Here is a 288,358-nt window from a genome sequence, read left to right on the forward strand (position 1 = left end):
TAGAGCGACATGCTATAATATGACGTTTTTAGAGCGACACGCTATACTATGACGTTTTTAGAGCGACATGCTATAATATGACGTTTTTAGAGCGACACGCTATAATATGACGTTTTTGAGCGACATGCTATAATATGACGTTTTTAGAGCGACATGCTATACTATGACGTTTTAAGAGCGACACGCTATAATATGACGTTTTTAGAGCGACATGCTATACTATGACGTTTTTAGAGCGACACGCTATAATATGACGTTTTTAGAGCGACATGCTATACTATGACGTTTTAAGAGCGACACGCTATAATATGACGTTTTTAGAGCGACATGCTATAATATGACGTTTTTAGAGCGACACGCTATACTATGACGTTTTTAGAGCGACACGCTATAATATGACGTTTTTAGAGCGACATGCTATACTATGACGTTTTAAGAGCGACACGCTATAATATGACGTTTTTAGAGCGACATGCTATAATATGACGTTTTTAGAGCGACACGCTATACTATGACGTTTTTAGAGCGACACGCTATACTATGACGTTTTAAGAGCGACATGCTATACTATGACGTTTTTAGAGCGACATGCTATAATATGACGTTTTAAGAGCGACATGCTATACTATGACGTTTTTAGAGCGACATGCTATAATATGACGTTTTTAGAGCGACACGCTATAATATGACGTTTTTAGAGCGACATGCTATACTATGACGTTTTTAGAGCGACACGCTATACTATGACGTCTTAAGAGCGACATGCTATAATATGACGTTTTTAGAGCGACATGCTATGACGTTTTTAAAGCGACATGCTATAATATGACGTTTTTTGAGCGACACGCTATACTATGACGTTTTTAGAGCGACACGCTATAATTTGATGTTTTTGGAGCGACACGCTATACTATGACGTTTTTAGAGCGACATGCTATACTGTGACAGTTTTTGAGCGACATGATGTAATATGATGTTTTTAGAGCGACATGCAAGACGATGACATTTTAAGAGCGACATGCTATACTGTGACAGTTTTGGAGCGACATGCTATAACATGACGTTTTTAGAGCGACATGCTATACTATGACGTTTTTAGAGCGACATACTATAATATGACGTTTTTGAGCGACATGCTATACTGTGACAGTTTTTAGAGCGACATGCTATAATATGACGTTTTTGAGCGACATGATGTAATATGATGTTTTTAGAGCGACATGCTATAATATGACGTTTTTAGAGCGACATGCTATACTATGACGTTTTTAGAGCGACATGCTATAATATGACGTTTTTAGAGCGACATGCTATAATATGACGTTTTTAGAGCGACACGCTATAATATGACGTTTTTAGAGCTACATGCTATACTATGACGTTTTTAGAGCGACACGCTATACTATGACGTTTTTAGAGCGACACGCTATACTATTACGTTTTTAGAGCGACATGCTATACTATGACGTTTTTAGAGCGACATGCTATAATATGACGTTTTTAGAGCGACATGCTATACTATGACGTTTTTAGAGCGACACGCTATACTATGACGTTTTAAGAGCGACATGCTATAATATGACGTTTTTAGAGCGACATGCTATGACGTTTTTAAAGCGACATGCTATAATATGACGTTTTTTGAGCGACACGCTATACTATGACGTTTTTAGAGCGACACGCTATAATTTGATGTTTTTGGAGCGACATGCTATACTATGACGTTTTTAGAGCGACATGCTATACTATGACGTTTTTAGAGCGACATGCTATAATATGATGTTTTTTGAGCGACATGCTATACTATGACGCTTTTAGAGCGACATGCTATAATATGACGTTTTTAGAGCGACACGCTATACTATGACGTTTTTAGAGCGACATGCTATAATATGACGTTTTTAGAGCGACATGCTATACTGTGACAGTTTTTGAGCGACATGCTATAGTATGACGTTTTTTGAGCGACATGCTATACTATGACGTTTTTAGAGCGACACGCTATAATATGACGTTTTTAGAGCGACACGCTATACTATGACGTTTTTAGAGCGACATGCTATAATATGACGTTTTTAGAGCGACATGCTATGACGTTTTTAGAGCGACACGCTATATGACGTTTTTAGAGCGACACGCTATAATATGACGTTTTTAGAGCGACATGCTATAATATGACGTTTTTAGAGCGACACGCTATACTATGACGTTTTAAGAGCGACATGCTATAATATGACGTTTTAAGAGCGACATGCTATAATATGACGTTTTTTGAGCGACATGCTATACTATGACGTTTTTAGAGCGACACGCTATAATATGACGTTTTTAGAGCGACATGCTATAATATGACGTTTTATGAGCGACACGCTATAATATGACGTTTTTAGAGCGACATGCTATAATATGACGTTTTTTGAGCGACATGCTATACTGTGACAGTTTTTGAGCGACATGCTATACTATGACGTTTTTAGAGCGACATGCTATACTATGACGTTTTTAGAGCGACATGCTATAATATGACGCTTTTAGAGCGACATGCTATGACGTTTTTAGAGCGACATGCTATAATACGACGTTTATAGAGCGACACGCTATAATATGACGTTTTTAGAGCGACACGCTATAATATGACGTTTTTAGAGCGACATGCTATACTATGACGCTTTTAGAGCGACATGCTATAATATGACGTTTTTAGAGCGACACGCTATACTATGACGTTTTTAGAGCGACATGCTATAATATGACGTTTTTAGAGCGACATGCTATACTGTGACAGTTTTTGAGCGACATGCTATAGTATGACGTTTTTTGAGCGACATGCTATACTATGACGTTTTTAGAGCGACACGCTATAATATGACGTTTTTAGAGCGACACGCTATACTATGACGTTTTTAGAGCGACATGCTATAATATGACGTTTTTAGAGCGACATGCTATGACGTTTTTAGAGCGACACGCTATATGACGTTTTTAGAGCGACACGCTATAATATGACGTTTTTAGAGCGACATGCTATAATATGACGTTTTTAGAGCGACACGCTATACTATGACGTTTTAAGAGCGACATGCTATAATATGACGTTTTAAGAGCGACATGCTATAATATGACGTTTTTTGAGCGACATGCTATACTATGACGTTTTTAGAGCGACATGCTATAATATGACGTTTTTAGAGCGACATGCTATAATATGACGTTTTATGAGCGACACGCTATAATATGACGTTTTTAGAGCGACATGCTATAATATGACGTTTTTTGAGCGACATGCTATAATATGACGTTTTTTGAGCGACATGCTATACTGTGACAGTTTTTGAGCGACATGCTATACTATGACGTTTTTAGAGCGACATGCTATACTATGACGTTTTTAGAGCGACATGCTATGACGTTTTTAGAGCGACATGCTATAATACGACGTTTATAGAGCGACACGCTATAATATGACGTTTTTAGAGCGACATGCTATACTATGACGTTTTTTGAGTGACATGCTATAATATGACGCTTTTAGAGCGACATGCTATGACGTTTTTAGAGCGACATGCTATAATATGACGTTTTTAGAGCGACACGCTATAATTTGATGTTTTTGGAGCGACACGCTATACTATGACGTTTTTAGAGCGACATGCTATACTGTGACAGTTTTTGAGCGACATGCTATACTATGACGTTTTTAGAGCGACATGCTATACTATGATGTTTTTAGAGCGACATGCTATAATATGACGTTTTTAGAGCGACATGCTATACTATGACGTTTTTAGAGCGACATGCTATAACATGACGTTTTTAGAGCGACATGCTATACTATGACGTTTTTAGAGCGACATGCTATAATATGACGTTTTTTGAGCGACATGCTATACTATGACGTTTTTAGAGCGACATGCTATACTATGACGTTTTTTGAGCGACATGCTATAATATGACGTTTTTTGAGCGACACGCTATGACGTTTTTTGAGCGACATGCTATAATATGACTTTTTTGAGCGACATGCTATACTGTGACAGTTTTTGAGCGACATGCTATACTATGACGTTTTTTGAGCGACATGCTATACTATGACGTTTTTAGAGCGACACGCTATAATATGACGTTTTTAGAGCGACACGCTATACTATGACGTTTTTAGAGCGACATGCTATAATATGACGTTTTTAGAGCGACATGCTATGACGTTTTTAGAGCGACACGCTATATGACGTTTTTAGAGCGACACGCTATAATATGACGTTTTTAGAGCGACACGCTATACTATGACGTTTTTAGAGCGACATGCTATAATATGACGTTTTTAGAGCGACATGCTATGACATTTTTAGAGCGACATGCTATACTGTGACAGTTTTTGAGCGACATGCTATACTGTGACAGTTTTTGAGCGACATGCTATACTATCACGTTTTTAGAGCGACATGCTATACTATGATGTTTTTAGAGCGACATGCTATAATATGACGTTTTTAGAGCGACATGCTATAATATGACGTTTTTAGAGCGACATGCTATACTATGACGTTTTTAGAGCGACATGCTATAACATGACGTTTTTAGAGCGACATGCTATACTATGACGTTTTTAGAGCAACATGCTATACTATGACGTTTTTAGAGCGACATGCTATAATATGACGTTTTTTGAGCGACATGCTATACTATGACGTTTTTAGAGCGACATGCTATAATATGACGTTTTTTGAGCGACACGCTATGACGTTTTTTGAGCGACATGCTATAATATGACTTTTTTGAGCGACATGCTATGCTGTGACAGTTTTTGAGCGACATGCTATACTATGACGTTTTTAGAGCGACATGCTATAATATGACGTTTTTAGAGCGACACGCTATAATATGACGTTTTTAGAGCGACACGCTATACTATGACGTTTTAAGAGCGACACGCTATAATATGACGTTTTTAGAGCGACATGCTATACTGTGACAGTTTTTGAGCGACATGCTATAATATGACGATTTTTGAGCGACATGCTATAATATGACGTTTTTAGAGCGACATGCTATAATATGACGTTTTTTGAGCGACACGCTATAATATGACGTTTTTAGAGCGACATGCTATACTGTGACAGTTTTTGAGCGACATGCTATAATATGACGATTTTTGAGCGACATGCTATACTGTGACAGTTTTTAGAGCGACATGCTATAATATGACGTTTTAGAGCGACATGCTATAATATGACGTTTTTAGAGCGACATGCTCTAATATGACGTTTTTAGAGCGACATGCTATAATATGACGTTTTTTGAGCGACACGCTATAATATGACGTTTTTAGAGCGACATGCTATAATATGACGTTTTTTGAGCGACATGCTATACTGTGACAGTTTTTGAGCGACATGCTATAATATGACGTTTTTAGAACGACATGCTATACTATGACGTTTTTAGAGCGACATGCTATAATATGACGTTGTTTGAGCGACATGCTATGACGTTTTTAGAGCGACATGCTATACTGTGACAGTTTTTGAGCGACATGCTATAATATGATGTTTTTTGAGCGACATGCTATACTATGACGTTTTTAGAGCGACATGCTATACTGTGACGTTTTTTGAGCGACATGGTATAATATGACGTTTTTTGAGCGACATGTTATAATATGACGTTTTTAGAGCGACACGCTATACTATGACGTTTTTAGAGTGACACGCTATAATATGACGTTTTTAGAGCGACACGCTATAATATGACGTTTTTTGAGCGACACGCTATAATATGACGTTTTTAGAGCGACACGCTATAATATGACGTTTTTTGAGCGACATGCTATAATATGACGTGTTTAGAGCGACATGCTATAATATGACGTTTTTTGAGCGACATGCTATAATATGACGTTTTTAGAGCGACATGCTATAATATGACGTTTTTTGAGCGACATGCTATACTATGACGTTTTTAGAGCGACATGCTATGCTGTGACAGTTTTTGAGCGACATGCTATAATATGACGTTTTTCGAGCGACATGCTATGACGTTTTTAGAGCGACATGCTATACTGTGACAGTTTTTGAGCGACATGCTATAATATCACGTTTTTATAGCGACATGCTATAATATGACGTTTTTAGAGCGACATGCTATACTATGATGTTTGGTGCACGACACGCTATACTATAATTTTCTTAATTGACATATTACTGTGACGTTTTTTGTTTTAGTTTTTGAATTTTTTTTAGCAACATATTACAAGAAGTTGAAAAGTTTTAAAAATTACTATACTATTATTTCAGCAATGAACTATGGCATTTTTTAGACGACATATTATACTCTGATGTTTTCTTGAATAACATACTATTTTGGCAATATACTGCACAATCAAATTTTTTTCAACCACATATACATGACAATTTTAGACAGCATCCTATAATTTTGCGCTTTTTGAACCACATAATAATCTATGGGGTTTTAATTGCCGACATGCTGTACCATGAACTACAGGTCATACTTTGCTTTTCTTGAAAAGTATACTACACGTCGACATTTTCTGAAGTACATCCTATGGCGTTGTACACAGAGTGCTTTGGTTACATGTTGATTTATAATCTCGCTTTTTTCTGTTTTGTTTTTTGACGGGATTACCACAGACCTGACCGTGGACACTGTTGATACCCACCTGAGGGAGATGCTGCCTAAGATCTCAAGGCTGCTTGGTCGTGGTCTTTCTGGCACGTACTCTTCCAAGATGAGCTGGGAAGTTTTACCAATGATGGATTGACACCAAGTCTCAGCCGACAAACCTGCCCAGCCCTGTCAGACTCATCAGGTTTAAAATGATCCCTGCAGAGCACCCACTCATCATTTGCAGCAAACCCCTCTCTCCTCAGAGCTACTTTCCACTTCCTCCTCAACCCATAGTCTCTGGGAAACCTCCATGGAGTAACAAAAATAGACAGAGAAGTAAATAAGTCTGTACACAACGTATTTAAAAAGAAATCAGGCTAATAAATTAGGGACAAAAAAAACTACTATTGGTAGTATTGGTGGTATTAATAGTAATGCGACGACTACTAGTAATAGTGGTAGTACCATCTTCATATACAGTTTATGGGTAGTACAGTAACTACTGCTGATACTGGCACTGCTACTACAACTCGTAATACTATTACAAATGCTGACACTACTTCTACAACTCTAACAGCTATTTATACTACTACTGCTGCTTGTACTTTTAGTAGTACTACTAATGCTTGTACAACTACATTACAGCTACTATTAATCGTCTGATATTTGGTTGTCAAGCTGCTAGCTCCCGTTAGTGTTTTGCTAGTGGCTAACGAGTTAGCTCTCATAGACCGGAGGCTCTCAACAAGATTTAATAATGAAAAAAGAGCCAAAAACTGTTCTTGCCTATGAAAATTCGTACGACGTAGTGTGCAACTGTATGCAGTACAGTGAGACACTTGTTTCCATTTTCACGCCATCTACATCAATGGAAAGCTCTGAAACTTTGCCTCCACTAGCTTAGCCTCGCCGTAGCACGCAGGTCAAAGAGGCGTGGCCTATCTATTGATTGATATTTATGGTCCGATCTACTGATTCTTGACCGAGGGAGGATAAACATTTTTCCATGATAAGTTAACCGTTTCCAGGACATTTGACCTGTTTTTTTCCCCTCATTTTACATATGTTTTCCATAACTGGAAAATTGGTCAGTCATTTTCCAGGTTTTCCAGGACGCATGGGAACCCTGGTAATTATTGCAACAGAACACGTCCTGTGACTCCCGCTGGATGGTCCACATGGAGTGCTTTAGTTCTGGTTGAAATGATTTAAGGTTTAGCTATGACTCAACAGTTTATATGAAATGTGATTCATTTTTCCAGGTCATTAACCCACGCATACATCATGCAACCCTCCAGTAATATTACCGACTATGGACTGAAGTTACAGGACAGCTGGATTATGTGAAGAGGACCATAGGACAGTGGCAGCTTTGTAACCGCGCGCGTACACACACACACACACACACACACACACACACACACACACACACACACACACACACACACACACACATAAAAGAAACACACACAATGTTATTCCGTTTCAATAAACCTTTTTAATCTCAACAGCAAGTTAGCTTATGTGTGGTCAACATCAATGAAGGTAAATATAAAACTGGATTTTCTATTGATAGACTGATTTTTTTTGTTTGTTTTATCAGCAGGAGGTGAAATTATGATACTTGGAAACACATCCACTAGAATCTTCATGACTTTAGTCTTCAACTAGAGAAATATTGCTATAATACTTTTAAATGGCATACACTGATTGACCAACGAGAAAAAAAAGCACGGTAGAGAAGCTGACAAAGAAGCTCCAAAACTCCACACGGTGGGTCATACAGGGAAACTTCTGAGGGACTTTGGTTTTGTACCTTTGTAAAACCTGGCTCTACTTACTTTCAGAAAAAAAAAATTACAGAAAAGCAAGAAGTAATCATAATAAAATAAAATGATAAAAGGGTCCAACCAGAAATAATAGTGCTATTCAAAATCTTAATTTAGACTGAAAATACGAAAAAGTAAAAGGCACACTGAACACTATTCACTTCCAACACAAAATTCGGTGCAACTTGAGTGTGCACTGAAGGTTCACTAACACCCCTAATCTGTACAAAGAACACTTATCATAATAAAGTGAAAAGTGTTACTCTTTCTTGGATTAAAATCAACAATCAAATAAAGTGTTACTATGTCTGGTCTTTCTTTGAAAGAAATTTGTTTTGTGTCCATTATTGGTGGGGAAGAGAGAGGAGAAAGGTGTTTCCTACAGATTACGGTTCGTTTCATCTGCCAGGAAACAGCAGAGCAATACAAACCTTTTCCACCTCCACCACAGTCACCTCCTCCTCTCTCGCTACATCTCTTCGTCCCCTTGTTGTCAAAGTGCTCCAGTATTCAACTTCCACAGATCATCCTGTAGTTTTAGCCTTACCATTGACAAAATCAAAATAAAATAAACAAAACAATCATCAAAACATTCACTTCAAGGCAAAATCCACCCTCTAATGCTCTTACATCAGTATTGACAATTTAATGATCTGTAAACCCCAGAATAATTATTTCATCTGCAACCAGCCTCACACCCGTGAGTACAGTTCTTTCTTTCAAAATGCCATTTGCAACATGACCCACAAACTGGGTGTGAGCCTATTTCTGTCAATAAAATGTGGGTGTATGACCATATAAACATATCCAGCTAGCCGACTAATTGTAAATTGAAGGGTGGGACTATTAATGCAGCCACAAGACCTGTTTTGCAACATGCCTTTTGGCTGCATTACACTGTGGTCTGATGAGGCCATTGTAGCTGGAGTTATTAGTATCTCTGCCCATTTGACTGTTAAATGTGAGAGCAAATGGTGACTTACTAAGCAGTTGATCTTAGATCCTGAGAGGCTGACAGCAAAACTTGCCAGCTGTGTTAATTGACCGTAAAGCTGACAAAAGGAGACATGTAATTGTTTAGCAGCAATTTTTGTTACAACTATTTGCTTAAGTTGGTGAGAGACATTTGACATTTTTCTTAGCCTGAAATAGGCCAAACAAACTAAGCAATAAGCAGATTACTTCATCATTAGTCCCAGCACTAATCTGTTGTGAACTTATTAAAAGCATCTTAGGGTGGATTTTTCCTTTACATCTTGCACAGGACTGCAACCACAGTTGGTCCACATTTTCTTGCCAACACTAATGTCTGCTAACTGCAACTATAGAGACTCCTAGTCAAACCATCACTGTACTTTAAGAGTCTGATTGTGGACTCTAAGATATGTGCTCAGTCCAGTCTACACACAGAGTGACTGCCTTGTGTGAAGGCTAATCTGACTACAAACACCTCTACAGCTTAACCCACGACTACTGAAGGTCACACTGTCTGGCCACAGGCCACAGATGGTCACAGTTAATAATTTCATCTCGGCCCTGTGACGTTCATTGTCCTATTATTCCAATTGAGAGGATTTCCTTTTAAATCATCATCATCTGTCAGAGAACATACATCTGTGTGCTTCAAGTAGACTGAACACAGTAAGTGCTGTGAAAAAAAAGAGATCTCTCGTCTTGTTGCCGGCTTGCTGTCAGTCAAAGACTGATTTTGAGCCAACAGTCAAAATCCAGTGTCAGGTGACTGATGTTCTGCTGGTCTTTGTCTCACAGCAGCCTCAACGTCAGAGAGGAAACATTCTTTCATGAAATCTAATGCAGGGAATCTTCACGGGGTCATTCTATTATCATAAACACAATTCATCATTAAAACACAGAGGCATGACTGGAGCACTGAGGATGTAAACCAGAATTATCTAAAAGCTACAACTGCACTGAGAGGGAAAGCACAGTTTGTGTCACTCTGAAGAAAGCTGTAATACAGTGTTTGTCTTTTTCAGTAATGACAACAAATCCTGTGATGGACGCAGAATATCTGAATTCTGCAGTGTGTACAGAAACAAACACACAAACACACACACAAACACAGTGCTGTGCAAAAGTTTTAAGATATTTTTATATTTAGCTTCGTATCCATAACATCATACCAGCAGAGAGGCATGTGTTTATTCAGCATCACTGACCTCAACATAATAGTACTAGATTACATGAAGAGTCGGAAGCAACTGGGACAGAACAAGTTCTCCAGGATGCTTGCAACAACCAACCAGCCAAGTACCTCTAAGAACTGTGTGCAAGCGTACTGAGAAAAACCAGCGCTGTTTTAAAGGCAAGAGGGTGGTCAAACCAAAGATTGATTTGATTTAGGCATTTCTGATTGCACATTGTATGACATTAACTGATGAATAAACACTAGTTATTTCATTAAAACTTTTGCACAGTTCCATCCATACAGCTGTCTCCAGGCTTATCCCGGCACTTCCAGGGCAAACGAATGACGGATTATCTCCTGGTTACATCATCAGCTCAAGTGATGTCACTGCTGACAACTCAGAGGTCCCCGGGAACCAATCAGAGTCGGCTGTACAGGTGAGGCTTCCATTTACAGTCTCTCCACATTAAGGATTAATATTGCTTCAGTATTGCCACAAAAATAGAATATCGACTGTCTAACACCGCAACTTCTCAACCCAACGTATTAATTCCATCAGCCCTCATTTATCAGGCAAACGCATGACCCACATTTCAGCTGTTAAATAGGTACACGGCCATTTCGCCTGCAAAAAACTGGGAATTTTCCTAGTCGTGTTGAGCGTAATGAAATCTGGCAAGTGTGTGCAATTGGGTAAAGGTGGAAAAGCAGTTCAGTAGTGTAAGAAATTAATCAGGATCAGTAGTTACATTTTACAAGAAAAAACAAATATTTATGTCACGTAGCCTACACTAATGTTCTCATTAGTCATACTAAAAAACAGCTTGGAGCGAGTTTATCACTGTTAAAAGCACAATTGTAGCATTTATGTTATTTGTTTAGGCAAATGATGAAAGTTACCTGCTTTCTAAAGGAATAGTGTATATACTAGTGCTGCAACCTACACATGACTCCATGTAAGCCTTTGTGCATTAGTGTGTAAATAACTCCTATAATGGCTATAAAACCAACAAAAAACCCGACATCTTAACATTTGAATTTGTGGTGATACTCATGGTACCATGATAAATGAGGGCCATTTGCTCTTGTTCAGTTGTTTTTAATTTTTTAAATCTACTGGAATCTTTTAAAAAATGCACCAAAGGGTTTTGAGAACCAGTCTATTGTCATTGATGGTGTCCTATTTTAAATACAAAAAGCACTTTCAGCCTTTGTGCTTTTGGTTGCCACTTGATCAGTCCTAAATTAGTTCACTTCCAAAACCATTTCTCGGTGAAATGATGCACTGTAGCAGCCACCAGGATGTGCAGCATCCCCCCTCCCCGTGGGCCGCACGGCGCAGTCCTCACAGGGGGCACAACGTACGTGACAAGAGCAGCCTCGCCAAGTCAGCACAGCGAAGCTCAACATTGTGCCACATATCGGGCCTGTTCCTGCCTCACAGGACTGATGAGAACGAGAACAGAGGAGTAGAGGGAGAAAGGGAGGTAGGTTAAGGGATGATTTTGGTAGAAAGGTTGAGTTCATCACAACTAAGAAATGAAGTTTGTATTAGTTGTACAAAAATTAACACTTTCTTCCCTGTTGCTACGCTTATGGCCTCCACTTACATCTCCATTCTCTCTGCTCTTGATGCTGTGTAGGTTCTCATTGCTTAATACTGCTTTCTAATAACCCCTTCAGCTGGCTTTAGTTGACCAGTACGAAGCCATGCTGAGAGTCTACGGTCTCCATCATCTCACTGTCCAGGAGGGAGCCCTGCAGTTCAGGCAGGCCCAGGACGTCTGATTGGCCTGGACCAGCCAAAACTCCAGCCATAGCTCCGGCGTTGACCTCCCCTAGAGTGGAAGGGGGCAGCGAGGACGGATCCAGCGAGAAATCGTACTGCTCTGGGAGGAGAGCCTCGGGGGAAGGCCCCAGCACCTGCTGCTCACAGCCTGCAGGGTAGCTGAAGCCCAGGCCGCTGACAGAAGCTTCATGAGGCTGGGGATGGTGGAGCTGGTGGTGGAGGTGAGATCCAGGAGGCAGGTGTTGGGTGTAGTGGTGATGGCTCATGTAGGGTTCATAAACCAAGCCCTCGCCAGGTTCCATCAGAGGGCTCAAGCTATGAGGGTGGCTGAAGGGCGGTGAGGCCTGAGGACTACCCTGCTGCTGATTCTGGGGCTGGTGAGGGGCTGACATGGGGGGGCCCTGAGGGGAAGTTTGAGACACCACTGGGTCCAGAGCAGGGCTGCCTGTCGGGTAGGAGCCTTCAGCTATCTGCATCTGGTTGAAGTAGGCCTGCAGCCCCATGCCCTGTGGCTGCTGCTGCAAGTACATCCTCTTCTGGTTCAGTCTGTGGGGAGGGCAGTAGCATCCACTTAGCACAAAACAAAAAAATGGAATCAACACAATTAAAAACAAAAAGTTTCCAAAATTTAACCACAAGCACTTATGGGCAAAATATAGAATAAAAAGTCAACCGAGAAACTAAAATGGTGAATGCATGTGTCGTACAAGTAGGAGTTGTTGTTTATCTGAATGGGTGCCTGCTTAACGATTTGTTGTTTCAAATATTGATTCAAATAAATCTACTGTGCACAGTGACAGTTGGGAGAAACATTTGAACAATCTGAGCTTAGGAGATTCGATTAGGAAAGGGGATGCCATCTTCCTACACAACTAGAGAAAAATACAGACAGAAACATGGTGATGCATGGATGAGGCAGGCAAATGCATAAACCATCAACCTAAAGAAATAAGCCAATCATACTTCTTTGGTCAATATGAACTGCTACTACCAACTGTAGACAAAGGTAGAGCAAAACAAAAACAAAACAGCCCCCTTCGCTAACATAAAATCAGCCAAGAACACAACGTCAAGTTAAATGTCTGATAACCTCACTGAGTAACTGTGGCTCCAACGCCTAGTTTCATTCATGGATGTTTAAACAAAGTTTGGTTCTTCTCTGTAGTAAAATGCATTATTATTAACTCTGCTAACTTTCTGGATTCATTTGCAATTGCTAATGCTAATGCTAATACTTTTTTGGGCCTCTAAATCTTCTAGCAGTGAAAGGCCATCACAGCTAAGTGAACACAGCAGAAATATGTTTTAAAAGGGAAAAGAAGCAATAAAAAAGCAAATGTGTGGAGGAGACATCTGCAGTGTGATTTACCTGTGCTCCTGCAGCTGTTGCTCTAAACTTCGAGGAGTCTCCTTACAAAAAAGTTGGCAGCTTGCCGGACTGTTAGCCAAGACGTTGGCCTTTTGGGTAGAAGAGAGATTTGGTCTCATGATCATTTATCAGGATAATTGCCATGGCAACCATTTACAAACTGCTGTTTTATTTCTGTATAGTGGCAGAGCTGATAGTTCTTATATTTCTGAATGATATCACTAAACATTATGCAAAGCAGTCATTTGGCTTGATAAGACAGCTCTGTATCATGTAGAGACTTGTATGGACCAGTTGCTGATTAAATGTACTGCAGTTATACCGTAGGTGGTGTTAAGACTGTACCTGTAGTCTGTGAGTGAGGTACTGTGTCTCCAAACTCTGTCTGCGGGACAGGAGAGGCGGCTGAGGCCCACCTTGATATAAAGCTAGGCCCTCTTGATGCTTGTATGCCTCACCCTTTAAACAAAAACAGAACAACAAGGGATGTTTATGCACATGTATTTGTCCACAACTGCTCCAGGGTCCAGATCCCCCGTCCTGTCGGGTTATAAAACTGTGTCAAAGTCCTGGTGATTCATCGAGTGGTGTAACTGAATTGTCTTCGCTGTCTCCTGAACAAATGCCTGTGTGGTGACTGATCAGCCAGATGCCTTTCTCTAAATGGCATGTACCATAGGGATTACACATTAGGTAAATGAAATGAAAGCAAATTAAAAGGATGATGGGCCTCGAGCAACGTAACCAACAAAGAGCTGCTTTATTGCATTATGAGTGATGGACAAAAGGAAAATGACTAGATCTTGTCAGCTTTTGCGATTGATCTTGTGTTTAATTTTTACAGGAAAGCCTACTTATCTTCCCCCAAACGGCTCCCCCTGCAGTGTGGGTCTGTCTGCGTATAATTTTGTGTATTTTTGTGCACATCTTTTTGTGCGATTGCAGTTCTAGTCAGGGCTATGGCTAAGTCTGAGTGACTTCAACAATAGCTGCATTCATTTTGGCCTAGGCTCCAGGCCCCAGGGGGACGGGAGACAGTAAACAAGCCACAGTTGGCTGCCTCTCCTGGGGTTACACAACAGCCTGGGTGCCTGCTTTTTTTTCCCCTGGACATCATGGGGTCAGGACATGAGACGAACTGAAGCTGAGAGCAGGTTTGGGAAAAGAAAGATCTTGAGGTGTGTGTGTGTGTGTGTGTGTGTGTGTGTGTGTGTGTGTGTGTGTGTGTGTGTGTGTGTGTGTGTGTGTGTGTGTGTGTGTGTGTGTGTGTGTGTGTGTGTATGTATGTATATGTGTGTTTCAGCTTTTGCTACATTGTGGGGACCAAATGTCCCCACAACTGTAGGAAAACCGAAAACTATGTCACTTGTGGGGACCTCATTTCGGGCCCTACAAGTTTAAACAGTGTTTTCTTGGCCATGTTGTTGTTACTGAAAAAAGTAAAAGTGCAAAAACGTTTCTTTAGGGTTAGCCATTGTTTTGGTTAGGGTTAGGGGTTAGATATGAATGGGAGTCAATGGTAAGTCCCCACAATGATAGAAAAACATAGTATGTGTGTGTGTGTGTGTGTGTGTGTGTGTGTGTGTGTGTGTGTGTGTGTGTGTGGGATTAACAGCGAGTCTGACCTCCAGGAGGTTGTGCAAGTGGTGCTGTGGTCCCAGGTGGCCCATGGCGGCCCCTTCCCCGGAGCCCATCTGCTCCACCAGCATCTGGACTTTGTTCAGTTCCAGGATGCCTTTGGTCCTCGCCAAGTTCTGGAGGTGCTGCCGAAAGGCGACCAGACCTGAGAGCACAAACAAATCCCCACAAAACAAAGTCACCATTGATTCTTGAACCTGATCTGCAGAAAAAAAACACTTTTATCTTCATAACAGGATGTTGAAATGCTTCATCCTTTCATAACTTAATCCCCACTGACGCTAGCAAACCGAATGACCAGTTAGCACTTTTTATCACCCTTTCTGACAATGTGACTGGATGTACGTCATGAGTCGCTGTGGGTGTGTATTTGTGTGTTGTCCATGTGACAGCGTGTGTGTGTGTCTGTATGTGTGTGTGTGTGTGCAACAGCAAGCAGCTCTGATAAGACCCATCCAGTGGTGACGAACTGTTGCTGTGAACGATGGGACCTGACTCACTGTGATGGTGGGTAGTTATTTAAAACCAGAGTCAGCAGTCTGACGCAAAAGAATCCACCGCATCAACACTCTCCAAAGAGGATTACGAAAAATAAATAAATAAATAACTGCAAATACCAACTGGGAGCGCACAGTGCCGACTGTCAATGTGGAGCCAGGAAGGGAACACACATTTTTAACTTATAATTATAGGTTCTTCTTGGCTAAAGTGCAGGTGATTTACAACCAGCAGGCACAGAATAAAGTAGCTGTGAAGGGGAAAAAAAGAAAAAAGCAAGAGGTAGATAGAGGTTGTTTAACATTCCCTCTTATATTTTGGCTCCTCTTGCTCTCTGATGTGGAGAAGAAACAAATCCTGCCTGCCGCAGACTGAAACTTTGAAAAGAGAAAGAAAACCAAGACAGGGAATGAGCAGTACAGAGGGAGAGCGAGTGAAAAAGAGAGGGAAGGGGGGAGAGAGAAAGATATGTGGGCTGAAACCTTCAAATATCTGTTTGTGATTCATAAGGTGAATCATCACGGTTGTAGTTGTCAGAAAGACGAGAGAGGATGAAGAGAGGAGGAAGAGACAGAGAAAAAGTGTGTGAAGAAGGGGGAGGGGGGTGTTGAGCAAATGAGAGGGTGGCAATGAGGCATTTTTACCTGGAAGCCCTATATAATACATATATCGATATAGATATAGATAAGGTTGTCGCATCTGTGGCATGCAGATCAGACTTCTTCATCTTGTCTGGTGCATTAACCTCAGACATTTGTACTATGATGCTTGATGCAGCAAGCTCATAGTAACTACTGAGCTTAAAGAGACATGTCAGATCATTTTTTTGACACTTATATATGACTGATCCATGATTTCAAAGCATCTGTCTCAGCTCATCAGGTCTACATCCACTTCAGACAGTCATTGTCACTGAATGTTTTTCAGCAGCGTCTCAAGGGCATGTCTGAACTTGCTGCATTCAACTGTGCAGAGAGAGTAATTGGAGTAGTATAAGAATTACAGGAGACGATAAAATGACTTGTCTTGTCATTGGCTGTATTCCAGTATGGCTTTTTAGGAGTACACCACTGATTTTAGCATTGCATGTCCATAGTAGATTTTCTGAGGAAGAGCACCAACGTTGATGCTGAAGAATGAGAGATAACATGCTGTTTATTCCATACATTTTTCTTCCTTGTCAAAACCTGGAACCTACATTATGCACAATCTAACTCAACTAACAGTTGAGCAGGAGATTCAGGTGTACTACACTTTTAGTCCTAAGACCAATTTGCAATTGAAAGACACACAACCACGCATGTAGAAAAACAGTGCAGCTTCCCTTTAAGGTCAATTCGTCTCCTACTGCCAATGCTTGGTAACAAACTTTGTGATTTTTCCATTGTGCTTTGCAACCTTCTCCAATCTTAGACCTTAAACTGCAGTAAAAATACAGTGTCACATATTATGAAGTCAATTTAGTCTTATAGAAAAGCTGGTAATTTGAGGCATCCAAAGAGAACAATGAGTGGATTTTGACGCAAGAAATGACAGCTTAACACTGTTGGTTCTGACCTTGGGTGAGGGAGGTGTCGGAGGCACGACGTCCTTCTCTGAAGCTGATGGGGGAGCGGTTGTGTGTCTCCCTGTGCTGGGAGGTGAGGGCTGCCATTGCCGGGTTGGCAGGCCGAGCACTCAGGAAAGGCGTAGGGGTAACGCCAGCCGCGGAGCTGTTGGTTGGTACCACTTCAGTGAGAGAGGGGGGGTCCTCCAGCAGACCAAGGTCACTGTGCATGGAGCCCATATCGTAGCCAATGTCTGAGTCCACGCTACCCATGGAGGGGTTGTGGCCTAGAGTGAATAATTTACCTAGGAGGCAAATTTTTTCATACCATGTCAAGGCAGTGATCCAGAAAACTGTTGTATTTTATCATTAGATAGCATGTAACAGAGCCTGTCAGGTGACATCATACCTTGGTTCGAAGGCCCGGGCTGGTTGGTGACCTCAGACAGGGTGTGTCGCCGTTGACCGAATCGAGCTGTCTGATAGGCTGAGAGCAGGTGGGATGGATCATCCTCTGTGTCGGGCTCCTCAGTCTCAATGCCCTCATCAATCGATGTCTCCATCATGTTGCTAGGCGACGAGGTGGAGGACTTGCGGAGGACAGTGGGGGGAGGTAGGGGGTCCAGCAGGCAGCCGTTCACCTAGATGGGGGCAGAGATAGAAACTGCACATGTAAAATTGACTAAAACAGGATGACAACAGCTCTGAACTGAGGAGCAAAGGACGTATTCACACTCAACAACAACAATCAAAACTGCAGGTTATTGCTTAAATCAGTCAAACCCCAAGGAGTGTACACATAAGAAAACACACAAAAAAATCCATCATTTGCACTCGACAACTTGGATCCAAGAGGGCAGACAGCATGCTGAGAACAAGGGCTCCATTAGTTACTCTCCATCCTCTACTTTCCCTCCACTCACCACAGTGGGTCTCATACTGGGAGTGTGCGTGTGTTTGTTACAGCATGGAGGCCTGTGTGTGTTGGCGTAGAGGTGGAGGGTGGGGATGAAGGAATGCAGGGCCAGGAAGTGAGCTATGACTGAAAGTGCCGTGTGACTGACACACACAGAAACACACAAATCATCTGCATGAGTTGCCGCAGTAACCGGAAAGCCTGGTGTTGGTCTGGAAAGAGCAACTTTGCCCAATTCCCCCATCTGCTTTCTGTAGTGTGCTGGGATAGGAATGCTATTACTCAACAAACACACTGAAGACAAGAAGGGAGAGCTACATTGAGAAATAAGCAAAAAAAAGGTTGGTGTCATAAGGGGAGAGAGAAGCTAAAGGATAAAGAAGAAATGGTGAGGAGAAAATAGAAGATGAATGGAAGAGTTTAAAAAAAAAAGGTAAAAGACCCAGGAGAGAGGAGAAAGAAAGCCAAAATCTAAAAACGAAAAGATGAGCTGTTGGCTGATGGGTAGGAAGTCTGGGCGTCGAGATCTCTGGAGCCGCGCAGCAGCTTCCTGTCCATGTGTGTTCACTCAGCTCTGCATTAGGTCACATCATCATCACAGGACCGCTTACATAACCAGACTCCATTCACGCAGATAACACGCACTCAGACTCTCGGCTCTGTTCTGCTTACCACAGACACACGCACACACACATTAAACAATGTACAAATCCTTCTTTATTGGAGCCAGGAGTGGCGGTGGGATGGAAAAAGAAGTCTCAAAGAATGATACTTGTGTGTGTGTGTGTGTGTGTGTGTGTGTGTGTGTGTGTGTGTGTGTGTGTGTGTGTGTGTGTGTGTGTGTGTATACAGCCTTGCAGGTGTGTGAGGCTGTCAAGTCAGACCACCGGTGACTGTGTTCTGTAATAGGCGGTAAAACCCAACAACAGGCCTAGAGGAAAAGGTCGTCGGCTGGCACAGATAAACAGAGGAAAAAGGGGGAGCAGTGTGTGTCTGTGTGTCTAGGAGCCTTGCAGGACGGGCAGCTGTCCTGTCAGATGTGAGTGCTGGCTGAGTGCTTACATAAGAGGACAATTCAGTTGCACTCTGGCAGGTTGACGGAGCAAGCTGACGCTCCCAACCTCAAAGAAATGTGGCGCACACGCACACACAGGCATGCACAGACATTTCTGATTTGCGGCGAGTGGGTATGCTTATCAAAGCAAATCACTGTCAAGCTTATCAGGGTAGTGCATGTGCAAGCTGATAATGACCGTGATAACAACAAGTTCCATAACCAAAATGCCGTATGGGAGTGAGCAGTGATATAAGGATAGAGGACAAATGCAAGGAGACCAAAAAAAAACTCCCTGAAAAAGACTCAGCCTGTTTTTACTGGAATTGGACTTACTTTTGGTGTGTTGACATCCTCCACCATGAAATTCTGCTCCAGGGGACATGCAGTCTGGGGGAAGGTGAAAGCATCAGAGGAGGCTTGGGGCACAGCAGGGGAACGCAACAGACGAACGCCCTGCGGGAGCAAACCCACCTGGGCTGAACCACTGGTCGACTGTACAGAAGGAGAAAACAGAGATGGTAATAGTCTTTGACATTAAATATGAAAAACCTTCTCCAATTCTGGCCAATTCTGAACAATATCCTTGTAATTACAACAAAAATGACCTGCAGATAATTTGACTTTATAATCCTAAAGGGACAAGAAAGCCAGATTCTAGATGGTGAAGGAAATGAAAGAGTGGTGTAAGAAGAGGTAGTGGGTAAAGAAAATGAAATAATGAATAATGTAACTGAGGGAGATGCATAAGATCAAGGCTGGGAGGACGAGGCTGCAAAAGAGCACATGAAGACATGAATGGGTCGCATCCGTCTATTTGTTTGTTCCTGGGTGCAGGTGTGAATAACAGAGCTTTGATCAGAGAGGACTGGATAGTAATCTGTGCACATTATTCGAAAGCCCCTTGCGACCCCGATGCCCTGTGGTTACCTTGACGACCGTCTGTTCGGCAATGGTGCTGGGCCGTCGCTGGCGGGCGTCGAGCCTCTGTTCGACAGGGAAGCTGCAGCGATGGGCCTTGAGTCGCTCCACCAGCAGGTAGTAGATAGCAGCAAAGTGGTTGTAGCTCTTGTTCTGCAGAGACTGGAGGGTGACAGACGATATAAATGGAGGCGTCGGTAAATGAAGTTATTAGTGAAGCTCAGACTGCATTTTGGATGATTTAACTGTGACAGCTCTTGAGATATGGCGAGATAATTCTTTAATTATTCCTGTATGAAAGTGGGTTATTGCAGCAGCTTGAAGAGCTGAATACAGATAAAAAATACAATACAGAGAATATGTTAAAAGATGAGGCAGCACCCAGAAAATGGTGCAGATAAATTACAGCCTCTTCACCTGTCGATTAACACTCTAAATCCCACAACCTGCCAGCGGGTTGGAAAGGCATGTCATCTTTCAGTAAAACTGCCAAAATGTTTCAGAGCCAGACACTGTAAAACCAGAAAGAATCATCAGCTTATCAATTTTCTGACAGTCTTTGAACTACTCAACTGTGACTTGCCACTTGCCACCGAATCTAAGCTTGAAATTGCCATAATTAAATCAAATTGTTTTACATGTGCCATTAAAGGTTTTACACTAACCAAATACCGTTTGTAGTAACTCATCTGTGACCAACCGTCACGTGACAAAAAGTCAGGAACACTGGGCTGAACTGTAAACTGTGTTTACACAGAGCAGATAGGAGAAGAGTATAAAAACAAATAAAAAATGTAAGTAGTAAAACATATACAGTCAACAACTTTCTTTCCAGCGTTGTTAATAAATGTGGGAAGCTGGAAAACATTGTACTGTCTCATTATGTAAATGACGTTAAGCTGTATTGTAACTATGTAACACTGCAAAAAAGACATGTTTGTGCTGTTTCCATTCAGGTTCAGGACTTTACACTACAATGAAAAAATGAGCCCACAGTGAGGAAAAAATGTAATGCAATATCAAAATATGCCCAGAAACTTCTTGAGTTTAGAAGATAAGCAGATCAATAAATACTTGGTCTAAAGGTTCAGATGTGTTTATTAAGTAAAGAAATATATTTTTCGTTTCCTATAAGAGCTAACAATAATGTTTACAGTTATATTGTGATTGCTTTGCTGAACATTTAAAATAATGTTATTTATTGCTTCAGAATTTCAAATTCATATTGGCAAAACATTTTTAATTTATTCATGCATATTACATTCCTGAACATGTGTTTATGTGAAACATAAACAAAAGAGTAATTAGATATCTTGACAATATAGTCCTGCATCATCAAGCAGCCTCTTTCTATAAAATTGATTATATTTTTATGAAGATCACTACACTTGTAACACAATGCTCGTAGGAAAGAAGACCCAAAACAGAATCATGCATGCAAAGGCACAAATGTGAGCTGCATTTCCCATGTGTACTGTGTGTATGTGCTATTGACACTATACGCTCGGGAATTATCAAATAATTTTCCCATTGGAGGTCCAACAATTGATTTCCTCACTGTATCTACACTCTTTAGACAAAGCAGGCAACTACCCAAGGTGACCAGTTCCAGTCCTCGTACTAAATCTGTCCCTCAAGTCCATAACAAAGAAGAACTTAATTCACATATTTTTATCCTGTTTGTGCAGCACGGTGAAGGTGAACCTGAACAAGATATACAGCCACAATGAAAGAAATCTTTTTGTTCCTTACGCAGAGGGATTCTCATCCACTGTTCACTTTCATCATCATCGTGTTCACTGACTTTAGCTTTGACCTTCAAACCTTTAACCACAGTTGAATAAATCTGGTCCTGCTTCCAGCTTACCTCTATAGTCTTGTGCTGGTCGATACCCAGGCTGTGCATCAGGCGAAGGACCTGTTCGCTGTATTCTCCTACACCCGCCTCCCCGTCAGCAGACAGAGGCTGCTGGTACAGGACAGGCCTCTGCACTGGAACATCCAGAGCCATCCACTTGTGCTCCTTAATCTGGGCCACAGACAGACGCTTTGACGGGTCCAGAACCAACATTCTGCGGATGAGGTGTTCACAGTCTGCAAGGGGTGGAAAGAGAAATCACACAAGATTTTTATAGACGTGCATATTTCACAACATTTTCCAAGAAGAAAGAGGTTATTTATGTTGGAGAACTTTTTGTATGAACAATGATGAAGCAAATTAAGCCACAAAGCACTGTATCCTCATCAAAGTGGTTCAGATGAATTGGGGCAGAAATAACACTTAAAGAGCTTAAAATCTAAAAAAAAATCTTTTCTTAGTTTCTCCTGCTGTCACTTCTGAGCAGCATGACTACACTCTTTTCTACTTTCCTCCCCTCCTAATGAGAGCTCCTCACCTCTAGTTAGTAGCTAGATGAGTTTGACGTCAGACACAGCTGGGTTCTTAACAGGATTACAGTTCCCCTGGCTGTGCCGCTTTGGCCTGCCTGCACCCCTACTGCCTGCACTGCATTCCTGCCCGCCACATGGCATCCTTACCAATTTACTCCACCGCTATAGCCTAAAAGCAAAACAGGTGTGTTTTCAACAAATAAGCCCAGCAGCTGCTTATTATTTCTTTGATCTTTAAGACTTTCTTTTATTAGTATATGTTTAGCGTATTTATTTCAAAAACCTGAAAACAAAGCAGGATTCCTGTGAGTCACTAAAGGTGTTCAGTTTCTGATTTGGGATTTAGACACAGCACATAGATGAAAATATTCTAAAAAGAGTTTTCGAAGAAAGTGTTGTGTTGTACGACGCTTTGGACAAAAGCGTCTGCTAAATGAAATTGTAGAATTGTAGAATTTTCCACAAACAACCTTCTGTGGGTCATTCGTAAGCATGTTATACTGCACTGAATATTCTGCTTTCCATCACAGACTAACAGAGAGATCTCAGCAGTGCATAACAGAGAGCCCAAGGACCTGGCTGCCAACGTTAACTCCCTGCTGCACATTCTTCTCAGTTGCCCTGCTGATCTACTAACGTCTGCTTACATCACATTTTTTTTCTACCTCGTGCCTGATAGTTCAGCCAACTCAATCCCCCCCCTCTCTCTCTCACATTAAGGATATAACCAGTGTGCTCTTCACTGCACTTTTACTTCATGCTGTGGCCTCTAAACTGCCTGTGCAGTTGCTAAGTTAAACGGCTTCAAATATATTTCAGTACAATACACCACAATTTATTTGACCCAGAAGTTTCTCAAGCTCTTCTTGTTGCTACAGCCCTGTTTATAGCAACAGATGAAGCTGAGCTTTTCCTAACCACCAGGGAAGGCTCGATATGTAAAGAGGTCGGCACTGCATGACTGTGTAGCCGGCTGGCTGATTGATTGACACTCTGTTCTTAGCCAGTGCATTACACCACTATGACTTAACCACTGAACCATCCCACTTAACACTTGCAATGCCCTGGTGGTGTAAAGTTGCACCGAGAGGGGGAACAGCATGGTGCTGCACGATACTGAGGAGCAGGGATATTAAGGCTGACTTTTTGCTATCTGTTTTATAAATTTTTTTAGATATAGTTTTTTTATTCTTCATATTTATATTTTGTTTCGGTGAAGGCTGTGGTTGGCTACACAGAAGACAACAAGAATACCACAAGCACCACTGAGATGCACACAGCCTGTGCAATATGCCACAGAAGGGCCAGAAAAAGACAGCATCTTCTGTAGTTAGTATGTCACTAAGTTGAGAGCAGACCTCAACATTCACAGTGCTTTCATGTTCTAGTGAGAGTTGACTGTGCAGTGCAAGGCTGTGCCGTGTACCACAGTGCTGGCCGGTGAGAGCAACGAGGAAATAAGATGGACTGTTTCTGGATGAAGAAATCAGCACACTCTGTTCTACTTGTTCAGGGAACAGGGGCTGGACTGGGGGTGGGGAGGCGGGTTCGAGTGTCAGTCTGGCTCACATAGCTGACATTACGCTCCTACATTCCCCGTATGTATTAATTGTTTCAAGGTCCTGAACATTTAAAAAAAGGATTCTGGCCGACTCTCGCATCACACCCCCTGTGGAGAAGTTGCCTCAGACTTGCAGATGGGATACCGAGAAAGAGGACAAGAGGAACAGACAGGGACACAGACGGACAGGAAGATGTCTCACAGATAGTATGAGTCAAACAGGCATACAAACAGACAGACAGGCAAGCTGCTGGAGGGCTTCACTGGCTCTTCCCCAGGTTACATAAACAGCTCCAGCTCTGGACATAATCTGCAGCCAGCGAGCTAGCACAGCCGCTAACAGCAGGGCTGCTTTGAGACAGTTAGCCAACCTGACTCACTCTGCTGCCTGCGTGTGCGCACATACACAAGACACACACATTACAGCGGACAATGACAGAGTGCTTCATACTGTATCCCCTTCAAGTGAGCATAATGCTCTACCGCTAATGAAATGACCTCCTGACTGGTTGCAGCCACAAAAGCGCCTGCAAGCGAACATCCAGCAGTATGGTGACTCAAATAGGAAAGTGTGATCCATTTGTCTGTCTGTCAGTGTTCCTCACAGGAATTTTCATGACATTTTTTGCTCATGTCGTCTATAGACTGTGATAAAAAAGACTGGAAGGCGTCTTACAAAACACACTACATGCTTGTGCTTTCACAGGGATGTGAGCTGTAGGGGCTGACACATCTTATTTTGTGTTTAATATCCCAGAGGGAGTCGCTCAGTGCTTCTTACCTTCAGTCATGAAGTAGGGGATGCGAAACCTTCCTTCTAGGACTCTCTGTCGGAGCACGGGCAGAGAGGGCCCATCAAAGGGCAACGCGCCACACACCAGCACATAAAGCACCACTCCCATACTCTAGAAACGTGAAAAAAACAGACACAGAAAAAAAGGTCAGGGCAGGAACAATCAGGAGATCAATCAGAAATATCTGGATGCAAATAGTGCTGATTATTACTATTTGCACTCTCCTACATGTACATCTGCAAGTGCATGAGTCCACATCCAAATGAACATGCAACTATATCGTAAATGGCTGTGATATATATTACAGGCTTTGAGCAGTGGTTGGGAAATCATCCTCCACATCACCATACGACAGGAACAGAACTTGCTGACGGTATGAAATCAAAACTATTTTCCACTGTTAAAAGGAAGGGTGCTTAAAAATGTACTCAAGGAAAGAGATGACAGGATGTGATCTGTATACTCAATCCACGTGTTTCGATGAATTATTAAAAAGAACATGGCACAGTTGTCTTCTTTATGCAATCAGTCATCTCACCCAGATGTCCAGCTGTGGGCCCTCGTACTGCTGTCCCTCAAAGACCTCTGGAGCGGCGTAGGGCGGGCTGCCGCACCACGTGGCCAGAGGCTCCCCAGGCTGGAAGAAATTCCCGAATCCAAAATCTACACAGGGCACAACATCAGGGGAAGCAGGTAAGAGATAATCCTAAACAGTACAGTTTGCAGCAGTTGTGCTTGTGACTGTAAAAAGAAAAAAAGGTTGGGCACTTTATGAATATCTGCTGTGGACTGTACAAAGAAGCAGTCCAGAACAAAGCTGCTCAATACGTTCAGTGTCTTCATGCAGGTTTTGCATAATGTAGTATGTGATCCACATATTTGTACATTGAGGAAATGGGCCTCTGTATGAGGTAACCTCCCTGGGAGACTGACATGAGGTCATCTCATGCAGCGCTCCGATTGGTTGTCAGCAGAATGACTCAAACTCAGATTTTAATCTTAGGGGGAGAAAGACAGAGAACTCTATCTTACATTTGCACAAATACACCCAAAATGTTGCAGAAGTTTACGTCTGCCTTTCATTAAAATCCAACTAAAAGCTGCAGTAAAATCAGCCAAATCACACTGAGCCAACGCGTGTGCTTGCAATCACTCAGCCAACCCATTTTTTAGATTAGTTCATATCACTTTCACACACGTTCCCTCCTTCTCATCCCATCTCCCTCGCTCCCAAATCTTCTCCAGCAAATGATCCTTTGTGTCTTTTCCTCATTTGGCTTTTGCAAGATGTGCTACTAGCGCTTGCTACTAGAGCTGGGAGGGAAAATAGCTTCTTAGATGTGGCAATTTGATGGTTTTCTCTGCCTCCTGTCATTGTTAATCCAGTAGCTTCCATTTCTGATGGGCAGTGGTAGTTATTTTTCTAACATAAATGATTTTGATATGAATGATTTGAGACCTGTAGAGAAAAAAATGAACTGACAATAGATGAAAAATTCCATGCTTAGTTCATTGTCAATGGGATGATGTCATGGGACCTGACAGCTCCTGGAGCACACCATCAGGCTCACTCAACCCTCCACCCCCACCCGTTCTCCATAATTCAAAACAGTTACATAAACAGAAAGAAGTGTATTGCAAAACAAATAAATAACAGATAAAAAAAAAAACAATCTGGCTTACATAATGGGGCTGGAGGTGATGTGGGTTCATACACACACATTAATGCACACAAGCACACAAAGCAGTGTGTGAGACAGTAAGAGACAGAATGTGTAACAAATGTATCTTCCTTTGCTTCCGTCCTCATTATGAGAATTGACAAATAATTGAGAAGAAACTATACGTCACATTCAGACACACCACACCCACGGCTTACACACAAGAACACAACTTCTCCCATTGTGCAGAGCTGCATGAAGCAACTGTTAATTATCCATGAATCACTGAATCAGTTTCGGAATTATTTGCATTGTCTGTAAAATGACAGCCAACATTTCTGTTTGGTCTGTGAAACCCAAACCAGAACCAAAATTCAGAGATACAATTTTTTATTTTTTTATTTTTTTTTTTTACACAAAGGGCTGCATTGTTAGGCACACATAGTTAACGCTAGATGATGATGCAGTCTGGTACTACAGTACTGCTATAAATCGTACATTCCTGTTGGTCAAAACGTTCAGTTTTTATGCAAACCATTTAACAGAGATGTTTCTTCTGTTTTATGATCATTGTTTTGCTGCTGCGTTACTAAAGAGAGGTATTTCTGGAATTTAGACTGACGTGAAGCTAAAATTTTAGTGTATCTAATAAACTGGCAGTTGAAAGCACAAAAACAGAAAAAGGCAGTAAATCCACACATTTAAAAATGTGCAAACGACACTGATAAACTAACATTATTATTGTTTTTTTTTTCTGTATGACAATGAATTGTTTTTGCTCTAAAATTGAGGGTGTGAGTGTGTGGGCGTCTAGAGGTTTAAAATTAGGAGTTACACTACTGCTATACTATGATAACAATAGTTATATCTGGACACCGACCAATCTGTGCTTTCACATAAAAGGCAAAAACATAAAAAAAAAAAGTTGAAGAATGAATAATCTATATTGCAGGCTGCTTCTTGATGTTACTCAACAGAAAAGGAGATTCTTCCTCAAATATATGCAGGAATGAGGTTTCAAAGACTAATACAGTGCCAAAGTGAATAGGAGATTCAACTGTGTGTGTGTGTGTGTGTGTGTGTGTGTGTGTGTGTGTGTGTGTGTGTGTGTGTGTGTGTGTGTGTGTGTGTGTGTGTGTGTGTGTGTGTGTGTGTGTGTGCGCGTGCGTGCAGTCAAACCATTTAATTACTGCAATGCAGCGAGCAGGTGTGGTCAAAATAAAATGAAAGGTAAAGCCATGTGACACAGTGGGTTTATTACAAGCATGTTTACTGTGTGATGCTGCTGTGAAGGTGAGATGCGATATGCAGGGAGAGCCGAGCGGAGCAGTGCAGTCGGTTTATCGTCAGAAGCTGTGACCCATTTCATGGAGCTGAATACTGAGCAGACTGGTTGACGTCAAACACTCCAGCACGCTGCAGGCTACCAACAGCAGTCACAGCTCAACAGGAAGGGCGGGGCGGAGGAGTGTGTGTGTGTGTGTCGCGCGCAACAGCATTAGCATAATATTAGCTCAAACATGTCACCTATCAGTTTACAACAGTGTGTGTGTGTGCATGTGGGTGTGACATAATCATGCAGCTGTAAGAGAGCAACATCCAGTAGTCATAAATTTGTCATTTCTAATAACAAGGTATGAACACTGGTATTCTGGCGGCAGGTTAGGATGCTCTGCTTCCTTTCTCTCCTTGTGCTTCTCATTTGTTTTCATCTAAAAATATTTCTTTCTCCTCATATCCTTCAGGTTCTAAAAACTTCACCCTTTTCTACTCCTGAAGATACAGAGATGCAACTTCATTAAAATTTGCACAACACAGTACACTCTGGTGTTTGCAGATGTAACCTTCCTTTGCACTACTAGCTTTTGGTGCGATTTGACCAGTCACACTTGAAGCACTTTTTGCACTTACTACAGGTTTTTCCTTATGTCTGAATTCTTGCTTGTGTTGTACGTCGCTTTGGACGAAAGCGTCTGCTAAATTAAATTGTAGAATTGTAAAGTTATTTAATAGTAGGAAATTTTAGATAGATGTAAAACCTATAAAAACTTTTGTTTAACCTGTAAGCAGTGAACTAACATCCACTTCACTCAATAATGTGCAACAACTACATATCTGTATAATAACACAATTATAACTAAATTTATTACACTGTATACTTTATTTTCTTAGTACAATGCACATTTTTACATTTTATGCTTATGTTTATATTTTAGGCCATTTTTCTACTTATGTTTATCTAATATTTTTTCTACTGCTTAAATTTCTAAGATTCGAGTGGGATTCTGAAAGGATGCTATGTTGATGACAAATTTTCTCTATTTTTATTTTGTGGCAACTTCAAACGTGGATTTATTTTGTTGCTCTTCTAACTGGCTTGAAAGGAGCAGGCCTCGGTCGACAAAGGTGATTACTTGCGCCTCTGAGCACCAATCAGGTTTTATCAATGTCTGAATCGGAATTTAATTGCAATTGGAGGGTTGTTTTTCTTCACTATCAATCAAATCTGATTATCATCAAACTGCTTGCCCACAGTCCTGATTCAGCAGATTAGCTGCTTTATGTTTAACTTGATTACCAAAGTAGAGACTGTATTGAATTTCAATTTTGCTTGTTTGATTTTGACTATCAATAATGCAGGCAACGATGTGAGCACAATGGTTTCCTTTCTATTCCTATAAAATCGAGTGTGTATACAAGAAGCAAGAATCGGTTTCTTCAACATGCGTCCCTGATCTGGAGACTGTTTGTATAGTCTACAAAGTCGTCACTATTTAATTGACCATGAAACACATTTAGGGTTTGGCGCACATTCGGCAACACATTCTGCAGATGGTTTCAACCTTGAGAAATTCACATAACATTTAATGTGGCTGTAAACGTGTTCATAACAGTAGTGATACAAGACATCGTGTCACACTGTGTTTAAAAAGTGGTTTTCCTAGACCAGTTTTGATTTCCGTAACATATAAATTGAACACAACCGAAAACATAAAATGCATACATTCCCTGCTAAACCATAAAGGCAGCCTCCTCTCTTTCTCTGATCCAGCAACTTGTTTTTTGTTTTTGTTATGCCTCCTCCTCTCTTTCCATCCCCTTCGCTCTGTCAAGTCGAACGTAAAGGGGCTGTTTGAAGTGAAAACATTAAGGGCACTCCCTGCTGCTACTGCTCTGCTCTCCTCTGCAGCCACCATGAGCGTGACCTTTCTTTGACTGACCGCCGGTTAAGCTTCATACAGACTGACCAGAGGTGGCCTTTAGAAAGCAGAGAGGCGTCACTGGATTGCAGTAAAAGCCCAGAAGCACAGGCACTTTGTATGAGCCTGGATATTCAGAGAAGGGCTGAAACTATTACTTGGGAAAGAGAAAATGAATCAGTCTTTTTAATAATCAGTGAAGTGTTTTAGGCAATCATCAAGCAAAAATACCAAACATCTCTGGTGCCCGGTACACAAACATGAGGATTTATGCGGGTTGCTTTTACCTGCATCGTATCATTATAAACTGGACATCTTTGGACATTGGATGGTTAGTCTGGAAGACTGAATCACCAACTGGGCCATGTTCCAGATTCACAACGGGCCCAACGGCCCTGGGACTGCAATGTGGCATTGAATGTGCGGTGATTTACCAATAATGTTGTTTTATCAATTCTATATTTACCACTAAAGTACATTTTAAACTAAAAAGAGGGACCCCGAGTTAAAAATAACAAACATTTTGTCTCACACCTTTCATACATACAAAGCAGCTTTACAATGAAAGGAATAAAAAAGCATTTAGAATCTTTAAACTATTACGTTAAAAAGTGGAAAGCAAAAAATTTGAATGCAATTAGGTAGGGCAGAATAATGTCAACACGAAAAAAAGAAATCGTGACTATCACTGACTCGTGGCATCTTGGTTCAAGGAGCGCAGATTTATTTGGTTTTACAGAATCTGCTAAGAAGAATTTATCACTTTCTGGTGAAATATCATCACGTTTTGGTGCATTTTCCCAATAGAGCTGGAAGTCAAACATGAGTGATTTAAAAACTGTAGGACAGTTGAAAATCTGACCAATCTATATGTATATATGTATTTACAGTTTCTGGCATTGACTAATTGAATAATTTTGTCGATATTTTTTCAAGATGACATGCCTTTCACACCCACCAGCAGGTTTGGAGGTTCTGAGGGTTAAAGGAATGCACATTAACTAGTCTTAGAGTATGAGAGAAAAGAGAAGGAGAGTATTTCTGCCCAGAGGTTCCACAGAGAGTTAATCTCTGGCCTTGCTACTTGGACAAAACTACCAATGTGAAGATGTTGCCTTCTGGAAAACTGTGACGGACATTTTACACTATTTTTTCCGACATTTTATAGGCATAAAAAAAATGTAACTGCAAGGTTCAATCAATCATTTCTCATTAGTTGTAGCCCTAGCCAGTTTTCATTTAAGGTCTAAAAAATATCAGCAGATTACTTCATAATGGAAATAACCATTAGCTGCAGCTCTAAATGCAGATTAGTGCAGCATGAGTGCGAAAAAAGAGAAGTCTTCACCTCTCTTTCAGCCTGATTGAATAGATGGTTGATATGAACTGACATCAGTGTACCTAATACAGCACAGAAAGGTGAAGTGAAGAACTGGGGGGGAAATGACTTGTTCTAAAGTACAGTGCAAATCTGACATGTTTACTTATTTCGACTTCATGTGCCATTTGCCAAACTTGTCAGAGCGCGTTGTGGGTAAGTGAAGCACAGAATGTACCTTGCTGCCGATGTCCTCCCGAGAGACATTTTCTCTCTAATCACAAGCCAGGTAATGTTCTGTTCATTGTTTTCCTGCTTCAAATCTAATCTGCTGTGCGGACAATCGGCTGTGAGTCATGTTTGTGAAAATTACTGCTGGGATAATAACATCTCCAGGTTATCATCTTGGATCCTTCTGAGAAACCGTGCACAGGAAGATGGGAGTACTGATGCAGGTAAAACAGTCATTTCTCTATTAGTTATTCTATAGTTCTGTTTGTTTTGTTCTTAAATGGTTTTATCTTTAGGAACAATTAAAACCCACCGATAAATGGCTTGTTTAAAGATTAACTGGTGTGCTCAGGGGAGAGCTCATCTGTCATTTTTCCCCCTGAAAGTAACATTTATCGGAGGAAACAACAATTTTATTCAATTATTTCATGAAGTCCTTCGAGGGCATTTTCTGTGCTTAGTGTCTGGTATCCTTTAACACCTGTATTATTAGCCGCCCGCATGTGATCAGCTCACTTTAGATGGATTTCAGTATCAGTTCTGTATAAAGCCCAAGATAAACCTCGGCCTCTTTCAGAGCACTGTCACAGCTGCAGCCCTGCCACCCTGCTATGCAATGCTTCTTATCATTCTTCCTTCATCCTCTTATCCGCTACTCTGTCTCCAAAGTAGCCAATCCATTTTATCACCTCTGCTCCTCCTCCATTAAACCCAAATTTGTCCCTCTCAGTACCCCAACTTCCCCTACTCGTGAGTCTGAGGACACAGCAGTAGCGTGACATTCTCACTAGCTAACTCTAAATGTCAGTTGCTTAATAATGACACTTTGATGCTTGTACTACAGACCTCCAGCTTAGTCTCAAATCTCCGCCTCGGGGCCTGTTCCTCTTTTTGTCCTACTTCATCTTTAATGTTTCCCCCTCAAATTAACGCTGGGAGGGTCACTGGGGATGGGATTTTGGAGCATCAATTTTGAAAAGGTAGCACAAGCTTCTGGATTCTTGAGGAGATTTTTTTTTAAAGAGTGGCATCTTTGAGCCAACAGCGATCTCACAAGCAACCTCCAGCCACTTCTCAACACTGTGCAAATAGCTCGGGCAGGTAGTTAAGGCATTTCTGGACTTCACCAGTGCTGAGATCATAGCAGGCAACCGCTCAAAACCTCCATGTCATCATCATATTTTTCTCATTATTCAGTGAGTTTCTGGCTCCCCGCTGTGCGTTACTGTACCTGCAATCTTGATGTTCATGTGGCCATCCAACAGCAGATTCTCTGCCTTCAGGTCTCTGTGGACGATGTTTCGGTTGTGACAGTATTCAACCGCTGACAGGATCTGCCAGAACTTCCTCCTGGCCTCGAGCTCACTGAGACGGCCATGCTTTGCCAGATAGTCTGCAGTCAGGGAGACAGACATCAGAAAGAGGTGGCATGTCGGGTTAGAACTGTATGCAGATAATATTTTACATTGATTACATAACACGACTCAACAGGCCTTTGAAACACAGTATAAGGTAGCGCTGCACGGTTGAAAAGAATGCGTTGAGGCAGATTTTTCATTGCACTGAGCACTTGTGGTTGTGTTGAAAGGATAATTTACTTTTGATGAGGTGCAGGCCTGGTGCCAATAGTAGTTTACAGCTGCTCTACATTACATCATGCTTTGTATAGTGACTGAGTGAAAGACGTACGATGTAATTTTTCTTTGGAAACCTCTGTTCTAACCCCGTGTGTGTGAGTGTTTCAGCCGATGTGTGTGCATGTGTCAGTAGGCAGTGGCTGACAGTGTGTTGTCATAGCCGCAGGAGGAACAGGGAGGAAGAGATTTCTGAGAATTGGGCTTCTGCTACATAACATCCCCATTAGCTCAAGTTGGATCCGCCTGCGAGTTGGGGGGTTGGTTTCAGCACCGACAGCGAGTTTGTTAGGGTAAGACTGCAGCCGGCACACAAACATACAAACACACTTGATCATCAGCGGTATCAGCGATAGTGATGAAAATCTAAACCTGAGCTCTTATGCAATGAGTAACAAAAAAAAAACAGATTTATTTGTTTATCTGCAGAGCTCTGACGGTAAGAAACACCGAGTTTGCGGTTGTTTAGAAAGACAACAAAAAAAATCTCTGCTGTCTCCAGGGGGCCAAAGTCATAAATTTTACCGTCTTCTTTTTCCAGGAATCCAGATCACTGACCTTTCTCTTATTGTCTGCTTTCACGCGTCCTCATTCTTTTTCTAACCTTTCAGTGTTCACTAATTTTTTTTTACAAAGTTGGCCCGACAGACTGTTTTACAAGATGCACGATTTTTTTGCAGCCCCGTGAACTTTGAAAAGTGTGCCGTTTGTTGCTGTCGGCAGGGTTCCTCTTCGCACCTCTCTGTCCAGATAGCTTGCTAACTCTTCAATTCACACTCAGTGGCAAACAAGATAGGACGCTCTGTGTTGGCTTTAGTTCCAACTGGCAGGGATACAGACCACTGACCAAACCTGACAACAACTGCAACCACAACAAACCCCACCAACAAAGCATCATATATGAGTAAACAGAGAAACCTACACAAAGTCAGTCTCATGGGATGGGATCTTTGTAATCACATAGCAGCCAAAGACTTACAGGTTAGTTTCCATGAGATGCCTGGCCTTGAATTTCCTTTTCTTCTTACACATGTAACGTTGCTGTGACTTCCCTGCTGTGCACATACCTCAACGTAAAGGATGCGATCCCTGATAGGATTTCAAAACCAAACCTCTGTCGAGATGCACAGAGAAGTCACACTAAATCACTTTCACAGCCCACTAACATCAAAAACACCGTGCACTCACAGTACAGCACAATTTGTCCTGATGGCAGCGACATGCATCACGTTGTAAACACCTCATCTGAACAACTCTGTATTTCCACAGCTGAGGGTTGACCAAAGGGTCAGCTGTGTGTTGGGACAAGAACTGTACAGTCAAAATGACTTAAGCCCCAAAAGCTGCACTCCTAAACTTCACAGAGGTGATGCCGTTCCATCATCAACAGCACTTTTGATAAACGGCGAACATCTGGTAGAATGGGAAAACTTGATTAGAGAGTGGCTGGCAAATTCCATAAAGGAGGCCCTTCAGTGACCAGGGCAGCTTTCAAGCAATGCTGCTAATCAAAAAACACACTGGCGAGGGGAATGTGTCGAGGACATCCAAGTATGCACCTGTGAGAAGAAGCGGACTCTGAAGTAATAATCTTTCTAGGTGTGCCTTCGTCTCCTAAGGCATCGGTATGGCTCAACCACGGTGGCTGTCAGGCACTTAAAGAGCCACAAGTTGAATGAAATATTCTCTGACCAGAAGGGCTCATCTCTGCCATCACAGAGCCAGGCAAAGCATAAAAATCAATCCAGCATAGCGGTAATGACACACACTTTCAGGCAATCTTTTCCTTTATGGAATTCATACAATCACTTGAGTAGTATTGCGAGGGAAAAGAAAAACCCCTGATCAAAGAATGCAAACAGCGGTATGTGTTGGATTGTTTTCTAAAACAACAAGGTTTGATTTTTTATGTTTGCTTCTGAAGTTGTTTGACCATCCAGCCAGCAATGATGACAATGACAAGTCTCAAACAGACATTAAACAGGAAATTGTGCTTTCGTAAGGCAATACAATGACGTTTTGAGTATATAATAAGAAATCTAGGGTTGCAACTGCAGATCAATTGCATTATCAATGGAATCAGATTTTTTAAAATTCAATTCAGTTCAATTCAATTTTATTTATATAGCGTCAATTACAATCAAACTGTCTCAAGACGCTTTACAAAACCCATATGCCTGACCCCCAGAGCAAGCCCAAAGGCGACAGTGGCAAGGAAAAACACCCTTTTAACAGGGAAGAAACCTCGAGCAGAACCCGGCTCTATATAGGGGGGACCCATCTGCCTGCTGGCCGGGCGGGTTGAAAGGGACAGAGGAGGGCAAGGGGGAGGGATGGGAGAAGAGGGAGGGGTGGGAAAGCAAGGAAAGTACAACACACATGTGACTCAAACAAAGTGTAAGCTAACATTGAAAACTGACTCATAATTCACTCTTATGATGTACGGCTCTGACATTAAACATACTACATATATAGCTAGCAGTAAAATTCAAACAGTATGTAGATTAGCATAACAAGTACAGTGAATTCATATTGCCTGTTGGGTCTAACTAACAGTCCATAGAGCACAATAAAAGCCAGGAAACATTCACTTTTGAGAAGCAAGAATCAGCTAATTTACAGCATTTTTTGGTTTTAAAACTCAACAGTTGCTTTTAAATGATCATGTCCAGATTCTACTTTAACTCTTGTTCGCCAAACAGAATGCTGAACATCACAACTTGTCTTAGTTCTGTACGAACAGCAGCACTGTGTAGCTACCGTTTGTTCTACAGTAGCACTTGAAAAATAAGCCATTACTGTTTGAGCAATCAACACTGCACAGCCACACACACACACACACACACACACACACACAGACACACAGACACACACACAGACACACAGACACACACACAGACACACACACACACACACACACACACACACACACACACACACACACACACACACACACACACACACACACACACACACACACACACATACACGTGTGACAAGCCAAGAGGGGACTGTTGTAGAAAACTGGTAACAGTGGCCCAGTGTTTCGAGATATTTTGTTGAAACAAAAATCATTTATAAAATTTTCTTTTAAGGTCTTTCTTCAGAATATAACTTCAAACATGCATTTTTTAATTTTTTTAAAAAACTGCCAAGAGGGGCCCATCAGCCATGCCTGACATCTACATATCAAAGAGTGGCCCTCCATAGCCTTCCGTGGAGCTGTAGGTGTTAACACAACAGTTCAGCCTGACTGACACCTACACATCAAAGAGTGGCCCTCCATTGCAGGCTCTGGAGGGCCCCTCTTTTATATGTAGATGTCGGTCAGGGCTGCAATGGAACTGTCTGTGCAATACACAAATTGATTGGTAGTAAGTCTACGTGTAACTTTAAAGTTTTAAATGTTTAAAAAACCTCACCAAATATTGTGAAAGTCATTTGGTCTAAATAGTTTTTCTTCTAAATCCTTGATTTGTGTTGCTTAGTTACATGCACTGTGACATCACAAACAATTACTGAATTTTTTATATGTCCCACTCCATTGACATATATTCAGAAATATGGTTGAAATCTTTGTAAAGTAATATTTTTTAATGTTTGAAACACTTCCTGACAACAAGCATGTCTTTATCATTTTATCTTAGGGGCGGTCACATTTTGCTGGGCTACTATGAAATTACTATGAAATGAGATAAGTGTGAATTTCAAACTGGACCTTTGTATTGCCTCTGTATTACTTCACTCTTGAAGGCAAAACCTTTAATTTGAGGCTCTGATTTAAAAACTTCTGCAACTACAGTTTATTGTGGCCTAATGAGCATCTTTATGGCATCCATTTTAGAGTAAATAATTCTTACGACAATGTCACAAAAAAGTTGTGAATTATTTTTTTCTCTAATCAGGACTATTGTAAATACTAAAATGATCTTCTATTTATGTATACACACTGGGGTGTTAATGTCGCTCTGTGCTATCTAAAAGGGCCCTCGCTGTCCTATTGAGAATATCTAAGAAGAGGACCCTTATCGTTCTTACACCAACAGTGTGGACCTATATTCTCTGTTCAAGCCATAAAATCAATTCAATTTTCGTGAATAAGCTTTCCACTTATTGAAAATTAGATTAATTGAGCAACTATGATATTATTTAGCATTACACTCACCTCCTTGCAGTAAGTAATATTTGAGAAATTTTTAATAAAATTTAAAACATTGCATCTACGCCTGTAATTGTGTTCAAAACAAACTGAATGAGGGCTTTATTTCATTTAAGTGTTAAAACTGAAAAAATATAGAAAACTACATTTCAATCACGCATGGATCTGGTGCAGAAACAAATGCCTGACAGGTGATGTCGCTACTATGGTCAAGCAATGACAGGTTTTGAGAGGTGGTGACCAAAACCTGTGCTGAATGTGATGGATATTTGGTGCACCCAGGTAGCTACTATCAGAAACTCTACTTACTTTGATTACTAATGTCAAATGTGGAACAGGACATTTTGGATAAGTCCAAAACGTCACTGGGGGCGAAAACACGCGTTTGTCACTTGTGGAGCTGTGCCGTCAGGCTCTGAAATGAGTTTGCCTGTCAAAAATTCCGTATTAAACTCTGAGTTCTGCTTGATGATGACAATAATGATATTTGTATGAATAGTGATGAGATGGAGTCGATACAGCCCACAAACTTGTGACTGTGGAATGAGATAAGGACTTATCTCTTCTTGCTGTCTTCTTCCTACTTCCTCCTTTCGTTTCTTTTCTCATTTCCTCATTTCCCCATGTTTCTCGTGTCCTCCACACTTCTCTTCAATTCTATTTTATCCCTTTTTGCTCCAGGTTACTTTTTAAACTAAAATCTCTCATGACTCTGTCCATTTGCTGCCACTATAATACAGACGAGGGAGGAGAGGGCTGATAAAAAAATAATCAGATAAGGATGATTGGAGCTGCTTTCAATTATTACTGTGCTTATAGTTGTGAGCCTAATGAGCAGCAGCAACTTCTTTATGGACTTATTATGCTCTGGGTTTTGCCTTCCGAGCTACATGTCGACAACTACTACACATTCTCTGCATGTCTCCTTGTCCACGTAAAGCAGTAAAAACATGTTTTGCCACTCCAAAGGAAACTGTCAAAAAAATTGCAAAATATATACATTAGGTATCAACATATTGAAAAAATAAGCAGTTTTTCTCTGAATAGAACTACTGTGGGTGTGTCCACTGAAGGTGCAAATTGACAGCTTTAACAAAAGTTTAAATAAAGCAAACTGATTAGAGGTGGAAAACCAAACACATGCTACAGATGTGGAACATTTTCTTCCCTTTGCAGCTGCAGACTGAGCTACCTGTTACAATAAATGAAGGACAACTTTGATGGGAACGTACCAGACACCAGATACTAGCAGGACAAAACAAAGAATGTCTCTGATAAAAAAAAGAAAAATAATAAAAATTACTGGTGTAAAATGATCTTGACAGGTGCAGGTGTTGGTGGTCATTTTCAACTTTTGGAGACATCCATTAAAGATGCATTTGCCTCACTAGCTTGCTAATTGTATGTTTCAGAAGGTCTAGGAACTAGCGATTGAGCAGGAGAACAGCTTATGCTAATGTGCTCTAGTTTTTATGGCATTAAAGGGGCAGACGTCATGTCAAGAACATGGAACATCATCGAGACGTGAGCCAAAACATCAAACTCCATAATTCAGCATTTGACATCATAACAAGTCATGCTTTTTTCATGTTTCCAGGAATTATTTTCTCACGTGGATTATGTATTTAAAACCACGACGAGTTCTTAAAAATATGTTTGCACACTTGATGCTCTCAAAGAAGCCAAAGAAAAGACAGTTAAACAGCATGTTCTCTTCATTAAAAGATTCAAATACATCAGGTCCTTGGTTTACGACGTCCTCGACTTATGCTATTTTGTGGTTGCGTCGCCATCTCCCATGAATTTATGAAAACAGTCTTGTTCCATCATGCCGGCGTACGGCATTTGCGATGTTCAAAGAAATTTTGCGTGGGAACTCGTTGGCAAGCGGAGCAGACGGATACGTCGTCACACGAAGCTATAGGAGGAAGTTTGCATTTTCCAGTTGTACGCCATATTGGATTGTGCTATGTTGCTTTCTTTCTTTTGTTTTTTTATTTTTTGCCTTTCATTATGCCTCCCACATATAAGTTGGTAGCAATATTGTAAGGTATGGAACTGTTCTCTATTTTTAAACTTAATTTTCATTTTTACTGTGCACTGGCTTTATGTCCTAGATTACGGTTTTACCCCTGTGTTAGCGTAGGTGAATGACATAGGCAATTATGTACAATATGTGAGTTCCGATTTACAGTGAAAATTGCAATATGTCGTGCTATAATAATGTAATTCTGACTTAAGTCAAGGACCCCCTGTTTTCCAAAATCAAAATATGTAAGGTTTCTATTCAGGCAAAAAAAAAAAAAAAAAAAAAAAGCATGATTTGGTCACTGCTTTCTCCTCTTTTTTCTTTATCTGCTTTTATTAATTGTGAAAGTACTATATATGTCCTCGATATCAGCTGACATTGTAGATATCCTGTACTTTATTATAGATTAATTTGATCATATTTTAGCATGCATCCCTGCTTTTTGATGAGCTCCTGATCAGCTCATCGATGTTACCTGTTGCCTCTTTAAATTCCATAATCATTTATCAAATGTAGCTGTTGTCCATTAAATCAAAACAAATGTTTCACAGATATTTTGCATCATCCTCATCATCACCATGAGTCCAAAAAGCCTGATCCCAACCACTCTGTAGGGGTTCAGGCTTGACAGTAGCTTAACACTGATGTTAATTACAGATAGGAGCAAATTCACCTGTATGATAAAGCAAAGTAATTCTACAATGTTGTCAGTCTTTGTGAAGTACAATTTATCAGTCAGTCATTATTTATAATTTAATCACTCTCAGTGTTTAGGGCCACATTTGAGTTGTTTGACTTGTGAATGACAGCTGTAATTTGTTTCTGTTTAATGTATTCTCCTTTTGCATTGTATGTTTTCTTTTTGTCTCTGTTACATCTTTAAATCTCCCAAATTCTCATCCTCAGTCCTTACCCTCCATATTTTTTCCTGTGACAGAGCATCTCCCTTCTGTCTAACAGTCTCCTCCCAGGCCTTTTATGTTCTAAGAGGAAAACACCACGTAGATGTCCACTCTACCTGCAGGGTGGCACCATATTATTATATTCACCCATCCCGAGTGTTTGTGTGCATGTGTGCACAGAAGCCCGAGGGGTAGAAGTGATAATACAAGGCACACAGCGTCCATTATTGCTGTATGAAACCTTTTGACACATGGGGGGCAACACATGCTGGCTTCATGTCGGGCTTTTATATGACCTCAAACACACACACACACACAACACATGACACAGTGTGACAAGCCAAGAGGGGACTGTCGTAGAAAACTGGTAACAGTGGCCCAGTGTTTCGAGATATTTTGTTGAAACAAAAATCATTTATAAAATTTTCTTTTAAGGTCTTTCTTCAGAATATAACTTCAAACATGCATTTTTTAATTTTTTTAAAAAACTGCCAAGAGGGGCCCATCAGCCATGCCTGACATCTACATATCAAAGAGTGGCCCTCCATAGCCTTCCGTGGAGCTGTAGGTGTTAACACAACAGTTCAGCCTGACTGACACCTACACATCAAAGAGTGGCCCTCCATTGCAGGCTCTGGAGGGCCCCTCTTTTATATGTAGATGTCGGTCAGGGCTGCAATGGAACTGTCTGTGCAATACACAAATTGATTGGTAGTAAGTCTACGTGTAACTTTAAAGTTTTAAATGTTTAAAAACCTCACCAAATATTGTGAAAGTCATTTGGTCTAAATAGTTTTTCTTCTAAATCCTTGATTTGTGTTGCTTAGTTACATGCACTGTGACATCACAAACAATTACTGAATTTTTTATATGTCCCACTCCATTGACATATATTCAGAAATATGGTTGAAATCTTTGTAAAGTAATATTTTTTTAATGTTTGAAACACTTCCTGACAACAAGCATGTCTTTATCATTTTATCTTAGGGGCGGTCACATTTGCTGGGCTACTATGAAATACTATGAAATGAGATAAGTGTGAATTTCAAACTGGACCTTTGTATTGCCTCTGTATTACTTCACTCTTGAAGGCAAAACTTTAATTTGAGGCTCTGATTTAAAAACTTCTGCAACTACAGTTTATTGTGGTCCTAATGAGCATCTTTATGGCATCCATTTTAGAGTAAATAATTCTTACGACAATGTCACAAAAAAGTTGTGAATTATTTTTTTCTCTAATCAGGACTATTGTAAATACTAAAATGATCTTCTATTATGTATACACACTGGGGTGTTAATGTCGCTCTGTGCTATCTAAAAGGGCCCTCGTGTCGTTATAGACTATCTAAAGAGGACCCCTATCATTCTGTACACCAAAGTGTGGACCTTATTCTCTGTCAGCCATAAAAACAATCATTTTTTGTGAATAAAATTCTACTTTAATTGAAATAGATTAATTGAGGCAACTATGATATTATTTAGCATTACACTCACCTTCCTGCATTAATTAATATTTTTGAAAATAATTTTCAAGTGTTACATCTTCCTGTAGATTGTGTTCAAAACAAAGTGAATGAGGCTTATTTTATTTCCTGAGGCTTAATTAATTTTCCATTTTAGAGTAAATAATTATTACAACAATGTCACAAAAAAGTTGTAAATGATTCTTTCTCTAATCAGGACTATTGTAAATACTAAATGATCTTCTATCCTATGCATACACACTGGGGTGTTAATGTCGCTCTGTGCTATCTAAAAGGGCCCTCGTGTCGTTATAGACTATCTAAAAGAGGACCCCCATCATTCTGTACCACCAAAGTGTGGACCTTATTCTCTGTCAGCCATAAAATCATTCATTTTTGTGAATAAATTTCCACTTTAATTGAAAATAGATTAACTAATGATATTATTTAGCATTACACTCACCTTCCTGCAGTAAGTAATATTTATGAAAATAATTTTCAAGTATTACATCTACCTGTAGATTGTGTTCAAAACAAACTGAATGAGGTTTATTTCATTTAAAGTGTTGGTGTCAACATAAAATCACTCAAAGACAGCTATTATCATATATGTCTATATCTGTAGATGTGCCAGTTCAAAGTCCAACTGTCATATATCTACATCTAGGGTCATCATCTGTGTAGGAGCAGATGCTGGCCCACATATTAACTTTCTAATGCCCAAGAGTTTATATTGCATCATGTCACCAAGCAGAATTGCTGAATAAAATCTTTTACAAATATAGATACTGCTAACTGCTCTGAAAATCTAAATGGGCACAGTCAAAGGTAAATGTTCTCTAAATTATGTAGCTTTGGTTCCAGTTGTTTCAGTTCTTACATCTTTAGGAGATCCTAATGTATTTTGTTAATGCTCTCACTTGGACAGATAATCATTGGCTAATTTTATTCAAAAGCCTTGTTGATAACCATGCTGGTTCTACTCCCCTAAAAGTATTTCTAAAAACTGCTGCTGTAAATTGACAACAATCCATCTAACACAGCAGCCGAATGGCAGGTTCCAGCTTTGTGTTCAGCTATGGTTAGAGTTTAAGGATCAGAATCGTAAACAGAAATGGTACAATAGCAGTTTTATATTATTACACTGAAATCACATTCATTATGTATTTTACATAGGGCTTCATTTTGGCTCATGGATTTTTGGAATCATCAATTCTGGAATGTGTATGTTGCTCCATGCTATCCAAGAGGGAACCTGTGTCATGTGCCTGTGATGAAAATGTAGGCTAAATGTAGTAGGTTGGGAGGCCACAATTTCTTGTTTTCTATTTTTTTGTTGCCTTGATTGTTTTTAATTTAATGCTGTTGTTGGACAACAGCTTCTCTACAAAGCTCGATTCCTTTTCTGTCACAGCTCTGTTGTGTGTTGTCCAGTCCTTTTACATTTGCTGGGCAAACTGAGCAGATGTGTGTGTGTAGATTCTCGTTCAGTCAAACCCCTGTATTGCTAGTCCACTTCACATCAATTGAACTCTTTGTGTGTCTACGTCTGGTCTGGGTCCACATTCACATTTCATGGGCGGGTGGATCAAACAGGCTGCTCTGACATGGGATTATCAAACGAGCAGCTATTAACACCATGGGTGAAGTCAATGAGAGGAAATGGGCAGCTTTAACTACAAATCCACATCCCTGTCTGTAAACAGTGGTATTTTTCCTCAAGCTGACATCAGCCACCAATGCCAATGGCTATTATGCAATAGACAACCACTTGTCCACTCTGAGACATGGTAATGTGGCTTACATATAATAATCCCAAGCAAGTCTCACATATGCAACTGCATATGTGCAACCAAAATAGTTGCATGTGTAACTATTTTTCAAGAGTGATTAGCAGATTATCCTAAAATAAATAAATAAATGTGGACAGGAGACAGGTTTGACTGCTGACACAGGTGATGATCAGAATGTAGGGGCAGCTAGGGAAAGATGATTGAGTCAGTTAAACAGAAAAAAGTAGAAAACTATGTTCAGTTGTGAGGACTGGTGGAGAACAAATGCATGAAAGTACTATGAATGAGACAAGTGTGAATTTCAAACTGGACCTTTGTATGCCTCTGTATTACTTCACTCTTGAAGGCAAAACCTTTAATTTGAGGCTCTGATTTAAAACTTCTGCAACTACAGTTTATTGTGGTCTAATGAACATCTTTTTAGCATTCATTTCTGAGTAAATAATTCTTACAGTCATGTCACAAAAAAGTTGGAAATGATTCTTTCTCTAATTGGGACTATTGTAAATACTAAAATGATCTATCTATGTATACACACTGGGGTGTTAATGTCGCTCTGTGCTATTTAAAAGGGCCCTTGTGTCGTTATAGACTATCTAAAAGAGGACCCCTATCAATCTGTACCACCAAAGTGTGGACCTTATTTTCTGTCAGCCATAAAAACAATCATTTTTTTCAATGAGTTTCCACTGTTATTGAAAATAGACTAATTGAGGCAACTATGACATTATTTAGCATTACACTCACCTTTCTGCAGTAAGTAAGATTTTTAAAAATAAATTTTTAAGTATTACATCTACTTGTAGATTGTTTTCAAAACAAACTGAATGAGGTTTATTTCATTGAAGTGTTAAGCAGAAAAAAGTAGAAACTACATTCAATCACGATGACTGGTGCAGAACAAATGCTGACAGTGACGCTACTATTGACAGCAATGACAGTTTTGGGAGGTGGTGACCAAATCCTGTGCTGATGTGACTGAGATATTTGGCTGTACCAGTGCTACTATTCAGAAGCATACTTTGGAGCTCTGATCCCAGATGTGTGCACCTGAACATTCCTATATTATGCTTTGCTTCTCTTCATCGGGAATGGTGAATTAGTGCATACAGACCGGATCTCGAGACATGAAGAGTGAAAGATCAATGATGTAAACTAGGAATGGAATGACAATGAACATTGTTGACAGAGAATCTGTACACGCGTACAATTCATCCAGCAGATTTACAAGCAGTGAAGAAAAAAGAAACTTGCAAACTAAATTAAGACAGAAAAGAATTCATTATTTCAAATGAGTTGTTGTCCACCAAGTATTTAATGCTTTTTTTTCTTTTGTAATGACATTGCTATGTGTGTCTGCTAAAGGTAAACAAATCATTTTTTAAGAAGCAAAAACCCACAGAAATTCCCTATATTTAACTAATGACGTAAATAGAGATTGCATTGTTTGCTTCACAGATCAAAACCTCATGCTTTTCTTTACAATTCCGTACTGGTGGGTCCTGGTGGTTGTAAAAATATGAACGTGAGGATTTCTTTTCCGAGAGTGGTGGGATTTTGATACTAATGTTCATAATGTGGTAACAGACATTGTGGAATAAGTCAAATGTCACCTGTTTTTAATGCCTTTTTTGATCACAACTCCAGCTCTATACTAACATGCTTGTTTGTTTATTTGTTTATTTGATAGGGACAGAACAACAAACATTGTTACATTAACCGATGTCATGTTCATAGGTCAATAGCTGACAGCTAATTCGCAGACCCTGGTCCCTGCTTGTGTGGACAGACGTAAAAGTGATGTTCTTGAAGGCTACTGCCCAACCCCCACACACAATTTACATTTCTATGTTCAGGCGCTACGAATGTGCTTGTGTGGACAGAGCTAAAGGTGATGTTTCTTGAAGGCTACTGCCCAACCCCCACGCACAATTTTACTCTGCCATGGCCAAAGAGACAACCAGGTTTCTGCTGTAGCAACAGATCACAGGCTGACTTACGTTCAGACCAATTTCCCTTGTAGTTATGCATGAATAAATTCTATGAGTTTCAAAGGTTTTATTCACTTTGCAAATTGTGATGATCCAAGTATTCACAAAAAACTGAACCATTCAAGTCAAATAAAATAAATCATTCTAGTTTCACTCAACAAATGTGCCAGAACTTTCACATTTCAGTACAACCTCTTGTGTGTTGTTGTTTTGTTTGTTTTAAACCTAGAAGTATGAGTGTACTTCAAACACTTTCAAGTAGATTTTTCCTGTTTCTGAATATGCCTGAGCCTGTCTTTTTCATTATAGCATGAACTATCATTTGTTTCCTTTAACAGCAGTTTAGAATTACATCAGCCCATTCCCAGTAAAAAATTACTCTGCCTCTGCAGGAGTTTTTAACTTCCAAAGGCATGGAAGGCCTCATGAAAATCATCAGCTAAAACACACCTTGGCCCGTACTTCAGAATCTGTTGCTGAGACATAGCTTACCGTAAGGCTCAGGTTAAACAAGCCAGATTCAGACTTCTCATCTCTTCTAGATAAATCTCTTTTACAAGACACAGCAATGACAAAAATTCCCTACAAATGGTCCCATCATTCTTTAACTCACAAATTAAGTGCGGGTGTTTTTTGGTTTTAGTTTTATTCCTATTTTCTGCAGAAATGCAGAGCAAAAACAAGTGGATCAATATTTGTTGGACAACAACTTCTCTACAAAGCTAGATTCCTTTTCTGTCACAGCTCTGTTGTGTTGTTGTCCAGTCCTTTTACATCTGCTGGGCAAACTGAGCAGTTCACATCAACTGAAACCCTGTAACCCTTCATGTGTCTACGTCTGGTCTTGCTGCTCTGATTCACCATTCATGTCAGGGGTGGTTAACGATCTTTTTCCAAAGACCCAGTCACTGTTCCGATCATTGGGCAGGGTTTTATATCGATACCGGTCTCCTCACAGAAGTTTTTACTTGTCTTTTCTGTTTTTGGGAGCGACAGCTTTAGAGGACGCAAAAGCATTTCCATGTGTTTTCCTTCATTGGAGATTCATCTACCTGAATATTTATTTTATTTGTGCACCTTTCATCAATATATAAAGATATAATAGTTTTATAGGTAAGTATATGAAGAGGTACTGTGCAAGAAGGACATTTAACCTACCATCCTTCAAGTTTTTCTTCCTTCAGCAAAGAAAAGGTAAGGTTAATTTGCAGCACTTTAATTTAATATGCTAAAACCTCAATGTATAAATGCTAACAATTAAAAATGACTTTTTTGTCCACTTACCATATAAACATGTGCACTGCCATGGTACTACTTTAATATTTATGTCTAAATGTGTAGGTAGCATTAATATTCTATAGAACTCACAACAAAAAAAACTGAGAAAGTTTACTATATGAAATGCAGATACTGTAATTCTTCTGCCTCATAGTTAATGTTACACCTTTTATCTAAATATTTACAGTGACAAGGTTTCAAAGTATTGTTGATAGTGGTAACTACTGAGCTATTTTCTGTTGGACATGCCTGGTAATGCAGCAACACATGAGCATTTCTGAAACTTATATCACACTATTAATGCATATTATTTGTTTCCTGTTAATCAGGTTAGGGAGTTATTGCCGCTAACAAAATTACAAATTCTGAAATGATGACCATGTCTAATAGGTTTTTTTTCTGCATTTCAAGGAATCCCGTTGAATGAGTTCATTCGAAAACCTTGCCTCTAACCTGGCGTTACGGACGTTGGAGAACCTGTTTTTAACACCACAAAAAAGATTGCAAATGGATGCAATGCTGCTGAAATTTTCCCAGGATTCTTCCTGAGCAACAAAGTTGCAGTCAAAAGAGTGCAAAGCATATTTCTCAAAATTAGATTAAAATGGCACATGTCTATGTTCAGAAACATTCAAAACAGAACATCTTTTACAACCAATTGCAGTGTTGGAAGATAATTACTTTGCTTATTTTGTCTCCCCTCTCTGCAAATACAGTCTGGCGGAGGTAATTGAAAACAAGAACTTTCCTGACAGAGAAAGTTTGACTGAGGCTCAAAGACTGTGGATCTGCCAGGAGCTACTGCAAGGACTACAAGAACTCCATTCACGCGGGATTTTGCACAGAGACCTGAAGCCCGAAAACATTTTTTTGGTAAAAAAAGAATAAATCGTTTAGCCATAGCCATAAACTATCTGGTAGAATGTATTTATTATCCAATTTTCATTATACATCATAGAAAAGACGTTATTTGTGGATATTGTATTAAGAGGGTACATGTCTAAGGATCATTTTCAATATTTACAGATATCAGCAACAAATTGTTTATCGCAGATTTTGGAGCAAGCAGGAAACTGGATTTGGCACAATCAGCTTTGCAGTCTCAAATGGCTGGATCTTTGTCTTGGTCAAGTTATGAAGATGTTTGAGGCATGCAATACAAATACAAGAAGAGTCAGATATCCAGGTAAGTACAGGATGGTAATGTCGCTTTAATGGCCATGATGACTGCTATGAGTTTACATGTCTTTAAATATGTGAAATGTGGAGCTGAAAATGAATAAACTAGTTCTGCTGTATGGTGAATTGTATCACATGTCAGTATTCAAATCAGTTTACATAAACTCAACTGTATATTATAATATTTTAATCATTGTTAATGTTATATATACATACTCAAAAAAATATAAACGCAACACTTTTGTTTTGCTCCCATTTTTTATGAGATGAACTCAAAGATCTAAAACTTTTCCACAAACACAATATCATCATTTCTCTCAAATATTGTTCACAAATCTGTCTAAGTCTGTGATAGTGAGCACTTCTCCTTTTGCTGAGATAATCCATCCACCTCACAGGTGTGCCATATCAAGATGCTGATTAGACACCATGATTAGTGCACAGGTGTGCCTTAGACTGCCCACAATAAAAGGCCACTCTGAAAGGTGCAGTTTTATCACACAGCACAATGCCACAGATGTGGCAAGATTTGAGGGAGCGTGCAATTGGCATGCTGACAGCAGGAATGTCAACCAGAGCTTTTGCTCGTGTGTTGAATGTTCATTCTCTACCATAAGCTGTCTCCAAAGGCGTTTCAGAGAATTGGCAGTACATCAACCAGCCTCACAACCGCAGACCACGTGTAACCACACAGTCGCAGGACCTCCACATCCAGCATGTTCACTTCCAAGATGGTCTGAGACCAGTCACTCGGACAGCTGCTGAAACAATCGGTTTGCATAACGCAAAAGAATTTGTGCACAAACTGTCAGAAACCGTCTCAGGGAAGCTCATCTGCAAGCTCGTCATCCTCATCGGGGTCTCCACCTGACTCGCAGTTCGTCGTCGTAACCGACTTGAGTGGGCAAATGCTCACATTCGATGGCGTCTGGCACATTTGGAGAGGTGTTCTCTTCACGGATGAATCCCGGTTTTACACTGTTCAGGGCAGATGGCAGACAGCGTGTGTGGTGTCGTGTGGGTGAGCGGTTTTTCTGATGTCAGTGTTGTGGATGGGAGTGGCCCATGGTGGCGGTGGGTTATGGTATGGGCAGGCATCTGATATGGACCAAGAACACAGGTGCATTTTATTGATGGCATTTGAATGCACAGAGACACCTGTGATGAGATCCTGAGGCCAATTTTTGTGGGGGAAATTGCGGGGAAATTGCGGAAAGTTGCAAAGTATGCGAATAGTTGTGAAATATGCAAAAAGATGCGAAATATAAGAACTGGGGAAAAAAGGTGATGCTTCTCCTACATCCTGTTAATAGGCTACCACTAAGTTGTTGTTTGAGTCCTTTGTGTTCAGCAAACCTTTTGCTGTGCTTCGTCGTGGAGAAGTGCTGCAACATGGTTGATTTTCTTTGGTGCTCCAGAACGATGTTGCACGGGGTGCAAAAAGTTTCCCCCTACTTTCGTGCAGTAAATCTGGGTCCTGTTTTGGCTGGTCTTTGGCTGAAATATTCGTAGGTAAATGTGATCTTTGAGCATTCGCCATTCTTGTTTTTCGTCTCTGAGCACCGCGCTCCGCATCAGCTCGTGCTTCTAGTGTGTGTGTCAGTGTTGCCAACTCCTCAGTATGAAAAGTAGGTGTTGGCTGTCCTAAAAGTTGCTAGAAGTTGCTAAATAATGCCATCGCCTAATTTGCATATTTCCCAGTTTGCATGTAATTGTAATCAGTGTTGTAGGAGAGAGGAATAACGTTGTGGAAGAGACCAAAAAGTGAGTATAAAACACCCAAAATATGTTTTTGTACTAGAGGCTAAATGTTGTGGTTATTTTAGTATGGCAGTGAAGAAACATTTTCATTTATATCTCGCTCCGTAAGTCTGGATGGGATCTGTAGTGACTTTGTGCATGCGCAATTCACCTGCCGTCTGGCCACGGAGTTACTGGACTGACAGCCTGTGCTTTCGGAGGGGAAGAAGCTCTCACAGCAGCACCTGCTGCTCGTTAACAACAGTAACTGCAAAATTATCCGAGTTTTCCTGTCAGAGTCTCCAAAACGGCAGAAAAAAAAAAATCGCTAGATTGATGCTAGTCGCTTTTGACCAAAAAAAGTCGCTAGGACACTTTGGAAAGTCACTAGATTTAGTGAGAAAGTCACTAAGTTGGCAACACTGGTGTGTGTGAATGCGCGAATTGATGACGTCAGGCCGGGCGTCACATAAAAACTCACTCATAACTCCATTTATATTGGTTATAGTTTTCTCATTTTATGCGGAAATTGTGATATCAAGCGGGGCCCGCATATTTCTCTTTTTTCGTGGAAATGTGAGATTCTTGGGGGAATTATGCGCTGTTTTGCAGGGATTATACGGCCTTTTGGGAAATAATTGACCCCCGCATCATATACAGTGCCTTGTGAAAGTATTCAGCCCCCTTGAACTTTTCAACCTTTCGCCACATTTCAGGCTTCAAACATAAAGATATAAAATTTTAATTTTTTGTCAAGAATCAACAACAATTGGGACACAATCGTGAAGTGGAATGAAATTTATTGGATATTTTATACTTTTTTAACAAATAAAAACTGAAAAGTGGGGTGTGCAATATTATTCGGCCCCTTTACTTTCAGTGCAGCAAACTCACTCCAGAAGTTCCGTGAGGATCTCTGAATGATCCAGTGTTGTCCTAAACGACTGGTGATGATTAATAGAATCCACCTGTGTGTAATCAAGTCTCCGTATAAATGCACCTGCTCTGTGATAGTCTCAGGGTTCTGTTTAAAGTGCAGAGAGCATCATGAAGACCAAGGAACACACCAGGCAGGTCCGAGATACTGTTGCAGAGAAGTTTAAAGCCGTATTTTGATACAAAAAGATTTCCCAAGCTTTAAACATCTCAAGGAGCACTGTACAAGCAATCATATTGAAATGGAAGGAGTATCAGACCACTGCAAATCTACCAAGACCCGGCCGTCCCTCTAAACTTTCACCTCCAACAAGGAGAAGACTGATCAGAGATGCAGCCAAGAGGCCCATGATCACTCTGGATGAACTGCAGAGATCTACAGCTGAGGTGGGAGAGTCTGTCCATAGGACAACAATCAGTCGTACACTGCACAAATCTGGCCTTTATGGAAGAGTGGCAAGAAGAAAGCCATTTCTCAAAGATATCCATAAAAAGTCTCGTTTGAAGTTTGCCACAAGCCACCTGGGAGACACACCAAACATGTGGAAGAAGGTGCTCTGGTCAGATGAAACCAAAATGGAACTTTTTGGCCACAATGCAAAACGATATGTTTGGCGTAAAAGCAACACAGCTCATCACCCTGAACACACCATCCCCACTGTCAAACATGGTGGTGGCAGCCTCATGGTTTGGGCCTGCTTTTCTTCAGCAGGGACAGGGAAGATGGCTAAAATTGATGGGAAGATGAATGGAGCCAAATACAGGAGCATTCTGGAAGAAAACCTGTTGGAGTCTGCAAAAGACCTGAGACTGGGACGGAGATTTATCTTCCAACAGGACAATGATCCAAAACATAAAGCCAAATCTACAATGGAATGGTTCACAAATAAACGTATCCAGGTGTTAGAATGGCCAAGTCAAAGTCCAGACCTGAATCCAATGGAGAATCTGTGGGCAGAGCTGAAGACTGCTGTTCACAAACGCTCTCCATCCAACCTCACTGAGCTCGAGCTGTTTTGCAAGGAAGAATGGGCAAGAATTTCAGTCTCTCGATGTGCAAAACTGATAGAGACATACCCCAAGCGACTTGCAGCTGTAATTGCAGCAAAAGGTGGCGCTACAAAGTATTAATGCAAGGGGGCCGAATAATATTGCACGCCCCACTTTTCAGGTTTTTATTTGTTAAAAAAGTTTAAAATATCCAATAAATTTCGTTCCACTTCACGATTGTGTCCCACTTGTTGTTGATTCTTGACAAAAAATTAAAATTTTATATCTTTATGTTTGAAGCCTGAAATGTGGCGAAAGGTTGAAAAGTTCAAGGGGGCTGAATACTTTCACAAGGCACTGTATATATATATATATATATATATATATATATATATAATTGCAATCTGTGCAATATGGAAGGGTGATTATGACTGGACATTGATTCAAATGAATCTCCTGTATTGCAGACAGCAGGGTGCCTGGTGCATTACATACTGACAGATGGAGAGCACCCCTATCAAGCAACTACACCCTACTCCAACGATCCACTGACGTTATTTCAAAATCTCAGAGCGGGCACCTTTACTCTTCAGTGCGAGGAAAGGCATCAAGGTATCATTGGCAGAATGCTGTGTAAATCGACAGAAGCACGCCCTACCATTGAAGAATGCCTTCAAGCCATCACAAGTATGTGCCCAGACAGACAGTTCTGACTTTGTCACCTCACCAATTAAACATATCATTAAAACAATATATGCATACACTATAGCTAATATTGCAAGATTGTATGCATAGGGCAAATGTAATCCTTAATTGATTGAATATGGTAAATGTCTGTTATGTGTTCACAGGTTTCACACACCAAGCTGATCACAAGGGAGTCACAAACAACAGTAATAACAATGGAAAGAAAGTAAGCATTTAATTATCTATTTCAACATTTTGTAAGAAGTTATAAACATTATCATAAAATTTATAACATAATTTAATATGTTGATTTTGCATTGTTATTTTTACAGGACCAAACCCACATAGCCAATTGCTCTCCTCAAGCATCAAATGAGATTGACACTCAACACAGTGCCAACAGTGATCAGCCAGGGAGTGTCTGCAATGTAGTGATGGATTCCTCTTCTCACATTGAAGATGATACAGTGGGTATAGAAAGTATTCAGACCCCTTGAAATTTGTCACTCTCTGTGTCATTGCAGCCATTTGCCAAAATCAAAAAAGTTCATTTTATTTCTCATTAATGTACACTCAGCACCCCAGCTTGACAGAAAAAAACAGAAATGTAGAATTTTTTGCAAATTTATTAAAAAAGAAAAACTGAAATATCACATGGTCAGAAGTATTCAGACCCTGTGCTCAGTATTGAGTTGAAGCACCCTTTTCAGCTAGTACAGCCATGAGTCTTCTTGGGAATGACGCAACAAGTTTTTCACACCTGGATTTGGGGATCCTCTGCCATTCTTCCTTGCAGATCCTCTCCAGTTCTGTCAGGTTGGATGGTGAACATTGGTGGACAGACATTCTGAGGTCTCTCCAGAGATGCTCAATTGTGTTTAGGTCAGGGCTCTGGCTGGGCCAGTCAAGAACGGTCACAGAATTGTTCTGAAGCCACTCCTTTGTCATTGTAGCTGTGTGCTTCGGGTCATTGTCCTGTTGAAAGGTGACCCTTTGGTCCAGTCTGAGGTCCTGAGCAACTCTGGAAGAGGTTTTCCTCCAGGATATCTCTGTACTTGGCCGCATTCATCCTTCCTTCAATTGCAACCAGTCGTCCTGTCCCTGCAGCTGAAAAACACTCCCACAACATGATGCTCCCACCACCATGTTTCACTGTAGGGATTGTATTGGGCAGGTGATGAGCAGTGCCTGGTTTTCTCCACACATACTGCTTAGAATTAACACCAAAAAGTTCAATCTTGGTCTCATCAGACCAGAGAATCTTATTTCTCATAGTCTGGGAGTCCTTCATGTGTTTTTTGGCAAACTCTATGCGGGCTTTCATGTGTCTTGCACTGAGGAGAGGCTTCCGTCGGGCCACTCTGCCATAAAGCCCCCACTGGTGTAGGGCTGCAGTGATAGTTGACTTTGTGGAACTTTCTCCTATCTCCCGACTGCATCTCTGGAGCTCAGCCACAGTGATCTTTGGGTTCTTCTTTATCTCTCTCAGCAAGGCTCTTCTCCCACAATTGCTCAGTTTGGCTGGACGGCCAGGTCGAGGAAGAGTTGTGGTCGTCCCAAAGTTCTTCCATTTGAGGATTATGGAGGCCACTGTGCTCTTAGGAACCTTGAGTGCTGCAGAAATTCTTTTGTAACCTTGACCACATCTGTGCCTTGCCACAATTCTGTCTGTGAGCTCCTTGGGCAGTTCCTTTGACCTCGTGATTCTCATTTGCTCTGACATGCATTGTGAGGTGTAAGGTCTTATATAGACAGCTGTGTGCCTTTCCTAATCAAGCCCAATCAGTTTAATTAAACACAGCTGGACTCCAATAAAGAAGCAGAACCATCTCGAGGAGGATCAGAAGAAATGGACAGCATGTGAGTTAAATATGAATGTCGCTGCAAAGGGTCTGAATACTTCTGACCATGTCATATTTCATTTTTTCTTTTTTAATAAATTTGCAAAAATTTCTACATTTCTGTTTTTTCTGTCAAGATGGCGTGCTGAGTGTACATTAATGAGAAATAAAATGAACTTTTTTGATTTTGGCAAATGGCTGCAATGACAGAGAGTGAAAAATTTCAAGGGGTCTGAATACTTTCCGTACCAACTGTATATCTGTCATTGAAATGATAATTGTGGATTAATTTCTTTTTGGCCAGGGCTGACAAATATTGATTCTAACTGTGCTAAAACTGTAACAAAAATGTTGTGAGAGAATTTATAGCATTCATTTCATTTTCTTATTCTTTTTTTCTGTATTTCAGGAAATAGAACCACAGATCTCCCTTTCCCTTGATATGTCAGAAGAAGAAGATGATATTGATGATGAACCGACAGAAGTAGATGATGAAGTAGCCAAGAAAGTCATCACAAAAAAAGCAGTTAAGACTGGGATGAAAACGGATGAAAATGTCCTTGAATGCAGTTTGAAGGGTGTCAAAGTGAAAATGTCCTCAAACACCCCACACAAACGTGTCTATGACAAGAAAAATTATTGCCTCTATTGTGAGAAGCCTTTCAGAAAAGTTACAAGACACCTGATGCGAAAACATCAAGATGAAGTTGACATTGCAAAGGCACTTGCACACAAGCAAGGATCCACGATGCGCAGTCTTCTTCTGAGCAAAATAAGGAACAAGGGAAAGTACATACATAACTGTTCAGTCAAATCCGCACGTCAAGGACAAATGGTACCAAAAAGACAAACAACCTACTTGTTGTCAGCAACAGACTTTCTGCCATGCTATTTTTGTTTGGCTATGTACATCAGAACAGATCTCTGGAGGCATCAAAGGCGTTGCAAATTGAGACCAGACGGGCCAGTGAAACGAAAAGTTCAGACATATTATATTCACAGCCTTTGAAAAAAAAATGTGTGAAAACCTCACCAGGATAGAAGTGCGTGGGAAAAGAGGACACAAAGTACCAATACTCCTTTCAACAGATACAAAAGAATCCATAGATCTTCTGATCAACACTAGAGACAATGTTGGGGTTTCTCCAAGCAACCCCTACATTTTTGCCTGTCCTGTCAAAGAGTCTGTGGAGCCTATTGGATGATCAATGTTCAATGTCATTCTGGGAGCTCGCATATGGAGTATCAATGTAGAGTGTTAATACTGAGAGTCCAGTAAAATGGAGCTTTCAGTGTTAGACTCATAACATTGGTAGTCCATGTAAATGGAGCATCCACTGATGCTCCATTTACAATGACACTTCATTGTTTTAATTACCACTAACTCTTCATTGTTTGTATTGTGCCTTGCTTGTCATTGTATTATGTCTTGCTTTTCATTATTTTATTGCCTGTTGCAATTTTTTTATTATGCTCTTCTTGATTATTATTTAATTTTTATTGTTAATAACGACCTCTTGCTTTTTAAAAAATATTTTCATTGTCTGTAGCTCTTTTCATGGTTTTTAAATGCGTCTCCCTATTTTTCTATCACTTTTAATATTTCTGTAATTTGTGTGTTATCGTTGTGGTCACTCATCACTGAGGGTGGAAAGTCTGCACTACCGGGGGGGGGGGGGGGGGGGGGGCTCTTTTAATGAGCCTATGAGTTTTTTTTATGTGATAAACTGTCTGAACAGTTTATTATGTAAAAAACCATTACCGTCGTTAGGAGTCCAGCAAAAGCAAGTGACAAACCCTCAGTTTAGGAGTGTGTGTGGACTCAACATCACTTTAAATAAACATTGACTTGAGTTCACGGAACATCTTGTATTGTGCTTTTTACTGTTTTACATTCGTGATTGTAGGCAGGTGTTATGTGATAGCTATTGCTATTACAAGCAAAGTTGGGTAGAATACAAAACATTAGCAAAATGTAATGCTTTTCTTTTTCCTTAAAACATACTTGTTCTATCTGCTTCTAAATAGCATTTAATTAGATAAAGTTTGAAAATGGTTGAAATATACTCTGAAGTTGAACCTTAGTATATTATGACAAAAATATTAAATCCAGTTATGCTAGAAGATACTGATTCTGTAAGTAACCCATCAAATATACCATCTCATCTCAAACTATATTGAAATTTACATTTTTGATTTCCCTCAAAGAACACTTCAGACTTATGCCAATCAGTCATGTTGTATTTACAACAGAATTTTTTTTTTTAAAAAAACTAATGGAAAGGTTATAAAAACACCATCTTAGGACTTTGTAATATCCAGGATTATTGAACTGAATGTGACTCATCTCTGAGTTGAATCGTTGATCAGGCATATATCCTCTTCTTACACACACATGCAGGGGTGTGAACATCGCTCCATGCTAACTAAGAGGGAGCCCATGTCGTTCTGTGCCATCAAAGAGGGGACTCTTATCATTCTGTACCATCCAACAGTGGACCTTCTTTTCCTTCTTCATTTAATTATTACAGAAATTTTCAAAAGGTTTTTATGCATTATTTATTTTTTAATACTTATTGTGTATTGTAAAAAAATAATTAATTTGCTGTCAGTATCCCCATTTGATTATTTCCATCTATACTTAGCTGTGGCGAGTGCCACATACTAAGATGAAAACACCGCAGCAGTTTCTACCAATGATGCGATGCTACATGTAAGCTCTGTACCTTTACAACACTCAAGGTTGCACATTAGCAGAAGGTTAGGTTCAAGCTTTCTGTTCAGTCATGTTAAACTTTGTGTTTGTTAGTTATTATAATCTATTAAATGTAAAGCAGAAAAGTAATGATAGTAATGATATAACATTAATTTGTGATACCCTTAGGTTACTATTTTTACATTTCAAAAACTCATTTCATACTCATCCATTCTGGAGTGTGCATGCCATGCCATGCCATGCCATGCCATGCCATGCCATGCCATGCCATGCCATGCCATGAAATGCCATGCTATCCAAGTTGGGCATCTGTGGTTAACTTTTTCTTCCACCATGCATCAACACACATTCTTCTATTTACAGACAGAGGACAGAAGTACATTGTAAAAATTTGTTAAAACCAGCAGTGAGTGATGCTATATTCAAGCTTTGCATATTCATGGCACACATTATTTGCATTTGTCTTCTTAGAATAATTTTTATCACACCAGTCGAATGATAGCAGTTAAAAGTCTTACATTCTTTTAAGCTTTGATTTTTTAAATTAAAATTTCCATTATTTTTTTTTCTTTAATCGGTGTCCATTGCAGAGTGTGAACATCGCTCCATGCTATCTAAGTGGGACCCATGTCATTCTGTGCCATCAAACAGGGGACTTTTATCATTTTAAAAAGTAGTAGTTTCCATCAAAAACATCAACACACATTCTCAAATGTACTGATTGAGGAAACAAGCATATGGTCAAATGAAGTTAAATTTTGTTCTTGTGAAAAATTATCCGGGTGTTTTAGGACTGAAAAAATTTAGATGTTTTATAAAAGTCTAACATCTGTATTTTAGTGGTTAATTTAAAATCTAAAGAAATTATCACAAGCCTGGCAATTTTATGGTCAATATTGTTCTGGTTTTCTTTTACTACTTTTTTCTTAAATTGTCTTTTTTTGTTGTGATAGTCCTTTATTTTAGTATAAGTTAAAGTTTAAAGCTAGTTAAGACTTCTATAAAATTTTAAATTTCCTTACAAAACAGAATCAAATCATGTCTAATGAGCCTGGTTCCTTCAGTAAGTAGTGTCTCCTCTTAATCCCTCAGAGCCTCCCTGCAGCAGCAAGCCATTCATACAGCAGACGAGTGTGTGAACGACGTGTGTGAATGGGTCGTTGACATACCTGTTCCTGTCTACAGGGGTGCTGCCGAGTGCGCATATTTACACATACCTACCTCCTGGGCCCCACTTGGCAAAAATTATAAAACTTCACCAGAAGGTTTTAGACATGATTTTAGCATGATCTAAAGCATGACCAAGAGGGGTCCGGAAAATGGGCCACTGTTGGTAATGAGGGCCACACTTGGTGAATGTGTAACGACGCTTGGGCCACACTTAGATAGTAGCACAAGTGCACACACACACACACACACACACACACACACACACACACACACACACACACACACACACACACACACACACACACACACACACACACACACACACACACAAAATGCGGCATGTTGCCCCAGTGGAAGGATGAGTAATCCACTGATACAATGTTGGTGAGGGTAAGGACCTCGGCACAGTGAGGCACGTAGAGCTGCATTCTGGGAAAGCGAACAGAACAAGTATGAATCATAGGGGTATTAGGGAACAGCTCAACAAGCACTGTGTTCCACTTCTGCTGAGAGCCGGGTGAGGAGCTAAGTCTCTTAGCAGCTGCTCAGGTTCGGAGGGGACAAACATCATGGGTACAGACTGGCTTGTTGGACAGACCTTTGGCTGGACTTCAAATGACACCGTGGCGTTTGCATGTGATGTGTGTGCATATAAAGAACAAGGGGCAAACGCACAGTCTCACACACACACTGTTGCCACATCAGTAACTGATATCCAAACCGCTTAAATACAGCGGCCATATTAATGTCACATTTATGTGCCTGTTGATAGATGTCGGTGCTGATTTAATACTGGCACCCTAAGGGGTTAAAGTGGACTGAGGCCAGCTGGAGCTGAGCAATGTACTTTCATCCAAGTTATAACCAGCCAAAGATCAACTGCAGCTACTGGTTGTGACAGTTAACTTCTATTCAATTGGATAATTGGAAACACACACAGTAATTTAAATTCAAAGAAAAACCCTGTTTCGTCTAAAAAACACAAAGCTCTTCACTTAGACCTGCACAATCCACCCACTTCTACACTTTTGACTCGGACTCATTGGTTATTTATATGCATCTCTGATCAGAGTTTGTGTTTTTAAATACACTGGTGGCTGAAGTAATTTGGATAATAGCTGTTTTAGTCTTTTCAAAGGAAAGAAATTTAATTGAAGGATTTGCTGATTTCCGTTACGCATTTATATTTTTACATTTCTGTACATATTTCATACATTTTTTAACAAATTTCCCTTGTTTTTTGTATATACTTATGTCTAGTATGTTATTTGTATATAAGGAGACAAATTCATTATGCATTGTATAATGACGAAAAAACCTAATTCTGATTTAATAATAGACCTGATGCACTTTAGTTTTAGATAGTCAGAAAAAAACAAGACGATGTCAATACTACATAATGACCTGAAACTGATAGTAGTTTAACAATTTCTTAAGTTTTACAGAAAATCAGTCTGACAAATAATAGCAACTCATTTGAAAGTTAAACTGGCTCTTACGCAAAGAAATCAATCGCTTTAACAATCGTTTAATGTTCCTAAATGAATGTTCAGGATGCTTCACACAGAAGCCAAGATGCTCCTTACAGGTGTCATCATGTTATCTAAGTCTGAGAGTCACACTGTGAGGAGATACGTTCGATTATTAAATCACACACACATATAAATCACCCATAAAATAAAATTTAATCAAGGTATCATTCAAACACCTTTCAGTTTTGTTGTACAGATGCTGATATTTCATCAAAGGTGCCAAGTGTGCGGCAGGAGTTTAAGTTTTCATCAAGAAGGATTTTGTAGCAACAACATGTGATTCTACACAGCTGTGTGAGCATATTTTTCTGGATGACAGATATGGCTCTATTGAGGTATGTTATACTCTCTTCATTGTGTATATTTTGGGGAGTGATGGCAGAGCCCCAGAATTCTTGTACCCTAGACTAGTAGCATTTAGTATTAGAAATATGCCGCTTAATAAACACATTTAATTAACTGACCCTTGAGGATGTTTGACAGATAAGATCATGTTGCTCACATTACCTAGTACTTTGTTAGCCGGATGATTTATGCGGGTGCTGCAAATGAATTTTCATATCTTACTCGGATGGAAAGCTGAATATATTAACAGCCAGCCAGTAAACTAACAGGCGAGGCAGCTAATAAAGAACTAAATGGCATGGCTTTAATCTGATGTTTACTGTAAGACCAATACTGTCTAAAAATGCAGACATCTAAGAAATAAAACAATATTTATACATGTTCTGAATTGTTTGCTTCCAAATGTTTGCAATCACTGAAGACAAGAACAAATTGCCTCAGCTCAAATGTAGAAAAACATGTCAGGTTGGCACATTTTCCGTCTACCAATTTTTTTTTTTACAGCAGACAGATCCTTGAAAACAGCTACGTAAAGACGCTACCTGTCACTCAGCTGAAAACACTTTTTCTAGATTTCTAAAGGGAGGAAATTTGCTCTCTTCATGCATCACCCAAACCATTTACCAAAAGGTAGACATTAGGTTTATACGCCAGATTTTAGACGATGTGTGATTTTGCCTGCGAGTACAAATAGTTGCAGATCAGGTCAGTCAGCCACTAGCCTAACTGGACAACATTTAATGTCGACTAGGGCTGCCACTAATGATTATTTACAAAGCGGATTATTCTGTTGATTAATTTCCTCATTGAATCAATTACTTATTTAGTCTACAAACAGGTAGAAAACGATGAAAAAGTGCTTCAGTGTTTCCCCGAGCCCAAGATGACATCTTCAAAGGTCTTGTTTTAACCACAATCCAAAGATATTCAGGTTACTGCCACACACACATGAAGACACCAGGAAATAATCGCATTCAGGAAGCTGGAATCACAGAATTTGTACTTTTTTCTGTAGAAATGAATCAAAGCAATTCTTTCATTACCAAATTTCTCAATAGTTGACAACAAATCCATTGTTTCATTAAATGTTGCAGCTCTGGTGTCAAGTGAGAAGGCTAAACAGACTTTCAAGTCCTGTATAGTCTGTGTATAGGCCTGTATCATTCTAATCTATTTGGTCCATTGTGTGCAATTGTTGAGCTGCAGTACTGCCTGTTGACTCAACAGCAGCAGGTGAAACATCTTCTCAAACGGATCGATTGTCACTGCAATTATATTTTTTCATTGGAAAAGGAAAAAACATAAGTAACACACAAATTTCAGATTTGCTCTCATCATCAGCTGGGATCCACAGACCTCAGAGACACTTGCACAGTAGATCTCAACCACTGAGGAGTGATTAGTAAAACTGGGAGACAAAGAGTGGATACATTTTCTTGGCATCACATCTTTTCAAAGGTTTGGGTCATGAAAGCATAACTAAGTTTTTTGCTACTAAACAACAGGTCCTACTTTGAGCAGACATTCCTCCTGTCAGCTAAGTTTTTCTCGTGAGGTCATGTAAGTCAGAGCTGCCACACCCTGGTGGCTGACAGATCTGCAGAAAACTGACCCAGTAATGTGAAGGAGGGATTATGGAGAAATAGAAACTGACAGCGTATGTAAATAAGAACGTGTCTCAAAAATAGCCTGAGTGCTCCTTTGAAGTCAACACTCTCCGTGTCTCGTTCCCTTCCCAACAGTCAGACGAGAGATCTGCATGAGTGATTTTACTCACTGCCAGCTATTATACTCCTCTCTCTCCAGCAGTGCTTTCTTAAATATGCATGCCCTACATTTCCCCACCACCTTCCAAATTCAAATGGATGTCCCCTGCTCTCGCCTCCATTCTCTTCTGCCTCCTCTCCCCTCCTGCCTCTGCTCTCTGCATCTCTGCTTTATTTGTGGTTGACCCAATTTCCAGGTTTGATCCATCCTGCGGTGTCGAGGCACACTGTGGAGTGCTAGAATGACTGACAGACACAAAGGCACATCAACAAGCTGGCATCGATGCCTCCGCTGTGCCCATTACTGTGCCCACCTACCCCTTTTGTAAGAATGAACCCATCACTCTCCGCCTTCTGGTGCCAAACCCAGATTCGCTTCTTTGTCTTCGCGGCTCCAGACACACACGCTACCCCTCCTGTTCCTCCACACCACCATTTACGGTTTGGTCTGAAGAGGGAATTTCATCCGTCGTCTCACTGATTCGTTGTAACAGGGTGGGCCGCTAAGCATCCACTACACTGCAACTTCACATCTTGTGCTGTGCGTAACCTACGGCCAGGAGCAGACCTGAGAAATTCATCATGTCAGAAAAGCAGAGGGAGCTCTCTGGAGGGCTGCAGTGGAGGAAGAGACTGGAGAACTGGCTTGGCAGCTTATCCATTTGTCTGAGTGCATCATGACTCAATGACTTGATCCACCTCCAGAAAGTGTATTTGGAAATCAGAAATGATTGTTCAATTTTGCGAGATTGAATACTGTAATACTAGTCTGGTGCTGCAGCTACCAGTCGGTGTCTGCCTGTCTGAGTCAAAGCTGCTATTGCTGCCGCTGATGATGACATATAAACGTCTTGCATAACTACGTTACATTGTGCAATCAGGGCAGAGGGGTCTGAGGAATCAGGACACAATGGTTTTATAATGACCAAAGATGAGCCGGGAGAAAATCTATAGGAAAATGAGGCAGCCCAATCATGACGGGTTATTTAAAGGAATAATTTGACACTTTGGGAAATGTGCAAACTCTTGCTGAGAGTTGGATGACAAGACTGACACTCTTTCGCACTTGTGAGGTAAATAAAAAGCTACAGCCAGGACACGGTTAGATAGGAAAGCACCAGCAGCACCACATTATAATTGGATGGAGCCAAACTAGCCATTTCTCTCAGTCTTTATGCTAAGCTAGGCTAACCTTCTACTAGCTCTAGACTCATATTCAACAGAAAACAAATTCTTGTCAAGCTCCACAGTGTAAAACTACACTTTTAAGAGAATACTTCACAGGGAGGGGACTGTAATATTCCTGTAATTTTGTAGCTTCAAGGTTAACACAAGCTGCTGTTTGCTCGGACTACAAAAAGCTGCAGCAGCTACAACATGTGCGCCATCATCCCTGTACACGTCTGTGCTTCCTTCACATTTTTTTCCCTCTCTTTCTCATTCATTTCCATTCTTGGGTTTGCTTCCTAGCTCTCTGTAGGTCACAGGAGCAGGCGTTGCTGCCGCTGCTGCTGAGTCAACATCACAAGTGGAACACTGGCCTCAGAATTACAAAGATATATACACATACACACTCACAAACAAAACGCACACACTCGCACAACAGACATGACTATTAAGGCCACCGTAGACCATAGAGTTGAGTAATCCTCTCAGCTCTAGTGTCTGGAAGCAGGCTAAATGTAAACATTCTCAGACGGTCTAATAGGTGAGGCTGTTTGTCTGTGTGGTTTATGAGCCCTTCACAGGTTGTCCACATCTGACACGTCTACACTTGTCCTAATGTTTCCTGTTGAATGTATGATATAGTTCATGTCTGCATGTTCAAAACTAGAATATTTACCGGATAGTTTTGCTTTAAACAGAAATAATGCAGGTTTCCTTCATCTACACATTTACAATCCAGCAACACATTCAAAAAACTGCCTCTTCTCTGGGCTCACATCCAGTGTACTGGACTGAATACTGCAGCATGTACACACTGTGCTAACTGAATATGTGTGCTGCGAATGTGTGGCGGCAATAGAGAGCACATGGTGCTATGGCAGACGAAGATAAATTCTTATCTTCATACTATTTTTTTTGCCATGTTTCGCCTTGTCTGTTCTTTTTAGCACAGCTGCCGTTATTTGTGCGTCAGAGGAAACTACTATCTAACATTTCTGCTGACTTACTGTGACAACCCAGTACTGTATCTTCCATGTTCAGACTGTCCACTTTGAAATTTGAATAAAGCCTACCGCCTTTTTGGGCCATTTTGTCTCACAAAATTGAAGTTGTAACTTTATTCTCTACACTAAAAGAACTGTCTTTTTCAAAATGTCTTAAAAGTCCAAAATGAAAAAGGCAAGATCAGCGTCTTTGTTCTTTGTGATCTGCTTCGACTATTTCAAACTGTGTCAAAACAGCCACATTTTGTCTTTTTTTTTCTTTGAAAACAATTACAAAACACATTCAGGCTGTAATGATAAATCAAAGATTTTTCAAGAAGTTCCGATTTGCAGTGTTTATAATGTAAATTTTTGAAGACCGATTATGTGACTGCTGCAGGTTTGAAAATCAAGAAAAGTGCCTTAAGTGTACATGCCGCTTTAGCTTAGCTTTTAAGAAAAGAAAAACTGAATGCAGTTAGTTGATCAACAGAAAACTAAGCAAAGATTTAAATGATTAATTTATTATTTAACAAATTTCTAAGCAAAAATAGCAAACATTTTGCTAGCCTCGTTCTAGCTTCTCAAATGAAAAAATGTTCCCCTTTTTTTTATCTTATGTGACAGTAAATTGATTTTTGGTTGGATAAAAACAAATTGTGATGGATGTTTCTCACACTCTCAGAATTCTTGCTGGGGTAGAAAGATTTACTATACGAGTCTGGAGTTGCTTGGTCTCTTCTGACACATTTCACTTCTGTTATCTCCTACAGTGCTGTTTGTATCGAGCAAATAAAGATAAACCGAACAAAACTAACAGCTTTACCTGCAAAGCTACATAACAAATGCTCTTAAGCATCAAACCAGGGTCAATCAAAGGTTAAACAGAGAGTATTCAGATTAAATCTGTGTGCCATGTCAATTAAAGCGGAGGAATGACGCAAGCAATCTTGATATCTTTCATAATCTGAACACTTAAGCAGTAAACCAACGAGGTGCCTGTGTTTCTGCAGCACATTCAGTAATAAATCAACCGTTTTCTTTTTGATGAGGCTTTTACAGGCTGTCCATGATGTCATTTTATATAGCAAGAAAACTAAGTCAGCACATTAGGTGCAAGAGCTACTAGCAGCACATGACAAGGGTTACACCAGGATGTTGTTGGCAGATTTCCACAAATCATATGACCTTTGAGATTGAGGCTGGGTTAACTGTAAGGGCAACGCAAACTCAACAAGACTTCGATACTTCCTTGTTTGTCAAAAACATTACTGGTACAAGAGAGCAGATTTTAAAAGCAAAACTGATATGAAGAGGACGTAAATGACCTGGGTGGGGCAATGATTCTAGGGTCAGATTGATCTTATACTTGAAAAGATCACTCACCGAAGATTTCCCCATTCTTGGCATACTCCGTGACTAAGTAAAGCATGTTCTTCGTCTCCATCACCTGAGAGAGGGAGAGGACGAAGGAGCAGGGGCCAAGGGAGGGGGAGAAAAAAGTGGGAGAGTGAATATACATAATGAAGACCCCTTTTCAGTAGCAACATCATCAGATAATCCAAATTAACAATCTCCTGCAATGAGAGAGAATTAGAATGAGGCAAAAAAAGAAATTTACGACAACAGATTAAAAATGTATTACACAATCGTCCACAGGAGTCACTCTGCGGCTAAACCACAGTTTTTGGCATCCTCGACATCATGAGCAAAACAAACTGCATGAATGGCTCAGGGTCTAAATATGGCATCCATGTAAAAGAATGGAGGTGGACGGTTGGTGTTGCCGAGTATAACTGAATGGTCCTTAAAACCTTTCCGTCCTCACACTGAGCTGTGTTGTGTAGGAGGAGGAGAACCGATTTAGAAACAGAAACACTCTGGAGATGAATAGAATTAAATGCGGAGGGAGAATCAGATGGAGAGGGGAGGATGAATCAGACACAGCGAGCCAGACATTCACACTAGAAATCCCACGCTTATTGTTTATGATCAATTTTCCATCTGTTACACTGACCGATTCATGGACTTAGGAAATGAAGGTCTCTTTTTTTTTTTCCCCGTTGGTCCTAGTTGTGTAACGGACATATTTTGTCCTCTCTGATTACAAGCGATTGATTAATTAAACCCGGGTATTGGTGCCCAGTTGTGAGCCAATACAGCATCAAACCTGGAAAATGAACCATCCTCACAGCAGACATTTTAACTTGTCACAGCAGGAAAAGCACAGGTGTAACTAATAGCATTACCGATGGCGCCATTTCATTTTCGGTGTGCCAGTGAAGCAGCGTGAACAGTAGCAGGGCCCTGGCACTGGCACACCTGAGTGGAATGCAGCCACTATTAATGACGATTCTTACACCCATGTTTGACAAGACGCAATATATACAGTGACATTTTATGTATGTTCTGTTATCTGTGCAATGACAGAATAATACCGAAACATGAAAACTAGCTTTCTACGTTGTCTGTTCTGACTATCAAATATCTTAAGTTGTTCATTCATCTTTTTTACAAACCGCTCTCGAGAGTCAGTGGGCTAAGATACTAATGCCAATAAAATACCACAGTTTCCTTATTCTGCATTATTTATTTGTTTATAAGTGACAACAAGCAATAACTAACACCAGGAGTTGATCAAATAGTAGCATAGTTGATCATTAAATCCAATAATTACCACTTTTCCAAATATTGGTATTTGTCATTCTTTTTTAAACGGATTGCCGATACCTTAAATTATTTTTAGACGCATGCTACTCTGGTGCCTCTCTCTATCTGCAGCCACCACTCTGTGTTCTCGAGCAGCGCCTCGCCCACATCATTATCTGATTGGTTGCACGTCACTAACAGTCTGGATAAACGGATAAAAAGGATAGGTGTTGAATGGTCCTTTTTTGATTAAATACGTAAAACATTTCAATTAGGTTTTCTGTTGCCGTTTGTGTTTTTATATACAGTACAGCAAATGAACACGTGTCCTTTGATTATTATTTGTATCAACCTAAAAAAACAACAACTACATATTGATCAAGCTGCAGTAAACATTAATATAATGTGCTTGTGTGAGCTTTAATCAGCTGCTGTTATACAGTATTGATATTGTAGTCTGTTTTTTACCCTTTTTTTATACTTTATTACAAGCAGAGACACGAGAACTTTGCTGATTAAAAAAGGTCTAATTCTACATCATGGATCGTCTGATCAAAGAATAATGAAACAAAGTCAATTCAGTATTTAAGGCTAGATTTTGCTATTTAAGGCAGTGAATTTTGATCTATGGCAAAAAATTTCAGAGGTTGGATATCCAGCCCTACTTGCAAGGTCAGGTTTCAAAACGAGAATTACTGTTTTGAATTCCAGATACCAAGAAATGCAAACTGCACTTTGTGTTCAGGCATTTATGGGGTCCAGCACTGCCCTTTGACATGTACTGTGGTGACATGAAGAGTATGTCTGAAGATCATCTAAACATTGTTTTTAAAAACTAGACTATTAGGAAGAGCAGCTGTAGTTTCTGTGGTGACATATGCTGTATATGTATGGAATTGTTTAATGCAAGTAAGTAAATGAATAATTCATTGTTTTAAATGTAATTATTTTAATGGGTTTAACATTGGGCATCGATTGCAGCGTCGAAGATATTGATTTGGGGTCATGATCCACCTAATAGTGCTTAATGTATTCAAGCCTTTCCTGTAGCATGATTGATATGCAAATGAACTTTGTGTTGGCATCACTATGAAACAACTGACAGACAGCGAGCAGTTTTGTATATTTTGAAAGTGATAATTTTGACTCTTTAAAAATCTTTGTAATAGTAGAAAGATTCTTGGCAGCTTAGAATAAGAGGTAAAATGGAAAACTAAACATCCAAAAGATTCAGACGCTTGTCAGATGTGAAAGGAGAGACGAGGATAATGCCGGCAGACTGGGGTCAAGAGAGAGGAGGTCCACACAACACATGGCAAACTGAAGTGGGGTCCACAGTTGGTTTTGTCTCTGTCTTTGTGTGTCTTCATTAGCTGGGGCTTTCCTCTGGGCCACAGGGCCAACCCCAGTTTATGAGACTGGAAAGGAAATCGCTAATTGACGAGAGCTGATTGGATGGATAGGCCATCGGAAATAATGAAACACACCAAAATAACACAGCAGAAGGCTGGAACAGCGCCGCATGGTTGTGTAATGATAATGAACACTCATTTACTTTTCCTAAACAAAGTAGCAGGACCCAAAGACTTATGTAACACGACTGAGTCACTAAAAACGGTTGCGTTATCGGTGGGCTGGCTATTTTGTGACAGACAGCAGCCATCAAGGCAACTAGGTGAAACGAGTCTGCCTCTCTCTGCCTAACATACCAATAAAGTGCAACAACCAGAACAAATCACAGAAAGAAATACACTTTTGTGGGTCTCGTAAAATTTATGTGGACTTCCCTCATATACGTGAACATGCTTACAGCTACTGTAAAGGTGTCACGGTGGCACGAGGGAAGTGATATTTATGGGTTTTATTTCTCGAAAATATTTTTAGTTCACCTGATACTACGGACAAAACACTCTGTTTTAACAGCGCAGGTCTACCAAGGAGCAATGCTGCTTCAATTTTCTTTACTTTTATTCAGTTTTTTCTGCTTGAAATCATGCCACAATAAAGTATGAATCTAAATAATTAATCATTACACACAATTTAGGAATTTGTAGTTTGAAAAGAAAGCCATGATGTAAGTTTCAAGAGCACCACAAAGTCAGACATTTGACTCATCACAGTGTGAAAAGATGCTATTAATAACACTACCAACAGCTTTGCCTGATTCAACTGACCCCATGAGTTAGGACAGATTGACAGAGAAACAACATTCACACCATCAGGACCTTGGAACTGAAGTAGATGAAGAGAACGTGGCCATCATTAGTTTCAATAATTACACTTCTGCTTTCATACTATGACATGTCAGAATGTGCAGAAGGTTTACAGGAACAAGACCAAGACCACAGTTTATTATTAATTATCTAAGCACTATGGGTTGTGTCTGCATCTTGTGTCTAATGTGAAGGTTACAGATAACCCAATACATGAGCTATTTACTCTCTACATCATTATTTTGTAGCTACTGTTTAGTTACCTATTAGTTTCTGCTTATGACCCAGTTATCAACTTAATGATATTGACTGAACTGGTCCAAGGTCAATTGTTAACATGTTCAAGAGCCTTTTTTTTTTTTTTTAACCTAAATAGCAACAAGTCATTGTGCTTTACATCATCAGCACTAAGCTCACATCTTATTATATCTCTTTTTCCACCTCAGGAAATCAAATACCCAAGGAGGCTGTTTGTGCTGTTGCATTATTTGTAGTAGTCACAAAACAAAAGCCAATATGCTCAGTTTTCATTGATACCATACACATCTTTAAAATCTTACAGCAGATTTCCTCTAACCAACTTTTCCTTTGGGTCTTTTTGGCAAAATCATTGTGTAAACAAATAAAGCACAGCACTGCCATATTCAAAAAAATATATTCTCACTAAGTCCCACTAGGTCAGAGCACACTGATAAGACTTAATAATGCTTATTAAACAAGCTGTTAATTTACTATGACCTAAACTAGACATTTACATGTAGGTGGGCAGCTCTCACAACGGACTGTATTAATGATGGCTGTAATACAGCTGAGAGGTCCTGCTATTGTGCATTCAGGTTCACTGCTATGGTTTAATGAAACTGAGCCATCGCTAACATGCCTGTGCTTTCTCTGCTGTGGCGAACTGTTTGTAAATGAAAGAGCTGTGTGAAAAGTGTGCATGGGAAACTAACACAGGTAAGATCTGATGGCGCAGAAGTAAAATAAAACATGTATTTTTTACCATCTTCGGCCACAAATAGTATTTAGTTAGAGTCGTGCCAGTAGCGCCTTCATAAAGTGCAGAACACATACAGAGATGCAAACAGTGCAGAGAGTCAGTCAGTCATTAACTATGCTCTCATATCTTTAGCTATCCAGCAGAGGCAGGTTCTGCTCGGCAGCAGTTGTTTGCTAATGCATTAGAAAATGGCCTGGATTGGTCTCGCGCTTCAACACCCTGGCTGCTTAAGTACCTGAAAAGAAGATCAACAAGGAGCAGTGGTGAAATCTGTTATATGCCCCCTCAACAGATGTCACATTGCGCCTTCGCTGCATTGCATGTTACATATTACAATCTCACCCCTGCTCTCCGAGGGGCCTCTTTTGACCAGGGGCCAGTTTCACAGAGACAGATTCTGAATATGGCCTAGATCTAACTAACTTCAGAGAAATGACATCATGACTAAATCCAAATCTCAAAATGGACAAAGTTGCAATGAATTCTGGGTAAATCAAGCTTTCCAAACCAAAAGATAACATGGTTGACTGATGTTTGATTTACAAAATGTTTTGGATCTAAATTTGCAAACACTAGAAGACTGTAACAATATATTTTTAAGTGGGCATACTGTCATTTTCTGGCAAAATGTATAATATTATGATGTCAAACAAGGGTCATAGTTTGAAAATCTGAGGGAAACCTATATAAAAAAATGGTCCTTGCAAGTCAAAAGTGAACATAAGATTGCTTGGACATGCTCACAAATCTATCAAATCTATTCCATAGCCTTTGTTGCCAACATTGTTCAGTGAGTTGTTGGCAGTGACCACAAGCTTATTTAAAGTTTTTAAAATGTAAATCATATGAAGATGGTATAATAGACCCAAAAATTAAGTATTCTGGAACTGTGCATGCTTTCTTTAAAAACGCAAAACAAAACTGATTTAGTGATGTTAATTCTAGTGAAAAGGAACATCAATGAACTCAGGATAGCTTCACTCATGAATCGCTCCACATAACACTACCTCCAAACCACAAATTACGACCCACATTTTCCTCTTTTTTGTCATTTCTTGCTAGCCTAGCCACGCTAGACAACCCACGGCAACGAATTTAATTCTCTGCCAGAGTGGGTCTAGTTACCCTCCATAAGGCTCGAGGTTGGATGCTCCTAAAACTGGCCGGACCAATCACCATGAAGTGTAGAGTCAGAAGGCGGGCGTAACTAAGTGACGACAGAGGCACAAGGATTCTGACAGAAACAACCGGAAACAACTAGCCTAGCCGCGCTAGACAACCCACGGCAACAAATTTAATTCTCTGCCAGGGTCGACAACAAAAACGACAACAGTCGTTGAGCTCCATTAGCACAGACTCTGAATAATCTTTCTGTTAACATGTCTGTAATATACTTGAGCTTCACCCATTGACTGTATAAATAAGGCGTCACCGAACTACTGCATCCTCTGATTTCCGGCACTCTAGAAGCCTATTCGTTGCGCCGATTGGTTGTATACCTACCCAATTGCTGCAGAGTGACTTGATAGACAACCTTTTAGCCCGCCTCCCTCCCTGTCGAGCGTGCCTAGACCCTTGTGTCTTCAGAGCATGGGTCTAGCGCGGCTAGGCTAATTTCTTGCCATTGTCACCACTGAAACACGGCTCTTGTGAGTTAGCGTCAAGACAGTGGTTAAAGCAAACATTTATTTGTGAAACCGTTTCACACTCATTACACTAATCTGAAGTCACAATTAAAACTGGCCTAAAGCTAAGGACTAGTTCAAAATGTCTTTGGGAAACTGGCCCGGGCAGCTCACACTCCTCCCTGGAACAGTTTACATTACGGCGTTAATCTGGGCTTGTGTAAAAGTCATTAGAGCTTTAACTCCATTCGAAAATGTTTTTATAAACGTGTCATGGATAATGTTTTCACAAAAATTCCTTTGTGATGCACTGACTAGTGTAAATACCTCTAGTGGAGTGATGTTCTTCCAACATTGCAACTACAATAACAGTGAGAGCAAGGAGTTGTAATGGGACAAGTCAAAAAAAAAGTTAAATCTAAGTACCCAAGAAAGAAAGAAATCTCCTGAAAAATGTCTCGACGCAGCTTGTCAAGCAAGAGGAAAAAAAATGCAAAAATACTGATTACAAAAAACAAACAACCAAGTTATAGTCACAGCATTAAAACATGGAGGAATAACATTTCACAAAGTTATTTCCATTCATGAAAGACAGCCTCATGATATATTTTAGCCTGAATAATGAAAGTAGCTCCTCCATAAAGATGATTAATGATGTCTACATCTTGCATTCTAAGCAGTCAGAAGGTGATACTGAAGCTACAGACTCACCTGGTAGAGCTTGATGATGTGAGGATGGTCCAGCATTTTCATAATCTGAACTTCTCTGTAGATCTTCTCCAGGTTCACAGCATCCAGTTGGGTCTTGTCGATGATCTTAATGGCCACCTGCAGAATGATCAAACATCAACAAAACAACTGTAAACAGGCGGTTTCTTAAAAACAGACAATAGAGTAATAGCTCAGACTCATTTTGGATTGGAAATTTAACATTCTCCAAGCAGCAAGGAGAAACAGTGTGTTCCTTTCCAGCTCTTTGTCAGCGATGAAACAACTGAGGCGCGAGATAAATACTTAAATACAGCTTGTGCTGAAACCTTTATAAACAGTTTTAAAATCTGAGCTTTGATGAAAACTCATAAGAAGGTACAACAAAGGCAAACACATGCCTTTACTGCATACACACACACACACACACACACACACAATGGCACGAACATTCGTAAAGCTCACACTAAAACTTCAACACACTTGGCTTTGATTAATGACGTCTGGTAGGTAACAAGGCAATATTAACATCTCCCCTTCAGACTGTCTCATAAACAACATTTCATCAGTGTGATCTGAAGTGTTCCAAGCATCTGTGAGCCAAGCTGGAGGAATAAACAACAAGAGACCCTGGTCCTCTGCAATCACACCACCGTCAGAAAAGGCTAGAAAACAGGACTGTGTTAGGAAAAAAAAACACAATGCGTTAGTATGCTGATTCAGCTACCAATTAGACTGAACTGGAATGATTAACTAACCAGCAGAAGGAACTATTCTGACAATTGATGAATCATTTCGTTATTTTCAGGCAAAAACAGGCAAAGTCTCAGCCTGACAAATGTGAATACTTGCAGGTTTTCCTAGTCTTCTACGATACTGAACTGATTATCTTTGGCTTTTGGACTGTTAGGCAAACAAAACAAGTTCTTTGAAAATACAGTAATCAGTAATTGGAATGCAGCTGCAGCTTCTAAATGAAACGACGGCGACTTTAAGTTATGGACCCACGTCTTTTAAGGTTTATCAAATGCCAAAACACTTTAGAGTGGTTTAGAATACTGTCTGACACAACATTTTTTGGAAACTTATCACATTAACATCCATTTTATCCTCTAGCTTGATGATAAGATAAACCGCCTGTCGAGATTCCAACATATCTTACCAGGAATGTGCGGTTGCACTGACTGGCTATCGCAGTGCATCGATAACTAATGGTAACAATGTCCTGCGATAACACTTGAGCCGGATCCAACACTCTTAGCTAGATGACCATGCATTTTTTTTTTTTAGTTTTGCTTTGACATGCCCACAGCACAGCAGTATCACTGAAATAAGAAAGAGTATTTTTGATATGCTGCCACTGTGAACACACATTTATATACGGCCTTAATCTTAAAGAGAAGTCGGCTGCCTATTTTGATCCGCTTTCAGCATATTTGTAGTTATACTGCAATTATAGATGAGAGGTAATGGCTGTTTAAATAGGTTTAACACTCTCCATTATTATCTCCCTTGCCACGGTGTAGACAGGTACGCAATTTGGCATTAAATCCTATGAAGAAATCCAAATCTTTTAATGGCACTCCAGCTACAAGTCCAGGCCTCAAGGGGATAAAATATAAAATCTTTGGTCTAGTACAGAGGGACTACAGGGTACTTAACATGAAAAGATCTGCGCCAACTGATTACATTGTCAACAACACTAAATACACACACCCACACACACACACACACAGCATTAGACTTGCAAACTATATCAGCACAAGGTCATTTGAGGACAATGAGTTACAGGGGAATTTAGCATATGGGGAATGTAATGAGAGCAAAAAGGGAGAACATGGATGAATATCCGACCTGCAAAGCTGATAGACAGAACCACATGGGAATGGGCCAGCACTATGCAAAGCCACAAGCTGCTATATGTACATAATGGGATGAATGGGTCAGTATAACACACAGGGGCCATGGGAAGAAAAAGTAGGTTACGCACACAGAGATGCACCTATCTAGGAATATGTGCACACATCCACACCAGATCTGCAGTTTCATGTGTCATTACACTCTGGTTTTTCTTTACACACAGGCACCGGGCTAACATCTCTTTTTTCCCCCCTGGCAAGTTCTCAACCCAGATGGCATCACATGAAGTTGATAACCTGCACTCTCCAGCTGACCTTGGCCATTGAAACAAACCGTCTGGGCCTGTGCGAGCCAAGCAGCTGCAGCGGCTCTGAGTGACCCCTAGCAGACTGGTGGCCTGAAAGCAACCATCCATGCTTCCATTTATCCAGCCGGGGGGAGAGGTGCAGCCACTCAGTGAAATCACCTGTGTTCATACTGCTTACGTGGTCGCAGATCACCTCGCTAGACTAACACTGCGCCACTTTGCAGGCTTTAATAACCAGATTAACACGATATGAGTCTTGAGAGCCATTTTCTTTCCCTGTTATTCATTAAACCTTGCGAGGGGTCTTGCCCGGATGATGTAAATCTTTGTTTTTCAGCACAGTATAATCGCTCACGTTCAACAGCTAACAGTTGAAGGCTCCAGAGATCCAAGATTAAAGTGTGCAACTGTGCCCTGTGTGTGTTTATCACTCCCCCTGACTCACAAAAACACAGCCTCTTTCCACGCAGACGGGTTACAGTAAATTCCTTGTGTCTCTGTCATTACAATGGAAAGTCATGGCACTCCGTGGTACAGCTTGGGAAAGGCATCTCTGCAGACAGCTGACACAAAACTATGAGCAAACTCAGACAAATCCGAGCCCTGTTCCCTCTGCTGTGCTCTCATGCTGCATCGCCTGAGAGTGTGTGTGCAGTGTTTGTGATATCAAGAAGACCCCCAAAGCACTGGATTGCTGTCTGCATACATGCACGCAGAACACTTTGCTCTGCAATTACACAGCACTGGCTCCTCACAAAGCTCTCGGCACTGCTCAGGACTAGAATCCACTAAGTCACATTATTATTTGGATTACATAATGGGACCACCGACCCATGCTGCATGCCCCAGATACAGCAAACCGGGATGTTTACACCAAGCAGACTCTTGAGGCAGCACACTGTAGCACTGTGTCTGGGTCACTACCAAAGAGGGGTGCAGGTGTGTGATGCCGGTGTGTCGTACAGAAGACATGCACGGATGTTCACAAGTGTGTGTGTGTGTGTGTGTGTTTCCCAGCAGCACCCGGTGGTGGTCAGAGCTCTTACTGGCAGTGGTGTTGACTGAGGAGGGGTGAACGTGCAGCTGGACACTTCTCCTGTACCTGCAGGAGGATCCACAACACACCAGCTGTTGCTCGGCCAGCCAGTAAAGCTGATCCAAGTTGCTATTAGCGCAAGATGTGGACAGCATTTCGGTATCTGCTGTGAATATCTGGGGAGTCAACTAGTGCATAAAAGTTATGTAACTCAGCAGAACAGTAGCCTAAGTTAGCTTTTCGGGCTAACTAGTTCCCCACTCACCTCGGTCTTGGTAATGCGGTGTCTGGCCAGCTTCACGACAGCGAAATTGCCCTTTCCTAAAGTGCGCTCGATGTCGTAGAAGCCCACTCGGACCGGACCCCGGATCAGCGGTTTCTGGACACTGTCAGCCATGACCATGCTGTTCTAAAACGGGACTGTTTGTGGACGAGTAGGAGGCAGCCAGACGGGCAGGAGGAGGGGAGGTGGGGGGACACACGAGGGGCTCCTCTCTCACTAACACGGTGCTCTTTTTTCTTTTCTTTTGCTTCGGCAGCTACAGATAAAGACGAGAGGAAAACAAACCGCCCGCCGCCGCTTCTGCCGCTGCTTCTGCCGCTGCTTCTGCCGCCGCCGCCGCTCCAAGCGTGTCCATTAAAAATAGACAAAGTTGATTTCTGTGTCGCCCTGCCAGCTTGGACGCCGATGTGGCGACGCTCTACCCGTCAGCGCGGCGATACGAAGCAGGCCATTTGCTGAGCCCGGGGGCTGTCACACCACGTTCTCCAATACAATAGACCTCTAATATTTCAGCTCGAGGTGCCTCTATCAGCTAGAAAGCACACGAGTTGACTTGCAAAGAGGCATCATGTTCTCTGGTTGACGTGTATTGACGTCAAAGCCATAGGGGTATTTGTACAGGGGGCGGGGCCACGGAGCGGCTCCACACTTCAGTGCCAATTGGTTGCCAAGACAACCAGACCCACCTCTTACGTCAACCGGTAAAATTGCTATTCTGAAATCTGTTTGCTCGCCTGCCCTCCTTGATTGCACGCATAGGTAACTTTGAAGTTTTCGCCCTGCAGGCGTTTAATCGGCTTTTGTGTTAAAAAAAAAAAAAAAGTAGCGGAAATGGGGGTGTAACTGCAACTTCCACATGCTTCAGAGAGTGTATTTGGCAAACAAAGGGAAAGAAAAATAGTTAGGATTTCACATTAAACGCAAGCATTAAATCTTTCATTGCACATTCATAGTTAACAAGCCTAAAACTGCAACTTCCGCGTACTTCACACAATCTGCTTTGCAAAACTGCATGCAAAAAAAAACAACAAAATGCAAGGATTTCACATCAAAAGCGCATTCATTGTCTGCTCGAAGTTATATAATCCAGAGAAGATGCAATATGCATTATAGATCCATAATATTATATAATGTAATATGCAGAACCTCATATGAAACCAGACATTTTAGCAGCCACACAGAGACTCTTTGGTCAGCTGCATGACAGCACCATCTGTTGGCAAAAATAGAACACTGAAGCAGATTTTCTTCCCAGTGCAGCATTGTTAATAGTTAAATAATTACATTCACACATGTCTAATAATGCCACACAGGCATTCCCCCTGCATACAAAACACATCTGAATACACCCACAGGCTATTATTGTCAAACAAGCAACCACAATATCTTTTAAACAACTATCTGAACATTGCTGAGATACAGCTCACACACATCCACGCCCAGCAGTGGTTTCTCTTCATGCTGTGCAGTGACAGTTGAAACAGAGAACAGTAGGATTGCTAAGCCGAGCAGAGCACAGCACAGCAGTGCTCTGAGGGCCTCTGCTGTCACGCATAGACTTCCTGAATGTAAGAGTTCCAGATGTGCTTTAGGCATTTCCTGCCTAACATTCTCCAAGAACACACTCAGCCTCTCCTTACTGGGCTTGCTACATCTTTCCGAGACACCGACCCAACAACCCACTCATACTCGGAAATAACACAAGCATTTGTGTTCAGTAATCCATGGTGACTTCACACTATTCAAATAAAGGCGTATATGCTTTTAGGAGCCTCTTCTGATGGCATATTCTAAACTGCTCACTGCTAAACAGTCTCTGTGCTGACACATCAGTGGGAGGGTCGAGTTTCTCACACAATCAGGTGGAGTCAGGAAAGCGCACGGCTTTGAGGTTTACTCTGGTCAGCAGACTTCTATCATCAGTGTTTCCGCATGCACTGTCCCTTTCCCTGACATCAGAGTCCAAACAGGAAGCCTTAAACTGGGATGACATCACTCTTCAAGTTTAGAAGAAAAGGTCAAAATAGTCCCTGAATTGGACAACTGCACCTCTGCAGAGAGCCAACGGCTTCTTTTTGACCTTGTGTCTCACAATACCTGCTGATGCCACTGGAAAATGGCTGAGCAGTTTAATCTGGGATTGTTTACAAAATGAGTAACCATGCGTGAGTCAAAATTTGCACTTACAGTGTTCTCAGGGTCGGATATGTAATTTACCGTGTCACACTAAGCAGCACTGCAGCGCCACCCCACTGGCAACACTTATTTGATTTCATTAATGCCTCATTTAAAACCAAAGCCTTAGTGCTGCAGTGAAAATGCATAATTTGTCAGAGATGATGATTTAAATTGTACAAAGGGTAGAATAAAAATGAATGTGCTTACAGTTCAAAAATAACAACTGTATTTATAACCAGATTTTGTGCCGGATCACTCGACATGCAGATGGGATCATGGTTGATTTCCATCTCTGACTGATATTTGGATGAGTTTCCATATCTGTCAACATTTATTCAGTTAACATGAAATACTTTCACATTTTTAGCCATAGTAACTGCAGATGATCCACCACTTCAGACTGAAGCATCTCTACAGCTACAGCACGGACTGCCTTGAAAGCGTGTACAGGTAAGGATGCTCCCCTGAGGATGAAGTCTCATGATCTTGGCATGCCTCTCACTTTCCCTCTTGTGCCTCCACCCAGTTCTCACTCATCCTGTGAAATATCTCAACCTTTATGACACGAGCTGGCATAAAATTTTATGCAGACCTTTACAGTTTCCAGATGATTTATCTCAGTGATATAGTGCCACCATAAGGTTGACATTTGCGGTTTAAGTGTCTCAACAACTATTGGATGAGCTGCCATGGAATTTAGTACACACATGCTTTCCTTCTTTAGAATAATTTTTGCGATCCTGTAACTTTTCATCCATTGAAATACTTTGCTTTAAATCTGAAAACCTAGTGACATTCCCATCAGCTAAATTTGCGAATGTTAACATGTACAATAAGGTGATGGTGAACATGGAAACGTTGTGCGTGTCAAACATCATCATGCTATCGTTGATCGTGTTAGCATGCTGATCCACGTAGCGCAGTGAAATTAGCATGGCTACAGACATGTGTTTTGATTACCAATAAAATTTATTAAAAAGATTTTAAAATATATGCTTATTTTTATGGTCCTAAATATAGAGTCATGGTTGACAAAAAAACAGCATGACTCTGAATTGCAACTCTGGATGCAGCAGTGGAGATAGATCCAAATTCTGATAACCTGTACAGGTGAGTCCAGGCAGACACAGCCATATGTTCTGTAATCCTGCACTACACAGGTAACTAGTAGATACAAAAAGAAAGGGACAGAGAACAATTCATGTCCCTCTGTATCGCTGGGTAACCTTCATCATTCCCTGTGAGGCTAATGGACACTTGAGACCAGATGGACATCAACAGTGTTATCCATAGATCTCATTTTCCACCCATCCAGTCTGGCTGCGGCTGCGTCGGCTTTGAGCTCTGCAGGTCTCGTAGATGTCATTGGTCACAAAGCCGCTCCCCCTGTCCACACATGACACATTCTCATAATCGTCACACTGGGAGTCATGGGAAGGAGCACAAGAGTACTTTGTCAAGATGTCCGCTGGCAGGCTGCTGTGCAGAGCAGTGTGAGGCAGTTTGGTAACGTCACTGAAGGCATAAGGTCCTTGTATGGGGCAAGGTGTAGCTGTTGTTGACGTCCACTGTTTTGATCTGCTGGGATAGCTTCCTGTTTTTGTCTTCCTCCTGAATATGACAAAAATGTCAGTATTAGCTATGGTATTATTAGAATTATCGGTGAATTGACCACTTTAACAGGCCACAGATTTCTTCTACATATTTAAAGTCATAAAATTTTCAAAGTTTTAAGATAAAAGAGATATACAAGTTACAACTACCATGAGGAGAAGTGTGCTCACATTAATGAAATCTGAGTAAATACTCAGAGAAAAGTTGCACCAGTATGTTATACTGGTACATAAAAGTTCCATACAAGCATTAAACACCCAAGTATTCTTCTTCTTCTGCAAAAAGGGTCACAATCTATTTTCAAACTGTGTCATGTTTCGCATTGCCATTTTATTCCTGTTGTACCTTTCCATGTTTACCTCTTAGCTTGCTGTTTGTAGCAGAAGAAACCAGCAGCTGCAAATATCAGCAGCAGCAGAGCAGGAATAGTTGCATAAAGGATGTAGGAAACATAGAGGGTATTGTCTGTAAAAGATACTGCAATGAAAAACACATTACTTGGCTTCACTTTATTTAAGGTGACCTTTAAGTGTGACATTTATCTTTGTGTTTTTATTGTATTTAGGCTCTGTTGTCATTGTATGTCACTTAAAACATAAATTTTAATAGTTTCCCTAAAAACAGAAAGGGCATCAACTCTGAGCATCAAGAATAACTGTTTTCTTTTCTTACCCGATGACTCAGGATGTCCTATTTTTATCCTGTCATCACTTTCTGTAGTTGACAATACGTTTGGCCTCAGAGATGGAACTGGAGCAATCAGAAGGCAAATGAACATAATCAGTTGAATATAATAGTAGAAAATATGACACATGACATCTAGCTACTGCACAAAACTTCATTTAAAACATTAGAAGTGTTATGTATTGCAATAAATCCTGCTTAGATTCTTTGCTGAAGTCTTCTAGTTGTTAAAGGATGTGATCATATGCAGTTCTATGCAAATATAAACAAGACGGCTTTTCAAAGTTCCTCAATTGGTGTTGTATAAGCTTTAGATCTGAATTAATTCTCTTTTTGTCAAACTGCAGATTTTTGCAGCTTTTTCTGAGTAATTTCCATCATTAAAAGAAAAACACACCATACATGAACTGGAACTTAAACTACATGTAACTTGCAGAATTTACCTGCAAATGTGTAAAGTGGAAAGCTTAATAAACCTTGATCACTAGAGGTCTTGATTCAAACAAGGGGAAAGGCAGCATAGCAGACATTACAAAAAAGTGATCGAAAGTAGTAACGTGGTGGTTTAATCTGACTTTTTTTGATTTAAGTGTAAACACATCTGCAGTAGCTTGTTGTTTATATTCCACAGAAACATTATGCAAGGACAGTATGTTGTACCTGCATGTGCTGTGTCACTGTCCTTGGTAAGCACTGGTACTTCTTCTGCAAACACCAGAGAAAACAAGGAAGTAAATTAGCATCATTCAGATGAGAAAACTGTTAAAAGTGAAAACTGTGTGTAAAGTTGTTAATGGTTCTATAAATACAAACACAGATTCAGTGAAGGGCTGTTTTATATAGGTTTTATGTCTTTTTCCATATTCAAACAAGTTAAAACCATTGGTTCATTTAAAAATAAATATGCAAAGGTATACCTTAAACACAGGGTGATATATCTGTTTAGGTTGCCAAAAAGCAAAGCAGTCATCTCGACAACTGACATTGAAACTGTACATTATGTGTTCAGTTCTAGCTGTTGACAGCAGTGGGCATGTTTTAGTAGTGCTCTTTGGAAGATAAAATTCTGATTTAGTAGATTTTAAGAACCAAATAAAACCAAAAGTACCAAAAGTCAATATTTCCCAGCAGTGCACAGCCAGGTACAACAGGAGTGTCTGTGATCTAGCGGCTCACCTTCTGGGTATTTGCAGACAAAGTTGTTCTTGGAGCTGCAGTTGTCATCGTTCCACTGGAACAGGAAATGGCCTTCTTCGTCAGGTGGTGCAGAGGGCTGGTGGTACAAAACCACACACATTTCACCACCACAGGATGGCTCATCCCAGTGCCAATTCCTGCAGCACATAAAGCACATGAGTTTTGACTCATATCTCATTTAAATCACATCATTTGCATTATTACATACATTATTTAACTTGCAAAGGACTCCAGACATTCCTTCACTCCCCCTCAAGCATCATTTAACTCAAGAATCTTTTCTAGGTCACAACTGATTGCAGCTTTTTTCCACTGACATTTTCAGCACGCTGTGCTCCTTGAGATCCCTCACACAACTTTCACTGATGCAGCTGAAACTTTCATACATTAAAAATAACAAAAACGATAAAAACCTGAACTTGGCCTTGCTTCCATCCAGCCAATAGTACTGCGAGGGGCAGCCTGGGTTTGTTGTCCCTGCTCTGTAACGCTGTGGGTTGCGGCGAAGCCCTATCCAGAAGTCTCCATCTCCAGCCTGCAGCTGCTGTATGAACCTCTCTATTAGTCGTTGCTCGCTTTCCGTCTCAATGCTGAGCAGCTCGCCTCCGTCCGCCCTGCAGACCTGCCTGGCATCCTCAAAGGTCAGCCTCCGCCTGCTGTCCTGGATGTAGGACACCTTGTAGCAGGGACGCTCCGTCCCGCGCCGACAAATCTGCCAAATCTGGCCTGGACACCAAAACGAGACAACATGACGTTAATGCAGGGTTTACATTTCCTGAAATCCTCCTGTGGTGACCACGTGGCAGGAAGATCATAAATGTACAGTATTGTAGAAAAAATGGGAATCTCAACTTCTGGGTTGCATTGATTTGCCAAACTCTTCCCACTGCACTGTGGGCAGAGCAAACCATATGGTTCTGCAACTGTAACACAAAACCTATATTTTTAAGGCCATAAAAAGATTTTCTTTTCTTTTTAGATTAGTATTGTGCCAGTCAAAACAATTTGGACGGTGTGGTGCTCTGTCACAGACAATGATAAATGCAGAAGTGCTGAGGGTGCAGAGTTATAAATGACTTGGTACTTTTCATAATAGCTGAATCCTGACTGTTTAAATGCACTGACTGTACATCACATACAGGTAATCTGCCTTTTAAATAACAGACAGACAACAGATTAAGCCAGTGATTCTCAACCACTCTAATTCTAACATAGATCTTCAGTTTAGGGTCTGCTTCTGGTCAGTTTACCACATTACCAGAGGACTCTCCCACAAATTCTGCGGAGAGTTTGAAAATGTTTTCTTGGAGCTCTATGGCAAACACTGGTTGGCAGCATGTAGGTACATTTCTTTATCATGTTTGCTTTTCCATTAATAAGGCATGTGAGTAAACATCCAAATCCAACCTTATCTAATCTTAAAAACACTTTGTTGCCTAAAATATAAAACTGTTTTTAAAAATGGAACAAACTCACAAAAAGTGAGCAGGGCAGGTTTAGTTTTAACAAGGTGATACAACTAAACCGACCAAAACCACAACTTCTAAATAAAAATACTACAACTGGATGACTTTTTTCACAGATTGAGACATCCATCCTTCAGACTGAGCCTGGTAAGACTTCTGGTTTCCAAACAATATTGTGTAACTCATGAAGATGTTTGTAATACATGATTTTAATGTGTGCTGCCTACCTCGTGGGGGAAAAAATAAATTGTTAATGTCTGGCAAACAGGTCATTGTCAATAATCATAAATATATTTTCACACTTGGATCTAGAATCTGTTAAGAGTGATATTCCATCTACATGCATCGTTTGGTCCATCTCTTTGAAAATTCATTGATGATAAATCCATGATATAGATGGAAAGTAAGATGTCCACACACATCTATTTATCTTTCATGGATGGAAAGAAATGAGAAAATTGATAATATCCATGCTTATCTATGGTCTATGTATCAACCTTGCCATCCATTATGAAAGAGTCTGTGTAATACTATTCTGTGCAAAATATTTTTTCAATAAACAGGGTAATCCTGCGCATTAATGACTTTCCACATTCAGTGGCTGAATCTGTGCAGTATCGCCTGAACTTATATATAGTTCTTGGAATTTTTGTTTGTTTGTTTTGTTTGGACAGAACACTGCAAACTTCCTAGCTGTGAAATTAATAAAGGCATATCTTGTCTTTTCTTACTTTAGAACACATAGATGGTTAGATGAAGGACAGATAGATAAGTGGATATCTATCAATCATTGATAGATCCACAAATAGAATCCACGTACAGATATATACCTAGGATCATAATGACTGAATGCTTGTAAACAGAGTTTTCTTGCAAGTTTTGCATCCAACCAGTCTGCCTGTTGCAGTTAACCCCACCCATGAGGTAAACTTTAGGCTACCATTTCACTTCTGTCAAATTTGATAAGAGTTGCACAAGAAAGGTCTGAGCAGCAAACTATGCTTAATCATGTAGCACAGAGATGTGCATTTTGTGGATATAGAAGCAAGTTTCATGTATCTGTAATGCTTTCTTCTTCATTATGAAGCAAAAGTGTTTTCGGTTGCACCCTGCTGTCCTGCACAAGTTGAAAACGTGATATAAGAAACGTCCAACACAGAATTCGCGACCCTCAGGTTGAGAACCACACTAACCATGAGTAATAACAAGTAAAGAAAATGAAGAAGCAATGGCATAACGACAGACGTCCTTTAGATGGTTTTCTAATAGATCAGACTATTGCAAAATAAATGCAAAATCCTAGAGCACCTCCTCTTTTTGCATTCTTCACATGGGATAGAAAAGCCTATACTCTGACGCTAAAAGTGTTAAAAATGTGACTTTCTGATTTCATATCACAATGTGTTGATTTTCCACCACATCACGTGCTGCTGAGCTCAGTTTGGCTGCTGCCTGTTTATCTCTTCAGCTTAACGCGCAAACTGCTTTAAAGTTCTTCAAAAGTTGTTTCAGTATCATCCTCCTTAACTCACGCATGCTATAAAAAAAGCAACACAGCCAGACCGAATGTGCTTTATAAGGTCGTTTGGCGCTGCATGCAAACACTTTCGCAACTTTCTCACAAAACCAAACAAGTCGAAGTCATGCACTGCAGATAAAATACACAATAATACACTTTGTTAAGGTTTAATAGGGGACTTTTCCTTCTTCCCGGAACAAATTCTTACCATTTATTTTGGACGCGGTGGATCCAGGGTGGAAGAAAACGGCGATAACGGTGCCAAACAGCTTCATAAAATCCATCTCTACATGTTCACCCGATGTAATGGACGGTTGCACTTTTAATCAAATGTAATAAGCTCGATTGTGAGATGACGTTAAGATTGAAGAGCTTGTGGTAAACACAACGACAGAAGCAGCAGAGGAGTGTGTGCAGGCAAGAAGTGGATCGACTGGTGGAGGCGTGTGTATATGGCGTCTGACTGAAAAAAAAGTTAAGAGTGAGATAGCTCAGATTTTTTTTTCTTTTGCTTTTAAAGAGAAAATATAACATCAACAAAATATGCTTACTTTTTAGTGTTTCTTCAACTCTAAACCAAATATCTGAGGTAAAAATGTGCAACCAGTGTGCAGTTCTGCTCCACTAGTCCTGCCAAATCCCATTTCACATATAGTTAATGTCATAAGTAGGAGTGAATAGAGCTCTTTGTATACACACTATGCAGCTATCATGTGCACTGAATTAAAACAATGAATGTGTATGTCTTCTTCTTTATTCCAGCATGCCTGCAGGGGTTAAATTCTGTCCTAGGAAAAACAGCTCAGAAGAGCAGCTTCAGAAACTTCACTGCTGCTTGTTAAAAGTACAACTCAGTTTTTCCCTTTTCTTTGTAGGGCAAATATGCAACTGATCTGATGTGATGCAGCTTATTTGAGTTTATGGAGCTCATGTGTGAAGTGGTGAGGGGTGGTGAGCTCTACTACTAAAAGAAATGTTGTAGTAAAGCAAAGGGAAGGAAGGGAAACTGACAACACTAAGAAGACATCATGCAAAAAGACACACAGCGAGAACACACAGCGAGATGTAGGAGCAGAGTGAAAGATAAATAGGGTGAAAGAGGGAGAGAGTGGGGTTGCCCTAAGAGCAGGAAACCATGCAGAGGTGGAAGAGGAAAGGATGTTTTTTTTTTCAGGACCAGGCTTCCTGCTCATTGCTTTGGTTTGGTTTCCAGGCATTTTGCCTTCATTTCCAGAATATGAATGATTGAGGTTGTGCGTCTGGAGCAGTTATGTAGAGTGAAATCAAACTCCAACATGAATCATCCTGTGGAATCATCAGACTGAAATTTTCCCTGAAAGACAGAGACATCCATGGAAATAGCAGCCTGTTAGGTTAGGATGGAAGCAAAATGTTGTTGTAACTGTACGTTTGGCAACTTCTAAAAGGACAAGATAAGCATTTTATTGCTGATAGTGTTTGTGTTATTTTCTGGTCAAATAGGCAAAACTGTGCTTGAATTCCAGAAGCCTTATTACAGTGAAGTGAAGTTATTTGTATTGTGTGCATGTGTGTGTGACTTCATTTAAGAACTATTCAAATAAAGTTGAAAAAAAGGGTCTAGTTGCAGCTGCTTTCGTGCCTCTATTCATATGATGGCTGTTGCATTCACTGGATTTTTTAAAAGAAAAAAGCTTTATTTCCAGTTTTATCAACGATTAATAGATCTGTTAAAAGGTTTTGATGTGACTATGAAAGTCAAAGTTCATCACAGGACTAGATATTTTGGCCAGAAGGACTGGATTTGCAAAAAAATAAATTGCCCATCACTGCATTAAAGCGACAGGTCACTCCAAATTATTGCAATTTTATGATCACCTCTTCCCTATTTCTGTCTAAGAAAGGGATGACACTATTCACAGGGTCAAGAACTATTGTGTGGTGTTACCAAAATTGTATAACGCCTATGCTTTGGCCTCTGCAGTCACAACATGTGAATCGAAAGACATATCGGAGGTTTTGTCACATACCTGCTTATTAGTTCAAAAACATTCGCCCTGTTATAGGTTTACTCTTCAGCATATGTGTGCAATTATATTAGAAGAAATATGGTTTCGTACGTCTCTTTTAAAAGCCTTGTTCCACCAAAATACACATTTTTCACAATCCCTAAATGCTTTTCCAACCACAATGGAGTGCTGGTTTTAGGACAGGACATTCCAAAAAACTTCTGACACTCTCACAAGAATAAAAAAATTATTACTTTTTCTTTACAAACACTACATTCTACAACCAAATACAAACGAATGCACTGGCATGCTGAAGAGACACTGCACTGATCTTACAGCAAAATCTTGTGGTATGTGAAAACTTTTTGTCTGATGCTCACTCAGAATGAGCAACATTTGTGGTTGAAAACTTGTACATGTAGAAATTGCAGCAGAGAGACCAATAGAAAAAAAAATCACATAGCAAAAATAGCAAAGAAAAACAACAGAAGGCAACGAATGCTTTTCCGTGCTGTCCTTTTTGTAGGTGTCCCAGAGTTTGTTTATTGTGAGCTTATATCTGCAGCCTGTGTTGTTGTATCTGTTACTGCAACACAACGTACAGCACATGATGATGTGTGAATGTTTGTTTCAAGACATAAAGAGACACTTCTAGACTCATAATGCAGAAGTCAGCTCTATGGTCTTGTGCTGTAATAACAGCTATCAACAGATGACTGTGGAAGCAGAGAAATAAACACCAGCTCCTCCCTGTGTAAAGCTGAGAGAAGACACACAATCACAGCTTGTTTGGGTCTGCTGTCTACAGTGGCTTTAGGGTGATACAGGTGTGTCAGTCATGCAGGTGTCTTATTGCCTCGGTTCCATTGTTCTTGTCTTTTAAAGCCAGTACAGTTCATTAAGTGACTGGTTGGTGCAGGCAGATGATTGTCTTGTGATGATGAGCTGTAGCTGTGTGTTCCAAACCCTGTTTCTGTCGAGCTTTTCGTACATCACCGCTGGGTTTATTGTTGGGCAACAGGCTGATTTGTGCTAACATCAGTGCATTATGGGTAATCCCTCAGCTGAATTTGAATGTATAACTGTGTATAATAAAGCATTTTGAATGCTGCATTTTTAAAAACTGTGCCTTGTGATTGATTTTTTCCCCCCGCGTATTTCACTAAATGCTCACTTACAAGCTTACAAGACACTGGATCAAAACAATTGAGATGGCTAAATAATAAAAAGGAACATACAAAGACTGATAAATAAAGTCATAAAATATGAATGCACAAAAAAGTGTAGTAGTGTGAAGCATTGAGCAGAAAATTTAATAAAATACAGTTTCAAACAGACTCTCTTCCAACACTGCAGGCTCAGGATCCACCTTAGGACATTGTCGTGTTAGCTGATAGGCTACAGAATATGTTCCCACAAACATTCTGTCAAATTGGCACAAAGCTTTCAATTTTCCTGCTCATCTGGTAATCCAGCTTGATTGATTGAATTGCTAAAGAAAACTTCATTTTATTCCATATTATTTCTAATTCTTTTGTTTACAGGAATGGTTATTTATCACATTTTTATTCTGAGAGCACAACACACAAAGGCTGTCAGTGTGCTGGGGTAGATGCTGTGTCTGTTGACTTGCTCTCCTCAGCGCTGGTGAATCACGAGTCTGTTAGATCCAGAGAACAACAACGCGTTTGAGCTACGTCTAATTTTGTCCAGCAGATGACACCAAACTAATCATGAAGTAACGTCAAGCGGCAACTCCCATTTTCCTCTGCGATGAATCACGCATTGTCCAGCGACAGCAGTGGTGGAAAATAATAAACATATTTACTCAGATACTGGACCTGAGTACAGTTTTGAAGTACTGATATTTGCAAATATTTTCAATTTTATTGTTTATTCTTAAAATAGGAAAAACTGTCCTTTTACTGTGCTGCGTTGTTGTTGTTAGTTGATGGTTGTATGCTCCAAAGATTTTATATTAAAGCACATGATAAGAGTATTTTAAAAACACATTATTAGATGTAGTTATGTAGCTATTAAAAATGCAGCTTGCACATTCACGCTAAACAATCAAACAGCATCATCTGTACTTATAGTAGCATATAAATTGCAGAAGATTTTGTTATGCACGTCAAATATTTTTTCTTTATTATTTTAAATACAATTTTAAGCAGCAATCTAAATCCTGAAAAAATGAGATGTTAGTTTCTCGCAACCAAACACAGAGATGAGAGGATGAATTCTGTTTAATGAAAAAGAAATTGAACTGAGCTTGTTTTTTGTTTTTTAATAGCTGACATTTTAGAATAAGACAGATCACTTCTGCACTTTACTTGAGTATTTTACAGTGCTGTTTTGGTACTTTTACTCAAGTATCTGAATCCTTCTTCTCTACTGAATGACACTAACTGATTATGGATTATCTTTAAAAGCTTTTATGCATGGAAATATTTGTTTTGCCTGTGAGGATGTAACTGCTGTATCTCATAAGAGTGAATAGAATTTGCCAAATAGTGTTGCATAAATAAGCAAAGTTCACTTTTTCTTGAAGGCAAAATACACAAGATCTAATCTGTATCTTTGAGCAAATGTTCAAAAACAAGTCGTCTTCTCAGTTACTTCCCTAAGTAAAGGACATGCTACATTTACACCCACAGGGGTCATTAGCTGCTCTGATTATCTACTTTACTGTACATGGCCACAGAGCACAGCACCATCTCCTCACAAGCTTCCCAGTGTATCCCTTTTCATCTCAGTCTAAATCCGTTCCCTCCCCTGGGCCTTGTTTGCATTGTTTTCTGATGTGATCATATCCTGTTATCAATATGCTGATGTTTCAATTTCGTGGATTTATTTCTCTCCAGAATGTCAGCCCTGTTTTGTCCTTCTCATGGAAAAAAGCAGGGCTTAATCTTTCTCTCTGTATATATCAATAGGAATTCTTGGAATGAGAGAGATATGATTTTCATTGTGCAACTACAATATGCTCTTTTTAAAAATGGTACATGCTGTACACTATAGGTGAATGCTCATCATGGCCAGACATTCTTACATAATCTACATCTGACCCTGCAATAGGAGGATTAGAGGAAAAACGAAGGGGAGAACGTGATTAAAATGCAGCTGAATGGCCAGCGAGTTGTTTCCAAACAGGTGTCCCGTGAGGTGAAGTCAGGCGGGACTGAAGAGATTGTAAAAGAGTGACGCATCCTTGGATAGAATGACAAATGTCTTCTCCCACCATGGGCATTTTGGCAAAAGCTCCTATTCTTTCAATATTTGTGGCAGACAAAAGGCCTTCTCAGTCGAGCAGTAACAGTTTTGGCCTATAGCAATATAGATGAGCTGCTATGGAAACAATAGAGGAAAGGGAAATTTACAAAGGTTTCTCTTGGGTGAGTGAGTACTTCATTGCTTGTGGCAATCATGATCACCTTTCAAGCATTCAGCTTGTTTTTCTCTCAAGACATCAATCCACCATTTTACGACAGGGAACATCCACACGATGACTTTTATATTTTAATAGATGAACATCCACTCTGCTTTTGTTGATGTTTTTGGTTTTGGAGCAGATATTTGAGATTACATGCAGGGCAGCATCTTATTATTAAAGTACAGAATCAGTTTCGCTAACATATAAAATTAATTTATCCTACAAGCTTTTTCAGTCACTGATTTACCAATAGCATTTCAACTACAGTGCGCTAATCAAGAGCCTACAAAGTTCACGGCAAAGTTAACTGAATGAGGCAAAAAATGTTCTGTATGAAACATGGAAGATGGACATAAACAAGCAAATATGCTCATGCCCAACAATAATGCTGACTGGTGCAAAATGCAGCTCTAAACCCTCATTTCCCATTAACTATGCACACTGCATCTGAGTTTAAACCTCGTTTGCTTCCTCACAGCTGGCTCCGACAGCCAACATTGATATTTTTAACCTCTTGCACTTTTATAATTACTTCTGATGGAGGGAAACCTGAAACACAGTTAACCTGAGGGATCTGTGTAAAATCCCATTGACATATTAATCTGCAAGGTGGAGATCTGACAGAAAACCCTGCCAGGAGCGGCTGACGTCTAAATGAGAAGTCACGGTATAAACATGAAGAAGTGTGGGTATCTTTGTGCATATATGTGTGTGCATAGGATTCTATAATTAGCTTAGGGGAGGGCTTTAGAGTCCCACCGCTATGGTTTTAGGTGTCCTGAACACTATAAAAGCCATATTGCTCGACTATTCTGTGACATACACCTGCCCAGGTACCAGCAAGGTAAGAGCCTCCACAGGCCATATTATATTTTATAATGGCATGTTTTCAACATATTTTCTATCTTGTGAATGAGGGGACATAAATTAATTATTGCATTTTTTGCAGTACATGACAAGACAACATTTGCAATTTAATTTTTTACCAGTTCATGGTTGTGGAAACGGCCAATATTGTTACATTGATTTTGTTCAGATTCAATTTGCAAAAGATTAAAATGTTGTTGCAATTATTTTGTGTCCTTCTATGTGTTATAGGAGCCAAACCAACAAAACCTCCTCCAGAAAGTATGAATCTTTGCGTTTGTCTCCCTCTGCTGGCTGTGCTCCTGCAACCTGCTCTGTGTGCCAACAATTGTTCATCTGAGTATGAGAGGACCCCCGGTAGGAGCCACTATTTTTTTTAACCAAATAGTGAGATTTGTAAAGTCGGAAAAGCTCTATGTTTTGATAAATGTGATGTTTATTTGTGCTACATGTAAGCTTTAAGGAGCAGCAACTGCCTTTGGATTCAAATGAACAAATCTCACAACATAAAAGCACAAACCTACACAAACAAACAAAAACTTTTTGTATTTGATTAATTTTCTCTGTTTCTTAGACGACTCAGACATGGTAGTTGACTGTGGCACCAGCATCATTACCCTGGAGATCAACTACTGCACTGCTAAGTGGGCAGGTTTCAATGCCACAGAACTGGCACTGAATGGGAACCACAACAATTCAAACTGCCAGGGCTCCATCGACACCAGTGTGAACCCTCCAATCATCCGTTACCAGCTTCCTGTTAACCACAGTCAGGATAATCCGTGTCGCCAGTCTCTGCAGGTCAGGAGACGTCTGTTAGGATATGACGGATGATATTGATTTATTGGTACAAATAGAGACAATTATATGGACTCTGGAGCTGCAGTTGGATGTTGGGTGCTTAGAGCTTTATGTAGAATTGTTTGGTAACATTTAAAATCCTCAGGTGATGATTGTGTATCTCGCTTTCTTGCTCAGATCGTGGATGAAACCCCGGATCCCACAGGCCCCTTCAGCAGCTTCTCGAGCATCCAATCGGTTATCATCACAGGATACATCGACACACCCAGATCTGACGAAGGGGTGATCAGCTACGCCACAGATCTCTATTATCACTTCTCGTGCCGCTACCCACTGGAATACCTACTCAACAACACCCAGATTGCAGCGTGAGTGATTAGGAATACTTATTTTGTGCAAAAATGTCATTTTCCCTTTAAAACAGAAATCTGATGATTTGTTTTACCTCTTTTTTTTTGCATCTTTTATATGAATTTTAGCTCTTCAGTGTCGGTAGCAACCAGTGAAAATAATGGAACCTTCATTGATACACTGAAAATGAGTGTTTTTAATGTAGGTATAACTTGACATTCAAGTCACATTTAATCAACCGTGTCATTTTTTTGATCTTTTCTACCTTTACTCTGATGTTTTGTTTCCCCAGGACTCTGATTATGGCTATCCATTAGTTGTACCATCAGCTGGACTTGAGCTAAGAACCAGGATCTATGTGGAGGTCAAGGCCATTAACCTCACAGGAAAGTAAGTGAATGCTATTCGGATGAGTGGATGTTTTAAAGGAACATTGAAATAAAAGTGATCGCATTGTATTTTTGTGGCAAACTGTAAATTTCTGTCCTGTTTTCAGCTTCAATATACTGCTGGATCACTGCTTTGGGACTCCCAGTCCTTACAACATGTCGCAGAGTGAGCGTCACAACTTTTTCACCGGGTAAGAAAGCATTCTTTCTCATACACGGGGATAAAATTATTGCTTTCATGTTGCTTCTAAAAAATATTCACTATGCAATCATGCTCTCCACTAGCTGTGTGGTAGATGACAGAACGACTGTGACAAGTAACGGACTTTCCCAGGTGGCCCGGTTTAACTTTGAGGCCTTCCGTTTTGTCGAGCACCGAGACAAGGCAAAGTCCAGCATCTATCTGCACTGCATAATGAGACTCTGTGAGCCCAGCAAATGTGAAGAGCTGCTGTCTGTAAGTTGAGAAGGCAAGAACAAATGACTCCAGCTTCAAGACATCACATGGCAACTTTCAAAAGTACCCACTGGTAGTATATCCAGGACAAAGACACAGTTTAACACCTTTTATATAACTTTTTGTAATACTATCAGCTTGTCAGATAACTGACTGTAGCTGCTACAAACATTCATTCATCAATCTGGTGATATTGTGGTGGAAGCTGCAAACCTCCAGTTCCTCCAGGACAAATATGTGCCATCTGTGATTTTTTAAAATTTGGTTATAGTGTAAGATAAAATGAATGAATCACACATCATGTCTTAAACGTAGCCTATTAAAACCTAAGGTGACCTCTGAACACACACAGATAAGCTGCACCAGGCCTTAATAGGCTTATATGTACATTTTTACATTGTATGACATAAACTGAAGCCAAATGGATGCTTCTCAGGGCTGTTCTTCCAGAAGAAGAAGATCTTTGACTCCCTTTGGAGAAAAAAGCAGTGACTCAGCCACCATCTCAGTTGGACCTCTTTACACCGCTCAAGAAGGTTTAAAAGACATATTTTTACCCTTCTCCTGTGATTTCCAAACAACACACTGATACACTTTTTCACTGATAATTGTTCCTGTCTTTCCCTATGCAAAGGCACACCATTTGCAGCTCCCTACAGTGAGTTTACTTTAATACGTTAATTGATTCACAAATACATCTTAATGCTTCTAACAACCCTAAGAACAATCTTTGCTCTCTCCTTGTTTGTTTCAGGTAATGACATGGAAGCAGAGTCGGATGACCGTGACGTGACAGGACTGGTGGTCGGTGTGGTGTTTGGATCAGCCGCTGCCGTTTTGCTGGTTCTTGGTGGCTGGTTTGTCCTGAAGAAGTTTTATTGGGTGGGGGGATTTTCTCGTGCTTTTGACTGACAGACCAACTTCAAAATGTACGTGCAGGTGTATATGTAACATGAAATGATAAAGTGGTGATGTCAACGTTTCTCTGTAAGGGCAAAATGTTCTTGTCAAATGACCTAGAAAACCGTACAAAACCTTGCGTAACTTTTACTGTCTATGCTTATTGCATTTAGAAGTCGGATATGAAGGAACTGCCAAACCTGAGCTCAAAGAGAAATATTAACTATGTAAGCAATTAAAGAATAGAACCACTTTTGTATTTTATGGAAGTGAAAGTTTGCTTTGATGATACTTGTGATTTTGTCTGCTAAATGCTTTTTTCTACAATTTTTTGTACAGAATCTTAAACCACTGTTGTGCAAATTTGAATATGGAGTGTATTCTTTACATTTTTATTCATTTATTTTCTCAATTGAACCTCTTTACATTCCTCAAAAAGGCTTAGAAGGCATATTTCTACTCTTTTCTTGTGATTTTCAAACAGGACACTGATAAACGTTTTCATTGATCATTTTTCCTACATCTTTCCCTATGGAAAGGCACACTGTTTGCATCGCCCTACAATCAGTTTACTTTAATACATTAATAGATCCAGAAACACATCCTAATACTTCTGACAACCCCAAGAACAATCTTTGATCTCTCCTAGTATGTTTGATGAAAAACTCTTTGGACATAATTGAGGTAAAATAGCAACAAGTGATTGGTACTTATTAGCAAGAACTTTACTCTTCAAAAAATCTTTTTACATGGCACAGTGAATACACACTGACAGTTACTCATTCACACAGAATGAAAGAAACATATCAATAAAATTCACACATTCATACATATTTACAAGCTACTCACTGGGCTGGCGAGATGGCAAACAACAAGCCACATTCACAGGAATACAGGTCCAGCAAATCATTTGAATGGAAACACAATACTAACGATTTTTTTTGGTCACTGCATTGAGTGCAGAATGTCCTGGATCAGAGCGGAGAGTTTAACAGAAAAGTCCTCCTGCAAAAATCCACCTTCCTGTAAAGATGTGGAAGAAGTCAGAGGTAGACTGGAGGTTCTGTGGATCTCCAGCTCCTCTTCCAGCCCCGTAAACAGCCTTTCCATCCGGGCCGGAAGCATTTGACTCTGCAGGGCTGCATTTTGGCAGAACTGTTCCACGCTACCTGCCACCTCAGTCCTACAAGGTTGTGCAGATTCTTGCAGAGCAGCAAACTGTGCTTTGAGAGCCCCCACCCTGTTCTGTGCCTCCTCCCTCACTGAACTCACTTCTTGTCCCAGCCTGGAGCTCATTTCCTGCCAGACCTTTGACTTGCCTGCCTCCTCCTCCTCACCAGCACTGATCTCTTTCAGACGTTCAATTGCTGTACTGGCTGAGGAATGGAAGTCGCTGATTATGTTAGCTACTTGAAGTCTGCTGTGCTCCAGGGTTTGGCTCATCCAGTGGAAGGCTTCCTGATAGAGGGTCAGACTGGCATCTACCTGAGTCTCGGCCGTCTCCAGTCCCTGCAGGTAGAGACTCAGCTGGCTGCACAGATCTTGGGTGTTGCTGCTGAGAGAGCTCTGGAGCTGCTGGGTGAGGGGAGTCAAGCGCTCCCTCATGCTGGCCAAGGTGGAGCTGAGATGGGCTGGAGATGGCGACAACTTCTCCCTTAGTTCGGCCAGCTCTTGGCGCAGACGGATGCGCAGACGCTCGGACTCCATGTTGAGTTTACGCTGCATCTCCTCTGCCATAAGGTTTTGGTTGTCATCATTTTCTTGGCTGTAAAGGCTGCTACTGTCTATGTTGCTCTTGTAGATCTTACTGAATAAAGAAAGAGAGAAACACTCCATTATAAAGTGTCACCTGTTGTCAAGTTTATGTGTGCAAATTTATGTCAGAGTCTAAATTTATAGCTCTTAGTTAAGTCAACCTACTCCACATATTTTGTGAGGTCTGTCTTGTCATGAGCCTGGTTGGCCTTTGAGTCCGGCCAGGTTGCCTCCCTGGTGTCACTGTGTAGTGGAAATGCTATGGAACAAGAAAGCATACATGAAGACAAGGAAGAAATACACAGCAAAAAAAAACAATTTAAAGAAAAATAAATACCTAGAGTTGTCAAGAATGACAGGGCGAAGATCACAACTCGCAGATGCATTTTTATCTTTCTGTGGAGGGACAGATGAGAGAAACACATCAAACTTTCACCCTTGGACCAACAAATTGTTGAAATGTGAGCAATACAATAAATTCTCTACAACTCTCTTTTCACAAAATCCCTTCTCAGAGTAGAAGATCAGTTTGTGACGGAGTGATTGGCGTTTACCTGAGGATCATGGGTCTGCAGAGCGACTTCTCCTCTCACTTGATTTATAAAGCGCCTTGTTATCAGAGCGACAGCCCAAACTCTGCCTGTGTCAACAGTCAACACGTGGAGGGTCACACTGACGCTGGAACACAACACACACACACACACACACACGCACACACACACACACACACACACACACACACACACACACACACACAGAACTACACACACACACACCGCCCACTGTTCAACCTTCATAAAACTTTTCTTTCACAGCATCAATTATTTAAGAATGTCACAATCATAAGGTGAAGCAGGTTAATAAACAAATCAAACAAGATTCAAAATACTGCATCAAGATAGATTTACTGTTAACGATGCATTTGCGCTGCTGAAAAGCACAAAAATGAAAATGAGGTAAAAGTTAACTGGACCGACCACAAACAGTTGACCAAGTTCACATTTGTATGCCCACAGCCAGATAAGAAACCTGGCTGAACTACTGGCTTTTTACGTCAAAAGCCGCTTACACAAGCAGCCAGAAAGAGATGAATATTTACAGTGAGCTCACTTGTTTGATCCACGGTGCAGGCTGTGGCTTTTCAAGTATCATGCATTGTTTGAAGAGGGTTTTTATCTTTTGTGTGTTTTAAATTAAATATTTCAGGATAGAGAGTTCTGGATCAGTGTTTTGCTTGTTTTGAACGCTTGACAATCAACAGTTTACACATTGCTGTTTGTGCTGCGAGTTAGGACAGTTCATCTCGAAACAGCACAAGTAAACACTGCTGATTATATGAAACTGTGTTCTTCTTGCAAAACAAGGAGTGACAGAAGTCAATGTAAAAGCCATATTTAGAAACTGGTGTACATACAACATGTTTTGTAATTTGCAGTTTTACATTACAGTAATTACAAAGTCATATTTCCTATATTTCGCATCCCGTTTATGAACAAATTACTATATGCTGCTTTGCATTTGCAAATGCAGTGTGTGGAGGGTTTTTCCACTCGTGACACAAATATGTGGGTGAAAGTTGAATCCTGCACACTTAGATAAGTTAGAAGTCGTCATCATAGGATCATAGTCCATGGCTGCCCTGATGAAATATGTAGGTTATTCCAGTTATCCAAAGTCCACCATTTATTTCAATACAATAACAGTGCGAAGTAATACTTTGGCTACTGTGCATAAAAACAAGTCTGTTGACTGTTGTCTGCTCTCATGAGTTGACTGTTGAACAGACAACATGTGTGGAAACACTGTATGTGCTCACAGCAGGCCTTGATACACACTGTGATGACATGAAAACACAAATAAACAGGAGTGTATAATTGTAGAAAATGTCACAATACACAACTCATTGCCTAACTCTTGTGTTGAAATGACAGTCCAACTCGTTACACTTCATATCACAATAAGCTGGGCCTGGACCTGCTTTACTTTAATATAGAGCAAAAGGAAACAATCTTACTACGGTTCAAATCAACAGAGATCAGCATTAGATAAACAATCTAATAAAGGCTCCATAAAAGAAAGCAACATGTCAGTGGTGTCAGTGTTTATACTAGATATCAGCTTCTTAAAGAAATTAATGGTTATGTAAATCATTTTTGTGAGCTGTATTACATTAATACTTAAATCAGCTCAGAAATAACAATGACACTTATTGATGCAAATGACCTGTCAGTCGTGGACCACAGAGACCGACCTTGACCTCAGCTCTATTTCACACTCCGCTCAACTGCAAGCCACTGCTAACAAGAAAACACAAATGTAGAATTATAACACTCAGTATGTTTATCATATTGGTTCTTCTGTAGTTGAATCTGAATCAGCAGCTGGCTTGAAAAATACAAGGTACTACATCTGAACAGACGTCTGAGCTTGACAAGTAAGTTTGAAAATGAAGTCAACAGCTGCTGTGACGTACGAAGTCTTCAATAGAGTCCATTAAAGCAAAGCTGTGCTGATGCACGTTAGGAGCCAAATCATTAATCAGTATCATGGTTGGATTGAGAAGAACAAATGCAGTAATGTGATCTGGCAGGTTCCAGGCAGCTGTTTTTTTCTTGCTGCTTTGCACCGGTAACCAGTTACACCACTGTCACCTTACCTTACTGGCCTCATAAATCATTCAGTGAGCCATTGAAAGTTATGCAGACTAACTAGCCCACTGTGTAGCTTGCAGCTCTGTGCACCAACAGACAGATCAGGTCAAGTCAGCAGAAAGGAGACTTGTACAGAATCTCAACAACTACTTTCTTAGTCATTGTCAAAACAAGGATCATGGCTGAAGTACATTTTTTTCTCCTTCTGAGTCTGGAATAGAGCTAGGTTTCTAGTTCAGCTGACACATTAACAATGCTACGGACCTGCATGTGCATGTGGTTCCGGTGTCTGTGCTGGATATTTGCTTCTGTGTGGCCAATTGTGGTTCAAGGAAACATCTCCAGTCAACACAACCAGGAGAGGCTACCCTGCCAGCCAGGTATGACTGCATGCCGGGGTTTTGCATTGCTGTTATTAACAAGGCATCGGCAAAGGAAAAAATAAAATAAATTCTTACGGATGTATCTATAACACACTGCATGTCAGGTTTCTACTGCCCTTTGGGAAGCCTCTCTCCAGTCCCCTGTCCTAAGGGAACGTATGGGCCAACTGCTGGAGCTGTGTCCTTGGACTTCTGTCTAAAGTGCCCTCCTCATCACTTCTGCCCCAGACAGGGCTTGTATGCCTCCCTGCCCTGTGGTCCTATGGCTCAACAGCCTCTGTCTGGCCAGAACACCTGCACCTGCACAGGAGAGGGACAGACTTTTCAGGTGATGTTCACATATTTGTTATTCAAGTGTTTCTTTTTTTATTCATCCAACAAGAACACCACCCCAGTTGTTCCTGCAGATAGTGTGTACAGAGTAGCCATGTGTTCCTTCTGGTGTGCATATCTGACTTTGCGGTCTCTGTTTTCATAACAACATCACAGCCTTCTACTGTAATAGTCCCCTACTTCATCCATTGTCTGTGAGTTCATCCAATATTACATCAAACTAGACTGAAACTCTAATCTTTTGCAAGCCTATGATTTTTTCTTTGTGTGTGTGTAAGTATGAAGTACAGGGACGCAGTGTTCATACTAATATAGTCATGAGAGAAGCTTCCTCACTCTCTCTCAGATTCTATACACTAAACAATCTGTAGCTTCAAGCTAAAAGAGCTCCAGATCAAGTTCCCTCACAGCAGGGTCTGGTTTCCTGAGCCTGCTGCAGTGTGCATAGCTGCTGAGGTCTCCACTCATCAGCTCTGACTAAAGGGAATGAGATTTCTCTTCTGACTGTTGCAGATGTGTGTGTGAGAATTATTACATTATGAAAAAAAAGAAAGGAAAGAATTAGGAAAGGAAACCAGACGGAGGAGCAGACGGGTAGTAAAGTTGAATGTTTGATGCATCTGGGTTTGTCTATGAATGAATGGCCAGTGTTAAGTAACAAAGTGACCATAGCATGAACTGTACTATCTTTCTGCAGATCAGTGATGGCCGTTGCCACTGCACTATTGGTTACCAACCCACCACTAATGGAGATGTGTGTGTGCAACAACTGTACAATATCTGCAGAGATGGAAAATCCCGCACACAACATGGAGACTGTTTTGACAGATATCAGTGGTCACTTCACTGCAAACAGCAGGTCTGGCCAGTATCACACTCAAACACACTACGTAGAAGTAGGGCAAAGGGAGCTGGTCTATCGCTTTAAAAGAACGACACTAGACAGGAAACCCACTCTAAAGATATGTTAGACAAGCTTAGTTTTAAACTGGGGTCTGTTTACAGAACACACTGACTAAACAAACACCACAGTCAAAGACAAGGTGAATGAGTTCAACCTAGGTGTCTTTGCCCTTTCTTCCATGAACCCAACAATAGTTTACCTGGTACAGGCTACTATTAAGCCCACATAATATTTAACCATTTACTGGTTTCTCTGGTTAGCACTGCATTCACTGTTGAAATATAAATTGGGCTAATCCAAGCTGTGTATTGGTATGCTTCCTGCAGGTGTGCCAAACTGCAGAGGACTACCAGGGTTATGATGGGGAACTGGGACTGTGTATTTGTAGAGAGCCTCCGGGCAGAGCTGCATGCGGACGCCTGTGCAGGAGCAAGCCAGCTACTGAACTGAAGCTCCAGTGCCAATCTAACGGAGAAATGGAGCTGGTATGGAGTTATGACAGCCAGGTGAACAAAAGCAGTTACAGATTTGCAACATTTTCACACACAACGGGAAATAGTGCTGAAAAACAGCATTCTACCCACCTCTGTGGGTGTTTTTCATTTACCTTGATACCCATATAGGATAGTGCTTCCATTGAAATTGTCATGGAACAATCAGGCCACAGTGCCTTATCAGACAATGCATACATCCATACAATGTTGTGTTATTTTCCCAAACAGCGAAAGCTTAAGTGTGTCTTGTGTTGCAGGGACCTATTAATGCCAAACACTCTCTTTGTGTTTGCAGGTTTCGAGCGTCTCAGGCAGTGTGCTGGTGACGCTTTTTAAACAGTGGGACTCTCAGGGGAATCTACAGTGCAACAATCACCTCAGCTCCTCACGTCCTGTCTACATTGTTCAGACAACAGGTGGAGACACACATTTGCACACTCACAAAGACACACTTTGGCTTTTTTGTCCTGCATTTCCTCCTCCCTGACGGTCTCATGTCTTCCTTTCCCTTCATCTGTCTGTCTCTTGTCTGATTGCAGAGGCAGGCTTCCTCGGCCTCCTCAGCGGCCTCCCAAAGGAACTTCAACAACTGTTTCCTGACACAGCACAGTGGGACTCTCACATCTCAGCTGGTTTGTCTTAACAAAATATTATCTTCTCGTCATGAAATGCAAAATTGGCATGATCAAATTCACATGAAAGTGAAGTAGTAGCTGCTGGAATAATGAAGCTCCGGTATTGTTGACTTTCAGAGAACGACTATGACTCTTTGTGGGAGGCAAACGATGCTGAAAATATCAGTCAACCAGACAGAGAAATAGATTCCAGAAGAGATGTTAAGGAAGAAGGGAGAAAATCAAGTGTGACTGGAGTTCTGAACCCAACAACATGTCTCCATCTGGGTGATTCTATACTGTTTACTGTCGACACACATCACTACCCTCAGTATGATGTGTAAGCCAGATGCTTGTCATATAAGCTTTTCATGGCCATTTTTTCTGCTTTTAATAAGTATCTTGACTTGTTTTACACACATTCTTGATGTCTTTCAGTGACAACTTATACAACACAAACAGGGACTTTGCCTGGGGTGCGTTCAGGCATCTAAAAGAGGAGCTGACACTATCTTGGACTCCTCCCAGCTTCTTTTCGGTGATCTTTAGCCAGCCTGGAGTTTACGTTTTTAGTCTGAGCAGCAATCAGCACAAACACTTGGTAAATGAAACAATGTTAAACAACTGGACATCCAGTATTACTCACCAAATATCACCAACACATTAAACAGCTTTCGAACCTCTTTCAACAGTTGCAAAGGCGTTGTTTCAAGTTTTGTTCTCTCCATTTTTTGGCAGCTTCTTGTCAACATTTGCGTATTGCTATTTTAACTTTTCGGATCTTTAGATTTGTTTGCATCACGTTCGGTGAAATTTCTTGTTTTACTCGCAGAGACTGAGTGCAAATGAATGTAATTAAAGGAATCTGCTAATCAAAATATTGTTCCATAGGACTAATAGTATGCACACATTTGAGAAGGCCCTTAAATGCACCTTTAAATGTGCACACTTTGATTTGCTCTTTAAGAATGCAAGACATCAACCTGTCAATGCAATATTTTAAATGACAGAAATATATGAGGATTTTTTTTTACATGATTCACACAAAATTTGACAAATACCTTAATCTAATCTAATTTTGAATCTAAAATCTAAAAAAAATTAAGTAGTCTCTTACATAAATGAGGATTTACACACAGGGAAGATGCTGTCAAATATTGCTTCTCTTTCTGCTCTCTAATTTTGCTGTAATTCAGATCAATCAATGTGTTCCAATCCCTTGATTGCTAATTCAGTTCTTTTTCAGTACGTGCGAGTAATGCCTGCAGGCGGCCAGTGTTATGAGCCTGGCCCCTTCTTCCCTACCATTCCTTGGCACGTGACCAGGTTGGGAATCAGTAAGAGACGTAACTTGTTACTCAGACCTGATTGGCTGGTGACCGGAGGATTGCTTTTTGGAGCTGTGGTCATCCTCTGTATATGTGTCACACTGCTGGTTAGTGCACAAACACAGACGCATGCTGACACTGGATATTAAATACAGGCGGTTCAAAGTGTCATTTACGTTCATTTTCTATCCAATGTGTAGATCCTGTTCCGTGAATATGGATGGCCGGAGAAGGAGCCAATCAAAGCACGATATCGCTTGTTGCAGCTGTCCTACCAAATGGACGACTACTCATCAAAAGGTTCAAGGGTGATCTCACTTAGAAAGACTCACCGAAACCAACAAGCCAGAATGACACAAGACTCCATTCAACCAGGTGGAATATTAGTAGCAGTAACCACAAACACAAGAGCACTCTATCACTAAGAGCCTGAAGGCCAACACGTTGCATAATTTGGATTCAAACATCTGCACCATGTCAACTAAGTCACTTGTACTGTGCACACATAACACATAACAACAAACTGGCACACCAAAGACCCTTGGTGCTTTTACGTAACACTGATAGTGACCCCATGGTGGTGCTCCTACCCAGCCAATTACTGCCAGAAAGGATCTGGTCGTATACCTGTGATCACGTGCCCTGGCTAACAGTCAAAATGAAAACAGACCAAATGTCACACGACTAAGGAAATCACTTCAAAGGACAACGTCTCAAGATTGTGCATTTTTATATTTAAATAGCTTCATCATGTTATTTGTGCTTTGACTGTAAAATAGTGTTTTGAGGATTTATATTTTTAACCAAGAATATATAAAATGTCGTGTCCTGTGAGATATTTCAATAATGCTTTGTACAGAAAGGGCCAAGGAGATCCAAGGAAATAGAGATCGTTATTACATACCTGCATAATATGAAATTTGTTAAAGCGTTCAATGTGCTTATATTAACAAAAACGAACACCAAGAATGAACTCTCTGTCTCATTGAGTTTTACTCTCCCTGCTGCAGTCTGTACAGACACCTTGGAGGAGTTCTGGGATTACGAGCACCAGGTGGATCTGGAGGCTTTCAGCAGCAACACCTTCTACAGCCTCCTGCTCAAACAGAGCCTGTCTGTCACCACACGGCTGGGACAGCTCACCACCGAGGTCTGCAGCCTTTAGTTTAAATGCAAATTGAACACATGGCATGTGAAAAGACTGACGCAAACCTTCTTGCCTCCTTCGCATACACACTGATGCCTTCAGAAAAACCTTTAGAAAAAATAAGTATTCTAATTTGGACTCTCAATTAAAATGCGGTACAGTATATGCTCCCACATTGTTGTTTTATAAATAGTTCATGAATTATTTAATGCAGTAGGAGGCTTCAAGCAACAGTTTATGACAAGAAAACATCTCACACATCACATAACTGAAATATAGAGATGTCGTTTACGTTTTCACGAGCAAATAAAAATGCAATTTTGTTAACTCTTCCTAAAGTAGAAGAATAACATTTGAGAAATATACTTGTTCACTCTCTTGATGAGGAAATTATTCTCTAATGTTTGTGCACAAAATATGAAACCACTAAAAGAAGCAGTTTCTTAGCTTAGAGTTAAAACTGAAAACAGTCTGGCTCTGTCCAAACATGGCAGAATCTACTTTTGATTTCTAAAGCTCACTAATCAAGTACCTATTTCTTGTTTGTCTGAACTGTAGAAAAAGTGCACATTGACAATGATAAGCCACCTCATGTGGGCCAAAATACGAAGCTCAGGGCAAATAATCCAGAATGAAAACAAAATTAAATTTAAAATTCACAAAAGAAAATAAAAAAAATCACTTGCATAGTTTGCTGTTGTCAGTATCATTATCTTCAACTTGAATTATTCTTTAAGTTATTTTTTATCATCCCAGTCAGAGGCTATTGGCTAAATGCATGGTTTCATCATAGATTCTAAGACTGGATATTGTTGCTTCAATGCTTTACTTTTCAAACACTATTTTACTAAAAATGTGGGTACAATCTTGTAGATACATCCGTCCATCCTCTATACACCGCTTTATCCTCACTAGGGTCGCGGGGGGTGCTGGAGTCTATCCCGGCTGACTTGGGTGAAGGCAGGGAACACCCTGGACAGGTCACCAGTCTGTCACAGGGCTACATATACAGACACACAGTCACACTCACATTCACACCTACGGACAATTTAGAGTAACCAATTAACCTCAGCATGTTTTTAGACTGTGGGAGGAAGCCGGAGTGCCAGGAGAAAACCCACGCATGCACAAGGAGAACATGCAAACTCCATGCAGAAAGAACCAGGGGTCTTCTTGCTGCAAGGCGAGAGTGCTAAGCACTACTCCACTGTGCAGCCCTCATAAATCTCCTCATAAATCTCATTGATATTTTTCAAGTCTTTGTACCAATACATTGCTGGCTGCAGATTGTTGTTACACCCCTCAGGGCAGCTGAGGGGATAAAGACTGTAAAGGGAGCTGGCACATGTTGCATCCCATGAACATATCAGTATGGGTTAAATGTATGCCAGTTACATTAGGATGAAATTGGATGTGCAATCTGATTACTGAAATATATTTTTGTGCTACTTACTTGGTTTTCAATATGTTTGTCTGTGTGTAACCAGGTAAAGGAGCTTTACCAGGGAGTTCTCGGAAAGCTGCAGTTACTCCACCCACGCCTGATCTCTGAGGAGAGGATGGGGGAGGGTTATGAGAGGCTGAGGAGGGAGACTGAGAGAGAGGTGGTGCGACGAAAGTCTTTGGCCTCACAGATAAGGACTCTTCTTGACAGTCAGCTGCAGGTTGATATTATTTTGGAGTACACTTATATCTGTACATATCCCATTTTATTCAACTCCAGAAACTAGTTGTTTAAATTCACATTTCCTACTAGAGACAATGATAAATTAATGATACATGAAAATAGTACATGTATTTTTGTTTTCTGGACAGAAACAACTATCTTGCTGTTTCAGCCAACAACACCACCAAAATACTAAGACTTCTAGAGGCCAAATAAGTACAATTATTCATCTAGTAAATAACCCAGTAATGAGTATCTTCCTCCAGGTTCTGAGGGGGGAGCAGCAGGCCCAGCAGAGGGTCCACGGTGTGTTCACATCTCAGCTCAGAGAATGCACCAGACTACTATCCAAGCTTTATAACAACAACCAGTCATCCTCTGAACTGCATCAGCAAACGTAAAGCCTCCGTTTGTCAAGTTTTTCACTGGAATCAATGTTATATAGTACTGCAGAAAAAGTTAGCAAGCAGCATATAAAACAGAATCAATCAATTGTCCATGTTCAGGTTGATTCAGAGGCTAACCCGTCTGGTGGATGAGACGGGGGAGCTGGTGTCAGCAGAGTGCCATCGTCAGGGGGCCTGGGGGCTGTTGGGTGAAGGTACGGGGGCCAAGCTGCTCTGCCCTGACACTGGAGCCGTCCTGACCAAAGACGACATCTTTGGTGAGTTGAACACCCCAGTATAAAATCACATACAAAACTGTGATCCAGAATCATACAGAAACACCACCATCTACTGCTAAAAGTGTGCAACACCAAGACAGCCCAAGCAAAGAGAAGAGCACCGAAGGTATACTGAACTACAAACGCTGAAAAGTAAAAATTACATTAACTGTTGTACTGAATTAGATGCATGTCTTTTGCATTCTAAGAAACATATTTACATACAGAGATACATTTAAAAATAATATTGTTCTGTTAAGGTTATTTTTCTGGTCCCCTTTAACCTAACAGACATACTTTAAGAATATCTACAGCAACTCTTAATAAGCAAGCATACCTAAAGCCACAGCAGCAGTGGTCGTAAAGTGCATTGTGCATTATTGGAAACCTTGGTTTTGAAAAACATGATAATGGCAGTGATAAGGTGTTTGCAGCAGTGATCTTGAAGTGCATATTGCATCCAGTAAACAGTTATGCAGTTGTAAACATAAGGCAGCAGCAGTGGTTAGTGTATAAACAGCTGCAGAACCAGAGTAACATAAATATGAAATATGACTTGCTGTTGTTCTTCTTGTTCTTAACGTGACTGAGCTTAAATCGCCATCATGATTATTCTCATTTAAGGGATTGCTCACAGTTTTGCTTCACTTCAGGTCCTGATGGGTCCCTGCGTGTCTCTCGAGCTGTTCACTGTGATTCAGTCACAGGCCTCATAAGGCCAAATGCTCACACCCACATGTTGCTGAGCAGCGGCCACACCATGGCCGTACCGCCTGATTTCTTCCTTCACCCACAGACTGGCAGGGTTATGCCCATTGCTGGTAATGTGGCCTATGATCCTATCAGCTCTACGTTGGTGTTCACCACTGACCTTTGCTCAGGTAACATGAAAGGTGTTTGTATGATGTGGAGGATGACTGTGCTGAATGATAATTAATCTGAGGCAGAGAAAAAAAAAAGAAACTTGAAAGCAATGTCTCTAACTGTGTTAAAAAGCTGCTACTGTTTATGTATTTTTCATTTGAACATATTAAATGGTAGTATTTATATAGCACTTTACATGATATGTCACATTCACCCATTCACACACTGATGGTGGGAGCTGCCATGCAAGGCACTAACCACGACCCACCAGGAGCAATTAGGGGTTAGGTGTCTTGCTCAGGGACACCTTGACATGAGCTTGACAGGCTGAGGATCGAACCGCAACCCTCCAGGTGCGAGACGACCACTCTACCCACCGAGCTACGCCGCCACTATTCTTGAGGATAATCAACCAAACACTACATGATAAAGACTGGGATGAGAAACACTGAACTATAAACTTATTCTTCCTCATCCTTGTCACGCTGACATATGTATTTGACTAAATTACTTCAGTATTAATTGTTAAAGATCTCAGAACTTGACTTTTGGCTGATTTAGTGGTTAAACATGTCACTTATTGGTGTATTCTAAGCATAATTCAATGGGACTGTAATTATTTACATATACAGGGTGGGCCAAAAGTAGGCTTTCAGTTGTTTTACTATTTGTTTCACGTTTTAGATCTAATTTATCCAAACCATAATTCCAAACCCTTTATTCACATTTTGGAAATGTTTTGGTATTTCTTACAATTTTTAGGGTTTTATTTTTTACAGGGATTGTGAGCAATGGCAAATAAATTAAATCAAGAGCGAAGAAAGTGCATACTAACGCAATATTTTAAGTGTGAAAATGCAAAGCAGGTGTGCACATTGTGGCAGGAATCCTTTAACACTCCTTAAACTTCACTTAAAAAATGTAAAGTGTATACCTGCTAAGTGCAATCCTACTCTTGGCCCACCTTGTATAATCAAACTGAGACACATTACTGATAATTCAATACACCAGCCTATTAAAATTTGCATTAAAATTTCAAAAGAAAAGTAGATTTTTATTTAAAATTACAATTTAAACCTAAAGTGTAAAAACAATTCAAGAAAACAATTTCAAAATTAACCCATGGCCAATCAAAAAAGGCACGTTTTATCAGCCCCAAATCTCTGTGGAAGTATGGGGACCTATAAAGACTTGATGCAAACAAAACTGCAAACAACATCCCTGTACAGACTAAACATTAGAAGTCTCAACAGAAAGATGTATTTTATTACAAAAAACAAAACAAAAAAATAATCAAAAAAGAAAATAACCCTCCACTTGGTCTAGCCCAGCGATGTCACTCTGACATCACCAATATTATAAGTCTAGGAAGATCTGGGAGGCCCCCTCCCCAAATACTAGTCCTACAGAGTCGAAAGAACAATTAAACCACATTTGACCTGTAACTTAAAGGATAATTAAAACTAGTTAAAGTCTGTAGGTTGTGCTTTAATCCCCCATATGATGGATGTAAACTAACACAAACAAGGCTAGGATTTGTTGCAGCATTGTTAAATTAATGCAAAATACACAGAAAAAAACTGTGTTGGGATTAAAATGTGTGTTCTCTTCGACTTTGTCACAGAAGCTTAGTGTCAAAAACAATTTCTCTTGCACTATGGTCTCAGCAGAAGATAATAAATGCTGACATAATCCTTGCTGACACTTGACACGCAAATTTAAATGAGAAAACTACAGGAAAACATTGCGGCAATTGAACTAACTAAAGATTCAGTAGCAGTAACAAATTGTTACATTTTAGAGATTCAGGACTATAACTGCCAGAGAAAATTCATTGCATTGTACCAGTATCACCAAGAAGACCTTCTCATTTCTTCTAACTTGACTAACTATGCTGCATTTCTTTATTTTTACAAATGGATGATCTAATAAAAAGGAATCATGTGGTAATTCTCTGAGTACTTAAATTGAGAATAATGCATTAATTTCATGCTCATTTTCTGTGGGTAACTGGAAGGCAAGTAAAAGGACGACATCAGTTTGAAAGGCCACAAAAAGGGCAAGACAGCGAAACAAAAGTCAACTGCAAACCTGTCATACTCTATAAGTTCATGCATTAAAGATCATTTAGATTGATGACTTACGACTGTGTGCGAGTAATATAGCTCATAAAATCTGATTGCACTGCTCAGATTAATGGCATTCAATATGCGAGGGCAGACCTCTACATTAAAAAGCTATTATGTGACATCCTTTATTCCAGGTGATGACAGGAAGTGGGACAGCCCTCTCCTTCCTTTCATTCCTTACCCAACATCCTGCCACTCAGACCGGCCTCTCCCCAGCGCTCGGCTCAGAGGCCTCCATCCGGGCCAGAGGCTGCAGCTGGGCATTCCCATGGCAGACCCAGACACAGGGGTCCCAGTGCCCATTCTGGCAGCAACCATCCACCCCCAGACTGGACTAGTGTACCCGCTGGGGCGGGTGCATGTTTGCCCCCTCACCCGTTTGCCACAACCCATACAGATTGGTTACCCCATGCTGGACTCCAGGACAGGGAATGTTGTGCTAACTGTTGGGGTCAGTTTAGATCCAGTAACAGGTGAGTGCTGCTTAGAGTACAACCTGTGTCAGGATAACCATAAATTTAGTGAGTTAAACTTGTTCTGTTTATCTGTGCAGGAGATGTGCTGCCAGTAGGTGGCGTTTTGCTGGCCGAGTCCTTCATTGAGCCGCTGAGTGGGCGGATGGTGAGACTAGGAGGAGCCAGTATCCGGGCTGGACAGCTGATGCCAAATGCAGGAGGATACCAAACTTTACTGAACTGCAAGGTGCCGGATTAGATTACTAATGGCAGCATTTAGAAAACTAAGCAGATCTATCAAAGGATGCTGCTGCACTCAAATCACTTTCTCTCACCACAAGGTCCATTTAGGGCCTTTGACTGTATCACATAAGCTTCCATCTCTATATGGAGCTGCCTAGTTATGACATGTGGATGTTCAAATTCCCATTTCTGAGCATTTATGGTCAATCTCTCAATAAAAATCAAAAATGAAAGTTTATTCTTGGCCATTTAAACAGCCATTAATAAAATCATCTCACCACAAGGGGGAGGTATTTCTAAAGGTATGATACATAAGATTTGAAATCTGTCAGTACAAATTTAATGTTATGAAGAAGTTATTACCAGATAAATTCTGTCAGTGATTGATCAAATTAATTATTTGTGTGAGAGTGACACTTTTCTCCACCAGGTTCTGGCAGTGATGTTCAAAATTTTGGATCTCCTGAAACCACTAACCGAGGAGTGGGGTTCAGATCTAAATCTGCAACATCTGCAGTCCCATCCTGGCAGCGAGAGAGGGAGTGGCCGACAAGATCATCTTCTTGCTGCAGCTAAAGAGCTCCAGCAGGCCTGGAGGAGGAGCCTGCACTGTCATCTGCAGCTGCAGACCAGGCTGGAAATACTGCTAGACTGGGCAGTGAGTCTCCAGCAGGATGGAGGGATGCTGGGTGAGGAAATGAGAGTGAGAGGATGAATGGATTTGAGTCATCTCTTTGGGACACTACATCAGAAACTCGGACTTTTCTCCTTCCTCCAGCGCTGCCTCTCTCTGCTGATATATTCTCCTCCTCGCTTTGTTACTCTAAAGTAATTGCTTTCCTTTTTCCCCCTGTACTTTGCAGCTATGCATCTTCTGCATTTACAGAGAAATGTTATGAATGGAGAAAGCACTTGCTATTGCACTGTCTCCTTTCACCTTTTCATTTTAATCTATGCTTGTCATCAATCCACCATAAATCTGCTCACTGCTGAGAAGAAAAGCACAATCTGTATGTCTGTGACTTGGTGTAGGGAAATATGCAAATGTAGTTTCATAAGATTATCATAACAAAACTGTGGTGAAGCTCTTTTAGAAGGCCTGTCCTAGACAGCTTCAGACCTGATTTAAGGGGAAAAGCAGAAATATATATAGAACAGTCAAGGTAGCGGGACTTTTTGTACGCATGGATTTAATTCACAATACAGCAACAAACTAATACAAGCACTTAGACAAAAAACAACAACAACACAAACAATGAATACAGTGATGGTTGCAAGAGCAATTTCAAATTTACCAAAATAAAGCCCAATATTACAGTAATATATGCACTGAAAATATATGCACTTTGACTTGCTTTTTATCTTTTCACAAATTTGCTGTAAAATCTCTGCAGGTTCTGAGAACACAAGAGATTTGGCCATGAAGTGATGTATGTTTTTAACCTTTAATAGTTTTGGAAAGGAGTCATGAGCCTCAGGGAAATGGCATTTTTTGCCACAAAGGCTTTTTGCATGACCTTAATTTGTCACAAGCAACCCTCTTCTACAAAAATTAAGAATGTCACCCAGATAACATTATGTAAGTGCATGTGCGAACTTAGATATAAATCATATGCATGTTTGATGCAATGGAAATAAAAAACTCCTCCTCAAAAACATTTAAAAGAAAATACAGAAGAAACTGGTTCAAAAGAGGAATTATTCCTCCGCAAGTAGTAAATACTGTATGTTTACACAATCAAGCAACATATTATTTTTACTGTATGAACCATTAGAGGAACAAATCAAAGACAGGCTTGTAAACGTCAAACAACTTCCATATACTGCCAGAGAGACTGGATCTGAGCCACGCAACCTCCTCTATACAACAGAGTCCTGAAACTAATGAGCATACAACACACAAGAGGCAATCACATCATTTACACATAGAAGTGAAATAAAAACACATGGAGGGAGAGAGAGACAAGGACAACCACGCACAGATGGGCAGAAGAGAGATGGAAGGAGAAGCGGAGACTCCTAAGGGATGAAAATCTAGATCTAAAGCATCTGGATTGAGGTAGAAACAGCCAGTGGGGAGACAGACAGGTGTGAGGATGGCTGATGGTTCGATATAGAGAATCACGAACGTAAGGAAAGGACAGGGAGGAGAAAAAGAGACAGAAGAGGGAGAAAGAAAGTTACACAGCTTGGAAATTCAGAGAGAACAAACAAGAGGGTGAGAAAGACAGTTTTCAGAACATTTGCAGTAATCTTGTCAGGAGGATAGCATGAAATAAACTGCAATAATAATGGATTAGATTTATATATAGCAGCACTCAAAGTGCTTTACAGTGAATCCATTATTCATTCACTCACACATTCTCTCTCTGTTAATGGTAAACTACATTTGTAACCACAGCTGCCCTGGGGCAGACTGATGGAGGCGTGGCTGCCAATCTGAGCCAACGGCCCCTCCGACCACCACCAGCATTCATACTCTAGTGGGAGTAGTCGCACTGGAGGCAGGGTGGGTAAAGTGTCTTGCCCAAGGACACAACAGCACGTGACTAGGACAGAGCGGGAATCTAACCGCCGATCCTTCCATTATTGGACGACCCGCTCTAACTGTGCAAAGATAATGGTAACAGAGTGGAATTTAAGAGCAATTTCCTGTAAGTTAAGGTGGGAGTAGAGTGTCCGATGTCGACAGACAGCAATTCAGAGGAAGGCGACGTGGTCTGCTGAGCTCATTTTAACTCAGCGACAGACAGGAGCCTTGAGATGTGAGAGTGGCGAGCACAATATATGGTTTAAAGAGATCAGACAGGCATGACAGGGTAAGCCCATTTAGGATCGTACAAGTCATCTGGCATGGACAGGGCACAGTTTTCTCTTGTGGTGGAGAATTTCTCTGTTTACTACATTCACTGAATTATCCTAAATTATTCTCCACATTTGGGAAAAAGACAATGAGCAGAGTCAGTGATCTTTGGTCAACTTGTGGGTTTACTGGACACTGCACAAACACACTGAGCTGGTCTGGAGAGCAACTAAAACTTGCACATTAGGTCTCACCAGAGTATGATTATTACCACATGCTTCTTGCCTTCTTTAATGAGCTGCATCATCACATCATGTGTGATTAGTCCTGCCTGTTTTGTTTACATGTTTTTTGAGATTTGAAGATTGCAGCCGTCACAATGTCTCCCAAGAAGTATCACGAAGCACAGATGCCTAACAGAACATCTTTATCGAAGCTTTCTTTCAGCTGCATCAGTAGTAGATTTTATTAGTGTTACCTTCACGCCTCTAAATAATTAAGATAGTTCCTTTTTAAGTTATTTGAATAAACCTTTTAGCCTGCGACAAAGTTTATATAAAAACAGTTAAGATAGCTTCCTAGACATATACTTGATTGGTTTTTTTTTCCAACAGGCTCCTTCTGGATTTCACTGAGTTGTCCCTGAGTGCCTGCTGAGGACAAACATTTTAGGGCATAAACATTATTCATATTTTTTAAGTCTGAAAAGGGTTTTGGAAAGGAGCCTCAGGAGGACGACATTTCTTTTCTCTTTCCATATGACCTTTATTTGTTGCAAACCCTCCACAAAAAGAGTAAGCATGTGACTTGTTTGACTCGGAGAACACCCAAGTGTTGTACATTTAGTATTCCCAGCATAGATACCATCAAGTCAGGCTAAATCAAGTTTATTATTATATAGTCTAATCTGTGACGCTAAGTTTTTATTTGTATTTAAAATTGTAGCTGTTGGCAGGCTGGAAAACAAACTGTTACAATAATCAGCTCTAATCTAATCTATGGCTGCAGTGTAAAAAGAAATCCAGGACTATGTTTGTCGTTTCTCATCAAGTCAGAGAAATATGCAGTTCAAGAGGCAGAGAGTACAAACTTGTAATTTACACAGCACACTACAAGCTAGACAGCAGCCGGATTTAATTTGTATAATTTGTGTTTCAGTCTCCCACAGGGAAACACTTAAAAACACGTGTTTCTTCAGTAAACAAAGGTGCAGAGCTCTTTGACTGTCTAGCTTTGGTTGTACAAAAGCCAGGCGACTAGAAAGGGTTGAAAGGAGAATGAGGCAGTCAGATTAGAAACCACTAACTTGTGAGACAGAACACTTTAATATGTATACAACTGAGAATAGTAGATTACTGCATCAATAGAGTAAAACCAAAAGCATGAAGAAATACCAGAGTGACTGTGCTTAAGAGAATCACAGGCATCATCTAGGTGACAGTAATACATTAAAACCTCAAACTCAAGTCACAAATTCAGAATCCACCTTTTGCTGTTCCGTATTCTACATCAGATTACTACATTAGAGGGCTTGTGTTGAATGTATATTCTCGTTTTAGCTGTTTAAACTCCTGACTCATGCCAGCCTTCCTGTCACAATAACAGGCTTAGAATGGTCTCTGCATTTGGCCTACTCTGCAACACTATCGTATCTAATTTCAGCTGCTCTGGTTGTTTGGATGTGCACACAGTGCTTGATAATTGGATTTCTGCAGTTTTACTTTTTGCAGTTGTTACTATGTTTTTTTCAGATGTGTGGTTCAGTCCTGTGTCTTATAACTCACTCTATATTTATATATTGGTTTTTATGACTTTGGTTAGATGTTATTTGATTTTAGCCAAAGGAAATGGCAATAAATAATTCATATTAATCTGGCACTACAATAATGCAAAGTGAATGTAATAACTGTCTCATCAACCGTGTTCAGAATAATTTAGTCAGCCTAATTCTACTTCTCTCTACGTTGTCTGTACGGCATAAAAACTTGCAGGAATACTTTTATATTTGCATATATTTGTCGTATTTGATTGAATTCTTTCATGTGCTGTTTAAACCAGGAGAGATGCCGCTGCCAGGGTCAGATATGAGTGTTCCAGCTCTGCTTGGGATGGACTACCCTGATCCCATGGGATCTGGTCTGAGTGTACCAGTGCTGGGGTGTCAGAATGACCTTGTCTCTGGGAATATAATACCGCTGGCAGGGACCATGGAGGACCCAGATGGAAAAGGTACCGTGAAAAACAAGCTATTGCACATGTTCTCCGAGTGTGCTGCATCTCATTTTCTTTTAAATTCTAACACAGCGCAATACAAGTTATGCCCTTTTCTGTACCACTATTACACTTAACAGGTCTGATGGCGATCCGTTATGGATCTCAGACTGTTGATCCAGTGACGGGGCTGTTGGCGCCGGTGGTTGGAGCAAGGCTGGATGTGTCTAAAAAAACCGTTGTCCCTGTTACAGCTTCATACTGGCTAATGGTGGCAGATCAAACTGATAGCATGCAGGTGGGGGAGAAATTGAAGGAGATGTTTCCGTAAAGGCCCTCACACAGGAAATCCGTAATATGACCACAGAGAATAAAAGTGGTTCATGTCAACCCCCTCCTTTATCTTCCTTTTTTTCTTAGTTTGTTTCACAGCCTATTTACTTTAACAGTTTTTATGCGTTTAATCTCCAGCTTTCTTTTTTGCTGCTTATTGAATTAGCTGAAACTGATGTCTTTCCCATCATATTTTTTTGCTATGGTATTGCAGGTAGAGGCGCTGCAGAGGGAGGTGTGTGCACGAAACACTTACTGGCAGCAGCAGAGGCAGCGGGAGGAAGATATTCTTACTGATCTGGATTCAGCTCTATTCCAGTGTCTCTTTAGAGCCACAGAAGCAAACTCTCATCAGGTCAGCAGGCGAGGAAGGGTGCTTCTGTTTTTGGTTCTAAATTTGTTATGTGGAACGGACTCTGAGTATTCTGAGAGACATTCAAAGGGGTTGAACCTTTTGAACATGTGGAAATGATTAGAGAGATGTATGAATGTGGGTGAAAGCTGCTTTGGAAAATAATTCTAGTCAAGCTTTTCATGTCCTGTCATTTGCTGCAAGTAAACAAGCCAGTGTTTTGGTCTTTGCACACAAAAGTTAGTGAAAAGTGCAAAATCATCGTATCGCTGTGTCTGAGTGTGTATGTGGGTGTTTTCCTCCCTCTCCCTTTAGTATTTGTGTGTGCATGGGGCCTTTGAGTCCCAGTATGCAAATATGTGCTTCTCTTTTTATGTTCAAAGTGTGCGCACTCTGCCGCAGGTCCAGTGGTCTGGGAGGCAGCTGAAGGAAGCAGCCGTGGAGCTGCAGGATTCAGCACAGACAGAAGCCCAGAGGAGAGTGGTTCAGCACTCCCACTTGTCTCTGATTCTGCCTCCGCATGTATTACGCGTCCTCACGTTGGGTAAATTAGTTGGCAAGGTGGCAAAATGAAGGAAAGCATGAAGGAAATTACAGTCATGACCAGCTCTGCACTTTTCTTCATCACTTTCCAAAGAAGTCTCATATCACAGCCTGCAGTTGTTTATAAATTAATGTAATGCCAGAATCAGTTTTTAACCTGTGTGGTAAACACAGCACAGGGGATTGTGGGAAGTCCTCTTCCAGTCCTGGACTCAATATACGCGGGCCGGGTGCAGAGGAAGGGCCGACCTATTGCTGCCAACCCCACTCACTCGGGCATTTCAATTCAATTCAATTCAATTCAGTTCAGTTCAATTCAATTCAGTTCAATTCAATTCAATTCAATTCAATTCAATTCAATTCAATTCAATTCAATTCAATCCAATCATATAGCGCCAATTACAGGCCAAATTGTCTCAAGATGCTTTACAGAAGAACCCATATGCCTGAAATGGACTGTTTGTTCCGCTTCCCTCGGGCAAACGGTACAGAAACATAAAAACTCTAACTTCCAGACTGAAAAACTGTTTCTATCCCAGAGCTGTCCAATCCATTCCCCCCCCGCACCAGCAACAGACACACTATGTGCAATAAAGAACTGAATCTTGCACTGGCCTGCACTTTACCACTCATCTGCTCATTTGCACTAATTCTGCTTACATATTTGTATTTTTGAGGATTATTTTACTTTATTTTATTTGTATATAGTGTGCCATTTTCTATTTTTTATCTATAGCTGGGAGTCACCGATCGAAATTTCGCTGTGTGGAAACACAATGACAGTAAAGATACTGTTATGATACTTGATACTTGATACTTTATTTGAGTTGGCAGCCTGTCTCAATGTGTATCGTTATCTGTGGGTGTAGGTGACGAGGAGGAATGGGATCAACAGTGTGTTTGGCACTCAGAGCTTACGTCTGGCCTTGATAAGGCGGATGTGTGTGTGGATCAGCTGCAACAAGACCAAGAAAAATGGACGACACAGGCAGGAGACTGGCCAACACACGTCCATGCTACGGTCAGAAGAGCAGCTTTATTCCCAGCACTGCAGCATAGTTGGAGACTGACACAATTTGATCAGATGTTCACTTCAATTTCAGGCCAATGAAAATGTTTGCTGTAGGGACTCTTGGAAAGTCTAGTAACTGAACTTTAATGCCAGTTCTTCACTGTGGGATGTACTCTGCAGCACCATTGTCTAAATGTAAATAACAGCCCTGTGGTTATTCGTCTTTCAGGACAGAGAGCTGAGACAGAGAGAGTTGTGGGAGCAGTGTTGTTCCAGGCAGTCTGAGTTGGAGGCTGCTCTAAATGCGCTGCACTTCGTCAGACACCTTTCTCAGCTCCGTGCCGACACTGCTCAGGTGAAAACACGGACATAATGAATAAATAACACTGAAAATATGTAATATGATGTAGGGAAATGACTGGATATTTTTTATTTGTGTTTTATTTCCTCTATTGGCGAGTCAAGTTTGTTCAAAATTGAGATAAACAGTAAAAGTGGAGTTAAACCGCAGTTACTTGCATAATTGTATCAGTTGCATAACATCTACCCTTCTCTGCTTGTATTTTAGGCACTACTGTGTGGGAATTTTTGGTTCAAGGAATACGGTCTGGTTCAGTGCAGTGGAAACAGACCAAATGTGAAGGTCGTGGGTTTGCTCCAACAGAAGGCTTTGCCTCTGCTTGAGAGGCTGAACCAGCTCCTGGAAGAAAAACAACCGACCAGCTTCTCCCCCAACACTTGCAATCAGCACACCTCTGGTACAGAAGCGGCACCAAATAGGAATAGTATATGTACTACATGATATGCAGTACATTTTGTTCAGGGAAAAGCACAGCTCCTCATTGAATAACAGCATTATCTTGGAGCTGAATTGATTTTCTGCTTCCTGTCTGTGCCACTGGATGCTGATATACAATCTCTAAAATTGCTTCAGTACTGCCAGCATTTCCTGCTACCAAGGGTGTAAACTCTTAGATCCACAGCCATCTACATTTTCCTACATGCTCTGGTATTGTGGTTAAAGGAGACAGTTTGTGTTATTTATAACTGTATTTATTGCCAACAAATCCCATGATAGGACCAAAACCAACAACAAGGTTTCTTGAACTGTTGCAAGGTTGCAAGTTAGGTTTAAGATGTGTAGCTCCATTAAAAAATAAATAAAATAAAGACATTGTAGCAAATATTGCTTCACATACAATAAAACTGCATTTTTTTCCGTTGTTTGGATGCTTTAAGCGTGTACAACAGCAGAACTGTATTGGTTTGACCTAAAACAGAACCCATTTATCAATTTTTAACACTTTCTGATAACCAGTGGAACTCTTTGCCACATAGATGCAAACAACGTGACTTTTGGATTTAATTACACAGACAGTACATGTTAATAAGATCAATTAACGGTTGGTTTTGGCCCTTTGTTATGAGATTTGCTGACAGAAAAGAAAAGAACAGATTTGCCGGGCTCATCCTTCAAGCTTGATGTTTAACATGCTGTAGGTTTGTCAACAAAGCAGATCTATGGAATGGAAATAGCCTCTCGAGTCTGGACAGCGTCTGTGCCTGTGGTGAAAGGTATGTGCTCCTCAAGCCACAGAAGTGTAACGATAACATGTCGGTGTGTGAAGAAAGAGTGTGCAGGGCATCACAATCTGTAAAGCCTACAAAATCCTTTTTAGACTCACAATGTGGATAAGGATGTTGCTTTATCTTCGGCTTGAGACACGGTATCATGAGTGCTAGGAATTTGTAATCTCATGCTTATAGGTCCAGTGGAAACATGCATTCTGCATTCCAGTTACAATAACTTGAATCTTCATGAGAATCTTCATGAGAATCAATATTAGTTTGTCACGTACAAGGAATAGGATGTGGTGATTTGGTGCATTACAATAAACACTATACCGGGCTTTGCAAAAGTTCTGTTACACTTGTTGAGACATTCACGAAAATGAACACAGATTTTTGGTGCAATAACATAATTTTTTATTTTCCAAATATTTCATTATATGTGTTAATGATAGTATTAATCAGAAATGTGGCCACCCAAAAGTTTTATCTTATTTGCATCAAAAAATCTTTGCGTTCATTTTCGTTAATGTCTCAACAAGTGTAACAGAACTTTTGCAAAGCCCTGTATATGCAAAGATTTAAAGACAAATGAAAAGATTTATAAAGAAACTGAGTGTTTTAAGGCAAATAAACAGCAAACAGCAGGAATTTTAAGAGACCAAAAGCAGTAGAATTATTTAGTGTATGCAGGAAGGTGCTCATGCTGTGCTTGAGAATATGTGCTGTTGCATAGTATATGTTGTAAGCAACTTGAGATGTGCAAATAATAATATTCTAATTCAAAAGAACTCGTTAAATGGTTCCCACTAAGAAAATAGTTTCATTCTTAATTCGTCTTGATTTTTAGTTTTAGCCTTGTAAACATGTATTTTTAAAGATACTTTATTCATTAGTCAGCACACATACAGCAAAACAGCTTAAAAGCTTAACAACTACATGGTTACTTTTGAGTTATTTCATGCACTGTGCATAGCAATGCAGTCAGTTACAAGCAGGTCTAAAGTTATTACCCAGACCCTCTGCCTCTGGTTGCATTCAGTTGAGTTGTTTCAGATTTAAGTTTCTATTTAATTTTCATTTTGCATCACAAGATTGTGAATTGAAATTAAAGACATCATCCCTGAATGCTACTAATAAAAAAGGCAAATTATTTAAGGGCTAAATAATAATAAACAAAACTATTTTGATGGAAATGTGGAAGATGAATTCAGTAATCTGATTTTCAGTCTCATTCTTAAGGCATGTGCAGCAAAGACACATCATTCAAACCGATCAGTATATTTTCTGCAAAATCGCTTTGAAATCGCTTACAGCATTGCAAACTCTTACCTTCTTTTATTTATTTTTTTACTATCTGTGCACATAGACATGCTCAAAGTAAAACATAGACTTGTACAAAGATTAAAATGAATGACATCCATTTCTTACTTTCAGCCATTATTCAGTTTATACTGCTGTCTCCTTTGTGCTGCTCCTCTCTTGCTCAAGACTTTGAATTGTTTATTGTAATTTAAGTGTGAAAGACATGTGGGACGAGTAACTTATGAGAAGTTTTGTTTATTCATCTGCTAAAGTGGGCCTAGTAGGACTTTTCCTCATCCTCTGTGGTCCCCTCATCTGCGTTTCCTCTAACTTTTTCTCTCAGGAACTCCGTTGACACAGAGGGCCCATAAGTCTTCCAGAACTTAGTATCAATGTCCATTTTTCTGTCTTCTCTGACAACTCACTTTAGTGTGCCTTGGGTCTTCAGACAACAACTTCAACAACAACAACAACAAAAAAAGCCTCACAGCAGCTTAAGGACAAACTTTGACATTTTCAAATGAACTGATCACGTCATCATTTTTAACAGGTCTTGTTTGTGTGTCTATAGGAATTTCCACCCAGTCTTTGAGGGAGCCTGTCAATGTAGCTCAGTCCCAGGACACTGGTTTACAGGCCAGCTCAGCACAGACACACAACTCACAAAGACACACTGCTTCTTCCGGCATTCACTCTGAGGGTGAGACAGAGCACTAATTGTATTGAATTTAAGCCCCTTTCACCCCATGTTGTGCTGCGCTGTACTCTGCTGCATTTCAAATGTGTGACTAATCTTCCTGCAGTGTATGAACAAGTTCTGTGTACATGTTCTTCAATATATTCATCTCACAGAAGTCAAGTACTGATAATACTAACTGTACAGCAAAGCATACCTTTAAGGGACTAGCCTGATGTTTTGGAAAATATGCTTACTACCTTTCTTGTCGAGACAATAGATAATACTATCATGTTTGTCCATTAAAAAATGAAAAAAAAATCCAAAATCTGCATAACAGCACCTCTTAGTTCACTATTTAATACTCTATATTTTGCTTGATTAACTCTCAAATCCATGAGTGTCATTTAAAACCCAGCACTTATATACAATACAAAATTCCAAGAATCTTTCTTTTTTTCAGATGTATTAACACTGTTCCTGACACTTTTGACACTAATTAGTCGGCAGTCAGTCAGTGAAACATGATTATTTTGCAAAACATGAACTGCTCCACTGTTTTGCAACTGCATATGGACGTATAGGCTGCTGAATTAACTATATGAGCATTTCTCATCAGTCCTACTTTCCCTTAAGGTTTATTCTCATGATCTTATTCTGCTTTTAAATGATCTGATCAATGAATGGCAAAAAACTCTGCATCATCACTGGTAGACTGGATGGTAACATCAATATAAGTGTTATAAAGTTGTTCTTGCACCAAAACCAGCCCTTTTATATATATATATATATATATATATATATATATATATATATATATATATATATATATATATATATATATATATACTATAACAAATCTAAAACCAAAGGTTCTCTTTTTTTCTCTTTTGTTTTTGTAAGAATTAAGGAAATTGTATTTAAATAGTCTTTTAGATTAGATTTCAGAACATTTTCATTAATTTTATTCCAATTTCCTAACAGGGAGTCAGCAGATGAAGGAATCTACTCAGTCTGTACATATCACCGTCCCCGCAATCTCAGGTAACATCTCGCTGTAAAATTATAGTTAGAATGTGTGACAGGTTATGTCGCATTTAGTCCATCCATCTGTGGCTCTTTTATTCCCCCAGAGGAGCAGTGGACAAGACTGCTGGAGCTTTCGCCTCTGTTCCAGCTGCTGAAGGGGGTGGAGCTGCAGCTGAAGGGCTGGGCCTGTAAGGCAGGGGTTCATAGTGGAGAGTTTGCTGGTGAGTTGGATACGTTTGAGTGCCCTATTTTTGACTGAGTGATATTACTACCATAGACTGTATATATAGTGGACGTAGCATCTGGCTCCAAAATTGAAGCCCACCCGGAAGTGTCAAAAACTTGCAATATCACACCGTCTGCTAGGGTTGGCCCCAAAAAGCTTTTGCTCCATAGACCCCAATTCATTTTTGGAAAAAATAAAATTTGATAGACTGATGTTCTACAGCTCAGGATTTTTTTCCCGTTAGTTTTCATGGTCAAAATGAGAGATCAGGTGGCCGATCTTAAAATAAATCAATACTGAATTTTAAATAAATCGTTAAAGTTGGCGGAGCCAGGGGGCGTGGCTATACTTGATAGACAGCAACAGAAGCCTCTGCGGTAAAATGTGAGCGGGATAAGAGAGTCCTCAGCCAATCCTGCCCCTATTTGCTCTCCGGTCCAGTCTGTTTGATGACGCTTTTTACATCACTGGCTCCAAAAAATCCAAAACGGCGACCAGGAAGTAACAAAATCCAGGCTTCATTTTCTCGGTGTTGAAACCAACGGGTGACGTCACGGTTAGTTTACGCCTGATTACTACAGGCACCATACATTCACAGATACACATGAACACAAGCACACTCACTTATATACAGCCTCTCTAGTGAAAGAGTGACAGTAGGGCTGAGTGATTTACAGATTAAACTGATTCATCAGGATGATTTACCAATTTTTACTCATGTTAAACGTTTCGTTAATTATTTTTTTCCGTATTAATTCCTTGCAGCTGCCTGAAGTTGCCTGTATTGGCAGTCAGTATATTATCTCGGTTTATATACGCCCACAGTCTTCCTCACACTTACACCCACAAGGAGAGGCTGGAATGATATTGATTTTAGGTGGTATGATCAGGCCATTACAGGCAGTGACGCATAGTTGTGGTTTGCATGGAAAGAGCCCGAAAGAGAAATACAGTGCCTGACTCCACAGAACGTTATTTGATCATTTGACAAACATTTTGGACAAACCATAAATCCACCCGTGGACTCTGCTTACTGAAAGTTATGGTGTGTTTGTCAGATGTGCTGCATAACGTTGTTGAAGCAGATTTCACAACAGCCTGTTTTTTTTTTTTTACTGGTGTTGTTTTTTAGCCGCCCTTGATGAAGTCCAGATGACAGATGTTTTCTGAACCACAAATGTTCAAACATATGTTGGTCTGACTTTAGGGACACCAGGTTTAATTAAACTACTTTCATTAGACCTGTCTTCCAGAGGTGCCCTGATGTTAAGTAGCAAAAAGCAGATGCTTGTTAAATAATCACTTAAGTCTTTTATTAGCCATCCTACTCATGACTCAAGGGACCGCAATGTGAGTTTACTTTTGTTAAGCCAGAAATGTCAAATAAAAGTGGATGGATGACCTGCAGCTTTGTGTATACGCAATCCTTGGAGGATGAGTTCAGCTGACCTTGGAGATTCTTCGCCTTTTACTTTGCCATTGTGATTTTCCTATATGTGGCTTTCACCAAAAAAAGCATTTTAGCCAGATATGTGTAAAATTTGGAATAAAATATGAATGTTTCCCGGAGAATGATTACAAAGGATGCTTTAACCTTTATTTAGTATCATCACAGAATTCAGATTTTCCAGTATTTTCGTTCAAGAATAACACCTATAAAGCTAAAACAGTAGTTTTACTGGCAATGACTGATTGGCACTTTTCAATGCAGCATGTAAGACAACATCCTGAGCCTTTAATTTGCTAAGCATTTTCATTTTCGCTCCGTTGTTTTGGAAATTAAGCATGGAGCAGGTTGGGTGTGGGTCAGACAGTGACACCTTAGCTCAATCTGTGAGTTAAAGCTGCTGTCCGGAGTTTGAATCGCAGCGTCTCCCAAAACACTGTTGGTCCCTCCCTCTGATTTCGCCCCTTTATTTGTGCACGCGCGCAGTACCCGAGAGGGGTGCCCGGAGTGCTGCAGCATCTCGCCTGTTTTGCTGTTTTCCACTCTTCTACATTTAGTACATTTAGTAAATAATAAAGGAATTACGTTAGAATGCTGTATTGAGTCTAACTTGTCCTAATACCAAAATAACATGAATCTGCTAGGACGAACGAGTAAAGTTTCAATCTGTGATTACACTCGTGTATCCCTCTCGATGACGTTGTTTATCAAACTTAGTGCATTTACGCATGTATATGTGTTAGATTGTTTATTTATTTCTATCTAGAGTTCAGAATTGCATGACTCCTCTGACGAAGAGTATGTCCCAGACGCCCCAACATCTTCCTCCAGAGGTCGGGCATCTAAACGAAGCCGTCAGGCGGGCTATGGAGGCCGTGGTCGGGGAGCGACGCGAGCACCCCGAGCCAAAAAACGTCCTGCAGTCTCTTGGCCTGACAAGCCGTGGGATTGGTAACTTTTCTGGAAGTTGCTGAGCCCTGATGCTCTCTCCTCCACAAGCAAAACAAATGTGCGCGCGGTTGCGTAGTGTGTAGCTCGCCCACCTCTGCATGGGCTTGCTTGCTGTGCGCGTAACCGTTGATTGACAGCATGACAAAGCTGAAGCTCGAACTTGATTGGTCGGCAGCGACCGGCGCTTTTTGGAATAACATGGGGGTCTATGAGAGGAAGGCGGAGCTCAGGAATAAATTTTCATATCGCGTTATACTAACTTTATATTATAGTATCGAACTAGACTAACACATTTAAGCTTTGTTAAACAATGATACATAAATTGAAAACAAACAGAAACTCCGGACAGCAGCTTTAAGGTTACTGCAAACACCACGTTAAGAGAGCAGCAGAAGCTGGGAAGAGCATCTTCAACTCCAGACTTTCCCACAATAGACAGGCAGGCTCTGCTCACTGCTGCTCTTGTGGTACTCATAATCAGAGAACACACAAGAAAATATCAGAACAGTGAGCAGGCATGAAGTGCGAGTAGACTGATTTAATCTTCCTGACAGGCATAAGGCTTCCCGTTACTTCTTGAGGGGAAGATATTCTAGGAAGTGCACTTGGAAGGTTGAACTGTAGGTGGTGAAGTTAATAAATCACATTAAAACAAACCACAATCCAAAGCAACAAAGCAAAACAAAGAACAGCTGAATGAAATCACCAAACAAAAAGCAGACAGCAAGCATGACAGTGCAGTATCTAAAGGTGAGTTAATTCCACTACCATAGCGGGAAACTGCAATTATCTTGGCTGTCTCATGGATAAATGTGGAGCCCCAGCTCAGTGCCGTGGGTTCAGCACTCTAGAACAATGACTTGCTTTGCAAAGACGACCTAGAAGATTAGTGTGCTGTGAGGGTAAGATACACAGCAAGCAATAGCTGTATAGCGAGGTCCACTGGACAATAGATTACACTGTAATTGTTGTAGGCTGCGAGCATCAACCAGAGAAGCTGTCCATTTACCCAAGAGAATCCCCAGACAGCCCTAACAGAGCCTGTATTTGCTTATACATAAGGCTGAGGTGTGCATTAGTGATCGTGATGTGGGAGGCAGTAATTTGGACGGACTTCCACTGCCAGGAAATGAAATTAAAATATTTCTTCATTATTTTGTCATTACTGAAAAACCAATTATGGGGCTTCTGATGAGGTTTAAAAACATGAACAGCAGCTGGAAAAAAATGGAGCATTTATCAAACCCAAAATCTTCATCTACCAGCTGTGACGTGCACTGCACACTTTGGTTTGCCTGTGAAAAAAAGACGAATGATTCTGAATTTTGCTTTGCAACACATTTCTTTGTTTGCGCATGTTCAGTGGTTCGGTTTAACAGCATTTTAATTACAGTTTGGTGTAAAGAATTGGGGCCATGATGTGACATGATACCACCCTTTGTTTTGTCCAGATAGAGGTAAAAGTTTCTTAGATGTCCTTGATGCTCAGTGGGAATGTGAAGGAGAGCTCATCCCTTTGGACCTGTCAGTCCTGAAGCCCAGAGAGTTCCTGGTCTACCAGCATGGACTATTCCTGATGCACACACTGCATAATCTGAAACTGGTTGGTGTCAAAGTCTCAGTCTTATTTTCTGCCTCCTTGCCTACTGTATTCATTTTTAAATTGCTTAAATTGTGAGTCAGGTGGATAGGCGCCAGCCTCCTGTGACACTAAAGTATAAGCAGCTAGAGTTAATGGACAGATGAAGTATTTGCTTTGTGGCTTTGAGTGGCTCGGCCATGAGCAATCTTTTACACTGTAATTTCAAATGCGCCTCTCTGCAGCTTTAAGCACTCAGATAGAAACTTCCTAACTATCCCTGTACCGTGCAACTGAGGCTCACATGGCCTTTCATATGAGCACTCAATTTCAGCTTTCATCTTGAAACAAATCCTTGAAATGCTCTCACATCTATTGCTTTTGTTGTGTTTCCTTGATGTAGTTTCTGGTTACATACATATTTATTTCAAACTCTCCATTGTAATTTCAATGTGTGGATGTATTATTTTTTCATTTTTGCTGTGAACTGAGCTTCAGAAGGCATATTATAATATAAAAGGCTTGGATCGTCATTGTCTCTTCTTACAGACTCCAGCCATTTCTCTTCAGATAGCAGCGAGTCTTCCAAACAACAACTACTTCAACAACGCCTTCAGAAATTCCTTTTTTTATCAGGTAAATCTAAAATTATGTAAAGTGTACTTTTATATTTCCTTTATGCTTTTCAGTACCAGTACAGCAGCTCAATTGTATGTTGACATGATACTTATTTGTACAGTATTAGCACAATTTAAGCACCCAGTCAGTTTAAGTAGATAAAACTGGACAAATGAGGACATATTGCCTGGCTGTGTTATCAGAAGGGCAGATTCTAGAAACACAAGTTTTCTCTAATCCAGATCCAACATTAAATTGCTGGTGCGTGAGTAGCAATAATCTATCTTTAAAACATGCATTAACATTCTGCTTTATAACAAATACCCGTACTCTTTATTATTTAGGTGCATATGACTATTTAGACTTGTTTTTCTTTTACTTAAGGAACACGTTGACAGAAATACTTTGCTATAAGTGAAGTTTCTTTGATTGCTATTTTGCAACTTTTACTTCAGTAAAGAATTAAAATAGTTCCTTTGACCAGTCCATACTGTCATGAAAAATATAAACGTTATGTGGAGGACGAGTGATGAAAGCGGATCATGATCTCCTAGATTAACAAGATAAAAATACTGCATGGAAAATTATAAAAGTAGAAAATGAGGAAACAGTATATGCAGCAGAGAGTAAGGAATTTTAAAACAAGCATTTTCCTTCTGCACACTGACCAAAGTTTCTTGACTGTTGTCAGGACGGATTCTTGGATTGCTAAAGAGGAACCACTCTGAAGCAATGAAGACTCAAAACTCAAGAATACTTGTTTGAAAATATTTAGTAAGCATTGGATAATCAGAAATTGCGTGCATGCAGATTCTTAGCCTAGCTTAGCTAGACTGTATTCCCGTTATAAGGGATATACGGGAATACAGTCTAGCCCTCCTCCATTGACACATTTTGACAGGTTTTCAAGCTCCGAGCAGATCAGACCGAACCAATCAGAGCACCAGAGGCGGGAGTTAACGATGCGTCATCTTCAGGGCCGAGTTGGCGACCGCAACAGAGCGAGGTTTCTCTCGTGCGCTTTCCTCTGTTTTACATGGGCTGAATTTGTCCTTAAAACCTCAACAAGAAGCAGCTCTTAAAGCTTTTCTTTTTAAAAAAAGGATGTATTTTTAATTCCGGCAGGCTGTACGATAGAATGCGTAATGCTGCCCTCCACTGTTGAAAGGGAGAGCTTAGATTTTCCTCAGGACCCCTGTACGGCGAAGGAAGCTGTTAAAACTACAAAACATCATGGCGGAAAGGCAATTGTTAGGTCGCTTAGTGATTGCGTCACACATGTGTTACGCTGATTGGCTCTCTCCAATTCAAGCTGTGATCGGTAGTCCCGCCTCTGGGCTAGATTTGGTTCAATGGAGCAGTTCCAGACTGACTTTATGTGTATTTGTAATACACAATATAAAGGCTGTCTGGTCCCCAGGCAAGCAGATCCTTGCTTGATCTAGCTGACAGCAGTTGACTAATCTAAGAAAAGTTCTGCATGCAGCTCTTTACAAGGATGAGAATGCCTGTCTTAGCGCTATACAGAGGTTTTTAAATGGAAATGTGTGGATATCTGTTTGGTCGATAGTTGGGAAGCTCCCTGGTTTAGACTTGAAACTTTCTTGTTCATCTGTCTTTGTCCAATCGAGTCTTTCTTCGTCCTGTAATCAGAGTGTGCGCGCGCGTGTGTGTGTGTGTGTGTGTGTGTGTGTGTGTGTGGCTTCCTGTTCTAAGCAGGAGCCTCTCTCTGTGTGTGTATGCATCTAAACTAACTTTCATCATTCGGCTTGTTTAATTCATATTTAAGATGATTAAATCATTCAGTTATTCAACCACTGATATAAGGCAGATTAATTTAGTTTCTACTTTTAATTAGTTTCTACTTCTACTATTAATTTAAGATCCTCATGGATTAATATAGGATTCTCATTACTTTATCTTCTTTTAACTGTCATTTGGAATATTGTTGAATTCGGTTTCTTTCAGTGTTACTTATTAGAATTATATGTGTTATACTTTATTTTCATCGTTTCTTTGATTTCCTTTTCTAAGATATTTTAAAATTTGGTACTTTAAGTGATTGCTCTTTTTGTCTGATCCTTTTTACCTTTCATTGCTCCCAGTGTGTATGTGACTGTCTACAAGTTTATGCTGTCAATTCTCTGAAATGATACGTCTCTACTCTTCTGAGAAATAGACCGTTTGTCATTTCACCACATCAACCTCTGTAGCCTGGTGGTTAGCGTGGGTTACTTTCCCTCCAAAGTATGTCACACAATGTCTGTCTGCACAATCATTGAAACCATTTGTCTTAACCCATAAGATCCCACGGTGACACCAGTGTAACAAGCACTTTGAGTGCCCCAGTCTCTTCCTTGTAAACCTTTATGTCTGACCTTAACTCATTAGGTCCTTTAAGGAAAAATGGGTCTGGGTTCTTATGGGTTAAGCTGTCTCTTCAGTTTAAGTGTGAGAGTGCAACGCTTAGAAAACACGTGAGCACACTAGCAGTATATTTGATTGCATGGTCGAAATAAGTTCATTATAAGCAATAGTACAGTAATACGATTTGATGATATGATAAGGTAAGTTGTGGTTAAATGCGGTTAAATGATGATTACATGAGTTATGATCAATAAAATTAATTGTAGACTAAATGTAATAAAATATTGATTAAATGTGATAAAAAATATTCCCAACACTAGCTAAACCAATCAGATAACACCTAGGATCCACCAGCCATTATCAACAGTGGAACAGGACAAGAATAGATTTAACACTTTTACAGACGCAGTGGAGACGAGGCTTGCTTTGATCAGTGGAGCTGAGACACCAAGACACTGCAAACAAAGACACTTTCCACATCTCTTCAGCTCTGCTGATCTCTGACCAGAAAAGGCTTCAGCTGTCCTCACATGCAAAAAAGGTCAAACTAAAAGAACGTGCAAGTAAAAAGTAACTAGCAAATCCTCAACCTTCAGGTTTCCTGCATGGGCTTACAGTTCTAAATTTTGTTTTGGGGTTGGTTTCACTATCTAAGGTGCTTAGAGGATTTAAAGTTTCTCATTTCTTAGCTCATGAGGAAAAAGCTGCAGACTGTTGGCTACTATGAATTTGCAATACTTGAAATGTATTTCATATCCTCTTCTTTGATGGTAAGGCACAAAGACATGTTTGATATGCATAATGTATAACTCCAGCTTCCACCTGGAAGAGCATTTAATGAAGGAATTATTATTTGTTCTTTTTAACTGAAATCAAGAGCTTCAGCTAAAGTTAGACATGCAGGTATTACAGACGTAGAGACTTCCTCTTCTTGTCATCAAACTGTATAGTGACTGCAATGTGAGATGTTTAACTTTACTTTCTGATGACAAGACAAACCATTGTAAGCATCATATAATGTAGTGCCATGCTTGCTTTTTAGCAATCAATTACTCATGTAGGGGTTGTTGTGCAGCTCTAATATGTTAGTGGGAATAACTCTGAGATGTGTGTTGACAGGAAGCAGAAGAGACGCTGTTTGTCCGTCGCCAGAGGCTCCAGTCAGTTGGAGGCTTCTCTCTTCTGCTCCTCCATTGTCTGTCCCATGTCAAAGTTCAAGATATGAGCTCTGACTCCAGTCCTGCATTCCAGAGGCTTTTCTTTAAGGTAGACAAATACTCCACGTGTGTAGGAATAAAATATTGAAGTTGCTTGGTTATCAAATCCAATCTTAAAATAAACATATCTTTTAGATTCAAGCACTATTTTATAGCCTTACTCATGGCTGGGTGACTTTTAGCAGGATTCATTTTTTGTTGTTGTGTGTCACAGACGCTACAGGAAAGCTTGGGCGAGCTGTTTCACGCCAGACTCGGCATACCTTCCTCTGCACAGGAAGCCAGTGTGTGTGTTTGGTTTCAGGACCAAGAGGCTGCCCAAGGCGATTTAAAGGAGGCTTGGTCAGACTCTCGTGCTGCCTCCCTGCTGCACAGGCTTCACAAACCAAGCAGAGGATTGCTGTCAGAGGATGTAAGGACAGAATATTTTCTCTAACTCCTTTGTGACTGATTAAATAGAAGCATGTCTGTTTTTTGTTTAATCTGTGTGACAGCGATGTATTCATATGCAGTATACATTCATAAGGATCTTATATATTCAGAAGTAACCAGAGCCACCCTGTATGTTTCTTCTTGTGTGTCTGTTTTCGATTGTACGAGCAGGAAGTTGAGAAGCTTAAGAAGAAGCACAGAGAGACATCTGTGTTCTACCATCTTGAGAGACTATTGAGAGAAAAGAGTTCTGAAGTTGCAGAAAAAGACGAAGACCATACTGAGTAAACATCTTTCTGTGCTGTTTCTGTGTCTCTGGAGACCTTCAAAATTCAGATCTTATAAAGGAATAAACAAAGCGAAACAAATAGAGACTAAAATGCTCCAAATTGCCACCTGGTGCCAAAAAAAAATAAATTAAAAAGTGGAAAAAGTGTTTACAAGTCAAAAGGAGTTGCGCAAACAGAAATATTTAACAGAAGGGCAATGAAACTTAGCACTAACCACTATCGGATTATTATATTTTTAGTTAGTTTGGGAGGGTGTTTCAGTGAATTACTACAACTTTAACCATAAACAGATTTCTAAGTCTAACCTTCATCTCATAAAACACATTTTCTGTCATCAGTACATAATTTTTCATATGTATTATATATCATTTTGTCAAATAAAATATGACAAACTAAACTATAATATTTATATTCACAAGCCAAGATTTATGAGTTTTGACTTGCTCTGTCCAGTAGTTTAAAAGAGCAGATGGTGGTTTTAATCATTCTCCTATGTTGTTATAAATTTGCATTTTGTGTGAAGAAATTCCTCCAAATAGTGTAAAGAAAATGTAATTCTGAGTCAATACATCATCATGTATGCAATACCTGACTCTACATTAAATCTGTTAACATTGTGGTATCCACTTTAGTTTGCTTTACTTTATTTTTCAAATCAAATCAAATCAAAATTTTATTTATATAGCACTTCTTCTACAAGAGATTGCAATACAAAGTGTTAAAAACGATTAAAAACAATGCTTCACCTTTTACCCATTCCACCTCCCCCACCCCACCCCCGCGAACCCACACAGTACAAAGAAGACACAAAGGAACACTCACACCTCCCCACCACCCAAGCCCACCCGCAACCCACCCTGCAAACATGCAGAGAAGTGACTGTTATTAAAATAGTTAACATGGGGCTGGGTACAGACAAACACTAAATAAACCCATTTCTCTGTTTTATGCAGCAGCTGATCTTATATAGTTTCTATGCAACATTACTTTTTCTTTATCAGACTTAAGATTTGCAATCAATCATTACACAAAACCATTCATGTTGCAGGATTTATTTATTTTTGCAACATAACCACAAAGCAAGCAACACTGCAAAGTAGAATTATCTTTCTCCTTGAACAACTCATACATATTTTTGGCTTTTACTACTACAAGCCTTCAGCATTCCTGGAATGTTTTTTAGAAACCTTATAGCACAAACATGCGAGCACATACAGACATATGTTCCTATTTAGCGGTACACTGTGTGGAGGGGAAGTAGATTGAAAGAACAGCTTTGCAGAGATTGCAGTGCATCTTCTGGCAACAAGAGCCCTCTCAGTGTTGCCTAGCAGTGACTTGGACAGCGACAAGAATGATGATCAGAATTATTCCACAGACGAGCGACACGATGTTTAGGTTCTTGGCTGTCCTTGATGCATCTGTAGCTACAACCGAATCTCCAACAGCATTAGCATTTTGCACCTTAAAAAACAAAACAAAACAGGGATCAAATTTAGTTTAATTTTCATGCAATACATTTTCACAAGAGGAAAAATGTGTTTCACGGATGAGATGGAATCATCAATTAAATTTCTGTTGCTGAGCAATTGTATTTTCCTTTGAGGACTTTGTTGAACATATATACATACACAGGCAAAATTAATGTTTCAACCGGTTATATTATGAGCACTCATCCACAATTATTCACAACAGAGAAGCCTCAGTATTTTGTCTTGATGCTTTAAACATTATAGTTGATTCATAGTTAGTTAAAATGCAACAAATTAAATGATTTCACTTCACTGTCAATTTCAGGTTTAAGTAATTTTTCTGATTATTCATAGAATGTAAGATATCGCAAAATGCCAGAAATATGTATGTTTATACTTTTATGGTGCGTCTCAATATGCAGCAGCAGAAAGGAACAAACATTTGCAAACCCACCCACATCCAAAAAAACCAACAAACCAAAAAAAGTTTAATGCTCAGCTATGTTACCTACCTTGCATGAGTAGACGATAGCAGCAATTCCCAGAGGCAGACAGCAGAACAGAGTGTTGAGGATCGACCATGCAAGGTAGGATGAGGCAGCAGTGCGAGTATTGCCTCCTTCCATTATATCTGTCTGTCTCACTTGATGTAGATGATGGGAGTTATGCTCTCTTGCAAGTGTCTGGATCCAGTGGAGGGGGAAGTGACCCAAACCCTTTTTATTCTTCATGGGTGTGGTTTAAGGAGTTCCATAAGATTAACAACGATATGAAGAACCAATCTGCACGCTAATATTGAAGTGGAAGCAACTAGGAATCCTCACAAATTACTAAATCGCAACTTTAACGAGCTTCATTACCTTCAGTTTAGTCTTTCATATTTAGTTTAAGACCCTGTGAAAAGTTAACTCTGCTCGGATAGCAGTTCATCCCACATGTCCACATGGAATTATTACCTACCACACATACTGTTTGCATTCTGTTACAAGCCCAACAAACATATACAATAAACCATGAATGTATTTTTTAGTGTAACCCTTAAGCCATCCTATCATGAACAATGAAACATTAAATGGACTAGGTGGATAACTGTTAAATCTGTAGGTTACATTGTAATCATCATCTACCTGAATTATACTTTTGTTTATGGGCTATTTTTTCTTCTCATATTTTTCGACTTGTTTTAAACCTGTTCCTTCTCTTCTGGTTAAATTCCGTATGATTGCTGTCCCCTTACATTTTTCTATGAGGGGCCGTACAAGACTTAGTTCATTCTCGTCCTCTCACACACATATATTTTCTCTCATACTCACATACATTCTCCTTTCACATACATACATTCTCCTTTCACACACATATATTTTCCTTGCACACACATACATTCTTCTGTCACATACATATATTTTAATATTCACGCACACACACATTCTGCTTTCACATACATACATTTTCACTCATGCACACACATACATTCTCCTCTCACATGCATATATTGTCACACTTGCACGTACATACATTCTCCTTTCACATTCATACATTCTCCTAAATAAATAGACATATATGTATATGTACAAAGAAAATATATGCATGAAAGAGAAGAATGTATGTATGTAAGAGGAGAATGTAGGTGTGTGAGAGGAGAATGTATGTATGTGCGAGAGAGAATAGTGGAAAAGGAAGTAAGTATAGTGGAAAAGGAAGTCCATCGTTTTTTGCGCTGTGATTGGCTGAAAAGCTCAAGTGGGCGGTGATGTTCAGGTAACGGTTACCATGGCAGGTGGAGAGGAGTCCCGAGCGCTTCAGCAAGCCATTGGGGTTTTAAGAAACATCTTGTCATCCCCAGAAACGGTCACATATTATCGTCATCGCTTGAGCAGCAGGCGACAGGTTATTTGCACCAAACTTTACTCACAGCACTGTGGAAAGTGAGATGAGACAACTTTTCAGACCTGCAAACTTCCAAGTCGCTGCAGCGGGACGAGCAGCTAACGCTAACGCTACACAAGGCCGAACTGGAGGATTACGTGTAGCGTTAGCGTTAGCTGCTCGTCCCGCTGCAGCGACTTGGAAGTTTGCAGGTCTGAAAAGTTGTCTCATCTCACTTTCCACAGTGCTGTGAGTAAAGTTTGGTGCAGATAAACCTGTCGCCTGCTGCTCAAGCGATGACGATAATATGTGACCGTTTCAGGGGATGACAAAACGTAGTGTCTACAGATACGGACCCGTACCCGCAGCCTGTGGCCTACGGATACGGCACTTTGCCTTCCATAAATATTAATGAGACGTACATGAATATTAATGAGTCGGCTGATGAACGCGCTTTGTGATTGGCTGGTAATCCGACGTACATACATATTAATGAGCCGTCTTGGTTATCCGAGTGATGAAGGCGCTTCCGTGATTCGAGGTGAATCTGCGTGCCGAGCCTGTCATGTCACTGCTGTTCTCTTTTCTATCATGCATAATGTCTTATAAATATCATTATCTGACTTTTTCACTGATAGCGATTTGGGGGTTGAAATCGGCACTACTATTAAAAATAGCAAAACTTTTTATTCACGTGACCCTGTTCTAATAAAGCACAGACAGCAAACAAAACAAATGGCAGAACTAACAGCCAGCAAACGAAAAGTATTTTTTTTACCTTCAAAAGTAGCGACAGACTATTACATATTAACAACCTAAACAAAACCCTGACGTATTTTCTACGTCTGTCAACACAGACACTGCACGTCAGTCACTTTAATGTTAGCGGACTCTGTTGAATGGCTAATTTACATCACCACAAACAAATCTCACAATATCACAGTAAATCGAGTTTGTGGGTTTTTTTTTAATTCATGCCGAATTAAAGAGCTGCTCCTCACCATTCACGAGTGTTTGTTTCATATTCGATATCCTTAACTTTATCTTGTAAATTAGCGCCCGAAATTAAATGGGAACACTTGCAATGGAGTTCGTCAGCCGCTTCCACCACTGAACGCGGTAAACTAATTAATAGGAACTGGACTTCAAACAATTTAGACACGGCGTCTCAAAGCGTAAAAACTGCAATGTCTAAAGTGTGAGAGGAGACGGTGTATTTTTGGTTAAATTATACAATGTTCGCCGTCAAAGTCATTCATATAAACTGCCTGTAATGTGCAGCAAATAGTAGTTAACCGGCGCCAGCTCTTCAGTGACCTTAACGGGTCCGTACCTCTAGTACAGATGCTACAGGAACGGATCCGTACCTGTAGCATCAACCATGACAAAATGTTTCTTAAAACCCCAATGGCTTGCTGAAGCGCTCGGGACTCCTCTCCACCTGCCATGGTAACCGTTACCTGAACATCACCGCCCACTTGAGCTTTTCAGCCAATCACAGCGCAAAAAACGATGGACTTCCTTTTCCACTATACTTACTTCCTTTTCCACTATTCTCTCTCGCACATACATACATTCTCCTCTCACACACCTACATTCTCCTCTTACATACATACATTCTTCTCTTTCATGCATATATTTTCTTTGTACATATACATATATGTCTATTTATTTAGGAGAATGTATGAATGTGAAAGGAGAATGTATGTACATGCAAGTGTGACAATATATGCATGTGAGAGGAGAATGTATGTGTGTGCATGAGTGAAAATGTATGTATGTGAAAGCAGAATGTGTGTGTGCGTGAATATTAAAATATATGTATGTGAAAGAAGAATGTATGTGTGTGCAAGGAAAATATATGTGTGTGAAAGGAGAATGTATGTGTGTGAGAGGAGAATGTATGTGTGTAAGAGAGTGAAAATATATGTGTGTGAAAGGAGAATGTATGTATGTGAAAGGAGAATGTATGTGTGTCACAGGAGAATGTATGTGAGTATGAGAGAAAATATATGTGTGTGAGAGGACGAGAATGAACTAAGTCTTGTACGGCCCCTCATAGTTTGCTGTGCAGTTTTGAAGTGGAGTTCATCTTTTGTGATAACCTCAGAAGAAAGACTGGAGCACTGAACAGATTCATTGCGCAATGGCAGATAAAGTGCAGGGCATTAATCAATGACAGCACTGTGCTTTCAGTGTCTGTTGTCCTGCAAGACACGACACTGTGGCATCAACAGCGCCTGGAGCCTGGCTATATAAAAGCCTCTGTCTGTAAGCTGTCACAGAAATAACTCATGCAACATGCATTGTGCTGTGTTCCAGTACATACTATAATGTAGCAGTATTTACTATTTCTCAACAGATGATATTAAGTTCTCAAGCTCTGGTAATTGTTCTGGAACATAATACATAAGCAGCAGCTGGACATTGTTTTCAACATGATAGCTTTAATTTGAAAGTTAATCCAAACTTCACAAGTGTTACAACCCAGCTGTCTAGAGTGAGCTAGGAAAGTAACAACAGCAGATGGATGTTGTTTAGCTGGAATCAAGAGGACTCCTTCTTGAAGCTCTGTTATCTAAACTAACAACAAAACCTAACTACATTACCCAAACAAAACCCCAGAGGAAGAATCCCTATCGAACAGCTAACAATGATCTACTAACACAGCAGGTTTCCACAGTCAAATTGTTCCTAACTGAGCCCTTAGCTCTCAAATGAAGCAGCAAATATCTTAACTAGATCATTTACAAGATATAAAACTCACAAGACACACGAGTGAGCAGAGCAGCACTCAAAAGCTGCCAATGAAAGCAGAGATAACAGGTCTTTTTAAGTCAGGTGTGGGGGCTTGATTGGTGAACCAGAGCTGAGTCTGGTTCAGTCAGGCTTCAGCTCCTCAGAGGGGTCAGCGAGACGTCAAAGGCATCTCTGGTTGTGACCTATCTTCATCATCAAGGTCCTGTTTCTGGGAAACTTTCTGGCTCACTATTTTAAATCTTGAAAAGCCTGCCACATTGGAATTAAGGGACCTGTTGACAAGCATTCAGATTGATGATGTAATTAATTTAACTGCAACTTCATGTTTCAACAAGAAGATCAAAGTAAATGGCAAGTGATTCTGCTCAGTGTAGTGGCTGCAGCAACTTCTCTTTCCTCTTTAGCTTTGTGCAAATGAGCATAAGGAACCTCACTGTCTGTGGCTACTGGCCCCTGGGGTCTGGCTGAAAGCACAGGGGTGAGGTCAGTGCTTGTACTCATTTCTAGGATAAATCATAAAGCCAATTTGGTGAATCTGTGAGAGCTTTTACCACATCACAAGAGGCTTGTTACTGTCTTTCCTCACATAGGGATAGCTTTTTTCCTTTTTAAAAAAAAAAAAAGCAATATGTGATTACAATTAAGAGATATACCTGAAATGCCACACTATAGAAACATTTTAATTTTGGGTGACTTTTGATTGGAAATGTTTTGTTACAGGTAGTAGGAGTTCACCAATAATCCTGTTAGTTGTTTTGTTGACATTTAACAATTTTCTATTGCAAGTGGCTGAAAGATGAAAGTGAAACCACTCTACCACCTTTTACGTCAGGATATATTCACTCATTTCACCTTATTTTTCCACTGTGGTTTGGCCACAGGGCTTTATTTTTGCACTGATTATTACAAATGTAGATAAACAACAGCCTGTTTATCGATTCTCTGTGGTTGTGTCAGTGCAATGTTTTCTTTTCCACTCACACTGCACAAATTGACTGACAAGTTAGAATTGTTGCAAATGATGTGTAAACCTATCCAGCTGGTTTGCTATTTGCTATGAGGATACTTTAACAATGAGGATGAAAATGGCCAATTTTCTGTAGCTTCATTTAAGATAACATATAAAAATATGCAACTACTGTACGCATAACTGCACAGATTTTTTGGCATCAAGAGTAAAGACTATTATCCTACACAACATGCAAATGAGACTCTCTCTATGAAGATTTTAATATCCAGAAGCGGTTGATGAGGCTTAGCGACATATGCTTTTTCCTTGCTTTTTATGCAGATACGTCATCCCTACTCCTTCTTGAAATTATAGCAGCATTAAATTTACATCTGCCATAAAATGAGTTTAGGTATGTTTGGATTGATGCGTCTTTAACCACAAGGAGGCAGTGTAGATCTATCAGTGAGGAGATGGGAATAAGGGGAGTTTAAGGTGTGGGATTTTACTATATTAACCTGGTCACTCCAAAAGCAGGTTTGATGAGATTCACACTGTCTGTGGCCACTCTGAACTGAACACACAACCCATTATGTGTGCAAAGAATAAAAGGGCAGAGAAAGGGGCTTTTTATAGTCTAATGAGGAAAATAGTAATGGCAGCAATAAAGTGATTATGTTGATTCACAGAAACACCATTGACTTGATCTGGATTCAGACAGAAATAAGACTACCCATGCCTAAGCTGAGAAATGTTACCTTCAAGTGTCACAAGAAATAAAATTCAAAGTGGCATACTTCTGTGACGCACTGTGGAAAAGTGATAGGTGCTATACAACACAGAACATTTTATTTATAGTAAAACGATACATTTAAAAAAAATGGTAGGAGCAAACAAGAAGAATATAGTTAAGTATACACAAGTGTTAGTGACATTTTTTATGATAAGTTTCTGTTTCCGTCATTATTACTATAAATTGTGTTTCAAATTAGGTGGAAGAGTTTACGAGCGGCTGTGAAGGCGTCATGTCACTATGGCAACCGAACGCTGAGGCTTCAGTGGGAAAAGTACATTTAGCGTTCAGCTGAGACAAAATAAATCCAGTTAAATTATGGAATAATAAAAACAAGATTAAAAAGACAAGCCAATGATGGAGAGACTTGAAGACTTCGAGGGTTTTTTGTCGAATGTTGACAAAATAAGTGAGTAAAATTGCTATACTTACTTGCTATACACTAGCCCTATAAGCTAACGGCATTGGTTAGCTAGCATTAGCTGAACAGACGAAGATATATTACTAACTTAATATTCGGGTCAGGTAAGTCGTATATACATATATGTGCATTGCTACTAGCATTAATTGAAATAATCTTCAGTCGCATATGAGATATGAAAATTTTTATTGTACCAGATACAATTATATAAAATGCCCATTTTACATCATGATTCTTTTAGATAGTTAACAGGCTGCAGGGGAAAAACCTCTAGTTCTTTTCAGGTCAGCTAGTGGAGCAGTTAAGGTCCTCTGATGTGGAAGTCCAGAAAAAAGCAATCGCAGACACTGATCACTGCATTGCTGCCTTGAGTGAACCCTGGAGAACAAAAGTCAACAAGACTACAATCAACACGAACCCTCATCTCCAACCTTCCTTGGTAAAAACATGCAGACAAAGTGAACTGAACACAGTTGAACTTGTAGTCTCTGTCTGTCTCAGTCTTTCTGTCTCTTTGTGTCTGTCTGTCCCTCTTTCTCTTGCTGTCTCTGTCTCTCAAGCACATGTACACAACCAGCAGCTTCTTTTTGTGTTGTCTACTTTGCCCCTTCTTGTTCTGTAAGAAGGACGAGCTGATTTACAGTATGTAGCTACAAGGGAAGAACTTTGTTGTTAACATTCTTTCAATTATTTGTCCTGTTTTACAGAGTACACAGAATGACAGTCCAGGTGAGCAACAATGACATTGTTTAAGCAAACAGTCAATGTGCAAAGATAGATTAAGAGAACAATGAGCAGCTGTCTGAGGCCACTTACACAATCTAGTCAAGAAGACTATTATTGACTGCTTACCCCACTAGGGCACCATGTTACAGAAATACCTACGTGTTCAAGCATGTTATGAAGATGACTGCTAGCTGTAGGTGCGTGTGCAGTATAATATTGAGAAGCACTTTGGTGGCACCTCATTCAGCCCAGCACCTTGCATGTGGTATTCCATACAAAGAACTTTATATTAAATCATGATAATTATGGCTTTATTTATTTTACAAGTGTGTTTGCATGTTCAGTTTTTAACACTCCGTTCACACTGTGCTTGTTAAAATGTGACAAAACACACACTGCTGTGTGAAGTATTTCCCAATGACAAATATTGTTACGCTTCCCTCCTTGTCTGTTCCAAACTGTTTTTCTATTTTATTTGATCAGAGAATTTCATGAAGATCATGGAGAGAGATGCTGAAGACAGGAGAGTAAGAAGAGCTGCAAAAGTGAAAAGGGCTACTGGTGTGTGAGTCTCTGTTCCTTAAAGGGGTTGAACATTTTGCTACTCTTGTTTCTCTGTGGTGCTGGCATTGTGTGCTTTTTTAAAAATATATAATTATGTTCTGTTTTTTTATGCAGCTCTCAAAGACAAGGGCAATGAAGCGTATGCTAAAGAAGACTATGAAACTGCTGTGAAGTATTATAGTGACGGCTTAACTGAACTCAGGGACATGCAGCCACTGTACACCAATCGAGCACAAGTAGATATCTTCAAACTATGTTTTCTATATTTTAGGAATTTTAAGCTGAAAACACAAACTGCAATTTGCTGAAAGTGTTTTTTTTTCCCCTAGAGGAAGTGAGATTTTAGGAATTTTACGCTGAAAACACAAACTGTAATTTGCTGGCAATGTTTTTTTTTTCCAGAGGAAGTGAGAAATAATTAAGTGCAGAGCTGCACTTGTGTGTGCATTACTGTGACCTAAAGAAGTCAAGGCCTCCCACCAACCTGTTTTGGTTTTAGTTTTTGTTCATTCTTGGTCTTGTGCATTTAATGTACTTGTAATATCAATGTGTCCCCTTCTGAAGAGCCAGCTTTGAGGAAGTCTGCTCTGTGGTTTATTACTTGGCAAACAATGCCACAACACTCAATCACATTCCCCACTTTGTTTGGCAAGATGTATTTTTTTAAGCAGTTTTTGGTGTACAGTTACCTTCTGTCCAATGTTTAAATCTACTTAGGCCTACATCAAACTGGGAAAGTACAAGGAGGCCATCAGTGACTGTGAATGGGCCCTAAAGGTAAGCTGTGGCTGGGAACTCAGATCAGTCAGTTGCTGCCTCATTTGTCATAGTGAGGCACCATGCTTTGCAAACCTGCAAGCTTATCAACAGTTTACAGAATGCTCTGTTAAGAGAAAACTGTGCTTGAAAAAAAAAAGCTAAGTGAGTACTGTGAATGAGTGTATCCTAATTTAGTATCTTTTGAAATATGCTTTCTAAGGTTAGGGTTATGCAAATGCTAATTGGCAGGGTAAAGAGCGTACTCTAGTTTTGGACAGCAAATATGCTCGATAAAGCAGCTGCTCAAATTATTTCCTGCAATTATATCACTCTAACATGCCGATCTTTCTGCAGTGTGCCTCTGAAGATCAGATTGAATATTTCTTTCTTGCTGTGCTAGTGTTATCAATGCAGAAACATTAAATTACCATTGTGTAGATGTGCTACTGATGAAGTGCTTTAAGTAACACACTCCCAAGATAATTTTCTCTCTATCAGTGTAATGAGAGGTCCATGAAGGCTTATCTACACATGGGCAAAGCATATCTGGGATTGAAGAAATATAATGAGGTGAGTATAATCACCTCTCATTATATCTAATCACACATTTTTTACACATTACTCTGCAGACTCTTTTACCTGACATTTCATAAAACTATAGCAGAAATGAGGCTACCTTATGCCAGTTGAATGCCTGGAAAAGAAACATAGTTAATAAGAATTGTCAAGAAATGAATTACCATGTGTTACATAAACAGTATTAATACAGATCCTAATGTAGGTAATGCAATCTCACAGCATTATTTTAAACCATCAGTTGCATCAATTCATTGCAAAATGGGCTTATATCCATCATGATATCTGTTTATTAATTACTGCACAGTGCATCATAGTTTTCTACATATAGCATACTGCTCATGCCAAGATGCTCTAGTCTTCTGGAGTGACCATAGTCATATTTTTACATTGGGCTTAATGAGTGAAACACAAAAAACCTTCTGTTTTTAGGCAAGAAACTGCTTTGAAAAGATACAGGAAAATAAACCTGGGAAAGAAGATCTGGTGAAAGGTAAATATATTTTTTTCATTGGTTAGCTTAAGAAAAGTTTTTTTTTTTTTTTTTGATGATTCATTACATTACTGAATTTCATTTGATGACATTATTTCTACAATGCTGATTATGGTCTTTGCACACATTACAGCTTGTGCCCGAATTTTAAGTTAAACTAAACCCATCAAAAGTATAGAGGAGCTCTTCGTGGTTGTTCTGCTGGTTGTCAGTGGTATGGTCTAATTAACTGCAATTCCGTTAATTGCAAGTCTATTCTAACAACCCAAAGCTTGGTGGCAGTCTGCTGTTGCTCAGCTGAAACATGACTTTGTTTTCATCCAATTTTACTGCATTCAGTACTATAGCTTTTGTTCATAAATTCTTTTGAGAAGGATTCATCTGGCTAAAACTCAGAAAAGTAACTCTCACCATATTTTGAAGAAACTTTTTTACCTTACCCTACCCTACCCTGTTTTGCAATCTTTTTGCTATTGTCATATGCCGGTTATTACTGGAGGTTGTATGTGATGTAGTATTACACTTCTGAGTGCATGTTTGTGGCAATAGCTGGGCTAGGAAGTATTCTCACGATGGCAGTTGAAGGACAGGGCACTTTTTGCAGATGCAGCAAATATACGTTCTGCAGTGGAATAACTTGCTTTTGCTTTTATTCTGTTCTCTACTTTGTTTCCCTTTGTAGAATACTTGTCCCAGGTGGATTTGGAAGAAGAGCGAGACAGTCAGGAGATGAATGCGATGCAAGAGTTTGACAAGGGAGAGAGGAAGGCCACAACAGTGCCCCAGCTGCTGGAGAAGCTGTCAAGGACCGGTCAGATGCCCCTCTACTACTGTGGAGGACTGGAGCTTCTGTCACAAGCAATTACTGACTGTGAGTGTTCTTTTGGAAGAAGCTTTGCACAGTTATGTTCTTGCTCGAATATCTTTGATCCCAATTTCTTCTCAATAATCTGCTGCTCTGGTGCACCTGTTTGCCAAGTGTATGGCTAAAATGGGAACAAAAGATCATCTTTGAGGTCAGGATGGTTAAAAAGACCCAAAAGAAATTAAGACGGTTACTACAGTACCTGAGTACTCACAGTAAGCATCTTAGAGCATGGCATCAGGTGAAGCCGGGTGGCAAAAACGAATTGCTTCTTGTTGTCTTCTGTGACAATGAAAGAGGGGAGACCTAACACTGTCCATCAGTGATTTCTCTTCATGCTCCATTTACTTGTCACAGTGGGTAAAATGTCCACTTTAAAAGCCATTGTGTAGAGGGTAGAACAGCATATATCCCATAAAACTATTTAATGCTGTACGTAAAAACTGCTGGGCAGAACAATTTTCTTAGCATTTTCTGTTATTAGATCAGCAACAAATTGCAATCAGTGAAAACTGTAGGTATGGTTTGTTTGTGATCTGTTTCTGATCAACTCAGTTAGCAGAATTAGACATTCCCTTGATGCATAAATGACGATGTAATTTGGTTTCTGAACTGCTGAGTGGGCTGTTCTTAGTTTGCAGTGTCAGCTGTTCAACAGCTAAGTGATCTTGTGACTTTAAGAAACTGCGATTGAGGCCTTTTGTGTGAGTTCAATGTTGTGTGTGCAATGGTAGCTTTATTTAGCATTGACAGCAGATATACAGGGGGGTTATTGTGGGATGACAGACACACTGTTAAGCCTTCTTGTCTTGGGTGCAATTTAAATATCTGTGATATCAGGTGGTCATTTTATGATCTTAGTGGCACACCTGCACTCAACCATGTCAGATTTAGAATAGCTGAATGTTGGTACCTGTCCATTGAGTCTGTAGATTTATGACAGCGAAGCTGTTTCAATGGACAGGAGGTCTGCAACATGTCAGGTATTATTGATGCTTATATATATTTTAGTGCAAGAGTGAGCTGTTGTCAGGGGGGTCAGAATGTCTAAGGTCTAAGGACGAATAAAATAGAGCAAATCAACTCGACAACTGGCATTAAAGCACGACTAGAAGTGAGACAATAAATCCCAAACTGCCCCATGCAGGGCCGGCCCTAGAACTTTGGTGGCCCTAAGCAAGATTTTTTTTGAGGCCCCAAAACATGCACAGGGCAACTACCAAATCACATGCACAGCTTGTAATTGGGTTAAAACACACATGCACATGATTAACAGCAAATATTCAGCCCACTCCTGAACTTCCTTTTTGGAGCCATGATGCCATCTCTAGTGCTACTGCTTTTCCATCTGTGGCTTCTCCAGACCAGTGTAATCGATCAAGTTTGAAACGGTGCCGTGGTGTCACAGTAGCCTAACTTACGCACGAAGCATGGAGTCACCAGCTGACTGCTGGTTTATTTTTTCTTTCCTGTATTTTTCCCATATAGTTTTCTAATAAGACAGTTTAAATTGATATGTTACCATGATGATTTATGTTTTATTGGAATAAAGACAGGCATAGGCGTAACCACCATCTCAGAAGTGAGGGGGACAAATTTTTCAGAGCGATTTATCATTCTCTTACATTTAATTGCACCGTCCTTAGTGGCTAAAGAACCACATAATCCCTAACAGCCACAGTACAATACCAGGGGACCAACTAGGCTAGTTCTTTAAACTATAAAGTATAAAACTTTAAACTATAAAATCTAAAGTTTTAGTGGCCAAACTCTAGTTGAGTTGACAACAATGTCCCTTGAACATCTACTGGATGAGTAGCCAAAGGTGCCAAACACTGAACATGAAATGATCAGTACTGCCTGGTTTCTCCCTGCAATAGACATCTTATTTTCAGGAAGTTATAATCTCTCCTTACCTGTAAAGACCCTACATCCTTGTCCCTGCTGCTGGCCTCTGATCCATCTCCTCCCTGACTCTGCTCTTTCTGTTATGGCAATAAACATAAAAAATGTGGTAAGAAAATTTCTGAAATAGCATTAGGAAGAGTAAAAATTGCAGTAGAATTTAACCTCAAAATCACTTTAACCCATAGATACATATTTTTTTCTCAGCCACTTGTATATTTTTTTTTCACCTCTGCAGACCCTGCATGGTCAACATTACTGCTGGCCGCCACCTCTGGTCCATCTCCTGCCTCACTCTGCTCTTTGTTATGGAAATAATCATTAAAAATCTGAAAATCAAAATTCTGAGATAGAATTAGAAAGAGAAGGAGTAAAAAATAGTTGTAAATTTATACCATAGATAGCCTATTCTTTTTCTCCTCCCTGACTCTCCTCTTTTGGGACCAAAAGACTTAAATACATGGAGAGCAATTGTGAGCACATCTTCTGCCCAGAAATGAAAGAGGACTGGGTTTATTCCAAGAATAAACTAATTAGCAGTAATGTAACAGAGGCAACCACATTTGAATTATTGTTAACTCGCTTAACATATTGATATATTGCCACGTTTTACCTTGTCATCATTTAGCTAACAAGTCTAACATTGTTTGCATCCAACAAGGTCACACAACTTACACGGTTTGTTTGGAAAGAACTGTGTAAAGTTTTTGGCTTCTTGCTAGCTCTGGCTGGTTTGCTAAACATTACTCCAGACGCACGTTCAGCACTGCTCAGCACAGCAGCACGTCTCCTGTGGAACACCTGCGTTAGCATGCGCTCATGGTGCATTCAAAGACGGCTCGGGAAAACACATTACTGGATGCTAATAACGGGTTTAGCTGTTGTAACGGCTGAAAAAAGTGCCTTGACATGTCTGGGGCTGCGGCTGCCGCCCAATCAGCGACACTGAACTTACAACGCGTGTTGGGTGGTTGCCAGGTTAGTCCGAAGCAAGTAATGTTAGATGGCAGTCTGTGGGTCAGACCATCAAACACAGTCAATTCGGGGGCCCCCTAGTGGCGGCGGGGCCCTAAGCAGCCGCTTAATTCGCGTATAGGGAGAGCCGGCCCTGGCCCCATGACAGGGAAAATGGGGGCAGAAGATGAATTATATGCAATTATTTTAGTTTGATTGTACTACACTGCTTGCTGCTCAAAGTTGAATGTGAATCGAACCAAACAAACGAAGCAGGAACATGCTCTGACGGCTGTGATTTCCTCTTGGATTGAGTGGGGAATTGGTTTGGCACAAGCTTTTTCACCCCATGTGCTTATTTGATAATGATAGCATCAGGATGAAAAGTAACTGATATTTGTTTACCGAGTCCTCTGCTGTCTGAGAAGGGGCCATTGTTGGCAGGCAGCATTTGATCTCCACCAGGTGTTTCACCCCTCCTCTGTCAGCTGCTGATATTTTTGTGAATGTTTTTGACCCAACAAATGACTTTGAAACTCCACAATGTGAGTGTAACTCTTTTTAGTTACTGCCACGAGGCAGAAATTGCAGCTTTTTGTACAACAGTAGTGCAATAACAGTACAAGTCTTCAAGGTCAATGACTCTCTGAAGAGTATTTATTTAGTTAATTTCAGCTAAGAAAAAAGTTGTAATGAAGTAGTTCTGACATGCTCCATCCCACTGGTGCTGTCTTACATGCATTGTAAACCTTCCGGTCCTTTGACCACACAACCAAGACTGATGGAATTGATGAAGTGAAGCCTGAAGTTCACCACTCAGCAAGCCATAAAACTTAAAAAGGCTACATCATAGTGTAATGCTAACGCTCTCTCTTTTGTTTTAACTTGTATCACCATTCATAATACAGCCTATTTTTTTCACTCTTTGTCCTCTGTAGAATGGCAAACATTTCTTATCAGATTTCTCTTTTTTCTTGATTTAGATGAATAAAAGTGCCATGTCAAATGATATAATGCCTGTCTCACAGTGCCATTCAACAGAAAAGGGCAAAACTTACATAACTCTCGACTGAAAGGATCTCAGCAGGGTTGACATTCCAAGCTTTCTCCCCTAAAAGTATTCCTTTGCTGCTCTGCTCTACTTTCTGTATTCTCCTTATTATTATTATGGGAAAATAGACAATTTCTTACTGTACATTACTCTCTCTACATATTTTATTTATTCTTTACTCTCATGTCCTTGGCTGTAATTGAAAAATGAAAGTGACCAGTGAAAAGGCAAGCTGAATGAAAAGAGAAAGGTGTTGCGTTTCTGTAAAACCTTGAGGCTATCAGGTGATGATATATAGTTTTCTGTCTTCTTACACTATCTACTGTTCTCTTCTAACAGGTACAGGGCAGACCCTTTTCAGACTGAACAATGGCTTTAGTATCATCAGCAGCAATGACACAGTGAGGAGGTAAGGAGACCAGAGGGAGAGTTAGCAGTCAGCCCTCAGTGGAGCGTTGACAAATGGACCCAGAGACAGGGGCATACAGAGACAATGATGGTCTAAACTAGAGAGATCATTCACTGCTTGCTCTCTCTCTCTCTCTCTGGTTGTTTGTGTGATATCCAAAAAATGGAAAAGATGACCTGGCTAGAGATGGAGATGAGTGCTGAAATGAACTAAGACCCAGTGTTTTGTCCTAGAAAGTAGATGTGTTATGTACAAGATACAAATTATGACTCCCTCCTGTCAGATCAGTAAGGTTCAGTAATGTGTCACATACTTACCATGTTGTCTGTTGTTAGCCCTATCAATATTTAAGTTGGAACACAGTGTCTGGGAAGTAGAGAGTGCAAAGAGCCTGCAGTCTGAGCTTGATGAAAATAGCCTGTAAAGATATAGCTGAAACATACGTAAACAATGTAGCATCGAAGGCCAGTGCCAATGCTACTTGTCCTGTTCTCTGTTTTTATTATATTCACTTATCAGTTTTTCATGCACTTCATTTAATTATTTACCCAGCTGTTCTAAAATAACTACTAAAATAAACTTCTTTCATTATTTTTTGATCGAGGAGTGCATTTTCGTACCTAAAACTTATCAAATATATAGTGAGAACTTGGTCAAAGTGTCTGTTGCTGTGGTTTTAATTTTGTTTCTCATGCCTTGTTCTGATATTTATATTGACATACTTTGATAGAAATCATAATTTTGGGTTCATTTTCTCCACAGTTGCCTGCTGCAAGAAACAAATGATCCGGACAGTGATGAGTTGTGTGTGTCTGTTCTGACACTATGGAAGCTTATTTGCCGTGGAAACAGTATGTCGATAATTGCGTTACACTTCATTGTCTGCCTTTGTCCATACATCAGTTTGCTCGCACTGATTTAACAGAAAATAGAGGAAAAAGTAATGATACCAGTATAATTCTCTCTTTTGACATTGTGTCATTACTGGACACAAGCTAATGTAGTCTATCAACTGTTTTTACACACTTTGATCATTTGTTTACTTTGCTATGCACAGCGTATGTTATTGTCACATGAAAAACAAAGCATATCTTAAGTATAACACTGTAATACATAATAGAGTAATTGTGTTAAAAAATAGGTCGTTGTTCCTTGGAAACATAACTGGCTGAATAACTAATGAGAATTCAGTCTTGACACATTCTCCATTTTCTTCTTTGCTTTCAGATGAAAACCAGAAGCTGTTGATGGCATGTCCAGTCTCCAGACAAGCTATTGTTCAGCTCTTAACATCAGAGCATGTTGCAGTAGGGAACGAATGCCTGACATTACTATATTTGTACTCACAGATGCCACATGGCAGATGTTTGGCCATTGACAACTTGAATGTGCACATGTAAGACATTCCCCTATGTTGTCAGCAGATGCAAGTAATGACAGCAATTACAGAGATGGAGAGAAAAGCCTATTTTTTCCTTGTGCACCAAACTGGGACAGGGAATTACGTACATATTATATTGACACTTGTATAGATGGAGATAGTAAAACTTTTTTTTTTTTAAATCTTCTCCAATAATAAAATCAACAGAAGGAATTTAGGTCAGCCCTGGGAAATGTGTGTGTCATTGTCATTCCAATATCCACAATATTTTAAAGACATTTTGGATGGCACTGCCCTGTTAACACTGAGTGGTCTAAATTACATCTGCTGCTGGTATTTTCAGAAAATTAAAAATAATAAGTAACATGAATTTTGGCACTATTATCACACTTACTGGTCCATAGTTAGTTACCATCATTATGTGGGAGTAAAATATTCACTACTGTATATGATAATCATCAAAAAAGCATGCCATGTTATTACAATGGTCCATTCATTTTCTTTCTATTTCTCTCTTTATGTTTCCCCTCTCTCTGTCTCCTCTCATTCTTAATTTGATTCTAAAGGTTAGTGAGGAACCTCATGGCGTGCATCTCAGTACCAAAACAGCAGCAGGACAACACAGCGGTCAACATTCTGGAGAACTTTGCAGCAGAAAACAGGTGTTAATGATACATATAGCAAGGAACAACAAAAATCACAAGATTTATTGTCCTGACATTGCAGGAGCAAATGACTTTTATTTCCAAATGAGGAAATACATATTTTCGTATACGCTGCAGAATTCAGAAAATGATTCACAAGACAGTCAGTTATCTTCCCATAAATCATATTCATATATTGTACATTAAAAGCACTTCAAAATCCACTCACGTCAGGAGAGGTCTCCATAGAAATGGAAAGTGTGGCATCTTTAATAAATCAACATGCGCTATCCAAGTGTTCATTCCACTTGAAGGCAAAGGCCGTTCTCAACCCGTTTCCCTGTCTGGCGCTCTGTGAAACTAGACATGAAAGGACAACTCAGGCTCTCAAACACAGCAGGCAATAAGTCGAGGTGTCAAGCAGTAAAATGGGGAGATCAATTTCCGTTGTCCATAGCTGAAAGACTTACTCAAAAATGTCTTATATCCTACTGAGATTTTCTCTTTATTGCAGAGTCTCAGCTGGGTCAGTGTTGGGTTTTCATATAGGATTTTATTTTGGTGTAAAAAGGAATACATGAATAGTGAAAACTGATTCAAATCTCTCCTAGGAAAACATTTACAGAATTTATACAGATTGGCACATATGCATTTCTATATATTACACTATGGCATAGAGGATACTTAGCAAAATTATTGTTTTTAGTCATAAGTCAAAGGGAAATGGACTGTGCAGTGTAGATACAAGGAACACAGCAAATTCATTTGCCTTTTACTGACTGTGATATGGATCAGTGAAACTCTTCAGAGACATGACAATCAGTGCTGTTTGACCACTAAATTGAATTTTCCCATATGTCTTGCTTTACCGAGACATTTTGTGTATTTGGGGAGTGCGAGTCCATATGGGTCCAGTGTGATGTCTGATGCACGGGGGGCTTGTTCACCTTGGACAGAGGTGCCATCTTTGTTAGTTCCATCACACCTTCTTTGAAGATATTACTTGCTTACTAAATTAAGTTGTTAATTTACCTTGTCTTGTGCTAGACTGTGAATAACTTCAACGTAACATTTAACCTGACCCTACGCACTGCCTCTAGGCAATTATTGTTATTGTGAGAACAGGATGCAGAATGTTGTTTGTGGTACTTTTCTATAACAGCATGTCTGGCTATTTTACATTTAAAGTACAAATGTTTTCATATTTACTTGCAGATTTCACATTCATGTACGAACTGTGCTGGATGACTCTGTTGTTGTGCCATTTACAACAATGCTGGTAAGATATGGAAATATCAGTGTTCAGTTTATATACTCTGTGTGTATCTATTCAAATGTTCACATTTGTTCACTTCATTTTTCAGAGAAATATCAGCAAGTCCAATCAACTTGTCCTTCCATCACTGATGTCAGTTCTTGGCTCTCTGGCTCGAGATGGCATCATTCATCACAGACTTGCTCATGATCCAGAATGTTGGAAGGCCTTTCTGCTTGCCATTGTTAGTGCAAATTGCTGTTCATTGTGTTGAGGGCAGATGCCAAAATAAATAAAACACTTCACTATAGTGCTGATGTCACATAAGCCATAGTAGATGTCTGCTTCATTCAGTGTAAGATTTGTTGTCTCTCTCTGCAGAAGCGTTGCAGTGCATCTGAATACAAAGATATCCTTTACCCTTTACTTGGCTTGATCATCAACCTTTCAGCTATCACTTCTCCTGTCATCCAGGTAAGACAGGTGATACCCACAGTATATACTGTGTGGTATTATATTAGCAAAAAATTTTGCAAGTTGATAAATAATGTTAATGCATCTTAGACAAGGAAGCTGAACTGTGATCCTGTCTGTTGAACACCTGAAAAGGAATAAGATTTGTGACTGCAAAAGGCATTCCACTGTAGTGAAATTCAGTAGATTAGAATGTATTGCAAAAAAAAAAAAATAATACAACAAAATGAACCAGGGAAGTAGAGGAAGCAAATGTGTAATCTGAGATGTGACCTATTTAGAGGTGAAATGTACGTGACAATTGGCTCAGCCTCATTTTCATGTCTTCCTTTTTGAAGGAGCTTGCTGTTTCACTCTGTGATTGCTGTCTGAGCCTGCTGAAGGATAGTGACGGAGGAATCATAACTGTGAGTGAACCAGACTCACAATACTCCAAGGATTTTAACCCTAACATGTCATGTAGTGATATGCCTTATGGTGTCGTAACTGCTTCTATGAGATTTTTGTATGAGCCCATATCACTATATATTACTGTTTTGGGCTGAGAAAGGTAAGAAAAATATTACTACCTGGAGAGGTTGAGGATCCTTGCTGAACAGTTTTTTTTGTTTGTAAATGCAAAGACTATCCTTATAGGAAACTGTACGGAGATAAAAGACATTTGTCTTGAGTAATGGGCCTTTTCTATGGGGCGCCCTTGCTAGCAAAGTGCCCCAAAAGGTTGTATCAGCAATCCCTGATATACAAAGGATCCCATACATGTGTCATAACTGTTGATTAAACCTCTTGCTGCAGGTGCTATTGTCTGAGCTAATGGCTGTTAGAGCAGTTTCACACTGTCTATACAGTACCTTAGGACACCTACTTTTTCACCCATCTGCCGCATTTCTGTTTCGGTGCTCACTCGCTGCCTGGCAAGCACTTTTTCTGACTTTTCCTTTAATATGTCCTAAGTGTTTTTCTCTGCATCTGTCATTACTTGTTACTTATTATTACTCTGTTACTTATTGCTACTTATTATTACTCCGCGGCGGAATTATATGACAGTCGGCGTACGTTTGTCTTTCTGAGGTACAGCATTACTCAAAAACGGAATAATGGATTTGGATGAAATTTTCAAGGCAGGTCAGAAATTACACAAGGACCAAGTGATTAGATTTTGGCCGTGATGCGGCTAATAGTCTGGATCCATGAAATTGTTGAGGATTTCCGTATCATTGCGAGATGGCAGCATGATGTCACTGTAACTATGACAAGTGAACACTACGTCAGCTGCCTGCTGACGATCACATGATTACTACTATAGATCCAGCGCTGCGGATTAATCAGGACTTATCTGTGGGAAATTTAACAACTGTGCAGCCTTGTCAGAGTACTGCATTCTCTGAGTGCTTTTCTTGTTTAATCATCGCAATGGTTGTTACAACACCCCAATCCAATGTCATCAAAACTATCACTGCAGCAATGTTTTCTGTATAAGCTTTTATGGTTAACTTTGTTAAGAGGTGTACTAAGCATCCAGACTAGAGCGTGTCCAGACAAGGAGTGTCAGGAACTACACAGTTTGACATTTGCTTCCAAGAGACAACTCATTAAGCCACTTTTGTCAGACAAACATGTTGATGTTTGTCTGATGAAGGTCTAGTACCGAAACGTCACTACTACAATAAAGGATATATTGCAAGTTGGACAGTGTGCGGGGGCCTCTTTTTGCAATCCTCATGGTCTGTTTTTCCCTCTTCGCACCTGTTTTTTGATAGATGTGCGAAGTGTTTACCTTTTATTGAAACACTACAGTACCTCCCATATCGACCTTGAACACGCTGAAATCTGATTTTTTGTTTTGCCGAGAAAACAGTGTTTTTCTTTTTTGATTCCATGTTATCCATGCTGCGAAATAGCCTCCGGAAGGACCTGTAAGCCCTCCCGGTCAGAACCCGGAAGTTAGGATTTTTGACGTGCACAGGGTCTATTACTCTCCATGCAACAAATCAGAATTCGAGGACTCCAACTGCAGTTAATTTGGATGCTAATATATTTGTTTGGCTGTTTGTCACGTATTTTCTTTTTATTATCTTGTCCTTGAAAGGGTCACTACAATTTTATGTTCACTCACACTATTTTCTCACCATCTCTGCGATGAACTTTCTGGACTTTACTGTTGTAAAATCACTCCATAACACTAATGGATTTTATATTTTGAAACGGTTTTCTTTTCTTTTTTCTTATTCTTCATCTTTTCTCAGCAACATTTTCAAATTCTCTTTGTGTGTAGAAGGAGCTGTTATTCTTTGACTGTTTTCTCTCTGCGGCATTTTTCTCTTGATCCCCTGTATCCTACTGTGTTTTTCCATCTGACTTTCTTCCTCTACGTTTCTCTATTATTTCCTTTTCCAATGCCAGCATTCTTCTTTGTACTCCAGAGAGCCGCAGGTGTGCTGAGTGCTGTCCTCCCTCAGTCCTCTGAAGCTGTTGAGCATGTTATTCAGGGGGAAGTGGTCCGGACCCTGTGCTGGCTGCTGAAGGTGTGTAACTGTACATTCAACCAAGTGTATCTGATTACATGCAACACTTTCTGATCTGTGTCATGCAAGTATAATATATTGCCCATATACCAGAATTCATGATTCCTAAAAGATTTTGAATTTACAATATTGTATGATTTATACGTTTAACCTTCTATACTGAGTCTGAGCCTTGTCTGTTGGCTATTTTGTCTTTGGTTGTGTGTGCTGTTCATTCTTATTCTGTCGTGTTGCTTCAAGTTTCATAAATTTTAGTGTTTAGCATCACACTAAGGGATATGAGCTAACAAATTTAAACTCAGATAGAAAACTGAACTTTTGCATTTGTTGCACTAAAAGTTTGTCAGGTTTATTGCCTGCATGCATAAATAAAAAAACAGAAATCCATGACTATAGTATAAGAAAGTACATTATCATAGAAAAAATTATTTTTCCAGGAGGAAGCCTGGAGAAGCCTTCAAACCAGATTGTCTTACCCCTACAGCAGAACATGGGGGTGAATCAGTCACGCTCTGGGGTTGTTTCAGTATGGGTGGAACAGGGCAAATGTAATTGAGTGAAGGGCAAATGAACCAGATCATCCCCACGGCTATGCTTGAAAACAATCTTCTCCAATCAGCTGGAAAACGCTTTCCTGCCTCGAATGCCTGGATTTTCCAACAAGACAATGCCCCTTACCACATGGCTAGATCATAAGCCTGGATGGAGAACCAGGACATTGGAACCATGCCTTGTCCTGCTCAGTCACCAGATCTAAATCCAATTAAAAACCTATGGAAAATCATCAAACACAAAATGGAGAACCACAAGCCCAATAAATCAATAAATTTCCCCCCTTATAGAAAAATGATAATGAAGTGCATACCGACCATTCTGCATAGCACTGTTTGCGCGAGAGTGATCTCATTATGCAAGACAAATTTTACCATAGTAGTAGTAACCATTGCAAAAAAAATAAAAACTGAACAAAGTCAGACACTCAAATTCTCACCTCTGCTCAAATCTACAATACTGATAGTGCATACCATACTAGTTTATTAAGCATATAATAAATCAGAATCAATTCAATTCAATTCAATTCAATTTTATTTATATAGCGTCAATTACAGTCAAATCGTCTCAAGACGCTTTACAGAACCCATATGCCTGACCCCCAGAGCAAGCCCAAAGGCGACAGTGGCAGAAGAACTTTATTAATTTTTGCAGGGAAGTAGCTTTGTCATCGTTGCTCAGGACTGTACACTTTTAGCAGAAAGAGGAGGAATTGTATAACTGAATGAAAACAGTAGCTCAGAGTTTTAACACCTCTGGTAGAGCAGGCCACAGACTAAGTGAAAGTGGGAAGAATCTTGTCCAGTGTCATGTGATTGAAGTCCTCAGAGATCATAGAAAAGTGTCGAGGTCTCGAGTATGGAATACAAGTAGGACAGGGCACATGAAGTCACACACACAGTTGCTGGGTTAGGAGAGGAGGAAAGTTTAAAAGAAAAGCCAAGATGGCACATGGAACCTCCCTGGGTATAGAGTACGGACGTAGCCCTGCTGCAGAAACGTTCCTTCATGGTTGTGCGACCAGGTTTGCACCACTTGTTGTTAATAAAAGCGACAAGCTCTTAGCCTCTTTCCTTTGCTAGTCTCTCGCCACTTAAAGTCATATTGTTGAAAAAATATCTCACTTACTGCATGTCAGTGTTTCTAACTGTGACCTATATTTTATGTGTGCAAGTATTCTTTAGATTTGCGCTAATTCCACTACAAGTCGCATATCTTTAATTTGTATGCCGTCTGAGTGTCGACATGAAGTTAGAGTTTACAAACACACATTCTACTTGTTTAATGTCACTGTTATTTTTGTGCTTGCCTACCCAGGGAACAGGGCAGACTGCCACTAAGTATGCCATTAAGATTCTGATAGTGTGTACTGCTGCCAGTTACTTGGCACGGGAGGAGCTGTTGAAGTCTGATAAAAGTAAGAAATGATTGACATGTTAGCATTAACAAGCTCCTTCATTAGTCCATGAATAATATTTGCGAGTTGACCTAATATTCAAATAAAGTGTGTGTGTGTGTGTGTGTGTCTAAGTGTATTTACTGATTTTCATGTCATTACGTGTATTTGGTATTCATTTACTGTTCTCCGCAGAACTGTCCATTTTACGCCATTTGTTGAGTTCCAGCTGTGATGAGATGGTGTCAGGAAATGCAGCCCTGTGCTTGGCCCACTGCCTTGAGTTGGAGGGGGTTGCCAGCCGCCTGCTGGGCACTGATATTGTGCTGCTGCTGCTTCGTCACACTGCAGGGGACTCAAAAAGGACAGCTGTGCAGCGAAATGCAGCGATTGCTCTCGGGAAGCTGTGCCGATCAGAGCCCAGGTGCCCTCTCACCCTACACTAGAAACCACATGTTGTTGATTACATTCTAGGAAGTAGCCCGCAGCATTAATAGACTTTGCAAAACGTCACACTGGCTGTTGGATGTGACTTCATGTCTCTGACAGAAGTTATACGTGCAGCAAACCTTTCACCTGTGGCTTGGGTTGGCTGGCTATATTCCAATATTGATTTATTATGTGCAGTAGCTGTTTACATTTCAAATGTTATTTATTATATAGTGTATACACAATGTATTTAGTTTGTCTTTTTATCTCCTGTAGACATCCACCATTTTGACTACTGCAGTGCCATTCTGTATATGTGATACTTGGCTAACTACACCAATGCTTGACAATAGCAGTAAAATTACTACAGTTTCTTAATATTTTCAGTTAGTTTACCTCTCAATCATGACTGAGCAGACAGAGTGACAGACAATTGGCATTTACTTACAGTTAATTGTTTCATTAAATTTTACTTCAGTGAAACAACAAAAACTTAGAATCTACACTTAGTATAATTTTCCAGTCTAAACTGTCATCTTTCAAGTGTTTTTTCTGTCTAACAGACAAAATCCCACTGACACTATATACTGACATTAGAACTTAAATTTCAGTAAGTAGAACGACAAATCTAACTGTTTTAACAGAATTCTATAAAAACGGGGGCTTTTGTGAAAACCAATGATGCGAAATTAAACAAAGACAAAAATAAACAAAATGCATATGGGTCTTACACAAAGTCTATAAATATACATTTTCTACATGTTTACAAAAGCTTCCCTCACATTAAATCCAATATTTCCCTTTGTTGCTTTTATTGTGAACTGCAACGTAATCATTATGTGTGAACACACTTTATTTATAGACTCCAAGTTGAGTTAAATAAAACTTGATTGCATTGTTAACTTAGTAATGATGTGCTGCTTTAGGCCATCATCTGTACACTGCAGAAATGTTCCGATTATGTGAACAGAACTGATATAGTGCCCATAATAATGGGACCTGGCAGCGACAAACATGTCTCTTTATTCCTAAGAGGATTTCAATGTACCTCCAAGCTAAAGAGCTTTGCCGTGACTGTGTCGAGGATGTGTTGATCTTTAGTCCCTAAGCTCACACGTGTAGTTTCAGTTGAGTGCCAACGTAGTGAAAATGCTGCCACTGCGTTTCCTTTTACAAAATATTTTGCTTATATTTTTCTAGACATATGAGCAAACTTCGAGAACTACATGGCCTTGAGATCCTGCATTCCTGTGTGAAACTCATCTCATGAACCAGTGGTAATGGGTGCTCGACATCAGTCTTGTTTTCATGTGTTCTGTTTTCTTACTAACCTATTGGTTAAAAGCAAAATTCACAAGAAATATTTGTGTCTTTTTAAAAACCCTGTCCGATGAAAGTATATCTTTTCTACCTTGTTAACATGTCCATATGGTGTTTTTTTTATATGCTGAAAAACGCATCATAAGCAATATAAGCAGCTGAAACCATGGCTGCAAATTTGTACTCTAAAACTACTGCATAGCAATGACAGTCTCAAATACACAGATTCAGATGTCTGGTGTCTCATATATAAGAAACCTAAAGAACCGATCCTGTGAACTTGCAGGGTGGGACTTCCCGTATAATTCTTCTTCTTCAGAATTGGTTTCCATTTTGAATGTGTTTGGTTGAATTACTTTGATATTCGAACTTGCCGTTGTGTAGCCTACAGTAGTTTTACAGTGTTTAAGCCGAGTCGTAGGTGAGTTGATGTGCTCCAATTACAGTGAATGGAGAAAGGGTCAGTGAGGAGAGAAGTGTTTATTTAAGCTGCATGTTCAAGAGAAAGCCACAGTGTAGAGTGAAGAAGGATTGTTTTCATGAAAAAAATGTAACACTAAGAATGGTTTATGGGGATTTAATCAATGGCTAGACAGGGAATTTAAACTCTCATGATTCATTTTAAATCCAGTGTGGATTTTGTGGTTGTTAAAGCTCAGTATCACTCGAGAAGAATTAAAGATTTATTACATTTGAATAAGACACTGCTCCTAATTGCTTAATCTACGTACAGAAGGTCATAAACATGAGCAGTGTTTCGCTGGTGCTTATTTTTCATGCCCATGTGAATTTATACAGGTAATTACTACGGATTCATGCAAATAGAGGTTAAAGTGCATTCAGTTTTATCATCATCATTTGTCTGTAATTGGATTGAAATATTATTATTTTGAATTCAAATATCTGTCCTGATTTTTTTTCTCAGAAAATAAGTACATATATACCAGAGTACGCTGTTTAAACAACAGCCTTGTTTGAAAAGTTGTTTATACAGTGATAACCCATAAATTCTACTTCTGAGGTATTGATTTTGATCAGGCAGCAGTAATATCCTGATGGCATTTGAAGTGAGAAATGGATTAGAAAAGTGGATATGAAGAAAAATGGACGTAGTTTATTACTCTGCTGATCTAAGGATGGAAAATAAAAAAAGCAATGTTGACATGTAAGAAAATGAGCAATTAAAAAAAAGTCACGGATTTCTTAAAAACGTGTTTGATTTGTGCCATTTTTCATACAGGTGATGATTTTTATATCCAGATAAATATTTCTATCGTATTTGGTCTTCATATCTTTGGACCTGTTGGCCACAAAGCTGTGACAGTCTGTAAAAAAAAAGGGTTATTGAGAAATGTAATCCGTGTATAAAAGAACTTCAGAGGACAAAAGCTCCCTTGAAGGGATGACACCATCTGTGTGTCTCTGCAAACAGCTGATACCTTCTGCTCAGTTGGATTAAACAGTAATAAGAACACTTACTCACTGGGCTTTGAATAGTTGTAAACAAGACTGAGCAGAAATGAGGAGGCTTGACCGTTTCATGTTGGGATTTTTTCTGCTTACAGGTATGTGCTAGTTTTTATGTTCGGTTTTTAGATACAGTGCAATAGTTGCTTCCATTGTGTTCCTGTTTATTTCAATCACTGCTGGAAAATGCGTTATAAATAGATACTGCGGATGCATTGATGAGCTGACTGATAGAATAAACATGTTATATTTGATTGTATATTTCAGTTTGAACACATTTGCATTTCCCAGTTGTGAGATCTACAGCTGATGAATATTGCAAAAGTTATTTTTTCTTGACATTGACACATTTTCCTTCTCTCCTGATTTTCTTCTTGTTCTTAAAAATCAACACGCAGTTAAAACTTACGCTAGCAAATAGCAGGTGGAGAGAGTAAAGTTTTCGTATTCCTATGATTTATAGTAGTTGTGTCGATTAGCAAAAATAGATAAATAAACCTAAAATTCTGAAGTGTTTTGTAATCACTGGGTCTGCCTCCCCATATATACGACTCATTTTGTCTCGCCAGCAAATGTGTTCTTATGAGTTATATTCATTTTCCTGCCTTTTAATAGAGCATCCAACATGATTAAGTTTTCATATTTGTTCTTATCATCTACACTATTTACTGACATGATGACACTTGAAATTAGCTACACAAATTAATATTATTGTGGTTACAATTAACAGTCAAAGCATCTAACTCATTTAATTCAGACATTTTATATCTTAGCCATCAGTCACACACCAACGGGTGTCAACATCATTAACTTTTTTTCACGACTTTGTGTCTGACACAGCGGGGCTCAGATTATTAAAGCTACCCGGTGGGGGTCCACGTGTAAACAGTCAGTTTTGCTTGCATTTAATAAACTCTTAGATACATATCCTACACCATATGCAAAATCCCTGCTAACATTTAAAATTAACATTTTTAAAATGCAAATGGCTAAGTTTTATATTGCTGTCTTCTCCTTTTTTATTTGTGCATCACTAAACTGCTGTGCAGTACCTCCATTAACAACACTACATGTGATATTGCTGGAAATTTAAGGACTTCATATGGTTATCACCACATTACAGACACCATGAGAACTGTTACTACTTAATTGTATTTTTCAAGAACCAGTGTTTGAATATTTTTTGTGGTGATTGTTGGAGTCTAAACTGGGATACTGAATGGACATCAACGACTAAAAATGTCTAACACGCCCAATGGACTGGTGAAATCTTACAATAAACTATCAATCAATTGTGATATGCAGCAGTTATCTACTATGAAACCACTAAGTCACATCAAAGTAGAGGGATAAATCCATCCTAAACACTGAAATATATTAAATTAATCCTTAAATGATTTCTCCATGGCAAAATCCATCCATTATATGTGATTATATATTTCAATTTGAACACATTTGCATTTCCCAGTTCTGAGATCGACGGCTGATAAATATTGCAAAAGTAGTTTTTTTCTTGATGCATGCAGCTGATCAAATGTCTACTGCAACTGCAACAGTGATAACCACTGAAGGAGACAAAATAACTACAGGCAATATCACTTAATTTGATCATCAAAACAGTTTTTACAGCTGCACCAAATTTCCTTAAAATTTGTTATTTTTGGAGCAACATGACTTTTGTGTTCTGATTATCTGGATCTCCTGACATACTATTTATCATGGTCTGCTGTTCATTAGAGGTTTACATTTTTATACAAAAATATATACAATATAATGTTGATAAAATAAATATATTATGCCAACTTTGTTATATCTTAATACATAGCTGCACTGCATTATTGTAATTACTGGGACTAATCTAAATAAATATTGATGGATGGCAAGCATTGCTAAATTTTAAAAGCAGAAATATGGTGTTTGGTTTGTGGCATAAAGTGTTTTTTCATATAGCAGTTTAAGAATAGTCTTTGGTGGGAAAAAAATAAACTGAGTGACATGTTTTGCTTTTTCTTCATAGTCAGGGCAGACAATGAAGATTTCCAAGGTTACCTCACAGAACAAACAAAAGACACAACTGTCACAAAAGATCGGCCTTTGAAAAAGGAAATCACAATTGGTCATGGCACAGAAGCAATACCTACAGTGAATACACATCGACACACTGCAATGGCACTGACTGCCAAGTTTCCAGGGGCTATCTTGTTTGACACCAGACCAACACAACCTTATGAGAGGACACAAATCACTAAAGCATCAGCTGAAATTTATTTACGAGGGACAGAACACTCTGTTTTCAGAACTGGGCAAAACTCTCTCACGTCAACAAGAGAAAATCTATCATCTTTGGAGACTGACATCAAATCAGAAATCCCACTGATCTCTAATTATGAAAGGATCATTTTCTCTTCAGCCAAAGCTTCATTGGAATCGATGATGGATGGCACCTCTAAGCCAGAGGTCCATTTGCCTTCAGATGCAGTGAAAGCCCGTCCTAAGCTTCATACTCTCAATGATGGGAATCAAAGAAACACTAATTCTGTTACTCTCTTATCTTCTGACGGAGGGCTGGGAGTTCCAATCCTATCTGCATCTCATCCTCATGTACTTGATGACCTGGCTGTGCTACGTAATGACAATGATGACAAACAATCTCAGGGCGAGGGGATTATGAACCCAGGAAGAAATGTGGATGTGCTTGGTTCACAGCAATCAATCTTCCAAAGTGATACAGCAGAAGATTCAGGGAGAGGAAATGCTATGATGAACTTGTGTTTGACGTGCGTGAAAGATGGAAGAGCAGCGTCCACTGAGAAATCTGTGGCTCTGCCTGCCCTGTCAACTCCTGGCTTTCCAGACTCCCTCAGTATCGAGGGGTTCACTTTAGAATTCAATCAGTTTGCAACCTCATTAACCAGTTTACATCCACAGTCAACTGGAGAACGAGAAGAAATACTGAACGAAACGATCAGTCACCAAAACAAAACCAAGCACTCTGATTTTCGTGAGAAAGGAGGACTAGTTCACAGTCAGACATTTCTTTCTTCATCCTTCAATAACACTTTGAATCTTAGTGAAAGCATATTGAATAATTCTCAAATCAAGTCCTTTCTCTCAGATACAGAAACAGTTGCACGTGTCACTCGCTCTCTTGCTGAGATGTCATCAACAAGAAAAGACACAGAGAAACAATCAAGGCTCATGTATCTCGGTGAAACTTTTGTCACTGAGAGACCGATCTCAACAACCACAGCACTTTATCGCTCCTCAAAGTCACTTTATACCGTAAGGAAACCAGTAGAAAATGGAAAACATGAGATGTTTGGAGAAAAGGTGAATGTCAGGGAACCACAGTCAGAACTGATGTATTTCAGTGAGACAAAGAAAAATGCTCCTCACAGTGTCTCAACAAACTTCAAAAATGTTTTTATTCAAAACCAACCTTCTGGTCAACCAGTAAGCAATTCGCCTGTCACCGCTGAAGCTCTCAACAGCAGTCAGAAAAGTCTTCATGAAGGTAGTGACCACAGCAAGGCATCACATCCAACTGCAAGATTGAGTTTGACTGAAGCTTATGGTGCAAAAACACCCTTAAGCTTTAGCAGGTCAACCACTTCGGCAGTCAAAAATCTTGAGACTAAGCTTCTGACGGGAAGAATGGACTCTTTGATCTCTGCATTGAGGAGTAATACACTAGCTAAACCAAGCTCCTGCACTAAAGGACCCACATTGACTTTGTTGGCAAAGGATTCTGCCATCCAGCTTGCATCTCGAACCACAAAGACACACTTGGCAGATGAGCAAGATTCTCATACATTTAACACTGTACGTGGCATTGATAAACAGTCTTTTGTTGATGCCCCAGAACCAGCAAATAAAGAACCACAAATTCCAACCTTTACAACAAGAAAAGCCGTGCCTGGGATGTTGTTTCTCACAGGATCAAGAGAGGACTTTGTATCTTCAAGCAAGTCATTTTCAAAGAAAGTGACAACAAGCAGATTTTCAGAGACTCAATCAACAATCATTGAGGATGGGACTCTTGATGTTAACAATGATGAGATTGTGGCACCAACACAGAGATCTTTTGCAAAATACAGTGGCCATTTACTCAGAGAGTCACTAGTAGCCAATAATCTGCAGATGGGCCACAGAAATGAACAGGTGTTTATGGCAATTGCAGACAATGAAGATAAAGACCTGCTAAAGATGGAGGGCAAAGACATACTTAACTTGCAGGAGGAAGACGAGAGCAGAGAGGATGAATTTAAGGAAAAAGGAAAGGAATTATTTCGATTAGATAGGACAGAAAGCACAAAACAGGAACAAATAATTAATACCGAGGCAACGATAAGTCAAAACACAGACAGGGAGGCAAAAGAAATGGAAGATCATGACCTCAAAACAAGTCAGAAGGAAGGCAGAAAGGTTGATGCAAGTCTGATACAAGACAAAGATCGGCGAGTAGAGAAAGTAAGTGATGAAGAAAGTGTTGAAAGAAAAGTCGGGATTGAAATAAATACAGAGAGTTCTACCAGAGAAGCTGCAAAGCAGAGAGAGGCTTTGACGACAGAAGAAGCCGATGCTCGAAGCAAGCAAACATCGGGCAAGGAAGGCATAAAATGTAATGGGGAAATAGTGAAGGAGAACATGACAAATGTTCCCCTTGCACCTACAACTGCTTTAAAAGAACTTAACAGAGACAAAGGGCACACTGTTAAAAATCTGTCTTCCTGCCACACTTTGATTAAACAGTTGGAATCCACCGAGCAGACGGGCATTCATCTGGGTGAAAATACTTCCCAAACTGTGGAGAATGCAAGTAAGTCATCTTCTGACAAAATGACAAGCAATCACAGACCACTGGGTTCAACTCTGAGCCCAAAACTATCAAAAATTGTGCCTCTTCCTGAAGAGCCAAACACAGAAATTAAACCTCATCTGTCTACACTCGGGGCTCTGCTTCCAAAGCATGGAAATATATCATCGTTTACTAAAAGAAGCTCTCGGAACAAAGTTGTTGGAGCTACATTTTCTGTGACCACCAGATCAAAACTCTTACACACATTTGAAGTTAGCAGTTCCAACTTTAAGGACATGTTAAAGCCTGCAATTTCCCTGCACAGTGGTGCCGCTAAATCGACTCACCCTGCTCTAAACAGCATCAGTAGCATGTTGTCACTCACCACGGCTCGACCAGCAGTGCCTGCTGGGTTCACTAGAACTCAGCCACACTTTAAAGTAAATAGTTCTACTCTCAATATATCAATTATTTACAGCATCCCAGATCACAGGCATAAATTTAGTGCCTTAGATTTGAAGGCCAATATGGGTTTACATACCACAACTGAGAGCGAGCAAGCAGAATTCATTACACCATCACTGAATCCTGCTACACGCCAGCAGATGTATAATGACTCATCTAGTGAGCCACCCACAGCCACAGCTTTGTCATCTGAGACCCACATCTCCATCGGCCAGTTGCCACCTCATGAAGGGCAGTCTGCCCCTCAGATAACTCAGCCCTCCTCCTCTTTTGACATGACTGCAGGCCAGCCATGCTCATTTAAACTGTCAGAACAGACAGCCGGTCCAGATACTTTGCATGCTCCTGTTGACGATAACGAGCACAGATCTGTACAGACCCTAATGGCATCAATGAGCCCTACAGCAGAAAACGATCAATTGCCTCTCAGCAGCGTGTCACCGCCGGTAAATCTCAGGCTGCTTGGAGGTGACAGTTTACCTGGCACCTATAGCCTGACAGGCTTAACTAGATCAGTGTCGGTACAAAAAATAGTGAGGGAATATGTAAATAGTGGAAGTGACCATGCTGAGTCCTTGTTAGGGACTGCTGATGAGGCAAATCAATCTAGAGATAATGACAGCGTGCGAATGATGGTGACCTCAAAAGTAACAGATATAGTCACGAAGCAAATCACAGAGGAGAGAGATGAAAAGAACAGCTCCACTTTTATATCGCAAACAAACACACGCCAGGCCAATAACACTGATGAACTCAGCTCTTTGTCTATACCACAGGCTGAGAAGCTAGCAATAAGAAACAACAATGAGAGTAACCAGACTGACCCGCTCGATATAGATCACTATGATGAAGCAAACAATACAGTCCCAGCGACCCACAAGAATATTCACCTGTCCCAGTTAGAAAGTACTGTTTCTATCATGAGTGTAGCTGATACACCGAATGGGACCGAGCAGGCTATAAATGAGGATTTTGTGCATGTTATGAATGAATTTGCAATACCTGTGATGGACACAAATGATCCAGCTGGCACCCCTACATTTGTTGAGTCAGATAGTCTGCCTGAAATGACTAAAATACAGGCTAAAGATGTGACTAACAAGGCTATTTTTGATACGACACATCATGCAGCAAAAACAGCTGAAAAGCAAAATAATCCCTCCTCACCACGAAGCACCGTAAGCAAGGACACCCTCCCTGTTCCACACAGTAATTTCACAAGTGACCCGACAGACCTCAGTAAAACCACACAGCAGATTTCTGAGCAGATAATGAAAGTTATTTCTCACTTTCAGATAATCACCACTAAAACCAATGACTTTGTGTCTCTGGCAGCAACTGCTAGCATAGGTGGTTTCGCTGTGTCCGCGGAAGATCATGAATCACTGCCTACCACCAGTGAGAGTGTGTCTGTCGTCTCCAAAAAGTCATCTCAGGCTACACATACCGACCATATGGGGCAGTCCAATAATCATGAGCCTCTGCCACTGAGCATGCCTTCCATAACTCCCACTTCTGGCAAACTAATCCCTGCTGTGAAAAGAAAAAACACAAAAGAAACGCAGACTGTAGAGCAGCCTGACCATGAAACTTCAGTACAGGCTACTGAACAAAGCCAGCATGCCCTGCCCGCTACGATTGCAATAACACATCCTATTAATAATGACGCAGAACACAGCGTCCAAGCAGGTTTGTTGGAAACTACCCACAGAGCTAGAGAGGCACATGGCACAACATCTACCACGGTCAAAAGAGAGAAACTTTCATTATTAGAAGACATAAAAACCACAACAAAGAGTGCTTTTGTTCGTGAGAGCATTTCTGCAGCACATACAATGGACAGAAAAAAGCAACATAAGGAGCATTTATTGCCTGAGAAAACTTTAAGAAGTCAAGTGATATTTGGAGCTGTGACTGATTCTATAACACCTTTGAAAATCTTGCTTGCAAAGGTTATCAATACAACCAGCTGTAGGACAATTGGCTGTGCTAAGTCAGTCGACATTACTGGAGCAGCAGTTGGAGCAGGTGAGACTGATCATACTGAGGAAATGTATAAAACACAGGCTGGAAACAGAGGAAGAGATCATTTCAGTAAAGAGAACACTCCTGATACAAACTCAGACAATGACAACTGTAGCTCTGACTGTCCTCCACTTGGAAAGGTTACACCAGAGGCCACCGACCTCAAATACGCTGTGCTTTCACCAGTCACCACTAAATCTGATCATGGCCATGCCAGCGCTGAGGAGACGACATCAAATAAGGCCAGGAGTGTTACAGATAAAACTGTTATTTTGGAGAGGCCCCAGACACCTGAGCAGGCTCCGTTTGTAAAGAAAACAACACAAAGACACTTTCACAAAGGGACCTCTGAAGCCCAGGAGGTTACTGCAACAGGGGTCGCTTTATCTGAACCTGAAGCGACTACTGTGCAGACCACAATAAAGACGACTGAGCAGATGCTGGTCGCTGAAAAAAACACAAAAACACAATTAAACAGAGGAACAGGTCACACTGAGATATTTGAAGCACAAAAAGCCACCAGGTCAGCGCGTGCTGTGGCTCATGGAGAGGTGGTGGTTCAAGAGTCTGAATTAGAAGTACCAGGGATGAAGCACAAGAGGAGGACCTCACCTCATCTGTATCTCTCTGGGTAATGTTATTATTTAACTCTGTTATTCTACAATATCTATCAATCATGTGGCAACAGATTGAAGAGTCATACTGGTGATTTTGCAAGACTTAAGCTGTTAAGTAGGTACTCCATCACAGCCAACTGCTTCGTTTTATCCTCACGGCATCCAAAAAAGAGAAAAAGTAGTAGTGAGAAAGAAATGGCACTGTCACAGCAGGTGGGTAAAAAAAAATAATGGGAAAATAACAACAGTAGATACAGTACATTTTAAAAAACTAAAATACATTTTATAGCCTTAATTTTACATGACATTATTTATATTTTCCGACTATTTAATGTTTATTGAAGAATATTTACATGTTTAAAAACTGTGAATTTACAACAATACAGACAGACAGATACTGTATTTTAGATGACCAGTTCTTGTAGATATTATACACTAATGAAAACACTTTTTGTCAATATGTTTGTTGTGAAACCATCTGGAATCACACATAAGATTTGTCATTTAACAAACAAATGTTAACAATAACAACAAATTTATGTAAAATTACATAACTAATTGTCCCTTCTTGTATATAAAGTTAATGATATATTAAAATTTGTTGATTTAACAGTTCCAACCTTTAAAAAAAAAAAGGAAATAAGTGAAATTACAGTCTTGATGTAAACAAAAAAATCTTTAAAAAATGGAAATTATTCACATAGATTTTTTTTAGATTATTGTACATTGGACATGTACATTCATATTTAATTATGGTTTATGGATTTCAAAAATAAAAGAAAAACTGCAGAATAAGGAGAAAAAAAATTAAAATGACTTATTTTTTTTATTTTTTTAAACAGTGTACACTACCAGTCGAAAGCTTGCACACCTTCTCATTCAGTGATTTTTATTGAATTATTTCATACATTGTAGATTAATACTGGACATCAAAACTATAAAAGAATGCATACAGAATTATGTTGTGAACAAAAAAGTGTTAATATTAAGTATTAATGTAAAAAATAATACAAATAAATAAAAACCCGTGAATGAGAAGGTGTGTTCAAACTTTTGACTGGTAGTGTAACTCAATATTGCTGCTGTAATGTAGTTATGAGCAGGTTCAACATGTTGCCTTGTATGGCACTGCTAATCTAATCCAATATCTAGGTGTGTTCTTTCTGAAAGCATAGCAGTGTTGTGTAGTCATGTGAGGATCAAGTCTGAAATAGGAAGATAAACAAAAATCAGCCGCAAGTGTGTGAAAAATCTTGCGAATTTAGTTTAGTCACTCTTGTACGGTCGGTCTGACTCGTTCGTGCAGTGCTTTTACTAGGAAAATATTTTTCTACTGCAGACATTCCTTTCAACCTCAAGTGTCCACTGTGTGTAGAGTCCTGATTAGCAAATGTTAGCATGGGAACAAGGTAAGCAAAGACAGAGAGTATGGTAATCATCATATTCACTAAACTTAATTGGCTCGCTAGTGGCCACAGACTGTCGAGTCTTATTTTCAGTTAATAGGAAACTGTTTGACAACTAGTCAGAATTTTAAGCATGCTTAACCCTCGTATTGTAGCCTAGCCATGCTAGACCCATGCTCTGAAGATGCAAGGGTCTGGGCACGCTTGACAGGGAGGGAGGCAGGCTAAAAGGTTGTCTATCAAATCACTCTGCAGCAATTGGGTAGGTATACAACCAATCAGCGCAACGAATAGGCTCCTAGAGCGCCGGAAATCAGAGGATGCTGTAGTTCGGTGAAGCCTTATTTATACAGTCAATGGGTGAAGCTCAAGTATATTACAGACATGTTAACAGAAAGATTATTCAGAGTCGGTGCTAATGGAGCTCAACGACTGTTATCGTTTTTGTTGTCGACCCTGGCAGAGAATTAAATTCGTTGCCGTGGGTTGTCTAGCGCAGCTAGGCTAGTTGACTCTACACTTCATGGTGATTGGTCCGGCCAGTTTTAGGAGCATCCAACGTCGAGCCTTATGGAGGGTAACTAGACCCACCCTGGCAGAGAATTAAATTTGTTGCCGTTGGTTGTCTAGCGCGGCTAGGCTACTTGTGTTGTCCTGCCGGTGAAAACTGACTCGTTTTAAAGTTTCAAAATGTGGAAAAAAATAGATTTTCACAGTGAAACTTCAAACATTTTCAAAATTTTGGGGAAATTTTTGAACATTTTTTTGGTGGAAAAAGAAATGTGAAAAAAAAAAGTTTCTTTAATGACACTGAGAAAAAAAATCAACCAAAATCCAGCAAATTTCGCTGGATTTTGGTTGATTTTTTTCTGAATGTCACTCAAGAAAATATCACAAGTTTAACTGATATATATGCAGTCATTTTAGATATTTTCTGGATGTTTTGGAGATTTCTACTCATTTTTTGAAAATATTTAAAAGAATTTTCTTGCCAAATTTGGGGATTTTTTTAAATTAAAATTTTAAGGAATCATTGGAATTTTCTTGCTGAAGGTTTTACAAATTTTCAGAAATTTGGGGAATTTTTTTGCTGAATTTTTGGATTTTTTTCCAGACAAGGAAACAATATTTTTTGGTGCCTGTAAATGAAGACAGCAGTAGAGTTTTTTTTTTTTTTTTTTAAACTACAACAGCAAAAGGATGGAGGAGAGTTTTCAAAGACAGGAGTGGTGAAAGCGTTTGCTCTGATGGATTACACATGCGAGTTTCATTTCCCCAAAGTTGATTTTAATAATGCAGCAAAATGGACAGAAACAAATTAGTATGTGAGAAGTAAGTACGCACAGTATATTATTATATACCCTAAAATTAATAACCTTTCTGATGTGGTTGTATGGTTAAGAAATGTATTACATTAGTGGGCAAACCTTTCTTTTTGCAAATTGAAAAAAAAAAAGATGAATCTGTTGGTAGTGTAACAGAAGTTTCAGATGACCTGTGTGGCAGTGGGAACTACACAGCAGAAATGAGTCTCAATCTGGGTGGAGGTGTGGAGCCAGGTGACACTGTGCCTGCCCTGGGGAACCTCAGAGTAGTCATCGACCTGAAGACAAACAACAGTCAGATCAACCTTGAGGTCACCTCCTGCTGTCTGTCCCCGACTACCCAGCCTGACCTCACCAACTCCACCTGCTGCCTATTCTCGAGGTACGCTGGGAAGCCTCTAGATTTCAGTGAAAAGGCTTAATTTGTGCAAAAACATTTGAGAAAATGTGTTGAAGGCAAACACAGAAGAGTAGATTTAGTACATAAAGAGTTACATAGTGGTAAATTTAAACTACATTAACTGATATATGTGCAACCATCCAAAAACGTATGCTCTATAGTTCAAAGTACATGCTTCAATTTGACTAAAATAAATCATAAAAAACTGACATCCGTGATTAATTCCTAACTTCTGTGCCATTCTTAACTCAACTGGGCCACACTGCTTACAAATGTGCCCACTAGAGAAACAGTGTAATGATAATCCATATCAATCTGGAGAGCTGCAGGCACATTTTTAAGAGCTGAATATTCCTGGTAAAGAGGAGTTATCTCTCTGAGCCAGCATCAGTTGGATAGATGGAAATTCTCCCGTGCACTAAAAGAAGCAGCAGTATAAATGCATAACCTGTAGCACATGTCAAAATGTGAGAAGGGTGGCTGTTGATTTTTATTGTGTGTCTGAACGGAACACTTTTACAGTGTTTACACCGGTGGCACATTTATTTATAATGCATACCTTTCGAGGTGGAATGAGGAAAAAACTGCTTTAAAGTCACAGAGACTGAGTAAAGCGGTTAAAAAAAATCACCATAATTCTGATTCTGACACCCCAACTTATTATTACACAGCTTGAGTGATGATACTAATTTTACAGCATATCATACACACAGAAAAATCTGACCTTTACCTAACAAGATTTGTTTTCTCTTAAGATTTCAAGTTAATTTGCCACAAAAGAATTCATCGCAAACTGGTCTGCATGACTTCACCTGCAGGGCATTCTTGGTTAAACCATTTTCTGTAAACATTTCACCATTTCTTTTGAGGAAAATGGCTCCACTAAGGTTGTACTATACATTTGTGCCGGTGCCGCAGGTTAGCAGCAGATCCAGCGGGGATCACGCTGCTGCCCAGTGCCCTGTCAACCAGTGCCAGCTTCACCATCAGTCTCTTCCAAATGATTAATTACTCAGTAGTGTACCTACACTGCGATCTCAGTGTCTGCCTGAGGAACCACTCCGACTGCGAAAGGGTAAGATTGCAGCGGGCGCGCAGGGCAATGAATGCGAGTGGACGAAAGAATGAGCAGCTCAGAGCGATTTAAATTTAGTTACACAGGGTGTGACACTGTGAAAATATGGAGACAGATGAGGGGAGGACAAGCATTTGTAAATGAGCTGAGGAGAAGAGCAATAAGAGGGACCAAGGTGAGTGAGGTACAGAGGAAGAGGGAAATTAATATATGGATGAATGTGATGGAAAAATTAAGAGAGGACGGATTATATAAAGACAAGGATCAAACATTTTCCTGAATTGGGGTGGTGTGTGATTTAAATATCCTAGCACAGCAATAGGAACTGTGTATTAGATGGGAATGCAAGTCTGGCAGCCTAAAACATCCGTCATGTCATTATCGGCTCTGTAGGTCAGATAAGGTCTTTGCAAAGTTTCAGAATAATGCTGAGGCTGTGATGTGGACCGCTACATCCTGCTGTTGTGGGAATGAGGCCTCTGATTTAATGGGCAAGAGTGAATCATCTGACAAGTGTGTGTTGGAGGGCGGAGGTGAGCCAGAGGACGAACTCTGGAGACTCATTTTGATGTCTACCTTTGAAGAGCACTTCTTCAGTTCTCACATTACTTATGATTCTAGTGTGGCTATGTTCTCTGTGTGCATTTTAAGAAAAGTGTATTTATGTTTAATTGCAATCTGTGGTGTTGCCATCAGTTTACAAAACATTGTTCAAACAAGATTACAATATGTGTGTACTCACAGTACGAACTTAGACAGTTATCTACATAAACCACAACTTTCTTTGAACACATTCATTGATCTTTTTGTCTTCTGTACCTTAAAATTGTTTTTCTGTCTTACCTTGTTATTCAGCACCATTTCTTGACTGACAGAAAAAGTATTGCTGGTTTTGTAATTTTACAAATATATATAATTTAAAAAAAATAGAAACACAAAAACAACACAAAAAAAGAATAAAGACAATGACCCTGTATGCTCAGTAAATTCAACCAGAATTCAACCAGAGGTCCTTCCACAAAATGACTGGCTATAATAGATAGACCGTGCTGTTCAATGAATAGTTCATATTGTCCTCCAGACAGAGATCAATCATGTCAGATTATCACTTTAGTCTATACTAATATTGTATTCAAATATGGACAGCCCAGAGACAATGGATGTAAAGTCAATCAGTTCCAAAGTCCAGCTGTAGAAACACATCACAGGTAAAATATAGATAGATTGCAGATCAAATGTTTTTGTCAATTAATAAATCTTTCTCTGTTGAGATGATTCTCAGCTATCTTGTTTAAACTGCCACAAATCAGAATGGACCACTTGGATTAAAGGAAAGTGCTGCTTTTCTGCTCCAAACCTGTTTCCAGCCCTCTGTTTGAAATAGATGTTTCTGCTCCTGCCCTTTCACCCACACAAATAACACAAAAGAAAACAGCTTTTAGAAATATTTATCAGACAAGTGTATTACTGCCATTGCTATTTCTGTACATTGGTCCTGCTATCTCTGAAAATAAAAATAAAAACAATCCTTCTTCCAAAAAGCTAATTACCCGTTAGATACTCTATCATTTTTCATACTCACACTGTATTTCCCTCGTCTTTTTATAGCAATGCCTCCAGCAGAGGAGTACATTTCCCTCAGACGGTCCCAGGAATATTGTCACCAATCTCAGAAATCGCATATCCTTCGGTCCCATGCTGAAACAAGTGAAGAATTCTACCTTCCCGGAGGAGATAGGTAATTATTAGCAAAGCCTTAAACAAAAATGATCAATCTGAGATAACGGATGATGCACAGGAGAGGCTGCAGGACAGACAGGAAATGAGAGATGACCATGCCATTTATCAATAGTAGAAAGAGAAGAGCTATATTGTTAAGTGGGTCTCTGCGTGCACATTTTCCATGGTTTCATCATGGAAATCTGCTCTACACTATGACAGACATTTTCGATTCAGTGAGGATGTTTTGTTTTTTTTTTCACCTAGAGGACAATGCACAAACAAAATCATGGCTGCAGCCTCATCAGGTCTTTTCTCTGTTTGATTTTCAGACCCATCAGAGCTGGACCTGGCTCTGGTCATTGTCAGCATGGTGGCTGGCTCCTCTCTTGTCACGGTGATGCTGCTGCTGGTGTGGCTGGCCTACCGTCGCCGGGCAATCTGGCTGCTCCACTCGGCAGCTCCAACACGGGCCTGCTGCGGCTGTCTACGCCCAGGAGGTGACTTGATCCTGCCGTGACCAAGGAGGAACCTCTGCCAATTACACTGATCAAGACCCCTCCAAAACAGCCGCAGACAATTACATTAGTCAACCGACAGTGGAGCAGTCAATCATATTAGCCGTAGAGCGGAGGCGGTCAGTCGCATCAGGCCAGACTGGACAATGAGGAGCAATCCAATTCACACCTCCTCTTATAGGTGGCACAGCTGTTGCAGTCAAAATTCACACTTAACCATCAGCAGTCTATTATCATCCACTGAAAATAAATAGCATCTCCAAATAGAAAAGCTGCTCTGATCCCTTTATTTTCCCTTAGTGGCAAGAAATCAATACGCTCTGATTGATAGCTTGTTAATGAAGGTTTAAAATAATATATACATTCATGGCTTGACATCTACTATATTGAGCCTCTGTAAGACTCTGTAAGACGACTGTAAGCCTCTGTGTGGACTATTGAGGAAATTGTCATGTCATTTATTATGTCAACAGAACACGTAACAGCCCTGCACTGTTTTATGTACAGATATACTGTAATTATGATGTGGCACACAATCTAAAATTGTTAATATACCCTTTAATAATGGAACACATACTTACATTGCAGTTCCTCCACATAGATCTGCCTCTCAAATGGAATTCTTGATCATTATTGACTGACTTTAATTTATGCTCTGAATTTCTGACCTGAATCCATAATAATCATGGTGAAATAATACATGATAGGAAAAAGCTGTCTTATTTGTGGAATTGTGTCTCACATTACATCCCATCATCCATTTTTAAGTGTATCAGAGAAATAACATTATTTACTTACATCACTAGGATTATTTTTTCTTCCCTCATCATGCATGTAGGTGCACAGCTATGAAGAAAGCTGACAAACTCCTAATAAAGGTTGAAGACAGAAGATCTTCAGGGTTCCAGCAGAAGAAAATGCAAAACTGGAAGTGTTTTCAATTCAGAAAAATATAGGATACTGAAAGCAAGAGTTGAACTTGAAATACTGTAAAATGAGTGCATAAAAATATAACCTGTGGTCAAGTAGCTCGAAAAACTCCCACCTGCCACACTCTCCTGACATCAGAGTTAAGGTGTTGCGTCCACCAATTTTTAAGACTTTTTGAATTGAAGAATCTCAACATTTACACCCACTTCATGCAGTCAGTGTGCAGCTGTGGAGAGGTGAGAATGCTAATTGGGTTTTAAGCTCTCTCTTTCATCCATTGCACAGCCATTTCTGTCACATTTTGTGTTTGCAACCAAATGCAACTCTCTGAATACCTGAGCAGGCAGATTGTCAGAAAATGCGCACCTTTATCCTGCATCTCTATGACGGCCAGCTCATCCTCCCACATTTGTGTGTGGCCACAATGAACAACTCACTTTAGCCTTCCTGGTTCTGGAAAACTATTCCTCACATAACCCGACAGTAAGTGTCAAACTGGGTGCCATGCCAGGAGATTATGATCAATAGACGTAACCATGAACTGTAAAAAATGGGAATCAATCCAGTCAGTGAAGCAGTCCACAAAAGCAAATATTCTAATACTTACAGATGTATGTACTTGTACTTGCAGCACATGCTCCTCTGTGCCAGCAGGAGTTGCTATTAAGAATGTTAGAACTGTCATTCATATTTTATCTCATCTCCATACAAATCAATATATCTGCTTTGAAACTACATCCAAACTTCAGGCAAACTTTATCCCAAAAAGCAAGTTCATCTGGCCAATTAAAAGAGATGCTGCCGTATATTAAGTTAGGTTTGCATGTCAACGTTTTCTAAATTAGACGCCACACAGGGCAGAGAAGAGGAAAATATTATCATACTACAAATATGCCCTCTCAAAAGTAAATCCTAGATTGTGCTCCAGTTGCTAAAATTCACTATATTACTGTTCTTTCTCACGTAGCAACCATGTTTATAATTCAGCTTAGATACCAGTGGTAAAATATTTGCAAAAGATAAGGACGTGATTTTAAAAAAAAAAAGGTTCAATGCCTTTGAGAGCTACATGAGAGCCAGTACATGTTCTAGTCTGAAACACGCTGCTTACATTTGCCACAGTACATACATGACCGATTCTTTTCAGTCCCCTGCACCATTTCATTTTGTTTGGTTCTGTTCACCACTGTCTATGTTCACAGAATATGGACAAGTAGAGTTAAGCTTGTTAGTTATGAGAGGACATGGGGGCTGGGGTTTGGGGGGCAATGAAAAACCCTTTAGCTGTAACCAGTCAGCTTAGCCAGTGTGGTGGAGCCTGCTAATGCAATTGGCTGAGCTGCGAGATGTGCGTTCCATCACTTGAGACCGACTTCTCCCCTCAGGTAGCCCATCAGGAATCTGATCACGACTACCTAGTCTTCATTAGAACATCAATCCATGAGTCTGTCCTAAATAATAGTGCAAGTTAGTGAAGCGTGAAACTATGGCTTTCACTGAATGTTAAATTCATCTATTATCACGCCTGCACATAGAGAGCCAGTTGGAGGGTTGGGGTGTTTGGGGGAGCACTGAGTCGCATGGAGCTGAATCTTTAAAAAACAAAACCTTCAGAATATAAATCAGTTTTTAAAAAAAAAAAAAAAACATAGGCAGGGCACATGCAGCATGTACCTGATTATGAAGATGTAGCCGTGCACGGGACAAAAATACAGTTTAAAGTTAAACAGGTTTGCCTCTGGATTTGATTATGATGCTCTTTCATGTTTTTAAGACCAATTATTCTCCTCATGTCTTCTCTTATTTCCACTAAAAAGTTTTGACAGCCACCCATAAGTGTGCTTGTGTGCTGCAAAATAATTAACGCATAATCATATAAAGCCTTACAATAATGTGTTTACAGCTTGTTTTATTTGGGGCTGCTGGAGACTGATGACAGCGCAGACATACAGGTCATGAGACATGTATAAACGCACATCATCTCATGGGTGTGCACCCTCTCCTGCCCACAATGCTGCAGGGCGAGCCAGGAGATTTAAAAGGAGCAGGGAGGGGAAAATACCATTGAAGTGGAATTATTAATGAAATTTTTTTCCCCAATGGCATAGAAATGAAAGCCTGAGCAAAGAGCCAGCTCAGGGAATCACGGAAGAGGAAAACTGTAGAATTCTGAAAGAAATATGCATTATGGACAGAAACTCTCAAATGAATCACGCTTACCTTTACTGTTCAGAAATGCTAGACAAAGACAGAAACAGTGAGAGACTGTAGCTCGGTGGGGGCTGCGCATAATTGAGTTTGTATTTGCTCTCAGCAGGATCTACATTAAATCTAAATGTGCTATGTGGAAGGAATGAAGGAACCCAAGGGAGATGGCCTAAACTTTTAAATGCTTGCCAAAGTTACAGGAACAATCTATACGTGTGTTGTCTATAAAGGTACACGTGAGTTCATCACTTTCCTTAACATTACAATAAGACCTCATGTCCCACAATGAATTCAGCTGTAAAGAAAGCTGAATGGACGTGAAATACAACCAGCGACAGAAAAAAAACAACAAAACAGAAAAGCAGGTGGGAATAAAGTTGCCGGTGGAGTTCTTTGTTTTCTCATCTTCTCGAATGAGCTTCCTATTATCGTAATCCTTTCACATAAGCCCGGCAGTTTAAATCTTTTCTCTCGAAGAACAGCCTGCTCTAATGATGCGGAAAGATGAAAATCCGTGATTTTGGGATCTAAGGCCATAAATGTCGTGACACATCGGGAGCTGAAATGGGTTCACACATCACATAATCTGTTGCTATCAACAAGACACTCAGAAAAAACGTCAGCCTGCAGCAACGCAAAATTCACAATTCATCTTAACATCTAATGATTAAATTAAATCTTGCTAAATTAATCGCATGATCAGCTCTCAAGGAGAATGAGGCAATATTTAATTTCAGCTGAAAACAGCCTTTTAAACACAGAGGCAGCAAGTATAATGCAAAGGAAACAATGTCCTTCTGTGTGGAAAGAGAATAAGCCTCTACACACCATTCAGCTCGTAAGCTTTAAATCTTACTCTTTTTTTTTTGCACTTGTGTTTTACAGAGCTGGCGAAAGAAAGCAGACTGACAGTGTTTAGTATCTGAGAAATGAGTCTCAGTCATGCTTAGAATCACACTGGATATTTGATGTAAGCTTAATGAATTCCTGAGGTTTGGCAACAAAGCCCTCAAGTCCATTTTAAACACAATATGAGGGAATTTCTAAGTTTTGCTCCTCAACGCATCCTTATGAATATGTTAATTTTGACTAGGTTTAAATTTTTTATGTGTTTCAACTAAGCCTTTTTAGGAACTGCTTCAGAAAAACAATAGCTTTGTGTCCTTTCCCTGACATTGCGTGATAACAGCAAAGGAATTCTAATGCATTTTTACACTGGTTTGGAAAGCGTTGATATCACCTCCATACACAGAGAAACCAGCAGGCATGTAGGTCAAAACCCAATCCATCCAGAGAAAGCATTTATCTCGGAGGAGCATTTGCCGAAAACGAAGCACGTAAACAAAACAGTTTTGCCATAAATTTAAAAAAAAAGTTAGGTTGACAGTTTGGAGAATATACTTACTGATGTGGAGATGAGAAGATGGATAGCCCTCATATGCCTGTGCAGTGGGTAGTGTCTAACCCCCACCGTTTAAAGGGTTAGGATAAGGTTTGGTTCATGTTAAGGTAAGGGGGAACATACATTATATTGACAGGCTTTGACACACCAGTTCCGAGCGAGGTATTGATCTTAAATATATACAGTTTACAACAATATTGCAAGCAGGGACTACGCTTTATTTTAGAAAACAAGCTGTGTAATGCATACTAATGCTTCTTTAGAGTAGCTGTGTCTGAGCTCGTCGGTCCCACACTCGCACACCGTTCACCCAGTTTTTGGCACCAGCTAAATGGCCATATCCTCAAACTCAAATTGCAGACTACTGAGCCATTCCAGTGGAGCTGCTGGGGGTTAAGTGCCTTGTTAAAGTGCAGTTTGATAGAAGTGGATGGTTCATTAGGCAGTTCACTTACTGTATATACAGATCCAAGTCACAATGGGCATATTTGTCATACCAGCTATCATAACTGACACCCTGTTGGTGCTGCTCAAGCAACATATATCTTAAGAACTGTTTAGTTTTTCTCTCAGATGAATCGGAGCACATTTTGGCATAGGAGGGGAAAGATAAAAAAGTCATTCGACATGTCTGGAAGACTGAAAGCTAGGTCAGCATGTCTTGGCAGCTAAAAACCGGCTTTGCGGCATTGCAATGCAAACAAGTTCTGCACCTCAGCTCCTCCCACAGATCAAAAGTGTAGCCTGGTTTTTGTGTGACTTCACATGCCTTTCACACAGACCGCTCCCACCGATTTTAATGAGTATCCATAAAAAACAACTTCCACTTTCCCTGCGTGAAACACAACCTCCTGCGGTGCTGCTGATAGATGCTGATCTGGAGGATAAACCCAGTTTACGTACAGGATTAGAGAGCGAGGGTTTCGTGAAGGATTGTGTGACAGAGGCTCTTTGTACTCATGGATCGCCTTGACGGATCTCCTGGGCAGTTCAGGAACTTCAAGAAGGACGACTTTGAGGCTGACTGGATTAAGGTGGCAGAATGTAGATTTAGTCAAGTGTACCAGGTCAAGCTCAAGCTCTGGCGGGAAAAATGTGCCCTGAAAAGTTTTGATGGAGCTTTGTGTGCCAACAACTTTTACAGGTGGGTGTGGAGTAATGAAAACTAGTGCAAATTCTTCTCAGACACAATCAGCTCTTTTAGCGTACTGGCATATTGAATTTTGAAGGAATATTGAACTGCAAAACGGCTTCCTCCCACAGTCCAAAAATATGCTGAGGTTAATTGGTTACTCTAAATTGCCCGTAAGTGTGAATGTGAGTGTGATTGTGTGTCTGTATATGTAGCCCTGTGACAGACTGGTGACCTGTCCAGGGTGTCTCCTGCCTTCGCCCGAGTCAGCTGGGATAGGCTCCAGCACCCCCATGACCCTAGTGAGGATAAAACGGTGTATAGAGAATGGATGGATGGATGAACTGCAAAAAAATATTTTCTTTCAGCTTTTCTTTTGCTACAAGACAAAATGTTTCTGTGTTCAAAATCCCAATGTAATCGCCAAAGCCCCAAAACACTGACAGTTCTTTTTTTTCCATCACAGGAGAATTATAGATGAGGCGCACAACATAGCCAAGCTGAAATTCAAGTACATCATGTCCATCTACGGACTGTGCAGTGAAGCAACTGCTGTTGTGATGGAGTACATGAGTAATGGATCCTTGAACAATCTCCTAGCCAGCCACACTTTGATGTGGCCAAAGAAGTTTCAGATGATTCACGAGGCCTCAATGGGTATGAATTTCCTTCATAGCATGAAACCTCCACTACTCCATCTTAACCTCAAAACTTCCAATATCCTACTCGACGATCACCTCCATGTCAAGGTCAGTGAAACTCTACATGCATGCAGTTATCTCCTGACATTGTTGTATATAATTCTGCACTATTCTGTAAGATCTTGTTCTTTCACAAAGATTTCAGATTTTGGTTTAATCCACTGGGAAGAAGGCATGAGCAAGATGTTCATGGAGCGTCTGACAGCAAGAGGGAACATAAGTTACATTCCTCCAGAGACCTTTACTCAGTGCCCAGATCCTCCAGGAACTACCTTTGATGTTTACAGGTGACTTGCCAAGGGCATTTCAGAAATTGCACCATCAGAATCACATTTTTTTTCTTATTCAGTGCACAATCCACAGTTCAGATAGTGTAACCTTGCTCTCTGCTGTTTTTAATCTCTCACAAGTCACAGGGCCTTACTCTATATATTTTACATGGGTCTGACTAATTCTTTCTTGCCCTTTTATCTCCACTGGTGTTTATTTGATGTTAAAATGCCTCATGCCTTTCATAGAACATTATTGATTTTCAGTTTTTTTTTTTTTTATGTAAGGGAGAGAGCCACAAAGTTCACTGAATGCATGATGTGCAAAAGTGAAAATATTAAACGATGTACTTCTTCCTGCTTTGATTTATAGTTTTGGGATTGTGATGTGGGAGATTCTGACTCAGCAGAAACCGTATGCAGGTAGGAGTTCATTCATTAGAAACGCACCTTTACAGCAAACAGGTTTATCGGAGTCATGTAACAAACAACATATAAGGATGAAAACATTCACATTTCAGTGTTTCAAGCTGAATTGTATTTCTGTCTTTGAAATGTTTCCTATGCAACATAAGAAGTGCAGCAAATTTCATGCATATGTTCCAATCTTGACCCTTTTATTGTCACACAATGGACACTGTAAATCTTAACAGTAGCCCTTCTGAACTTTGCCAATAAGAGAATAAAACATATTAGTGCAAAAGAAGGGATTAAATCCTGTATGAACTCTCGATAACTGATTTATTGATAACTGGACAGTTCAGTTTTGAACAAAAATAAATACTTTATAAAGCGTATATTGAACATACAGGACTCAATGTAGGTGGGCAATGCAACAAAAGCACCAGTGGTCACTGACGCAAAATTAGTTGCACATATGATTTTTTGACATGTTATAAAAATGTCCTTTAAACACCAGAGCTTTCTCAGTTTTGGATCTATCTGCATCATGGCTCCACATGCAAAAGAAATGTCAAATTAAATGGCCGTGAGAATTCACAAAGATGGGAAAGGATACAGGAAGACTGATGAATAACTAAAAATCAGTTTAAACACAGTTGCAGCTGTAATCAAGAGGTATAGAGCCATAGCACAGCACACAGAGTTGCAGTGGTTATCTACATAAAATGAAGAACATTGTGCTACATGCACAATCATGCTGCAAAAACAGACAAGTGAGTGCTTCAGGCTCATCATAGGCGTTATCAATGAAAATCAAAGACAGTGCAAATAAAACAAAACAAACAAAAGCATAACGACAGCCTCTATGGATGACATCCAAATTAAAAATACCATACATGCTCTTAGTAGAGGGAGGTCATAAATGGCTTTTGGAAGGAAAAACACCCAGTAATGAGTTGAAATCAGTCTTTTTTTTCTCTGTGATTTTGCTTATTGCGATGACTGGCATTTTATGAAATACCACAATTATGCTCAAAATCGTTATTTTTCCAGAGAATGTTCAATATGCATCCTTATATGTCTGGCACACGAAAGGCTATGCTCATTCAGCCAAGACCTGTTGTAAGGGGAGTTGTTCCATGGTGAAACAATCAGTGTCACTCTAGACCTGTCCTTGGTCCTGCCTAATAGAACCTTAAGGTTGTCGTCAGTCTGTTCAGGAGAAATCATCATCCACTTTCGTCCTTCAGTATTTAACATCCTGAAGACATGCCTTGTTCTGGGTAGTGATACTGAGGTATCTCTGACAAATGTCACTTCATCCCCCCTCTTGGATTTTTCTAGGTAACTCTAAATTATGAATGTGAGAGTAACTGTTTGTCTCTCTATGTGGCATGGCGATGGACTGGGTGTCCCCTGCCTTCTCCCCAAGTCAGCTGGAATAGACTCCAGCCCCCCCCCCTTGCTGGTCAAACACAGGCACTTGCGACTTACAATATAAGCAATAAAGTACATGGAGAATTATGGGTTTTGTGAGCAGTCAAATGGTAACTTATGATCAATCAAGTGGCAAGTTTTCCTTAAAATCTAATAGACTTTCAGCAATTGATTGTATGCTTTCAGTTTGGTCACATAGCGGCCTACATGATTTTGATGACAAACTCTCAGTGTATTATTTAGGTGAAAAAGTACATATCTGCAGTTTTCACATATATGCCAGTAGCCGAGAGAAGCCGACTCTAAATACAAAATATAGGTGAAAAATTTAGTTTTTATGGATATGTAGTTAATTTCAACTCATGACCGGCACTTTCTAGAATTATAGCGCTTCCCTACTCTTATGGACAAAACTGAAAGATTAAACTTTACAAAATGACATGAAAAAAAGCCTGATGAATGGTGGAATCACATTCTTTAGTTAGAAAAGATGAAAATCAGTGTGTTGTGCTCAGGTGGGGTCCAGCATGTCTGGTGTGAAGGACAACCAGAGTGAATACCAAATTCTGAGTTGAGCAGTGTGATGTTATGGGGCTGCATGAGTGACAGATGTGTCGGGTAGATTATCTTTATGGTACCATGAATGCCTGTAGATATACCAAAATATTGGCAGACAAGAGGACTCCCCGTTTGCAGAAAGTTGGCAGAAGAGAAATACTCCAGCACGATAACGATCCAAAGCATGCTGCCAAAATCACACCAGAGTTTTGAAACAGGAAAAAATGTAAAAACTGTGACCTGGCCAAGTATGTTGTCTAACTTGAATCCAGTTAGATACCTTTGGGATATTTTAATGAGCAAGGTAGAGCAACACAACAGCTCCAGCAAAAAGCAACTGACAAAAGAAAGTCTCAAAACAATGTCAGAACATCTTGTGACAAGCCCTCTTGTCAGTTGTCCATGTTTTTGGTGGGCGGGATAGGGCAGGTCTGTGCCAACTGGAAACACCTGGGACTGGTGTTCTTAGCCTATAAAGCTTTGGCTGCTGCTGGCACTCTCTCCGACTCTCTTACCCAGGCAGGTAGCCATGTGGTGGTGCTGCTTTAGTTCATCTTTCCTTCTTTTACTTTGCCTTTTTGTATCCTTCAGCAGTACTATACACTATCCCACGCATATCCTACACCTCTGATTCCACCGATTCTTAAGTTCCACAAGTGTCGTACTTAAGTGTCCTTTTTATGTTCAACAAATAGTTGTCTGTAAACAGTGCATCTCCCTCCTTTGTCCTGGCTCTGTGCCAGCTTGTGACAATCTCTCTACAGATTTGTTCAGTGCTGGTATCTTGCATGCAAAGGTTCACACACAACGTACTGAAAAAACTAAAGATTTGAATCTGATTTTTGTTGCACAACGTTCCAACTATGGGGCCTGTATTTTTGAAAGTAAATCTAAACTGATATTTTGTAATGTTACATGGGCAAATACCCTACATTTCAATTTAAAAATAATACAATTAATTGTAAGGTGACACAGTTATGACATTGAAGCAGTATTACAGAGAGTAATACTCACTTCTGTTGTCTACTGCAGTGCAAAATGTAAGAAAACACATACAAGTATTTCACTGAAACAAGATACTGAAAGTTACGGATGTATAGATTTAGAGGGATCATACTCAGTCTTCTTTCAAATTAATTGATGGTACTCGTGAAGCCATGACTACTTTTTTTGCACTGTTTTCACAAATTAGTTGGTGAACTTTTTTGTTGCAAACTTTAACCTTGCCCGTATTAAGCACTAATGATCTGAAACGAATAGTATAGTAAAGGAAACCTAAGCTCTAGAGGAGTTTAATTGCATGTTGTCTTCCTGTATTGATTAGGGTGAAACTTAGCTTAAACAGACCAGCCTGGTTTTGTCCAAAGGTAAAACAAATGCACTTACCAGTGCTTGTGAACATCACATGTTATATCTTCTTTTAGTAGAAAAAGCAAGGAGAAACTTGAAGCTGGTGTACTGATTTGATGTAAAGGAAAAGAACATTCTCATGAACCAAATGCACGAGGTTCAATGTGTCTGACACCTGTTTTGTGCCCACAGGATGCAGCATGACCACAGTGCTCTTACAGGTGTCAGAAGGGAAGAGGCCCTGTGTGGAGATGATACCCGATGAGAAACCGCCTGAGTGTGATCAAATGGTCAGCATCATGAACCAGTGCTGGGATCAGGATCGCAGGAAGAGGCCACAGTTCTCAGGTAAAGAAGACACAAATCAAAAAAGAAGATGTTTTTAGTCAGCCTTCAGCTATTTATTCAAAACTAACATTTAAAGCATCTAACAGATAATAATCATTATCTTTGCTAAAAAAAAAAATAAAATGAAGAAACTAAACTGAAGGAATTAAGTTTCTCCTGTGTCATTTGTGACTCTAATTTGTCACATTTGTCCGATGTTGTGTTTAATTGCACTTGTCAGGTTAATGTCTCAATAAAAGTAAAATTTGAGTGTAAAATGATGCCAAGAGTTGTCAGTAACAATACTGCATTTGCCCTCAGTACGAATTCCAATACTAAGTCAATAAAAATGTTGCCCAACTTTGCACTCAAAGGAAAAATATGTTTCAAGCAAAAAGCACCATGTTGCTGTACTATACTAGAAAGGATGGACACATGTCAGTTTTCTGAAACCATAACGGTGAAACATATGGGCTTGATTAACATTTTGTAAAACAAAAACATACCAAAGAAGCAAACTGTTGTCCCATTTGGCCTTGGAGACAATTATTAAGTCAACAGTCAATAACAAGCTCACAGAAAACACATTCTAGTGCATGTCATGCTTGAATTAAATACTTTCAAATGAGATTTAATCATTTAACCTAACCATGAGGAAGTGGGTCACCTTTGTTTAAACAAGCACCTACAGCAAGAGAAGTCATGTTAATGAATACAAATTAGTGTCATGTTTACTCATAAACAGCAGCAAGCCCAATTTGTGATGTTCACAAAACTCTCTGCTATCATTACCAATTTACCTGTAAGGCATGCATGACTAACCATTCTCTGTACTGGTGCAATTATAAGAGGTTGCAGCTCTGGGAAAACATTTGTTTGAACAGGCAAATTCAGAACAATTCTTGACTGCTGTTTTGTTTGCAGACACTGTGAGGAGAACTGAAGCTCTGAGTGAAGTCCTGAAGATCGCAGGACCGATTCAGAATAACAAAAATGGTGACATGGGACAGAAATCAAGTTATCCTTGGCTAGTTTCCCCGATACATAAAGTTAGTTCTGCTTATTACTTTGTCTAAATGGTACTCTGGTATCTATTGCATCTACTCCAGCTTTGACAGCAGCTGAGATTAATGGTGTTATGAGGAAGATAATGGGAACAGTTATTTACCCAGTGAGGGTATTTTAGACAGAGTGTTGCTTTAAGGCACGCATTACTATCTGCTTGCTTACTATGACATTGCAAAAATGTGGCTGTTTAGCAACTTTTGTGTCAAGTTCATCTAAGCCGGATGCAAATGTCAATCATTTGTCACTAAATGAAATGTCAGGGGATTATCTGAGTCTTTAGGTTTAGAAGGCATTCTATTGAATAGTAGATGAACAATTTCACTTAAGAACTGCATATAGAACTCACGGTGGCACTCGAGTGGAAATTAACGGATCACTAGCTTTAATAGGTTTTAGCCTCTACTGTGACTGTACAAAATTCTCTTGGCATTTTTAGCAGATACATAGCCAAAAGAGACAAGTCTGTGCAAATAGAGCATTGAATGTGTCTAGTTATTGTTACTGAAGCAGTTTAACTATTAAATATGAATGACTTAACAATTAGAAGAGCCTTTGAACGCAGATGCCTACACACCGATTAAAAAATGCGCTTATTATCCACTTGTGATAACTGATGTCACAGCCGATAACTTTTGCTCTTCTGTCCTTTTTTCTATTTTAGCTCTCCTTGCCTGAGATGCCCATCTTCCCTTCAGGTAAACACAACAGCAGAGCAGGATGGAAAATCATGTTCAATACAGTACAAAGCTTGGAAGGCTGACATTTAAAAAGAGCCATTTACAGTGCAATCACATTTTTAGTATTACCTTTTGTACCGAAAAGCAGAGTCAACACTCAGTTGAAGAGAGAATTAAAGACACATTCATGCAGCCTTTCCGATCCCTTTTCTAAGAAATGTTGACCAAAGAATTTAATGCATACTTTTTTTACACTTTCTTGTTCATTCATTCATTGTCACACTCCTTTATATAGAGGAAAATGTATCTGCCAATATATTCAAACACGAATACAAAAGGTAAACATTTCACAACAGCTGCTGATATTGACTGAGCTCTACAGCCTCCAGAAAGATTCACGCTCTGCTATTGTGTACATAGGCATACCGCTGGATGCAATAAAATACAGAAAGTCAACTTCAATTAAGAAAAAAATGTGAATAAATAAATGTTGCTGTGCACACATTGCAATCTGCATTTCTGCAGCACTTTTTCTCATATCTTTCCCTTTGCTTTCATTTCACAGATAACCAAAATGGCCAGGATGGTATTCTCTCTTTGCTATCCCAAAAGGACTTTGGTAGTTTCAGGCAGTCTGTGAAAAAAGAACATGTGTACACACAGTTCTCAGGCAAAAAGAGTCTCCTTCACTACACAGTAGCCAGTGGTGATTCCGAGAGTGTTGAGCACGTCCTCAGTCTGGGTGCTGAAGTCAACTGCACGACGGCCAGAGGTTACACTCCTCTTATTATTGCTGTTCTGCACAGGTCTGTATAAAAATACATTCACAGACTTTTTCATGAGGGTCACTGAGAAAAGTCCTCTGTGCTAGTGCATTCATATTTTGATCATGTCTGCACTTCTAAAGTCAAACAGACTTTCTGCTTCTCTATTAAAAGTTGAAGAACGAGACTGACATTGTGGGAAATCACTTCCTTGCTGAGACTGAAAAGAGAAGATTGGTGCTAATCTGCAGTTTGTATATCAGACTAGACTATTAGCTCAGCTTAATGCACCACTGGAATCTCTGCTGTCGAAGAAGTCAGTGCTCCCTGTTAAGAAATAGCCCAGCCACACAGTCCTTCATAAACCTCAGCATACAGACGTGTCTCCTAAAATTCATATACAACTATAATGCATTCTCAGTTCTGTTATGAGGGAGACTTATTTCCTTCTGGATTACTTGTTTGTGAGGTGCAACAAATTTGTTTTCAGCAAATCAACCATATATTACAAGGGGTGGGACACAATTAAACAGTGAATGAAAACAAAAGTAAAACCAGGTGAAAATGGAATGAGGCCTTAAAATACAGCTCCCACACTGGTCCTTGTCTCCCAGGCTGGAAGTCCTGTTGTGGAATTATGCCTCCACCTTCTAAGAGCATTATGTATATGTGAGGTCACCTGGGTGCCTGTGCTTAGCAGTAATTCTCCAAGCAGACTCCAAATGAACTAAAAAAAATAGTGTAATAACAACTCTGTGTTTGTGGTGTCGGTAGTTCTTTGTGTTTGCATCTGCAAGCCAATATAATCAAGGTTTAAAGGTCCCATATGGTGAAAATCCATTTTTCTTGTCTTTCGGAGTTGGTACAAACATGGAGGTGCAGAACAAAAGTCTGCTGAAAGGGGCACAATAATGGACATTTCATGCAGAATTTGTTGCTTTCAAGCTACAAGCATTTCAGACTAGACCACAGGCTTACACTTCTGAGAGAAAGTACTTTTCTATCAAACAGAAATGAGAATGTAGTTCTAATGTGGGAATGTAGGCCTAATGTTGGCAAGACAGGGCTGCAACATGTTTCTTTACTTTGAAGTGCCCTATCCAAGATGGTGATCACGATCTATCTGGACCCCAAGAAGACTAGCTGGTGCCATTAGCATCAGCTAATGGGGATTCTTTTAAATCAAATAAAAACAAAATCTAATGAATGAAACTTCTTTTCAACAGGTTCCACGACATCAGCTCTTTGTTGCTGGAACATGGTGCAGCTGCTACTCAGGGAGATGACGATAGGTGGACGCCACTCCATTTTGTTGCTCAGAATGGTGATGACAGGACTGTCCGTCTCCTTCTTGACAAAGGAGCTAATGCAGAAGCCCGAGAAACAACAGGTTGGACGTCCCTCCACCTGGCCTGTCAGAACGGCCATGAAACAGTGGTGCGCCTGCTGCTTTCACGGCTGTCTCAGGATGCTGTAGTAGAACAGGAGGAGGCGCAAGGCAGGACGCCTCTCCACCTCGCCTCTGCCTACGGACATCTAAACATTGCCAGGCTCCTTCTTGGTCAGGGAGCAGATCCCAATGCTTCGGACTTGTCTCTGTCCACTGCTCTTCACTTATCAGCCGAGCAAGGCCATAACCGAGTAGTCAGAGAGCTGGTGAAGAATGGGGCAAGTACCAACAGTGCAGACGGTAGAGGATACACTCCGCTTCACTTGGCTGCTCTTAAGGGACACACAGGCATCTGCAGGCAGCTGTTGTCATATGGTGCCAGTCCTGACTCTAGGACCCTCCAAGGCTGGACCCCCATGCACCTGGCTGCCCTGAGGGGACATGAAGCTGTGGTGGTCCAGCTGGAGAGTAAGGGTGGTTCTGTGAATGTAAAAGGTGAGAATGGATGGACTCCACTTCATCTCGCATGCCACCAGAGCGAGCCGGAAGTGGTGGCGAAGCTCCTGGCAGCCAAAGCCGACCCAAACACAACAGAGGACAGTGACGGATGGACACCACTACATGTTGCCTGCACTAGTGTCAGCTACCCAAGTGTCCTTCACTTGATAACTCATCATGCAGATGTCAACGCCCTAAACTCAAGGAAGGCAACACCTTTGCACCTGGCTGCACAGCATAGCTGTGTGCCCATTGTAAAAGCTCTATTGCTTAATGGAGCCGACAGGACACTGGTGGATTCCTCTGGATCCACAGCTGTAAATGTGGCCCAGCGGTGTGAAAAATGGGAAATAGTTCAACTACTGGAAAAGGGATGTTAACTGTGAACCTGTTGAAAAGGAAGGATTACAGTAAAATGAAAACATCTGTGACAGAGCTGGAATATTATCCTCCTTTCGAGTAGAACTTTCATTAAGAAGCTTAAAGCAAGATATTGAAGATTTTGAAACGTTCTATATTTTTTAAGACTAGGTTTTTACTCTTCCAAATCCACAAAGACTTTTCACTCCATTATACTCAAGAAAATCTAGTTTATAAAATAATCAAATAAAAACCACTGAATGAGAAGGTTTGTCCAAACTCTTGACTCGTAGGGTATTTCACAAATGCCCCTGTAATTTTTATCTTTTGGCAATTATTACTTTGCTACAGTTAAAGAGCTGCCACACAAGGTTTTGTCATTTATGCCAAATCAGACCTTTGTGGTATAATTATTGTTAAACATGAGATTGAGTCAACACATGTGGTCAGAATCAGGTGAAGTAGACTAAAATGACAAAACATATGGATTCTCCTCTTGGAACCAGCCTGATTGCCTGCTTCTGCTTGCCTGCTTCTTTTTGTATGCTTTCGAGGTGGAAGGCCGAAGAGCTGCAGCTATGATGATGTACAGTGGCATTCATTTGATTAAACCTGTCAAACTTTATGAAGGTATTTCTCTAATCTTCTGGTTGAAACACAGTTGGCAGAACTGCTATTGGTGCTTTTAACAACATACAGTGAAATCCCCTCTGACTTAAAATGTGTATATGTTATATGACAAGCCAAAATAATTGATTATCAGTCATTCTCCACAGACTGAGGGAAGCACTGGCCAGCTTATGCCACACTCATTTACCACACCGACACCTTATTAAATTGAAATGAAATGCATGAATTCACAAGCTGTATTGACCTACACATTCACAGGGATTTCCCCCCCAAACCACAAAAGACCGACTCTGATAGAGAAGGAAGGAGCTGAGCTGAATCAAATTACTGTAAATGAACAGAGCCGAGTTAAATTGGACTCAGACTTGCTAAGGGAATGTCTGCTGTGTCATTTTTAAATAGTTATGTTACTCTTAATCCTTTTTTTTTTTTTTACTAACCCTGAGTATAAAAGTTGCTGTCTGAATGTGTGCTTGAGTTGTCTCTCAGCCATTTTTAAATGTTTGTATCAGGGCAATATTAAACTTTCAGACCTTTCTAACCTTGTAACACTAAGATATTGGTTAATTGAATGACAACACATACTTATTTACTACACTGCTTGTTACTTGTTTGTCCTGTTTTAAGTTACTGTATTGTTTTTAAGTTATTTTTTTAAATTGTTTTACTATGAATCACTTTGGTCACCCTTTGGGCTGTTGTAAAGGTTTATACAAATAAACTTTGGTTGATTGATTGATTACTTTAGGTGTAGCTACTTCACAATAAAAGCCATACACTGAGAGAGATTTTCTATGAAGTCATAAAGTATTTATTTACATCAAGAGCCTGATGACTTTGCTTATTCTGTTTAGTTTTAATTCATTGGATGCATTTTCCCAATTTATTTTTAAATGCATTTTGACAGCCCTCTTTAGGGCTACTTTAGATTTAGATAAGCAAAATCTTGATTTAAGTATATATCAGGTGCCTGACAAAGCCAAGTATCTGCTCACCCTGCTCTCTCTATAATTTATCCACTGTAGTCTGAAAAGCAGCCATCACATTATGAAAACAAGCTCTCCATAGAGGTCTGTGTATTTCAGGCTGGGTAGGATGATTTATCGCTGAAAGTGTCCCTGTTATATTGCAGCAACTCTCACATGAAATTTATGAAACCTTCAGTGTCTTTCAAATTGGAAGCAGACCACATCTGTGTGCTTGTTATATACAGTAAACAATCTAATGACAAATTGACAGATGGGACTGAAACATATCAGCGGATTCCGGCCCTGTGGAACTGTGTGTAACCTGTCAAACAACATTTTTGTCATTCTGATGTTCAAATGAGCCTTTGTTTCTAGCCATACCATTGTTCTAGTGCCAGTTCCTGAAAAATGAAGCTCACTTTTTCAGCTGAAACTAATGAAGCCTCCCCTAAATCAATGGTTCTGCCCCAACCTTTTTACACATACGGTGACACATCGGATACCTTCTATCTCAGCCAGTAATTGGGTTTGCGGGCACCTAAACTAATTTCATTTTCTAATAGGGAGAAAAGCAGGAAGAAGATAATGCCATGTAAGTTGCTGGTACCACAAACACCAAGAGCAAAGGAAAGGAAAGAGGAGAACTGTATTGTAATGCTCTTTAATTTCACTGTGATCTTCTTTCCTTAATTTAAATTTCCTTTTCTTAAGCAACTGTATTTATCTAATATATTCATACAGAGTAGAGCAACAGCTTAATTAAACTCCCTCTGTTGATACACCCCTTTTATGTGTTATGCAATGCAATTACACCAAAATGTGGATTTCTTTTGAACTAAATTAAGCACTTTCTACTAATTAGAGGTGTCCAACTGATTAAACACTACAGCTCATCGTGGTTTATTTGCACCTACACATAGGACAGATGTGCTGCTGCATTCAAAGGCTCGAACAGCTTTAACATTCATCTGCAATAGTAGATGCATCATAGCATTTTCACCAACTTACACATCATTTGGATATGAGCTGTTAATCTCATTGTCTCATGCAAGCTAAACCCCTATACACCGTTGAGTATTTTTTCTTAAATTTGAGAGTGGATGAAGTAAAGAAGGTCTCTCTGACCTCTATGTCTCTCATCTTAATGATAGGATGTACTCTGCCTCCTTGTCAGTGTATTTTGCTTCTCAGAAAAGAGCCATTATGTGCTCTGCAGAGCCCATCTTAGCTGGCAGGTTAAACTCACCATTGCGCTGTGCCCCGCCGTGTTAAGCAGCTGCAATCATAACTGATGCAGCTGCGTCTTTTGACCCAGGTGTGCAGCCTCAGCGGGGCCAAGTGGGCATCCAGGCAGGCATCTCTGGTCCTTGCCACAATAATTGACCGAGGGATCTGTCACGTTCGGTGGGAAAGGGATGTTTTTCCCAGAGTGATGATATGGAAAACACTTTTCGCCTGTCATCCCATAACAACCTGTCACTCTGCAAAAGAAAAATACCCAAGGTTGGTCTTTCTAAATTCCCAAGATTTTTGCTTGCTGTGGTGTGACTGACTGCACTTTTACATCCCAGCGAATCTCCACTCAGGTTACAGAGTGAAACGCTTTGGTTAGCTTTGTAAATTACTTTCTCATCACATAAACACTTTGAATGAGTAACCGACACAAAGAAATAGCAGGCATTAAGTTCAGGAACATTAGGCCTAATTATTTCCTTGAGCATTTTAAAATGATTATGTGTCCTTACAGCACAGAATATATTCTCAAAGCTATTGAACTATTGCTATTGAATTGGCTTGTTTTCTCCAGTGTAATCTTATTATCCTTTCAGCTCCCTCTCCTTGGTGTTGTCATGTTCTTGTGAAATGATTAATGGTGGATCTCACTGCTATCTGGCACAGAACAGAAGCTCCCCTATACTTATTTACTTTACACTATTTGAATGCTATATACAGAACATTTTGTATCAGTGCCTCTGCTGTGGATGACTGTATATCTCCTTTCTGCCAAGGTTTGTGAGAGAAATCATGTACATGTGTTCTTATTTCATGCATCACACCCCTCTGTTTCTCCTATATTGCATTTTTCACACAGAAAATGATCTATTTTGGGTCTTAAATGATCCATAACAAATCAAAAGGAATGGACTGAGCTTGTGTTTCCTTTGCTCCTTCCTCAAAATTATTTGTTGTTAAAGAGTGTTAAATCTCTCAATTAATTAAAGTTTAGAACTAATTTAAAAACTATTTCCATACAATACAATTAACAACCACAATGTTGAACAGTATTTTGATTGTTCGAGTGCTGCTGAAAAGTGTCATTTACATAAAAATACAGAAGAAACTGCAGTTGTTTGGCTTTCTAAGGCTACATCCAGGGACGGCTGGTATAAATGGGCTAACAGGACTAAGCCCTCCCAGGCCAACACAAAAAAGATGAGAAAATTATTTTTTAAATAACTTACGATTGTTTTAAGTTCAGGTATAAAACAAAGGTAGCAACAGCACCAATCAGTCAAAAGAAAAACATAGAATATCTCTAAATGGGCTTATTTTTTTTACAGCCCCAGCAGATACAGTCCGCTTTCATTCATTTCGTTCTTGTAAGTGATTGACAGGTGTCATGTCCCGCCCACATGATTTACTGTTCATTTGGGCTAACTTCAGTCAGCCCACAGGCCTTGACTTTGACCAATAGATTTGTGCCAGAGTTGGGAAGGACGGAGAAAAGGTTAAGCTATGGCGGGCGTTAGCATGAACGAGGTGGATTATTTGCTTTCATGTCCATTTTCCTCAATGTCTTTGGAGGAAAAGCTGGAAGTTAAGAGACTGGGATCACATCGGCCGTCGATGTGAGCTTCTTTTCAAATAAGGTAGGCCCATGTTGACCTGTTAAAGGACTGTGACACCTTGTTTTTGCTGAGGTCATCTGTTGTACTGATGGCGTGTTGTGCACTACATGTTGCCAAACAGTTGTAATAAGACAGTTGCAGCAGGCTGTCTGTGGGCAGCCGTTGCAGTTGGAACACGTTTTGTAGTGGTGTGTGTGTGTGTGAGAGAGAGAGAGAGTGAGAGAGAGTGTTGATGTAGAGCACTAAAAAAGTATAGTGTACCTGTAATTGATGTAACTGTGTGTATCATAGGTGATGTTGCTTTTGCAGCTGTGTTAACCATTTAATCGGTATTATGCATTTGTTAGCCCACCCAACAAATTTCACCACCAGCCACCACTGGCTTCATCTAATATTGTGTGTCTGTGTTAGGCTGAGCAAAAGATTTTAATGGATGCTTTCAGTGCTGCTGCCCCTTTGCATTTGCATGAGTTGTTTATATTCCTTTTCAAAGACTAGATTTAATTGGCATATTTAATGGTGAGGTTACAAAAAGATTTTTGTTGAAATTAAAAGAAAACAACAGTTTACAACAAAATATGTACCCTCTTTAAGGCCTATTTGTTGTTTTTGTTGTTTGCATTTGTGTACATATAAGCCCCTGGGTGCTGCAACTGAAATAATGGTCAATGATGCATAACCATCTTTATGTTGCTGTGAGGCTTTACACCACCAAGAAAATTCACTTCATTTGTAATAAAACTGTCAAGTTTTTTTTCCTCTTTCTTTTGCATATTAATATGTTGTTTTGTTTTTTTACGAGACAAGTACTACCACAATCTTGTCTAAAAAGGTTCAGTGGTTACAAAATGATCTAAAACTTTTAAGTGTAACAATCAAGACAGCCCAGAATAAAAGGTCTTTTAACACTCAACAAAGAAAACAATCATCAGGATTTTAATACAATCGGAGATAAATTTGCAGGTTTTCTTCCCCAAGACTCTAATGGACTCTTAGGGTATGTAATTATGGAGCTGTTTAATTATGCAAGAGAGAGCTCACGACTCCACAGCAGCATGTTTGAATCAGTTCATTTTTCATCTGACCACTTCAGGAAATAGATTTTCTGTCAAAACCAAAAGATCCGTTCATTAGAAAAATCAGTCTGTGGGCGAAAATTAATATTTGAGCTTGAGCAAATAAGAAATGCCCTTTAAATTTTAGTACCAACCTGAAATGCCACTGACAGGTGAAGTGAATGACTGATCATCTTGTGACAATGAAATATTTTGCTGGGAAACCTTGGGTTCTGGCATTCATGTGTATGTTACTTTGACTCGTATCACCAACTTAAGTTTTTATACAGACCCAGTAGGCCCTGCTATGACAACAGCACTCCTTAATGGTGTCTATCTCCCCCAGCAGGACGATGTGTCGCAAAAACTGCTCAGGAACGCCTTGAGAAACACAGCCAAGAGCTTAAAACACTGCTTTCGAATTCCCCAGATCACAATCTGATAAAGCAAATGCCCAACGGATCCACTCTGAACATACTGCCCATGCAATTTTAATTTTAATGTTGCCTCATCTGTGTACAGCCCACCATCTGAGCAAGTTATCACATCACAGTCCTTCAGTGGTGTATTTGTGTGAATAGAATTGTGTTTTCTGTCCTCAAATTTTTTTGTGCACCAAATTTACCATCTACATTAACTTAAGTAAGAACTTTAGTAAGAAAAAACCTTGTGTATCCAACTTGCGTATATAATTATGGTGGAGGTGGTGGTGTTAACATGATAGGGGTAGAAAAACAGGAAGGAAGAATAAAAAACTTTGTAAAGTGCACAAGCAGAGTATTTTTCTGATACTGTAGCTAACAAATTCAGCCATGCATGCATGCCATCATCTCATAAGGAAGTAACTGTTTTGATAGAACTGAACTCAGCAGTCACATTCTGGGGAGCTGATGAGAACAACACACAACAACATACTCTCTGTAGAGACAAGGAATAAATGCATTAAGGAGAACTGAACACTAGATTACAAGACAGTGCCTTATTCATTCGATCAGACGTTGCCCAGTGGCACATTTAGTGAAAAAGCTTCTCAAGCATTCTTGAAGAGGTACCTGGATATTCAGGCTGTTTTGCAGTTTTGGGGCCCACAGAGCAAATGCATTAGTGTAATTCTCAGCCTATCATGCAGAGAGCATTTATGAATTGCAGAATTACTGTTTGTTACTCCCCACACACAAATGGAACAAAAACGAAACATACAGATCATCTGGAAATTCCAAATATTATTGTACTGACTGAATGGATCCAATTCTGAAAATTAAAATAATAATTTTGCAATATAGAATATTGTGCAACACAATAATTGTGTGTGGGGGGAAAAAAACAGTTTTGGGCCAGTGTACAATGAATGCAGAAGCTGTAGCAACACAGACAACCATTGTACCCAGAAGAGAAAAACAGGTGCCATCACTGTCACACACACGCTTTTCCCCATATTGGTAAAACTACTGAGATTTGCTTCAGAAATGTGTGGGTGTGTGTCGACAGACCAGAGACTTAAAACGTAAAGAATGTAATGCCAAAGCAACAAAGTCACAGCAGCACATCTAAGAAAGAACAAGGCTATGGATTTAAAAACAAGGATCATTTAGGAAAGATTAGGCATTCAAACAAACATAGCTAAATGTTTTTTCCTAACCAGATCACTCTCATCCATTGCCACAGTCAAAAAGTCTTTGTCTGGCATCACCAGGTACCACTCTCTCTTTGCAGCAAAAGTACCAGTTTTCCCTCCTCTGTCAGCATAGTGGAGCAAACAGCAAGAACATTCAGTCTCCTAAGCCATAATGTCTTTGAAGATGTCCTATTGTTTTTCTGCCTCCATCCTTCGTAGCTCTCTGACTACTGTGCTTCAAACAAGTAGGACCAACCATCGACCTAAAATGACCTGCTATCATCCTCACAGTGTACCACAAGGTTCTCCACCTGTATTTACCTGCAGTCAGTCTTGCACATGTAAACAAACCAATGGCCCCTTGGCCCCTTATTTACAGCACTCTTGTTTTCAGGTTATAAAAAGAACGTGCAATTTTGTTGAAAAGGCTACAAGATGACAACAGTATGGTGTCCTCAAGAGAAATAACAAAGGTAAGGATGTTTGATGGAATGCAACTGCTGCATGGAGGGGAGCAGGTAGCCTTGTGAGGCATGAAAATGACAAACATCATGCTGGCAAAGATGGTGCTTGAAAACCAGAAGCTGTGCATTTACACAGAAAAGAAATAATAGAAACAACATAGAAAGAGAGAAGAAAAACCATACTTGCATTCAACAGTTTGGAGTGCTGCTTTGTGTTGCCTTCTGAGCAATCCATTTCCTTGCTTCTTCTTCTTCTTCTTCTTCTTCTGATTTCTGGCAGACTAGATGCCTCACGGTAGCCTAGCCGCGCTAGACCCATGCTCTGAAGACCCAAGGGTCTAGGCACGCTTGACAGGGAGGGAGGCGGGCTAAAAGGTTGTCTATGAAATCACTCTGCAGCAATTGGGTAGGTATACAACCAATCAGCGCAACGAATAGGCTGACGTAGTTCCTAGAGCGCCGGATTGTGGCTAAGTCCCATTAGCTTCCCAACCAGCGGAGCCAACTGGTATATTAAGGATTTGCCATATCCCGTCGGCATAAGTCCAAATACGTCTTTCTTCTCAATGAAACACTTCAGTGCCGTCCTTTGTTTATCTTTCAAGTTGAATTTTAGCTTCAAATCTTTAAGGGCTGTGGCCAAAGCCGAGTCGAAAGATAACTGTTTATTGTGCGCCGGTTGTTTCTGTCAGAATCATCGCACCTCTGTCGTCACTTCGTTACGCCCGCCTTCTGACTCTACACTTCATGGTGATTCGTCCGGCCAGTTTTAGGAGAATCCAACCTCGAGCCTTATGGAGGGTAACTAGACCCACCCTGGCAGAGAATTAAATTCGTTGCCGTGGGTTGTCTGGCGCGGCTAGGCTAGCCTCACTGCACATTGCTGCCTCTCTTGGTGAAGTCTGAAATCGCAGCTACTATTAAATCCTTAGCAGATCAGTGGCTGCCAGAAAGTTCAAAATCGCCCTTATGGCAAAGCATTTCCTTGCTTCCCTCCCAGAACACTTATATATATTGGAAGAGGGCGTGCCTCTCCAGTTTAAACTGGCCAATCAGGACACATCTATCATCCAACCATATTTGAGATCCCACCTACTCAGTGAAGCTATAATAAAGTTGCTTTGAAGACATACACTCTTTTGTAACCCTCAGGTGAAGACAGCCACTGCAAAAAAAGAAAATCAGCTGAGGACCTCTGTAAACTGCCTCCTTTAAGTGGATGCTCACTTCAGTCATACAAATAAATGTAACTTCAATAAGCACAATTGTCTCTGTAGCCACTCGACAACATGAAGCAAACAGAAAACAAAACAGTGTGTCATTCACCTTCCCACACTCGGGGTCTGCATGTGGTCAGGTAGGGAGCAATAACTGTCAGTTTGCATCTGCTCTGCATTACTAAAAAATATCAGTCTCCCTCAAGGAGTTCTCTGAGGTTTCAAATAAAGAAAAGGATGACATTTTCCTGCCTTCAGTTGCAAGGGACTTCTCTCAATCCTTATCAGGTGAACTTAGAATCAGATTATCAGTTAAATAAAAGAAACTGTTTGGTTTGTGGTTACGAGAAGTGGTCTTGTTAATCAGGTCCGTCTAAATCAGTGATTCTTTACACATATGATGACACGTAAGCTATCTTCTGTTTCAGTCAGCAAGTGTGTGTAGATATGAATATCCAGGCGAAGCCAAAAGGCGCTGTCTCTCAATAGATTGACAGATTGCTTTCGTCTTTTTTTCTTGGTATGTCTTGAAAAACATTTTTTTCAACAGCATTTTCCATTGCATCTAACGGCAAAGAGTGACTATTATGTTCCTTAAAACCTTTGAAAATTAAAATGACACCTTAGGGGACAACATCAAAGATGATAGAATTCCTTCAGGGAAACAGGGATCCCCTGGTGCTGGATAAATTCACTGTAATTGTTGTGTTAACTGTCTTGATTAAAACTGACAAAAAATTTTTGCTATTGAACCACCGTGGGGATGAATGTATTCAATTATTCTTATATGGAATATAATATAATGTGTTTTGTTCCACATGATAGAATCTGTGTGGAGTTAAGTTATGTTTGTCAATTAATGGGCCCAGCAGTAGCTTTTGTCTATGAAATCAAGTTTGAGGAGAATATTCTAAACATTTTAAATGCATAGACCTAAGTCAATGAAGGGAAATGTGATGAAGAAATAATAAGAAGGTCAGACACTTGAGGCGATGCCCAATCAATCATGTAGTGAAACTCAAAAGGCCAGAAGACATCATCTTGATAACCTTTTATTTAGATGAGCAAGCTTTCTCCATACACAATCAATTTTTTCTGGACCTAACTGCAACAATTCCCATTTTTAAGATTTGAGCAAAAATCAGACAGTCTATTAAATTACTCCATTGCTTTGATGCTTGTAGAACAAAGAAAGATAAAACTCATTCAGGAGAATAGCAGTTTGACCAAACTCTTTCAATGTTTTTCACTGCAGAATAATGACAAAAATATATATTGCTATTGTTGATAAAGCACCCTGGAAGTCACAACACCATAAAGTCCAAACATCTCTCTCCTTGGACAAACTGCCAGGAACACAGAACCTACAGTGAATTAAACAACACTCAGATATGTATCTGTTTCATTTCCTCCAGCCTTCACCTCTTGTTCTTCAGGCTTCAGCAAAGATTAAATCCAACCTCTGTAGATGTGTTAGCATTGGTTTTATGACAAGCCTCTTACTCCTTTGAAAAACAACACCTCAAATCTGCTGTTGATGCTGCTGCACCTCACAACACTCATGCATTATTGAATATAAATCCTGCATGCCATGCAGGAATATCATGCATGTAGCCACACAAATTTACTGTGCTTCACAAGCATGACGTAGTCATGGCACAGCATGATTCAGCTAAGATTCTGATAAAGTGTGTTGTTCAAAGGTCTGATATTGTACCTCCTTAAAGCAAATGAATCAAAGTCTCATTTCCTCACAGTTCAGTTTCTCAGTTCAAAATACTGCAAAGATACTTCGTTTCACTATCAGTGTATAATGATTGGTTTTAGGGTTGTTCTAAAGAGGCTGTTTAGCTCTGAAAACTAATGAACTGCTGCTGTTCCCGCCTACTTCAGGAAGAACAAATTGTCTGAGTCTGTGATTGACAGTCTGAATGGCAGAAGTAAATGTCTTCAATCTTAACAGCTTTTATTTTACACCAGTTCATAAGAGCCACAAGAAAAAAAATAAAGATGAATTCAGGACTTAAATTTGTGCAGCTGAACAGCATACATGAAGTATTTCGCTTGGATGGGCATATATTGGTGAGGGTTTTACTTATCACCAGTATTCTGCCCATTATTACAGGTCTACACTTGTTTTGACTGGCTGCATACTGTCACAACAATACTGAACTCATCTATACTGATGATTCTGATGTTGCTTAATTCACATACAGTCTACAGTTTATCTTTGCATTGCTGTCGTTGCCAGAAGGTGACAAAACCCGCACTGGTACTAAACTGTTGTTGAGATTGCAGTTGTGGAGTTTGATTTCCATAAAAACAACACAGAAGTTGGATTCATGCTTTATTACAAGTCCATCCAAACCACAGAATGTATGTAAAGACAGTTGATCCCCTTTTTGTTAGCAGATGACCCAGACTAAAAAAATGAAAGTACACCTCAGTAGATGTTCTCCAAATGTGATTTCTGTGAAAAGTGATGCCATTGGTAGAATATCCTCAGTTTTGTTGAGTTATCTGATGTTACACAGAGCATGTATTTTGTCATGATGGACAGCTGTAATTGACATCTGCTCTGTTAGCAAGCAGTCACAGAGGCACTTTGACAGATAATTATATATAAAAATGCCGAAGGGCTGTTACCTAAATTAATCAATATTCTGTGACATCTTGGGGACCTTCTACAGTTTGGGTTTTGAAGGCCAACCTAATTAGTAAGTTAATGCTAATACTTCATTTTACTGTTGTAAGTTGGCAAGCTCAGAGCGCAAATTATGTAGCTGATATGTATTCAGCTATCCAGACAGCAAATATTTAGAAATCATTTTTTATCTAGAAAATTAAAGGAGTTCAGTTAGCGTTGATGATGATCCAAATACTTCAGATTCTGGCAGCTTTGCAATGTGAAGTTTGGGCGGTGTGTGCTCACATTTGGCCAGGCAAAATTTTGGACCTCTTACACAACATTTGACAAGTCCTCAGTATTTTGGTTTTATCCTGGTACAGTGAGATGATTCAATCAGTCTGTCTTTGGTTTTATCAGAGAAAAGAGATGAATGACTGTTTTGACATTTGTGAATTTCCCACTTCCATTAGCGCAGCACAGAACTGAGTCATTGTTTTTCTTACAACCTTCCAGCTGTCTCCAATGCACATCATGGCTTATTTTAGCTGAGCTGAAAACAGCTCTGCCTCCTACTTGAAATTCACATATAATCCTAAAGAGATCATGGGTGATACTTTTGAAACTAGCCTCTTCAACGGCTTCACTGAAATTCCCTTTGTACATTCTTTGATCCGAGGTAGGAGAATGTATTATCTGTTACAACCCTTAAACGCACGCATTCACACAGTTAGGCTCCACAACAGAAAATTAGTCAACACTTCCAAAGGTGTAGATTAAGGTGAGAATTGTGTCTTAGACTATTGGAAAGTACCAAAAACCTTTGTCTCAACATGCACAGTCAATGCGGAAACAATACCTTAATAATCATTTGTTCAACATTAAATAGAAAAAAATATTTGAAAAATGATGATTGGGATAATCAGGGTATCTTTCTCTTTTTGTGTCTGTCTTTTTTGTATCAGAATGTCACTTTGGCACATATTTATGTGACAGTTCTGTCAGCTAAATTCATGTGTAAGAGACAGATGAAGCTTGATAACTTTAATGACTGCTGTTCTGTATCTGCAGTGCCTCAGCTTTAGGAATGCTGATGTGCTCTGTTGGGTCGATAGCTGACAATAGAACAACAGCTCTTAAGCAGAAGATGGTGCTGAACATGCTGAGGGGGGTAAGTAAAAGTTAAAAGCATGTTCAAACCTCTGTAAAACTACGGTTTCTATATTGAAATTCTGCTGATTGTACAAAATATTAGGGAGCTTCTTTGATAGAACACTGCAATCTAAGCAGGGGAACAAAAGTTGAAACTTTTCTCAGTTTCTTCTGTTTTACTTGTCGTACTTTATGATCAGAGAATGAATAAGCAATAATTTACCTTCAGTGATATAAGGAGGATTAGTGAACTTCTCCCTGAATCACACTGAAGTACAACAGTGGACCATAACTGAGGAAGGAAAAGTAAATGATGTAATAAGTTTTGTAGTGTAGAAGGAGATGAAATTGCCTTTGATGCACAATGCCAAATATATTAATCTCCAAATATACTATGCAGCTAGGACACAAAGCCATCATATTTTAGATAAACTGAAGTCATCAGGCTGCACAGTGATTGTTGGTTAGCACTTTGACCTTGCAGCTAGAGTATCCTCGGTTCGCGTCCCAGCCATCCTGGGATCTCTCTGCATGGAGTTTGCATGTTCTCCCCGTGCATGTGTGGATTTTCTCTGGGTACTCCAGCTTCGTCCCACAGTCCAAAAACATGTTCAGGTTAACTGGTAACTCTAAACTGTCCATGAGTGTGATTGTTTGTCTGTATATGTAGCCCTGTGATAGACTGCTGATTGGTCCCTGGTTTTAAAGCCATTTCAAACAAAAGGTTCTGAGTTTTGATTTAAGAAGATTCAGGTCAGTGATGGTGCACATGCTGAGGGGGAGCTTGTTCCAGAACCTGGGTGCAGCTACAGAGAACGCCTGGTCACTTCAGTGTTTATATTTAGACCTGGGTACTTCAAGCAGCTGCTGATTGGATGACCTCTGAGCTCTTTTTTGGTCCCTTAAAGTTAAGAGCTCAGATAAATGAAGTGCAGCAAGACCATTAAGAGCTTTAAAAACAAATCTAAAACTAGACTGTCTCTAGCATGATTTCCCCCTCATTTAGCAATATTTTCTGATTTAGAAACTGTTTGTAATCATTTCCTTGGCAGCTTTGGAGCCATCTGTCAGTTTGGTTTGTTTGTTTGTTTGGCTGTTTCAACTATTGGATTGATTGCCATGAAATGTTGACCAAACACCCAAGATGCCCTGATGATGAATTACAATAACCCAGATTTTTAATCAAGCATTGGCTAAAATGTTCAATTTAGCAGCTTCGCTGTTGAATTTCCCCGAGAAATCCAGAATGTCAACTAATACAAGCAGTAGGTTGTGAAATCTATTTTATTAACAGCATTACCATAAACCTGTTCCCCGCTTTAGCAGCACGTGACAGAATTTTATCTCTGAGATCGGACGTTTTATACCAATATGCACCTTGGGAATCGTTGCTAATTTCTACTTATTTAATATTACACAGTAAAAATATCCACTTTTAAAATAACCAACAATTTGCATCATCTTCTGGGAGCATTTGCCAAAAACAAACTAACTTAAAAACTAACACATTTTTTCTTTCTATTTCTGTGGGTAAGGTGTTGCACTCTAATGCTTCTCCTGGGAAGCAGGGAGAGCAAGGGGCAAAAGCAGAAAGTGGAACACATTAAACTGAGCTAAAGCAGCTACAGAAAGATAGAGAAGGAAGGACTCATCTCACCAAGAATGTGATTATGACTCTCTGCTCTGCACCAAGAGAGTCCTTCGATCTCTCACTTTCACTCCCAGCACAATTAACAACACATCCCAACTCTCCAATAACCTCAAGCTTCTGATGTGATAGATTGTGTTAAGATTTAGATTGATACTCTGCCTGGGGGGATAAATGATTATAAATGATTCGGGCCTGTCTTCACAAGCGTCCACTTAGGCAGAAGGGAGCCAGGTGAAATCAGATGGTTCAAAGATGTGAGAAGGGGAGTCGGGCTTTGTTGAAAAGCTTTGGCTTACTGAACTTCACTTCAGTAAATTTGCTTTCAGCATCAATCTGTAATGCATATCAAGCTAAGTTTGCAGAATCAGAAGAGGTAAGACTTGAAGTATATCCAATCAATCATACCCATTGCAATATTTTCCTTCTCTTACAATTTTCTTCCCTCCGGCGCACATTGAGATTAAACGACTTCCGTGTTTTGAAGCCTTACCAAGTTCCTCTCCGACATTTTTAACTTTCCTCCACCATGCAATTGATTTACTGGAGCCACGCTGGAAGAGAAACTGCTTCATCCATAGAGGCATCATGACTGACACTGCTCACCTTTTATAAAGATGCAAAAGATTCAGTGTGAATGCAGACCAATAGGTGCATCATAATTACTATTTATCTTGATGAGCAGCTTGCAACAATCTGTGAAACATCTTACCTCAAGCAGGGAATCTTCACTGCGGACACGAATGATTGATTATTGAAATTAATTGATTTTGTCATGCATTTAGATTAAGATAGTTTAGATCCAATTATACATAGTCTTTTTTTTCACATTTGCATTCATATCTCATCTTCACAGAGACTTAAAAGAGTTGTGGTGGAAATTTCTGGACTACTTTTTGCATTCTCCTACAATAAGTTTGGCATTCCCTAATGACAGCTTGTGTTCCTTTGAAAAAACTTTTCCATTCTCTCTGATCCCTAGAGAATGACTTAGCTTTATCATGAGAGTGCAATGCATTTTGTAGTAGATTTGCTGTGGCTACAGAATGCGGGGGTGTATTCTCAGCTCTGGCTGGATCTGCATGATTGGAGTTAGATTACTAGAGAAGCTAATTAACCTAGCTCTGTCAGAGATAGTTGCCAAGGCTGACTGATAATTACGCCAGCCTTGGTTATAGATAGTGTGCTTTGATTGTTCTGATTATGTGGCAGTGAATTGATATGATTCTGTTGTACTGAAGCTCCTATATTCCCATATCTAATAAAAACACTGTGGGCTTATATCTGCCATGGAAGCTTTCTGGGCTTATATCAATAGAAGCAGTAAAAGGTAGCTGCAGTACATTAACTGCACACAAATCTTTAGTACCGTAGATTCAACCACAAAAACCAAAGCCCTGCTGCAGCATCACCCTTCACAGCCAGGCGGAGCAGCTGCACTCGCTGCCTGTGGCTGTGTGCTGTCGGAGTTTGACCTTTTGAAAGGAGTAATAAAAGCATTACTCTAAAGTGTCACATCATCTCTCTTTTCTGTAGTATCAGAGCGCTCCTCTAAACTGACAGCACGTTATATAATGAGACCGGACCGACACGTCAGCTCTACATATGGATCAAGGGCAATGCCAAAAATCCACAGCCCTTCAGTGACTGTGAAAAAATATTCACTCAGATATATGATTTACTAGCCATTATCAACTGACATTCTTCAAAAAGCTTTTAACAAGATTGTCTCAAGGTTCCTCTCGCTGAATTTTCTTACATATTTTTCCATCTTTTTGAGCCGTCTTATATCTGTCCTAATTTTTTCAGAGAAAGTGAATGAAATGATGGTGTGATAAGCACATGGTTGATTAAAGCAGGAAATGCCGCTGTTGAGAGTCGTGACAAAAGGAAGGCTATTCATATTATTTACCTTGCATTTAATTTAACACTAAAATAAATGCAATAGTTTAATTATTGCTGATATCTCTGAGAGGTGCTTAAGCTGTTCGACAGCTACAGCAACAAAAACATATTTCAAAAAGATCACGATAAGAGCTGCTCATAGTGCTGCGAGTGCCTCATCGGAGCCTGAATGATAATAGCAGAACGCTTCAAAGGGGCTATTTTCAAATGGCATATCAGCTCCTTGACAATTAATGGCAGCCGACCAGCTGAGTGCTCCACGAGTAGCAACAGTGTAAGTACGGAATTCACAATAACAAGTGATTCATACAAAGTACAACAATGACAATTAACTCAGTTGTATTAAAAACAGCTGAATAATTAGATGCTCTAAATATGTCTCTTTTATACCTAGCATAACGGCTTGCGCTAATGTCTCACTCGTCAACTCTACTGTCATTGTAGTAATGATTTATTTTTTATTACTGGAGAACAACAGCTTCTTTAAATGCACCATGTAACCACCACACGCTGTGATTTGCAGGCATTCCACTAATAAACAGTGATGCTAACTAACTGTAATCATTCCTTTAAGCTTCCTCTGAGGTTCTTTGGTTTTGAGCTCTCGGTGTGGCATACATGTTAATTAATGCCTTTTTAAAAATTTCTTTTGTTTTTAACTTTCTTTTGATATCCAAGTAATATGCAAAGCAGGTTTTTGCTCCTGAACACTCGATGGCCTGAATACAAGTTGTAATTCTGTCACGGCATCCTGAAAGCTACGTGCCGTTGGGAAACACAAAGGATTCAAACAGTGTAAACCATTTACAATGGCAATACCACAACACCAATCCCAGCAGGAGCAGCAGGAGCAGCAATGCTTACGTGACTTTGCATCAAGAGAGCAGAACTGTGCTTTTGGTGTCTTTTATAGGGGGCTATACTTGAATTAATGATTGTTTTGTAGCACAACAACTCTAATGCTTCAAGCTTTTAGTCTTTTTTTTGTATCTTTTTTAGCTTCAAAAAACAAAAGAAGTGAAATTTAAGGATTCAACTGAGCTGACAAAGATTCACTTGCTATTGAAGACACTGGTCATGAAGGGAGAGCACTGAACTGCACCTTCAAATACATCTTTTCTGTCTTCCCTTTTTCATGCAGAAAACCTAGACATTAGTGTTGATGGTGCTCTGAATCACAAAGTAGTAAAGTAGCAGTCATTTTAGCATGAAAAAAGCTGCCAGCATGCTTTTTTACTTATTCCTAGAAAACTGGTATAGATTTTAAATGGATTTTTATCTCTAATTTATGCTGAGTTGCTGGAACTTGTTAAAATTTGGAAATGAGTGTTTAAGTAATGCCTGTCAGTATGGTGGTTGTGCATTTTAAGCTGTCAAATCTCTATGTATTTGTTTTTATCTTTCTTGTTTTAGCAGTATCCACTACCCACGACTATATTTTGTTTTTGTTCTAAATAAAAGCTCTGGTTATTAGGTTATTATGTCCAGTAATGCCACAGGATGCGATAACAAACTGTGTTTATTATTAGCAAATGTAGTACACGAGACTCAAAATAAAATTCAGAAAGGTTGGTCTTGAAAATACTTCTGAAGTTCAACTCCCAACATAATTTCTCATTTAAAAATTAAGAAATCTAGTTGTCATTTAGGATTCATACATAAAAGCTAGATCAATCAACCCTCATCGCTGTGGCTGATAGCTGAAGTAAATAAGGACAACAACTGGGCTAATTAACACACTAATTCTGTGCCAATGAGTGATTTCGTTGTAGTGTTTTTACAAACCACATTTATTTTTGATAATTGTGGAGTTAAATTAGCAAAAAAAAAAAAGTGCCACCACTTAAACAAACATGCATTGAAATGAGCTAGGACTAGATGTGACCAGAAGGACTAGAAGGACTAAAATGTGCTCCTCAGAAAGTAGATGAAGCTGTTTTTTTTCCCCACTTTTTCTTTCTCGAGCAGGCCTAGAGGAAGAATGTTTATCTTTCACTTTTGAAGATAAACGGTAATTTCTTTACAAGGTATTACCATATTGTGCTACTTTGTCTCAATAAGAACATGGTCTTTGGGGTCTGCCCAGAGGAAGATTTTGCTGCTCGTAACAGTCTTTGTCTCATCAGAAATAAATCATCTTCTAATTTGGAGATTACTGAACTCAAATCAGTTTCTTGCAAACCTGCCTCCAGGAGAAATAAGGAGCAAAATAATAAGTCAGTCTGAGACAAACGATTCTGTCCACTTTGAAAATAACAAGAGAAACATAAAAATATTTTTTTCTTTGGTTTGTTTTTGCTTTGCTCATATGCTTCTCAGGCCTGTCTGCTTTACAGCCTTATAGAGCCATACATAGACATATAAGAGAAAAAGGCTTGCATATTTCAGATGTCAGTTCTGTCTAACATTGGTAGGATTTACATGTACCTGATGCATTGTGCGGGAGGGTGATGGAGATATAAATAAAACATAAACACGGTTAACACAAAGTGACAGACGGCCGTGCATGTTCACACTCTCACCTATGGCTCATTTAAATTCACAAATTAGCATAAAATGCATGTTACACAGGGAGAGCATGTAAAGCCACAGTGAAATGATCCTGCTGACCAACAGGCTCAAACCTTTTACGTATGGTGACATGACGGTGCTAACCACTATGCCGCTGGGCTTCATGTTGCTTTTTTTTTATGAGATGGAAAGATGCAAGGCTAAACCTCTATCCAGACAGATGTTTTCTAAAAGGAAAACAAACAATACACATGGAACATACCAGGAATTTTACTGTCAGAATGCCCAAATGGACAAATGGGTGAGCGTCTGCATCTGGTAGATCACAAAAGGACTCCATCACTCTGCCTGCTGATGAATCTACTAAAGGTCATGCATTATGTCTGTAAACTCATATGCACCTACTTCTGTCATTTGCGCATCAAAGTACATTCTCATTTGCATATTCTATTAATTTCACCCTTTTGTATCACTCTTGCATAGCCTAGCCGCGCTAGACCCATGTTCTGAAGGCACAAGGGTCTAGGACCGCTACAGGGAGGGAGGCGGGCTAAAAGGTTGTCTATGAAATCACTCTGCAGCAATTGGGTAGGTATACAACCAATCAGTGCAACAAATAGTCTGACGTAGTTCCTAGAGCGCCGGCGGATTGTGGCTAAGTCCCATTAGCTTCCCAACCAGCGGAGCCAACTGGTATATTAAGGATTTGCCATATCCCGTCGGCATAAGTCCAAATACGTCTTTCTTCTCAATGAAACACTTCAGTGCCGTCCTTTGTTTATCTTTCAAGTTGAATTTTAGCTTCAAATCTTTAAGGGCTGTGGCCAAAGCCGAGTTGAAAGATAACTGTTTATTGTGCGCCGGTTGTTTCTGTCAGAATCGTCGCACCTCTGTCGTCACTTCGTTACGCCCGCCTTCTGACTCTACACTTCATGGTGATTGGTCCGGCCAGTTTTAGGAGCATCCAACCTCAAGTCTTATGGAGGGTAACTAGACCCACCCTGGCAGAGAATTAAATTCGTTGCCGTGGGTTGTCTAGCGCGGCTAGGCTTACTCTTGCATATTCTGTTGATTTTTTTTCTAAATTAGGTTTTCTATATTTTATCGTATTTTATTTTTATTTTACCTCCACTTTATACCCTACCCTAATATTCTGTGTTGTCTTATTGTTTATCCCCTAACAACCTAATGAGAAACTAAAATTTCTATGTGGATCTTGGAAGACACACAATGCTGACAACTTGCAGTTCAGATTTGGATTTGATCCCCAGGACAAATTTCTAATATCATGCAGGCTCATTCAAAAGCCAGTCAAGTTTTCTTTTGTATCTTACCTTTAGACAAAGAGGCGATTATTTCAGACAGCTAAAGACCAGTGCAGTCAAAGAAAGAAAGAGAATTTTAAAGTAATTCTTTGGTTGTTGATTCAACCCTTAAAATCTCATCTCTGTGTCTTACAGTTATATGTTCAGAAATATATCTATTAAAATGATGCCTTCATGCATTAAAACGTTTTAGAAGTAACTCTACAGAGGTGCTTTCTCTATAATGCGCACACTCTGTTCAGTCACAGTAACACAGTGGCACGTTGTAATATTGGAGTAATTTAGTCATACATGTCAGTGCTGGAAACCAATTCTGCAGATCACACAGAAAGCTTCACACTACAAGCTGACCGGACTAGTTCCTTAGGTTTGCTATGTATGAAGCCCTCAATGTCTAAATTTGTATTTAAAAGAAGGATGTCTCAGTCCGCATCTTCTATCATATAAAAACACCATATGGACATGTTAACAAGGGAAAATAGCACTAGATTTTCACCATTCTTTAAGTTCTTAAACTGGAAACGGGCTGAGACAAGAGGAAGGCTACGTCTCAGGAGCTGAATTTGAAAATAATAAGAAAATGTTCATAATCTCTCATTGATGTTAGAGGAACCTCAGTTGTGTCTAAGAGAAGCAAGCTGGAGAAAGCACAGATTTTATTGAGTGTTCCTCTGTACGTGGGCAGAAAATAAAAACTGTGCCTGATGGTCCAGCAGTAATCACACGTAAAGACTCATTTGATAGGTATCACAAGATTTGAATAATGCAGGACCGCTATCGTGATTCAGTTAATTAAGATTCCTCTTGTTGCTCAAACATGCAGTGTATACAACAGTGCTGCTGTTTCAACTCTCCAACCTCTGGAACTATTTTGGGGCATGCCTGTGACTAATCTCTCAGAACTGGAAATTGTGCAGAGGTGATGAGAGAAAATAAAAGAATCCCACTGGAGATTGAAGAGAGAGGAGGGGGAAGACAGACATAACATGAAATCTCTCCTTTGAGATCTCATGTTTCCTGCTGCCACATCTCCATTCATGCACAGCTGACTGCCAAAGTTACATTGTTGACTATTGACATTGTCTTTGATATTTCTTATGGCAGAATCCGTGATATGGTGTGCAGCCTCATAAATCTAAGGTGAGTACCACTGCTTGGCCATGTGCTTGTCAGATGTATTAAGAAACATGACTGATTGATAGGGAAGAGAGAGAGAGTATGTGTGAATGTGTCAAAGCATTTCCCTGAATGTGGATAACAGCAAGCAGAATGAAACTTCCGTATATAGTAATCCTTGAACTGGAGTCTTATGGCCTGCTGAAAGAATGACACCAGCATTTAGGCATTTCCACTGATATAATCAGAAATTTAATCAGAAACATGGTGCTGCCTTGCAGCAACAATGGAAAGAGGAGAGATCAAAACCATAGCTGTTTATAGACTGTCACAAAAGAATGACTACAACAAGACCGCATTACAGTTCAAGTTCTTTTGCGCTGTGACGGACTTAAGATGCTTATGTATGTGTGGCTGTGTGCATTTCTGTATGCCCGTGTTTGTCAGTGCAGATTTTTGTATGTATGCCTTTTATTCACTGTGTTTACAGTACAACGCAATTAATTATACATAATCTCAGATGTATATCTCCAATAATTTTTTTACGGATGCTAAACTCAGATATACACACACATCAGCATTAAAACCACCAAATGTATACTGTGTAGGTCCTCATCTAGCCACCAGAACAGCTCTAATTTGTTCTTTGGAAGATCTTTGAAGATGTTCTGTGGTATCAGGCACCAATATGTCACCAGATCCTTCAGGTCCTGGAAGTTGTGAGCTGGATTGAACTACTTTTTCATCCCACAGATGTGATTGCTATCTGGGGTCGACACCTTGATCTCTTGGTCATATTGCTCCGACTCGTCCCGATTGTGTATTTAGTGTGGAAGTGCACATTATTCTGCCGAAAGAGATCACTGCCATCAGAATATTTTTGCCATGAAAGGGTGTGCATGATCTGCATCAGTGTTTAGGTGTGTGGTACATGTTGAAGTAACATGAGAGTCCAAGGTTTCCCAGGAGAATATTGCCTGAAGTGTCACACTGCCTTCATCTACTTACTTTCTTTCCAGAGCGCATGCTGCTGCCACCTCTCCAAGTATTTGGCACACATGTACTTATTTCTCGATGTCCACATGTTGTAACAGAAAACATGACTGATCAGCCCAGGCTGCCTTCTGCTATTGTTCCATCGTCCAGTTCTGATACCTATGTGTTCAGTGTAGCCACTTTAGCCACTTTGGCAATGTGAGCTGACAACTTTCTGTCACATCCAGCTTTAAGTTTCTTTGGAATTTGCTCCACAGTTGCTCTTGTGTGAGGTCAGACCACACAAACCAGGTTTGGTGCCCAATGTGCATCCGAAAGCATGACTCTGTTGCCAGTTATCCTACGTCATAGCTCTTTTAGTATGTCCTGACCACTGTTTACCACAACACCTGCTGTTTTGGAGATGCTGTTACCCAGTCATTTAACCATCACAATTTCTCCCTTGTCAAAGTCAGATCCTCTGATCCATGGGCTGCCCATTTTTCCTGTTTCCAACACATCCACTTCAACACCTGAATGTTCACTTGCTGCTTGTTTTATCCTACCTCTTGTCATTTTCACAAGATAATCATTGCAATTCACTTCATCTGTCAGTGATTGTAACGTTGTGGGCTAACGGTGGTATGTCACAGTATGTCAGATTATTATGTGTTATTTATTTACCGACTCAAGAAGACACCACTAATAGAAAACAATGCTTTAAAAGAAATATAAACAAATAACATCCAAAAGCCTAATAGGATAAAAACTGAGTCTGTGGGCTATATATTAAGACTATCTTATAGTTTTATGGGCACTGTATGATTGATTTGGGTTAAATGACAAGGAAGGGAATTAACAGCATTGATAAATAATCATACTTTATAATATTTAAGCATTTCATCTGCTAATTAAAATGATTCAGTAGCTGTTATGACAGAAACGGCGTCGACGCGCAGTGTGTGCCAGATGTAATTGGTGCAGGGCCAGTATGTTGATGTGGGAAAATCCCCTGTGGGATTTTATTATGGGAATATTATATATACATGTGTCACACAGGACTATGGAAGCTCCATATGTAGCTGAGAAAATACATATGGATCACATATGGATCTGAGCCAGTAAAACAGGTACATCAACATGGCTATAAGAGGATTACGTGTGACTGAATAGTACAATATGACATGCTTTTTACACATAAATTAGTTTTATTCATCATGGTGTCACAATTTGAACAACTACACTGAAATACCAGACATCAAAGTGGATTTTATTAGATGTGCTAAGAGAAATAATTGTTTTTTTTCTTGTCCTTATGTTTAAAAAAACGGTGTCAGGGTCCATAACAACCTTGCTCTGACAGTGTTTGCCACAGGGCAAATAAAATCCAAATGTCCTAGGAGATGGTACAAGTCCATTAAGCTGTGTCACCAAGTGCCTCACATCAGTCAGCTGCTGCCTGGAGGGACTCAGTGAAACTGACAAAACACTCTTTACTGAATTTGTTGTGTGATGCAGAAACAAGGAAATTTAAAAAAAAAAAGATGACAAACTATTGAACTGCAGTCAAGAATTAATAGTAATTTTAATTCTCTTTGCATTTTCACTACTACACTGTAAAAAGAATGGTAATCTGTGTGCTTCACTAAAGGAATGGTAGTGTTATGAAAATGTGCTTTTACACACTCTTGCAATGAAAATAGCCTCTGAAGCTCAACCAATAACTCACTATACCTTTTTTTTTCCAAACAAGAAAGAGTCAGGCTCAGAAACTCTTAAAATTGTAACATTATTTTTTAAGCTCTCAGCTTTATAGGTGTTAGGGGGTGACATGTTTTGTCTTTTTACTTTGGACACAACAAGGGTAGTTTGTTTTAATCTGTTTCCATTCTCACCGCTAATTTCAACTCTCTTTAATTGCCAACTTAATCCTTCAAAGGCAGCACGATTTTACATGTTACCTCCAAATCATCCATCCATTCTCTATACACCGCTTTATCCTCATTAGGGTCGCGGGGGTTGCTGGAACTTATCTCAGGCGAAGGCAGGGGACACCCTGGACAGGTCGCCAGTCTGTCGCAGGGCTACATATACAGACAAACAATCACACTCACATTCTCACCTACGGGCAATTTAGAGTTATCAATTAACCTCAGCATATTTTTGGACTGTGGGAGGAAGCCGGAGTACCCGGAGAAAACCCACGCATGCACAGGGAGAACATGCAAACTCCATGCAGAAAGATCCCAGGCCCAGGCCGGGATTTGAACCGGGGATCTTCTTGCTGCAAGGCGAAAGTGCTAACCACTACATCACTGTGCAGCCCTCCTCCAAACCATATTATCTAAAATATATAGAATGAAACAGTATTTTTTAATGTCAATATTCATTCTTACAAGCACTGTAACATTCTGATTCTGATTCTGTTTTCCACACTGGAGCGAAGTCTTTAATGTTTCAGAAAGAAGACAAGTCTTCAGACACAATATGACCACAAAAACATGTGAATCTGCCTTTCAGAGTATCCGGTTTGCAGTCAGATGTTGCAGCACTAACCACAAGTGATAAATTGCCTTGAAACGCAAGAGCTTTTCAATCTGCTATATTTGTCATGTTACAACTCGGCTCCAAAAGTTGCAACAAAACCAAGAGACAGCAATGGTGTAGTGACTAAAACGGTTTATTGCCATGCAAAACAACCAAATGGGCATTAAAAACCAAAACCAAAACCCAGAATCATGCTGCTGGAGCTCCACACAGCAGCAGCTCCTGTCAGAGAACCAGTATGAATGGAAGTGGGAGAGATTAAGTGCAGCTGAGCCACTCGATCGCGGGTGTGGCTCAATCAGGGGACGACTGGAACAGACACACGTGGTGTCCAGGTAGAGGGTCGTCACAGTCACAAGCTGGGAATTGCTAACTGCAACTAAACTTTAATATCATGTTGTTGCTGGTTCTTGCCCTTCAAGTTAACTTGCTGTTATGATTTTTTTCCCCCTGAAAGTGATGCAATGCTGGACCGTCTTTGGTCTGACTTTGGTTATCACAAAGACTGACGTTAAGCTTCAATGAAAGTGATGTCGGAGTGTAAAGATTGCATTTCACAGTCAGAACGTAGGCAGGACACCATGGCATCACAGTGTATTCTTACTTGTAATGTGTATATGTATGCATGACACCACATAGGACATTTTTATTTTATGCATTTATTTCCATTTGTCATTCTCTGTCGCACTCACTCACGCTTCGCCACAGGTTGCAGATAAACCATGGTTCTCACAACAATTCTGTTTTCCAATGACTCACATCACCAGAATGTGCCCTTTAAAGTAAAATCAACTTTATTAAAAAAATACCCCATTTCAGGCCCAAATTGTCTCATCATGTGCACAGATATTACTGACTCAGGCATAATAAATAAGAGCAATCAAAGGAATAATGTAAATCAATAAAGTCACATTAATGCAATAAAGATTAAATTAGGATTTGTACACATTAATATATATATATATATATATATATATGTGTGTGTGTGTGTGTGTGTGTGTGTATATATATATATATATATAATATATATATATATATAAAGATTTTTTTTTTAATTGTGTCCACACAGCCATTTCACATGATATCTCTGTATACACAAGAACTCAAAAACGACCACAAATGCTCTAAGAAGCATGTCTGGCCAGACTACATCAATCACATATCAGATACTAGAAAACACAGTCATTTCATCATTTCTTGCAGACTTTATACAACAGCTGCTGTGTACCAAGTAGTAGAGGGCACAGCATACCGAAGTTTTTGTGCCGCAGCAATACAAAGTTAAACTGTAAATTTGTGACTTCTGCTGCTAACTAAATGTTGAAAGACAGAAAGAAAGAAAGAAAGAAAGAAAGAAAGAAAGAAAGAAAGAAAGAAAGAAAGAAAGATCTGCTATTGTTGTTTCAGGCTCAAGCTCATTACACAAATCTACAATGGGAATGCATGAATTAAGGTGTAACATCATTGCTTCCCAAACTCTCCAAATGGATACACTTTAACCAGAGTTGTTAAAAAAAATTGCACTTTGTAAGGAGTTTGAAATCATCTCTGTTGAGACTGAAATGCTGTGTGGATGGGAGGCCCAAACGTAGAGGAAAATGTTTGTTTTGTAAAATATCTGTATCAGTGAGGACAAAGACCAAGACAACATAAGCTTCCAACGTGTAACTTTACAGTCTGGGTTTCATTTTGATCTAGTAATGAGATTTAAAATGTTCTTTTCCCACTTCACTGTTGGTTGATAGCATCATTGCATTCATCACACTTTGCCTGGATGAGACTATTTATTCAGTGACACACATCTGAGTCAGTTTAATACCTCTGTATCTATTGAAGAGCCAGTTTGGGCCCGAGACATATATATTATACATAGACATATCTATATAGATGTATTTTAAAAGGAGCATTCTGTAGTGTTGTAGAGCTTTAGGAAGCAGAAAGATGCGCTTTTGTTTTGCACACTGATTCCCACAAACATTCCACTTTATGATTTGATTTTCTTTTCTATATTTGAATACAAGATGTTGTGATTTCACTAAAACTACAGAATTCACCAAAACACAAAGGTCTTTGTTGATAATGTCCTTAAACCGAACAAAATGAAAGATCTGTCACCTGAACCAGCAGACACTAGATGTATTGCTGTAACTATTCCAGTTTTGCCAAGTTCTCCTCATTCTTACTCAGCAGAGGCTGCAGGGAGTGGCCTCAGGGGTTATACACATCCACATGATTATACCTGGAAGCTGCAAAGTCCACATACAGGTCATTAGTTTGCTATGGAACGACTCCACTGCAGCACTGCTCAGACTTACTTCCAGTAAACAACATTACTCAAACTGCAGACCAATCCTGGGAGAAGCTGCTTTGGGTGTATCGGTTTACACACACAGCAAACACTGATATTTATGTGGCACTTCACGATGTATCTTAACTTCATTTATTGGAGATCTTTTGCAATTTTTTTGTTAAACATACATTTCATGAAAAGTCAAGTAGAGGAGCAATGTAGCATGCATCACATTTCCATTGCAGGCATATATTCACAGTTAATTTATTAAGAAAGAAAACTATGTACAATACAGCAAATAATAATATTAATGACAATAATAGTAGTACTAGTAGTTGTAGTAGATTCTTCAATTTATAAAAATTGCGAAAATCCTCTCTTGCCTTGAACACGCCTTCCAATCAGTGATCGATTTCAAGAGCAGACGTATCAATTTTAACACTGCAATGAACACTGACTCGATAGCTTTAAGATTTGCAGAAAACTTCCATCATCAAAACATAAAGTACACACACAATAAATAGCAGTTTGCAACTTGAATGTGTGTGATATACACAGGTGGTTCCTCACGTGACAAGCACAATGATTTTAGAGAACAATGTTACTTTTTTTTTCCTCCATGAAACAGGTCTTTGTTACAGACATTTCTTGTTTTACATTCAGTGATTTGGAGAACAGGACTCCACAAACAATTCACATATAGAGCCAACATGCCTTTTCCATAAGACACTGTCAGTTTTTTCAGTTACTTAACTCCGTAACTTTAAAAAGCAGATTGCAGTTTCCCCATGTGATGCGTTTCCTTAACAGGATGAGGTATTTGCCAGAAGAGATGCTTTTATTCGTCACTCCTCCCTTAGTCTGATCAGATAAGCGATGTTGCAGCTTAGCAGTGCAAGATTTTAATGAATGCTTTTCTGAACTCAACATTAAAGGTGGTATATATGATAGGATTTACAGCACTATTCACGTAGCCCAGCCATGTGAAAGCATTATACATCTCTGCAGGAACCTTGCATTTGGTGCAGTGGGTGTTCAGGATATGTGTGATGAAAAACGGCAGCCAGCAAATGATGAATACACCTGAGGAGATACACGAAAAAAGTGGAACTATTACAGAAAGACAGCAAAAGGGAGGAAAGAATGAGGCTCTGATAACGGACTTAAATGTGATGGGATACGAAGCTGTCGGACTGTAAAGTATCAGGATTATTTCTGTCTGTTGCATCACTGCCTGACTTGTTGTGCAAGTTCTGTTTCAGTTGCTATCAGAAAATTTGAAATGGTAACAAAAACCCATGCAAAGGGAGGTGGGGAGGGACTAAATACCTATTATGGGAGCTTGTGGAAAAAAAATAAAAGAATTGATTCCACATTAGTCATTTGAGTTCTAGAAAATGACAGCAGAAACAACAATTTGTCCTTAAAGAGTGTGAGCAGAGTTTCTCACTGATACGATGCTGTGATCACTGCATCGTGTTTTGCAGGTTCAAGGATGATAACAGAATACACACCAATCAGGCATGACATTGTGACCGCCTGCCTAATATTGTGCTGATCTCCTTTATCCTGCTAAAACTCCTCTGATCCAGTGGGGCATGGACACAGGACCTCTGGGATGTCCTGGCACTGGGATGGTGGCAGTGAATTCTGTGGGTCCTGTGGCTTGCAGAGTGGGACCTACATGGATCAGGCTTATCCTGGCACATCCCATGGATTTTCACTAAGATTTGGATCTGGGAAGTATGCTGGGGTGTGTTATCCTGCTAAGGGTGACAACTGCAGACCTGCCAACCTTGGCGAAATATTTTGCGTACCACTTAATCTCACACACGCACGCGCAAACACACACACACGCACACACACACACACAGCTCGCGCTCATGTCGATAGGAAAAAAAACTCTCGGTGCTTATTTCCCTGATATGACATCGTATTTTCAACGTGAAAGTAACGTTATTAACAGTACATATTTGCCAAAAGACACACACGTACACTCACGCGTGCACACACACACACACACACAAACACACACAGAGACACACACACCATTTTACCATTTTAACCGCCAGCTGCTGCGGGTGGGGGCACAGGGAACGGGGAGAGAGGCGGAGGGAGGCAGAGGACAGGAGAGAGCGGGCCAACAAGGGTTCGGCAGACTCGTTATTCTCCGCTACTCTATGATGATTGGTTGAAATTGCACCACTACACTGCTGCATCCTGTTGTCAGGCGTGAGCATTGCACGTCCACATTTCTAACAGCACTCACAGATGTCTGCAGCTTTTTGCGTAGTTTAATGAGGCGGAGCGTACCAGCGTATTTTGATGTCAAATTGCGTACCTGCTACGCAAAATAGTACAGGTTGGCAGGTCTGCAACTGGCATCAAGGACTGCTGTTGCCATGTGGGGGTTTGGGGAGTTGCTTGACCTGCAATGCTTAGGTGGGTGGTACATGTCAGACATCCACATGAACACCGGGACTCAAGGTTTCCCAGTGGAACATTGCATTATAATAAGATGATCGATGTCATTCACTTCATCTGTCAGTGGTCATAATGTTGTGGCTGATTGTTGTAGTTATTTAGTTGAAGAAATGCTTCATTTTACAGTGTCATTCCAACTCAAAATAGCATTTGATTTTACTGTAGCCCTTTATATTACATGCAAAATATTGGAACAAAACTTCAGTGTTGAGCGAACCAACTTACCAAGGACAATGGCTAACATCTGAGTAGCCTTCTTCTCCTTCTGCTGGGAGATCTTCCTCTTGCTCAAGGTTTTCACAGAAGTCTGAGTCTTGCCATTGGGTAAGGCTTGCGTCTGGAAGGCTTTTGCTACAATGGGTGCTGGATCCCCCAGGGCCTCCTTGGTAGGATCTCCATTCTTTTCCGTTTTCTGGCCTTCCTCAGGTGGTGTGGGAGGTGTGGAGGTGGGGCTAGCGTTGGCTTTGCTGGGCATCAGTTGCTGGTGGCTGGTGGCCGGAGTGTCTCCCAGAGCACACTGAGTCTGCTGCTTCTGCTTGTGGCTGCAACCACTGTTGTTCAGCTCATCCAGCTCCAGATCTTCCCCCTCATTCACTACCTCTTTGATGAATATCTGAACAAAATGGAGACCAGCAGCGAAACATGGATTCAGACAGTCACTTTTGATTTAGGTTAAAGGGTGACATTTGAAATCACAAGTAATAAATATTTAACAAATGATCACAGTTTGAGTCTCTATTTTAGCCTTAGTGTCCTCACTGGAGCAGAAAGGTGACAGCTTTATTTGCTCTAAGAAATGGAAACAGTGACACTTTGCTAAATGTTGATGGGAAAACAATTTTTTTTTCTTCAATTAAAGTTTCAGAGAGTAAAAAAGATGTAATATATATATATATATATATATATATATATAAAATAGAACACTCACCACTTTCTTCTTGTTGACAGGAAAACTCCCATTAGACTTAACAATCATTGTGCACAACCTCACATCTTCTGGATGAGTGCACTTATCCTGAAAGGAAAACAGCTGTGTCAGGCAAGGAGGGGATACAATGTCAAAGCAACTGAAAAAGGGCTGTCTAAGCACAGCAGCACAGGTCCCACTGCCTACTGGCAACACCGAGCTCTGGCACAGAAAGGCTGTTGATCAACAATCTGATTTTTAGGTAGAGTTGCCGCTGAAAACCAAATCTATTAACCTAACAGTGTAAGAAATTGTCACCTGAGATCCTTTCACCAGTGTGACACGAGCTCATCTGACCTTTAAGAAAATAAGGCAGACTCTGGTAAAATTACACTCTGTTATTTGCACATAATCTGTCAATATGTTGCCGTGTAATTGCTGAAACCACAACGTAAAATGCTGCATAAACATGAGTAAGGTAGTGCACTGGATTAGCAGCATCACTCGACTTCCTGTGTAGAGCCCATTGAGTTTCACAATGTCAGGAAAATCAATAATGAGAAAAGTAAAAGGTCATTTTAGGGCCATCGAAATTAGTGTTGCATGACTGCTTTTGACAGTGAAATGTGCCAGGTAATCCAACATTAAGATTGAAAATGGTCTCCTGAATGGAACTGGTTATGGAGTTACATTTAATTCACATAACAGGTGAATAAAGTCTAATAAAATGCCTTAGGTGTCAGTGAGCCTTCTCATTACGATCCATTGTGTTGAATGTTGTCCTTGCTGTTTTCAAAGAAAATCAATCTTCTTCTTGTCTGAGCATTTCCCTTTATAGTGTGTTGCTATGTAATAGAATACCTGCCTGTAAAACCATCAAGGATAATTGCGTTGGAAGAATTATTGATTGTATTTTCATTAAAAAAAAATATTGAATTCAAAGGGCAAGAAAAGATTTTGTCCCAAACCGGTTGAAAATAAATTTTTCTAGAATGTTAAAAAGTACAAAAAGACATGGAGCTACCATAATAAAGGTCTAAGGGAATTCCAGTTTCATTTAAGAAAATCCTGGCAGTAAACAGGAGCCATATTGTTTCAGGAGCTCACCTTCAGCGAAGTGGCCACGTCAGGGTCGGCAGTCTGACAGACTCGCTGCTTCGGCTTTGTGTTGACACGTTTTCTGCGTTTCCTCAGGACCACATAAATTTGCACATAAACCAGCAGAGTGATGATGAAGGGAACATAGAAGGACACAATGGAGGAGTAAACCACAAAGGCCGGATTGGCGATGACACAGAGAGACTCGTCACGAGTAGCTGTGGAGATGAGCACAGAGGGAATAAAGACTTCAGACTGCATGTTCTGTCCTTCCAAAAACAAATCTCTCTTTCTCTGTGCGTGCTTGTAGTTTTGTTGTTTCCGCTCTTATGCCTCCAGGAGAACTTAAAATGGGAGCTTTAGTTTGACTTTAAAAAAAAGGTTGCTTGGTGATTTTATTCATTTGAAAATACATCTAAAAATGTAATCTCTCCTACGCTCCCCACATATTGAAACGATAGCTGTGAGGTTGTCAAAGTCTGGACCTTGGTAATATTTTTTCCCTCTCAGGCTGACATTTTGCATTATATGTGTATATGAATAAATTTGATTTCATTTGGTGAACCCCAGTGTTTTGGCATTGCTATAAATCTCACTGTATCTGCTAGGTTACTGGTACAGCACAGACTGGAACCTATCTGAGGCGATTCTCTATTGGCTTTATGGTCAAAAGGGCTTATTTCAGCCAATTAGGACTTATTCTTCAGTGATACATGCCGTGTTTCTGCCCAGCTGGTAGCTAAAGGTACAATAACAAGAACCTACAAACAGTGAGCAATAATTTAGTGTCTGCTACGATCGTTCTCATTTTTTGAAAACCCAAACCTGGTCACCTTTGGTAAATATTAACCTTAAATAACAGCAACAGAGATAAAATGTGTGGCTATATCAAATAATGTACATTGCTCAAGCTTAGCATGATTTAATAATGTCTTAAAATGCCTTAAACGTGAGTTGGTGGTCAGTAAGAAGAAATGATTAAACAGCCTACAGTTCTGGTCCACAAAAGCCTATTATAATATTCTTTAAATTGTATATTTTCCCTTCTAGGCATTATTACATTCTATGTATATGTTGATTTCAGTAGATTTTCAATGTAACATCTCTATGCCACTAATGGTACATTTATTTTAAGAACTCACTGATAAAATTATTTTAATTGTAATATACCTCCACCAAGGAACACGGTGGAGTAATTAAAAGGGTGACAATGTGACAGTCAGCGTACATTTGTCCGGTTTTCCTGCGCGCAACATTACTCAAAAACACACTAACAAATTCGGATGAAATTTTCAGGGAAGGTCAGAAATCACACAAAGACCACCTCATTAGATTTTGGCAGTAATGCGCCTTATAGTGTGGAACCACGGATTTGTTAAAGATTTCTGTATCATTGCGAGATATAGCAGCACAGTGCCACTGTAACTATGACTACAAGTGAACACTACGTCAGCTGCCTGCTGATGATCATGTGATTGCGATCCTATTAAAAATCCACTGCTGCAGACTCATCGGGACTTATCTGTTAGAGTCACACAACGACTAAGCAGACTTGGCAGAGTGCTGCGCTCTCTGAGTACTTTTCCTGTTACATTATGTAAATCCTACATGTATGTAACAGATATTACAAACATCTCCATCACTATGACTAATTGGAAAAGAGATGCTTTTTGTGACAGAAGAAATTACATGTCTCAACTTTTCCTGAGTAAAATATTGAAAAAGAACAAAGTTGCAGCTGCTTAAAAAAAAAACATTCACTTTACTGAAACTTCTCGACCTCAGTTGAAACGTTGCCCTGGCTACTGTTTATGGTTCAACAAGTCCTCAAATTCATATGACCGCATCGGTCGTATGCACCGTGCACCGGAATACGACCCGTGAGAGCGTATTTACGTTAGCGCCCCTACGGGGAAAAGGAACGCATTACGGGATTTAATTCACAAAATGGCTTTTCCATCGCAAAACAGTTTTTCCTCACTTTCCCAACACGTTTTTAGGGCTATGGTTAAGGTTAGGGTTAGGGATAGGGACAGGGATAGTGTTAGATAAAAGTTTGCTCATGATGACGTTTCAACTGTGACTCCAGAGTGTCGATATTTACTCAACCGCTAGATGTCGCATATGTCAAAACGTAACACTGGGTCGTAATACGGGCGTGTACAGACGACCTATGTAGTCGTTTTTTGTTTGAGGACAGGCTGTTATGGTTTCATGCTGGTGCCAGATTTGTAGATCATGTCATCCAAGTTTTACACTCTGCACTGTTCGCTGGTTAATTTTGAAATCGGCTGATTTATTTTAAAAGTCAGATACATTTGCACCAAATTCTGAGAGAAACGAAATTAACTCCCTGCACCCCAGAGCTCACACTGTGGGCTCTACGAATCAGAGTCAAGACTAAAGTGGACCAAGTGAACTATGCAGCCTAAAAGCAGATCAGATAATGCAGCAATTCTTGCCACAGAGACGGGGAGAAACATTAAGCCATGGATATATTGCAGATGTTATACCTGCATTAATCAGCTGGTTCATGCAATGGCAGCTCCACTAATTTTACAGATGAAGTTCAGTTTATGTTTCACAAAATTTATAACTCAGTCTATGAACACAGAACTCAGCCTTCAACTACAACATCTTACAGCAAGCGATATTCAGCTTCCATCACGGAGAAATGCAAGACCTGTTTGGTGCTTGAGTCATACTAAGAGCGAAAGGCCTTTGCTGCTTCAATTTTAACCATGTTCTTTGAACTGGTTCTTCAATCTTCAGTCCATCTGTTGCATCCTTGAAAGCACTCGAGTCCAGTTCAGATGGTTAGACCAGATATCTTGCACACCTACATAAACATGCACACACACACGGCTGTAAATGCTGTGCTGTGTTTAAAATAAACATTTAAAATACACACAAGTTAACTGTTAATTTAAGAAACAGATATTAACTGCACGTATTTTATATTTGTTGCGACATTTGTTCAGACTCAAAGGTTGCTTCTTTTGTAGTTCCTGCTTTCATGCTTCCTGCAGCTTGCACTGATCAGATCTGCAGTCGCCACTTGTTTGAAAAGTCTGAGTCCTGGCTGAATCGACATTAAATCAAGGCACTCAAAGGGATGAGTGCAGCTTCAAAGCGACAGGGTGTGAGCCACAGGAGCTGGTCAGCAACAAGTTGGTTCCTCTGTAAAAGCCCTTAATCAGAACTGCTGTGACAGCAATCCTCCGTCAAAGGACCTCTTCTAAGGAATAAGCTACCTAAAGCTTCCTAGAGTTAAGTCCAAGCTAGTAGGAAGAAGTAGTCTACTGGCATGGATAAGTCTTTGCAAAACTTTATAAAATGAAGCAGTTGTCCGTTTATTGAATCATTTCACTTTTGTAATACAGTGCTGTACTGCGTTGTGGCTCTAATTCAATACCCTACGGTGGCCGACAGGGGCAAACACGCTGCAAACGCAAAAGTGCTGCAAACACAGAAATGATCCAAAACCAATATGACCTCTTGCGGTTGTTCTGGGGGTTTGTGTGTGTTTTTACATATTTGCAGCATTTTTCGTTTGCATCTGTTTTGTGATTTTGTAAGTCTTTGCTTCTGCATCGTTTCTGTGATTGCAGCATGTTTCTCTTGCAGCATTTTTTTTTTCTTGCATGTGTTTCATGTGTTTGTGAGTTTTTGGTTTTGGATCATTTCTGTGTTTGCAGCGCTTTTGCGGTTTGCAGCGTGTTTGCCCCTGTCGGCCACCGTACAATACTGACACTGCCACTCTGCATAAGTGGGCAACCGTTTAAAAACCACCTAGCTATTCACAGAGTGTGTATCTACAAATACATAATGTACTGCACTTTGCTGTGGATGTACTGATAAATAATAAAGCACACTGTACAGCACAGCACCACCATTCCTCTGCAAATACAGCAAAAAAAAAATTACAGAGAAGACATTAACTGCAGATTGTAAATTAGTAAAACTATAAATTAAAAATCATTCCCAGACCATGACAAGCTGCTTGGATCAGAAAGCAAAATACTAGACCGTTCCCCCGTTGCCCTGTGTCTCATTTTTGCAATATCCCGTCTCGCTTTTGTAGTTTTGTGTCTAGTTTTTGTAATTTTGTCTAGTTTTTGTCATATTTTGTCTTGTTTTCGTAATTTTGTGTCTCATTTTTGTCTCTCATATTGTGAAAAAACATTCCTGTAGAGCAGATGCTTTGCAGTTTCTCTTACCTGTGTTATTCAGGCCAAACAACAGAGGACATGATATGGCGAAAGACAGCACCCACACCACGGAGATCATTACTGTGACCCGTCTCCTGGAACTGTAGCGGGTGTTGTACAGCATTGGCATTGCAACCGCTGTATAACTGTGAAGAAAATGGTTAGAATACATGAAAACACGACACCTTTCCGGGTAGACTGCACGAAAACCACCTTCATACAAGACACTAGCCATGTCAGATGAGACAAGTTCAACTGAATGTCTGCATACACTGAACTGCTCAAACTCATTGTTTTTTTTTTTAAATTTAAACATCTAAATTTCCCTCCCTTTTTGTATCTGGTTCATCCATCGATGGATATTTTAGCTTAAAGCACAACAAAGGACATGAAGCCTACAAGTGGGTTAAAGAAGAAATGTTGCCTGTCATTTTGGATCAGAGTCTTCCTGATGGTGGACTGGCCCTTTGGAGACAGTTATGTGCTGTAGGCTTCAGTTCACATGAACATAAAATACTGTTAGGCAGGCTATGTTCCCCCCACCCCCAGTTTCTTGAAGAAAAGACCTTAACATTTAACCCTGCTATGGTGGCTGACCTTATTAGTGAGCTTGCTGCAATCACCAGGAAATGCGCAGCTTTTTATATCTTTCATTGATTTCAGCATTATGTGGGTTAAAAGACTTCAGAGATAATGTCAAGTGGCTGAGGCTTTCAAGAGACTACGCTGAAAAGGTGTCTTTATAAAAACACATGCAAAATCAGTTTAAATTAAAGACAACTATTATTCTGTGTTATCATACTTTTGCCATGGCAACACACTAACTGTCATTTTTGTGTATTTTTAGAAATAAATATTTCCAGACAGTTTGGCAATTTCCTGACCTTGAAAATGTACGTTTCTCATCTGTCTGGTATTTTGGTGGCAGTTGCAGAGCACAAGGTGCACAGGTGGGCGGACAGATGCAAACAGGTGGAAGGCTAATTAAAATGAGGCAGCGCATTGAGAGTTGTTGGTGTTTTGTTGGAAAATGTTACTCAGACTTTGTCGCAGAACTAACCTTTGTTTCTGGCACAACATCACAGGTGCTCCCCCTCTTCAGAGATTTTTGTCAATGACAGCAAACATAATAGATGAAGCAAATGTTAAAAATGTGAATTTTAATTAATCATGAATCAGTAGATGTGTTTAAATTGAACAAAGAATAGCATTTATTTTTGTTTTCTGCAAGGGTTCACAGAAATCACTCTAGGTTTATCTTCGAGTTCATATGGGTGCTTTTTATAGTATCTCTTGTCCACAGCTGTTTTATCCTGTATGAAATGCTTCTCCTCCAGTTTGTTAAATCCCTGCAGCTATTTGAAGGCAGCAGGGCAGACTTGTTGATAAATCTGTGGGCTCTGACTTCAAAAATTCTGCATATGCAGTGCTACTATACGCAACAATCATCTGTGTTTACCTACATTAATTCACCTGAAAATAACACCATGTCGCTTTAAAATAGCCACACATAAAGTAGACCAGCCGATTATTGGCATTCTGCTGTTTTGGGTGAGAGATATCAGACTGTGTTGGCTTCTTTCCAATTTTTTTTAGTGAAAGTGATTTCATATTTTGTTCCTGAAAAGCTGTACATTCTGTTATTTACAAAGTGAGAATGGAAAAAAAAAAATCACCATTTCAATATAAATCCTGGAAGAGGCATCTTTTCATTCATTAAGCATATGTTGTCATGTGTCGCTGACTGGCACTGCTGTTTCAGAGCAATGAGGCCGGAGATGTGACTGGCTGAGAGTATATTTACTAATCACCGCACCCTCCGATTTAAAATCCACTTCATCAAGCCCTCGTGCTTTTCCAGCTGCTGCACCCATGAAGCAAAACAGCACGTTTAGCGACACCCAAAGGGTCTGTCTACCGGAGACCTCCCGCTTTGCACGTGACATCGCACTTGCGTGGTTAAAATAGTAATAAAATCGGCCTAATGTTTTTAGTGGCACTGCATGTATACATAAATTGAGTGTCTTTATGTATACATTTATTTTTACATCACTTGGCAATTTTAATGTGCTGCATTAGATTAAAGGTTGTTAACCACTGTGTGAAAACTTGCAACAAAGCTCTTGCAAAGTATGTGTGCAAGTGTCTATGCTTTCTGCACACCAAACTTCAAGGCTATTCCACTCAGATTTCTTGTATAAATAGCTCAAATACTTGGAAGCATGGGAGAAAATCTCAAGATATCCTTTCTTAAAGTGAAACTCCAGAGCCTTTTCCCCCCAATTTATGATAATTACATTTTTTTATCCCATTAATGGGACAATTAGAGGGAGCTTCAATTAAAATCTCAAGTTAGTGTTGGTTTATCTGTCCAACAAGTGATTTTTAAATTAAAATTTAGAATGCCTGGGATCCCTTTTGGACTGACAACCTATTCCAAGGTTTTTATTAATAATAAATGGAACATTATTTTTCACTCCTTTCGCACAACATTTTGGGCAATGTGTAAACACATTCAAACAAAGTGAAATTAATATAAAAAAACATAGAAAATGCTCACTGTGTGTTTCTAAAACTGTCTTCCAATTAAACTTACAAAATGCCTGCTATTTGGCGAACATAATGAGAGCTCTTTGGAATAATTTTAGAAACATGTACATTCATGTCGCCTCCTACACAAAAATAGTTTTGTGTGAGGCCCGTTAGTCATCCAGTTGCAAAGAGGAAGGGCATAGCTGATTTGAATGGCCATTGTTGGAGGGCGACCCAACTCCAGCTGCTAATAATGGATTCATCCCTCTAACAACATTGCATTTGCAGATTCATAAAAATAGAGCCCGTATTTTCTCAACCTCTAATTTGCTCCACATTAGTGAATAAGAACAAAGTTAGCAGAGCAGGAAACAATCCTTTGATCTATAAATTGCAATGCTATATAGAACTGCTGAATTAATAGAAGAAAACACATTTCTCTTTTGCTGCTATCTGAACTTTTTGCACCATATTATCGCACCCTGGAATGCATTAAAGCCAGGTAAAGGGATCCTTGATTCTGTCACCCTCATTCTGTCTGCGGTGACTATTCATAAACATGCAGCAGGCAAGCACAAGTCACATAAATAATATATAAATGTAAATTTAGATGATATTTCTCTCTGGCATTCTTGTAACATTCATTTATAATAAACACAGATGATGATCTACCATGAGATTATTCAGATTAATTTCTCCAGATATGAGACTCATCTTCATTGTAAGTCAGTTACTTTATTCAATAGGAGCTGAAATTGTGTCCATGTGTGACCACGGTGGATATTAATTTTGCATAGAAATTTAAGATTAAAAAGCAGCCAAGCAGAAAATCATGTGAAGTTAAACACGAGAGAATTCTATAAAATGACAATACAGCAATTATTATGCTGTTGATGTTCTTTAGTATTCTAACACATATTCTGGTCATCAATATTACATGATTACTTCCTGCAGTGTTGAAATTGAAAGATCAAGCTTTACATGCTATTTAGATGAACAGCATCTGTCTCAGTGTAACTCTGATTCCCTCGTCTCAACTTAAACTGACGGAGTGCTATTAATCACCAAGTCTTCATGCCAGTTACTGCACTAAAAAGTGAATTTACTTTGTAAATGAAACAAGACATAATGTAATGTTCCTTAACAGTATTGTTAATTCCATTTTGCTCATTTGTCTATTGATTTAAAGCTGCAGCAATCAATATTTTTCATAATAAATCAAACAACAGTTTATGTGGAAGGAGCTCTTGTAGTGACAACCCCATAGAGAATTACTACCAGACTCCCTCATCCTCTCAGCTCTCTGGAGCATTTCAACATGTTCCAGCTCATTATTTTGGTTTTCTGACCCACAGTGTTATTGTTTGATTTACTCTCATTGCCCTTATAGTGTTCAGCTGCAGAACAAAGCTTTTTTTTCCAGCAAGCAGGCTCTAAAAAAATCCAGTTTAGTACCAAGCTGCAGACAGATGGACTGAATTACTGTTTCCATTCCCTCAAAGCGGCCAAGAAATAAGTACTTGCAAGTTTGACCGAAAGCCAATTTTACAGTGTCACACTATTGTTTGCATTATACATTAATGGAGTTCCTGTGCACTCATGTAGCATGTCTCAAGGGGTTTTACACATCAACAAGTTCTGTAACCTTTATGACCATGTAAGCTGTTTGGATTTGTCTCTACTCTCACACAACCCATATTATCACAAGAAACATAGCAGATGCCTGATGTAAACTTTGACAAACTTGTAACCCTTTTTAGAGGACACTGGTGTTGTTCAGACTTGATCAGAAGTAAACACAACTTGTCAGCTTTGTTGTGGTTACAATAATACATGTGTAGTTAAAACGAAGCAATCATCACGGTGAAAAGCAAAGCCTTTAAATAGTGGTTCTTCCTGTGCAGCCTTTGAGACCCTCGATGTTACCTGAGTTCATATGTTGTCATTGTATTGCGGTTGTAATTAATCAACACAAACATGTTATTTTATTGCATTTGCTGAAACTTGCCAAGTCTGACTACACTGGCATATTGTCACGAGTTTGCTCTGATCTGCACATCACACCTCCTAAGTGATACAATATACTGCAGATCAGCAAAAACAACATTTGCAGCTTCTGTTATTTTACTCTTCAAAGAGTGTTTTCCCTCTGGTTTAGAGTGTTATAGCTTTCCTGGCAGTATATAGGGTTTGCAAATTTATAAGATCTTCAGTCCACACCAAAGGGAATTATCCCCTCTAACTTAAAATGCTGCTGATTTCCTCCCTTATAAACCTTATTTGAAGTCCAGGCTTTACTTCAGGTTTTTCTCGGTCATCGTGTATCACATTTACATAATGCCTTGTATTTAGTCTGACATACTCTTAAACTAAGAATGAGCTGCTTCTGTTAGGGATGCATCACCATACTCAGAGATCTGGGGTAATGGTATATTACCAACATTTATTTTTGTTTTAATTGGGCCAGCTAACCAATCAGCTGGACCAACTAAAGAAAAGACCAGGCTTTTTGGGAAGGGGGCCTTAAACAGACAGAAGTGCTTCAGACAGAAGATGAAAGAGGTGCTGCAGCAATGCACAGTTCCTTCAAAACTTGGGTGCTTGATATGACTATTGCAGGACACCTACTTTTGAAGTATGCATTTTGGATTGCATGTGCATTTCAGTTATAATTTTAAGGGTTCCTGCACTTTTGTTACTGATGTCAAAGATACTTCTACTGTATGGTTTGTTTTACACTCTGTACATGTCTATAACTGGAACACTGTGTTAATAGAGTTCATTAGTTTATTTACACTTCTCAGTTCCAAAATGGCTCCAATTTGTAATATTGAGAGATTCACATTCATAACCCCAGAACATCTGGTGGCCAGTAATGAGGAAAAGTGGTGCTGTTCATGAGAGACAAAATAAACATGTTCTGGGTGGTGTGACATTCATGTCTGAAAAAAAGTAATTTAGTTTGTAAATAGATGCATGTATGCTTTGGTGCTCATGCGTTTAAAAGGGTAGCACTTCTCTTCTGTTATCCAGGAGGTAAAGATTTCCATTAAAACCCATGCTGGAACCATGACAGGCAGGACCAAAGAATCTGTGCAGTGGCAAACTCACCGATCAATGCTGATGGCACAGAGATTGAGGATGCTGGCTGTACACATCATCACATCCAGAGTGACAAAGATGTCACAGTGGATCTTGCTAAAACGCCACTCTCCCACTACCTAGAAGAGAAAAAAACATCAACAAATGGCAGTTTACAGGAGCAGTCAACAGAACAAAGGCACTACACTTTCCTAACAAAGACAGCTCCCTGGCAGAAATAATATGTTTCCCCCTGCAGGAAAAAAAACCCTTGACAGTCAAAGTTTTCTTGAATATCTTTTCATTGTTTTTCCTCTCTGGTAACACAAGCAAGACAAAAAGGGGCAAAACTGAACTATAACAGGAAAGAATGAAGGAATGTAAAATCAATTCACATTAAAGCCCGTGACTGGTCTCATATCAAGAGATTAAATACAAACTAGATTATATATTTTATAGGAGACACGAAATTCCAGTGGTTTGTCACATCCATGTTGTCAAAAGAATGCTACACCTGACTAACTGACAGATGATCTTTTCAGTGCCTGCAGTAAGAATGAAATATTATGGAATATTTCAAAACTATAGACATCCTCCGTATCAGTGAGGTAATTATCTTTTAGCATGGTCCTGGACTGTAGCTCTAGGTGCCTTTCGATCAAAGACATGATCAAGCCTATTTGTATTCATCCGGCTGTTGCTCTCTGGTACATGGTCAAATCCCATGATGAAACGAACATCATCAGTGATGTTCTGACAGGTCTGATGCCGCCCACCTTGCCTGACACTGCAGCCTCACTGCTTCCTCCCACAGCGCTGTCAAGGGTAAAGGAGATGTGTGTGTTGAGGTGCAACTCCTGCCTCTCTGAAGCTGATTAATCTTTGTCCTTAGGCCGTGTCTCCATAAAATAAAGCACCATCATTAAAGAGCTGTATGTTGTTGCTGGTGTCTATAACACTAACAGTGATTGCAGAATGAGTGCTTCTCCTGTTCTTCTCTTCTCTTAATGCAAAGTTTCAACCTTATACCTTGACACTTGTCTTCTCTGTGTCTCCACAACATTCATTCTGTCTGCTTCTCTCTTTTGCTGCCTTCCCTCAGTTTCTTGCACCTTCACACCAGTAAACAGGATGCTCCTCTGAAAACTGTTCGGACGTAACTGTACAACTTAAAATCCTCATTAGAGCTGCAGCTCAGAATAAATTTAAAGTTAAGGATTTAAGAGGCTCACAACAGCTGAAAGCCATTACTCGTCCTCATGGCTGCAGCAGCGGTCTTTTCATATCAGTGCAGACAGACAGATTCTGTGGTTATTAAACTGATTCTTACCGCATAATGTCAAAAGCAATGAAATCAAAATAAGTACATGCTTTTATAAAAAGGATAAGTATGATGGCAATTTGACTAGAAAGTACCTTTCCAACCTAATGTATAATTCAGACTGTGGATATGTGCATGCCATATCATAATTTAGAATGTGCCAGCATTCTGATTTAATTTGCAAAAAAGTAAAAAAATATTAGAAAATTGATTCCAAGTGACTGCTTTCCCCAGCCCTCTTACTGTATTTTCAGGGTGAAATAAAAATATACCAATCCAAGCAATCCGTATTTATGGCATTAATAATAAGAATAATAGCACAAATACTACTATCCACAGCAACAGTATTTATTAATATAGGAACATTCATAGCAGAAACACCAATGTTATAAAGATTAAGACATTTTAAAGAAAAACAAAGTCATTAAGAAGAACATAGCATACATCATTTGCACATATTGCATGTCAGCACTATAATTACAAACACTATAATTTAATTCATCTTTGTATTCACAGTGCTGGATTTGACTACTGATCACCACAGTATTTATCTACAAATCTTACATTAGTCTTATGGATTTGCACTACTGTATGTTTTCTTTTCCTTTGGTGTCTTGTTATCTAAGTCATGACAGTAAGAGTAGAACACATTTATTACATTACAGTTTGAATACTCCAAGAATATCATATTTTGAGTGTGGTAAATATTAGTGAGATCTCTTCATGTGAGCTTCATCATTTGCTAGTCCTGAAAAATGAATTTAAAAGCCTGCCAAATAGAGAATGAATCAGTCTCCAACTGAAATCACCTTTAATCATCCTCTTTTATAGTCAAAATAATGTGTTTTAACTGTTCTATGACTTATTTTTATTACAAAAAGTAAGAGAAGATTTATATTGGGGTTAGGGGTTCATGTTATATTGACAGCAGCTTAAATGGTGTGTTGTTAGTAGTACTACTTAGCATCTAAACTGCTAAAAGGGTCATTTTAAAGGTAAATGCAGCACATTGTTTGATGTATTAAGCAGCTAATGACCTATGCAGAAAGTAAACTGACATTAACAGTGCACTTTCGCAGGTTTGCTTTGTGTCTCACTCAACGACCCAAATTTCAGGGCAAGATGTGCATTTGAGACAAAAAAATAATAATTTAAACAAACTCTTAACCTTGAGTCATGCAGAATGTTCCTTACACATGCTCACTAAATCAGTCACACTTGGCAGAAAATGAAAATTGTGGTAATTAATGCAAATTTAGCATTTAATAATAAAGGGCATGCTGAATGCCCTGCCCACACTCTGTGACTAATCTGCCACTGTACTTCATGCTAATACATTATTAACACAAGAAACTCAGTCGCAGTCATGGTCAGTGACACCATAATTTGAACCATAAAAGTGTCTGTATGTAGATGAAGAAAAATGGGCAGTGTGTGGTTTATGAGGTGGGATAGAAAGGCCATTCTAGTTCCAGTGAACAGACAATCACAACACTGTTACCAAACACCATAGTGAAGTTTGCAGTCATTATCTAAAAAGACACACATACTTTTAGATGATGTCTCTGATGGAAGAAGCATGTTTGAAGAAGTGAATAATTTAAAATTCTTCCAGGCAAAGCTCGGCTGCTGTAAGCTGTAGTCCCCAAAACGTCATCGCTCGACAAACAAATACGGAGGTTGTTATGAAACTGCCTGGAATTTACCTCAGAATGATGTCAACTGCACGGCAATCCAAAATACTGTAGCAACATTCAGACTCCTAGCAAATTATTTCTGTGTCCAACTGCTACTGTTCCCATTTGCCCGACATCCTGAGAGGGAGACGCCAAAATCCGACGAGCATCCCACTCTGAACACATGCTGTGTAATCCATTCTGACTTTGACAAACAGCCAGTACCTACTTCTCAGCATGTTATTCTGCACCCCCAAGCACGGCTGATATTAATCAATTTGGCTAGAATACCTGTAAAACATGGAAAATCTGAAGGAGTTTAACCCTCAGAACTCCAAACGATTTCTGGGTATTTTGTGCTCCAGTTCTATTTTTATTTACTGTGGGCTCGTTTTTCAGTCCTGTACCCTGATGCAAAAAGCACAACCATTGCTAGACGTAGAGAGAACTTAAATATTTCTTTTGTGACGTATGGCACAGTTATAATGCCATAAATAATACAAAATAAAAGTTTATTTCCTTTAATTATTTTGTTCAATGAAAGAAAAAAATAAATCTGAAATCAACATGTACAGTAGATTTCCAAATACCCACAGGTGTTGGCAATGCTGTAAAAAAATAAAAGCTCTCTCTACATTTTACATAATCTCAGGCTACTACATACATTTTTAATTCATTTCCACACTTGTCTCCTATGTGCTCCATGTAAATAGCAGCCGTTCAGCCGAGCAGTAGCTCAATTTCTGTCACTTGACTGCTGCTACAGCTGAGCCACTAACAGCTCCATGGTTGTGCTGAGGAGCACAGAATTCATTAGCTTTTATAAAAATCTTGTAAATGCATGTTTATTTTTTGCCAAATTTGAAATATGACATCTAAAGTAAAGCAGTTTTTCATTAAATATCATGATTTTCCAGTGGAACAGCAGATCACAGATGAGCTTTTGAGAACTGGCAGAACGTGTTAAATCCAACTATTCTTTTTGTTGTTACAGTTTCTAACACTGATAAATTTTGGTGATTCAGAATAAATGTATTTCAAACCCACCTTTATGGGATTCAGAGATTTAAGAGTTTTAAGATTGTCTGTACAAAACTGCTTAAATGGGACTGCTTTTCCCTTCTTTGTTGCAGAATGAGCTTGAATGGGAAACAATAAACACAGCAGTAGGTGTAAATCACTTCATACACCCCCAAATATGTGTCCAGGCAGATGTAAAATTGTAATCACGTCTTAACCCAAATGTAAATAATGAAATTGTATTTTTTTACTCTTTCATTTAGAGTTTAGTACCTACAGCTCACAAGAATAAATTTGCCACACAAACTGTGATCAACAGAAGCAGAAAGAAGCCGAGTGTGCCAGCAGAAACAACTGAGTCAGTGGACTTGTAATCCGATGCTATATTTATTTAGAGTTGCAGGCAACACAACTGTCAGTTTTGTGTCCAGAGACATGCTGTGACTCGCGGAAGTTTCAAAGCGGCTCCAGCACTCATTGCACTCCAAATGTGTCATCCAAACACAAACACAGTTCACGGCACGCACCTGTGCAATTAAGCTGCTTTACACCATCAAAGACTCACTTTTCTGCTATGATATCAATTTCAATATTTTATGAAGAAAGTTTCATGCTCCAGTTTGGGGCTTTGATACATGGCCGATAACAATTCAACTCCCGCATATCCAATCTGCTTTGATGTCGGGCTCCTCTGCGAACACCCAGCTGCACACATCATCAGAAGAAGGCAGTAAGCTCATTCTGGTAAAAACAAACACAGTACAGGTTGCAAACTTCAGTCTGAGAATTAGTGCCAATGATGATTTCTTTTTGTTTGGACAAAATACACCTCCAGTAGATTATTATACTGCCTGTGGATATAACATTACTGATACAGGGTGAGACATTTACAGTCACCACTGGGCCTCCTGTACAAACAAACCTATAAAGTATGACATTCTATGGATGCACTGTAATCTGATCACAGAGATAATCATCATGGCTCACTGAGAGACACGCAGGGATTAGAGTCCCTGTAGTCTTAGATTGCCTTTCTCTACATCAGACAGCGTGACCTAAAGCCTAATGGTCAGAAATAACCCCAGGACAGAGAAGACAGATGCAAGAGATGAGAGAGATGCAGCAGAGAGATATTTTTCAGAAAGATAGTCCACATCCTGTTTCCTATTGATTTGATAAATTAGACCTGATTTTATGCTTGACCCAAAGTCTGGACGCTCCTTTAGGTTTGTCGGTCGGCGCCGATGTGTCATAACTACTTCGAAAAAATAAATAGCTCTGCATTATCCCACACAGGAGTGAATGCAAAATGAGGTATCTCAGAATTAGGAGGAATTATTCATAAACAACTGACCTCAGATGAAATGGACTGCTCTGACATTTTGGCGCTGTCACAACGCCGGGCTACAATTCGGGCTTTTAACCACCGCAGGACTGATGTTTACAAGGCAGATGTGAACACATTAGCCTTCACCCTTGTTTCACCTTGAGCCTCTGACCTGCAGATAACTGTGTTCAGCCTGCTTCGCTCAAATCCTAGTATTTTACTGGCATTAAATTTACATAAATCCCCGCCATACAGGAATACTGTGTGTTTTAAGTCTATCTTGTAATTTTCTTTGGAAAATTTAAGTAGTAATTGCTTTCAGGTGCTACATTTTGATGTTTTGTTCATAGTATACAAATTTGTGATATCAAAAAATATATATAAAAACAATTGTTGCATCAGCAAATCAACTCTTCATCACTTTTCTATTTCTTCTGTTTTCTAAAGCACAGAAGCACAGAGACTTAAGAAGGCACAGAGATAACAAGGCATGTCCGCTGCATAGGGCATGTCAGGCTATTTATGTCTCTTCAAATCTGTACAAAGACTCTACGTGTGTGTAAAGAGTGTGTGGGTGTGTGTGTGTACATCGCTGCTATCCTACCTCTAAGTAGACGACCCAGGGCATCACCAGCGTGGCCACCAGAAGGTCAGCGACAGCCAGGCTGACAATCAGGTAGTTGGTGGTGGTCTGCAGAGCCTTCTCCCTGGACACAGCTATACACACCAGCACGTTGCCAAAGACGATGACGAAGATGAGCAGAGTGAGCAGCATGGCGTAGTAATTGTACGGGTGCTTCTGCTCTTGCTCTGTCTCGTTGAAGCTCCATGTTCCGTTCTCATAGAAGCTGTCGTTGTAGGCATACTGGGTAAAGACATCCATTAGCTGTGAGTGACGAAGGCCAAGAACAGGCCCTGCAAAGCAAAAGAAAACAGCATGTTTATATTGTTGCTTGCATGCTTGGAAACAGAAAAATGGTTACTTTGGGATAATATGTACTCCTGCAGTAATTGTTTACACAAGCAGTTTGTCTATTGATCTCTTAAGCCGTGCTGCACTCAGCAATGGATCAATCATTGCTATAAATTACAGTGAAGCTTCCAAATGAGTCTAAAACAATGTCGAAAGTCTCTGTCACATTCATCTGATCTGATTATAACTTTATAAAAATCCTGCTGTCTTAAGTGAACTTAGAGAGAAAAATCCAAACACTGAAGGACACAAAACTTCAAGTCTCCGTTGCCCACATTATGTTGTGACCTGTGTTTAACGCAGTTGGGAAAGATTTTCTTCAGAAATCTGAACTATTTTATACAACTACTGCAACACTGTAGCACAAAATCCCTTTTTCACTGCATTTGCTTGGCCGGTATTGTTCCAAAAAAGTACTATGACCTTTATTCATTTTGAAGGGAAAGGGATATTTGAGAAATGTTGGTGATTTTTGATTTCATTTCAACACATACTGTGTATATCCTTGAGGCTTAGCAAACAGTATGAATGCTCTTCTTTGTTCATTAAAATCTGCAAAAACATTTTTAAATTGTATTGTTTGGCCAGGTTCTAACGTGGCAGCAGCTTTCCTCTTCTTTGCAGTTTCCCTCTTGGTACATGACACCCACCAACTGTTGATCCATAGAAAACTACTGCTTGCATGAACTACACCTTTTCCTTAATGATTCCTGCTGTGGGCACAAATTTCAGTCATGTCAATCATGTGTTTGTGAGTGTATATATACACACCTATAGATCCTAATGTGCAGCTAGCAGAACATATTATACAGAAAAAAACTCATATATTGTTCCATGTAACTATTCGTGGCCAAATATCTAAAAGCAAGAGCAAAAATTTTTATGTATCACAAATAAGAAAGCAGGACTAAAACATAATCGTTTGTGAGCACAAGAGCTTCACTTCAAACAAAGAAACCCTGCAAAAGAGTTGGGCACTCAAGGAAAGTGGGACCGCTTTCAAGAATAATTCCACAAGTATGTTTTTGTTCAATTTTATACAAAAATCCATCCATCCATCCATCCTCTATACACCGCTTTATCCTCACTAGGGTTGCAGGGGGTGCTGGAGTCTATCCCAGCTGACTCGGGTGAAGGCAGGGGACACCCTGGACAGGTCACCAGTCTGTCACAGGGCTACATATACAGACAAACAATCAAACTCACATTCACACCTACAGACAGTTTAGAATAATCAGTTAACCTCAGCATATTTTCGGACTGTGGGAGGAAGCCGGAGTGCCCGGAGAAAACCCACGCATGCACAGGGAGAACATGCAAACTCCATGCAGAAAGATCCCAGGCCCACCCCGGGATTTGAACCGGGGCTCTTCTTGCTGCAAGGTGAAAGTGCTAACCACTACTCCATTGTGCAGCTTTATACAAAAATCTAAAAAGGAAAAATGAATAAAAAAAGAATTAAAAAGAAATAAATATTTGGTGCGATAGCACCAATTCTACTTGTTTTTTTGGAGTAGCTGGCAGATGGGATGTTCAAAAAATCAATTTCTTTCACCGGTTTACAATACTGGAAGTACATATTAGAAATACTGTAAGCACATAAACTACCTGTGCACAAATGAACTCACTGCTCTGAACACATCAGGCTTAGTCTGGAAGTTGCCATCTGTAGTTTGCACATTTAGTAAATAAATCCCCTACAGCTACATATCAGCAATTTTCTTCCCCTCCCACTGAGAATCAGTTAACAGGAAGACACAATTAGGCACAAAACTGATCACTTGTGTGCTTTGTTAGCATTTTGAATCCCATTAAATTAAGGAAAGACATCAGGAGTACAAATACAACCAGTAAGGGCACCAATTAAAAATCATACCAATAACCATTGCTAGTAATGCATCTGGAATGAAGGAGTGTAACATCTAAAGTGCCTAAAACCTTTGCCCAGTTTGCACAGTGTTGCAAATATAAACTATTAAATACTATTAAAACACCAGTGTCGTGTCAAGATATGATGATATAACTTGACAAATGACATTAGGAAGCCCTATTAATGGTATTGTGCTGGAAAAACACATGACAAATGACGGGTATCACTACACATAAAACAGCTTATATTCATTTGAACCAACTAAAAACAGCTGATTTTGAAACCGAAGTGACTGGTTTTCAGTTCCTTGGTTAATTAGATAGAACACATCTTGAAGATGGGGTTTTGGTTGTTTGTGTTCTCAAGAACTGTGTGACAAAGCAGCCACAAGGCATCGTCGTATGTCACCACTGCAAATCCTGTAATAACGCTGTGACACTCAGTCCAACGGAGTATCACCTTATATGTTACAGTTTCCTTATGTAATACTACGGATGGAACAGATTTACTGAGCTTTTTCTATAAATAAAACTGCATTATACTGTATGGGACATGATAAGAAAAAAGGTTGATTACTTGGATACAATTATTATGTCTTTGCCTGAATACATCACTTCTTGTCAGTAAATTTCACACTTAATATCCTCCTGTTCTCAGATTTGAATTGTCACAAAATGATTTCTAACACTGCTAACTCAGTACAATTGCATGACATCTTTTTAGAACTAAAAAAAACAGACACATCCAATTTACAGAACTCTTAGCAGTGCAGTTACCTCATACCTGTCCAGATTAATGTTGATGTTATCCTCCACTTGCTAAGCTCCATTTTCATTCCCTCCTTCCCCATCAGTCACACTCTAATTGCTTCTACAGACTTTCACACGCCTGCTGACCAGAATCTACTCAAAATACGTAGCATCTGACAATTTCTCTCTGCACCTAATTTCATTTGCAAAACTGAACAATTATTGTCTTATCCTCGTAACTGTTTCTGCAGAAGGTTTCTGTCTTTACCTTGTTGGCAGGTTTTGACTGTTATCCATCACTGTCACTCCCTGCCTGTACCTAAAAGCAGCGCAGCAAAACCTTGTTATTAGAGTTTAGCTTTCTTTTTGTTTTTTGAAAAGACCTCTGTGTTAAAAATGTATTTCTTGCAAAGAAAAGGACATGAATACATGAAGCCCTGATTTATGCTTCTACACGACTACATTTTAGGAGAGAAATATTGTGCTTTTGGCTCAGCTGCATTGTTTCAGTTAGGTTTCTTTTAAAGCAAATTTGTCAATGTCGATATTGTGATCCAAGGACCATTTTATGTATATCACAGTCATAGAGAAAGTCTGTTTCCCAGAGGGAGCATGGACAGCAGCAGGTCAGCTGGATTAAAACTACAGTCACCAAAATAGTCCACATACAGGGCTAAAACCAATAGTCATGGTGAAATCAGCCATCTTTGAAGTATTTCATATGGAAAAAATGGAAGGCAAATTATACGTGTGACACTTATTAACTCATGAACTGGATGGAAAGGGAGACAATACGGGACCTTTAAAATAGTGCCAAAGACAATATGGAACATACAAGAAGGTTAGCTGTACCAAATTGGACATAACAACCCATGTTTTATGTTTTTAGGCAGTGTTCATTATTAAACATCATGCCGTCATCGGGATTCTTGTCTTGTAGATTTCTGAAAGCACTCAACAGCCTTTTGACACCTGCTTGTGCATAATATGGAGCTCTTCAGTTCATTTTAGCAGCAATGCCGTTTTCCCCCTCATAGGTTACATCTATTGACTGAACTATGGATTTGAACGGAACATCTTTCTTTGAGATTCTTCCTTGTCCTTTGCAGCCTTATATGAGCCCCAAGTATTCTTATGCTGAGGTCCTTGAAAACCTCTGCTGATCACGACATTGCAAAGGACAGACTGTGAGCAATTTGTGAATTTTTAATAGGGTCAAGTAGATCTAACCTAGAGTACTTCTGAATGTCACTGTACTGATGAGATTACTTATTCTTTTAAGAGGTTCACACACTTGTTCTGGCCTTGACTATAAATATATGACTAGTGGAGAGGAATCGATGGTATGTTGTGTCCATATTGAGTGTGATGAATTCATCCAACCAATAAAGTACAGTTCACCTCAACACCAAAGACTGAGCATATTTTTTTCCTTTTCTCGTGCCCAGTAGCCAACGAAATTAATAAGAAAAGTTAGCAGAGAAGGGCACAGGAAGGCTTCAGAGCAGGGAGAGAGGAAAGAAGGATTAAGCGAGAAGAAAGAGATTTGGAGTGAGGGAAGCGTGCTCCCGTTAGGATATGTAAGCATAGCTCTGGGGCATCGGTCTGTGTGTGTACCCTGCAGATGCCCTGTGCTGTCTAATCTTATTTATTTGCCCACTCTACTTCCTTAGTTACAGTATGCGAGACCGTTTTCACTGTTGGCCTGATCGCTGGTGGTTGGTTAAAAACAACAATCTCTGCTTTACCCCAGTGGCTTTAAATATCTCATATCTTTACATTTTGTTAGAAATTCTGTAAAATTATGCCCTTCTGACAGATAAACCCTGTGAAATGCACAAGCATAAATCGGTGTGCCTTACTTAAATGCAGCGTCAGTATGGAAATGCTATAGTCCTGCAGTATTTCTACCGTTCTTACTCAGGTGATAAGCATCGATAGAGAGGTGAAATTAATGTTTATTTGGTTGTTTTAGAGGCTGCACGGTGACTTGGGGGTTAGCACAGCCACCTCACAGCTAGAAAATTTCCAGTTTGTGTCCTGGCCCAGGCCTGGGATCTTTCTGCATGGAGTTTGTTCTCCCTGTGCATGTGTGGGCTTTCTGTGGATACTCTGGCTTCCTCTCACAATCCAAAAACATCTTCAGGTTAATTGGTGATTCTAAATTGTCTGTAGGTGTGAATGTGAGTCTGCATGCTTGTCTCTGGGTGTTCCTGTGACAGACTGGCGATCCGTCCAGGATGTCCCCTGCCTTTGTCCCAAGTCAGCTGTGATAGACTCCAGCACCCTAATGAGGGTTAAGCGATGTAATGGATGAAAGATTAGATAGTTGTTTTTGAGCTTTGGCTTATTTGATGAAACTGACTATTGCTACTACTACTACAGTTTTCAAAATCTGTGCACATTGGAACCAAAATCACTTCCACCTTGCTAAATGCTGTCAGCTGTGGGGTTCCTCGGGGCACTATACAGTCCCAGGCTATCTGTTTTTCTTTATGCAATTGCTTTTACATTATTAGAACTTTTTAGTGTTACACGAGTACAAAGACACAATTCATGAACCGCTACATGCTGAATGATGTAAAGACCTGAATATCATTCTTCTTGCCTGTTTCAGTAGCTGAGAATCACTACAGATATCTCAAATTTAAACCAAAATGTTATAGCTGCTTTCTTGAATGGGTAAGAACCGGTCAGCTTCCCAGGACTGAAGTTAAGCATCTTAAAAAACAGCTCCAGGAACCCAGTGTCAGGGCCCTCTCCTCGCCCCATTCCTACCTGGCATCCCAAACACCCCATCCTACCTGTCTCCCACTGTTTACTCTTCTCTGCTGCTCTCCGCTCTCTCTCTCTCTCTCTCTCTCTCTCTCTCTCCAGCGCTGCACCTGGGTGGAGTGCAGCTTCTCAGCTGTCTCCACTCAGGTGATTAGCCTCTCCACGAGACCCGGACAGCTGAAACTCATCCTCATGATTACATCCATCACAATAAAGACCGGCTGAACCTTCCACACCCTGCCAGATTGTTAAACTCGACTGAACCGTCAGTTACACTCTCGCCATTCAGTAAGTCCTTGCCCAGTTGTGCGTTTCTAACGTTATCTCTCTGTCTCCTTGCCTAGACTCCAGCTGTCCAGGTCCTCCTCTGCTCTGCCTCTCTGAGAACCCTCTGGAACCAATTCGGCACCCAGCCTGTCCTCCTGGATTCCCTACTCGGCTCTGTTTCCCCCCCCTGGATTCCCCACTCGGTTGTCCTCCCAGATTCTTCAGCCATTACCACGCGAGAGAGAGTTACGTGCGCGTGACTTTTGACCCAATTTGAATCGTGACACCCAGAATTCAATCAATCTACACAGTTCTTATAAATGGATGGACAGAAATATCAAATCTTACAATAGTACACAGAACAGAGAAGCAAGCACCTGAGAGCTTTTCTACAGAAAGAAAATGCTTTTTCAGTTGTCTCTGTGGGTTCTGGAAAATTTACCGAGTAGAAGCCTGTATTCCTTGAGCAAACAGAGTATGAGGTCTCAGTGTTTTGTTCTTGTTTCACCTTTGATTGCCTTGATACTGCATTTCGGAAAAGAAGGTGAGAGGCTGAGCTGGAAAGTCACCCAGCTCAGAGTGCATAGTGAAAATGAAAGAGTTCCTAATGGTTCTGCTCATTAAAAACATATTCCGAAAAATATGTTTTCTCCATAGTCTTGGCAGTCATCAAGCTACGTGCTCAAAAACCACAAACTAAATTACTATCAACCTGCCAAACTGACTGGGATGGGCAAAGAACTGAAAAGAGTTTTGTTCTGAATATCAGTCTCCTGCCACACTGCAGAACGGTATCAGTCTTCATCAAAGAACAAGTTAAGACTGGGATCAGTTAGGACTTTGGTATCGACACTAGTTGGGATGGAAACCATTTATGTGTTTTGATGCCAAGCACGGGGATGTGCTTAGTTTTGCAGATTCTGTGGAAGAAAAGCTTGAAATTGACAGCTGGTACAGGAAGCAGAACTCTTGGGTGAGGTGAGCATTCGGCCTGCTGCCCAATCTGGTGTCATTTCTTCTGTGTGATTAGTTCACCACCCTGAGCCAAGAATAAAGGCTTGACACCAAAACTTCAAGCTAGACGAAGGAAAGCGATTGGAGTTGAACTACAGCTTAAAGGTTAAATGGACGTCATTCAGCCACATCAAAGTCTACAGGTATATGAATAGTTCATGTCAGAGGCAGAGAAGTACCTCAGAACATTTATACACACGTGGACAAAATTGTTGGTACCCCTCAGTTAAAGAAGGAAAAACCCACAATTCTCACTGAAATCACTTGAAACTCACAAAAGTAACAATAAATAAAAATTTATTGAAAATTAAATAATCAAAATCAGCCATCACTTTTGAATTGTTGATTAACATAATTATTTAAAAAAACAAACTAATGAAATAGGGCTGGACAAAAATGATGGTACCCATAACTTAATATTTTGTTGCACAACCTTTTGAGGCAATCACTGCAATTAAACGATTTCTGTATTTGTCAATGAGCGTTCTGCAGCTGTCAACAGGTATTTTGGCCCACTCCTCATGAGCAAACAGCTCCAGTTGTCTCAGGTTTGATGGGTGTCTTCTCCAAATGGCATGTTTCAGCTCCTTCCACATATGTTCAATGGGATTCAGATCTGGGCTCATAGAAGGCCACTTTAGAATAGTCCAACGCTTTTCTCTCAGCCATTCTTGGGTGTTTTTGGCTGTGTGTTTTGGATGGTTGTCCTGTTGGAAGACCCATGACCTGCGACTGAGACCAAGCTTTCTGACACTAGGCAGCACATTTCTCTCCAGAATGCCTTGATAGTCTTCAGATTTCATCGTACCTTGCACACTTTCAAGACACCCTGTGCCAGATGCAGCAAAGCAGCCCCAAAACATTACTGAGCCTCCTCCATGTTTCACCGTAGGGACAGTGTTCTTTTCTTCGTATGCTTGGTTTTTGAGTCTATGAACATAGAGTTGATGTGCCTTACCAAAAAGCTCCAGTTTGGTCTCATCTGTCCAAAGGACATTCTCCCAGAAGCTTTGTGGCTTGTCAGCATGCATTTTTGCAAATTCTAGTCTCACTTTTTTATGAGTTTTTTTCAGCAGTGGTGTCCTCCTTGGTCGTCTCCCATGAAGTCCACTTTGGCTCAAACAACGACGAATGGTGCGATCTGACACTGATGTACCTTGGCCTTGGAGTTCACCTTTAATTTCTTTGGAGGTTGCTCTGGGCTCTTTGGATACAATTCCAACGATCCGTCTCTTCAATTTGTCATCAATTTTCCTCTTGCGGCCACGTCCAGGGAGGTTGGCTACTGTCCCGTGGGTCTTGAACTTCTGAATAATATGAGCCACTGTTGTCACAGGAACTTCAAGCTGTTTAGAGATGGTCTTATAGCCTTTACCTTTAAGATGTTTGTCTATAATTTTTTTTCGGATGTCCTGGCACAATTCTCTCCTTCGCTTTCTGTTGTCCATGTTCAGTGTGGTACACACCTTTTCACCAAACAGCAGGGTGACTACTTGTCTCCCTTTAAATTGGCAGACTGACTGATTATGAGTTTGGAAACACCTGTGATGTCAATTAAATGACACACCTGAGTTAATCATGTCACTCTGGTCAAATAGTTTTCAATCTTTTATAGAGGTACCATCATTTTTGTCCAGGCCTGTTTCATTAGTTTGTTTTTTTAAATAATTATGTTAATCAACAATTCAAAAGTAATGGCTGTTTTTGATTATTTAATTTTCAATAATTTTTTATTTATTGTTACTTTTGTGAGTTTCAAGTGATTTCAGTGAGAATTGTGGGTTTTTCCTTCTTTAACTGAGGGGTACCAACAATTTTGTCCACGTGTGTAGATTTAAAACCGGGATGAGTCATTTTCTATGTGCATGTCAAAGCAGATGGAGCAAAATAAGCTGCCTCACATAACTGCAGAGGTGTCAAACCTGGTCTTTAAGGCGCTGCAGGACATCGTATTATATGGTATTAGTTTAGAATGTTTAATACATTGTAGCACACATTTAAAAAAAAATCAAATATAAGCTTTCTTTAGAGTCAGCACACTTCAAGATGTTTACATTTGTTGTTTGTGCATGTCTCTCACTGTGGGGTAGACAACAACAACTGCGTAAATACATGACTAGAAACCTCCACATAAGGCTTGTTGATGTCATTAGTAAAATAAAGTCTTTAATGCGACACAAATGAGGTTAATTAAATATAAGTGTTATTAATATACTACTTCTTAAATATGTTTTTAATGGCAAACTTGCAATGAATAATAAGGTTTACTCCCCCAGAGCACAAACTGGCCTTTCCATACCTGCAAAGGTTTAACTGTGCTGCTGATCAATAGCAGTTCCTCAGTAATTGTTTTTGCCGGTTGCACTATTTTCCAGTTTGAAAAACACACCTTTTAGTCTGTGCTCTGTTTCCCAGCAAACATATGCACTTTGTGATTCTCAGACAAAGGAGATAAGGATAAAAGCAAGCACACAGTGTCTTGTTTTTCTGGTGCATTGTGGTGTTTAATTGTTTGAGCAGCACCAGTAATTTGCCATCTGTCTAACTGCCTTTGCTTTTTTGAGTCTTATATTTATGTCTTTTGTTTTAGTCATGTCTATTTGGAGCCACAGCAAGCACTGCCAGATATCTGTCAGCAGTGTTGTATTCTTCCACATTATCATCCTCTCGGCTCAGAGGCTGCTGTGTGTCCTGTGGAGTGTAAATAAGAACAGCAGTCAATAAGCTGTTGGTATGAAAGGTCTCACACATGAACTCAGATGCATTATGCGACCAGGAGCTTTAACTTCAAAGTGCAGTTTACAATCACAGATAGAAGCTGAAATAGCCCAGCAGGAGTCTTATTAAACCAACCTAGCAGCCGGAGAAGTAAACAAAGTGCGTAAACAATGACAAAAACCCACTGCAGATGAAATTATGTGAAAAATGTTGCGGCAGTTGCATCAGTTATTATTCTTAAATACGTGCCACAGCTGTGAGTGTGCTTTGACGTCAGCTACTGGACCTTTTCATGCATTGCTGCATTCTGTTGGATGATCAGTGCTGCCAGTAAACTGGTGAACTGAGACGCCCTGCATAGCCATAAAATGTTAAACTAAATCCAAGAAATCCACTTTACAGCTAAAATAATGGCTTAACTTTATGCTCACTAGTATACAGTACAAACTAAAGGTTTGTAGACTTGCACAAAATGATGTGTATTCACTGATTACACACAGCACAACTAATGTTTGTTCATTACCATCGCTGGTATTTTGTCAATTTCCGGTATTTTGTCCACTTCTAGTATCTGTCCATTTCTGCTATTAGTCCATTACCATTGCTGGTATTTGTCCATTCTGGTATTTTGTCCTTTACAATTGCTGGTATTTGTCCAATTGTTTATTGTCTATTGTGTATTATATTGTATTTGTCACTGTAACATAACCTTGTTATGATGAGTCACAGCTCATAGTGTTTCCATAGATGAGCTTGGGGGTAGGATTAAATAAGTTTTCTTCCTCCTACTCCCTTTTTCAGGCATTCTATGCATATGTTATCATATTGGAATGTTTGTTCTTGTATTGTCATTGAAATCGCCTGAAATGAATGAATAAAAAAAAAAAGTTTGTTAATGTCCAAGCAACAGCTACAGAATGTGTTCGCATTTAAATGCTCACTTGAAAAACCAAATCAAATTGAAATGCCACAGTCTCAATTATTGGTTTCTATTTAAGGGTAATTGACAGACTGATTGAAAGTTTGCAAAGATGTGTCTGGCTAATGTTCTCAGAGAAAGTAAGACTGCAGGGTTTTGGTCTTTTTCACTGAAACTGTATAAAAACATCACAGTACTCTAATGAAACACAAAGGCAATGTTTAGAATGATGGAAAGTTTTGTAAGAAGTCATTAACGAGGGCAATGCACCATGCAATTAAAGGAGATAATAATGAGGTTCAAGAAAGCCAATGACCTGGTGGACTGAGGAGCATCACCAAAAAAAAAAAAAAAAAAAAGCTTACACAGAAACCTCTTTATGATTGTACAACTACTCAAGAACATCGTGAACATGTTTCACGGTTTACGATCAAAACGCTTCTGCTCCAAAGTCTACCTGCCTCCTAATCCAGTTCATTTTCTGGGGATCTGCTTTTTTTTTGAATGAACAAAACTGTTGAATTTGCAAACCACCCAACTTTGATGTTTCTCCTAGATTTCTGCTTTATTTGAACCTCATTATCATCTTCTTCACTTGCATCGTCAAAAACACACAGATGCCCAAAAGCATGTTGTCGAAAAGCGTCCAATTACTCCTGAATCCTTGCAATTTGGAGCCTCTGTGTTAAAAGGGCTGTATATCCTGCACAGCTCTATGCAAACAAATCAAATTAAAGCTGAGCGCTGACACAGTGCAGTATTAAATTTCATGCTGAAGTGCAAAACCTTTAAGAAGAAAAATGTGTAACTGTACAAATACATTGTATACATTTGTAGCCTAGCTTATCCCTGACATTGGAAGCAGGATACATGCTTAAGGCCAACTCATCTTATTTAATCTTAGACTATAAACAAGTCAATATTGTAAAATAAGGGTACAAGAGCTGAGCAAAATCAATTTGCTGAGAAAGACTGTTTTATACGGTCAGAAACTCTACAAATGAACCTTGAGTTGAGGCTGCTTTGTCAAAGAAGAAAGCAGTTAAGTTCTCTCAAAAGTGAAAAAAAAAAACGCTACTCATTTAAATGCTCTGCTGTCGTTAGCAAACTAAAGGCAGCTGAACATTCCTCAAAGTGATGAATAAAAATGCTCTTACAAAACTATTATGGAGACAATTTGACCATTGTGAGCGAGTTTTATGGATTGTTATGCACTTGAAGCACTATAATTTTGAAAAAAAAAAAAAACCTTTTCAATCCTCACACACACAGTGTGAAGGACTTTAAGTATTTAGGATCAAGGATCGAATCCACAGAAAAAGACCTGAAAATCAGAAAGGCACTCGCTTGGCAGGCGTGCAACAAGATGAGGAGCATCTGGAAGTCTAGGATGTCGCGGGATACCAAAGTCCGCCTCTTTCGGGCGACCGTGGAATCAGTTCTACTCTACAGATGCGAGGCTTGGACAATGACATCGGCCTCAGAGAAATCCCTTAATGGCTGCTACACCCATATGTTGAGGGCAGCCCTCGATATAAAGTGGTTTCATCACGTGCCGAACAGCGAGCTATATAAGGGAATAAACAAAGTTGGAGACACGGTGGGTGGTCGGAGAATGCAGCTGGCAGGGCATTGCTTTCGTCACAAGGAATTACCTGCCAGTGGCCTTATCCTCTGGGCACCAATGCATGGGAATAGGACAAGAGGGTGGAGAACAATAAATTACATCGATATATTGAAGAGGGATACTGGAGACGAGAGTGAGGGGGAGCTGGACATGTGTATGATGGGCCGCGATGTCTGGAGGATCCTTGTTGGAGCCCGGCTGAGGCCGCCATAGTAGTATTAGTAGTAGTACACACACACCGCAAACACTATATAATTCAGTATAATTCAGTACTGCAGATGTACTGAGAGCTGTCTGTGCTATAACACATTCTTTCCTGCATACTTAATTATATGGAGGGTTTGCATTTTCAAAACAGGCTGTGAGAGAGCAGCAGTTAGATTGCATCTCATCATTAAACAGGTCAAATAGTAATGCAGCCAGCTGGGTGACCTCTGAATTGTGAGCAGTTGACCTGTCCTGGATATGATCCTTAAATAGCCTGACCTCACTTTCTACCCACATTCCCTCAGTCTTGCATCTAACCACATCACCTTATTCCCAAGTGACTCCACTACAGATCTATGGACGCAAAAGGCATTATCTGCCTATCCTGGATTTCCACAGTAGTGACAAGGCTTTTCTCTGCAGACTTGTGAGCTCCGTGCCATCAGCTGTCCAAAAAAATCAGATAAGCACAAGTGGGGATGTTTCTCTTATACCCAGTTACTGCATGCCTTCTATGTACGCTTTGACTGCATTCATTCTTCCTTTCATCAGATAAAGTGCAGAATTTTATTCCTGGATGAAACTGCCGACGTTTGCCATATCTCACACAGACACTGACAGCTTAAAATAAAAGTTAATTAATAGCTTGAATCTACTGATTTGTACACATGAATACGAACAACAGTATGAATATATGTGTCACTTGTTATAATTTTCCAGCTCCCAAGTTATTGCTTCAGCCATCAAATTATGTTGCAATTATTGTATAATCATGGGACACTTGGAAAACAATTATAAGGTGCAATAATTTAATCACAGGGAGCAAACCAGGCATGGCTTTGCACGCTAATTATAAAAATCTCCTAATTTCAGAATAGTTTAACCACAATTACTTTTTATTTGCCTCATACATACACACATTGTCTGTAATTACAATACATCACTGTGCCCCAAATTATTTTAGACAAAAAAAATTATTTTGGGGTGGTCACCTTGCTATGGCTATGTAATATAACACTATATGCAACAGTGATGGTGTGGTAACAGTAGCTTTCTTTATACTCTTCATTCAAGAAAAACTTCTCTGACAGCATTTTCAATAGTTTGTGAACTGGCATCAAGCAGAGAAAAACCAATAATCTAGTATGGCTGATTCCTTGTTGGTGCTGACTACTAATCTCATCCAGTCATGCAGCAGTGGTGCACTCAGTTTATCAAACCATTCATTATGATACAGCCAACTGAGCTGCTAATCTTACAATAAACCCCATTCAATTAGTAATTAGGTTTTACTGAATTGCTGCTATTCTATAGAGCCCTTCTATTTTGCATTTAGGAAGCTATCAACTTGAAGGTTATGGTTATTTTTAGTTGCCTCTCGACAAAAGAAGAAAAAAAAAACACTGACATGAAACGTTCTCCCACTTCACTGCTTGATGGAGATAACTGATCACACATCATTTCATCATACCAGGCTGAATCAGCAGCCAATTATGTAAATTTCATGTCTTTCATGTCCTTCTACACCAAAATACGAGAAAATTTGTGTCCATGTACCCAAATCAGCAGATTAATGATATAATTATTCAAAGCACTGCTGTGAGTCTGAGCTACAACTTAACATTCCATGGCATTGTCTGAAGTGTCCCAATGTCACTTTTTAACCCATCTGAAAGAGTAATTTTTGAAACCGAGATCAGTCGGAAGTGCCAATTAAATTTGTATGAAACTAATTTGTTCTCCATTTGTTGTCTTTTGTAAATTCATTATGACAATTATTCACATCTGTTTAACATGCAGTTGTAGATTCAAACAGGGAACATTAAGTTTCACCACCCTGCTGCATCATTAAATCTTTTTCTAATTTCCAGTATTCACCCATGCAAAGGGCAAGAAAAACCTCAAACTGATACCACGCTGTCAATACTGAGGTTGATTTTACTCTGTGATAGCCGTTTCCTAATTAGTTTTCTATCTGTCACAGCGCTCTTAGTTGCCAGGTCACACCAACTAACGCTGGCAAAGTCAATGACTATCTTGTGAAGTCCCTTTCTCAGGAATTGGCTCCTGTTTGTTGCTTCATGAGCAAAGAAGCAACTGATTGCAATTGTAAAGCCCCTTTCTACACTCTGGCTGTGTAGGTGGTAGCTGCTATGACTTTTACCGTGCTGGAAATAAACCTCCTCATTCAGAGGAGCAATTACCGTGTCATTATCTTGCCACTGGAATTATGCCCCATTTCTTAGTGCTTACCATTACAAAAGTTTTCCTGTTAACGTCTGCAAAGGTGCAAAAGGTTTGATTGCATTGGCACACCTCTACATAAGTTATTGTGCCAATGACGGAAAAAGGAAATAATGTAACTGCTTAATAAAATTATTTGTTGGCTGCATCTCATCTTTATATGAAAGAGGACAAGCCATTTTCAAAGCACACTCTGCTGTCTTTTTGAAGATAAAGTATCTTCTTGCACCAATGAAAGATGAAGCGTTGCAGTTTGAAAGATGTGTTAATATCTGACTGTGATTATAAATCACATCCATCTTTTGATACAGTATGCTCCTCATCAACATCTCTGTTTAAACAGATGAAGAAAAGAAGCACTCAGCACATTGTTTTAGTATGTGGAAGTCTCTTCACAGCTCATATATAAGGAAGTACAATGAGACCACTGCCATTTATTTGACTGACATATGCAATAACTTATTTTACAGGAAATGGCATTCAAGTGCAATTTTTTAAAGCTGACAAGAGAGTTTTCACTGTGCAGATGTGGTCACAATGAGTTGAAGACAAATGATATATTGGAAACCTTCAAGGAATCTTAAAGACAAGTGACAGAGAAAAGAAGACAGAGGCATAAAGGGCTAAATGAAATCCACAAAACCATTAAGCATAAAGACAAAAGCCCCTGAGGGTATAAAGTTTCACCTATGCATCAATGTTGTTGATGTAGTAAGACATAAAGGTTATTGTAGTGGCGATTTAAGCCATTACCTACTCAAATAAAGACATGAGGGTAAAAATGGTAAGGCACCCACCCACTGGAAAGAGAGGAGACGAAGGATGGTAACAAGCCTCCATCGACCTCATTAAGTTGTAGGGAAGCTCTAACCTAACAACTGGTCTATTCTCTTGTGGGGCTGCATGCTGTACACACACACATGGATCCCTCGCTACCTTTCCATTACACACCACGAAACCCAAAGACTCTCAGGCGCAGACGGATGCAGGTGTGTGTGTGCGTGTACATGCAAATGTCCACACACTATTTCAGCCCCTGCTTTTTCCTGACAGATGTTGCCTACTCAAAAGAGGCTTATAAGCTCCAGGTAAATCAAGTCCTCCTGCTGGCCCCACTGTACATGTGCAACAACTGTCTAGTTTATAAAATCAGTCAAGTAAATAAAACTGAGATTTACAGTTTGATCCATGGCTCAGCTTACTGCGCGCTCATCTTTGGCAGTTTAGAATCCTGTGTCCCCGCAGCAATCCTGAGGGTGCTGTTGTTCACGTTGAGGCTAGAGATGCACTGAGCCAGTGACGCTCGCATTAGTAATGAGCAGATCAATACTGAAAGTATGACTACTGCAACACCTGCGTATCTCTCTAATCAATTTTCATAGCAATAGTATATTACAAGCTAAATATAAACAGCTTGTCTTTTTGCACAGTGGTAAAGTTTATTCAAGTTCTTTTCTGTTGAACTGTGACCTTTAAGCCTTCACTCGTGATATCTGCGTGAAAACACTTTACAATTTGATCCCTTTTCTTATTCTTTAATGAAAAGTACATCCAACTGACATTTTCAGCAAAGCCACACTGCTTTCATTAGTTGTGCACATACATGACTGAGTGGGAAGCCTCCGTGTGATCCAAGCAAATGTCAGTTATTAGTAAGTTATTGTTAGAGGGAGCCTGTAATATCAGCTGATTCCTAAGGTGCACCAGTAATTTGCATTAGGTGAAAAACTTTTTTGAAAGCACCGAAATTCAAATGAATACAAATTTTTTGCTGTCTGTGTCAGTATCACTACTATCACATGAGGAAGCTGGAACACACTTCATAAACTTTCATTACATAAAACAAGCAACAAAAATTCTGTCCTTTTTCTAGTTAAAAATGGAATTTTGTCAAATTTCCTGCATACAGTTGTGATGGCTAAGGCCACACCGCTTCATCTATAGGTAAAAAGTGCCCACTCTCGCCTCACCATTTAGTTGAGTTAATTTCATTTACACAGGTTATTTTCATTTGCAGTCAGCCACACCCCAAACAATTCATTTCACTTAATTTAAGTACACAGCACACTGGTTAACACACATTGGTTAATTGATCATTTATTTCTGGCCCCACACTGTATGTATGAAGTGCACACATTTATGCAGTGTGGGGCTGGTTAAAGTTGTGCTTTATTTTGAATTAATCACCGTTTCTTCTTTTGAGTTACCGTGCTGGTGGGAGTTCCCTGGGGCTGAGAAGAAAGGCGAGGCCAAGGGTGGAGGACACTCATAACCTGGTGTCTGCTCATTGGGCCATACCAAGACCAGCCATCTTGGAGGGGGGGATTTAGATTCGATTAGTTTCTTTTGTATTAGTTCCAGTTAATGTCTATTGTGTTTTTCCCCTTTTGTATTATTTGGTTTGGCCAAGCCACTATACAGTATATGTTCCCTTGTGTCTCATTGTGTTAGGTCTGTTTTGTTTTGTTTACATTGAGTTTGTTGCTGTTTTGAGTTAGGTTCTAGTTTTGTTGACCTCTTTTATAGGCCTAAACTTATGTTTGTTATTTTGTAACATTTTGCTTTTTGAAGTATATTAAAAAAAATCTATTTTTTCAAAAAAGCCTCCTGCTTCCTCGTTGCCTTGCTGGTATGGCCCTGACACAGTCTACCCAGCCTGCCAAAGGTCACATGGCCAGATGGAGTAGTTGTGAAAACAGAAACCATACAGTATCCATGAACCGGTCAGGGAGGTGGCCCCCAGGGATGAACAGCTGAGCAAGTACCTCAGGCACTCAGGATGAAGCACTGAACATTGAGGGGGCCAACAGCAAGAAATCCTAGCAGTTAGCAAGAACTGGTCTAAAGGAGAGCACAGAGGCCCTGATAATGGCAGCATGAGAACAGCCCATGAGTACCAGATCCACAGAGACGGGTATCTACCACAGATAATGCATGAATAGAAGTCGCCAAGAACCAATAAGGCACACCACCAAAAGTGACTGAGAATAGCAGAGCCACGGTCCTGCGGGACTTCAACTTCCACACTGACAAGCAGCTGCTGGCTAACCAACCAGACACAGTGGTGGTTGACAAAGAGGAGAAGAGGGCAGTTGTGATAGATGTGGCAATCCCAGCTGACAGTAAAGAGAGAGCATGAGAAGGCAGAGAGACGTACCAGTGGCCGAAGGAACAACTGAAACACATGTGGGAGGGGAAGTCCAAAGTGGTCCCAGTGGTTAAAAGAGTATTTGGAACTGTAGAGCTCAAGCTGGGAGAGTGGCTTCAACTGATTTTTGGTAAAACATCTGAGAATAGAGCTAAGTTACTGCACAAAATCCTCAAATTCCTTTGGCAGCAGTGTATATAATGTTTGTAGATATTTTTGAACTGCTTATGGCATCACATGATGCAGAGCAATTTCATTAGAAATTATGTATCAGCTTCTTAAAAGATTTTGCTCTCCTTTTTGCTTTTAATACACAGTGAAAGACAGGAAATATGGGGGAATGAGGTGCACTAAAGGTCTGACAGCAACCACTCAGCTTTAATTGTCCACATTTATGCAGTCAGTCATTTCTCGCTATATAGAGGCAATGCAAGTGTTTGGGGTCCCATGACGACCGAGGGGCCTCGCTGTGCCAACATACTTTTGTCTTCTCCCCACAGAAATTGACAGATTTGGTAATTAAGGACCTCAGGACTGTCAGTGAGTAACAATTGTTCCTCTGCCCTCCAAGCATCGTGCAAGTCTGTTCATGTGTGATTTCACAGCAGTGCCCCGCTGGCTCACTTGGTTGGAGTGTGACACTAATGTTGAGGTCGCCAGTTTGATCCCTGTTTCTTTACCAATGATTGTTTTCCCACAGTCTCAACATCAATTAGGGTGCTTTTTTGCCCTCTAGTCGTGCATCACTCGTCCACCCTTTTCACAGCATAAAGCATGATGTTGTGCTCAAGGGTGTTGGCGCCCTGGATATTCAGACAGCGCAGAGTGCAGCGAGGTCAATCGTTTCATTGTGTCACTTAAAAACTGTGTAGGAAATATGTTTTTTTTTTTTGCTTCATTTTCGATAATTTGCATTTTTGGTTTGATAAGAACGCAGCTTGGTTTAAGCGGACAAAATCTTGCATAGAGCCCTCAGAAAATAAGAAAAGGGCCTACAAACTAAAACAATAATCCAGTTTTGTCAGGAAACAACTGCCTATTGCTGACACTTCAGCAGAGCACGAAAATTATTTTTCCAAGTCTAAGCCCTGTGTTTATATTCCATTTATTAAATCCCTGCTTTAACTTACAGATTGTTGAGGAAAATCCCAAGAAGCTCAGCGTTTGAACAGTTCCTTTCTTTGCCACTTATTTGTCTGCTATTTCACAAATTGTCACTAACCTGAATCTGCTACAAATAGCTGCCTATGATGTTGCATTTGGGGTTGTTGAGAGCCACTGGCCTAGCCTAGCCACGCTAGACAACCCACGGCAACGAATTTAATTCTCTGCCAGGGTGGGTCTAGTTACCCTCCATAAGGCTCGAGGTTGGATGCTCCTAAAACTGGCCGGACGAATCACCACGAAGTGTAGAGTCAGAAGGCGGGTAACTAAGTGACGACAGAGGCGCGACGATTCTGACAAAAACAACCGGAAACAACTAGCCTAGCCGCGCTAGACAACCCACGGCAACGAATTTAATTCTCTGCCAGGGTCAACAACAAAAACGACAACAGTCGTTGAGCTCCATTAGCACCGACTCTGAATAATCTTTCTGTTAACATGTCTGTAATATACTTGAGCTTCACCCATTGACTGTATAAATAAGGCTTCACCGAACTACCGCATCCTCTGATTTCCGGCGCTCTCGGAGCCTATTCGTTGCGCTGATTGGTTGTATACCTACCCAATTGCTGCAGAGTGATTTGATAGACAACCTTTTAGCCCGCCTCCCTCCCTGTTGAGCGTGCCTAGACCCTTGCGTCTTCAGAGCTGGGTCTAGCGCGGCTAGGCTACCACTGGCCAGCAACCAATCAGTCTATACTAGCAAGCTGAAACAATGAGATCCAAGTGACTGCAAGCATAATGAAACTGTAAGGTTGGTCGATTCTCAGTGAGACTGGCAACAACAGATCTTTTACATTACCAGGACTAATCAATCTGTTATGTTTTCTGCAGCCCAGTCATGTACTTTTACATATTTATTGAGGACCATGCTCTTGATTGTGGTTTCTGTGATGTTAAAGGCTTTGCTGTACTCAGACAGTAGCAGTTGCAAAGGAAGCGCTTGATTGTACGACAATTGATCAAAGCTAAGACTAAAAGGTCATACAGAATCTATGCTTGCTTTGTTCGCCAAACAGAAGACACCCAGACTTTTGAGGAAAATGTCAAGGAAGCTGCTACTGAAAGGCTGTTTAGTACAAGGTCGGCTTTTATTTAGCACTTGACAGAAGAGGCTGAAAAAAAATGATGCATGAGTCATATCATGCCAATTTCAAATCTGCCACATCACTCTACTCCATGTTACTGTCACCTTTTAATTTGTGTCCATTTAACTGCTGTGATTCAGAGCCAAAGAGGAGCTTTTAAAAGAATTTGGCAAATATTTTTTCTTTCCACACAACCTTGAGGTTTTCCATGTGGCAGGCACCATCTGCTGGAGTTGGAACGATCTGAAACGAGTGCTACTAATTCAAAGTCTACAGAGAGAGACATCTTTGAGTGGACCACATATACCTGTTTCAGGCTATTAAGACCAAACACACCTCACAGCAAGATAGCTGGGAAGAAATTTCATTTCTCCTGGGAAATTCAGTTCTTTCTACTTTTTTAAAAATTGATCTTGAATCCTTTTCCTTTCTTCTAATGGTCCTGTCAATTGTTGCACAATGTCTCTCATCCCATTGGTCCAGACTGTTCGCTCAAAGAATTTTCCTGTCGGTGTGGAAGCAGTTTTTAAGCCATTTAATCCAGATATTTTATGAAGCTCTATAGGGGCAACAACCAATTAGGGCATTCTCTGTCCAGTGATGCTCATCATACATGTGCATTCATGCACAGGTGTTGTATGTAGTCATAAAAGGGGGTGCCTGATGTCCTCAGACAGTGTAGCCTAACTGTAGCTAAAGCACTTTCACACCTCTCAGGGGAAAATTGTGCGACCGTCTACGTTTGCAGTGGATCAGTGAAATCGAGAGTCAAGGTAAGATTTAATGTTGACTGCCTGTTGCTAAGCGTGAAAAAAACACGATGAAGCATTAGTATTTATTTTTGCCTGTTTTTAAACAGCAATCACTTCCGCAACTTTGTATTTGTGCGTGCAGGTATTCTAAATATAAATATGCATTTGTGAAGGTGCTATTGATATTCAAGTGTTATAAACTGCACATAAATGCAAACACATACTGCGCTGTCCGTATACCGTTTACCATGTGGCTGTGGAAGGTGCTTCAAAAAAATACATGTGATAGCACGTATAATGTGTTAAAAAAAACTTCTATAATCAGTGAAATACAACAACAGATAGAGCCTACCCACTAACAAAACACAACTCCCAGACACTCCTAATGCATCATACTGCTTATACAGTATACACTGTGTGGATCAATATGCAACATGGACAAGCATTAATGTATGAACCAGCTGACAACTTTGTCAGCATCTAACTGTAACCTGGAGTATAAACAGATCATGATATATTTCCTATTGGCTTTTGGACTTGATTGGCTCCTCCATCCCTTCAGTGACGCTGCGAGTCCCAAGAGTGTTGACGTATTTGATGTGCCGGGGAATGGGTTTCAGGAGAGAGAGAACGTAGGCCAGTCGGATAGATTCACAGGGATCCACTATAATTAAATGATTCATTTGTCAAAACACAATGGCTCTGCCTGAGCTGCATGACCACTCTGCATATGTTGTAAGATAAACATGAGCAACTGTGTTGCAGTAGGTGGTTGTCATGTGGGCCTCATGCAATATTGCCTGTGATACACACCAATTGCAGAGGAATATATGTTTACATTCTCTGCAACCTGGAGGCCATCTTGAGCAGATAGTATACTTAAAGCTCTGCTGAAAATCTAAACTATTTATATTTCTCGTCTAAATTACGTTCTTCCAAAGCGATTTTTCTTCTGCTTTGAGTGCTTTATAACATTCTGGGTCTGACAAGAGCCGTGTTATACAAGCACCGAGATTAGAAAGTGTTTGTGGACCTTGACATTTATATGATTTATCTCTTGTGAAAGCGTAACTATCACACATAATTATGTCATTTTCATAATGTGCAAGACAGCATTTCATCTACATGTAGGATTTAATTAATAAAAATAGCTTCACTTTTCAGAGTTTATTCCTTTCCCAAAAGAGCAGTGCTTTAATTCTACTCTACAGATGATTAAATAGAAAGATTCACAGATGACATGAGTGGTATTTATCATATTGTATGCTTTTTGAAGCATTTTATGCTGTCAACTACAGTAGTGCTTTAAAAAACAGGTAGCACTCATTTAACATAGAAAAAAAAGGCTTTTAGTTATCACTTTTCAAATCCTGTCCACAGCTGTACCACCCTAGTTCCATGCAAGTGAGATTTCCCTGGTGAATGCCTTTCTAATGTGCCTGCGTAATAAATGAGGTTTTAATTTCACAGACTGGATCAAGCAGCAGAACCCTGTAAACACATGAATAACTGGATTTAAGCTCTGACACGGTGTAAATTTGTATTTTTTTTCTCCATAGTGTCATTTCTCCTGGGAGCAGTGCGTGGAATTTAAATGTCTGTATTAACAGACCAGCCGCAGCAGGCGACCTGGCTTAAAACCCTTAAACAACTGTTCAAATAATGTGCCTTATCCACTTAAAGACTGTAAACCACCTTTATGTAAATGAACTTTTGTAAGCCAATCTCTCACAATACAGTAGCAGATCTGTATTTTGCATGTTATGGAATCTGAGTCCCAGTAATACAGGAAATGAATCAAGTGATGGACGTGTGAGTCAAATCTTACTCGTCAACATAAAAAACACAATTAAACTGCCTAAGCCAAACAGCTGGTTTTGACAAGTGTTGCATCAGGCAGCTGTGGAGATGCTGCTTTAAGCACAAGGAGGTGCGACAGATCAGAGACAGGAGGGCTTAGAATTCAATATCTGCCTTGGAAGCACACCAAATGGACACAACATCCACACTCAGCAGATCTTCCAGTATTTAACTAAAGCTTTTCCTTAGGACTAGCTGCTCACTGTCTTCCACAGCATTCAAATAGTTAATTCAGCCCAAGTGGAGCTGCATGACCAATTCTCCAACTTGTCAATAAAGCCTGACAGTGTAATTTTTAATGACAGCACCAATTTGCCACCCAGGTGTTATTTTCTCAAGACCAATCCGGAGATTCATGCCTGCTGGCTTACAAAGCAGCTGCTGTGCAAAAGTCAGAGCAGCTTTTATGATCACTAACAGGTTCATCTCCTTTTCTTACTGCTGACTGCCCCATCATCACTCTGTCATATGTTATAGATTGACAAATCTAAGGGCACATTTGCCTAAGGATCCCAAAGGGAAGAAAAGCAATAAGCCACGGTGGATATGTCATAAAGTGTGGAGTGAAGTAAATCTTCATCCGAATGCAGCAACATGTCCAAATATAACCAGGCAACTGAAACACACAAATCACAAAAGGTCACAACAAGCTCCTTTTTGGAGCAAACGTAGACGGTAACTGGTTTATCACAGAAGCTGCTGTTGAAACCTCTGCTTTTCCCCCCCCTTCACCCTGTGCATTTTCCCAGCTGTTAACTTGTTAAAGCTACTCAGTATTGATACAGGACAGGTTGTACAGAAAGGCAGCAGTCACCTGCCCTCCACGAAGCTGTGTGGCTGCCTTGAGTGAACCCAGCACTAATTGCAAACTGGAAAGCACAAACAGATCTTAAATCAGCGCTTCACTGGGTGGGAAGGAGAGCTTAACCTGGGTGCATAACTCACTTGGAGCACTTTTCCAGGGCTAGGTTACCAACAGGGAGTAAAGGTTTGCTTTCAGCTGTTTTGTATTATCCTACAACGATGATCAATAATGTATACCGACGGCTTGTAATGCAAATCTTTCTTACAGGCTGACCGTGAAAACCTATGTGGCACCTATACCGTCTGTGCGCTGACCCGTGCGCACTCACTCATTCACAGAAACGTACACACCATAAGCCTGCTTTGAGTAACATTATGCAGCTGTTAGACAGACGGAAGCTATAATCTATAATGTCTTGTTTTTGTCTAATTGTGTACATCACACACAGAAAAAAAAATAACTGTCTTACCTTCACGCCATAAGTTTGACTGAATCTTTGTTTTTTACAACCACCGGCTGTTAAATCCAAGAGCATCCACAGTTAGCTCCCACTATATCCTTTATTTGCTTTGCACATTGTTTACTCTGTAAATTAACCGAGTCGGTGCGGCGGCTTGGGTGCGAGGCATTAGTTCAAAGTGGTGAGGAGAGAAATGCACTACGGGGAGCCAAACGAGCCTATATATAAATGAGCGAAAAACACCTAAAATCACTAACTGTTTCCCAGATCCTCAATGAAAACCCTTTCATCAGTTTGGATCTCAGAGAATGAAGCAGAGAATGAAACTGCGCGGTGTCCTTGTGGTGTCCAGGAGCTTTACGCACGGAGCGGAGTTACCTTCGGTTCTGACGGAGGCAGGAGATTCGGCGACTGTAAAGAACTGTGGAAAATAAAGGCGGGGTTATAGCTGCTTAATCCCACGCAGAGACGTATGCTTCCTTCACAGTAATGTCACCGGCATTGCTGACACCTTATTCCCTGCTGTTTACCTCATATTTTCCACATTGCACTTTTCACTTTGCGCCACGGATTACACCTCTTTCCATTAAGTGTCGACAAGAGGCACAATGCGAATTAAAGCATTTCAGTTGTTGATGGTAGGACGCAGGAGACATGAAAGAGAAATAGTCTAATTGGTAACATTAATGCATGAGTGTGACAGATTCTGTAGATCAGCGCAAGAATTGGAAAATGGTGAAAAATTAAAGAAATAAGTGGGGTGAGTGGGACATGCATGTGGATCCACAAAAGCATGTCCCACTCACCCCCACAGTCGCTTTCTGCCTTATAAAAGCAAAAATGGTGTTCTTTTATGTTGTTTTCCCTCAATTACAAAGCCGTGTCCTCACTTTTAATGACCGACCTCGCAGTTCTCAGAGCTCTGCTTTTATTCGCGCTATGGAATCATAAGCAAGTTTGCACATGGAATGCTTTGTAATTGCAATTAACTAACTGGAAGGACAGAGAGCCAGCAGTTTTTGTGTGCCCTGCAGACATACACTGAAAGACAAAAAAAACAAACAAAAACAAAACATGTGCTAGGAATTTTACATAACTGAGATTTATATTGACCTGCAGATTTGATATGCATTCAACTCAAACTACTCACAACCTGCTTGCCTGAGTCTGTGCATGAAGACAAGCAGCCTACAAACCAGAGCAGAAGCATTTTGATCAATGCTACAATAATCTTGCATCAGGATCCAATTTCAACTCACCGAAGTTGCCCTAAAGTAGGCAGAAGAGTGTAAATACTTGCTCCCTGTCTCTTTTTTATGTCTGAAATTGCAACTGAAGTCCTGGATAGAAACATGGTTGAAGTGATGATCCTTAATCCAAATCTCATTAATCACAGTTCTAACTTAACCCACAGAGCTTCTTATGCAGATTCCTCCCCAAAAAGTTAAAGCACTTTGTCTCCAAGCACAACCTTGCTGATATGGCAAAATATGCAATTCATTTGAAAGTGAAATAAAATATTAATTGCAGACTGTAGGCATACACACGTGGACAAAATTGTTGGTACCCCTCAGTTAAAGAAGGAAAAACCCACAATTCTCACTGAAATCACTTGAAACTCACAAAAGTAACAATAAATAAAAATGTATCGAAAATTAAATAATCAAAATCAGCCATCACTTTTGAATTGTTGATTAACAATTATTTAAAAAAACAAACTAATGAAATAGGGCTGGACAAAAATGATGGTACCCATAACTTAATATTTTGTTGCACAACCTTTTGAGGCAATCACTGCAATTAAACGATTTCTGTATTTGTCAATGAGCGTTCTGCAGCTGTCAACAGGTATTTTGGCCCACTCCTCATGAGCAAACAGCTCCAGTTGTCTCAGGTTTGATGGGTGTCTTCTCCAAATGGCATGTTTCAGCTCCTTCCACATATGTTCAATGGGATTCAGATCTGGGCTCATAGAAGGCCACTTTAGAATAGTCCAACGCTTTTCTCTCAGCCATTCTTGGGTGTTTTTGACTGTGTGTTTTGGATCGTTGTCCTGTTGGAAGACCCATGACCTGCGACTGAGACCAAGCTTTCTGACACTAGGCAGCACATTTCTCTCCAGAATGCCTTGATAGTCTTCAGATTTCATCGTACCTTGCACACTTTCAAGACACCCTGTGCCAGATGCAGCAAAGCAGCCCCAAAACATTACTGAGCCTCCTCCATGTTTCACCGTAGGGACAGTGTTCTTTTCTTCGTATGCTTGGTTTTTGAGTCTATGAACATAGAGTTGATGTGCCTTACCAAAAAGCTCCAGTTTGGTCTCATCTGTCCAAAGGACATTCTCCCAGAAGCTTTGTGGCTTGTCAACATGCATTTTTGCAAATTCCAGTCTGGCTTTTTTATGAGTTTTTTTCAGCAGTGGTGTCCTCCTTGGTCGTCTCCCATGAAGTCCACTTTGGCTCAAACAACGACGAATGGTGCAATCTGACACTGATGTACCTTGGCCTTGGAGTTCACCTTTAATTTCTTTGGAGGTTGCTCTGGGCTCTTTGGATGCAATTCGAACGATCCGTCTCTTCAATTTGTCATCAATATTCCTCTTGCGGCCACGTCCAGGGAGGTTGGCTACTGTCCCGTGGGTCTTGAACTTCTGAATAATATGAGCCACTGTTGTCACAGGAACTTCAAGCTGTTTAGAGATGGTCTTATAGCCTTTACCTTTAAGATGTTTGTCTATAATTTTTTTTCGGATGTCCTGGGACAATTCTCTCCTTCGCTTTCTGTTGTCCATGTTCAGTGTGGTACACACCTTTTCACCAAACAGCAGGGTGACTACTTGTCTCCCTTTAAATAGGCAGACTGACTGATTATGAGTTTGGAAACACCTGTGATGTCAATTAAATGACACACCTGAGTTAATCATGTCACTCTGGTCAAATAGTTTTCAATCTTTTATAGAGGTACCATCATTTTTGTCCAGGCCTGTTTCATTAGTTTGTTTTTTTAAATAATTATGTTAATCAACAATTCAAAAGTAATGGCTGTTTTTGATTATTTAATTTTCAATAAATTTTTATTTATTGTTACTTTTGTGAGTTTCAAGTGATTTCAGTGAGAATTGTGGGTTTTTCCTTCTTTAACTGAGGGGTACCAACAATTTTGTCCACGTGTGTACATGGACTGAAGCAAAGGAAGCCATAACAGCATGCAGTAGTTACATCTAAATTACCTCAGTATTCAAGTAATGCTCATTTTAAGTTGTCATAATGCACTCTTATACTTAGGAGCAGTTTACTGCACTTTAAAATTCTGAATGCAGGATTGTTATTTATGGTGAAACATGTTTAAATGGCAACACCAAGCAATTTATGGTCTTCATTTGTAAAACATTTTAGGTGCAATAAAATAGTTTCTAACCTTGAATCTTTGTCACTTTTTATGAATCTAAAGGATCTTTTTTATATATATAAAAAAATGTTGCTGTCACAAACATTCTGGAGAACTCCACACCAATTATGTACTCATGTTTCCCCTCTAATGCCACATAATTGCCAGGTTTATTGCGTTCTCAGTATTGTGTTTTCCCTTCATCAAATGCTATAAAAGCTCAGAACATTACATGCTGTGACTGTTGTATTTCCTTTCATGGAAATCCACCTGGATGCAACAAGTTTGGAGATGTACTCCAGGACCAACAGACGTTCAGGCAAATCCTGAACATGTAATTGAAATGTGGAATGAGCAACACCGGCTGAGGGAGCAAAGACAAAGCAAAAAGATAAATTCCACCACTGAAAAACTTCAAAACAGATGACATATCACAGCCTGACTATTAAAAATTCCCTCTGTTGGAGGCAGCCCTCACAGGCAACAAGATTTTCCTCATTGTGGGGACATGTGTACCCAGGCAGATAGCCAGATCACAGTTTAAACATCATGACTGATTCGCACATAAACATGCACACACTCATACGCCCATGCAGTACACACAAACATGCACAGTCCCCAGGCTTTCTGTGGGAGGCACAAACACATCTAACTGCCATAAGGTAACACTTCTGCCTGGCCCTGCCTGATATGGCCTCTATTAACTTGTGCTGATGAGTAGATGTTGGCAGATTGCTAAATAAATCACAGCAACTTTGATCGCAGCCCTCAACTCCAGCTATTTCCTAATCCAGTTTCACCCTTGTGTCATGCAAACCTCGATGAGAGAGTTTCTTCCACACAACAGGTCTATAGTGTTGTGTATAGTCTTTGATAGGAAGTAGGTTCACTCCAGGACGTGACATTCACTTTTAGCCTCGTGTTGAATACGGCTCGGAGAGACAGATTGTAGATTCTAGACACATAGACACCTCTAAGCCTGGCCCAAAGGTAGAGGCACAACCAGTAAGCAGATGCCAACTTGAGGTGAGCTGCTGAAAAGCACAGGCTTGGTACTAAGAACATAAAAGGCTCCCTTTCTTATTCATATGAACACAAACAGCACACACACATACATCCATCCTGAAAGCAAATCACATTTTACGCATCAGCAGTCAGTGCCCTAAAGTTCACCTCCTCCTATGACAAATTTATCTAAGATGCGTGACATGTAAAGAATGACACTGAGGCTTGTTCCCTGGTCAACACTTAAACTGTGACCTTGCATACTGTATAGAGACGAAGAGGCAGAGAGTTTTGGTATGACTGTTTGTTTGGAGCACAGTAATGACAGCAAGTGCACTGCAGAGAGAACTTGAAGAGAGATGAGCAAGAGAGAAAGAGATGAAGACTAGCAGGAGACATCCAGCAATGAGAGATGAACTCAACACTCCTGGGGGAGGTGATGTTTGGAGGATTGCCAACAAATCAGACAAAAAGACCAAATACAGGGACAAATTTCAGCCCTCCATTGTTGCCCAGATGCTATTGAAACACATCAATGAACCATATCGTTGTGCTGTGTGATCCACTCCATGATGATGAACGGAGGCAGTGCGGAAAATTTTGAGTTGATCCCTCGAACCAGAGCAACAAATGTTTATTAACCCGCAGCTGAGAGTAGTCCTCAACATTAGTACAGATCAATCGTGTCTTTGTAAGATTTGCTAAAAGCTACAGTGCCCAGCTGTTCATGATTTTGCCTTTTGAGCCATGAAAATTCAATTATTCCAGCCATGACACTGCCAGTTCTTCCACAATATTGGCCTGAGGTAATACAGAATCCATTGTAAAGGTTTGACAGACAATCATGGTTCTGGATGGATGAACCCTAATTCTTTTGGTCTACATGACCTTTAAATCTTGCACCATCAACCTGTCAAAAAGACAAATTAAAATGCACATGCCACTTGGTATAAGGCTAAAAAAAACTGCAAATGTAATTACTTTTTCCTTTTGTTTCATTAAGATAAAATATTTCCTTCCTAAACATCAATATGTTAGCATGATCAATATGCACAAGTTAGCATAGTGATTTTAGCATTTATCTAAAGCACTGCAGGTCAGAGAGCTGGTCAGATGGCTGTAGACCATTAGTTCGGTTTAAAAATTACACTATGTTTGCAGTCTACCTTACAAGAGTCAGTAGGAACACACGTATAACGAAACAGCAACCACATAACCTTTGTTAGTGTTATGTACACTTAAAACTTCATAACTTGCCACTATTATTCTCCTTGGCAAAGCATAAAACACAGATATACCGTATGGGGCTTAAAAGAGAATAAATGAGGGAGGATGATGAAAGAGATAATAAACTAAACCTAAACTATGAAACAGTGATGGTTACTTACAGGAATCCACAAGCTTCTTTTAAAAGCACAAAGAGGTTCAAGCGCCAATACAACCTGGACAGACAGTCTACTCAGACCTTACTTCAAGAAAGTTGACAATCTAAATTCATTAATTATTAACAGAGTGCAAAGCTGCAAAGAACATTAAACCCAGATACATGTTACCTATTGCTTAATAAAGAAAAAGAACAGGCCAGACAAGGGGAAGGAGAAAAAAAAACAGACTAAATTACAAAGTGTAGATGGTACAGTGAACACACTTGAAAAGATATAAATTAATTAGAAGTCAAACGATCACCCACCGCAGAGATGCTTAACTTTTTCCTTTCTTTTATTTGAAACTGATTTAGCTCGTCAACTCAGGCAAAGTAATTATGCATTTTAGAGGGCATTATGGGGGAAGATTAAGCCTGGGTCAACAAAAGCATGAAGATGGTTTCTGCAGGCAGGATTCATGTTTATTTCATAAGTTGGTTTACTTGTACCACTTCATGCAATGTGTAGATGAACCTGTTACTGCATATTGGAGTGGACCTTTACAGCAATCATGGCAGCTTTCCATCTCATTTGATTCTTACATTTTATCACACGCTACAGCACATAATGGAGGGGAAAGATGATCTGAATGAAATATATTGTAAATGTAAGAGGAGCTGGAAGGTAAGTAATTAATGCTGGAATCTTGAAAATGCTATCAATCTCAGTTTTGTGTCTTTATGACAGTCAGGCATTTTCGTTTGCAAGGAACATCGGATGTAAATTGTGGTCTTGTCAGGAAAAGAAGTCGGGGCAAATTACAGCAGAGAGAACAGAAAGCAGCTGTATAATTGTGAAGCTCAAGATCACACGCTGCTGAAGCTGCCAAGCCAAGCAGCATGTGGACAATATGATGCACAGCAGAGTTGCCTTTGCATTCAAACAAACTTATTAGCCTTATGGCTGAGAAGTGACTTGAATATTTGCCTGCAAAGAACTTGTTAAGAAATGCTCATGTGTGCTCTTCCATCTACTTGCAATTGATTGCAGACTGATTTAAAGCTGAAAAGGCTTTTCCCTTGATAAATTTGGAGTTATTATGCGTTATTCAGAGGCGAAGTGGAAAAGTGACGGTTGACAGCGTGATTGAATCCAAAAATCAATGCCCATTTTTACTTTTGTTTGCATTAATCTGCTTGCTCATTTACAGAGTATATTTTAGTGTAACTTTAGTTTTCAGCATTGTTAGTTTCTCCTTTAAATGGCAGGACATGCATGGATGTGATCCAGGAAATAGAGACATAGGTTTTTAGGGAGACAGGCAGTGAAGAAAGAAACATTATATGGCAACCTTCTTGTGAATGCAATGGAAGGTTAGCTTAACCTGGTAGAGCTGACAGCTCCTATTCTACAGATAAACAGCAGATATAATAAAACCAATAAACGACTGCAGAAAATAAATAATCCGACCTTGTGCACCATATTGACATTAATGGCAACATAGCAGAGGCATGTGACTGACTTTATTGGTTATATTCTGCTGCAGACTGAAGCAATGATTCCTCCAGTAGTTTCAGTGCAAGACTAATCAGCTTCATGTGGGCTCAGTGCCACAAAAGGGACAAATGTCATTTAAGATTACACAACATATTTAGAGAGGATTAGATGAGCATTGTTTAATGGAAGCATGTGACTAAAACCCAGCCTCAATCATATTCACCTTCTTGGAAAAGTTAGAAGATTGCTTCCACATTCACAACTTAGCTTAGTTTAAAGACTGGAAACAGGGGTGAACAGTTAGCTTGGCTTTGTCCAAAGCTAAGAAAATCCACTTCACAAGACCTGTAAACCCCTTCACTATGTGAAAAATTGCATTCATTCAGTATATTTTAACATTCTCTTCAGAATGGCCTGGTATTTAAAGAATCTGAGATGCAGTCATGGATGTATCCATTCTTGCAGCAGTAAAATACTTCCACAGCAGGACTCCGGGTATTAAATATTGTTATTGTGTTAGTCTTGTTATATTGGCCTTGCCCTTCTCTCCCTGGCATGCTGCTTACTCATGAATCCAAACAGCTTAAATTTATTCTTATCACTCTAGAAAATAGACATGCAGAACCCTATTAGCTGACAAGTTTTCTTTTTTTATGGGTTTTGGTTTTAAGAGAAATGCATCATGGTTGCAGGCATGAAGTCCTTGCGTGTGTCTTATTATATGTACTTTAAATATGAAACTCACATCATTCAAATTGAATAGTAAAAAAGTCTAAATCATCAGAAACTTGCATAATTTCCCACATACTCAGCAGGGTTGAATCATTTTTACTCAAACTTTATGTTGTTTGTCCCTGCTATCAGACAGCATACTAGTGGCAGGAGATATGCCGCAGGTCAAATGTTACAACTGAAAAAAATAACTTGCTTCCTTTATGCGACAGCGCTGGAGTAACTAATTGGTTAGATTTCTGTACAAAAACAACTTTGTTATGTCTAGGGAACAAATATGATGAAAATATGTTAATTATTATGGCTTCACACAATTGCAACATTTGATGGCTCATGGGCAAAATAAACCACCTTGATAGGTCAGAAATGACAAAAAATAAATAAATTCTTGTCTCCTGTGTTAGTCAAATGTTTTTTTTGACCTATCCATCCACCATGACCTCCTTCCCATTTTCAAACATGGCACTATAATGTCACCTGACTTTCTCCTTTGTTCCCATCATAATTACTATTGCTCCTAGAATCAGAATCAGTTTTATTGCCAAGTAGGTTTTTACACTTACAAGGAATTTTCTCTGGTGCAAGTATAAATAAAATAGTAAGTAAAGAGATGTAAGAATTATAAAATAAATAGACAAAGTATATACAGTAACTACTCAGTGGTAATTAATATAGTTAACAGAGCTGATTTGCAGTGGCACGGGCAGTGTTCATCAGCAATGCAGCAGAGGGGAAGAAGCTGTTCTTGTGGCGAGAGGTTTTAGTCCTAATGGACCGCAGCCTCCTGCCTGAGGGGAGGGGTTCAAAAAGTTTGTGTCCAGGGTGAGAGGGGTCGGCCAAGATCTTGGTTGCACACCTTAAAGTCCTAGAGGTGTACAGATCCTGGAGGGATGGCAGGTTACATCCAATCACCTTCTCAGCAGAGCGGATGATGCGCTGCAGCCTGCTCTTGTCACGAGCGGTGGCTGCAGGGTACCAGACGGTGATGGAGGAGGAAAGGATGGACTGTGATGGCCGTGTAGAAGTGCACCATCATAGTCTTTGGCAGGTTGAACTTCTTCAGCTGCCTCAGGAAGTACATCCTCTGCTGTGCCTTTTTGGTTATGGAGTTGATGTTCATCTCCCACTTCAGGTCCTGGGAGATGATGGATCCCAAAAAGCGGAAAGACTCCACGGTGAGCACTGTGGAGTCAGGGAGCTTGATGGGAGCAGGGAGGGGCTGTGTTCCTCCTGAAGTCCACCACCATCTCCACCGTCTTCTGGGCGTTGAGCTCCAGGTTGTTCCTGCTGCACCAGGTTGTCTACCTCCAGTCTGTAAGCAGACTCATCCCCATCAGAGAGGAGTCCAATGAGGGTGGTGTCATCTGCAAACTTCAGGAGTTTGACAGGCTGGTGCCTGGAGGTGCAGCTGTTGGTGTACAGGGAAAACAGCAGTGGGGAAAGAACACAGCCTTGGGGGGAGCCAGTGCTGATGGTCCTGGTCTCAGAGACTTGCTTCCCATGCTGCTTCCTGTCAGACAGAAAGTCTGTGATCCATCTGCAGGTGGAGGCAGGCACACTCAACTGGAGGAGCTTGTCCTGGAGCAGGGCAGGGATGACTGTATTAAAGGCAGAGCTGAAATCCACAAACAGAAGACATTTGATTAAATGACTGGTGTTGCTCGGGTTACTTAAAAAAAACATTACAATGTGTCAGAATAGGCTTTTAACACAGATGAGCTATGGAACCATTTGTTTTTGTTTAATTATTTTTGATGGGCAAATTAATCTTTTGACAAAAATTTGGGGTCCTTATTTTTGAAAGAAAAGCATTTTTTTCAATGAAGATAGTATTTAATGAATCAGAAATACAAGCTAGGCATTGCTGATGTGGTAAATGATTATTCTAGCTGGAAACAGGTGATTTAATGGAATATCTGCATATTGGTACAGAGAACATTTCCAGCAATCATCACTCCTGTGTTCTAATGGTACGTTGGGTCAGCTAATGATGTTTTAAGGCTGACTAGATTAGAAAAGCTGATGATTAGAAAACCCTTGTGCAGTTATGGTAGCACATGAATAAAAATGTGAGTTTTCATGAAAAACATGAAATTGCCTCAGTGACCCAATCTTTTGAACAGTACTGTACATATATTAATAAGTGACATTAAAGCTTCTGATAGGTCACATGTATAACATTTATCATCTCATAAAAACATAATATTCTGCTAGGAATCCTTGGATGCTGGCAGTGATGTGGTTGTTACTTTGACTCCTCACCTAAACATTGTTGCAGACCAAGCACAACCCCCATAGCAATTCTAACTGCCCTCTCCTGCAGGATAATGCTCCCCATGACACCTTAACCACAGCCCACAAGTGGCTCAAAGTAACAACAATGAGTACCATGTGCTGACCCAGCTTCCAGATCCCAATCTGACAGAATCTCCACGAAATGCACCGAAGCAAATCCAAGTCACAGAGGCCCAATCCCACAACTCACAGGATCTTAAGGATCAACTGCCAACATGATTAAAGCTCACATGTCCATGCCTTGACCTGTTCTGAGGACACAAAGAGGATCTACACAACATTAGTCAGGTGATTTTATTGCTGTGTTTTATCATCTGTTACAGGGAAAACAGGGGAACCCAAGTGCAGACGCACAGAACAATGAAAGAGTTTTATTTTAACTAAATAACAAAACCAATACATGAATGCAGAAGTAGGGGAGCCAGAGCAAACCAAACTACACTAAATTCTATGAACTAACACTAGGAATGCAAAAATGGAAGTCTACAAAACAAAACAGCTTTAACACAACAGAACTAAGGAGAGGTACTCACAACTGAGGGAGCAAAACCATAGACTGTATATATATATAATGGACGTAGCATCTGGCTCCAGAATTGAAGCCCACCCGGAAGTGTCAAAAAACTTGCAATATCACGCCGTCCTCTAGAGTTGGCTCCAAAAAGCTTTTGCTCCATAGACCCCAATTCATTTTTGGAAAAAATAAAATTTGATAGACTGATTTTCTACAGCTCAGGATTTTTTTTCCCGTTAGTTTTCATGGTCAAAATGAGAGATCAGGTGGCCGATCTTAAAATAAATCAATACTGAATTTTAAATAAATCGCTAAAGTTGGCGGAGCCAGGGGGCGTGGCTATACTTGATAGACAGCAACAGAAGCCTCTGCGGTAAAATGTGAGCGGGATAAGAGAGTCCTCAGCCAATCCTGCCCCAAGTTGCTCTCCGGTCCAGCCTGTTTGATGACGCTTTTTACGTCACTGGCTCCAATAAAATTCAAAACGGCGACCAGGAAGTAGCAAAATCCGGGCTTCATTTTCTCGGCATTGAAACCAACGGGTGACATCACGGTTAGTTTACGCCTGGGCAAAACAGGCTGGGGAAAATCCAAAAGCAGACGGGAGCACGGCAAAGTCCAAGAAGGGAAAGTCCAGGAGGGGCGAGAGCGGAAGAGTCCATGTAGCAGTCCAGAGGTGGCAGATTTGGTGGGGAAACAGCTTCTATGATCCAGCAGAGACTGAGTGACTGAGCGGGGTTTGAATAGTGAGGAGAGCTTGTGGACAGGTGAGCTGAGTTTACTGATTACTGCAGCTGACAGTCATTAAGGTAATCAGCAGGCAGAGTGCAGGTAGAGCAGGAGGGCGAGTGGCAGGGAGAGAGAGAGAGACATGAGGGAGAGGTGACAGACAGGGACCCAGAAAGGCAGGACAAAACCAGAACAAATCAGGAAACAAAGGAGGAAAAAGAGGAAGAAAGGGGGAAGAAGGGCCAGGGCCAGAGCAAGATCCTAACATCATCGTATATACACGATAAAGTGTAAGATCAAGACCAAAGTCTATGACTTAACCGTGTTCAAATGTCTAAAAAATTTCTTTAAAGAAAAAAATCCCCAAGAGAAGTCAGCATTCGAAAGGCAGCAGGATTTTTTTGTCGACACAAAAATCCAGGGGTAATTCTTAGCAGTGATAACACAGCAAGAAGAACAGAAGATACTAAGCTGTGCACTGTCTTTTATGCTCTGAGCGATGTTCTTTTTTTCACGCTTATGGGGCATGTGATAGGATTGGCAGTTCTGACACCATTGTACTTTTCTCAATCTATTGGTCAGATCACGACGTCAGGTTATCATATTTCACCCTAGATCTCTTTATACAGAAGGCATGGGCATTAAGTTATCATTAGGTCATCTTTTAAAGAGAATATGCCCAGACATGTTCAAACTTTTTGCTCCACAGCTTACTCTTATTATTTTGTGATAGATTTCATGCACATTACCCCATTATGTATTTTATACATGTTTTACCTCTGGTCTTCAATCTAATAGCATTGGCCATAATTGTATCATCTTTTACTTTTAGCATATCGTACCCCCAAAAATAGCACACTACAACAGCAACGCCAAAAAGACAAGATTTTAGCACAAACACACTGAACAACATTGTCCACTATGACCCCATGATTAGTGTAAGCATGCTTATGTTTGAGCTCATGTCTCTCACTCTGGCTGCTGATGCTTCTTACTACCCACACATTCAGAGGACAATGTTTGCACAGCATCTTTTGTCTCACCTTCCCACTGAGACCGACTCTCCTCTGTGAAGATGAGCGAACAATCAACAGTTTTGTTTTGTCAGAGTCAAAGAGTACCTGAGCTGTAACCACACAGATGTAGACATTAACACACAAATGTGTAGGATATACTGTAGAGTCCAGGGCAAAGTGTGGGTGGCAGAAAGATGAGGACAGATTAATGGATGTCAAGAGACACAATGTTAAAGGAAAAAGTAAAAGAAAATACTTGGGAAATATACAAAAGTCTTTGCTTTTGCTTTCTCTCTCATTATTGTGCTTGCAAAAGCATCATTTTTGCATTCATCTTTTACAAACGTTTAATTAAATCTAATTTTGTATTCAAGTAAAACGTGTTAATCTTCTAAGATATTTAGTGCGCCTTCCTATTAACAAGGTCTCTTGGAGAACTATGGCTAAGCTGAATATGAGTTTTACCCAGAATATAGTCATCAATGTGTCTTCATTTTGCCGTTTCAGTAAGTTGAGCCATTTTGTAAGAAAAAAAAAATCTATGCATGAACTATTTCACTTGAATACTTTAATTTGAACATTTTTGTGCAGCTTGTGCTGTCTCCATAATACCCAGACTGAGCCACAATTTTCAAAGTTTGCCTGAAAAGAACTAATTTTCTTTTATGGTTGCGGAGTCTGAGAGATATTCTGGGGAATCTTTTCCAGTAGTCCACAATGTGATACACTTCATGCAGTCCTGACAGCAATGATCAAAGTGCAAAGCTTCAAAATTAAAAGTTTGTTAAATCTTCTGAATATGCCAGCTCTCTGCTGTGGTCATTTGATAAACCATCAATCTTGCTGAGAATACAGCTACAATTTAAAAAGTGCTTTTTTCCTTCTGTTCAGCACGAGGAATTATTTCCATTGTAGCTGACTGTATGTCGACAAAAGTCAGTCATTATCTGTGTTGGACTTTGTTTGATGAAGGGCGCAAACTTTGTATCACAACTCAGGAAACTTTTGGTTCAGTATAAAAAGAAAAACAAATTGCCAATGAATGGCAAAGAAAAAAATCACAAAGCAAGAGTGAATGGACGAGAGATTGGTAGGGCCAGAAAAACTGAAGGACGGACTGACAAATACAGACACTCCAGTAATGAAGGCGGCAGAAGTTGAAGTGCCCTCAGTAGCAAGGGATGAGGATCTTTATTTTAAAGAAGCCAACTCTTGACTATAATTGGGAGCTAGTGAGTGCTGAGAAGTGAGTCTGTGATGTGATCATTAGCCCAAGTGTGGAGGTTTCCTCCTCAGTGAACGAGTGGACTGAGAAAGAGAACAGACGACGAACAGAGGTGGGGAGACAAGCAAGCGGCAAAGATTTTTTGAGACCGGTACCAAAGTGTTAAAATCACAAGTGTCTGGATGGAGAGATGGAAGTGGAAAGAAGGTAACAGTCACAGCTGACACCGGTGGAAAATGCCCAAGAATAATCTGACTCATCCAGGACACCCGCTGACACTCCATCCACATCGCTGAGAGGACTAAAGGTAGAGTTCAACAATACATCTATGTCAGAAAAAGCAGTGAGGAGCAGCTGGTGCTGCTTGTGCTGGATTGTATGGCAACATGAAAAATGGGGCCATTGCTGTTCTGTTGCTGTACCTGATCTCAGTTTGGTGAAGGCAGTGTCTGGATGCTGTTTGGGAGGTGAGTGCAGATCAAAGGTTTGTGCTTTCACAGTGTGCCAACTTCATTTATTGGATCAGTGGTATCAGCTTTAGCATCAAAACAAAGGACCGAACCCATTGCCAATCCCATTAAACATCTCATTAGCACTTGTTGCACTAAGTGCCTTTTTCTCTTTGGGAATAAACATGCAGAAAGACAGATATCTAAAACTGTGACTACTGGCCAGAAATGAATATATTACAAGTTGCCAATACCAATAAATCTACAGTCACTGCTACTGCATACCATGCACTGAGACCACTTAATACAGTCCGAGTTTGTTCATTTGTAGCTATGAATGTGTGATGCTAAGACACATCCACAAAATCATAAGAAACACCTTCATAGTTCTTATTCGACTGAAATCATTGCTATCGATCTCACATAAAGGACCTTTGCCCTTTACCACTGGGCTAAGCTATGGACTGTCACCACACTACACTGCCCTTCTCTAATTAGTTACAAGTGGAACTCCAGCTCCAGTTAAATATTTAATTTGGTAGTGAAGGTCATGTTAAAGTCCTATATAGGATGCTGTGAGACAAAATGTCTTAATTTATGCCTGTAATTATCAGAGCCATGCAGTGTGACCAAAACAGGCATCCTTCTGCATTACCCAAGGAAAAATAATGAAGAGAAAGATCGGGGAGCTTGTGGAAGTGTCAGCAAACAACAAATGCATGAGAGATGGACAAATGACCTATGTCTAAAACACGGCCCTGCAGAGACCCAGCACATTCCACCTTCATCGTGGAGAGTGTAACTGAAGCATGCATAGTCCGAGTCAAAGGCCACACATCAATTTTCATGACAGTGTAATGGCTGCACACGCCGGTTTAGGCTGACCTGCTTACATTACAGCATTGCTCTTTTTTGGCCTTGCTCCTTACACGTCCTGGCTGGGGCTGTGTTATTCATTGCCTCACAGCAGGAAGAATGTATCGTGCAAACACTCTCCTCATCTGCATTAGGATTATTCATCACCCTAAAACACTGAGAAGCTGTGATCTGTATTTACATAAGGAGTCTGGACCAGGCAAGAGGTCTCCTTGCCCAGGGTGTGTTGGTGTTCCCGAGTGCCGTCTCCTCTGACTTCAGACATGCATCCTCAGGCAACCTATGTACTGCTTGTTGTCCATGAAGACTGTCAGCTTCAAAACTGTCATACCATCCCTCTCTTTCTCACTCTCCATCTCTTTCTCTCTTCCCCTCTCTCACTTCATCATGCGGTACCTTTACTGTCTCTGTCATCTCGGAGAAGGAAGCCATCATTTTGTACCTTGCCTTTTCCACTTTTGCTCCTTCTCACATTATATGTTGCAGTGAATTCAGGGCTCCTGTTGGGGGAACTCAGAGTACCGGTCCCATCAAGAGCCGTTCAGCATGTCATTTGCTCGAGAAAATTCTTTTTCACAATCAGTCTTTATGCATGTGGCAGCAGTTCATGTATTAATAATTCTGTAGTGTTCTTTTGATCGAACCGCAACCGCCATAGCCCTGCTGCTGCCACATGAATGCTCAAGGCAGGAGAGGATAGGGAAAGGATGTAGAAAATGGATTCAAAGAGATAGGAGGAGAAGAAAAGAGGATGGGATGGGCAGGGGGCCAGGGGGGCTTTGGGGGAGCCATGAATAATACGAAATGACACCACAAGGGAGAGATCTGAAGTACCCTGCTGACTCAAAAGCTACAAGGAACACAGTTTAAAAAAAAATTCAACATTAAATATGCATTTTAATTCAGGCATTTATTCCGCTGTAATCAAGTGCCATGAAGCTCCATGAGGAGTCCACACAACACATTGTGTGTCCAAACACTGCTGTTTATGCACGTAAACAAACTTTGTGTTTTGTATTTTTGCAGCAGGTTCAGTGAGTAGTTCTGGGCAACCAGCACCTTTGAAATATTTAGTGATGCAGTCTTTAAAGGGGAATGTACACTACAGAGCAGGTCTGTAGGGAACAAAATGATTTGGAGCGCTTGTGGCATTCCCTGTTCTCTCTGTCCCTCTGTGATAGTGCCATTTGATTGGCATGCTTGTGTGCATGTGGCTGTGTTTATACATGTTTGTCTGTTCAAGACTGGTCTGCATCTGGTGGAATGACTGGTGACAGAAGTCCTCGCTACACTATGTGTTATTGACTGTCACTCAGTGGGACCTTCACAACCATCGCAATCAATTAATGTCTTATCATATTGCCAAGAAGTGGGATGACATGTCTCCATGTGGGCTGACTTCAAGGGCAACATAGATATGAGCAGAACAATCAGCTCACGCAGTTTTTAAAGCCATGAACATACGCAAAACCTCAAGTGGCACTAACTAAGACTAGGAGAAAAACAAGGACGTAACAGGGATATATTTCACATACCGAAAAAATAGTTATTTCAAGATATTAAATCTGCAGTATATATAGTAGGTATATTCCTTTCAAAATCACTGTTCATTAGCACTCTATCTTTCTCTCCTCGTTATAAAACACTGAATACTGTGTAGCACATGTTCTCAAAATAATGAGTTCAGATGTTGTGGAAGGTGTCCATTTTGGTGATATAACTCTAATTCAAAATCCCACAGCACTGTAATTTTAAAAAGTTGTTTGAACAAAATTATTACAAAAGACTTTGAGGTAGTTTCAGAAAGGAGCTGTACTCTGTGAGCCTGTCTGCAAAGTTTACTTTTAAATATGGGCTGCTTCATTGAAAATAAGGCTTATATAATAGCTGAATTGTGAAGTCTAGTGGTCTATTTTCTTTAGCACCTGCATTAAGGTGACTAGCTCGGTTTATTTTGGTTCAGTTTACACAAAGAAAGATGATAGCTACTTCACCTGACTAGGTGATGCCAGACATTGTGCTCTGGGAAAATATATGATCATCAGACACGACAATTGCTTGCTTTGTCAGCTGTAGTTTGTTATTGTTGAAGAAAAATTGTGATTGCTGTTTTTTTTTTTTGCTTTTTATCTTACCAAGTTTGACAGCTTCCATGATGTGTTTCATGAACCATAGGAGAATAGAACCATCTTCAGTTTTGAGGCAGGTTTGTCAATCTTAGAGAAATGCAGCAAAATGATGGTTTTACATCCTGCTGCAAGACAAGTCTGCCGATGGCTGGTTCAAAGCATCTGCTATCACAGGCGCAATGTCAAAATTCTGACACTGTCAGAAATTTAAGAGCAGAATCCAGCTATGTGACTGTTGCTGCAAACATGTCTATTAGAGAAGCACATAAAATGACACAGAATGCACTGGGGAGATAGCGTTTTCCTCAAATGTGACCGGCTTGGTCAACACACATGGATGATGCAAGTTGATGACATTTTTATGTGTGCATTTTGTTTTCTGATATGCTTTTGTTTATACAACAGAACTCAAATTCATTAGACATCATATGTTTTGAACTTCCATGTGCCACCCTTTCATTCAAATATTTTTTTGTTGCATATGTATTTATGTTGTATTTGATTTTGGTGAATGAAATAAACAATTTAATGAAAATGAAAATGAAAATCATATAGTCTGACACAATCCATGAGGGATTCTGCGCAATCTGATACAGAATATGATGAAGACTTCATTGGATTTATCTCTCGCGTGCAATAAACCATTAATAATTATGAAGATGGATTTATTCATGGTGTCCTGTTGAGATCGACATCTGCTTTTCTATAGAGACCTGTAAGATTGCTGTAATTACGCAGTCAGCTGGCCTAAGAGGAGTGATGCTTTATTTCACTTAATTAGGCTTGTGAGTGTATATCTCTGTCTAATTGGGCTCCTCTAGACACTGCTGAAACTGACTAACCAGTCCCTTGTCTCTGCATTGAGTTGTGTTGGGTTGTTCGGTCAGAGAAATGATGAACAGGACATGTTTATGCAGAAAACATATTGATATTTGCCACATCTATGGGAAGTGCAACCTACCTCATGCATATGATTCATAAAACCGGTGACATTTCACAGCTACCAGTGGAAAAATTGCCTGTTGAGAGTGGAATACCATGAGCCACCAAGCGTATACAGCTGGATACGAGGCATGTGGAATCACGAACACTGTTACTGTTGTGTGGGGCATTGTGTAGTTTGATTCAGGTGCTACATTCCTGTGCAGGTAAGATCTCTCCACAAAGCAAATGAAAAAACACCAAATAGGCCAGAAAATAGATAAATATTAGACAAATGTTTTTCATTTTTTTCCCCAGCTGTTCTTGACACCACTGCAGTTAGAATGGCTCCATTTAAACAGCTGGAGATGGTTTGCACATTTGTTGCTTGGCGACAGGAGAATGACAAGAATCGCCTCACCCCTTCCCCACTTACTCCCCTCGAGCATCAGTAATTTTGAACCCATGCACGGCTCCACTTCTGCTCAAGTCTTATTGTCCAACATTAAGGATCCAACCAACCCCCACTGTTGATACTGCAGAGCTGGTTGCGATCAGGTAGGTCTGTTAAGAACACGCTTGACCAGCTTTGCGCTCTCTCACCAAGCTGTTTTGTGCTTGATTTCATGCCATTCCTGTTTGGAAATCTAACCTCAATGTCACAGATCTGAATTCTATTTAGATGGGTCTAAAAATTCATCGAGCAATTTTTTTTCAAGCTTCTTGCAATATCCGTAATGTTTCCAGTTTTTAATTTGGCATTATCATACATTTAAACAAATAATAGAAGACAACTATCTTTGAAAGCAGTTTATTTACTCTGCTGATTTTTGAATTCCATATTTAAAATAGAATTCTTAGGGAACGTGAAAATGTTCAAGTGTGTCACTGAAATAAAAATAGATGTCAAAAGATGCAGCAAGCTTTGCAGCGTTCACCCTTACACCTGCTCTTTTGCTTCAAAAGAGCAGCCGTCCAAGTCCACTTGTCCTTATATAAATATAAAGAGGAGTAAAATGTCAAAAGATGAACTGGTAGTTTACTCTGAAGTCAGTGATAGTGATATATGAGCATAAAGGCCAGTATTAGTGGAAAGTGTCTTTGTGTTGTCTATCACTCTGTTCACAATGAACCACAAAAATATGCTGAAACACTATTCTGCTGTTTCCACTAAGCTTGTTTTTTCTTGTTTTTTTTTAAAGAAATTCAGCTCAGTGACACACATATCTTTGAAACATTCCGTTTATCCTCTGGCTTTCTCAGTGAAGACATACACGGCGTAATTCATTATGTGATTTGGGAGACTAATATATTCAGTCTGCCTTTTATGACAAGATTGAACAAGAAAAGACCCAATGCAACAGTCTTTTTCCCCAGGAAACGAAATTACTGTAGGACAAATCTGTGTCATAAAATGTGTGTTGGTGGGTGTGTGCATGAGTGCTTCAATAACACTCAATTAACGTAACCTTTTACAAGGAAACTGTTTTGTCTGAAGAAAAATGAACCAGAAACCAGAAATAGATCTGTAATATTTAAAAAACTCAGTTGTCTTAAGTCCCTTCATTATACTTTTTGCTCCTATTCTCCCTCTGTGTAGAATGAGGGTCAGTGTCTGCGGAGAGACGGGCTTATCTGCTCCATTAGGGAACCTTTAGGAAATAAGTTTTTTAAAGTTTAGAATATACACAAAACCTAAGACAAGGGGAGATGAGACTTCTGCAATTACTTTATTCTTCAATGATTTATTGATCTGAATGTAAGAGACAAAGCCTAAAAGGTCCTGCGCATTCTCAGATAATAAATTAAAGTCTTAAAGTGTACTATAGAATAAGAAAACATTTGGAAAAAAGGCTTTCCTCTCAGTGGTTACAGCAGGTCAGGTCCACAACACTGTTGATTAAAAACCTCGCCTTTTGTTCATTTTCTGTTTTCGAGGACTAATGTCAGTATTGTCGTGATTTTTTTTTTCTTTTTGGACACAAACATCACCTGAACTGCTAATAATAGCAATAACCAAAAAGCTAGCAGTATTCTTAATTAACTGGGGGTTAACTACAGATGAAATCACTTTAAATTAGGGAAAGTCTGAGGCTTCTGGCAATTTGCAGTTTTATCAAAGCCATGATGTTTAATGGTCCGAGCTGCGTTGTTTTTTTTGTACTTCGCACTGTAGTCGCACCACATTAAGAACAAATCTACAGACTTCCACAGCTGCGATGCTGAGCAGCTCCAGGAGCTCTCTTGAGTTCTCCAGCTGAAAGGATCCAAATGGCCTAAACAGTGGGAAAATCTGTGTGGACTAATCAGACGTAGATGGGAGCATAAACAAACAGAAAAATGCCTATGGTTTGTAAATCAAATTATCAAAGCTAATAAAAAGACTTGCTGTGAAAATATATGCTAGCAATGTCTATCGCCATCCAATCTGAAAAAATCCAAGGAGGAATGTTGAATAGACATGATTCCTGTAGTTAAGGTTAGCTGACTCATGACCTATGCAGATTATTGATCAAAACAGGTCACCATGTTTATTTTTTAATTGTCAAAGCAGACAGCAAAGAAAAAAATGAGACCCAGAAATACTGCGGTTATGTATTTAATCAGGCTCAAAAGACACATTTCTGGCATTATTTATTCTTCTCAACCCTCATAAGTAAGTAGTTAAATGCACACGTTCGGTTTCATGCCATCCTCAATTTCCAGAAAAAAAAAATCATATTTGCGGGTGTCAGCAGGTTAATTGGTTTGAGACAGCTGCTGAGAAGCAATTTGTCTACTCTTATCAGAAAAGCTTTGTCCCAGTCAAGGTCTATTATCACACCTTTTCTTTTCTTGTTTCCACAGTTGCACAATACGTAACCCAATCTAATTCAACCTATATCAAATTCACTTGGTTAAGTGATTTTTATGGTGCAGTGTAGGTCGAATGCACTGGGGGAAGTGAATTTGATCTGCACTGCTGAGAGGTGCAATAGAAAGGTGGTCAGGGGAAAATATACTGGGCTGGGTGCAGGGACTGTGTTAATAATGTTCTCTGCTCCTTTCAGATTTTCTTTATCTCTTATACTGAACAGAGCCCACCGGCATTTCTTTCTTTCTTTTTTTTTTGTGTTACAGAAATCACACAGAAGGGCACAACAAATGAGAAACTGATGAAACAGCTTTTAGATAGATAGCCAAGAAATTTTGTATATCTGGTTCCAGATGATGAATCCTAATGACTTTGCTGTCCCCTTGACTTTGACAACACGCCAGCCTTGTCACTGTGAAAATGTCAGCGTCCAGATGCTATCATTTAGCTTAAAGCACCCTTGTACACAGCTTCACATAGCTGCTGGCATGGCTGCAGACTCTCAGGCTTGCGTTTCACTGAATGATAACTACTTATAGACATATCGATCCCACTGTGATACAGTCTGGCCCTGTAAAGGCAAAACTCAGTAGCTACATATCTGATCAAAACTGACTAAGAAACTGTATTTAACTTGTCACATTTATTATAAAATATTGAACATATTCTGAGATAGGGCTGCACAGTGGAGTAGTGGTTAGCACTTTCGCCTTGCAGCAAGAAGATCCACGGTTCAAATCCCGATCTGGGCCTGGGATCTTTCTGCATGGAGTTTGCATGTTCTCCCTGTGCATGCGTGGGTTTTCTCCGGGCATTCTGGCTTCCTCCCACAGTCCAAAAACATGCTGAGGTTAATTGATTACTCTAAATTGCCCGTCGGTGTGAATGTGAGTGTGATTGTGTGTCTGTATATGTAGCCCTGTGACAGACTGGTGACCTGTCCAGGGTGTCCCCTGCCTTCGCCGAGTCAGCTGGGATAGGCTCCAGCACCCCCCGCGACCTTAGTGAGGATAAAGCGGTGTATAGAGGATGGATGGATGGATATTCGGAGATAGAAAAGCATCATTTTGATTATTAGAGCTTTTAAATTTTTCAGCAACTACTAAACTGAATCAAAAAGCAAAACTTAGAGGACTTTTTCTGTGTACCGGTAGTTACTTCAGTCTAGTTTTGTGTTGCTGCCAGGCTGCAGTCACAGCACTCACTTGGATCAGTTATCTGTGTACCTGTCACCAAACTCTCAGCCACAGAAAGACTAAAGGCTTCTTACACAGATAAGTCAGAAGGCTGTAGCAAGTAAAAGTTTACTGATAACTTTAACTCAATATAATAGATAAGCATACACATACACAAACTTAGGTTTAAACAGAAACATTGGATTCATAGAAACTGTGGATTGTAAATAACAATCAAACTAACGTTTATTTCAGTTGCTGCACATTGATTAAATGCTGCAAGTTCACAATAGTAGCTAAATGTTAGCTTCTGTTAGTGGAGGAACATCGCAACATACTAAACAGTAAACTTACCTGCTGAATTTTAAATATTAAAACAGAAGCTTTGTAAACAGCTCTATTCCCCATCCTCAGCCAACACTAAAACATCCAGTACTGCACCAGTCAGTCCTGCTCGATTCCAAATGATTTATTTTGTTTTTGTGGCTGTGTCAATAAAGTCGGTCCAACATTCACCTCTCTCCACTGATCTAACTTTGTGCACCTCACAAACAGTTCCTCCTGATTCCAGGCCTCTGACCCGAGTCGAGGCAGAAAAGGTCACCTGTTCCCACCGGTGGTAAACTGCTGCAGGGATACAAAAGAAAACACTTCAGTAACTGGCTATGCTGTGTGGTTTGCTATTGATCCAATGTGTTCATTAGCTGTGGCTCCAAATTATTAGTTATGTCACAGAGGATTCTTCTCTGCCAGATGAGCTTCAAGGCTCAATCAAAGTACACAGAGGCCAGCTTATATAAATACCTCACATGTGAAATGATCTGCATTTTAGAGAGATAAAAGTTATGGTTAAAATATCCCATGTTATGTGCACCCTGAGATAACTAATCCCAGAACATTTTCGGAAAGGAGCTTTTGCTTGATTATACAGTAAGGGTCTCCTACCTCGCATGAAACAGCAGCAGAGACAAGCAGCTGTTACTACTCGTTGCTCATCTATAACTCTGTCCTCTACAGATTAAACCTGCTTGTGTGAGAGGGAACTAAAGAGTTTGAAATAATTTGGTTTTACTTCAAATGCGAGTCTATGTTTGTGAGGTGCAACTTTTAATTTCTTCCGATTAGCTTGACTGATCTATAAATGTGAAGAGTGTGTGTGCCTTTATGAACATGGAGCTAAAATACACATTCACCAGACGTGCTGGGTCTTTCTTGGCTGTGGTACAGAACTAATAAAGCAGCCAACATGTCTGGTTATGTTTTAAAACCTTCTCTTCTCCCTTATCAACTTTTGACTGCAGGGTATAATTACAAATCTTTGGAAATCCACAGGATTAATTTCCCTCTCCACCACTTTTGTATAATTATGTTTGGCAATGCTTCCTTGTTAGTGCTACTTCTCCCAGGAAACAATGTTACAGTTAATAGCAACATGCAATGAACATGTAGTAAATCTAATTGACTGACCGATTGGTGATTGATTAGATTAAAATAAAACAAAAACCATCCTGCATCTCAGCCACAGTTACCTTTGAATTCAGCCTGCCTGCAATGTAATGTTCTGCTTTGTGTCACTTTGTGCAGCGAGCCTCAGGTGTGGCTAAATACACAGCAGTGATTTAACACTTCTCTGGCAGCCAGGTGTTCATTTCACTAACAATAGGGCTGTGACGTCATTGTGCTGTGGGCCAGCTACATCCTCTCATCACAAATTAGAGAGCAGGGCTCAGTCACTGCCTCGCTTCCCAGTCTGACTTGTAAATGGTCTTTTTATTTAAGGCATCCTCTTTGTCTCGCTAATCAAAGATGCCTCTTGTTTGAAACACGGGTGAATGAAATAAAGGATGGGATGATGGGTAGGGGAGATGGTTGGGACAGAGGAAAGGTTAAGGTATACAGTGAAAGGGTTCCTGTTTAATTCATGGATACAGTTTTGATTGGAAGTTAAAAGCAGCTGGGATTTTGGACATGTTATCTGTTTTGTTTTGTTTTTTCTCTTCCAGTATCGGCACACAGGGACAAACCTTATCGTGTAATGACCAGCAAAGACAATGCAAAGGCTTGGGCTCGGTGATTTATTTGGGAACACACACTGCAGATAAAGAAAACACCCCATATCTGCTACTATATACTTCTTGAACAAAGTAAACATGCATTTGCTTTCTGCAATGCACACGACAGATGGGTAGAGCACTGCTTGATCGGTATGTATGCAACGATAATGATGACAATGTGGCTGACAGCAGCAGTCTTCCATGTGGTTTATTGCTGATTCTACGCCGACTTGCTCGTTTCCTGTGCATGTTATGTCATTTGAGTTTGTTCCGGCTTCAAAGAAGTATCAAAAATGCCACAGTGCTAAGAATGATCAGATAAGAGAAGGCATGGCAGGTTTTGGGAGCATTGCTGTACAACAATCACACACTTGGAGACTAAAGTCAGGTAAATGCAGAATACAAATCTACCACTGAAGACAGTAGTTTAGAAAAATTAAATGTACAGTGGAGAACTTTTGTAGAAAAGTTGCTTTGACGGATTGCATGACAGAAAATGAATATTCCTGAGGCAGATATGATTCTTATTCAGTAGTCAGGAGAAGCTCTCTTTTTGTCAAACACCTCCACCTCTTCGCTCTCTGTTCTGCCAATGACACCACAAGGGGACGATAACAACTCTGCAAAGGCAAGGTTAATATAATTATACAGACACGGGGACTGTGTACATTGTCCAAAGTCAGATTATGCTAAATCGGAATGGAAATCATTTCCAGAGGTGCTTCAGAGTTGGTGCTGGTATAATTTGATGGCTGACAACGATGCTATAAATGCTTGAATGAAGTATTGTGCCAGCAGGTTTCTCTTTTCATAATAAGAATTAACTTTGAAGAATGTATGAGTCAGGGGTTGGAAGGTAAATCTCTACAAAATTATTGACCAAATAATAGTGTGCTAATGTAGTCAATTAGCACAGGCAGGCTGTCGTGTAACTGCTGACAAAGTCGCCTGTTCATAAGCAAAAACTGGGATCAAATGATTGTTTTTCCATTTAGCTGGCTTGTGAAGAAATCTGATACATGTCAGTGTTAAAAATGGGGGGAGAAAAAGGCACAGAAGTTCTTTCTCAGCATGACCTTATAATAACAGTAGTTCAATTTTTCTTCTGTGAAGCGAAATCAGAGAGGGACATTTTTCTTTTCTTTGTGTTTGGAACGACTTTCAAGATTAAAAAGGAATTGTTTGATTTTTTTGGAACTTAGGCTTGTTTTCTTTTTATTAGCAAGAGTCTGATTAGGGGATTGTTAGATGAGAGCATAAAGACTGGATCTGAATCTGTCCTAGCACCTCTAAACTGTATTAGTGAATATGGTGTAAATTGGTTCGTTGGGTTGGTTGGATGGTTGCTTTTAGTTTTGGCAGGAGCTTGACTAGTTGCCACCATCTGTTTCCATTTTATATACTGGACTCAGTTAAATGGCTGTTGGCTCTAGTCGTATTTTTTCCCAGAGATAGCTTATGAGAGTGTTATCTGTGTTCTCATCTTATTCTGGGCAAGAAAGCAAGAAGGTGTGTTTTCCAAAATAATCCATTCCTTAAATGTGTTGTTGAACATATTTCGTGTTCCTTTTTTTGGATGAAGAAGACCTATTTAGACTGTAAACGCCTGCCAAATCAATTATTGATGTTTAATGCTGTGTGTCTGGGGAGGTATTTATCTTTGAGCGACACATAACGCAGTTCAGTGATCTGTTACTCTTCTTAATTGGCTTACCTTTCAAATACACCATATGGTTTTCACTATCACATCGTTTGTTTTCAAAGGTGAGTCTAATTATTGCTGATTTATTATCAGCACGGCTTGATCAGATGAAAACACTCTGACTTTAACTCTGTCTTTGGTCTGAGGCCCTTGATTCCAGTTTTGCAATTGATGTCAACAAAAAGGGAGCTCTATAAGAATGCAAAAATCTCTCTTCTCTCTCCCTGACTGGTAGTCTGTAATCAAGCTGAACATTCCAAAAAATGAATTAATAACGTGTGGGCTGTTTTTGTGTGGAAAAGTCAACAGCTCAGCCCTGTCTAGAAGTATACAGCATGAAATGTGTGATGGTTTATAATTATGAGTGGGATGCCTATGGTTATCTCCACAGAGCTTCCTTGGAGGAAATTATTCAGTTTCTATGTGTGCATTAAAAAAATGTGTGCATTCATCCTAACCAGCTAAAATAAATCAGTGAGGCAGAAGAATAACTGTGGGAACACCTTTCTCCCTCCAGCCTGGCGTGGTACAGTGCTTTGAAAATCCCTTCAGATTCTACCACACAGTGGACACTTGAGCAGAGGAGAGGAAAGAGGATGGAGAGTAAACAGGTTTGACGGCATCCCAGATGAAAAAAAAATCAGAAAACCAAAGCATAATAATCATTCACTTTACTCACTCAATATGTTCCCATCTATCATAACTATTTAATGCTAAAACTGATAGAATTCACATCCAGCAAAGTGAGTATTGATCAGCAATCAATAACTTGTGTTTCTGGATGATGTCTGGCAGCAAGCGTCCAGCATGTTGTGTCAATCCTCAGACCACAGCCAAGCATTTCTGATCAAGCCTCCTTCCAAACACAGATAATCAATAAATTAATAGCTGAAATATCTGACTTCATTACATAGCATTGCAATCATCAGCATCTTGTAAAATCTCACCCACCTGGTGTCCAACAGGATGCGTGTTTTTAGGTGTGAGAATCTTCACTGAGAGAGAGGAAGAGCTTGACATTGCTAACTTGGCTTTGATTGCATGTCAGTGTGTGATGACATGATATGCTTTACACTAGGGGGAGACAGAGACCCTCCGTAGATAGATTAGCATTGTGGACTGCAGATTGTGTGATTAATGGTTTCAGGTCATATTTTATGATGTCAAAATGACAAATAGCTGCAACCACTTTAGTCAACTTCAAAATAACTAACTAGAGGCCAGAACAGACAAAAAAAGATCACACTGCTTCATCAGTTGGGTCAGCTGAGCTTTTAGATCCCTTTCTGTCATTAGTGATAATTTATGTGATTAGATGTTTACATTTATGAACAAAGAAAATTATCACTAGATTAAGAGTGTTTATAGTCACAGCTAGTCCTTCTTCTTGGTCGGATGCGGCTTGAAATGCTTACTTGAACACAGAGGCCTGGTGGTTTAATTGAAACGTATTTTAGTAGAATGTGGGCCGTATTACTGGGTTGTATCCGCAGGGAGGCACGTTGTAACAATAGAGCGAGAAAAGGGAGAGACACTGCAAGGCTGGGAGAAAGTGAGGGAGAGGGATGGGAGGGGGGAGGGTAACTGAATTGCACTTTCACAATTCACATCTCAAAGCCATAATGCCATATTGTTGCAGAGTTTATGGGATGTGTCGCACAATCAATAACCAATTTATGTGAACTTGATGGATGGACGAAGGGTGCACTGGTTAGCTATTTGCAGTGAAGACAGTATACCTGACCTTAGTGTGTGGAGGTATTCCTTCTGGTCCCAAATAGTCTATGAAGCATCTTCACCTTTTCCTGGAATCGAATATTCACACTGTCTTCTTCATAGTTTGTGTATATCTAGTAATAAACCACTCTAGATTTTTTTATGGCGCTGCGTAAATGAATGTTTCTCAACTATCATATGGTAATATCTTTGCCAGGCAATCTGCCTTGCTACAGGCATGTCTGGGTTGCTATAACAACAGCTGCTGCTATATCTGTCACTGCTGTGGGTCATGGCTAGCGAAAAGAGCAACGTACATCATATCCCTCTCTAACTGCCGGTCCGCATCTCCTTCTCTCTCTCTCTCTCTCTCTACTTTCACCTTTTGCTGCCTGTCTGGCCTTGCGCATCTGTACCATCTGATTAAAACTCTGCTTCGCAATAGTACGTCTGAGCTCCATGAAGACTGACGATCAAAAGCCACAGAGTGTAGAAACTAATCGAAAATCGCTCGAAAATCGCTTCGTTAGCTGCTTCTGTGCAGTGTTAATGAGAGCTGGAAACACCAGAGGTGCTTATTGTGCTGGATGTGAAACCCGCTTCTCTTCCTTTTCCACTGCAGTCACAGATAATAAGAAGAGCTTAAGACAGAGGCTGCAGAGTGTCAATACTGCGTTTTCTTCTCAGCAGCCTTTTAGAGTAAAAGTCTGAAAAGTGGATTCCTTTTATTGTGTAATTTCAATGGCATCTGAGCAATTACATCCAAGAAGGGCTTTAAGAAAACAAGAGAGAGCCTCAACACAAAATGTGGAATGCATTGCATTTAATTGTTCAAAAGCAGCTCACTCACACATATCTGTAATAGACAGCATGGTATGACTGAATCACAATATATTAATTTCTACAGTCTTGTACTATAGAAAGAGGCACACATTTAGTCTCAATAGCAGTGCTACTGTAGAACACCAGCAACAGTCAAAGCTTCAAGAATAAATCTGAGTAACTGTATGCAGTAAGATTTAACCTACTGGATGTACTTTGACATTAGTGCTGAACACAGATTAAAGATTTATATGGAGGGAAGTATAGCAAAGACCTCTAGATGAATATAGATAAATACAAACAGTGTGACTTGATAGAATATTATCTATATATTTGTACAGCGTTGGCAGTAATTGCTTCATTGATGGATATAGAAACACAGAGATAAATGCACATCCATACAGTATAAAAGCTGTGCAATCCAATTTCCTTAAAAAGACTTTTGGCCAATACAAATAATGAAAAATCTCAACATTGTCTATAAAATTGTAAGAAAAGAAAACAAACGAAACAAGTACTACTGAGTCAATATAGAAGTTGTACCTAAAAGCCAACAACGGTAGGACAGTTTGGGTCATATCGGTTTATATAGGTTATATAAATCACAGAGGCACTACTAACTAACAGGAAAATATTTAGGAAGTTCACACACTGGCAGGCTCAAATGAAGCGTGGCTGGTATTTATCTGATGATAAGTACACAACACTAACATTTTTGTCCTTCAACCTGCTGCATTTGTGAAAGCACTTGATATCAGATGCCTGGCACGAAGGTTAAAAAAAAAGAATGAAAGGAAAATTAGGATAAAAATTGAGCACTTGGACTTTTTGACTGGCTCTTCACAAGACACAGTCGAAACACAGGGGAGGTCAGTTGGCAGGATTTCCACAGCTGTCTGGGAGTGATGACACCTTCATAGTGGCACAGATAAGGATGGGGAGTCTGTGCCCGTCTCCGACCCATGACATCT

General features: G+C 39.9%; 10 protein-coding genes and 2 long non-coding RNA genes across 24 annotated transcripts in view; 6 read left to right on the forward strand and 6 right to left on the reverse strand.

Moving 5' to 3' along the window:
• Window positions 1-8,099: 8,099 nt before the first annotated feature.
• On the reverse strand, window positions 8,100-76,068 carry sik2b (salt-inducible kinase 2b). 4 transcript variants are annotated; one of them, XM_022200137.2, is made up of 15 exons: window positions 75,454-76,067; window positions 71,989-72,105; window positions 65,177-65,240; window positions 32,721-32,882; window positions 25,618-25,742; window positions 25,067-25,190; window positions 22,201-22,427; window positions 20,343-20,495; window positions 19,749-19,907; window positions 17,852-18,083; window positions 17,454-17,747; window positions 15,386-15,543; window positions 14,106-14,219; window positions 13,761-13,849; window positions 8,100-12,937 (listed from the first exon to the last, which is right to left on the reverse strand). In XM_022200137.2, exons 1-15 carry the CDS (start codon window positions 75,589-75,591, stop codon window positions 12,292-12,294), a joined length of 2,802 nt encoding a protein of 933 aa, XP_022055829.1. In that variant the 5' UTR covers window positions 75,592-76,067; the 3' UTR covers window positions 8,100-12,291. The 4 variants fall into 4 exon arrangements, with proteins under 4 accessions (XP_022055829.1, XP_022055828.1, XP_051813703.1 ...); XM_022200136.2 differs by having other exon boundaries at window positions 8,100-12,961; XM_051957743.1 differs by lacking the exons at window positions 65,177-65,240; window positions 75,454-76,067 and having other exon boundaries at window positions 8,100-12,961.
• Window positions 51,957-55,586, forward strand: LOC127536688 (uncharacterized). 2 transcript variants are annotated; one of them, XR_007945783.1, is made up of 4 exons: window positions 51,957-52,270; window positions 52,435-52,496; window positions 52,603-52,737; window positions 54,521-55,586. It is a non-coding gene; the product is annotated as an uncharacterized LOC127536688 (long non-coding RNA). The 2 variants fall into 2 exon arrangements; XR_007945782.1 differs by lacking the exon at window positions 54,521-55,586 and having other exon boundaries at window positions 52,603-52,831.
• A 646-nt stretch (window positions 76,069-76,714) lies between the features above and the next one.
• Window positions 76,715-84,577, reverse strand: laynb (layilin b). 2 transcript variants are annotated; one of them, XM_022200134.2, is made up of 7 exons: window positions 84,338-84,455; window positions 81,558-81,870; window positions 81,124-81,281; window positions 80,608-80,652; window positions 79,936-80,013; window positions 79,623-79,740; window positions 76,715-79,260 (listed from the first exon to the last, which is right to left on the reverse strand). In XM_022200134.2, exons 1-7 carry the CDS (start codon window positions 84,411-84,413, stop codon window positions 78,933-78,935), a joined length of 1,116 nt encoding a protein of 371 aa, XP_022055826.2. In that variant the 5' UTR covers window positions 84,414-84,455; the 3' UTR covers window positions 76,715-78,932. The 2 variants fall into 2 exon arrangements, with proteins under 2 accessions (XP_022055826.2, XP_022055827.2); XM_022200135.2 differs by having other exon boundaries at window positions 78,598-79,260; window positions 79,623-79,728; window positions 84,338-84,577.
• A 6,077-nt stretch (window positions 84,578-90,654) lies between these two features.
• Window positions 90,655-93,967, forward strand: LOC110955229 (zona pellucida-like domain-containing protein 1). Its single transcript, XM_051958117.1, has 10 exons — window positions 90,655-90,774; window positions 90,992-91,218; window positions 91,396-91,586; window positions 91,698-91,770; window positions 91,862-91,959; window positions 92,066-92,149; window positions 92,244-92,415; window positions 92,852-92,981; window positions 93,065-93,073; window positions 93,170-93,967. Exons 1-10 carry the CDS (start codon window positions 90,681-90,683, stop codon window positions 93,325-93,327), a joined length of 1,236 nt encoding a protein of 411 aa, XP_051814077.1. The 5' UTR covers window positions 90,655-90,680; the 3' UTR covers window positions 93,328-93,967.
• Window positions 93,968-94,018: 51 nt separating this feature from the next.
• On the reverse strand, window positions 94,019-95,618 carry zgc:162608 (uncharacterized protein LOC100037332 homolog). The gene is made up of 3 exons (XM_022200133.2): window positions 95,408-95,618; window positions 95,236-95,329; window positions 94,019-95,122 (listed from the first exon to the last, which is right to left on the reverse strand). Exons 1-3 carry the CDS (start codon window positions 95,493-95,495, stop codon window positions 94,261-94,263), a joined length of 1,044 nt encoding a protein of 347 aa, XP_022055825.1. The 5' UTR covers window positions 95,496-95,618; the 3' UTR covers window positions 94,019-94,260.
• Window positions 95,619-97,787: 2,169 nt separating this feature from the next.
• Window positions 97,788-130,535, forward strand: si:dkey-103g5.4 (uncharacterized). 4 transcript variants are annotated; one of them, XM_022200129.2, is made up of 34 exons: window positions 97,789-98,101; window positions 98,209-98,432; window positions 99,135-99,296; window positions 99,668-99,847; window positions 100,131-100,251; window positions 100,375-100,467; window positions 100,588-100,789; window positions 100,888-101,050; window positions 101,696-101,884; window positions 101,978-102,152; window positions 102,788-102,927; window positions 104,412-104,588; window positions 104,857-104,987; window positions 105,097-105,254; window positions 105,908-106,135; window positions 108,382-108,720; window positions 108,801-108,949; window positions 109,376-109,634; window positions 113,807-113,977; window positions 114,100-114,257; window positions 114,507-114,647; window positions 115,047-115,188; window positions 116,057-116,208; window positions 116,429-116,554; window positions 116,768-116,957; window positions 117,700-117,774; window positions 119,645-119,773; window positions 120,734-120,793; window positions 120,883-120,999; window positions 124,854-125,005; window positions 125,531-125,617; window positions 129,086-129,232; window positions 129,398-129,595; window positions 129,787-130,535. In XM_022200129.2, exons 1-34 carry the CDS (start codon window positions 97,975-97,977, stop codon window positions 129,901-129,903), a joined length of 5,379 nt encoding a protein of 1,792 aa, XP_022055821.2. In that variant the 5' UTR covers window positions 97,789-97,974; the 3' UTR covers window positions 129,904-130,535. The 4 variants fall into 4 exon arrangements, with proteins under 4 accessions (XP_051814068.1, XP_022055821.2, XP_051814069.1 ...); XM_051958108.1 differs by lacking the exon at window positions 117,700-117,774 and having other exon boundaries at window positions 97,788-98,101; XM_051958109.1 differs by lacking the exon at window positions 101,696-101,884 and having other exon boundaries at window positions 97,790-98,101.
• Window positions 130,536-130,941: 406 nt separating this feature from the next.
• On the reverse strand, window positions 130,942-132,087 carry LOC110955228 (dispanin subfamily A member 2b-like). The gene is made up of 2 exons (XM_022200131.2): window positions 131,890-132,087; window positions 130,942-131,369 (listed from the first exon to the last, which is right to left on the reverse strand). Exons 1-2 carry the CDS (start codon window positions 132,001-132,003, stop codon window positions 131,223-131,225), a joined length of 261 nt encoding a protein of 86 aa, XP_022055823.2. The 5' UTR covers window positions 132,004-132,087; the 3' UTR covers window positions 130,942-131,222.
• A 5,884-nt stretch (window positions 132,088-137,971) lies between these two features.
• ttc12 (tetratricopeptide repeat domain 12) lies at window positions 137,972-158,422 on the forward strand. Of its 2 annotated transcripts, none has more exons than XM_022200128.2 (21): window positions 137,972-138,154; window positions 138,451-138,605; window positions 138,874-138,895; window positions 139,376-139,453; window positions 139,571-139,692; window positions 140,174-140,233; window positions 140,714-140,785; window positions 141,224-141,284; window positions 141,967-142,155; window positions 146,399-146,468; window positions 147,231-147,319; window positions 147,696-147,864; window positions 148,416-148,511; window positions 149,709-149,772; window positions 149,858-149,992; window positions 150,130-150,222; window positions 150,561-150,629; window positions 152,646-152,747; window positions 154,617-154,716; window positions 154,891-155,119; window positions 156,325-158,422. In XM_022200128.2, the coding sequence occupies exons 1-21, from the start codon at window positions 138,100-138,102 to the stop codon at window positions 156,392-156,394; spliced, it is 2,100 nt and encodes a 699-aa protein (XP_022055820.2). In that variant the 5' UTR covers window positions 137,972-138,099; the 3' UTR covers window positions 156,395-158,422. The 2 variants fall into 2 exon arrangements, with proteins under 2 accessions (XP_022055820.2, XP_051814038.1); XM_051958078.1 differs by having other exon boundaries at window positions 138,026-138,154; window positions 138,441-138,605.
• An 11,449-nt stretch (window positions 158,423-169,871) lies between these two features.
• On the forward strand, window positions 169,872-173,148 carry LOC127536774 (uncharacterized). The gene is made up of 3 exons (XR_007945964.1): window positions 169,872-170,022; window positions 171,631-171,760; window positions 172,074-173,148. It is a non-coding gene; the product is annotated as an uncharacterized LOC127536774 (long non-coding RNA).
• Window positions 173,149-177,611: 4,463 nt separating this feature from the next.
• ankk1 (ankyrin repeat and kinase domain containing 1) lies at window positions 177,612-189,150 on the forward strand. The gene is made up of 9 exons (XM_022200157.2): window positions 177,612-177,943; window positions 178,398-178,680; window positions 178,771-178,919; window positions 179,275-179,324; window positions 182,841-182,996; window positions 183,900-184,024; window positions 184,705-184,738; window positions 185,286-185,526; window positions 186,711-189,150. The coding sequence occupies exons 1-9, from the start codon at window positions 177,759-177,761 to the stop codon at window positions 187,750-187,752; spliced, it is 2,265 nt and encodes a 754-aa protein (XP_022055849.2). The 5' UTR covers window positions 177,612-177,758; the 3' UTR covers window positions 187,753-189,150.
• A 25,609-nt stretch (window positions 189,151-214,759) lies between these two features.
• Window positions 214,760-259,437, reverse strand: drd2a (dopamine receptor D2a). Of its 2 annotated transcripts, none has more exons than XM_051958125.1 (8): window positions 259,301-259,437; window positions 234,887-235,197; window positions 228,969-229,078; window positions 223,335-223,471; window positions 219,124-219,332; window positions 218,038-218,124; window positions 217,335-217,722; window positions 214,760-215,708 (listed from the first exon to the last, which is right to left on the reverse strand). In XM_051958125.1, exons 2-8 carry the CDS (start codon window positions 235,163-235,165, stop codon window positions 215,512-215,514), a joined length of 1,407 nt encoding a protein of 468 aa, XP_051814085.1. In that variant the 5' UTR covers window positions 235,166-235,197; window positions 259,301-259,437; the 3' UTR covers window positions 214,760-215,511. The 2 variants fall into 2 exon arrangements, with proteins under 2 accessions (XP_051814085.1, XP_051814084.1); XM_051958124.1 differs by having other exon boundaries at window positions 258,932-259,420.
• A 27,936-nt stretch (window positions 259,438-287,373) lies between these two features.
• The window catches only part of scn3b (sodium channel, voltage-gated, type III, beta), a 10,287-nt gene continuing 9,302 nt past the window's right edge, over window positions 287,374-288,358 (reverse strand). For all 3 annotated transcript variants that reach the window (XM_022220231.2, XM_022220232.2, XM_051958128.1), the window contains one exon: window positions 287,374-288,358. This exon is cut by the window's right edge and continues 19 nt beyond it. The gene's annotated coding sequence lies outside the window, so the exon portion shown is untranslated.

The sequence above is a fragment of the Acanthochromis polyacanthus genome, chromosome 13, assembly GCF_021347895.1.
Source record: "Acanthochromis polyacanthus isolate Apoly-LR-REF ecotype Palm Island chromosome 13, KAUST_Apoly_ChrSc, whole genome shotgun sequence".
NCBI classification, from domain to species: domain Eukaryota; kingdom Metazoa; phylum Chordata; class Actinopteri; family Pomacentridae; genus Acanthochromis; species Acanthochromis polyacanthus.

Coding starts and splice junctions, on each gene's coding strand:
- ttc12 (XM_022200128.2), top strand. CDS start 138,100: ATGATGGAGAGACTTGAAGACTTCGAGGGTTTTTTGTCGAATGTTGAC. Junction 138,606..138,873: donor CTCATCTCCAACCTTCCTTG/GTAAAAACATGC, acceptor CCTGTTTTACAG/AGTACACAGAATGACAGTCC. Junction 152,748..154,616: donor CCCTGTGCTGGCTGCTGAAG/GTGTGTAACTGT, acceptor TTGCCTACCCAG/GGAACAGGGCAGACTGCCAC.
- drd2a (XM_051958125.1), bottom strand. CDS start 235,165: ATGGATGTCTTTACCCAGTATGCCTACAACGACAGCTTCTATGAGAAC. Junction 218,125..219,123: donor ACGTGGCCACTTCGCTGAAG/GTGAGCTCCTGA, acceptor TTTTCCTTTCAG/GATAAGTGCACTCATCCAGA. Junction 215,709..217,334: donor GATGTTAGCCATTGTCCTTG/GTAAGTTGGTTC, acceptor GTATCTCCTCAG/GTGTATTCATCATTTGCTGG.
- laynb (XM_022200134.2), bottom strand. CDS start 84,413: ATGGATTTTATGAAGCTGTTTGGCACCGTTATCGCCGTTTTCTTCCAC. Junction 80,653..81,123: donor TGTCTGCAAATACCCAGAAG/GTGAGCCGCTAG, acceptor TGGTGTTTGCAG/AAGAAGTACCAGTGCTTACC. Junction 79,741..79,935: donor AGGACATCCTGAGTCATCGG/GTAAGAAAAGAA, acceptor TTTTCATTGCAG/TATCTTTTACAGACAATACC.
- si:dkey-103g5.4 (XM_022200129.2), top strand. CDS start 97,975: ATGCTACGGACCTGCATGTGCATGTGGTTCCGGTGTCTGTGCTGGATA. Junction 100,468..100,587: donor GGACTCTCACATCTCAGCTG/GTTTGTCTTAAC, acceptor GTTGACTTTCAG/AGAACGACTATGACTCTTTG. Junction 108,950..109,375: donor AAACTTTACTGAACTGCAAG/GTGCCGGATTAG, acceptor TTTCTCCACCAG/GTTCTGGCAGTGATGTTCAA.
- zgc:162608 (XM_022200133.2), bottom strand. CDS start 95,495: ATGTGTTTCTCTCATCTGTCCCTCCACAGAAAGATAAAAATGCATCTG. Junction 95,330..95,407: donor GTCATTCTTGACAACTCTAG/GTATTTATTTTT, acceptor CTTGTTCCATAG/CATTTCCACTACACAGTGAC. Junction 95,123..95,235: donor GACCTCACAAAATATGTGGA/GTAGGTTGACTT, acceptor TTCTTTATTCAG/TAAGATCTACAAGAGCAACA.
- LOC110955229 (XM_051958117.1), top strand. CDS start 90,681: ATGAATCTTTGCGTTTGTCTCCCTCTGCTGGCTGTGCTCCTGCAACCT. Junction 91,219..91,395: donor CGTGTCGCCAGTCTCTGCAG/GTCAGGAGACGT, acceptor TTTCTTGCTCAG/ATCGTGGATGAAACCCCGGA. Junction 91,771..91,861: donor TGAAAATGAGTGTTTTTAAT/GTAGGTATAACT, acceptor TTGTTTCCCCAG/GACTCTGATTATGGCTATCC.
- ankk1 (XM_022200157.2), top strand. CDS start 177,759: ATGGATCGCCTTGACGGATCTCCTGGGCAGTTCAGGAACTTCAAGAAG. Junction 178,681..178,770: donor ACGATCACCTCCATGTCAAG/GTCAGTGAAACT, acceptor TCTTTCACAAAG/ATTTCAGATTTTGGTTTAAT. Junction 182,997..183,899: donor GAAGAGGCCACAGTTCTCAG/GTAAAGAAGACA, acceptor TTTTGTTTGCAG/ACACTGTGAGGAGAACTGAA.
- LOC110955228 (XM_022200131.2), bottom strand. CDS start 132,003: ATGGAAGGAGGCAATACTCGCACTGCTGCCTCATCCTACCTTGCATGG. Junction 131,370..131,889: donor CTATCGTCTACTCATGCAAG/GTAGGTAACATA, acceptor TTGTTTTTTAAG/GTGCAAAATGCTAATGCTGT.
- sik2b (XM_022200136.2), bottom strand. CDS start 75,591: ATGGTCATGGCTGACAGTGTCCAGAAACCGCTGATCCGGGGTCCGGTC. Junction 25,191..25,617: donor GCCCACAGCTGGACATCTGG/GTGAGATGACTG, acceptor TCACGTTTCTAG/AGTATGGGAGTGGTGCTTTA. Junction 20,496..22,200: donor ACCAGCACAAGACTATAGAG/GTAAGCTGGAAG, acceptor GTCACCCTCCAG/TCTCTGCAGAACAAGAGCTA.